General features: G+C 49.8%; 5 protein-coding genes and 1 long non-coding RNA gene across 13 annotated transcripts; 3 read left to right on the top strand and 3 right to left on the bottom strand.

The window, feature by feature from the left end:
- Positions 1–41,160: 41,160 nt before the first annotated feature.
- Positions 41,161–87,118, bottom strand: MTFR1L (mitochondrial fission regulator 1 like). 6 transcript variants are annotated; one of them, XM_043574107.1, is made up of 7 exons: positions 86,980–87,001; positions 83,727–83,846; positions 83,110–83,214; positions 80,248–80,357; positions 79,817–80,028; positions 78,289–78,610; positions 41,161–43,245 (listed from the first exon to the last, which is right to left on the bottom strand). In XM_043574107.1, the coding sequence occupies exons 2-7, from the start codon at positions 83,748–83,750 to the stop codon at positions 43,164–43,166; spliced, it is 855 nt and encodes a 284-aa protein (XP_043430042.1). In that variant the 5' UTR covers positions 83,751–83,846; positions 86,980–87,001; the 3' UTR covers positions 41,161–43,163. The 6 variants fall into 6 exon arrangements, with proteins under 6 accessions (XP_043430042.1, XP_043430041.1, XP_043430038.1 ...); XM_043574106.1 differs by having other exon boundaries at positions 43,139–43,245; positions 83,727–83,870; positions 86,980–87,083; XM_043574103.1 differs by lacking the exons at positions 41,161–43,245; positions 86,980–87,001 and adding exons at positions 68,842–69,857; positions 87,009–87,118 and having other exon boundaries at positions 83,727–83,870.
- PAQR7 (progestin and adipoQ receptor family member 7) lies at positions 41,975–44,025 on the top strand. The gene has a single exon (XM_043574102.1). The coding sequence runs from the start codon at positions 41,975–41,977 to the stop codon at positions 43,019–43,021; it is 1,047 nt and encodes a 348-aa protein (XP_043430037.1). The 3' UTR covers positions 43,022–44,025.
- On the top strand, positions 45,596–68,421 carry LOC122480101 (aurora kinase A and ninein interacting protein). The gene is made up of 3 exons (XM_043574101.1): positions 45,596–45,835; positions 65,281–65,419; positions 66,891–68,421. Exons 1-3 carry the CDS (start codon positions 45,758–45,760, stop codon positions 67,742–67,744), a joined length of 1,071 nt encoding a protein of 356 aa, XP_043430036.1. The 5' UTR covers positions 45,596–45,757; the 3' UTR covers positions 67,745–68,421.
- A 2,123-nt stretch (positions 87,119–89,241) lies between the features above and the next one.
- Positions 89,242–106,175, bottom strand: SELENON (selenoprotein N). Of its 3 annotated transcripts, none has more exons than XM_043574099.1 (12): positions 105,975–106,175; positions 105,096–105,213; positions 101,363–101,493; positions 98,211–98,423; positions 97,840–98,051; positions 97,130–97,267; positions 95,434–95,515; positions 94,854–95,042; positions 94,437–94,542; positions 93,058–93,170; positions 92,863–92,964; positions 89,242–91,578 (listed from the first exon to the last, which is right to left on the bottom strand). In XM_043574099.1, exons 1-12 carry the CDS (start codon positions 106,158–106,160, stop codon positions 91,408–91,410), a joined length of 1,761 nt encoding a protein of 586 aa, XP_043430034.1. In that variant the 5' UTR covers positions 106,161–106,175; the 3' UTR covers positions 89,242–91,407. The 3 variants fall into 3 exon arrangements, with proteins under 3 accessions (XP_043430034.1, XP_043430035.1, XP_043430033.1); XM_043574100.1 differs by having other exon boundaries at positions 97,840–97,964; XM_043574098.1 differs by having other exon boundaries at positions 92,863–93,170; positions 97,840–97,964.
- Positions 106,176–120,641: 14,466 nt separating this feature from the next.
- Positions 120,642–261,901, bottom strand: MAN1C1 (mannosidase alpha class 1C member 1). The gene is given in 13 exon segments (XM_043574097.1): positions 120,642–121,420; positions 122,329–122,444; positions 123,727–123,899; positions 126,395–126,614; positions 131,965–132,080; positions 137,528–137,621; positions 140,622–140,745; positions 147,332–147,371; positions 147,374–147,425; positions 153,153–153,233; positions 155,142–155,257; positions 207,205–207,301; positions 261,145–261,901. Coding segments are annotated over 13 exon segments (1,896 nt in total). The 5' UTR covers positions 261,685–261,901; the 3' UTR covers positions 120,642–121,293.
- Positions 199,166–205,896, top strand: LOC122480098. The gene is made up of 2 exons (XR_006296512.1): positions 199,166–199,690; positions 199,949–205,896. It is a non-coding gene; the product is annotated as an uncharacterized LOC122480098 (long non-coding RNA).
- Positions 261,902–266,754: the final 4,853 nt, after the last annotated feature.

Genomic DNA, 266,754 nt, shown 5'->3' with positions numbered 1-266,754 from the left:
CTTCTCAACTCAGGGAAAGCCTTTGGCAGCTTTCCTTGGTGCTATTTGGGAAATGGCCTTAATTGCCTAGGATTGTTTGCTTCGACATCTGTGTAAAAGCCCTTGGAAGCCACGCATCTGTAGTGAGAGGTGAGACAGTGCCGGTGGCCAGACTGCAGGAGGGTCTGCTGGTTGCCTTGCACGTGCTTCCTCGGCTCTGGCTTTATCAACCGGGGAGGCCAGTGAGTGAGCCAAGTTTATACTCAAATTGGGAAGGATTATGAGCGTTTGTGATGCCTTGAATTGGCTTCCAGATTTACTTAGACCAAGATGATCAGTTGTAGTTCTGGGGGGAAAAGCTGAATTTAAAGGGTTATGGCCACGTGGGGCAACACGGGAACAAGATCAAGTGGAGTTTAGTAGAACGATAGTTCAGACGATAGGACAAAGTGAGGCTTGTGCAGGGACTCAGCGTTGTTCATCCTCAGCCTCTGGCACGGAGCAGTTAGAGGTTGGCACGGGTGACCTGGTGCCTGGAGGGATCTTTTAGATGCCGGTTTTGCGTAACTGGGACATAAAGACCGTGTGAAGATAGAAATTTGTGTTGACACTCGGCGTCCTACAGATGGCAGTGAACTTCGTGTTCACATAAGACCGGTAGGGAAGGGAGCAGAGCTTAGGAAATAGCCTGAAAAGAGTCCAGATGGGCTGAGGGAGGATACCCCACCCAGTTAGTTCCCACCAACCCCGTGGTGGCTCTGACTTAATACCACAGTGGTCCTGAGTTCCCACCTCGTGACAGTGATGCGTCACAAGGAACTGAAGGCCTGATGCTTCTTACCATGACCTCAAAAAATCCTGGCTTTCTGGTTCACCTCTGACCTTCGGAGAGGCACTTAGCCCTGGGCCTCAGTTTTCTCCTAAAATAAATACAAAATAAAAATAAATTAAAAAAATAAAAATCAAATGAGAAGCCTGAGCGAGGCTAGTGAAATCTTTTTTTCATTCAAATTCTAGGCCTACAACTTGGAGGGAAGGAGCAGTGGGTGCCTGTGAGTGGGGAGTGCCTGAGCACTTCCCCAGCCTGGGCGTCCTCTATCCTGTCTTCCAGTGCCCATCCCCCAGTGGGGCCGCCTCCCCTGACAGCACTCCAGGCCAGGCGGTGTGACCTCAGCCTGGGGGCTGTCATCAAGGAGCACACTCCATTCCTTTTAGCTTGAGTGGAAACTGAAGCTTGTCTCTTCCTCCTGGGATCTTTTGTGCTTAGACATGGGATGGGCAGGCCTTGGTGGAAAACAGATATTTGAGGGGCGCCTGGGTGGCTCAGTCGGTTAAGCATCTGACCTCGGCTCAGGTCATGATCTCGCCGTTTGTGAGTTTAAGCCCCGCATCCGGCTCTGTGCTGACAGCTCAGGGCCTGGAACCTGCTTCGGATTCTGTGTCTCCCTCTCTCTCTCTGCCCCTCCCCTGCTCACGCTCTGTCTCTCTCTGTCTCTTGATAATAAATAAATGTTAAAGGAAAAAAAAAAATGGAGCTTTCCCCAGGGGTGCCTGCGTGGCTCAGTTGGTTAAGCAGCCGACTTTGGTTCAGGTCATGATCTCCTGGTTCATGAATTAAAGCCCTGTATCAGGCTGTGTGCTGACAGTGCAGAGCCTGCCTGCTTCAGATCCTCTGCCCCTTTGTCTCTGCACCTCCCTCATGTGCTCCTGCTCTCATGCTCTCTCTCTCCCTTTCAAAATAAACTGAAAGAAAGAAAGAGAAGGAAGGAAGGAAAGAAAGAAAGAGAAAGAACGAGAAAGAAAGAAAGAAAGAAAGAAGAAAGAAAGAAAGAAAAGAAAGAAAGAAAAAGGAGCTTTCCCTTTGGGCGGAAGGTTGGATTAGGTGCCCAGGAAGTTCGAACCATGTTTTGACCACTGAGGTTTCTCCCCACTGAGCCGAAGTTCAAGGCCCCAGAAACACTGCTGACACTTCAGTCCCTTGCCATTTGCCTCCTGCCTCTTGGGCCGGGTCATTCAGAAGGTCCAAAGGGCCCTGTGGCTGAGACCTCTGCCCGCCGAAGCTGGTATTCTGCACTGAAGGGGCATGGGGAAGATTTTCTGCCTTGGTTTATACATGCCCCCAGATTTTTAAAGCTTAGATAAGGGTTTGAGGAGCTCAAAATGCAGCAGCCTCAGTGGAGGGGGCTCTCGCCCATAGCTGGAAAGGCCCAGTCTTCTCCCGGTATGGTCAAGAGCAGTACCTTCCCTGTCCTTGGGCACCAGATCCTACTGTGAAGTGGACAGAGAGGGTAAGAAACAGAGGCAAAATAGCCAGATGCCCATGGCCACCACCTCAGCAGAATGGCGGTTACCAGGGGACTGAGCCTCTGTACGTACAGGAGACCTCCCACTGCCCTTGCTGGCAGGAAGCCCCAACATCACTGGGGGGGGGGGGGGGATTCCCTGCCACACCTAGGCCCCCCTCTTGTGTGCAGCAGCTTATTATTTGCCTGATCTCAATGAGTCCCCAGAACAACCCTATGACATTATCTTACCCACTCTACAGGCAAGAAATGAGGCAACTGAGATCAGGTGATCTGCCAAAGTGACATACCTAAGGGTGTGGGGTCAGGAATCAAACCCTAACTTTTAACCCCCAGCTCTACTGCAGCACCTTACATTATCACAAATGAATTATTAGGCAATTATTTGTTTCGAGTATGTCTCCCCAGCTAGAATGAAGGGTCGCAGAGAGCAGGAGCTGTGCCTGTCACATTCACCGCTGGATCTCTGGCTCTGAGACTGGCATACAGTAGGAGGTTAATAAATCTGTGCTGAATTAAATCATGATGAGTGGACCAGTGACTCTTATGGTCCACCTCGGGGCACTTGCTTTGTCCTCTTCTTGTGTGGACCCCATGGGAAGTCATTCCGATTTTCTAGAAGCACAAGATGGCTCTGCCCTGGTTTGCAGATCGGCCTCGGAGGTGCCCTACACTTAATGGCATCCTTTCAGATCCAAAGGCACAAACCCGTGGCCTGCAGTCAGAATCATCGGTCTGCAGGCAGGTTGTGTTCAGCATGTGCTGCTTAAATTTTTGAATGAGTTGACAATTAATTCCACTAGAAAATTTGATTTCAGGCTTATCTTGAAAAACCTGGGGATCTGGCAACCCTGGGCTCACAGTCCCGCCCAGACACAGTCGGCAGGCTCTGGGCAGCTGCTGCCACCTTGAGGTGGGATGTGCGCACTACAGCAATCGGTCCTCTGGCCCGCCCACTTCTGTCCTTGACCGGACCCAGGGCCCCGCTGTAGGCCTGCCTTTGCTGTCCCTGACACAGATGACAACTCCATCAGTCAGTCAAACTTTTTTTTGGTAGGTCAAAGGTCCAATCGGTACAAAAGGAAATACAATAAAAAGTGACTCCCCTCCCTCTGATGTCCCCTAGCTCTGTCCCCTGAGGCCACAGGTCCCTAACTGTCCCACAGACATGCTGCACTTCCCTTAGCACAGTCTCCAAATGCTTGCTGGCACCTCTGAGGGGCCAGACACCAGCTGGGCAGCAGAGTCACATGACAAATTTTCAAAATAGACTCTGGGACCCTCATCAGACCTTTGGAGGTAGAATTTCTAAAATTGGAGTCTAGGTGTCTAGATTTTTTAAAAAAAAATTTTTTTTTTTAATGTTTATTTTTGAGAGACAGACAGAGCACGAGCTGGGGAGGGCAGAGAGAGAGGGAGACACAGAATCCGGAGCAGGCTCCAGGCTCGGAGCTGTCAACACAGAGCCCGAGGTGGGGCTCGAACTCACGAACCGTGAGATCATGACCTGAGCCAAAGTCGGATGCTTTAACCGACTGAGCCATCCAGGCGCCCCTAGATTTTTTTTTTTTTTTTTTAGAGCCCACAATGTTTTCTGTTCCTCAGCAAGACAGAGACCACCGTACTCAAGGTGTACCGTCCCTAAAACAGTTCCCACTCTCCAGTCCCCCAAAGTCTGGCAGAGATGGGCCCAGAGCTACAGCCATCGAGGCCACTGCTCAGTTGTGCAGACTGTACCCTGCCTGGGGGCACTCAGCCAGGGCCTGAAATCTGGCCAGACCTTCACACCAGGCCACGTTACACCACCTCCCTCCCAACCCACAGAGGAGCGGCACCTCTTCTGAATTTACCTTGTCAACCATTCAATGCAAATCCGGGGAGACGTGCGCTATGCAGATGGGGGCTCCTCAGTGCAGCTGTAGGCCCAGGATGACTTCCTGTAAGAGGTGAGGCTTGGGCCACGTTTGGTCTAGGGGTTAAAAGGAAAGAAGGCACTCTTCTGCTCTGTACTTCCCTCACCCCGTTCCCCACCCCAACCCACAGCGGCCTGTGTGTATTAGGGGTCACTGATAGGGAGATCTTAGTAACAGTGTACAATGAGAAGGCCCTGGGAGACCGACTAAGATATAAGGAGGGCTCCAGCCATAAGTCAGACCAGCATGCTTGGCCTAAGGCTGCTTGGGGTTAGGTGGCTTGGTTTCCAGAAGTGCTTGCCTGAGGAAGCAGGGATGTGGGAGGCTTGTTCCTTCCGGCCACAGTCCACCCTTCTCTACGGCCTCAATCAGCACTATCAAAGAGTGGCCCTCGGACCACTGCCAGGCTACTGGGCTGCAATGAGATCATACAGACATTGAAAGTAAGCATTTCGAAACTTGTATGACAATCTTACAACGTCAGTCGAAGACTATTAAAGTTGAGGCCGGTATTTGGCATCTTTTTTTACTGTATCTAAAAAAATTGTAAAATCTACATAACATAAAATGTGCCACTGTTACCATTTTTAAGTGTACAATTCAGGGGCATTAACACATTCACAATGTTATGTAACCACTGCCACTGTCTAGTATATTTCTTTACTTTTACAAAAGTGTGAGTTTTCTGCAGATAAAAAAAATTTTTTTTTTTTAATTTCGTTTGAGAAACACTGACCTGTGGGTTTCCCAAAGCCTTGAAGGTTTGGGCACCTGATTGCACAACTTGATACAATGTTTGGCTTCATTTTCCCAACCGGTGGGGTTGAGATTCCCCCCCCTCCCCCCCCCCCCCGCTCCGGGGAAGTGGCGGGGGCTGAGGTCCAGGCTCCCTGGACAAGGGGAGTGGAGCCATGGGCACCACCCTGGAAGGGAGGAGAAAGAAGCTTCCGTGCTGCCTGGGGCTGGGGCAGGACCTGGGCTGTCCCCAGGACAGGGCAGCTTCTGAGCGCCTGTGGCAGGAAAGGCGGATGAGAGGCTGCAAGGCTTTCTGGGAAGGCAGGATTTCCTCCTGACTCAGCTGGGGGAGGTGCATTTGCTGAGAATCCCAAGAAAGTCAGCTCCAGCTGGAAAAGCCCTCCGCGACCTCTGTGTCTGCCCTCCTTGTTCGGAGAAAGAGCGTGAGGCCAGAAAGAAAAGACTTGCCCCAGTTGACGATCAGTCAGCGGTGGTCCCAGATGCAAACCTTTCCGTTCCCAGGTAGAAGCAGGACAGGGGTTCCCGGAGTCACACGGAATGGGGTTGAAGTTCCAGCTCCATTGGCTCCCCAGGGACTTTGGGCATCCCACACTCATCAGTGAAATAGGGATACTCCGTCACAGGCCGGATGAGTATTGAGCCTGGGGACAAGTTTAACGAAGCACAGGGCCTGGTGCTTGGGTGACGAGCTGTCTCAGTCCCCTGCCTCTCCCTGTCCCTCCAAGCCCACTCTGCAAACTGTAGGGCCTTCTGTGTCTTCCATGTCCCCTCGCTGCAGCTGGGCGGGCAGAGGAAGGCAGACCCTCTCCGGACTGCGAACAGGGAGCTCCTAATCTACTGCAACTGGCCTTCTCTGAGTTCTTGACTCTTCTGCCAACTCTTTGGACATCTTGGAGAAATGTTTGTCCTTTCTGGACCTCAGAACCTTTGTAAAATGAGGGAGTTGAACCAGAAGAACTCAAAAGCCCATTTTGGGGAGAGAGTACTAAAGTTTGGGATGCTTTACATCTCTGTCTTTTCAGGTACAAACTCCCAGCACGTTAGACCCTGTCAGACTGGGCTGCCACGGGGTTACCAGCCACCTGCTTTTTTTTTTTTTTTTCCTTAAAGTTTATTTTTTTTATTATTTAAAAAAAATTTAATGTTTATTTTTGAGACAGAGACAGACTGCGAGCAGGGGTGGGGCAGAAAGAGAGGGAGACACAGACTCCGAAGCAGCTCCAGGCTCTGAGCCGTCAGCACAGATCCCAACGCTGGGCTCAAACTCACAAACCACGAGATCATGACCTGAGCTGAAGTTGGACGCTCAACCAACTGAGCCACCCAGGCGCCCTGCTTAAAGTTTATTTATTTTGAGAGAGAGAGAGAGAGAGAGAGCGCAAGCAGGGGAGGGGAAGAGAGGGAGACAGAATCCCAAGCAGGCTCCATGCTATCAGCACAGGGCCCGATGCAGGTCTCGAACCCATAAACCATGAGATCATGGCCTGAGCCAAGATCGAGTCAGATGCTCAACCGACTGAGCCACCCAGGCGCCCTGCTAGCTACCTGCTTTTGTGTTACCTCTCTGTCACTCCTTCCTGTCTCTCTTTTCTTTCTCTTTTCTGGTGAAGTTTTCCTGAGCACTTAACCATTTTCTGCGCACCGTAGCTTTTAGGCATTTCACATGTTTCATCTTACCGAATCTTTAAAGCGTCCTTGTGAAGTAAATGCTATTCTTATCCTATTTTCCAGACAAGAAACTGAGGTTCAGAAAACTTTCGTCACAGGAGTGCTTGGGTGGCTCAGTTGGTTGGGTGTCCAACCTCAGCTCAGGTCATGATCGGACAGTTCGTGGGTTCAGGCCCCGCATCAGGCTCTGTGCTGACAGCTGGGAGCCTGGAGCCTGCTTCAGATTCTGTGTCTCCTTTTTCCTCTTTCAAAAGTAAATAAATAAACACTTAAAAAAAAAAAGAAAGAAAGAAAGAAGGAAAGAAAAGTTTCATCACTGACCCATAGCCGGTCAGTGGCACAGCCAGCAGGTGGCGCACCCAACACCATTCCCCAGATGGTCAGGTCCCATCCCAGCCTGTATTCTGTGTGGGTTCAACATGGCACGTGCCCACGCTCACTTTCTCCCTCCTGTTTTCCCCAGGCGGACTCTGACTCCCATCTCAGACACGCTCCTGCTGGCAGGATCACTTGGGCAGTCAGGGAGGACGGTTTGGCGCTTGGTGGGAAGATGATCGCTGGTTGGTTCCAGTTTCTGACTCCTATCTCAAGATACCGTGTCTTCTAGTCCTGACCTCCTTCCTCTCCTGTCTCTTTAGGGGTCCCTAAGACAGTACCCAGAGCAAGCCTCGCCATTCGTTCATTCATTTATTTACTGAACAGATACAAGCATTCCTCCCACATGCCAGTAACAGTACTAGGCCCTGGGGACACAGCGTTGCACAAGGCAGACAAGGTCCTTGTCCTCATGAGCTTCGATTCTGGTATAGGAGACACAATAAATATATATATATATATATATATATATATATATACATATATATATATGTATATATGTATATATATATATATATATATATACATATATATATATGTATATATGTATATATATGAGTGCTATGGGGGAAATGAAAAGGGTTGATATAAAAGACAGTGACTGTGGCAGGGGTTGAGGGTCACTGCAGATATGGTGGGTGGGGGGCCGTGTGTTCCTGGCAGGTAGAATGGCGTGCAAAGGCCCAAAGGCAGGAACCAGCAGATGTGAGGAAGGAGCATAAGCGAGGCCCATGTGGCTGGATAAGTGAAGAAGAGGGTCCGGTGCAAGGAGGGTGGTTGGGGCCCAGCCATGGAGGCCTGTGGGCCAGAACGAAGGGTGGCAATCCATGTTACAAGTGATGAAAAGCTGCTGGGGCTTTAAGCAGGGAGGGATGGGATTGGATTATGTTTGTAAAGGATCGTTCGGCCACCATGAAAAAAGTGGATTGCGGGGAGCAGGAGTGTGGGAAAGAGAGAGGAGGGTGGCTTGGATGGGGGTGGGGTAGATGGGATGGAGAGACAATGACAGATCCAGGATCTCTGTGGGCCGAGGTTACAGTTTCACTGCCACCGCTGAGAGGGAGCTGGCGTGTGGCAGGGAGGAGAGCTGCGCCACATCTGTAGAGATCTGGAACAGGAGATGCCCTGCTATGTCCTCCTCCTTCCCCTCCCTGGAGTGAGACTGTGAGCTTCTGATGGTCAGGCGTCACCCTGGGCAGCAAGAGGTCCGCGTCTCCAGAGCGTCTCCTCCAGCCCTCCTTCCTGGGCTCGGAGTTGTTTAAAAAAAAAAAAAAAAATTTAACCGAGTCCATTTAAAAATCTAATTGGCTGTATTAAACAATTTATGAATCAGCATCCCATCTAGCAGGTAGAGGAGAACGCCAAGAAGCTGTGCAAAGTGGTTTTTAAAAGCAGGGAGGGGCAGAAAAAAAGGAATTTACTAGCAAAGAATGTATTGTCTTAGGCAAGGTCACCCTCCTAAGGGGAATGGTAGGGAACACTAGGGGTTACCTCCTCCCTTTGACCAGGAAATTCCACTTGGGTTGGTTAAGGGTTACATTTCTGGGAGATCGAGGCCGTTGTTAGGTCAGGCATTAAGTCATGGTTTACTGACGTGGGGCCCTAACATAAGTGACACCATTCTGAGCCTTTTTTTTTTTTTTTTAATTTTTTTTTTCAACGTTTATTTATTTTTGGGACAGAGAGAGACAGAGCATGAACGGGGGAGGGGCAGAGAGAGGGAGACACAGAATCAGAAACAGGCTCCAGGCTCTGAGCCATCAGCCCAGAGCCTGACGCGGGGCTCGAACTCCCGGACCGCGAGATCGTGACCTGGCTGAAGTCAGACGCTTAACCGACTGCGCCACCCAGGCGCCCCATTTTTAAATAGTTCCTCCCTTTTGATCAGTCTCTCAGCTTAACCGAAAGATGTGATCAAAATTTAAGACATTAGCACCATTCTCAGGAATACTCTGTGGTTCTTGAATCTTTCATTTCTCTTTTGGTGCAATAATCCCAGATGGTGACTTTTTTCCAGATCATCATCTGTGATATGGTTATGACTTGGAGTTCACAAAGGAATGTTTGATGACAAGTCCACAATCTGAAGGGCAAAGTTTACCCCCTTTGTCACGTCCTTCCAGGCCAGGGTCAGAATAAAGGAAAGAAAGGAATGGAGAAAAGGTTGCATGTTTAATGTATGAGGTCTCGTGGGGTCAAACCCACAAGCTGTGAGATCATGACCTAAGCCGAAGTCAGACGCTCAACTGACTGAGCCACCCAGGCGCCCCTATATTATTTTATTTTATTTTATTTTATTTTAAAATATTTATTTATTTTTGGGAGAGCACAAGTGAGGGAGGGCAGAGAGAGGGGGACAGAGGCCCCAAAGTGGGTTCTGTGCTGACAGGCTGACAGGCTGACAGCAGCAGGTCCAATGTGGGGCTCTAACTCACGAACCACAAGATCATAGCTTGAGCCAAAGTCGGACGCTCAACCAACTTAGCCAGGTGCCCCTACAATTACCCTATATTTTTAATAGTAAAACTAACTTGCATTAAACATCGCCTGATTATTTATATGTCTGTTGCAGGAATAATGCTTGGCCATATAAGGTCTCTCTTCTTTTTAAAAAGTAATCTCTACATCCAACATGGGGCTCAAATTCATGACCCAGGGATCAAGAATCATATGCTCCGTGGACTGAGCCAGGAGGCGTCTTGTATGTAAGATCCTTTTAAAACTTTTTTTCTTTTTAAATGTTTATTTATTTTCGAGAGAGAGAGCATGAGCAGGGGAGGGGCAGAGAGAGAGGGGGACAGAGGATCTGAAGCAGGCTCTGTGCTGACAGGGAGCCTGATGTGGGGCTCGAATTCACAAAATGTGAGTTCATGGCCTGAGCCAAAGTAGGACGCTTGACCGACTGAGCCACCCTGGTGCCTCTTCTTAAAACTGCTTTGCTGGAAAATTTTAAGCAAGTTACCAGGTTAATTTTTTTCTTAGGCGGTTTTCTTGGCCTTGTAAAATCAGCCTTAGTTCCTTAAAACTGGTCATACCTGAATCTAGGCACATCTCTTCCAAATATAATATTCCGGTCAAAGCTTTGGTAACATAATCCATGTTTCTACCTGTCTCCTGTTACAAGGAGAATGGACTCTCATTGAACTTATGTAAATAACTAATTATTTTGCCATCAGAAGAACACTCAAGAGTTTTTGAATTCTGGAAGGATCAGGTAGGGAAGAAAAGTGAACGTCTCTTTGTTCACAAAGGTATACCTTATCAAACTATTGATAGCATAAAAGAGACAAGGATTTCCCCAAATTTGGAAAAGTAAAACATTAGAAAACCAGTGATATATTTTATTTATTATTAAATAATGTTTTATTTATTTCTGAGAGCACAAGCCGGGGAGGGACATGGAGAGAGGGACAGAGGATCTGAAGCAGGCTCTGTGCTTGACAGTGTCCGTGAGCCTGATGTGGGGCTTCAACTCACAAACCACGAGATCATGACCTGAGCTGAAGTTGGTTGCTCAACTGACTGAGCCACCCAGGTGCCCCAGAAAACCAGTGATATTTTTAAAAATGTCTTTTAAGTTTATTTAGTTTTAGAGAGAGAGAGAGAAAGACAGAGAGAAAGAGAGAGGTGGGGAAAGGCAGAGAGAGAGAGAGAGAGAGAGAGAGAGAGAGAGAGAATCCCAAGCAGGCTCTGCTCAAACTCACAAACTGTGAGATCATGACCTGAACTGATGTCAGATGCTCAATCGACTGAGCCAGCCAGGTGCCCCGAAACCAGTGATATTTTAAACAAAAGTCATAAAAATGATCATCTTCCTCAGTTCCTTTGGTTCCATGTTATTAATTCTCACTCTGTTTGACTCCATTTTTCCACTGGCTTTGGAAATTCTTATTTAGGTTAGTTTTATGATCTGAAAGTTCTCAGAAATCTGTATTCCGGGGTATTTGTCCGATTCCTTTCCATGAATTTCTCTGAGGATGAAACACATTTGCAGGAAGCTTTTGCAAAAACATCCGCGTGAAACAATAACTGTCTGTAAATGTCAAAAGACTTAAAAATGGCATTGTTAAAAGTCTAATTAGAGTTTGTTACAATCTAATTGATAATGAAATTTGGTTATTTCTGTGACACATATTTTAAGATAATAGCTAGAATTATGACTGATAGCATTATACCAGGGCATATGGAACTTGAGGAATTGTATGCAATTTCTAAAACACGTATATGAATAACATTGACCCACGCGGTACAACCAAAAAAGGGTTATCCTCATTTACTGGACAGTGCTTCCTGTTAATTCAACGTGCCAGATAAATCTGACTAGTTTAAACTCTCTCTTTGTTTGAGATGTTTTAGGGGTTCCCTGAAAAATCCCCCAAGTTAGCTAGAGGTAAAAGTGACTTCATTTAGAATTTGACTTCTGGGACATTTGTCCAAAAAAAAAAAAAAAATGCCTTTGAGACAGCTTTTTAATTGTTTCTTTTTAGTGGTCTTTGTAAGAGTGTGGAAGGATTCTTTTTTTGATGACGTTGAATCTGTAAGTTTCAGGTGACCTGTGAAACCTTTTTAAAGATTTTTCTCACAGTTTGAAAAACTATTAGCCAGGATCATGGTGTAATAAGACATACTGTTTTTCCTTAAAAAAAAAAAAAAAAAATGAAGTGCTGAGACGCCTGGCTGGCTCAGTCCGTAGAGCTTGCCCGTCTTGATCTTGGGGTTGTGGGTTCTAGCCCCACATTAGGGGTAGACATGACTTAAAAATAAAATGTAAAAAGATTAAAAAATAAAAAAAAATGTAAGTGCATGTGTAGAGCTAAGGAGCTGTTGTACGTTTATGATTTAACAAAATAATTCTAAAGGAACAAAATGAAAAATATAGGAAAGGTTTTAAAACATGTGTGTCAACTATACTCAAATTTAAAAAGTTAAAAAAAAAAGGTTTAAAACACTTGGGCAAACAAGATCATAGGTCACTGTGAAATAATACTTAGTTATCCATTTAACCAAAATGACAACTTGTAGACAGTAAAAAAGTTAAATATTTGTAAAAAGCCTTATCTCTTTTAGTATCGAAAGGACTCAGGGACACCTACTTGGCTCAGTTGGAAGAGCATGGGATACTTCGTCTCAGCATCCTGAGTTTGAGCCCCACACTGGGTATAGAGAGTACTAAAAATAAATGGCTTAAAAAATATATATATATAAAGGGGCGCCTGGGTGGCTCAGTCGGTTGAGCGTCCGGCTTCGGCTCCCGTCATGATCTCGCGGTTCGTGAATTCGAGCCCGGCGTCGGGCTCTGTGCTGACAGCTCAGGGCCTGGAGCCTGCTTTGGATTCTGTGGCTCCCTTTCTCTCTGTTCCTCCCTCGCTTGTGCTCTGTTTCTCTCTCTCTCTCTTTCTCTCAAAAATAAATAAACATTAAAAAATTTTAAAAAAGAAAGAAAGAAAGAAGAAAGAAAGAAAATCACAAGGGCACCTGTGTGGCTCAGTCTGTTGAATGTCTGACTTTGGCCCAGGCCATGATCTCATGGTTCGTGGGTTTGAATCCCTCACAGGGCTTTGTGCTGACGATGTGGAACCTGCTTCGGATTCTCTTGTCTGCCTCTCTCTCTGCCCCTCCCTGACTCATGCTCCCTCTCTCCCATTCTCTCTCTCTCAAAAATAAACATTAAAAAAATTAAGAAATAAAATAATAAAGGGGAGCTATAGCACCAATGTAAGATTTACGGTTAATTGTAGATTCTACCATTCGTAACAATTTTTGAGATGCTAAGTGTGTTTCAACTCATGTTTAATGACACTTAAATTGTGGGGATTTTAACATTTGTTCCAAAATAGCAGAAATTGTAAAAATTGTGATTTATTGGAGAAAATACCATTATTTGTATATCTGACATTTAACCTTTTAAATTAGGGAGTCTAGATGCTTTTGTCGTATAATATTAATACAGTGGGGCGCCTGGCTGGCTCAGTCGGTAGAACATGTGACTCTGGATCTCAGGGTTGTGAGTTTGAGCCTCACGTTGGGGGTAGAGATTTCTTAAAAATAAAATCTTTGGGGCGCCTGGGTGGCTCAGTCGGTTAAGCGTCCGACTTCGGCTCAGGTCACAATCTCGCGGTCCGTGAGTTCGAGCCCCGCGTCGGGCTCTGTGCCGACCGCTCAGAGCCTGGAGCCTGTTTCAGATTCTGTCTCCCTCTCTCTGACCCTCCCCCGTTCATGTTCTGTCTCTCTCTGTCTCAAAAATAAACGTTAAAAAAAATTTTTTTTAATAATAAAATCTTTCATATTAATACAATGATTAGTCTCTCGTAAAAGAAAGGAAAACTGGCAAGAAAAAAGTTTTAGTTGATGTTATCTGCTTGTGAGGATCAATTACTTAGTATTTAAAACCGTAAGGCATTGCGTACTTTTCTTTGAGAACACGCAAGTCCTTTCCTGCGCCTTTAAGCCTGTGGTAGAACAATGAAAGAATGAAGAGCTTATTGATAGGTTCAGAGTTATTGACGTTAAGTATCAGTGCCAAGAGCTGGAGAATCTACCTGTTGGAGGGAAATGCTCTTTAGCAGATGTAAAAATAAGCGGTAACAGTTAATTTTTGAAAAATTAGGTAACAGATGCTTTTACTGCTCAATTGAATAGTCAAGATGTTTCTATCATCCCTAAGGCACTGGCTGGCACCCATTACTTTCTGATTTGAGTGATAAATAATTGGTAATAGTGTCATAACTATATGGCATTCTACAGCACACCTCGCTGTACAACATTTGAGGTTTTCTTCATATTGATAAAACTATAGGTTAATACATACTGATTTTCCCCTTAACTTCTCCACATTAGCTTTTTTTTCTTTTTTTTTTTTTATTTTTCAACGTTTATTTATTTTTGGGACAGAGAGAGACAGAGCATGAACGGGCGAGGGGCAGAGAGAGAGGGAGACACAGAATCGGAAACAGGCTCCAGGCTCCGAGCCATCAGAGAGCCCGACGCGGGGCTCGAACTCACGGACCGCGAGATCGTGACCTGGCTGAAGTCGGATGCTTAACCGACTGCGCTACCCAGGCGCCCCCTTTTTTTTTTTTTCTTTTTTAAGAAGGCTTCACACACAGTGCAGAGCCCTACTGGGGGCTTGAACTCACAACCCCGAGACCAAGCCCAGAGATGAGTTCAAGAGTTGGACGTTTACCCGACTGAGCCACTCATGCGCCCCCTCCACATTAGCTTTTTAAAATAATTTTTTATTCTTTAGTTTCCTGGATTTATACCTTAATGTTATAATGAGTGAAAATATAGTTCAGTTTGATAATGAATTCTTAGTGTAACTTTGTTTTTGTTTTTGTTTTTGTTTTTAATTTTAAGCAGGTTCCACGCCCAACATGGGTCTGGAATTCACAACATTGAGATTCAGAGTCAGCTTGACCGGCTGAGCCAGCCAGGTGCCCCCTTAGTGTAATAAACTGTTTTAAAAAACTTCCTCGGGGCGCCTGGGTGGCGCAGTCGGTTAAGCATCCGACTTCAGCTCAGGTCACGATCTCGCGGTCCGTGAGTTCGAGCCCCGCGTCAGGCTCTGGGCTGATGGCTCGGAGCCTGGAGCCTGTTTCCGATTCTGTGTCTCCCTCTCTCTCTGCCCCTCCCCCGTTCATGCTCTGTCTCTCTCTGTCCCAAAAATAAATAAACGTTGGAAAAAAAAATTAAAAAAAAAATACTGGTTAAAGATCATAAGGAAGTGAAGGGGAATATAGAAAAACAGCAGGAAATTATGGCTGTATGGCTTAGCAATCAACACAATGTGTTTTTTTATTGTTGTTTTTAATGTTTTATTTTGATTATGAGAGAGAGAGAAGAGAGAGAGTGCACAAGCAGGGAGGGCCAGAGAGGGAGAGTGCTGAGAGAGAAAGAATCCCAAGCAGGGTCTGCGCTGACCTCACAGAGCCTGACGTGGGGCTCGATCTCACGAACTGTGAGATCATGACCTGAACAGAAATCAAGAGTCAGTCGCTTAACCGACCGAGCCACCCAGGCGCCCCCACTTTTAAGTTTTGATATATATGCTTAATATCCATTTTGTTAAAGTGGAATTTGTCTAAGCCAGTAGTTAGGGCACAACCTCAGACACCAGACATGTAGATCTGAGTCCCGGCACACTGCTTCCCGTCCTTCGGTTTCCTCCCTGGGAGGGTGATCATGACAGCTATTCCTGGGGTTGTTGTGGGGATTAAATGAGTTAATACATGTCACACGACTTAAAAAAAGTTTTTTTTAATTTTATTTTTTATTTTTTAAAATTTACATCCAAGTTAGTTCGCCTATAGTGCAACAATGATTTCAGGAGTAGATTCCTTAGTGCCCCTTCCCCGTTGAGCCCATCCCCCCTCCCACAACCCCTCCAGTAACCGTCAGTTTGTTCTCCATATCTAAGAGTCTCTTATGGTTTGCCCCCCTCCCTGTTTTTAGATTATTTTTGTTTCCCTTCCCTTGTGTTCATCTGTTTTGTCTCTTAAAGTCCTCATATGAGTGAAGTCATATGATTTTTGTCTTTCTCTGACTAATTTCACTTAGCCTAATACCCTCCAGTTCCATCCACGTAGTTGCAAATGGCAACTTTTTGATTGCCGAGTAATACTCCATTGTATATACATACCATATCTTCTTTATCTGTTCATCCGTTGATGGACATTCGGGCTCTTTCCATACTTTGGCTATTGTTGATAGTGCTGCTATAAGCATGGGGGTGCATGTGTCCCTTCGAAACAGCACACCCGTATCCCGTGGATAAATGCCTAGTGGTGCAATTGCTGGGTCGTAGGCTAGTTCTCTTTTCAGTTTTTTGAGGAACCTGCATACTGTTTTCCAGAGTGGCTGCACCAGCTTGCATTCCCATTTTTAAAAAATTTTTTAATGTTTATTTATTTTTGAGAGAGACAGAGACAGAGCACTAGCAGAGGAGGGGCACAGAAAGAGGGAGACACAGAATCTGAAGCAGTCTCCAGGCTCTGAGCTGTCAGCACAGAGTCTGACGTGGGGTTCAAACCCATGAACCGCGAGATCATGACCTGAGCTGAAGTCAGATGCTTAACTGACAAAGCCACCCAGGCACCCCATATGTCACATGCAGTGCCTGCCATATAGGAAATGCTCAAATGTTTGCTATTGTCACTTATACGTCAAAGCAATTTAGTAGAGTTCAGTTGCCATTTAGGTGGGATAAATCCTCATATTTAGGGCATCCATCATTTAAATGGTTTTAACACTTGCTTTATTTGTGGTTTGTAATCAATAAACTAAAAACTGAATGGTTGTTCGTTTCGATATTTATGCAAGTGCTTCGTGGCCATGAAATTCCGGGCAGTCTGTGCTCTGTGACTAACATGTCTGTGACCTAAGGCAAATCATGGAGTCTTTTAATGGCTCCATTTCTGCTGTAACCTTGTGGTTCTACAGTTGTTACCCTCTCATTCTGCTGACGTCACCATGGTCTCACTTGCTGATGGCACAGTGCTCATGGGACAAGTGACATTGGGTGTGAGCCCCAAGTCTACTAAACATAATTAGCTTCGCTTTATGCTTTGGCTACACTTGTCCCACACTTGGACTTGAGGCCTTGTACACGTGTGCCACTGGCCACATACCCCATAGTTTGGAGCCCTCAAAAACTTTAGTGAATAAAATAAGATAGACATTCTACTTGGGACAGTTCAGCATAGAGTTTAAGTTTATTTTTATTGACTGGCTTTTTCAGACCCTAGTAATCGCAGCTATGACTGCATAGTTGATTGTTTTTTGTTGTTGTTGTTGTTGTTGTTTTAGGTTTATTTATTTATTTTGAGAGAGAGTGTGAGCATGAGCAGGGAAGGGGCAGAGACAGAAGGAGAGAGAGAACCCCAAGCAGGCTGTCTCTGTGCTGTCACCATGGAGCCTGATGTGGGGCTTGATCCCACGAATCATGAGATCATGACCTGAGCCAAAATCAAGAGTTGGACGCTTAGCCAACTGAGCCACCCACACGCCCCTTTAGTTGATTTTTTTCTGATCGCTAAAATGTATATACAGTTCTTTTTTTTTTTTTAATTTTTTTTTCAACGTTTTTTTATTTTATTTTTGGGACAGAGAGAGACAGAGCATGAACGGGCGAGGGGCAGAGAGAGAGAGGGAGACACAGAATCGGAAACAGGCTCCAGGCTCCGGGCCATCAGCCCAGAACCCGACGCGGGGCTTGAACTCACGGACCGCGAGATCGTGACCTGGCTGAAGCCGGACGCTTAACCGACTGCGCCACCCAGGCGCCCCTAGAGTTCTTTTTAAATGCCACGCATCTCTAATAGGCACACATAAGCATATAAACAGAGCACCTATAATTATTGTTTGAACATTTTTAGCCAGGCGATAAGTATGATAATACAAAACTCCCTAGTTGATAAAAGAACAGTTGGATCCCAATCGATTTTCCATGAGATGGAATGAATTAAAGTTACCTGCTCAGAGGGCTAAAGTTTTTTCTACTAATATTTGTGGAGAAGACACATGATTTTTCGTTTGTCTAAATTGCAAATGACTTTTCCCCATTAAGTCTTCCTTCTGAGAAGAATTATATCCCTGAGGTTTATACTTTTAACATTTTCATCTCAAAGACAGAGGGAAAGAATACAAGTTCCTCCAAAAAGGACTTTGGTTTCCTAAGGCTAATACTTTACAAGCCTTTTGAGACAAATCGAGGAGGTCTAGGGTTGCCTAAAGGACTGAGTTCTGAATTGCCTCTAGAGCTGTGTTTCTAGTTTTATAAAGATTTGTAAGATAAAGACAGTTGCTTTCGATCCCTCAAAGGATTGGATTGTAGCCTCGATGTTAAAGAACTGACGAATGTTGGAATTTTTTTTTTAATGTTTATTTATTTTCAGAGAGAGAGAGACAGAGACAGAGAGAATGCAAGCTGGAGAGGGGCAGAGAGAGAAGGAGAGAGAATCCCAAGCAGGCTCTGTGCTGTCAGTGCAGAGTCCAACGCAGGGCTTGAACTCATGAACTGTGAGATCAAGACCTGAGCTGAAATCAAGAGTCAGACACTTATCTGACTGAGCCACCCAGATGCCCCAGATTTTTTTTTTTTTTAATTTAAGCTTTCCCTTGGTTGCTTAAAGGAATAGCAGTTTACCAGAAAATCCCTTAGTCTCATCACCTCCAGGAGGGGCTCACCAAGGGCTCTTCTTTGAAGGGAGATACGGAAGTGTCTGTTAAGCCATTAATCTAGCAGACTTTTGTGTAAAGGCAGTTCAGACAAAGGATAACTAGAATGAATGTTCAAAGAAAGGAGTGTGGAGGTAAGCAGTAAGAATGCCTTCAGTCTTACATATTACGTTCCTCTTGTGTCTTTTGATTTTTTATCAGTTTTTTGCATAAACTTTCAATGGAGTTGAACTTTTTGCTATTCTTGGTCTTTGTTGTTGTCTTTTTTTTAATTTAAACTTAATTATTTTTTACTTTAGAGAGAGAGAGCATGTGAGCAGGAGAGAGGGGCAGAGGGAGAGAGAGAGAGAGAGAGAGAGAGAGAATCTTAAGCAGGTTCCGGAGCCTGACATGGGGCTCAATCCCACGACCCTGGGATCATGACTTGAGGTAAAATCAAGAGTCAGATGCTGAACCTACTGAGCCACCCAGGCTCCCCCAAACCTTGCTTTTAAGTGTACTTCTTAATGATCTTATTTACCTGGAACATTCCTCATAAAGGCCATTGTAATTCTAGGTTGTCATTCCCCTGAGGGCTGATAGCAGTTTGGTTGAACCTTAGCCAAAAATGGAGTTTAACCCATATCTCCATATCTCACTATATCTCGCCACCAAAGGGGGACAACTCACATATCTGTGAGTTGTGAGCCTTATTTTCAGGTCCCCAACCTGATGGTTACCAAGCCAAGTTCTTCAGGACACAAACAAGCTTAGTAAGATTTTGCCTTTTTTTTAAATTTCAAGATATTTATAGCTTTTGAGACCATAGGTTTTATTTGTTTGTTTGTTTGTTTGTTTTTTTAATGTTTGACTTATTTGTTTTGAGAGAAAGAGAAAGGCAGAGAGAGAGAGGGAGAGAGAGAATCCCAAACAGGCTCTGTGCTGCACAGAGCCTGACATAGGGCTCCATCTGACAAACCGTGAGATCATGAGCTGAGCCAAAATCAAGAGTCAGTCACTTAACTGAGTGAGCCACCCAGGAAACCCCATAGTTCTTAGATATAAAATAAACAGGTGTGCTGGAAGGTGCTATGTTTAACCCTTTGGATTTCAAAGATCCCATCTTATTTATTTATCTTTTTCTTTTAGCTAAGCCTTTACTTCATGTGCACACTGACAGAAACCAACAGTAGCCCAGGAAATGGAACCGTGGACACCACCAGTGGCCAAAGAACTGGGGATGGGAAAGGATTGAACCAGCAGACATCAGAGAATGGAGACTGTTGGGCTGATCCAAGTGAATGGAGGCCTATAGCTGCTATCTGCAGTTCCCAGTGTGGAATCTGAGGACAGAGCCTCGGTCTGGGGTTTAGAAGTTCCTGCAGATTGGCCAATAGAAGGCCTATGTATGCTACCAGCAATTTCCAGAATATACTAAGCCAGCAGACTCCAGTAAACAGGGACTGTGGACTGGAATGGGGGAAAGGGATTCCACACAAGTGGAGAACTACAGACTGAACCAAGGGCTAACGACTGGTGCTCTGTTAGATTCTCCTGTCAATCTAGACTGGCCTGTTAACCCTGGCCTGGAAGGTCCGTTAGATTGGGAGCTCTACACAAAAAGAGTAGTGCTCAAACCAAGAGGAGCTTACCAAGGGCCTTAGGAAATGGTGAGAAACACAGTGAACTCAAAAGGGTTCGCTTTGGATCCCACTCTTGCCACCAAATCTGTTAAAAAACAAAATTAACCAAGTAAATTGGCATTATTAAATAATTCATTAATATGGCAACAACTCATCTAGCAGGTAGAGGGGAGTTCCCAGGAGCTGTGCAAAATGGAAGATATTTTTTTTTTAATTAAAAAAATTTGTGTTTATGTTTATTTATTTTTGAGTGAGAGAGAGACAGAGCATAAGTGGGGAAGGGGCAGACAGAGAGGGAGACACAGAATCCCAAGCAGCCTCCAGGCTCTGAGCTGTCAGCACAGAGCCTGACGCCGGGCTTAAACTCACAAACAGCGAGATCATGACCTGAGCCGAAGTCGGACGCTTAACCCACTGAGCCACCCAAGCGCCCCCCATTTTTTTTTAATTAAATTAAATTAAATTAAATTTTTTTTTTTCAAAATGAAAGGTTTTTAAAGATTGGGGCGGGGAGAGGGGGAAACAGGAATTTGTTAGCAAAAAATGCATTGTTTTAGACAAGGTTGCCCTCTTAAAGGGGATGGTAGGGGTCTATTAACAGATTACCTCCTAGTATTGATCATGAAATTCCAGTTGGACTGGTTAAAGGGTATATTCCTGGGGCATTGAAACTGTTGTTGGGTTAGGTGTTAAGTCTTGGTTGACTGAAACAAGGCCTTAACATTAGTGACACCATTTGGGGCCTATGGTCTTCTTTAACAGAGTCCTGTGGCATTTCATGGAATCACTCTTCGTTCAGTCTTGAGGTGCGATGTTGACGTCCCAAAAGACCCGTATGCCCATGAGGCATTGCCAGGGTACCAACAGAATGCAGGAAGAAACCATAGCCATCAAAGAGGGCTATGCCTCTGGCCCTAAAATCTAAAATACCCTGCAAGATGGCTTCCTTGCAGTCTGCTCTTTCCACCTTCCGGCAGATTGTAGGCCAGCGAGAGCAGCAGGAGGGTGAATCAGACCCACCCACCATCCTTCGCAAATGCCTCTGTATGATATAACTGCACAGTGTTTATTTTACGAGGTCGTTCCCAAGTGTAACTTTGTTCTGGCCAAAGGTACGCATTTATGCCAGCCTGACCCTGATAGAGAAATATAAGCCCTGGATTGTAAAGTAAGTAAATAAAACAAACACAGAAACAAGCTCATAAAATGTAAGTAAGGTCTCGTCACTCTCCGGCTCAGAATCGCCCACCCCCACCCTGTGGACTCCCCATAGCGCTAAGCATAAAACCCAAAGTCCTCGCCATGGGAAGGCCCCCACAGGAAACTCTTGATCTCATGACTTCCACACACCCCCGCCCTCCCCGCCAGCCTCAACACGCCCACCCCTGGCGGAGGCCCTGCCTCAGGGTCATTGTGCTTGCCGTTCTCTGCAAAGATCACACAATGTCGCCTTACCCACTTCTCTGATCAGCTCCTCTAAACTAGCTGCCTCCCTGCCGCTAGCGTCGCTCCGCGTTTCCTTACCCTGCTTCGTTTCATTCACAGTATTCATGTATATTCTCGTCTCCCCATTAGGAGACATGCTCCAGAAGGCCAGAGACTACCCTGTCCTGTGTCCCCGGCATCTGGAATAGGGGCCAGGGCACAGTAGGTGAGGTCTCTGCAAATGCTTGCTGAAGGAGGATGCCCAGCACCACCCCCCCCCCCCATGAACCCTGTGTGGCCTGTAACTAGGAACCGCCCCCTTCCCATTGTCATGATCTCTGTCTCTCCCCAGCTCTGAGGCGCTGCGTCTCCCACCAGCTGTGCCCCCGCCCCCCGTTGGAAATTTTTACCGGAAGCTGGAAGGACAGCCACGTTCCCCTGCTGCGCTAAGAGGGGCTGAGAGGAAATTTCCACAAACTGTGGCTGGCAGCGTGATGCAGCGGCCAGGGAGTCTGGGGAGGGCCCAGGGTTGCTTGTGAACGTCTGTCCCTGTCCCTTGCCCAGAGTGTGGTGTGCTGTGTGTTCACAGATCTGTTTCCAGATCTGTAGATCAGGAAGGCCATCGGTGCTTCCTGCACAGCAGGAGCTCCAGCTTGCTGGGGCCTGGTCAGGTGCATCCCTGGAGCCAGAAGGATCTTCAGACGTCATGAAGTTCAATCCTTTCCTTTTCCAGATGGAGGAATTGAGGCCCAGAGAGGGGAAGCAATTTGTCCCCAGTCACAGGGAAAGTGACAGAGCGTGCACTTGAACTCACTGCACCTCCTGGGTTTTTGCTTCTCTTCTTCTCTTCCATTCTTTTTTTTTTTTTAATTTTTTTTTTAATGTTTGTTCATTTTTTGAGAGAAACAGAGCATGAGTGGGGGAAGGGCAGAGAGAGAGAGGGAGACACCATCTGAAGCAGGTTCCAGCACAGAGCCGGACGCCGGGCTTGAACTCACGAACTGCAAGATCATGACCTGAGCCAAAGCCAGATGCTTAATTGACTGAGCCACCTGGGTGCCCCTTCTCTTCCATTCTTGCCCTCCTGCCCTTCCCTCCCACCAGTCTCCAACTAATCTTTTCCCAAGTGCCACTTTGGGCCAGCCCGCTGGGAGCTCGGGCTCCCTGGGGCCATGTCACTGCCACTCCTATCAGACCCCCAGAGCTGCCTACCTCTCCTCCACACACCCCATCCCTGCCAGGACCCCTGCTGCAATGCCCAGGCTGCTCTCCATACCAGTTAGATCAGGGTGTCTGGGGGTGGGATACAGGCCTTGGTATATTTTAAACATCCTGGGTGATTTCATTTGTAGCAGGGTTTGGAAACCACTGTTTTAGCCTCAATTAATGGCATCTCCACCTCCTGTCCCAGGGCCCCAGGTTGCAGATCACCTAGTGACTTTTTTTTTTTTTTTTTCCTCCAGATTTACCTTCTGGATTCATGGGTCCCCTGACCAGTCCTGTGTCCCTCCTGCTTCTGCCCTTTCTCCAAACCTGGGGCTCCCGTCTGCCTAGATTGCCTGGTCTGACCTGCTAGGCACCCACTAAGTACTCGCTGTTAATGATGGTAATGACCTCAGTCTGGCCAAGAGGATCCTTGATGTGAAAGAAGGAAAAGGGCTTTGGGGGTCGAGAAAACTTGGATTCTAACGCTAGCCAGTTCTGCTTGCTGCCTGGGCCTCAGTTTATTCATCTTGAAGGCGGATGGGGTGGGGGTAAAATGCCTGCCTGGTAGTCTGTTGTAAGGATCAAAGATACTATGACTGTGAGGGCCCAGCAGCTCACCAACCAGCTGCTCTGGGAATAGGCTTCTCCTGCCTGCCGGTGGCAAACGATGACTGTTTCCATGGTGGAAAGGAAGGTGTGAGCCTCCCGAAGAGGATCTTACCCAAGGGGTTTCCTCCAAGACAGGACAACTACAGCAGAGCAGGGAATGGGGGGTGCAGAAACCGAGGGGGGTGGTCAGGAGAGATCCACTAGGGAGTACCACCCTCTGCCTGGGAATGCTGGGGGAGGTCCCTGGGGGGGCGTTCCCTTGGGAGCCCGCAGAAGGGCCCCATGGGAACAGAATCAGCATTTGGGTACCTCCCATGCCCAGAGGCACCAATGCCTGATTACAACCACACCAGCGATGGCATTTGCAACCTCTGTCTCTTCCTCTGAGCTATCAGGGAGGAGAAGCTTGAGACTGAATAGAACAGAAAAACGATAGTAAGCAGGACCAGACTTTTTAATACTTGGAAAATGAGCTCGTGTCTGTATTATGTACCCCCAGGACAGAGAAGCCACAAGCAGGCACAGATGTCTCCAGAGAAGCTAACGGGGCTCTAACAAGAAAGAATCGAGGGGCTGGGGCACCTGGGTGGTTCAGTTAGTTAAATATCCAACTCTTAATTTCACCTCAGGTTGTGATGTCACGGTTTGTGAGATCGAGCCCTGAGTAGGGTTCTGTACTGATAGCACGTAGCCTGCTTGGGATTCTCTCTCTCTCTTTCCCTCTCTCTTAAAATAAACATTGGGGCGCCTGGGTGGCGCAGTCGGTTAAGCGTCCGACTTCAGCCAGGTCACGATCTCGCGGTCCGTGAGTTCGAGCCCTGCGTCAGGCTCTGGGCTGATGGCTCGGAGCCTGGAGCCTGTTTCTGATTCTGTGTCTCCCTCTCTCTCTGCCCCTCCCCCGTTCATGCTCTCTCTCTGCCCCCCCCCCCAAAAAAGTTGCAAAAAAATAAAATAGATAAACATTAAAAAAAAAAAAAAAAGAATTGAGGGGTTGCCTGTGCCACACTAAGTCTAGCTCATTCAATGACTGCTTCCCCTGGGTTTTGTCTGGTGAACTCAGTCTGTGCCAGGCCCTGATGGGGCCCCTGCCAAATGCCCGTGTGGCCTTGACCCTTTCTTTCTCTGGACCTCTATTTCTTCCAGCTGTGAAATGCCTCCCTTTTCCGAGGGCCCTACCAGACTTTGCCAGTCCGTGTGAAAAAGGATTTGAGGCCTCTCGTTCCAAGTGGGAAAATTAAATGTATCCCAAGCAGTTAGCTCAGGTGGGCCATAGGGGGCCAGTCAGGCAATGGGTCTGAAATCAGGCAGCACGTCCGAAAAATGATCTCCTCTGCACAATGAGAAAATATAAAAATTTAAATCTTTGGTTTAAAGATGTTGATGGCAATGTCATTCTAAACAGTTTTTTTGAGATAGATTCTAACATACTATAAGCTTTACCTCTCGTACGTGTACAATTCCAGATTTTCGGGAAGTTTACAGAGTAATGTAACCATCACCACAGTCTAATTTGAGAACATTCCATCATCTGAAGGAGATCTCTCGTGTCTGTTCCCACCCCCACCCCTGGCAACTGCTAACCTACCTTCCGCCTCAGAGATTCCCCTCTTCTGGACATCTCGTGGAAATAGAATCACGCATTATGGTTTTTGCACCTGGCTGCTTTCACAGAGCGTAACGTTTGCGAGGTTCGTCCATTTTTAGCATGCATCTTACTTCTTTCTTTCTTTTTTTTTTTATGGCCAAAGAATATTCTATTGTACGGGCATGCCACATTGGATATTTGTCCGTTTATCATTGGTATATGTTAGGGTCGTTCCCGTTGTTGGGGGCTTATGATGAATAACACTTCTATGAACATTCGTGTAGAATTCTCTGTGTGGATGCACCTTTTCAGTTCTCGTGGGTAGCTTCCTAGGTGTGGTTTTGTTTCGCATTCCTACAATGACCAAGGATCCTGAGCACCTTGGCCTGTGCTTGATGGCCCTTGGGCATCCTCTTGGGTGAAATGTCAGTTCAGACCCTTTGCCCCATTTTTTAATTGAATTATTTATCTTTTTACTGAGTTTGAGTTCTGTATGTATTCTAGTAGATATATCTAGTAGATACATGATGTTTGCAAATCTTTTCTCCCAGGCTGACTTATCTTTTTTTTTAGTTAGCTTATCGTAAATGTAAGGGTTTATTTCTGGACTCTCGTTCTGTTCCATTGATCTAGGTCTATTCATATGCCAGCAACATAGTGTTTTACTTGAGTAGCTTGATAGTCTATTTTGAAATCAGGAAGTCCTCTACTTTGTTCTCCTTTTTCAGAATTGTTTTGACTAATTTGGGTCCTTTGCACTGTCATATACACATTAGGATCAGCTTGTCGATTTCTACAAAAAATGTCTGCTGGCAGCTTGATACGGATTGAATATATATGTCAATTTGGAGAGAATTGCTGTCATAACAATATTGAGTCTTTCAGTCCATGAACATAGACTGTCTCTCCACATATTTATACCTTTTAAGATTTCTTTCAGCAAGGGCCACTTGGCTGACTCAGTCGGTGGAATATACAACTCTTAATCTTGGAGCTGTGAGTTTGAGTCCCATGTTGGGGGTAGAGTTTACCTAAAAAAAAGTTTTTCAACCAGGTTGTGAGGTATGGTGTTTAAGACGTTTGTCTCAGGGTTTCCCCTTTTAGCCTCCTCTTCTATTTTTCTCAGCCCAATAAATGGACAGGGGAGGAGGAACTAAGGAGAAAAGGGTGCGCATCTCTCAAAGGGCCTAAACAAAAGGGAATAGGTTCAGAGGCAGGCACCTGCTGAGGTTTATTAGAGACCCTCTACTTGGGCTGTATTAGCACTCCAAGGCAGATGCCTTATAGCAGGGGGGTGAGCACCGAGAGTGTAGGTCTGAGGACACAGAGAGATTCACTCCCAATCTGGAGAGTGGTTTCTCCGAGCTGATAAAGAGGAGGGACTGGGAAGAACACCTACCAATTAGGACGACACAGGAAAGGCGGCTAGGGGGCTGAAGGAGCCTGGAGCGCTTGCGTTGTAAGAATCTTTTCTCCAGGGTCCTGACCCTTTGCAATAATAGCAGAAATGGGGGGGGGGGTTGGTTTTGTTGAGGGGCCTTGATTTGCTGGAGTTGAAAATTAACAATTTTAGTGGTCTTGCTTTTAATGTTTATTTATTTTTGAGAGAAGGAGAGAGTGAGAGTGGGGGGGGAGGGGCAGAGAGAGAGAGAGGGAGACACAGAATCTGAAGCAGGCTCCAGGCTCTGAGCTGTCAGCACAGAGCCCAACATGGGGCTTGAATTCATAGACCAGGAGATCACGACCTGAGCCGAAGTTGGGAGCTCAACTGACTGAGCCATCCAGCTGCCCCAAATTTTAGTGGTCTTTCTTTTAGGTGACTCATCTAGGGTATAAGTGAGCTGGTTTGCCAGCTTAAATCTGGAGTGGACATAGTCTCCTGTTCCATCCTGGTCCTTTTAACTAAAAGAGAAAGGTCCTGGTTTAACCCACTAATACACACGGAGTGAAATGCTCCTCAGGCAGATCCAACATCTAAAGGAAGATCAGGCTTTTCTTTAAAGACAATTTGGAGTCAGCGGTAGTAGTTGCCAACAGGTTCATAAGGTTTTTGTGTGCAAGCCCGAATTTTGTGAACTTTGTTCCGATCACTGGGCTGAGGAAAAGCCACTGTAAATATTTCACGGACATTTCCGGGGAGTTTTCTGGCATCAGGCTCATTTTATCCAATGTTTGGCCTGGTCCTCACTGAAAAGCATATGGATATAAATCTGATTAGAAACCAGGCTGGTGAGCGCCTGGCTGGCTCAGTCAGTAGAGCATGTGACTCATGATCTCCAGGTTGTGAGTTCGAGCCCCATGTTGGATGTAGAGATTACTTACAAAATAAAATCTTAAAAAAAAAAAAAAAAAAAAGAAGCCAGGTTGGTGAGTTTGACTACCTGTTAATTCTTCAGCAAAGCTATGGATATCCTCTGTCACTTTAGGAAACTCTTTTTTTTTTTTTTAACGTTTATTTATTTTTGAGACAGAGAGAGACAGCATGAACAGGGGAGGGGCAGAGAGAGAGGGAGACACAGAATCGGAAACAGGCTCCAGGCTCTGAGCTGTCAGCACAGAGCCCGACGCGAGGCTCGAACTCACGGACTCTGAGATCATGACCTGAGCCGAAGTTGGCCGCTTAACCGACCGAGCCACCCAGGCACCCCTAGGAAACTCTTTTAACTATGGCTTGCAATCTGGCCTTTGTCCGGGGAACATAAAAAAACTATGGCGTTATTTGGAACCTCAGAAGCCCCAACTTTAAACGGGGCAGGTTTTAATAGGTTCAGGAGGGAAGGACGCAGGGAGAGGTTTGGGGAAAAGGGAAGTTCAGTGAAAGGAATGGGGGGAGGGTCGGTGCAGAGGAGAGGGGGCTGGTGCACAGGGAATAGGGGGATGTGGCACCAGCAGTGGGGCGGGAGCCCAAGCATGTCCTGAGGCAGAGAAGACGGGAGAGGAGAAGAGGAGCCCTTTTATTCTTTCTTTGCCTCAGTCTAGAAATTGTATTTTGCAGAGAGGCAATTTTAGACCGCTGATAATGTTTGGAAGCTTCAAAATACCTATCAAAATAGGCATCCCATGCTGTTTGGACAATTTTAATTTTAATTTTTTAAAATGTTTACTTATTTTGAGAGAGAGAGAGAGTGAGTGGGGGAGGACAGAGAGAGAGGGAGAGAATCCCAAGTAGCCAACCGAGCCACCGAGGCACCCGTTTTGACAATTTTAGAGCCATGACTGTCCAATCCAGTTTCGAGAAACGTAAGTTTGGGGAGATTGAAAGTGTCCCGTAATGACCATTGGTGTTCGAACCTACTTTCGGTTAAGTGATCTGTTGAGTTCGAAATGCAGGTGAGGAGGGGTGCCCGGGGGGCTCAGTCGGTAAGCCTCTGAATCTTCATTTTTGCTCAGGTCTTGATCTCATGATCGATCAAGCCCTGAATTGGGTTCTGTGCTGTCAGCACACAGTCTGCTTAAGATTCTGTCTCTGTCTCTCTCTCTCTCTCTGTCCCTCCCCCGCTCTGTCTCTCTCAAAGTAAATAAATAAACATTAAAAACAAAATGCACGTGAGGAGGAACAGCAGGTTCTAGATGTTAATGTTTAATTTTTTTATTTTGAGAGAGAGCGAGCGAGCGAGTGGAGGAGGGGCAGAGAGAGGAGAGAGAATCCCACGCAGGCTTTGCGCCATCAGCACGGAGCCGGATGAGGGGCTTGAACTCATGAACCGTGAGATCATGACCTGAGTGAAGCTGGACGCTCAACCAACTGAGCCACCCAGGCCTCCCTATTTATTTATTTATTTATTTAAAAAAAAATTTTTTTTTCAACGTTTATTTATTTTTGGGACAGAGAGAGACAGAGCATGAACGGGGGAGGGGCAGAGAGAGAGGGAGACACAGAATCGGAAACAGGCTCCAGGCTCTGAGCCATCGGCCCAGAGCCCGACGCGGGGCTCGAACTCACGGACCGTGAGATCGTGACCTGGCTGAAGTCGGACGCTTAACCGACTGCGCCACCCAGGCGCCCCTATTTATTTATATTTTTAAAAGATTTTATTTTTTAAGTAATCTCTACACCCAATGTGGGGCTCCTGAGATCAAGAGTCACATGCTCTACCGACTGAGCCAACCAGGTGCTCCATCAGATAAGGTGACATTTCAACAGACACCTGAAGGCAGTGGGGCAGCAGACAGAAGTTCAGCTGTTTGGAGCCAGGACCAGCTTCTCGGCCATGTGACCCACGCAGTCGCACAGGACTTTGTGGTCAGGAGAGTCCCCATGCTTGGTTTCACGTTCTGTTCTTACTATATTGACACTCTTAATTTTTGAACAGAGACTTGCATTTTCATTTTGTAGAGGGCCCCAGACTCATGCCGGTCCTATCTGGGGCAAAGTGAGTTCCAGGCAGAGGGAGTGTCAAGTGGAAAGGTCAGGAGGTAGGAATGTGTTGGCAACCTGGAGTCTGGAGTAGGAGAGAAGTGCATGGTTAGCTTCTGTATTTCTGCCCTTTGAGCCCTCATTTTCGCCCCGGCTGCTCGCTGAGGTTCTGACCTGTTCAGGGCTGCCCGGGAGGGCACGTGGAAGGGGCAGTGAGATTACAGGTTCAGGAAAGGTCTGCCTTACCCTGTATTTGTCCTGAGCTCTCCAGGCTCGGCAGGTGTTTCAAGCTTTTATTTGGTGGGGGAAGGGGTGGTCCTGGAAGCCCTGGTCTCGTCTTCCCCCAAAGCAGAGCCTGAGACAGAGACTTAGACACGAGTAGTTTGTTTGGGAGGTGACCCCAGAAAGCGGAAAGGGAGGGAGTAGGGAGACAGGGAGGAGGAAGCAGGCACAGCACAAAGGAGGGTGGGGGGTATCTTCTAGGTTGCTGCTTTCGGTCGGTCTCCCGGGCTCCAGAAAGCCTGGCGCAGACAGAATGCCTCCCAGAGTTGTCTTCTTCTGAGCAGGAGGCTGGAGCTTTCTCCAACAGCTTCCATGAGTGCTGCTCTCAGGGTGCTAACAGCCTGCACTTCTAGCCTGCACCTAAACCGGCAGGCTGAGCTAAGGCTTCCAGGAGAGCCGAGAGGCTGGAGAGCAGAGGCATGCCCGCTGGAGTGGGGCTGGGGTCAGCGGGCATGGGACTGCCCACTCGTGCCGAAGCTGAAATCTGTGGTGAGCCGTGACGGTGTGGCCCGGGCCACTCTTGTGTTTGCCTTGCTGGGGACAGTCACCATGGGGGCTCATCTGCGGATCCCTTGAGGAGGGCCGGCTGTTTACGATGGCTCTCACAATTGCAGGACACCCCGGGACACCTCCAGCCACTTTCTGCTGAGATCTCATGGCCCCTACGGGAGATTCTGGGGCTGGATCTAAGTCCGCCTCTCTCCTGTGGCGCAGTTCAGGCCTGGGGGCAGCACATACCTGTGTCCTGCTTCCGTGGAAATGCAGTTAGTTCCCTCTACCACTGGCCTCCGCTCTGCTTCTCCTGGCAGCCCGTCCCCTTTGGGGCTCATGGGCAAGAGTCAGACACCCGGCCATGGAGTCCCAGGGGACACCCCCGACCTCTCTGGTGTCCTTGAAACCCCCTCACCCCATCCCACCCAAAGAAAACCCTCTCTCTAATCTCGGACTCCAGTCTCCACACTGCCTTCAGGATAAAGCCCTCCACCTTGGCAAGGCTCTCTTCTTTCCAGCCCCTCCCTGCCTTTCGAATGCCATCTGTTGCCTGCCGGTCCTCTGTGCCCCAGCCCCAGCACGTGATGGCTCATTTCGGAAACTCACCCCGCCATTCAGACCTCTGCACCTTTGCATATGCTGTTCCCCCTGTCTAGAAAGTCCTTTCCCTCCTCATGACTTGGTGAACTCTTCCTCATCCTGTAAGACTCTCTCCAAGTGGACTTTAGGCAGAGAATTTCTGTAGGCAATCAGTGCCCCCCCGGCACTGTGCCCCCACTGCACCATGCACAGTTGAAACTGTGGTCTTGGGTCAGACCCTCTGGGTTTGAATCCTGGCCCCGCTATGTGTATGAATCAGGAATTATTTCAACCATGCTGTGTAACAAACCACCTAAACATTGGGGAGGGGGCGCTTATAACAAGCCTTTCCTTTTCCTCATTGGCAAAGGGAGGGAATAAAGAACTGAAATAGAGTAATAGTTGGCATTTGTTGAGCAAGCAGTCTCTGCCAGTCAGTGTGAGTACTTTTCATGGATTATTTCATTTACTCCTCATACCAACCCTATATGGAGGGTATTGACGTGTTTGAGAATGAATGAACTAGATACCCAGAGAGGTTACATAACTTGCCTGGGGGGAGGGGCAGAGCTAAGGTGCGAACCCAGACAGGATACACTCCTGTGTGTCACTGCTTTGCTGCCCCCAATGAGCGGATGCCCTTGTTTGGGGGAAAAGATAAGAATGTGTTCAGGACAGTTCAGGCCACACATCCTTTCTCTTACTTTGGATGCGCTGAAGCCCTTCCCGGTGGTCTCCTGGCTCAGCGCCTGACTTCTGAGGCCCTTTGACTCTTTAGGCCTACCTAGGAATCTGATCTCCCTGGACACCCTGGTCCTCTAATGACCCGACCTGACGCCTAGGAAGGCAGCTGGATGATGCACAGGTTACTGGATAGGTTCTCCACCCACCCTCTCCTAGAGTCTGGATGCAAAGGATTACAGGGCTTTGGGGTCTGGGAGCAAGGAAGGCATTGGGCCTCACCCAGGCAGCTGAACAGGGGGAGGGCAGCAAAGGGAGGTGCCCTTGGCTGCCCTGGAGCTGCTCTCACCCTGCCTGGGCTGGAAAAGGAATGGGGGGGTGGGGGACAACAGGGTAGGGGAGGAATTGTCCTGGCCCCACAGCGTCACATCTTGTTGCCAGTACTGTGTACCAGATAAGAGCTAGGCTGGGATCCAGGCCTGCCACTAGCCAACTGGGTGGCCTTGGGCAAGTAGCATCTCTGGAACCAGTTTCCTCATCCACAGAATGAGATAATGAAACTACATCCTCATGGGCTTATAGTGCATGTAAGGGGGGCTTTGCATTGGGCTTGGCACACGGCAAGTGCTCCGTAACTGATCGCTGTTCCTTTTTAAAATTATTTTTATCATTCAGCTCTTAAATATCCATAGCCAAGTGTCACGGGCAAGTGACTTTTCTCCCCAAGCACATCTCCAGATCCATTTCGCAGAACCTAAGTACATCGGGAGCTATGTGACCCGGAATACATCATTTCTGTCCTCTGGGCCTCGGTTTTTCTATCCATAAAAATAGATAGAATTTATTCTATCTATTTAGGGGGTCATCTCACTCAATTTTGTAGGAATGCATGGTACTAAATGACATAATATAACAGCCCCATGTGCCCTTTCTGATCTTCAGTTTCCCAGTTTGTAAAATGTGTTAATAGGGTTGTCTGGATCAAAGGAGGTAGTTATGGCAACTGTTTAGCACACGGCTCTCAGCTGAGGGCAAGAGCTTAATAAACTGTAGCTTTAAAAACATGTTCAGTACAGAGCAGGTGTTTCCAAACTGGAAGCTGAGTCTAAGTTACCTTCCAAGTTTTCAGTTTTTATTCACTATGATAGAATATATTCCATCATATAGAACATGATTTCCAGGGTGCCTGGGTGGCTTAGTCGTTTAAGTGTCTGACTTAGGCTGAGGTCATAATCTCACTGTTCCGTGAATTTGAGCCTCGCATTGGGCTCTGTGGATCCTGCCTGGGTTCTCTCTCTCTCTCTCTCTCTCTGCTCCTCCCCCCTCAAAATAAATAAATAAACCTTAGAATATAATTTCCATAATGTCCTTACTTGTCCGTTTCCTATTCCCTACCTGTTCTTTTTTTTTTTTTATTTTATTTTTTATTAAAAAAAAATTTTTTTTTTCCTCTTTCAACGTTTATTTTTATTTTTGGGACAGAGAGAGACATAGCATGAACGGGGGAGGGGCAGAGAGAGAGGGAGCCACAGAATCAGAAACAGGCTCCAGGCTCTGAGCCATCAGCCCAGAGCCTGACGCGGGGCTCGAACTCACGGACCACGAGATCGTGACCTGGCTGAAGTCGGGCACTTAACCGACTGCGCCACCCAGGCGCCCCTTCCCTACCTGTTCTAAATGATGGGATCTTTTATGCTATTTTGTCTCTCCACATGAGTAATAGGGATTTCACTAAATCTTAGGGTTTGGGTTTGTCTGAATCTGTTGAAGTAAAGACCTGTTGCATCCTAGTACATTATGATTATATATGTTTTGTTATAATATAATAAGGAAATATACATTCGTCTAGTATTCACTGCGGTTGACAATGAACCTTCATACCCGTTGTTTTATTAATTCTCCTAACAACCTGTCAGGTATTCCTGTTTCCATTTTATAAGTAATAAACTGGAAGCTGAGAACAAGGAGACTTGCCCAAGGTCACATAGTGAGTTAAGGGTAGCACCAGGATGTGGATCCTGTCACCTCGCCCAGCCCCCTGCACAGTCTCTCTGAATGGACTCAAAACTCCCTGAGGGCAGAGCAGTGTCCCCTTTTAGACTGTCCCCTTTCTGCTCTGTATCCATCAGGCTGTGTGCACCCCAGACGCGGTGGGGGCGTCTCCCACTCTGCTGGTCTAGTGCGGGGGAGGGACGATACGCTGAGGGCCTCGTGTATGCAGGGATCCCTCACCCTTTGGGTGCTCCCACTTCTGGGGGGAGATATTACACTAGGGAGTAGAAAGTGGGTGTTTTAACAGAGGTTCAAACACCAGGCCTTGGGCTGGCCGACCAGGGGAAACCGCCCACGGAGAGAGCTAAGGTGGGAACTTAAATAAGACAGGGGTGCAGAGGCGGGGTGGAGCTCCCCAGGCAGAGACACGAAGACGGGGAAGCCAGGCCCATCTCGACCAGAAACAGCCCAGTGAGCGGTGGCGTGTGCGGCTCCTGCTGGCTTCGGGGCTGGGCGGCGGGCTTTCGCAGGAATTATCCGCGCTCCTGCTCCGACTTGCCCGGCGCCCGCAAGTCAGCTACCCGGGCTCGGGAGCTGGTGGTTCAAGACCGCGGAAGTGGGACCCGCTCAGCGGGCTCCGCAGCGCCACCGCCCAGCCGGGGACTTGGGCAACCACTTCTGCTGTCCGGGCGTCCGTCTCCGCGTCTTTCTGCCCCACGATCGCCAGAGCAACTCCCAGGACTGCACGGTCGCGGGGGTGGGGAGCCCCCCTACCTCTGGGCGCAACACGTGGGCGCGGCCGGTAGGGAAGCACCGCCCCGCGCCCCGCCCCCCGCCCGCCTCCGGGCCGGCCCACCCGCCGCCCCTTTATCAGTCGGCGGGGCGCCGGGACGCCGAGGGCCGCGGTCCGAGCTGGCCAGCCTCGCCGCTCCGCTCCGCTCCGCCGCAGGTACCGGGAGCCGGCGGCGGGGCGCGGGGCGTGCTCCCGGGGAGCGGCGCGCACGCGGGCGGGGAGAGAGGCTGGAGTCGGAGCACCCCCGGGCAAGAGTGGGAGGATGCTAGGGGACCAGCTGGAAGGGAGCACCTCTGAGGGAGTGGGCAGGGCGGAGGGCCGGCCTGGGCCGGCCGTGGTGGCCGCGGTGGCCGGGAGGAGGAGAGGCCGGCGGCTCGCTGCTCCGCCTGCGGCGGGGCTGGGGGGGAGGCGGATCCAGAGAGACCCCAGGAGCAGAGGTGCATGAGTACCTAGAACTGGGTGATGTGAGGGGGTCCCCCTTTGGGGACGCCTGGGCCGGTTGGGATGGAGAAGCCTGCCTTGGTGTCAGGAAAACATGGAGGTTTCCCCACCCAATGAGGACAGGGGAGGGAGCCCCACACCACCCATAGCACTTGCTTCAAGCCTGCAGGCTTTGAGGACCCCCCCCCCCCCCAGAGGTTTCCTTGGGGCAGCCCATTCTGGCCTGGTCTGAGTAGGGGGGCCTGGTCAGGCCACCGCTGGTGAGTTTGAGGGTTTGACGGATTCCCGGAGCCTGGCTGCACCCGGATGGATGGCCCAAGACCTTCTGTTTAGCTCCTATGGAAGAGGGTCTCAGCCTCACAACCAGAGTCTTGTGCCACCTCTGAGGCTCGTGGTGGAAGGCTGTCCCTCTCCAGCCTCAGTTTCCCTAACCAGAGGGGCCCTTGCTGGCCAGTGGTGAAGGTTGGGTCCTTTTTCCATCCCTTGTGCTGGGCGACTGTAGCCAGCTCACCCAACCTCTCTGGGCCTGCCTTCCTCTTAGAGTTCTACCTTGTCCTCAGAGCATTTGTGAGTCTGAGTTCCACAGAAGAATTCCTTTGAGTTATTTATTCTATCCCGATCACAAATGGAGGCCCAGAGTGCGGTTACAAAAAGCAAAAATGATGTCCGTTTGGTTTTGGAAGAAATAGAAGGACTTTTTGTTTAAACACATTCTGCCGAGTCTGGGAATTGGTTTGCATTGAAGGAGGTCACCCAGTTGCTGGGAGATCAGGAGGCCAGCCGGGGATGAAAACTTTGCTTGTGTGATGTATGGCCACCCCCTGGGTGACTGGAGGTTGACCACAATGGATAAAGGGCAAGAGCACTGGTTTTGGGGTCAGATGATGTGCCCTCTGCCATCCTGCCTCCTGGGCTGTGATGCCAGCTTACACGGAGGCCCAGAGTTGCTTTGAGGCAGAAGTGAAATGTGGGTGAAAGTTCCTTGTAAACAGCAAGCCACTGTAAATTACCGATGTTAGTGCCTCACCTTATTAATATTTTGGGCTCGTATGTGGTATTGTCCTTGTCAGGATCCCTCAAGGAACATTTACCTCTAACAACTCCTGTGTTAACGCAGATCTGGCCTTACTATCTTATGTATGTATGTATGTATGTATGTATGTATGTATGTAAGTATGTATGTATTTTTAAGTAGGCTCCACACCCAACGTGCAGCTTGAACTCATGATCCTGAGATCAAGAGTTTGTGTTCTATCTATTGAGCCAGCCAGGCCTGCCTTACTATTATTTTTACGAGGTTAGACTTTGTCTTCTATGGCAAGATAAAGTTGTCTTGAGGGCGTGTGCTGAACAATGAAGGCCCAGAGAAGCAACAATGAATATTTTACGTGCCAAGATGGAGGCAAGAGACAAAGTTAATTATAACCAAATACTCATATTAGGTGGGTTTTTTTTTTCGTTAGGCTATTAAGCTCCAAGAAGGCAGGGTATTAACACCCTTAGTTCTTACCCTTAGCTGTTGATTAGCTGGGCTATTAGTTCTATAAGGGAAGTGTTTTACTTGCTTTGTTCACTGCTGACGCTCTAGCACCTGGCACATAGTGGGCCTAAAACAAATATTGGAATGTCTCAGGGCCTGAAGGGACCTTTGACGTTACTGATAAATTCACTCTCTCCTTTGACATCTGGAGAAACAGGGCCAAAAGGGGAATGGACTTGTCCAAGGTCACACGGGGATTAAGCGGCTGAGCCGGGACTAGAATCCAACAAACAGCAAAAACAGCGGCGCCATGCTGTGCCAGAACTAACATCTTGCATCAGTAACTTTGTTTTGCTTTCACAGGAGCCCAAGGGGTAGCTATTATTATCCTTTGATTATCAATGAGGAAATAGGCTCAGAGAGGTTAAGGGACTTACCAAAGTCACAGAGCTGTTAAGTTTCAGACTTGAAATCCCATCCTCACATAAAAATGGGAACATGGCTTCACTTGAAGTAGTCTGCCGGAGTGGTAGGTACCCTCCCTTGGGACGTCAGCTCTCTCCAATTCTGCGTGGTCACCACCTCGGTGGCTTCTCTTGGGGCTGGATTTTCCTAGGCCCGTAGGCATTTCGTTTGTGTGGGTGAGCCTGTCTGCTTCATTCAACATGGGCCCCAGCCCTGTCGCATTTTGCCTGCCATGTGCACTAAAATCTACGGGATGGGTATAACCCGGGGCTCTCCCACTTCAAAGCCCATTTACTACCCCATCCCGACAACCTGGTCTTCTGTTTTGCTCACAGGTACTTACGGGACTTTTTGACCGTGTGTGTCAGGTAGAGACCAGGAGGAACTGGGGCAAGACTTGGTTGAGAAGCTAGGTGAGGAGATGGACCTTGTGTTTAGGAAAAGGAGACTGGGAGGTGGGAGGGCAGAGGAGGACAGAGCTCCTCAGATTGACAGGAGCTCCCACTTGAGCCCTGGAGATCTCTGTTCTGGGGCTCGGCCAACCTGGAAGCTTCCCAAACCTGCAGGACACACTCTGGCCAGACGTCATGCCTTCTGGATCACCTGCTAGCATGGTCTACCCCTTCACCCTCCCACTGGGGGATGGGGCAGCCAGAGTGGCAACCCTCTCCCTGGCAGTTTCATTTCCCAGCCACCTCGCTTGCGTTTGTGCCCAAGTGCAAATCTTCAGGGCTCTGTGAATCCACAGGGGTTACTCTGAATGATCTATGCTGGGGAGAATTTAATCATTAAATAAGGTCAGTGTCTCCAGAAGTTCCAACTCCAGCCAAATTTCCCTGGTCCTTACATGCATCCTCATAGAAAAATAAATATTTCAAGGCACAAGGTTAACTGAAGCCCCCAAGTCCAGTGGAACCAGCTCTTGATGGCCAAAAGAGGACAGTTTTTTTAGGGGACATCAAGTGAATCTTTCAGGCTGGGGTATTTCAAATACGACTACTATTAATAATAATTAGTAATGGTAGCAATCATTTATCAAGTTGCTAAACTGTGCTAAAAATTTGTCTGAATAAAGTTAGATCCTTATAAGCAGTCTGTGCCGTAGATGATATTGTAATTCCCATGAGGGACTAAGGATCAGAGAAGGTGAGTCGCTTGTCTTAGATCACACAGCTAGCACGTTACAGAAGCAGGCGTCAAACCTGGTTTGTCTGAATCTGAAGTCCATCTCCTTCATGAGCCTTCATAGTGTCTGCTTTCTCCTTCAGTCCTAACTTCTTTCCATTATGATTCCTGGGGAGTAGGGGGACAGAAGCCAGTCAAGTTTTCCTGACACCCATCAACCAGGCCCTGGTCACCTGGTCTCAGCCCAGCTTTGCCTGCCTTGCCGGGTGATCTTGGGTAAGTCACAACTTTGTAGCCAGCCACTGGGTTTTCCCAGATGTTTCCTGTGGAGGCTAATTCTGAGCTTCCTTGTGCAGCCGTGGTCTGGCTAGGAGGGCAGTGGTTAGCCTGGATTTGACCAATGTGGGAATGGTGTTGGGGGGGGAAGGGAGAGGTGGAGGTTGTCTTTAGCCCCACCCTCTGGTGACATCACACAAGACAACCTCCAGTCCCTGGAAGCCCCACCCTTAGTGACCCTCACCTGTGGAAGTACCACAGGTGCTTGGCATCTGGAGAATTTGCCCAGTCCCACAGCAGAATCCATCGGCCCCCAGGCTCGAGAAAATTCCCTAGGTAACCTAGGTTTGGAGGGGGGCCAGGAAGGGGGGCCCTGAAGCAGGCAGGTCCTGGCAGCCTGGTGGGCAGGTGACTCAGGATTCTCTGAGGGTGGCCTCTGGATCCCTCCCCTCATCCTTCCAGCTCTTACTGGACCCCTGCACCTGCTCCTTTCCCCTGGAGTCAGGAGATGGGAACGAATTCTGAAAACAGACCTGTTCAGATGGAATGGGGCTGCTGGGTGAAGTCTAAAGGAAATAGGGAACAGGATCTCTTTATCCCAGGATGGAGCCTCTGGGGTCTGTGCTTAGGGTCCACTGCGTCTGGTGGAGGAGGAGGGCCCTGAGTGACCTATTGCCACCTGAGGAGGGAGCTGTGAGATAGGGCTTCGTTGGTGTAGAGCCAGTGGGTGGCTTGGTAATGTGGGGAGGCTGAGGTCTCTAGATGTGTGTCAGTTGCTGGAAGACTAAGGAAATAATTTATGGGAAAGGCCTTGGCTACCTGCTTTAGACCATTCTTTTCCAAAGTATGATGGAGATTGGTGTGACAGGAGGCAGGGCAGCAGCAGAGTGGCTAAGAGTGCCTGTACTTGGCAGTCAGAGAGCTGGGTCCAAATTCTGGCTTCTCTGTCTCTGTCTCTCTCTCTCTCTGTTTCTCTGTCCATGTTCCTCCCTTGGGAAGGAGCTCCTGACCTCTCTGAATTTCACTGTCTTCAGCAGCAAAATGGGCATAATAATACCTACCTCAAAAGGCTAGTTATGAGAATTAATTGTAACAAGGTTATAGACTGAGCACATAGTAAACACTTACTACATTTCAGCTGGTTTTTTTTTTTTTTTCAAATGTTTATTTATTTTTGAGAGAGAGAGAATGTGAGCAGGGGAGGGGCAGAGAGAGAGAGGGAGACACAGAATCTGAAGCAGGCTCCAGGCTGAGTTGTCAGCACAGAGCCCAATGCGGGGCTCAAACTCACGATGTGTGAGATCATGCCCTGAGCCACCCAGGTGCCCCCAATTCAGCTGGCTTTGTAATATAATTATTACTAGGAAAAGAATCCTTGGTCAGGTAGGCTTGACACATGTAGGTTCAACGGAGGGAAGCTGGCTTCTTTGCTGTAGGACTTCTCAGAGACGTTAATAGGCTGTTATGCCTTGGGAAGTTCTAAGGGTGGGATATGGAGCCTTGGACTGTATTTAATGGATCACAGGGACCCAGGAACTAGGCCACCATCGCACATTATCATTCCCTGGTTTTCTCCCTTGGGGTGGAATGGAAACCTTGCTGGATTGGGCAACGCTGGGGAAGGCCTTTCTGTCTCTGGGCTCTTGTTTTCTGTGTGAAACAAGGGTGCTGCATGAGATGCTTTCAGAGGCCTTTTCTGGCTCCCCAAGGTTCCGAGTTGGGAAGCCAAAGTTGTAGACGGGTGAAGGCTGAAGCCCAGGCTCTTGGGGAGGAGAGGACCTCCACTGCTGGTTCCGCCACTAGCACAGCAGGCCAGGGGGTTCTCGTGGTCTGGACGGAAGTGGCCGGCAAGGCTGTCTGAGGAATAGGAAGCGGAGGCGTCCTGTACTCCCCTTGTGCAGTATTGTAGTAACTTATTTAACTCCTGCCTCCTCATTGGACCAGGAGAGGCCAGAGACCAGAGGTGACTTGAGAAGTGTAATGCGGGGGGAGCTTCAGGCTAGGGTGAGGAGGCTTGATGGGCTGGGGGCTTGTCTTGCTGCCTTTGCATGGCAAGCTCCCTGCATTTACTTGGACTGTGTATAAATTATCAGGGGGCTTTTGTGGGTGATCATGGTGCTGCTGGTGGCAGAAACATGAGTGCTTTATCCTGCCCTGGATCTCCTTGCCTGTTACAGTGACTGGTGCACAGGTAGTTGCAATAAATATCTGATGAAAGATGGACAGGGCTCCTGGGTGGCTCAGTCAGTTGAGCGTCCAACTCTTGATTTTGGCTCGGGTTGTGGTCTCACGATCGTGGGACCGAGCCTCATATCAGGCTGGAGCCTGCTTGGGATTCTTTCTCTCCCTCTCTCTTGCTCCTCCCCTGCTCTCTCTCTCAAAATAAGTAAATGAAAAAGGAAAGAAAGACAGAAAAAAAGACAGAAAAAGAAAGAAAGAAAGAAAGAAAGAAAGAAAGAAAGAAAGAAAGAAAGAAAGAAAGAAAGAAAGAAAGAAAGAAAGAAAGAAAGAAAAGAAAGAAAGATGGACAGAAAACCAGGATACTGAGTCTAATAAACTTGTTAGAGAGAATTTGAGGGGTGGGAGTCGTCTGGCAGGTGCTAGTTTTTCAATAGATATTTTGATTTAATGAATGCCATAGTGAATACTGATAAGCTGAATTAAGCAAGTGGTTCCGGGCCAACCTGTATATACGGTATATAATTAGGGAATGATGAATAGCACTTCCCCCCGTGTCTTGCAAAGGGCAGTTCAGTGGTTAAGATTGCAAGCTGAGTTCAGATCCTACTAGGTGGGGGGGGGGGGTGCAGGGTCCTTAACTTCTCCATGCCTCAGTTCCTTATCTGAAAAATGGGAATAATGAGAGCACCTACTCACAGGGGGTTAAGAAGCATAAATGAGTCAATTGTACATAAAGTGCTTGAGACAGTGTCTTGCACATAGCAAGTACTGTATAAGCATTTGCTATGATTTGTTTTCATCTCGGTGACTCCACCATACTATGAAGTTCCCAGGGGTAGGGATCAAATCTTTTTCGTCTCTGCCCTCCCCTGGACCGAGCACAGGATCGGAGGCAGAGGAGGGGCTCAGTGTTTGCTAAATGCACAAATGGATGAATGAATGAATATGTTTTATATGCTATGTTGTATAACCTATACAGGGGAAGTGGGAGGGGGGCAGCAAGGAGGTCCCCTGGCCCAAAAGCATTTCAGTGAGGGAAAGGAAGTTGGCACAGGGTGTGCTATTTGGGTTAGGTGGGAATTGAGGGTAGGAGCAGGGTCTCGAACGCAGGCTGAGGGGTTAGATTTGACTTCTTTGGCATTAACAAGCATGGGTGGGAGTGGAAAGGCTGGAGGAGGGATCTTCTGAGGGGAGTTGTGGCTGAGGGGAAGGGCTGTTTTATAGACCAGTTGTTACCAGGGACTTTCAGGATCAAAAGTGGCTTTTTGAGTTGGAGACTTAAAGGGTATGAAATGTTCCCGGGATGCTGTTATGTTCTTTGATTTAACAAGTACTGAGTGCCAGCCGCCTGCTAAGCACCAGCGGTTCACAAAATAATGACACACACTGCCTGCCCTTAGTGAGCTCACATGAGCAAGTTTAATGCCCATGGGGAACGTTATACTAGTGAAAGGATGTGGTATCTTATGGTAGGCACTCAAGTAGAGAGGTCATCATCAGAGGTTCGGGGGGCCGGGGAAAGTATCACAGAAGAAACGGGTTTTGAGGGATAATTAGGAGTTTGCCATGTAGGCAAGATGAGGAAAATGTCTCAGGCGGAGGGAACAGCTTGTGTCAACCTGAGGACATGTGGGAAACAGCAGGCCCAGGGGTGTGGTGAGGCTATGGCTGGACGTGAAGGGCACTGCGGTTGAGCGATAAGGCTGGAAAAAGGTAGCAGGGGCCAGATCATGTAGGGTGATGGAGGGTGAGTGGGAGACCCTGGTCACTCGGAAGGAGCTAAAGGTAGAGGCAGCGGGTCTGTCAGCAAGGTCATTGTCACCACCAGATGAACACAGATGGCGGCATGAACACAGGAGGAAACAGCAGGGGCTGCTGTGTGGAGCCTGGACTGGGATGGAAATGGCTGAGGTAGTGAGCCTCCTTAATTATTCCTCGGAAATTTACTGAACATCTACTACATGCCAGGCGCTGTTCGAGGCACATGGGATACATCGGGGAGTACAGTCACGGGGTCCTCGCTGAACTAGCTCTTCCTTAGGACGACTCCTCTCTTCTGAAACTCAGTGTGGGGACAAGGGGGCAGGAAGGAGGGACTAAGAACTGGGCTTCCGAGCCTCCCAGCTGCTGCTGGTGGTGCCATCAAGGGTCGAGGACACCAGTCCCCTGACTTTGCTCTGGCCTCTCTCCCAGCTCCCTGCCTGGCCCACAGCCATGGCCACGATGGTGGCCCAGAAGCTCAGCCATCTCCTGCCCAGTTTGCGGCAGGCCCACCAGGAGCCTCGGCCGGCCAGGCGGCCAGAGCCCGTGTTCACAGTGGACCGTGCCGAAGTGCCACCGCTCTTCTGGAAGCCGTACATCTACGTGGGCTACCGGCCGCTGCATCAGACCTGGCACTTCTACTTCCGCACGCTGTTCCAGCAGCACAACGAGGCGGTGAACGTGTGGACCCACCTGCTGGCAGCCGTCGTGCTGCTGCTGCGGCTGGCCGTCTTCGTGGGGACCGTGGGCATCTGGGGAGACCCGCACGCGCTGCCCCTCTTCATCCTCCTCCTCGCGTCCTTCACCTACCTCTCCTTCAGCGCCTTGGCTCACCTCCTGCAGGCCAAGTCCGAGTTCTGGCATTACAGTTTCTTCTTCCTGGACTACGTGGGCGTGGCCGTGTACCAGTTCGGCAGCGCCCTGGCACACTTCTACTACGCCATCGAGCCTGCCTGGCACGCCCGGGTGCAGGCCGTCTTCCTGCCCGTGGCCGCCTTTCTCGCCTGGCTTTCTTGCACTGGCTCCTGCTACAACAAGTACATCCAGAAGCCTGGCCTGCTGGGCCGCACTTGCCAGGAGGTGCCCTCGGCGCTGGCCTACGCGCTGGACATCAGCCCCGTGGTGCATCGCATCCTGGTGTCCCCTGACCCTACCTCAGACGACCCGGCTCTTCTCTACCACAAGTGCCAGGTGGTCTTCTTCCTGCTGGCCGCCGCTTTCTTCTCCACCTTCATGCCTGAGCGCTGGTTTCCTGGCAGCTGCCACGTCTTCGGGCAGGGCCACCAGCTCTTCCATGTCTTCCTGGTGCTGTGCACGCTGGCCCAGCTGGAGGCCGTGGCACTGGACTATGAGGCCCGGCGGCCCATCTATGAGCCTCTGCATACCCGCTGGCCCCACAACTTCTCTGGCCTCTTTCTGCTCACCGTGGGCAGCAGTGTCCTGACCGCGTTCCTCCTGAGCCAGCTGGTACGGCACAGACTCAACCGGAAGGCCCAGTGAATGGCGGGGGCGGGGGGGTGGGCAGCTGGGAGGGAGGGAGGGAGGTGTAGTGGGGGCCCAGGGGTCCGGGCTTGGCTCCAGATGGGAACAAGGCCTGGTAACGTTGTTTGTGTCTGGCGTTCGGTGACTTTCTGTGTATGCCTCAGCTGCCAGGGGTGGTGATGGCCAGTCCTTGGATTTGGGGATTGGCCGCGAGCTGCTGGGGTTCACCGCTTGGGCCTGCCCTGGGAGAGGAAAAGAGAGAAAAATGTGGGCCACCTTGGCCTGCCTCCCCCCATTGCCTCTCGCTAGGGATGAGGATTGGGGGTCAGCTGGGCCCACGGCCTTGGTTTGGAGCTTCCAGATGATCTGAGAGGGAGTGACAGTGGAATTTAGGCCAGAGTCTGCTTTGATCTGAGAGGCAGAAGAGGGCTCAGCAAACCCCCTCTACCCAGATGTCATTGGTGGATAGGAAAGGGGGAGGCTCCTAATGTGTGTAGCCTACTCTTACCATTCCTTGACCTCCAGCCTGGAGCTTTAGAGTTCCAGGAAGTCCCCAAAGATAGAAGATTGTGTCAAGTGGAAATGGATCCCATCAGTGCCCCATACCTCTTCAGTCATCTCCCCACCCAGTGAGCCCCCAGCCTTTCTAGTTCCGGCCTTGATGTCGTGCATATCCTGTTCCCAACCTGTCTCCTGGTTTCCTTGATCACGGTTCAGTTATGCTTTCAGTGTTTCCTGGGCCTCTGCTCAGAGGCAGGCCACCAGCTGGCCTGTGGATCAATGCAGGATGATGAAAGCTTTCACATCAGAATGGCCTGTCAGGGGAAGCACTGAGGAGGGGAATTATCAGTGCTGCCTGTGACCCTCAAGGTCTTGGGTTGGAAAGGGTGAATGGAGAAGTGCATTCCTGGTAGAGGAAAAACCTATACAAAGGCCTTCCGTTGTACGGAAGGAGGAGTTCAGTGGGGCTGGACTTAGGGGTGGTCTGAACTCTGATGCAATAAAGTAACTGTGATAACACCGGCCTCTTGGCTTTTTGTCTCCTCTCCCAGGAACCCCCATGGACCTGCTCACTGTGTTGAGGGGGCTTTCCAGGGGAAGCTGGGGCCCCCAGGGATCAGAACAGGGAGGAGGAAGGCAGTTCCTGTTTTATCTTTGCCTGGGGATGGGGTTGGGGGCCCTATACACTATATGTATGAACTTTTTCTTTTTGGCAAGGAAGGGAGCACAGTTGTATTACTAAATATGTTTTAGAAGATAAAGGAACATAATCCCACTTTATAATTTGACAAGGACTTCATTTTTTGGTCTTTCCTTCAATCAAGGAGGATTTTATATGTACAGTGAAGGAAAATTAGGAAGTACAGATAATTTAAAAAAGCCCAAATGAATAAGAAATATCATTCTCCCGATATGTATACACACACACACACATAGTGGACATATAATAGGATATATATAATAAGATATCCTATTATATATATTATATCCTATTATATATTATATATACATATATACGTATATATAATATACATAATATATATATAATTTATGCACATATAATTATATACATATAATATGTATATATAATATATACATATTATATATATAATTTATATATTTATATATTTATTATATGTTTATATATTTATATATATAATTTATATATATAATATATATTTTTATAATTTTTGTATATGATATATATATATTTGTATATAATTATATACATATAATATGTATATATATGTATATAATTTATATATATACATATATAAAGAACATCTATGCGACACGTGATTAGGGATGGAATGGATGAGTGGGATGCCAGCACTTCTGCATTTCTGAGGGGCTTTCAGAATTTGCAAAGTACTTTCACAAATGTTACCTCACTTGATCCTCTTTAAAATCCAAGGTCACACATGAGCTGTGAAGGCAGGACTGGGAGCTGATAGGCCTGAGACTCCAAACTTTGAGCTTTCATTTTTCTTCCCATTTTCTAAATCCTCTCCCATGTGGTCTCATAGTTATGCTTAGATCTTTTTTTTCACTTTCACGAGTAATTCATAAACTCGAGTGTTTGGTTACTGAGACTCAAAACGCAGAGCCCCGGGGAAGTTACATTTACAGCAAGAAAGCGCAACTAGGGGCGCCTGGGTGGCTCAGTGCGTTAAGCGCAGTGGGACTCGGGCTCAGGTCATGATCTCACAGTTGGTGGGTTCGGACCCCCCATCGAGCTCTATGCGGATAGCTCAGAGCCTGGAGCCTGCTTCACATTCTGTGTGTGTCTCCCCTCTCTCTGCCCCTCCCCCGCCCGCTCACTGTCTGTCCCAAGAAAACGTTTAAAAATTTTTTAAAAAGTGCAACCAACACAGCAAAAAGCATATAAGCATATATTCCTTATGCAGTGTCGCGAACGCGTTGACACAGCACAGTCGCGGGAAAGCGACTCTCGAGTCAGAAGACCCGTCACAAATGACGTGAAGGCCTCGGTAAAGGGCAAGGAGCGAACCCACGGTTAAAGCCTCCAGCGGGAGTTAAGGAAAGGGGCGGGGCTTGGGGCAGGGCGGGGCTTGGGGGGCAGGGCGGGGCGCGCGCCGGGGCGGTGCCTGCGCCGGCGGCCACGTCCTGGCTCGGCCCCCCAGCGTTGGCGCGAGATCCGAACGCCGGCGGCGGCCGTTATAGCCCTTCCCTGAGGCCGCGGGACCGGCAGCGAGAGCCACGCGTCCTGTGGGCTGGGTGTCCGCGGCGGCCATGAGGCGGAGAGGCCCGGAGGAGGAGGCCTGCGGCGTGTGGCTGGACGCGGCAGCCCTGAAGAGGCGGAAAGTGCAGGTGGGTCGTGGGCGCGCGGGAGGGTGTCGGGGGAGGGGTTAGGGACCTGGAGGCGTGAGAGGGGAGGTGATGGAGGTAAAGTCGGGGACCAAGAAAGGAACGGCTTTGGGAATTCAGAGGCGAGAGGGACTGGAGCCTAAAGAAGGGTGAAAAATGGGGTTTGGGAAGAGTGGAGAGGAATGGGGCGGGGCGGAGGGGGGAAGGCAGGCAGGCTGTGGATGGGTAAGGAAGAGACTGGGACTGCAAGGCTTCGAGATGTGGGGGGAGGGTGGACAGAAAATGTGCTCCGAGGAGTGTTGTTTTTTTGTTTGTTTTTTGGGTAGAACTATGCTTGACATTCAATATCCTGGTAGTTTCAGGTGTACATCATAGTGATTCAACATTTACACATTAAGAAGTGATCCCCACGATAAGTCTAGTTGCTGTGGTCACCATACAGTTACTACGATATTATTGTAACTACAAAGTTACTACAGTGTTATTGACTATAGTCCCTTCGCTGTACTTGACCTCCCATGACTTATTTTATAATCGGAAGTTTGTGACTTAATCCTCTTCACCTGTTTCAATCCCCTTCACCTGTTTCGCCGGCTCCCCCCTCTGGTAACGAACAGTTTGTTTCTTATACCTGTGTATCTGTTTCGGTTTTGTTTGTTCTTTTGTTATTTAGATTCCACATATGAATGGAGTCAGACCTATTTGTCTTTTTCTGTCTAGCTTATTTCACTTAGTGTAATACCCTTTAGGTCCATCCATGCTGTATGTCAGGATTTCATTTTTTTCTCTTTTTTAAAAAAGATTTATTTTGAGAGAGCGCCCGCAAACGGGGGAGGGGCCAACGGAGAGGGTAGAGAATCTCAAGCAGGCTCTGTGCTGTCAGGGCAGAGCCAGATGTGGGGCTCAAAGTCACAAACCCAAGTCAGGACTGTGAGATCATGACCTAAGCCGAGATCAAGAGTCATATGCTCAGCTGACTGAGCCACCCAGGCGCCCCAGGGTTTCATTCTTGATGGCTGAGTAATATTTCATTGTAGGTATTATCACATCTTCTTTATGTTTGTTTATCGATGGATACTTGGGTTGCGTCCATATCTTGGCTGTTGTAAATAATACTGCAATGAATATAGGGGTGCATGTATCTCTTCCAACTGGTGTTTTCATTTTCTTCAGGTAAATACCCAGAAGTGGAATTATTGGAGCGTATGGTAATTCTAGTTTCAAAATTTTTTTTTTTTTTTGATTTTTTTTTTTTAAATGTTTATTTTTAAGAGAATGTGAGTGCAAGCAGTGAAGGGGCGGGGGGGAGACAGAGGATTCCATGGGGCTTCAACCCACAAACTGTGACATCTTGACCTGAGCGGAGGTTGCTTAACTGACTAAGCCACCCAGGCGCCTTATTTTTAATTTTTTGAAGAACCTCCATATTGTTTTCTTTAGTAGCTGCACCAGTCTGTGTTCCCAGCAACAGTGTATGAGGGTTCCCTTTTCTCCACATCCTCTCCAACACTTGTTATTTTTTATCTTTTTGATACTAGCCATTCTAACAGGTGTGAAGTAATGTCTCACTGGGGCTTTGATTTACATTTCCCTGATGGTTAGTGACGTTGAGCACCTTTTCAGGAGTGTCTCTTGGCCATCTGTGTGTCTTCTTTGGAAAAATATCTTTTCAAATCCTCTGCCCACTTTTTAATCTTTTTTTTTTGTTGTTGTTGTTGTTTTTTTATACTAAGTTGTGTCTGTTCTTTATTTTGGATGTTAACCTCTTACTGAATGTGTGATTTGTAAATATCTTCTCCCATTCAGTGGGTCGCCTTTTTGTTTTGTTGATGGTTTCCTCTGCAAAAGCATTTTAGTTCAGCGTAATCCCCTGTGTTTATTTTAGCTTTTGTTGTCCTTGCCTGAGGATTCGGGTCCAAAGAACTGCTGCTAATATGGGTGTCAAAGAGCTTATTGCCTTTCATTCTAGCAGTCTTCTGGTTTCAGGTCTTAACATTAAGGTCTTTAATCCATTTTGAATTTATTTTTATATATGGTGTTAAGATAGTAGTCCAGTTTCCCCAGCACCATTTATTGAAGAGACTGTCTTTTCCCCATTGTATATTCTTGCCTCCTTTGTAGTAGGTTAATGGACCATATACTTGTAGGTTTATTTATGGGCTCTCTAGTCCATTGACCTATGTATGTGTCTTTGTGTCAGTACCGTACTGTTTTACTATAGCTTTGTAGTATAGTTTGAAATCAGGAAGCATGATATTTATAGCTTTGATCTTCTTTCTCAAGATTGCTTTGTCTGTTTAGGCTTCCATACAAATTTTAGAATTATTTGTTCTAGTTTTGTGAAAAATCATATTTTGATGGATTGTATTGGATTTGTAGATTGTTTGGGGTAGTATGGATATTTTAACAATATTAATTCTTCCAGTCCCTGAGCACGATTTTTCCACTTATTTTTATCATTTTCAATGTCTTTTATCCATGTCCTACAGTCTTCAGAATACAGGTCTTTTTATCTCTTTGGTTAAATTTATTCCTAGGTATTTTTTTTCTTTTTGATGCAACTGTAAATGGATGCAACTGTTTTCTTAATTTCTCTTTCTGATAGCTCCTTATTAGTGTATAGAAATGCACCTGTAGGGGTGCCTGGGTAGCTCATTCGTTTGGATGTCCGGCTTCAGTCAGGTCATGATCTCACAGTTTGTGGATTGAAGCCCTGGGTTAGGACCTGTGCTTACAGCTTGGAGCCTAGAACCTGCTTCTGATTCTGTATCTCCCCCTGTCTCTGACCCTCCCCCACTCATGCTCTATCTCTCTCTCACAAAAATAAATAAACAACAACAACAAAAAAGTAATCAGTCTAGGGCCACCTAGGTGGCTTAATTGGTTGAGCGTCTGACTTCGGCTCAGGTCATGATCTCACGGTTCCTGGGTTCGAGCCCTGCCTTGGGCTCTGTGCTGACAGCTCAGAGCCTGGAGCCTGCTTTGGATTCTGTGTCTCCCTCTCTCTGCCCCTCCCCAACTCACACGCTGTCTCTCTCTCAAAAACAAAACAAAACATAAAAAAAATTTTTTAAAGTAATCAGCCTAAACTAATACATATGCCAAAGGGACACATTTTGGGGTGGCAAATTTTGCTCCCCTACAGTGGCTACCATCTCCTGAACAAAGTAATTGATGACTGTTAAAAAGTGTCTTACAACTCAAGTCATTTTTTATTCTTATTTATGTTAATGTTTATTTATTTATATTTGAGAGACAGAATGCGAACAGGTGGGGAAGGGTCAGAGACAGAGGGAGACGCAGAATCCAAAGCAGGCTCCAGGCTCCTGAGCTGTCAGCACAGAGCCCGACACAGGACTCAAATCCATAAACCGAGAGATCACAACCTGAGCTGAAGTCAGATGCTTAACCGACTGAGCCACCCAGGTGCCTCTAAAATCATTTTTAAAAACCGTTTCTTTATTTATTTATTTAGAGAGAGAGTGTGAGCAGGGGAGGGGCAGAGAGAAAGGGAGAGAGAAAATACCAAGCAAGCTCCATAGTGTTAGCTCAGAGCCTTACTTGAGGCTCCATCTCACTAACGTGAGATCATGACCTTAGTGGCAGTCAAGAGTTGGATGCTTAACTGACTGAGCCACCCAGGCGCCCCTAAAGTCATTAAAAATAATTTTTTTAATGTTTATTAATTTTTGAGAGAGAGAAACAGAGTGTGAGTGGGGGAGGCACAGAGAGAGAGGGAGACACGGAATCCGAAGCAGGCTCCAGGCTCTGAGCTGTCAGCACAGAGCCCAGTGTGAGGCTTGAACTCATGAACCGTGAGATCATGACCTAACCTGAAGTTGGATACTTAACCGACTGAGCCACCCAGGTGCCTCCATTAAAGTCCTTTTTTTGAGAAATAACAAACCACCTGTTCCTTAAAAAAAAATTTTTTTTTTTACTTGAAAATGTTTTTCCGGGGGTGGGGGGCTGCCAGCAGTGCCTAGGTGGCTCAGTTGGTTAAGAGTCTGACTTTGGCTTAGGTCATGATCTCACCACTTGTGAGTTCGAGCCCTGCATCAGGCTCTCTGTCAGCACAGAGCCTGCTTCGGATCATCTCTCTCCCTCTCTTTTGCCCCTCCTTCACCTGCATGTGCCCACACTCTCTCTCTCTTTCTAAAAAATAAATATTAAAAAAACCTATTTGGGGTAGGTATTACAATTTGTCTGGTAATGATTTAAAATGTATGGGATATACAGTGAAATATCTACCTAATACTTTTAACCATCCTTGACCCATCTCAGAGGCCACAACTTTCTTGTGTATCCTTCCAGAGATATTCTGTATATGTACAAACAAATACAATATCTATTCCTTCATATAAGTAGCATATTCTACATTGTTCTGCAACTTGCTTTTTCTCACTTGTTGCATCTTATGTATCATTTCATATGCATTCACAAAGAGCTGCTTTATTCTTTTTTAAAGACTATATAGTATTCCATGATGTGGAATAGTATCCATTGCATGCAGTAGTTTGCCTTAATCTACTCAGGCTGCCATAACGAACTACTGTTGACTGAGTGGCTTAAACAACAGAATTCATTCTCTCACAATTCTGGGAGCTGGAAGCCCAAGATCAGGGTGCCAGCTTGGTCGAGTTCTGGTAAGGACTTTCTTCTTGGCTCACAGACAGTGAGCTGCCTTCTCCCCATGTGCTCCCATGGCCTTTTCTTGGTGCATGTGTGTGGAGAGAAATGTGTGTTAAAAGTTTTGTTTGTTTTTTAGAGAGCACATGTGTGAGCAGGGGAGGGGTAGAGGGAGGGAGAGAGAGAATCTTAAGTAGGCTCCATGCCCAGCCCAGCGCAGGAGCCCAACACAGGGCTCCATCTCATGGCTGTGAGATCATGACCTGAGCCGAAATCAAGAGTCAGACACTCAACCAAAGGAGCCACCCAGGCGTCCCTAAAATTTTCTATTAAATTTTGTTGAAAACTTTGGTTCTCTGACTAGTTCCTTTTCCTCTAACTTTTTAAGACTTCCAGCCCAGAGCAAAGTACTAAAGATTCCCTTTCACAGGATGTAGAAACCTGCCTTTTCCTAAAGCAGCTATCAAATAGGCACACATTTGTTTGAGTTTTAATGTCAGGCATTAAGGCAGTTGCTAGTGGCCAAGTGTTTTAGAAAACATGCCCCTTCCCACTTGATCTCTAAACATAACTGTCTGTTATTTTGGGGAGACTACTGGGGTGGTTTGTAGTCTGGCTGGAAGATAGATACTGATGAGTTTGGAGTGAGTTTGCTTCTCTCCTGGTTCCGCAGACATGGCAGGCTCAGCCTCATTCCCTAGGCCTTGGTATGGAGGCTACTGTATTTGTTTTCATTTCAGTTTTTTTTTTTTTTAATTTGAGAGTAATATATGTTTGTAAAAAAAAAATAAGTATAGAATTGTATTCAGTAAAAAACCCAAAATGCACAAAACAAAAGAGTAAAAAGCTTCATTGGTGGTAGCTACTTTTAACAATTTGGTATCCTTTGAGACATTTTCTATGTATATAAGTAAATCTGTTTTCCCCACAAATGAGATGATATCAAACATTTTTCTACTGTTCATCTTTCATTAAATACATGATGGGAGAACTTTCCATGTGAGACATGAGTTTTAGTATGAGTTTTTGAAAAGGCCATCTTGTTTACATGGTTTTTAGATTTTGTATTTTAACTTTGATACCTCTATATTTAAATATTGAGGAATATTTCTAAGATTTTTCTACACAATAAAGAAGTAAGAAGATTCAGTATGTGTTTTGTGTATTTGCTGTCTCTTAGGTGTACTATATTCAAAATGTCATTATATTGGGGCACCTGGGTGGCTCAGTCGGTTAAGCGTCTGACCTCGGCTCAGGTCATGATCTCACGGTTTGTTAGTTCGAGCCCTGCGTCCGGCTCTGTGCTGACAGCTCAGAGCCTGGAGCCTGCTTCGGATTCTGTGTCTCCCTGTCTGTCTGTCCCTCCCCAGCTCATGCTCTGTCTCTCAAAAATAAATAAATGTAAAAAAAAAAAATATCATTACAACTCAAAAATAATTTCTATTTCTTCACCTATAATGCAGAAGGTTTCTTACCCTTGAAATACATGCAGCAGAGAAGGAGAAGTGGGCCTAACTAAGGAGACAGAAATGCGAAGCTGTCAGAAATCTTGGCTGAGGTATCCGTGGTTTGTTTCTTGGCCAGCCTTGGCAGAACGCTGAATGCCACTGTGTGGCTTTACTAACACGCAGTCCATCAGCAAATCCTCTGGATTCTGCCTTCAACTGTGTTTATAATCTCATAATTTCCTACTCTTTCTACCACTGCTGCCCGAGTCAGAATGAGAGTGACCCTTTGCTCACTGTTAATTTTAACCATCTAGTGATTTCCTATCTTTGGTAAAACCCGGAATCTCTGAGGCTTGCAAGGGACGATTTGGCCATGTATGTCCTCTCACACATTTTAAATATTTTTTATGTTTTATGTTTTATTTTATCTATTCAAGAGAGAGAAAAAGAGAGACAGGGTGGGTGGAGGAGAGGGGCAGAGAGAGAGAGAGAGAGAGAGAGAGAGAGAGAATCCCAAGCAGGCTCCCTCTCACATGTTAGACCTCATCTCCTTTTCTCTGCCTCACTCTGCTCTAGTCATACTGGCCTTCCAACCAAGCGTATCTCTGCAGGGACTTTTATACACCTCACTTCAAACACATAGGGATTAAAATGCCACATGGCTCTGCTCTTTCATTTGTTTGGATGTCAACTTAACATTGAGTCCACTTCTTAACCACCATAAAAATGCCTTTCACTTAGCCCCTACTTCCCATACTCCCTAACACCTTAGTCTTGTTTTATTTTTCTCTGTAGCCCTTTTACCACCAGATATACTACAATACTACATATTTACTTGTTCATTTATTATTTTCCTCTACTAGAATGAAAGTTGCATTGGGCAGTCCTTCAAACAGTGGCACGTAGTAGGTACTCAGTAAAAACTGATTGAGTGAATGAACTAATCCATCTGAGCTTTTAGATAAAACCTTTTAGGGGCGCCTGGGTGGCGCAGTCGGCTGGGCGTCCGACTTCAGCCAGGTCATGATCTCGCACTCCGTGAGTTCGAGCCCCGCGTCAGGCTCTGGGCTGATGGCTCAGAGCCTGGAGCCTGTTTCTGATTCTGTGTCTCCCTCTCTCTCTGCCCCTCCCCCGTTCATGTTCTGTCTCTCTCTGTCCCAAAAAATAAACGTTGAAAAAAAAAAATTAAAAAAAAAAAAACAAAAAACCTTTTAGATACGGTTATGGTTGCTGATTCTATTTTTCTCACTCTGATGAGAAGATAAGTGGGAGGACGTTGAGCTTTTTAGAGCAAAGATGGCTTGGAGCCCTCTGGTGAAATGTCAAAGTGTTTAACCAAAAAAAAAAAAAAAAAAAGAAGAAGAAAAAATAGAGGAGAAAAGTATTTCACTGAAACTGAACAGGCTTAATAATAATAATACTGAAATCCATTGTAGCAACACTATATTAGGGTCAGTACTATAATACTGATACGGGTCTGTAAATGTAACTTAACATGTTTATCAATGTGATCTTTATGTAATGGCTTATGTTTTGTAAAACTTCTTTACATGTATTGTTTGACCTAACTTTCTCAGTAAGCTTTGTGAGGGAGGTGAGATGATCTCCATCTTGCAGATGAAGAAATTGAAGTTAGGCTAGAAATTTGCTCAAGATCACATCGGAGTAAGTGCAGCTCTAAGGCTCGATTCCAGGTCTTCTGACTCTTGGTCCAGTGTGTTTTTTCATCATGTGTAAGGTGTCCTCAGATGATAAAAAGGTGGATAAGACGGTTCCAATCCTGGCAGCATGGGATATGTTAGGTACACACATAACTGTCAGACAGACTATAAGTGCCTTAGAGGTGTAAGGAAATTCTAAGCATTTAGAGAAAGACGAGATTATTTTTTATTGTGGGTGAAGGAGTGGTGGTTTAAAAATATGTCCACAAATTCTTTGATACGCCTTTCTTTAAAAGGTGGAGATTAAGCAACCCCCCACATGTGGGCTGTGCTTAGTGACTCTGATGACTAGAATGTGATGGAAGTGTTAATGTTAGAATTCTGAGGCTAGGTCATAAATAGCATTGCAGCTTCAGCCTCATTGTCTCTTTAGGGGAAGTCAGCTGTCATGTTGTGCGGATATGCAGGCAGCTTTATAGAGGAACCTTACTGTGTTTGCCAACAGTTGTGTGAGTGAGCCACCTTGAAAGTGTATACTGCTGTCCTGGTTGATATCTTAAATGCAACCTAATGAGATTGTGAGCCAGAACCACCCAGATAGGCTGCTCTCAAATTCCTGATGCACAGACGTTGTGAGATAAAAATGTTGTTTTAAGCTGCTAAGTGTTGTGGCAGTGTGTTAATGCAGCAATAGAAAGCTAATGCAGATTTTGGTTCTGGCAGTGGAGTGCTGCCTAACAAAAACCGAAAATGGGGGAGTGGCTTTGGAATGCGGCAGTGGGTGGCAGGTGGAAGGACTTTGAAGGGAGTGCTAGTGAAAGCTTGAAGAGCTTTTAAAAACTGCTTTTAGAACCAGGATGGTCTTTGAGGAAGCTGTGGGTGAGGGTTTAAAGGAAAGTGAAAATAATGTTACTGGAAATTAGAGGAAAGGGGATCCTTGTTACGTAGTGACAGGAGGTTTATTACAACTACTGTTGGCTGTAGTGAGGTGGAAGGTGGAGAACATACTTAAGGAACTGGGTGATGTGATACAGCTAAGGAGATTTCTAGGCAGTACCGAAGGTGTTACCTCGTTTCTTCTTGCTGGTTATAGCAAAGTGTCAGAGGAGAGACAGGAGGTAAAGGAAGCCTCTTAAACAAAGAGGAGCCTAAACTTGCCGGTTTTGACAATTCTCAGCCAATTCAGGTGGCACACAGTGGACTTTTCTTTGCAGGAAGTTTTTAAGTTACTAATTTAATCTCTTTACTTGTTATAGGTCTATTCAGATATACACTTGGAAAGATAGTCGATATCATTAGTCACTAGGGAAATGCAAATCAAAACCACAAGGAGGTAACCACTTGGCACCCACTAGAATGGCTATAATCAAAAAGAGAATACCAAGTTGTTATCAACTTGGAGAAACTGGAACCCCCATACATTGCTGGTGCACGTATAAAACGGTAGAGGCAGTTTGCAGGATGGTTCGGCAGTTCCTCAAAACGTTCAACATAGTTACCTATATGTTCAACGTATGACCTGGCACTTCTGCCTTTATGTGTATACCCGAGATATGAAAAGATATTTTCACAAAAAACTCGTACACCAATGAGTGAATGTTTGAATGTTTGTAGCAACGTTTCCTGTAATAGTAAAGAATAAAAACAGCCCAGTTGCCCGACAGTGATGAATGGATAGATAAAAGGGTATATCCAAACAATGGAATATTATTTGGCAATAAAAAGGGACTAAAGTTCATACACCTGCTACAAGCTGGATGAACCTCCAAAATACACTCAGTGAAAGAAGCCAGTCACAAAAGACCAGCTGTTGTATGATGTATGAAAGGTCCGGAATAGACAAATCTCTAGATACATAAAAGTAAGTCAGTGTTTCCTGGGGCTAGGGTGGGGTGGGAATGGGGAATGACTGCTAATGGGTACAATGAAAAATGTTCTAAAAGTAGATAGTGATGATGTTTATACAACTCTATTAAAAAACACTTAACTGTACACTTAAGTAGGTGAATTTTATGGTATGTGGATTATATCTCTGTTAAAAAGATTATATATCTGTTATGTAGTTGTTAAAAAGCTGTTAAAAATGTAGGGGAGTCGAAGGTGAGATTAGGAGGGTAAATAGTACCATATGGTAGGAAATTCATGGAAGGCATTTGACATAACAGTCTCCAAGATTAGCCCAGTTGTACTTACGTGAAAGTAAGTGGTACACTGAAAGGTTAGAGGAATTTGGAGGATAGTGCAGAAATTTAGGCAAGAGGTGACAAGGGCCTAATTCAGAATAGTATAAATTTAAATTATTTTTGGCGGATTATTGCTTTCTATGGATATATTTAAAACATGGTTATGCTCAAGAAGGACCCATGGGACGCCTGGGTGGCTCGGTTGAGTGTCTGCCTCTTGGGTCTTCGACCCTCTTGGGTCGTCATCTCACAGTTTGTGGGTTTAAGCCCCTCTTCGGGCTCTGCACTGACAACTCAGAATCTGCTTGGGATTCTCTCTGCCTCTTTCTCTGCCCACATACCCCTACCCCTACTTGAGTTAGCTCTCTCTCAACAATAAATAAACACTACAAAGAAAAAAAAAAAGAAGGACCTAAGTGTGGGGTTGGTAGGAGTCGGGAAGTCTCTTAAATGTTTTTAAACTGTGGCTTTTGTCCAGTTATCTGCAGCCCTTGGCATCTCTCCCTTTTTAAAGGACGTTTGCATTTTCCCTTTAGTTCTGTTTACATTTAGGAGCCAGAAATTGGGACTGGAGTAAGTAGATGATTGTAGAGAAAAAAGTAAAAAAAAAAAAAAAAAAAAAAAAGTCTTGAAATAGTGTTTGGAAATTGGGAGAATAGATATAACATGGGCTGGTTGTATGTACAGTTGAGCCTTGAACAACACAGTTTGAACTGCGTGGGTCTATTTGCAGATTTTTTTTTGATAAATACAGTACAGTCCTGTAAATATATTTTCTGTTCCTTATGATTTTCTTAATATTTTCTTTTCTCTAGCTTACTTTATTGTAAGAATACATATAATGTATGTACATACATATAATGTAATGTGTTAGTTGACTGTTATCAACAAGGCTTTTGGTCAACAGTAGGCTATTAGTAGTTAAGTTTTTGGGAGAGTCAAAAGTTGTGTGTGGATTTTCAACTGTGTGGGAGGGTCGGTGACCTTAACCCTCACATTGTTCAAGGGTCAACTGTATATATTGTGTGTGTGTACACACAAACACACACACATACACAGTAATTCTTTTCACAAAGTTGACACCTTCCAGGGGGACTTGAAGATTTGTTCCAGAGTGGGGGTTTCTACTCCATTGCATTTTATTTAAGGCACCTGCTTTCCAATTTAAGTGAACACAGTGCTCTTCTTTTCGCATGGGACCATCATCTCTGCTATTGAGAGGGCCACATTTGGCCATTGCTGTACTGGAAGTAGTTAAAATCAGGAAGCTTAAACAGACCTTCAGTACATAGTCTTATTAGGGCAACATTGATGGCATGTGTATGAAAACACCGTACTATAATGATCTGGTATGCGGGACATTCTTTAAGTGAGAAAAATCTCATTAGCAAGAAGTGCCCTTTTTATGAGACTTAGTAATGCTAATGGATGTAGACATATCAGGTCTTCAGTTTAGTTGTGACACTTAAAAGAAATTGCTTTTTGCTGTTACCCCTGTTGAAGTTGTCATTAGGTTAAGATGAAAAATCAGTGCCGGGTGGTTCCAGAGAAGATTCTTGTAACAGATTTTGTATTGTTTGATTATTTTGGGAGGAAAACCTTTAGTTTTCCATGGGTGTACTTCTCATCCAGTCTGTGCTCTGGACCTATGGGTGACACCAATTACAGTGACAGGAGCTCACCTTGACTTTGATCACAGTATTGGAAAAGGCTTAATGTTTTCTGAGAGCTTTGTTGACGTTGAAAATGTAACGAGTAGTTACATATATAAAACATAACCAGAATGTTTCCTTCCTATATACCCACTTTCTTCCTAAAATATTTACTGAATTAAGTGCTCACTCTGTGCATTAAGCTAGTTCTGTGGAGGACAGAAAAAAAGTATGTGAATCAAATTTTGATACCAGGATTTTGTCAGGTAAGTCTTGAAATACCAAGTGATAAATGCCAAGTTTGTAAGGGGAAGAGATCACCTCTGGTTGTTGGAATCAGGAATGCTTGGGGCTAAACTGAAGTATATGTAGCATTTCAGACTTGGGTGTGAAAAAGGCCCTTCTGTGTGAGGCACAGAAATGAGCAAGGTGGAGGCCATAATAGGAACTGGCATGTAGGTAAGTATTATGCTACAGTATACACAGAGGTTTTGTAATGGAGAAAAAGGTAAACTGGAATCATTGATGTGTGCGGTCTGAGAGTTGGTACTTTCTGCTACAAGGTAGTAGAGAAATGATTGATAGAGTTTGAGCAAGATGGTATGCTGACAGTTATACTACAAGAAGATTAGTCTAGATATTGGGTGGGGGACTCATTGAAACAGGTATTGAATGAGGGCCTGACCAGTTAAGAAACTATCGTAATAGTCTAGGACTAGGCAAGAGTTCATGATATCTGAACTAGGATAATGTGTTATTTGTTTCACAGGTTTGGAGAGCTTGAAGCAAGTTTTGAATGAATACTTTATTATTATTCATTCAACCAAGCTCATTTATGTTGGAGATGATGGGAATCTTGGCAGCTTTTCTGGGTCAGACCCCTTAAACAGTCCTCTTTTGGGTGTCCTTATTAGCTAGCATCACTTTCAGCGTGACTTGATAAGGTGTGACAGTGACTGATTGGAAAAGGTTTTCTGTGAGAGACTGAGGAGGAGGGGGGACTTGGAGAAGTGGGAAGAGAGGAGTATGGGATCTCAAGCATAAAAGAAGAAGTAGGGCAAAAAGAAACACGTGTTTGTATTTTTTCAAAGCTATCAGTATATAAGGGTAATGAGATTTCATACATAAATTCAAGACCAGTGACCATAATGAAAAAAGTAAGTTGGATCAAAGTATATACTGGACTTGAAGGCCATATGAATCATAAAAAAGGGGAATTAAATTGGTTTGAAAGCAGAACTTTAAGACAGACTTGCAGATAAATTATTGGAAGAGATAAAAATAGAACGAGGTCTAAACTGAACTTCAATGCCATGGAAGCACAAACATCTTCCAATAGTTAGAAGGGTGAATTATATGATCCCAGATCTGCTTTGATAATAGAGTTGCCTTTAAGAAAAGGCCATACTTTTGAGGTGATTTGCAGCCAAAAGAAACATTGTTCTCTGTAGAAATACATCCCAGGGGATCCTTGTGATAGCAATAGCAGGGCCTCCGTGGTTGTAGGAAGTCAGTTACTCCTACCACTCTGAAAGAAGAAAACTCAATGGGACCATGAATGTGATAATGCCAAAGGACTAGAGATGCTTTGGGTTGGAGGGAATGTATTTCTTGAAGTTAGATCTTTGAGGCATTCTTACAGGGTAAGAATTGTTAATACCTAGGCTGTGGCTTACCAACGTGTTTGGTCCTGTACGAACCCTGTGCCTTTTAGACAGGCTTTCTTACACTGTGTAATATACACACAAGGGTTGGATCTATTTTGAGGTAAGGATAATGAGCTAAAGGACTGTACCTGGGTCCCCTCAGTTCCAGATGACCTGTGCTCACTAATTTCACTGAGATAAACATAGTTCCTTAAAGCCATAAGTCTTGTAAGGGAGTTATAACTGTGGGGACATTGTCACTCCTGATACTGCTCTGACCTGAGGAAAGAATGTTCTATTCCTGCTAAGATGGCCAACTTGGTGAAAAGCTTTATTCCAAGATGTTTTGCTAATTGAGGTCTTACTGTTATCTGGTAATGTGTAGTTTCTATAAGTCTGCTTTATAGGACTTTGTATTTAAAAAAAAAATTCCAGTAGAGTTAACATACAGTGTTAAATTAGTTTCAGGTATTCAACATAATGTGTAGTTTCTGTAAGTCTTCTCTATAGGACTTAGTATTTTTTAAAAACTTTAATTCCAGTATAGTTAACAGTGTTAAATTAGTTTCGGTGACTTAGTATCTCATGTATTATTACTCCATGCTCATCAAGATCAGTGTACTCTTCAGCCCTTCACCCAGCATCCCACCTGCCTCCCCTCTGGTAACCACCTGTTTGTTCTCTATAGTTAAGAGTTTGTTTTTTGGTTTGTCCTTTTTTCCTTTGTTCATTTGTTTTGTTTCTTCCACATATGAGTGAAATCATATGATATTTGTCTTTCTCTGACTGATTCTGCTTAGTGTTATACTCTCTAGGTCCATCCATGTTGCAAATGGCAAGATTTCATTCTTTTTTATGGCTGAATAATATTCTATTCCATATATATATATATATATATATATATATATATCACATCTTCTTTATCCATTCGTCTGTCAGTGGACACTTAGGCTGCTTCCATATTTTGGCTATTGTAAATAGTGCTGAAATAAACATAGGAGCACATATATCCTTTTGAATTAGTGTTTTTGTATTCTTTCGGTAGATACCCAGTAGTGAGATTACTGGATCATATGGTAATTCTTTAAACAAAAAAAAATTTTTTTAATGTTTATTTCTGAGAGAGAAAGAGAGCATGAAAGTGGAGGAGGGGCAGAGGAAGAGGGGAGTGAGGATCCAAAGCTGGCTCTGTGCTGACAACAGAGAGCCTGATGCGGCTTGAACTTAAGAACTGCAAGATCATGACCTGAGCCATGCCAGACACTGAACCGACTGAGCCACCTAGGCGCCTGGGTAGTTTTGTGGAGTTTTTTGTATTAAAAATGTTTGTTTATTTTGAGAGAGAGAGAGAGAGAGAAGAGAAGAGAAGAGAAAGAGAGATCGAGATCGAGCAGGGGAGGGGGAGAGAGAGAGAGAGAAAATCCCAAGCAGGTTCTGTATTGTCATTACAGAGCCCTACGAGGGGCTTGATCTCAGGAACCCATGAGATCATGACCTGAGCCAAAGTTAAGAGTCGGAGGCTTAACTGACTGAGCCACCCAGGTGCCCCATGGTAGTTCTATTTTTAATTTTTGAAAGAGCCTTCATTCTGTTTTCCACAGTGGCTGTACCAGTTTGCACTCCCAAGGTGTACAGGGGTTCCTTTTTCTCCACATCCTTGCTAACACCTGTTGTTTCTTGTTTTTTATTTTAGCCATTCTGACAGGTGTGATATGTCATTAGTTTTGATTTGCATTTCCCTGATGATGAGTGATGATGAGCATCTTTTCATGTCTGTTGGCCATCTGTATATCTTTGGAGAAATGTCTGTTCGTGTCTTCTGCCTATTTTTTAATTGGATTATTTGAGGGTTTTTTTGTTTGTTTGTTTTTTTGTTTTTTTTAGGGTTTTTTTTTGGTGTTGAGTCATATAAGTACTTTATATACTTTGGATATTAACCCTTTATTGTATATATCATTTACAAATACCTTCTCCCCTTCGGTAGGTTGTCTTTTAGTTTTGTTGATAGTTTCCTTTGCTGTGCAGAAGCTTTTTATTTGGATGTCGTCCCCATAGTTTATTTTTGCTCTGCTTTTGTTTCCCTTGCCTCAGGAGACATCTAGAAAAATATTACAGCTGCTATCAGAGAAATTATTGCCTGTGATCTCTTCTAGGATTTTTATGGTTTCAGGCCTCACATTTAGATCCTTAATCCAATCCATTTTTAGTTTATTTTTGTGTAGGGTGTAATAAAGTGGTCCATTTTCTTTCTTTTTTTTTTTTACGTTTATTTATTTATTTTGACAGAGCATGAGTAGGGGAAGGGCAGAGAGGGGGGCAGAGAGAGAGAGAGAGAAAGGGAGAGAGAGAATCCCAAGCAGGCCCTGCACTGTCAGCATGAAGCCTGATGCGGGGCTCAAACTCACAAACTGTGAGATCATGGCCTGAGCTGAAGTCAGACACTTCGACTGAGCCACCAGGCACCCCTCATTTTCATTCTTTTGCATGTAGCTGTCCAGTTTTCTTAACATCATTTGTTAAAGAGACTTTTCCTGTTGCATGTTCTTACCTCCTTTGTTGAAGATTAATTGACTATATAATTGTGGATTTATTTCTCAGCTTTCTATTTCATTCTGTTGATCTGTGTGTCTATTTTTGTGCCCGTACCATGCTGTTTTGATTACTGCAGCTTTGTATATAACTTGAAATCTGGAACTGTGATACCTCCAGCTCTGTTTTTCTTTTTCAAGATTGCTTTGGGTATTCAGGGTCTTTTGTGGTTCTGTACAAATTTTAGGATTGTTTGTTTTAGTTCTGTGGAAAAATATTGTTGGTATTTTGATAGGAATTGCGTTAAATATTTAGATTGCTTTGGGTAGTATGGACATTTTATCAATATTTGTCCCTCTAATCTATGAGCATGGAATATTTTTTTCATTTGTTTTTGTCATCTTTAATTTATTTCATCAGTGTTGTTTTTTTGTTTTGTTTTGTTTATTTATTTCTTTAGAGAGAGCATGAGCAGGGCAAGGGCAGAGAGAGAGGGAGAGAGAGAGAGAATCCCAAGCAGCCTCTGCACTGTCAGCACAGAGCCTGACAGGGGGCTTGAACTCACGAATCATAAGATCATGACCGGAGTTGAAACCCAGAGTCAGATGCTTAACCTTAACCAACTGAGCCACCCATGTGCCCCCATCAGTGTTTTATAGTTTTGAGAGTACAGGTCTTTCGCCTCCTTGGTTGTTTATTCTTAGGTATTTTATTATTTTTGGTGCAGTTGTAAATGGGATTGTTTTCTTAATTTCTCTTTCTGCTGCTTCATTATTAGTGTGTAGAAATGCAACGGATTTTGCACATTGATTTTGTATCCTGTAACCTTCTTGAAATCATTCATCAGTTGTAGTGGTTTTTTTGGTGGGGTCCTTAGGGTTTTCTATATATAGTATCATGTCACCTGCCAATAGTGAAAGTTTTATTTCTTCTTTACCAATTTGGATGCCATTTATTCTTTTTTTTTTTTTTTTTTTGTCTGATTTTTGAAGCTAGGACTTCCAATACTATGTTGAATAAAAGTGGTAAGGGTGGACACTTGTCTTGTTCCTGATCTTAGGGGAAAAGCTGTCAGTTTAAACTTTCACCATTGAGCATGATGTTAGCTGTGGGTTTTTCATATGGTCTTTATCATGTTGAGGTATGTTTTCTCTAAACCTACCTTGTTGAGAGTTTTTATAATGAATACATGTGGTACTTTGTCAAATGCTTTTTCTGCATATATTGAAATCATTTTGTTTTAAAGTTTATTTTGAGAGAAACAGAGAGACAGCATGAGCAGGGGAGGGGAAGAGAGAGAGGGAGAGAGAGAATCCCAAGCAGACTGCATCATCAGCACAGAGTCCAATGCAGGCTCAAAACTCACGAACCACAAGATCGTGACCTGAGCCGAAATCAAGAGTTGGACACTTAACCCACTAAGCCACCCAGGCACCCCATCGAAATGATCATATCGTTTTTATCCTTTTTCTTATTGATGTGATATATATCATATTGATTGATTTGTGAATATTGAACCACCCTGTATCCCAGGAATAAATCCCACTTGATTGTGGTGAATGATTTTTTTTAAGTGTATTGTTGGATTTGGTTTGCTAATATTTTGTTGAGGATTTATGCATCTGTGTTTATCAGAGATATTGGCCTATAGTTGTCTCCTTTTGTAGTAGTGCCTTTATCTGGTTTTGATAACAGGATAATGCTGGCTTCATAGAATGAATTTGGAAGTTTTCCTTCCTCTTCAATTTTTGGGAATCATTTGAGAAGAATAGGTATTAACTCTCCTTTAAGTGTTTGGTAGAATTCACCTGTGAAGCTGTCTGGTCCTGGACTTTTGTTTGTTGGGAGTTTTTTGATTACTGATTCAATTCATTGCAGTAATCCATCTGTTCAAATTTTCTACTTCTTCCTGATTCAGTTTTGGGAGGTTATAGGTTTCTAGGAATTTATCCATTTCTTCTAGGTTGTCTGATTTGTTGGCATATAATTTTTCATAATATTCTTACAATCCTTTGTATTTCTATGGTGTATGCAGGACTTGGCATTCTTGTAAGTCATTTAAATAACTGTATATTATTAGTCTTTTTTTCCCCCATAAGCTGTAAGCTTTACAGGGCAGAAACAGTCTGTATATTTTTGTGCATCATTATATTCCCAGTCCCTAGCATATAGGTGCTAAAATACTTGTTTGCATTCTATCTCACTATTTCCCATATCTAGGATGTGTCTCATAACATTTAGAGAGTGATGTGCCTACTTGGGCTTCCTCATAGCATGGCGGCCAGGTTCCAAGAGTGAGCATTTCAGGAAAGCAAGACAGAAGTGCATGACATTTTTATGACCTAGTTTTGTAAACCATGTAGTGTTATTTCTATCATACTTTATTGGTCAGTCACAAAATTCTTCCGAAGTTCAAGGTGGGGGACTTCACAACTTTAGAGGAGGAGTGGCCACCTCAGTTTCTCCAAATTCCAGTCTCCATATATTTAATTAATCGACAGGTGATTCCAGGAAGAAAGCTAGGGTCATCATAGGGCTCACCTCATTTGTTTTTCTTCTCTCAGGGCTCACAATCCAATGCAATACCTGTTGTCCACCGTCTAAAATCAGTTGTCTTATGTATCTTATCCAGTTTTCTAGTTTTGTGTAGTGGAAGGGAAAGTTCCAAGCCAGTACTGCAAGTCAAAGTATGAGTTTTATATCAAGGAGTTCCTTCTTTTTTCACCAGTTAAAGTACATTTTAGTTTCCAAATGTAAAAATGAAGTCAGCTTTGGCTAGAATTAATAATTTGGGTTCAAGTTTCAGACCTATCTCCAATTTGTAGCATGAATGTTGGCAAATGCCATTTCTTCTTTGGTTTTCACACCAAACTGAATTGAGTATAGCCCCGTTCTCAGGTTACTTCTCAGGCATTTCTTAACCAGCAAGTCGAAACAAAACCAAATCACACTAAATAAAGATGAGGTTAGATTTATAGTTAGTTGACAAAACTTCCCAAATCTCTATGGTACATCTTCTAATTCATACTGTAAAGTATAAAGGGGCTGAAAGTGTGTAAGACTAGCTGTTTCATTGCTTTTCCTTCTAGTAATAACCAACTAGTATGAATCCCAGGAACTGTGTGTAAGCCTTTTATGTGAATTGAGTCACCAAATCCCCATAACAGCCCTATGGGATAGGTACTTTACTGTCCCCATTTCACACACGAGAATGAGACCTAGATTAAACAACTTGCAGAACATCACACAGTTAATAAGTAGCAGTGGCAGAATTGGGATTGATTTGAACCCAAGCTGTGTGACTGTGGAGCCATGCTCTTAACCATATGTGGCTATTTGAAAACCACTAGGTATGTGTCCACTGCTGCTAATGTAGAATCATTATCTTTAAATATAAGAGAGAGTGTCATCCCTGAAATCACTTCAACAAATCCTGTTTAGTCAGCCTGATTTCCGTGGGGAAGCAGAAAGATTAGGCTATAGTTGGAATATGTGATTTGCTGAGAAAAATACCATCAGTATGGCAGGAAATGGTAGATGATGATGTACACAGCAAAAACTACCCAGAGACTAGGATAGGGTGGAGTCCAAAGGGTCCAGTAGGGTTCTGTGAGGATCACTGGTGTTTGTTGAATCTCTCCCATCTGGCACCTGTTTTGATATTAATAGGTTTTATTGTTCTTTTTCTCCCCCTTCTCAGACACATGTAATGAAGCCAAACACCAAAATGCTAACACTTTTTCCTGGAGAAAAAAAGGCTAAGATTTCCTTTACTCAAAGAAGTGCACCTGCAAGCATTCGGCAGACCAGCATCGCTTCCTTCTTCACCTTGCAGCCAGGTATGGTGACCCGCCTGGGAATACCCAGGGAGCAGAAAGGAATGCGTGCACTCTCCTCTGCTGCAACGTTTATGAGAAGTGGTGACACTAGTGCTTTGTGTTAAACTTAGTGACTTGTTAGAAGAGGTTGTGTTATAAAACACAACAAAACCTCCCCTTCTGCAAAGCAGTATATACGTGCTTTTACAAACATTTTCTTTCTGGTTCACTCAGTCTAATATTAAATATTTGTACTTCCTGACAGAGCGGTGAGGAGAAAGGTATACTTTGGGAGTTGGGGTGTGCAGGGGAGCTGACCTGCCATTAGTTAGGTCTTGGATTGGCCACAGTGAACAGTCTAAGATTATTTAATAGTAGGTGTTTCTGTATAAAGCTTCTCAAATTAGTCAAAGATGTGTTTTTGTTAGAAAGGTTGGCATAAAGTTGCTTGTGTCTCATCTTCCTTTGGTAGTTCTTTGCTTACGTGTCCCTTTTCAGAGGATATGCTACCTCAGAGCAGGCTGGGGCTTACAGAGCAGGGTGTCTGCCGGATGAAGGGTGCTGGGAGAGCTTTAACTCTTTTGATTCCCAGGATTGCATTGCATAAATCTTAAATTCACTCTTCCTGCCCCAAACAAGAACTTAAAATAAGCAACTTTTTGCTTTAAGTAACAAGGGCTGATTTTCTTCAAGGATGCTTCCTGTTTCAAAATTCTGGCATGTTCTATAATCTATTGAATTCTTAGGCAACGTTGAGAAATCTTTCACAAAACATGGTTTCTGCCCTATGATTCCTGTTGGAGGAAGAGGAAATCATTCAGCTTTGTTTGTAATTAGATCTTGGTATAATGGGCGGGAGGAGTCCATGTAATTCATCAAGGCAGAACAGGATCCATTCCATGCCTGATCAAAGGGACAGGCTGAACATTAGCAGTTTCTTTTTATTGTCCTTCCTACTGGTTGACTTAGCATCCTGATGGTCTTTACTCCCTTTCCCATGAAATGTTTGCAGAGTGGGGCATTTAATGTTCTTTGCACTGTCACCAGTGCAGTTGTCACCAGTGAAAACTGTTTCACATACTTCTCAAAGGACGATATATTTAGCCAAATCACTGTTTAGCAGAAACCATGTTAAATAAACAAAAGCAAAGTTGATGTGCCCTGTTAGACAAATCCCACATATGAAAACGCAGCCAGAAAAGTAGGCTGTGTGATCTGAGCATAGCTAGCATGTTTGACTCTGTTAGGCAGATCACTGGAAGCATCCATATATTTGAGCAGCAGAATATGAGGACTGTGTTTTAGAAAAATCATTTTGGAGAAAGTAGAGATTAAAAGCAGGAAGACGAGCTATAAAGGTGTGTGACAAGTCTGAGACCCCTGCACTAGGTAGTGGTAGTAGCTGATACTGATTTAAAAAAAAAACCAGCTAAATCCTGCTCAGGGCAGAGTTTTCCTCCAGAGTAATATTTGCTCATGTCTGTCTTACTAGGAAGGACAATTGGTGGTGACCAGAGGAATGTTTCATCTCCTATAGAAAGTCAGACCAACAAAGAGTCTAAGAATGATGTAACCCAGCTAGACCATTTGATCCAGGGCTTAGGGGATGATTGCATGGCACCCCCATTAGCCACTTCAACCCCTGCAGACACCCAGGAAGCCGGACTTTCTCCACAGCCCCTTCAGGATTCTGGCCACCACAGAATGGGAACACCATTTTTGACTGTGCTGTCTTTGCTCCAGCCTGACACCTTAGTCCGTGCTGGAAAGAGTAAAGCCTCTCCATCTTGTTCCTTCATCAAGAACTTGGAAGGTTCTCGCTCACTGGACCAAAAGGAGGAAGAGAAAGACTCTTCCTGGAAAAGGGAATGGCTTCATGGATCTAAGAAAAAGAACTATCAGGGTTTGGAGAGACCCATTAAACCACCTCGGGGCAAGGGCCATGAGCCCTTGGACAAGACGCCATTAGAAAAGGTGTCTGCAAAAGAAACCAGACAGACCCCGATCCTCCTTCAAACATACAGGGATTCCTGGAATGGGGAAAACACACACTCAGTGAAACAAAGCCCTTGTCCTATCCCTCTATTTTCTTGGGACAGTGAAAAGAATGACAAGGACTCTTGGAGTCAGCTTTTTACTGAGGATTCTCAGGGCCAGCGAGTCATTGCCCACAACTCTAGAGCTCCTTTCCAAGATGTAACCAACAACCAGAATCGGGGCTTAGGGCAGTTTTCTAGCAGCCGTTGGGCTCAGTGCCAGGAGACGCCCACTCAGTTAAATCTGCAGCCTGATTTGCTCTTTACCCAGGACTCAGAAGGTAATCAGGTTATCAGGCATCAAGTCTAAATGTCTTTATGACGGTTTTGTTCTAAAAGTACCTCGAAATGACAGAGCTGTAGGAAAATATTGGGGTGGGGGGGGTTGGGAGTGTGGGTGGGAGGGAGGCAAGGGATGATGTTATAATTGAGCATTTTCTTGGTGTAAATAAAGCAAATGGGGCCACTTGTTGAGGGGGTATGATGGTGCCTTTCCCTGAGGAAGAGGTGGCTGGTAAACTTGTGCGAGTCTCTGATGAGCAATGAGGAGGCAGGGCAGGTACTTATCCCTCCGCTAAAGAGTCCCTACTCAGCCTGCAGAGCCACCTCTGTGCCCTTTCAGATGCCTGACTGGAACAGCGCTTCTTACGGATGGGTGTTCTTCTAATCTCTGGCTGTTAGCTTCCCCACTCAACCATGGGACCATTATTCCTGACACCTTTTTGAGGTGATAAGGCAAATCTCCTGGGCCCAGATGTATGGGGTCAGAGAGGATAGAGAGATTTAAAAAAAACCCACCATCATTCTGCTTTCTACTTACTTTTGTGGGGATTTTACAGCATTTTAAAGACTTCTACTGTGTTTAAACATCTCCCTTAAAATAGCCTGAGCTATATAACAATCTAGATGTGATACCACTCTTCTGCAAGGTATGAGGGAACTCCCTTTGTAAAACTACGAATCCAAATAAATGACTCTATAAGCTGACTCTGATGGTAATTAAAACATTACCGCTTTATTTCTGGAAAAGCAACTTTTTAATAATATATGCTCTGTCACTGCCAGGGTCTCACCTGAACACCTGTGTTCTAGCCGAGATGTTATCCACCAGGTGGCAGTTTCCCATGTTGCAGGTATGCTACCTTAAGAGGCTCAAACAGCCCCTAGGGGGCAAGTGTGCAAGCTGTAAGATGGAACTACTTTAAGAGTTTGGGTAAAATCCCTACAGAAGGGGACAAGAGGCTCCCTACAGAAGTGTTTTTTTGTTTTTATACAGGCAGGACTTTATAAGAAAAGAGGGGAAGCCTCTTTTTACGAAACTTCACATACCTTAAAATTAACAGGAATCCTATACCCATGGGGGATGCAAGGGGTCACAACCCAGAGACAAAGAGCAGGTGCAGTATCTCTCCATATCCTTCATTTAATGTCAGGTAGTGCTTCAACCCACACACACACAGGATACATACCGTAGAGAAAGGGACCCGAGGGCGTCTGAGTCATGCATGGTGTGGTAGGTACAAACCTTGGCCCAACGCAAAGGAGCAGTCAAGGGCCTGGAAGAAGGATGGTACTCTTCTCTCCTCCCCATTTCTCTTTCCTACTAGGCTTAAACTAAAGTCCACGGAAGAGAAAGCATTTTCAATCAGTGGAACCCCTGAGGGCCCAGGGCCTGGGAGGGTAGATCTGGTTGTAGAGTATTACAAAATATATTTAAGAAAAAAGCAGCCCAGGCTTCCCAGCAGCAGCCCAAGTGTCAGCTGGTCCAGAGGTGTGACCCTCTATATCTAGGTGTTGGACTGGGAAGGAGGAGAGGGGGGTTGCTGGGCACTGGTGTCCATTTATGATGGAGCAGCATAAGATTTTCCTTGCCCTGTCAACACATACAAATACAGCCCCCCTCCCCTCAGCCCTGCTCTGCTACAAGGAAGCCGCTGAGAGTGATAGCTGGGCACAAAGTGTCCGGTGAGACCAGTTATGGGGTCTAATGCAGTGAAGTAATAAGCCATTCACTTAGAACTGATTTTCACACAGAGGCAGGAAAAGCCAAACTTCTATCTCATCCTTTAGACTGAGACATTCCAACCTATGCATTTACCTGTAACAAGTGTCTCAGTGCAAAACATACCTTAGCTTCTGCTAAGGTTCGAAGCAAAGGAAGCATAATCCAACTTTTCTCTTTCAGTCCAAGCTCTAGATTTCCGCAAGACCTTTGCAAAAAGATTTCTAACTGTGAGGCAGAAAGGTCTGTGGTGAGGAAGGCAGCTATTGAAGGAATTCCAGGAGCATGAGACTGAATTTGCAGAGCTGAGTTCTGTCAGTTTCCCTTTCTACTAATATCTTCTTCCTTCAGGGCAAACTTCCTCCTTAGGACCTCAGAGATTAGGACGGCAGGGTCTTCCTCCTTTAGTAAACTCCGGCTCCTACAGACAAAATCATAACTTAGATTTATTAAGTACTTGCTCTGTCTCAGGTAGTGTTCTGTGTCTTTGAATACGTTATCTCATTCAGTCCTCACAACAATCGTACAAAGTTGGTGCTATTAAAATCCTTTTTTTCAGATGAGGAAACTGAAGCACACACAGGATTATACAGTTTTGCCAGTCACTAGATACTCAGCTAGTAAGTAGCAAATCCGGAATCCAAAACCAAGCTAGCTGGTTTCTTAACTAGAATGCTTTACTATTTCCTGAAATGGCTATAGAATGTGGGCAAAGTAAAGGACTATCAACCTGGTAGAGCTGGTCTATGATCGCTAAGCTTCTCCCACCTTTTGGTGTCTTTTCTTTGTAGCATTTCTGCAGGGGAAGGGATTCTTGACTCTTGGCTATTCTTTTATTCTACAGAAAAGGTGTGCTGAAGATTTCCTACTACCCTATCTGTTCATCAGGGGAGCTCTTAGATTTTTTTTTTTTAATTGGAAAGAACACTTAACAAGAGATTTATGCTCTTAACAAATTTCTAAGCATATAATACATTGTCAGCTATAGGTACAATCTTTTTAAATTTATTCAGAGTGCATGTGCATGTGAGCAGGGGAGAGGGGCGGCGGGGGGGGGGGGGGAGAATCTTAAGCAGGCTCCACAATCAGCACAGAGCTTGATGCAGGGTTTGATCCCATGACTCTGGGATCATGACCTGAACTGAAATCAAGAGTCAGAGGCTTAACTGACTGAGCCGCCCAGACACACCACAATCGTCTTTTTTAATTAAAAAGGTTTTTTTGTGTGTGTTTTTTTTTTTAACCTTTTGACACCTTTCATCTAGTTCTCCCATCTCCACTGCAGTCTCTGGCAGGCACTAGTCTGTTCTTTGTATCTATAGGCTTGTTTTTTGTGTTTTGTTTTATTTATTTATTTTTTTTTTATGTTTATTTATTTTTGAGACAGAGAGAGAGAGAGAGACAGAGCATGAACGGGGGAGGAGCAGAGAGAGAGGGAGACACAGAATCGGAAGCAGGCTCCAGGCTCTGAGCCATCAGCCCAGAGCCCGACGCGGGGCTCGAACTCACGGACCGCGAGATCACGAGATCGTGACCTGAGCTGAAGTCGGACGCTTAACCGACTGAGCCACCCAGGCGCCCCTGTGTTTTATTTTTTAATTTAGACTCACATATAAGCTATCATACAGTATTTTTCTTTCTCAGTCTGGCATGTTTCATTTAGCATAAATGACCTCAAGGCATCATATTGCTGGATATAGCAAGACTTCATTCTTTCTTAATGGCTGAATAATATTGCATTGTGTATCTGTACCACAATTTCTTTATCCACTCATCCATTGATGATAGGCTGTTTCCCTATCTTGCTTTTTGTAAATGTTGCAGTGAATATGGGGGTGCATACATCTTAAGTGTTTTTGTTTTCTGATAATACCAGAAGTAGAACTGCTGGATCATATGGTAGTTCTATTTAATTTTTTTGACTAACCTCCATACTGTTTCTCATGGTGTATGCACCAGTTTACATTCCTACCCAGTCACAAGGGTTTCCTTTTCTCCACATCCTTGCCAACACTTATTTATTTTTTTGATAATGGCCATTCTAACAGGTGTGAGGTACATTGTGGTTTTGATTTGCATTTCCCTGATGATTAGTGATGTTAAGCATCTATTCATGTGCCTATTGGTCATCTGTATGTCTTTGGAAACATGTCTATTGCAGTTCTCTGTCATTCATTCATTCATTCATTCAGTAAAGTAAGTAATCTCTACACCCAGCCTGGGGCTCTAGGTCACAACCCACCGACTGAGTCAGCCAGGCATCCCCTCTGCCTATTTTTTAATCAGACTGGGTTTTTGGTCTTTTTATTTGTTTTTTGCTATTAAGTTGTAGTTCTTCATATATTTTGGATATTAACCCTTATTGGATATATGATTTGCAAATATTTTCTCACATCCAATAGTCTGCCCTTTCATTTTGCTGATGGTTTCCTTTGTTGTGCAGAAGCTTTTTTGATACAGCCCCATTTGTTTATTTTTGCTTTTACTTTTGGTGTCCAGTTGAAAAGATCATTGCCATAACCTATGTCCTACGTCCACATGCCTGTGTTTTCTTCTAGGAGTTTTATGGTTTCAGGTCTTACATTCAAGTCTTTAATACATTTTGAGTTAAGACAGTGGTTGAGTTTCATTTGTTTGTATGTGGCTATCCAGTTTTCCCAGCACCATTTATGGAAGAGACTGTCTTTTCCCCACTGTATGTTCCTGGATCCTTTGTTGTAAAGTGACCATATATGTGTGAGTTTATTTATGGGCTCTGTTCTGCTCCATTGAACTGTTTCTGTTTTTATGCCAATATCATACTGTTTTATTTACTATAGCTTTGTAATAGAGCTTGAAATCAGGGAGTGTGATGCCTTCAGCTTCTTCTTTCTCAAGATTGCTTTGGCTATTTGGGGTCTTTGGGATTCCAAATCAAATTTTAGGATTCTTTGTTCCAGTTCTGTGCAGAATGCCATTGGAATTTTTATAGCAATTGCATTAATCTGTAGACTGCTTTGGGTAGTATGGATATTTTACCAATATGAATTCTCCGAATATATATTTATTTGTGTCTTCTTTAATTTCTCCCAATATCTATTTATTTGGGTCTCCTTTAATTTCTTTCCTTGATATCTTGTAGTTTTCACCTCCTTGGTTAAAATTAATCCTTGGTATTCTATTCTTTTTGATGCAGTTGTAAATGGGATTGTTTTTTTAAATTTCTCAGGTAGTCTGTTATTAATGTATAGAAATAACAGATTTTTACTTACTGATTTTGTATCCTGCAAATTACTGAATTCATTTCTTCTAACCATTTTGTTTTTGAGTCTTGAAGGTATTCTGTGTATTATCTGCAAACAGTGACAGTTCTACTTCTTCCTTTCCAGTTTGGATAGGTTTTCTTATTCTCACCTGATTGCTCTGGCTAGGACAAAGTGGTGAGTGGGCATTTTTTTCTTGTTCTGATCTTAGAGGAAAAGCTTTCAGCTTTTACTGTTCAGTGTGATGTTAGCTGTGGGCTTGTCATTTCTGGACTTTATTTAAATGTTGAGGTATGATCCTTCTATACCTGCTTTGTTGAGAGTTTTTATCACAACTGGATGTTGAATTTTCTTGAGAGGTTTTTCTGCATCTTGTGACATGAACATAGGACTTTTATCCTTGGTTTTCTTAATGTGGTTTATCACACTGATGTGCAGATATTAGACTATCCTTGAATCCCCTGAATAAATCCCACTTGATCATGGTGTATGATCCTTTTAAGGTATTGTTGAATTCAGTTAGCTAATATTTTGTTGAGGATTTTTGCATCTGTGTTCAGGAATATTGGCCTATAGTTGTATTTTCTTCTGGTGTCCTTGTTTTGGTGTAAGGATAATGCTGGCCTTGTAAAGTGAGTTTGAAAGAGTTCCTTCCTCTTCTGTTTTTTGGAAGAGTTTGAGAATTGATATTCTTCTTTGAATGTTTGGTAGAATTCACCCAGTGAAGTCATCTGGTCTTAGATTTTTTTCATTGGGAGGTTTCTGATTACTGGTTTAATCTCTTTATTAGTAATCAATCTGTTCAGATTTTCTATTTCTTCATGATTCGGTCTTGGTAGATTGTATGTTTCTAGGAATTCACCCATTTCTTCTAGGTTGTCCATTGTTGGCACATAATTTTTCATAGTAGTCTCATCCTTTGTACATCTGTGGTATTAGTTGTAATCTCTTTTATTTCTGATTTTGAGTCCTTTTCTTGGTGATTCTGGCTAGAGGTTTGTCAATTTTTTATCTTTTCAAAGGACAACCTCTTTCATCTTTTCTATTGCTTTTTAGTCTTTCATTTATTTCTGCTCTAATCTTTGTTATTTCCTTCCTTCTACTAACTTTGGGTTTCATTTATTCTTTTTCCTGGTTCCTTAAGGTATAAAGTTATTTGGGAATTTTGCTTCTTGATAGGCACTATTGCTGTGAACCTCCTTGTCAGAACTGCTTTTGTTACATCTCATAAATTTTGGTGTATTTCCATTCTGTTTGTGTCAAGGTATTTTTTTATTTCTCTTTTGGTTTCTACTTTGATTCTCAAGTTGTTTCATAGATGTTGTTTAATCTCCACATATCTGAATTTTCCAGTTTTCTTTGTGTAACTGATTTCTAGTTTATTTATTTATTTATTTTTTAGCAAATAAGGTGGTTTTATTAAAGCACGGGACAGAGCCCATGGGCAGAAAGAGCTGCCACTGATACCTAGTTTCTTATCACTGGAGCTGGAAAAGATGCTTGGTAGGATTTCAGTCCTCTTTGTTTTGTGGCCTACCATATGATCTATCCTGGAAAGTTCCATGTACACTTGAGAGTGTACATTCTGTTGCTTTTAGATGGGATGTTCTGTATATATCTGTAAAGTCTGTCCGGTCTAACATCACATAAGGCTGATGTTTTCTTATTTTCTGCCTGGATGATCTATCCATTGATGCAAGTTGGGTATTAAAGTCCCCTACTACTATTGTATGGCTGTCTCTCTTCATGTCTATCAATATTTATTTATACATATAGATGCTCTTATATTGGGTTCATAAGTATTTACAAATATTATATCCTCTTGTTGGATTGACCCCTTTATCATTATATAACCCCTTTTGTTTCTTACTACAATCTTTGTTTTGAAGTCGATTTTTTTCTAAGTTATAGCTACCCCAGCTTTCTTTTGGTTTCCATTTGTATGGAGTATCTTTTTCTATCTCTTCACTTTCTATCTGTGTGTGTTCCTACATCTAAAAGAGTCTCTTGTAGGCAGCACTTAGGTTTTGTTTTTTAATCCATTTGGCCATAGCCTTTTTTTTTTTTTTTCTTAAGATTTTAGTCCTTTTTGGGGCCCCTGGGTGGCTCAGTGAGTTGCGTCCAACTTCAGGGCATGATCTCATGGTATGTGTGTTCGAGCCTCACATCGGGCTCTTTGCTGTCAGCACAGAGCCCAATTCAGATCCTCTGTCTCCCTCTCTCTGCTTCTCCCCTCCTCTTTCTCTCTCTCCTAAGCATAAATAAACATTAAAAGTTTTTATTTATTCATTCATTTAATCTCTACACCCAGCATGGGGCTCAACCTCATGACCCCAAGATCAAGAGCTGCATGCTCTCCCAACTAAGCTAGCCAGCTGCCCCATTTAGCCACTGTTTTTTGACTGGCATATTTAGTCTGTTTACAGTATTGGGTATAATTATTGGGGTGCTTAGGTGGCTTGGTTAAGCATCCGACCTCGGCTCAGGTCATGATCTCGTGGTTTGTGAGTTTGAGCCCCACATCGGGCTCTGTGCTAACAGCTTGGAGCCTGGATCCTGCTTCAGATTCTGTGCCTCCCTCTCTGGCCCTCCCCTGTTCACACTCTGTCTCTCTCAAGAATAAACATTAAAAAAAAAGTTATTGGTAAGTATGTACTTGCCATTTTATTGTTTTCTGGCGGTTTCTGTAGTTCTCTGTACCTTTCTTGTCTTGCTCTCTTCCTTTGTGGTTTGATGAAACTCTCTAGTGGTATGCTTATATTCCTTTTTATCTAGTGTATATTTATGTTTTTGTTTTGTAGTTAAGATGAGCCTTAAGTAGAACTCCTATCCATAAGTCTATTTTAAATTGATAAAACAGTTGCCAACTTGTTTGATCACATTCTAAAGGTCAACATTTTTACTCCCCCTCCCCATTTTTGAGATCACATTTCACCTTTTTTGCATATCCCTTAACTATTATAATCAGTTACGTTTTTACTTTTGTTTTTTTTAGGTCTTTGTTATTTTACTTTTGTGTTTTTAACCTTAACAAGTGATTAATCCACTATTTTTATTACATTTATCTCTCCAGTGAGATTTGCTCTTTTATATGTGTTCCTGTTTCTGATTAGTGCTTTTTTCAGCCTAAAGAGGTCATTTTAACATTTCTTTTAAGGCCGATTTAGTGGTGATAAACTCCTTTGTCTGGGAAATTAATTCTGAATGATAACTTTGCTTGTTTGGAATTTTTCTTTTAGCATTTTGAATACACTTTCATTCCCTCCTGGGCTGCAAAGTGTTGGAAAATGTACTGAGAGTCTTGGGGGGGGGGGGGGGTCCTTTTTACATAACAAGTTATTTTTTTATTGCTGCTTTTAGGGTCTCTTTGAGTTCATCTTATTTGGAACTCTCCAGGCCTCCTGGATCTAGACGTCTGTTTCCTTTCCCACATTAAGGGGCATTTTCAGCCATTCTTTTTTCAATAAGATTTCTGCCTCTCTCCTTCTGGGAGCCCTACAATGAGAATGTTAATCCATTTGATGTTGCCCCTTTAAGTTCCTTTATCTTCACTTTTTTTTTTCCTACTTGCTGCTCTGATTGGAGATATTCTATTGCTTTGTGTTTCAGTTCACTTACCCTTTCTTCTGTTCCGTCTAGTCTGCTGGTGAACCCCTCTCGTGTTTTCATTCAGTTCAGTTATTGTGTTCATCAGCTCCATGACTTGTATTTTTCATATATTTTCTATCTTTTTGTTGAAGTTCTGTGTTCATCCATTCTTCTCCCCATCTTCTTCCCAGTTTTACATCTTTATGACCATTTTGAACTTTTTATCGGGTAAGTATCCTACGTCTGTTATCACTGAGGTTTTGTTTAATGTTTATTTTTATATTGGAGAGAGAGGGGGCAGAAAGAGAGGGAGACGGAGGATCTGAAGCTGACTGTGCAGAGCCCAGCGCGTGGTTGAACTCACAAACTGTGAGATCATGACTTGAACCGACATCAGACACTTAACTGACTGAGCCACCCAAATGCCCCTTCCCTGAGGTTTTTACAAGAGATCTAGAATTCACAGTAAAGTATTCACATCATAAGGGAGCCATGGGAACAGAATCAACTCCAGATTGGGGTAGGTTTGAATACCTGATACATCATAAACGAGTGTCCTAGATACCTAGAAAATAGGTGCTTTAAATTACACAGGTCCTTATGAAGTCATTTTACTAGGTGTAAGGGTTAACTAACATCAATCTGTCACATTTCTGAATCTTTGCTGATGGGGCTACTTTCTCATTTTTAGTTATCAATTCAGTTCTTTCTATTAAATAAGTGGGAGAAGGAGTTTGGATCTAATATGGTGAAGAGGCAAGTAACAGAAAGTTTGAGAGTCATTCTATAAAACACTGACCAGAAGAAAAAGGCATAGATCAGCTTAAAGGAAGCAGGAGCTGAATTTGGGAATGCAGGAGATCTAGGAACTGTGGGTATGACCAACCAGCCTAGGCCCCAAGAAGGGAGGTTAAAAATGACTTCCCTAAAGGATTGACTATCCAGGAAGCAATGAGGGAGTCAGTCAGCCTTTACAAGTAATTGGGGGCCAGACATACCAAGGTGAGTAACCTTCCCTTCAACAAGAACTCCAACTCAGGAGACAAACTTCATGTCCCAGCCCCCAAAAGAGCTTTTTTATCTGCATTTACAAATAGCTGCACACTCCAGCCTTTGGGGTCTGGATGTTGAACTTCAGTGTTTCAGTGCTCAGGAACCTGCATGTGAACAAGCTTCTCTGGTGCATCCCACGAAGGTAGCTCAGACTACACTTGGAGAAACACTGCAAGGTAGTGAGTCCCTCTGGCTGGAGCTCTAGGGCTTCCTCTGCGAGGTGAATTTCTCAAGGTAGGTATTTCCTAAACTCCTTCCCACCCCCACTTAAAATACCTGGGGCTCCATTTCTTGGAGGTTCTGCTTTAGCAAGTTTAAAGGTGTATTTTTAACAAATTCTGATGGGCAGCCAAGTTCATAAGTTTCAAATGGCTAATCCAGTTGGCTTGTATAAGAAGGGACCACTGTATATTTTTTAATGTTTATTTGAGAGAGACAGCGTGAGTGGGGAAAGGGCAGAGCGAAAATCCCAAGCAGGCTCTGTGTTGTCAGCACAGAACCCAACATAGGGCTCTATCCCAACACTGTGAGATCATGAGCCGAAATCAAGAATTGGACACTTAACCAACTCAGCCACCCAGGTGCCCCAGGGGACATTTTGGAATTCTCCCATCTATCAAAAACCCAGTTTGAGATACTAAAATAATTATTATGCAACCCTATTTTGAAGGGTGGGGCATGGGGACACTTGTCACCAGCAAGAACTAAAGTGGTGAAGCCCCTCTGGGGGACAGAAGTTGGATTAGATAAATCTCTACCAATGATTGAGTTAGATCACCCAACCAAATGTAAAATGTTGCTCTTGCCTCAAACCAGAGCCCGGGGTGTTATTAAGCAAGCAAGCTAGTTTTGTGAATGGAGTAAATTATAGCCACTACTGAGGACTTACTATGTAAGTTTCTACTAGGCCACTAGCCAAAATGACTTAAACAGTAAATACATTACCAGAGCTCCTTATCAAATACTTACAGATCTTGGCTCTGTTTCATCCGGTGGAAGTCCTTCAGGATCCCCATCATATCTGCAAAGCTGCTGGCCTTGGACAGAGAAACACAGTCATCCTCTTCAGACGAGCTGCAGGTAGCCTTGTGTTCTGGTTTGCAACATTCAGGGCTGGCAGAACAAAGCAGGGGGACTGATGGAAGCTCAGGGACCTCTACCTCGGTCTCCTCGGTGATGTCACTAATGACAAAGGAAGTTGTAGAGTGGAATGAGGATCCAAAACAAGGTAAGGGAGAAGAGACATTTGAACTTCCTGGAGATAAGAAATCTGGCGTTAATGAAGCCGAAGCTGAAAGAGAAAACAATAGGCATGGATGGACATTGGGCTAGAACACGGCAGTAATATCTTCTCCCCACAAGTACTGCCTACCAACAACACTCATTTCCTGGGCTGACACCGTGACCTTCTGGGAGAGCCCGGGATAGTCCGTGTAAGCCAGTGGAGGATTCCTCCACTACCCTCCCCTCTCAGGATCTGAAGAAGATACAGAAGCACTGAGTTCTTCCAGTGTTCTGGGAGGGTGGAAGAATCCACCCCGTAAAGGCTTAGGCACCTAAAATCTCCCTCCCATTCTGCAGTGGGCTATGGAGTGACAGCCCTATTTCGACCAAAGCAACAGTAACAGAACCAAAGTCAGAATTTGTCCTTTCTCTAACTGGGCTAGTGCTTCTGAGTGACTGGAAGAAGTAGCGAAAACAGAATGGTGACAGTCCTCCTAGTTTCTCAAATCTTAAGGGAGAATTTCCAAAACAAAAAGATTTTTAAGTTTCATTTTTCATCAACTACTTCAGCTTGTCTCTTGGATGACAAAAATGTAGCCAACATATAAATGAAAAACTCAAGTATAATTCCTCTATATAACTGCCGTATGATGTTCATGTGTTGTACCAACAGATGAAGTCATAGCTCCCAAACCTTAAGTCAACAAGGACCAGAAAAGTGAGGATGGAAGGAACAGGAGGATAAACCCTGGGCAACTGGGGCGAGATCCACATGTTGATGTTTCATGCACTAGGTCAAGACAGACTCCCGTCTATTTCCAGCGGTTCTGCCTTACAGACAGATGGAGGGATGGAGAGGTGGTCTCTGGTAGAACAAGGAAACGGAAGATAAGTGCTTAAAGGGGATAGCTCTCTCAATGGTGGGGAATGCTTATCTCTCATTAAAAATGAAAGCTGCTGGAGGGCTCACGGAATATGTGATGTTAAAGACACTTGGATGAGGGTATTGATTTTTGTGGCCAAGGGAGGGAATCTGCCTGAGGTCACAGGTAAAGTGAAGGTTTTGTTCCTAACCAAATCAGTCAGCCCCAAATGGCCAATGGAAACCATCCAAGGAGTACCAGAGGCTAGTCAGGCCTCAGAACAGCCCCAGAGTTTTGGGCCTATGTCCCCCTGAATCATGGACCATCATTTTCCTACCCTTATTCTGTACCAAGAGCCAGGGTAAAAGGAACAGCCTGCTATATTCTGGCCCTGACTCAGGGGCTCCTACCTGCATCGGCTGCCACTATCTTAGCAATCTGGCTGCGCAGGTGGCTCAACTCATCCTGCAGCTCTGTGGTGCGGCTTAGGGCTGGCAGGGCTGGCTTCTTCAAGGCCAGGAGCCTCTCCTCAGACCCACGCAGGTTGGGCACTGAGGCATTACGCTGCATGACAATCAGAGGGCTGGGCTTCCAGGTATGCCTCAGGGGCCGTGTGTCACTCCTGGACCAGGGAAAGACAAGTATGTCAGCAGAGACAGCCAGCCACTGCACCCCTTCTAAAGTTCCTTCACTCGTTGCTACAAGAGTAACACAGCCAGGTTCAGAGCCCACAGCTTTTGTTGCCCTCGGCCCCTCTTGAACACTCTCCCTGCTGCCTGCCACCTCATCTGGAAAGAAGCTCCCTCCCTATTCCCAGCAGACCAGCTACTGCCTCAGCTACCTGACCCGGGCATATGTCTCCTCTTCATCCGCAGCAATCCAGGCGATGTCAGCCAGAGTAGGGACTGGGGGTACATCCCTCAGACACAGGTCAGAGATATTGGGCAGGGTCTACAGGGAAGCAAAAGTCGTCAAAAAACAATTAGTGAAATCATGAGGAGACTATCATGGGGGGGGGGGTGGGCACCTAATTCAGTCCTCAGTACCAGGATGGCTTCCTGGAAACAATTTGAATAAAAGGTCAGAAGAAAGTTTGTGGGATTACAAACAGCTCAGCACAACTGGACAGAGCTACGGATGGAGGGTGATTTGCAAGAGGCTGGAAAGTGAATAAGAGCCACTGGAGGATTTTAAGTAAGAATCAGATTTTAAAAGATTACTCTGGTTGCTGTGTGGAACACGCATGAAGAGAGTGAAGAGACCAGTTTTGAGTCTGTTCTATCTTCCAAGCAAAACATGGCAGCCTAGGGTAGGACTGGGATCTGGTTTTTTGTTTTAAATGTTTTATTTTTGAGAGACAGGGAGGCAGAGAACCCCAAGCAGGTTCCACACTGCCAGCACAGAGCCTAATGCGGGGCTTAAACTCATAAACCATGAGATCATGACCTGAGCAGAAACCAAGAGTCAGACACTAACTGACTGAGCCACCCAGGCGCCCTGGGAACTGTTTTTACATATAAAGTTTTATTGGAAAAGTTCATACCCATTCATTTATGTATTGTCTGTGACATCTTTTAAGCTGCAACTGCAGAAGTGAGTAGTTGTAACAGTGGTTATGGCCCACACATTAAAATATTTACTATTTGGTCTTTTAAAGAAAACATTCGCTGCCCCTAGTTAGAGCAAAGGAGTCTTCAGTGGGACTGGCCAGAGTTGCCTTTTAACAGAAATGGCCACTAAGAGCATCTTGCTTTCTCTGGCTGGGAGAATACAGGTGCAAAGACAACAGTCTTGTTTGTTGTCAACAGGAAGTTTCTCCTGGCTAGCTCCTTATAACACCTCTGTAGCTAACTGGGATCTACACTGTTATAGCAACATTGTGTTAAGCAAACTTGATAATTTGAATATTTAGATTTAAATAACAAGAAATGATTATACCAAAAGAATAAGAGGATTCCTTAAAATATCCCCTCAACCCAGTGAACAACAATCAGGGAACAGACAAGGCTGAGTGACTCTGTTAAATGAAAAGTTAGGAGGATTCTGTCATGCTTTGAATATATCAAAGTGAAAAAACATGCACCTATGAAAGGATGGAACAGAACCACACCAAAACATTAATAGTTATTATATGATTACATGTAATTTATTTTCCTTTCTCCTTTTTTATTTTCCATAATATTTTGTATGGGTAATGGGTAAATTTAAAAAATAAATCAGCAAGATTCCCTTAAAGGAATTTACAACCAAATCCAGGAATAATTTCTCAAAAACCCATCTATACAGGAGTTAAATTCAGATGTTTCTGCTACAAATTGCCAGGTAGACCAGGAATTGATAGCTCCAGCTTTTAGATAGGGAACCTGGATCTCACAGGAGTGATGTGATGCTCCAAGGTTACACAGGAAAGGACTCCCACTGACCCAGAAGTTACTGTTAAGATGGGCCACTTAGGGGAAGCCTCCATTTGTTTTCCTTTCCAGAGTGCTGCTCCACTATTGACAATTAAATGAACATATATAAAATACTTAGCACAGTGCCTGGCACACAGTATGTGCTCAGTAAACGTTAGCTAGCATTACTCCTACTACTCATGCCATACTCCTGCTCTGTGGGAGCCTGTGCCCTTGATTGTCCCTGCCCAGCAGCATCTGACCAAAGGACTGAAGAGGTTATAGCCAAGTGTGGGGGCAACATCCACTGAGTCCCTACATTCCCTAGCTGTGCTTCCCTTTGTTTCTGATGCTTCAGGCAGCTAGGACCACATCCTGCCCATACCCTTTAGGCAGTTCTGGATAACTGGCAATCTGGGTCACAGGACAGCCGCTCATACCACACACTTCTAACTCCATTCTTGCCTCTAATACTATCCCCGACACCACTTCTGACTCCAAAATGAGCTACAGATTTCACAGCTCAGCATCTGATACAGAAACTCACCTCCTTCATTTCTGTTTCCACCTGGACCCATATCTTTTCAGAGAAATATTTGTCACATCTGTGTAGGCAGAATGTTTAAGTACTTGTGCCTCAGTTCCCCAAATGTATATACCTTAAGCACCTAGCCAGGAGCTGGTACTTAACCATTAGTTCTTAGAGGAGGGAGGTAGCTGGGTCTAAAGAATGCTACTTAGCTTTCCACTGCAGAAGCGGGGGGTGGGGGTGGGGTACATCTCAGAGATGGGCTAGGGAAGAATCTGCTGCAGAGTGGGTGCTAAAGGCCCCAGTGGCATCAAAGATTAGGGGCACCTGGGTGGTTCGGCTGGTTAAGCGTCCGACTTCAGCTCAGGTCATGATCTCAGGGTCCGTGAGTTCGAACCCCATGTCAGGCTCTGTGCTGTTAGTTGAGAGCCTGGAGCTTGCTTCAGATTCTGTCTCCCTCTCTCTCTGCCCCTCCCCCACTCACTCTCTGTCTCTATCAAAAAATGAATAAACGGTAAAAATATATATATATTTAAAAAATGCAAGATTATTCATTTATAAACAAATTGGAAGTCTGACAGTTGTGGTCATAGTTTCATGTGCAATCAGGAAGGCACAGTGACCAGTATCCATTGTATGTACTTAGTATTTCTTGACAAAATGAAAAAGTGATCAGGAAGGCAACCTGCCTTAGCAACACCAAGGAGTCTGGGGCACAGAAGTAGCACCATCCTGCCACAGTCTCTGAGCCTCTACTTACCTGCCTCTCCAGTACACTTACCTGGAAGGATGCCCGGGGACATGGCTTCAGGGGCAGGTTAGTCCCAATTCTTCTCACTACACTGCGAGCAGCTCCATGTGGCTTGTTTTGCCAGATTGGGATGGTCTAAAGCAGAGAGTGACAAGGAATCTCAGAGATGGGTCTAACTACTCTCCCATCCTACTCCCCTCTCCTTTAGCAGGGAGACTGAAGTCCCCAATCCCAGGGACACGGTGCAGTGTGGGGGTTAGTCAAGTCTCAATACGAGTTCAGGCAGGTTCCCCAGTTGCTAGTCTTCACCTTGGCCAGCCACTTAAGGGGATATTGCTGTTGCCAAGGCACTGCCAATGCTGGGAGGATCAGTGAAGGGGGGTGAGGAATTAGCTGGGTGTAGGGATCACGTAGGCTTCCCTCCCTTTCCTCTGCACCGAAAAGCAGAAACACGCTGGCTCCTTAACTGCCTCAAAGACGAGAGTTGGCTTTATCTGTGGGAGGGCGGGAGGTGGGCGTATGTGGAAGGGTCGCCTCCAGGGGAAAGGAAAAATTAACTGGAGAGTCTCAGAATTTCCTACAGAACTTCAGCAGGCCCAGGGCTCAACTCTTCCCCACCACAGCCCTGCCCTGGGAATGCCCCTTACCACATTGGCTTCCATTGCCGACATTTCAACCGGCTCCTGCACTTGAAGGACAAGGCAGCTGCGGGGCAGCTCTGGGGGCTCGGGGAGGCTGGAGGCGTGACTCCTTCATATCAGGCCATCCTAAGGAACACCAGATTTCTCTTCCTGTGAAACAATCCCCACAGTGGGTACTCGATGGCCAGCACACAAGTCCCACAAAAACCAGGTCCTGCAGAGCCATGACTTATACCAAGGTAGAAGTATACCTTATACTAAGGTATCAAGTCAGAAACCTTGGTATGCTCTGATGTTTCACAGGGTTTGAGAAAAACAGCCCAAGAGACTGCTTTCACCCAACAATGGCTCCAAATCCAGACCCTTAAAGGTTCTGTTCCGGACTCGTCGCATGAGCTTGGCCAACTCTGGGAGCTTTCCTGAGGCAATACAGTAAAACCTTGGTTTGCGAGCATACTTCGTTCTGGAAACATGCTTGTAACCCAAAGCACTTATATATCAAAGCAAATTTCAAGAACCATTGGCTCAGTTGCGATCATGTGATGTTACATATTACCAATATGTCACATATTGTGTCACATATTGTGTCACATATTACCCATATTACAAGACATCACTCATTTATCAAGTTAAAATTTATTAGAAATGATTGCTCGTCTTGTGGAACACTTGCAGAACAAGTTAATCGCAATTCAAGGTTTGACAGTACTGGTAAAGATGTAAATAGACCTCTTTTGGGGGGTGCCTGGGTGGCTCAGTCAGTTAAGCATCTCACTCGATTTCGGCTCAGGTCACGGTCTCACAGTTCAACAGTTCAAGCCCCACATTGGGGTCTGTGCTGATGGTGCCAGACAGGCCTGCTTGGGATTCTGTCTCCCTCTCTCTCTCTGCCCCTTCCTCACTCATTCTCTTCCTCTCTCAAACATTAAAAAAAAAAAGGGGGGGGATTCCTTTGGTAGTTACAAAGCCAAATTGTAGGTACCATCCAAACCCAGCAATCATTCTTAAAGAAGGGATGTAAAAGCCCAGCATGTGCCACCAAGCCTAGCACTGCTGGGTCCTGGCAAGGGGGAGATGTAAAACAGACAAATGGAGAATGAACAGCCAGCTCTTGCCAATCTGAATCTACTGAGCTACAGGGAAAAGATCCAAATGTTCATCCTGCTTAGCTATCTACAGGTCTTTTAGCCTCAGGCAGGCCATATAACCTTTCTGAAGGTTGGCTTTTCCAGCTGTAAAGGGGACAAGAACAGCTGCCACCTAGATTATCTTAAGGATCAATGAGTGAAACAGGATTTTAAAGTACTTAATGAACTGTTAAAACAAGACACAGACGGATGGGGTCACAGCTGCTCCTGACGGTGAGCAGATGCAATCGATGGACTCATTCCCTTGTTCATCAGACACTAACAATACCCACTCTGTGCCAGGCCCTGTAGGGGCTTTGGAAGGAGTAAGACACACCCATGCTCTCACAGAACTCACAATCTGGAAGAGAAATGGGACCTAATACATAATTCTAGCAAAGGCTGAATATCGCTGCTTAAGAAAGGTACAGTAAACAGGTGGCCAGGTGAATTCAGGCTCCTGGCCCCGCAACCTCATGGTGAGTTCAGAGGGGGTAGGAAGGGATGAAAAACAGCAACAAAAGCACAGGTCCGAGACAGGAAGTTGAGAGGGGCGTAAAGAGAAGCACAGAAGGTAAACGCGGTCGTGAGGGCTGGGAATGCTCAGGTGAGAAGTCACTGGGAGGCAGGGTCTGAACGGGGGGTGGACTGAAACCTCCCTTGCAGGATTTCTCTTTCACCTGTGGGAGGGGAATTATCTATCACTCACTTTATGATACACACGGGGAAAGGAGGCTGAAGAGAGGAAAGGAACTGTCTAAGGTCACTCGGTGGGCACACCAGAAGAAAGCACTTCAAGTCTGGTCTAGATCCTGCTGCTTTCTGCGTGGGCTCAACTCCATACAGCTCAAGCCTTTATCAAAGTCCCGCTGTGCCAGGCTCTGGTGAATGTCAGTGCTGCCACAGGTTCCACGGAACAGTGGTTCCCTGTTGTTTCCCACTCTAGGCACTACAGCCACTTCCTCTCCAAACTTACTTCCAAAGACTCAGTTGGGCCTAACACAACAGCCAGAGAGATCTTTCTAGGACACATTCCTCCTATGTTTAGCCCACCCCCGGCTTGCTATAACCAACAGGGTCACATCTACACAGAATGGCCTGCGGGCCCTCCACAATCGGGCCCAACCTCACTAGACAAAACCCCAAGGCCTACAGTTGGGCCCTCGCGCACTTGACAGCCACCCCGCTTGCGTTCCCCTAACCCTCCAGCCACGCCGGCCGCCTCACAGCACTATTCCCTCCGCTGGAAACGCCAGCACCTTCTTCACCAAGCTCATCATTCTTCAGGGCTCAGATCACGCATCGCCTCCCCTTCCCTGACAGGTCCTTACTGCCCCCCTCCCCCCCCCCCCCCCGCCAGCACCCCACGTTTCCTTCGGAGTCCTTTCACAACAGTAATGAGGTCCCCGTGTAACGTGCTGTCTGCCGAAGGGCAGAACCTTCCCCAGGCACAGCACAGTGCCTGCCTCGTCCGCAGTGGGCACTTCGACGTTTGTTCGGGAACGAACAAGAACACGGGCTTGGCCTTCACCCCCCTCCTCGTCCCAAGGGTCTTCGGCTAGACTTCCCCTGGTTCGCCGGCAACGCTGGTTGGTTCTCAGCACCTCCGCGCTCCCACGACCCCTCTCCGGGCCGCTGTCATTGCCTGTCCACACACGCTCTCCCGCAGGAGGCTTGGGGCTCCTCCAGAGCAGAGCCTGCTCTCGTCACCCCGGTACCGGGCGCCCCGCCGAGCTACAGTCCGCGTGGGCCCCAAGCGGCTGCGCTGGGGGAGCCGCTGCGGGGAGCTCGCTCGGGACACGCCTCCCCTCCCCCGCAACGTCCCGACCCCATGGGGCCAAGGTCGGCCAAGCTCTCGCTACCGGCCCTGGCGGCCCTCGGGTCCCAGAAGAAGCGAGGCGGCCGAAGTAGCCCGGCCGCCTAAGGAGCCTCTGCATTAGCTCAGCCATCGAAGACGGGCATTGAGTCCTCCCACTCCCAGTCAAGCTAGGCCGACAACATGGGCTCCCGCGAGAACTGGCGCGGGAGCAGGAGCCGCGGGCTCCGCACAACGCCTGACACTAGGCTGCGTTGACAGTCGGGCCGGGAGGCCGCGCTCCCGCCTCCCGAGCGGCACTCGGACCTAGTCTTACCTCAGACTCCAGCTCCGGGACTCACTCACCTTACGGCCCCTCCTACCACAGCCGGCCGCGCAGCCTCAACCGCCCTCACTTCCGCCGATCCGCCCCCGGAAGTGATCCTCTGCGGCTGCGCACCGGGCCGCGACCTCGCGCGCCCTCATCAGGCGGACCCTACTCGGGGCGGGGCGAGGGCGCCTTCGGCAGGGGCGGGGCGGCGGGCGGCCTCAGGTGGGGACGCCGAAGGAGGGGACACGCCCATCCCCGAGACCACGCCTGCGCTGGCCCAGCCCCTGGGAAAAGTTGACTATGCTTGGACATCCCCGCGGCCTGATTGGTCGCATCCGCCGCTGGTGCTCTCCCGGGGTAGTCCCGAGACGACCTCTAGCAGCGGATGTCCGACTACGTGCCCCTCTCAGACGCCCAAATTGTGTGGCGCCTGCTGTCCCTAAGCCTACTGCAGCCTTGAGAATCCTCCACCTGGCGCTCTCCAGGCCCTCCGGACCCAGCTCTTGCCTTATCTCGCCTTGGTCCCCTTTTCACACTTCGTGTTTCCCAGCCAAGACCCTCTACAGCCTTCTGTCCGGCAGGAAGAGGCCTCTTTTTGTAATGTTTTCTATTTTAGCCGTTATGTATCTCACAATCTACACAAGGCAGCTTCAGTGAGATGGGAGATTGATGGGCAAGACCCCAGAGGCATTGGGAAAGAGACCCACATTCCTTCCAGCGTCACTCACCCACTCCCTCTTTGTTCTTAAACCCTCACCGTCCTGGTCCTGGTCTTCATGGCAGCCAGGCCTGGGTCGCATGCCCTCCTGTGACCTCAGTATACAGCAGTGCCTGGCTCCCAGGCCACAGTTCTTTGGTCCCAGCTGCCAGGGACAGGCTGGCTTCATAGCGGGGACCGGTTTGGGCAGTCACACAGGGCCTCTTGCTCAGAACTCCGTGCTTGCTTTAATGCTCTGCTATCTCCCCCCCCCCCCCCGAAATTAATATATAATGAAATTTAAATATATATATAATTTTATATATTTTTTTAAACAAGGGGCCCTGCATTTTCATTTTGCACAGGATCCTGCAAATTATATAGCTGTCCTGGCCAGAGACCTCAGAGTTGTCCACCCTGATCCTTATCATGTTTCAAATGATGAAGGTTGACTTCCAGGTCCAGCCCTCTTTCCAGGATGGCAAATTAATCATTGATTCTCTCTCCTGGTCAATCGCAGATCTTGTAGTTTCACCCCAGTTGTCTCTTCTAGGGGTGGCAGATGTCTTGGTGCTCGACCCAGATCTCCTCTACCCTGCCAGCGAATCCATCCTCCAGCTGCTGTGTTGGCTGCACACAGCTGCCCCCTTCTCTGGAAAATTGCACTTGTAAGAGGGAGAACAGAGGCTCTAACCTGCGAAGTTACTTCATCCTCCAAATCAACAACTAACACAGGGTACAAAAGGCAGGTTCTACTCTGTGGTGTGGCTTGTGTTCCAGAAGTTCCACAGTTCCTTTCGCCTGGGATCATTCTAGGGCTCGGATTGGAGAGTCTATCCTTGCTTAACATTTTTCTTTTCCCCATTCTTTGTCATTCCTTCTTTTAATTTAAAAAAAAAAAAAAAAACCTTTTTTTTTTTTTTTAATTTTTTAAAGTAATCTCTACACCCAGCGTGGGACTCAGACTCATAACCCGAGATCAAGGGTCCCATGCTCCTCCAACTGAGCCAGCCAGGCACCCTTTCTTGACTCCTTATACAGGTTTTTCCTGAAGTGTAATCCTTCAAAAAAATTATCTAATGCCTGTCTCAGGCTCTGCTTCTAAGACAATGTGTAATTAACTTTAGAATCTCAACACAGAACATCAGATTCTAAAAATAGTAGTAAGTTCTACTAACTAGGTCTATCACAAACTTACTTTAAGCACATCACTTGAGGGCCGCCTGGATGTCATTTGAACATCTGACTCTTGATTCCGGCTCAGGTCATAATCCCAGAGTCTCGGGATCGAGCCCTGAGCTGGGTGTAGAGCCTGCTTGGGACTCTCTCTCTGTCCCCACCTAACTCTCCCCCTGTCCCCTCAGTTTCATGCTCTCACTCTCTCTCTCAAAAAAAAAAAAAAAAAAAAAAAAGAATATCACTCGAGCCCTCTGGTGACAGAAAATTGAGTCCCTAAAGGCATTCCAGCCATGCTCCCTTGTCCATCTGCCAAGCCAATCTCACAAGAGGAGTCAGACCACGGATAGAACTGACCAATATCCTACTTAAAGGAAAGGCACTTAGAACCACCCTAGTCTCTCCAATTTTATTATAAGACATATGGACAGGGGAGAGAAGTGGCAGAGGGGTGACAAGAGGGCAGCTAGGGCCCTCCCCCACCATGAGCTTCAAGGCACAGTTGGTGGGGGGGGGGGCAGTCAGGAAAAGGCATGAGATGAAGATCAGAAAGCCCAAGCAACCAGCGCCTTACAACGGACAAGGATTGCTCAGTGTGGGGTGGGCCCTCCTGGACCATCATGGAGGGGAAGAGCCTGCCGGGTGGGGTAGGGAGGTGGAGTCTCTGCTGACACTGGGTGGCTCATGGGACTGGCTACTACCACCCACCCCGGGAAAGCACTGAGACAGACTTCGGTGCCCTCCCTCCCTTTAAGGGGCATGGAAGCACTGCCTCCCAGAGAGGACACAAAGAACTTGGCTGAGCTTGCTGGCTCATGCCTCATTTTGTCTGGGGATCAGAGGGGGCTGAGACATTTTGGTTTGAACTTTTTCACCTCAGTGAAAATGGGCAGGGGAGAGAGGTGGGGGTGCAGTGCGAAACAAAAACACCAAAATCAAGACACAGGCTGAATCTCAACTCTACCACTCGGTGACCTTGGGCAAGTCACTTCACTTCCCTGAGACTCAGTTTCTTCATCTGCAAAATGGGATCGATTAATATCTCCTCACAGGTTGTGAGGATTAAATGAGAAAATAGAAGTAAAGTTAACAGAGTGCCCGAGAGAGAAGGCTCGGTATGGATACTTCAATGGCAGGCAGGGGTACTCAGCATAAGGGAGGCCCGGGAGTGGTCCGAGCAAGTGTCTGCCTTCCTCTTCCAGGCTTAAGAGTGAGCCCCTGTGGGGCAGGGTTTGGGGAGGTTTGGCTCCAAGGCTTTAATGAAAGCCCAGGGACCCTCATGGGCCTGAGTGGAGGACAAGGATAGGGTTGGGGGTACAGTGACTTTCTTTTTTAAAAAGCTGGAAGAAAAGGAAGAGAGGAATATTTCTTCCCATAGGTGCAGCTGCAAAGACATCAAGCTGGGCCCATCTAGGATTTCAGATCCAGCCATCATGGGGCTGCTGCTGGGGGAAGACACCGCCCCTTCTTTCTCCTCAGTGTTGGGGTTATCAAAAATATCTACAAACTGTGAGAAACTTCACATAAAAACACTTTTCTGCAGGTATAAAAAAGACTGGCTGTAGTCAGTGGCTTGGGACATAGACCAAGGCCTTAAGAGAGGGCCAAGCAAGGTCAACGGCCATTCGGTGGGGGGGGGCACGCGGGTCTGGGCTGCCCTGACAGCTCTGGGGGAGGCTGTGTTCTTTGGCTGAGCTACACTTCTGTGGAGCTGGGGCCTGAGGGGCAGGGGGCTGGCTCCAGTAGTCCCACTGTGACCCTTGCTGGGTAGGAGGTGGGGGTGCCTTGGCCCTGGGCCTCGGAAACTCCTCAGTGGACTCCCTTGCTAAGAGCAGAAGCCTACTTCACAGTGAACCTCCCCAAGCAGCTGGCTTCCAGCAAGTCCCAAATCAGGGGTTGGGGTCCTATCATTAGGTTGGATTGAGTGGTCTGGAGAGCTGAGGTCTGGGGTACAGTGACTTCTTCTGGAGGGTTTTTCCCTGAGCCTCCAGAAGGCTGTCTCCAGCTAAAACTGACTCCCCTGGGGACACCAGGCATAGGAGGGCAGCCAGGAAGAAGGCTCCAGACAAACAAGAGTGCTTCCCTGGCAACGTCTCCCCAGCCCCCAGTCCGGGCCTTCTTAACGTTTCTTTCGGGGGAGGGGGGCGGCGAATGTAAGGAGAGAGGGGCGCCCTGTCTTCCTGGCACCACGCCTCCCGGATCTTCACCCCACAAGGACCTGGGCTTCGTGCCTGAGTGGGTGAGGTCCAGGGAGATGACCTGAGGTCCCGTTTCTGGTGTCCTGAGCAGCTTCTGGAACCACGTGGGTGGTAAAGGGCTAATGGTGGCAGCTGGAGTCAGAGGTTCATCCGTCCGGTCACCCCAGGCACCCCCTTGTCTGACCCTTCACTGACCTCCGACCGCACAGGCAGCCTGGGAGTGGCGGGGTGGGGGTGCCCGAAGTTTGAAATGTGCCAGGACCGCTGGCTCTGAGCCCGAGGGGCCTGTCTTCAGTGTTGGAGGCCTTCGCCTCAGCTCCCCCCCACCCCGTCCAGCCTGGCCTCTCATGGTCTGAGGCCACACTAGGGCTGGAGGAGGGGCAGGCCGCGCCGAAGGCCTTCCTTCAGGAACTGCATGTAGGTGGCCGTGGACGGGTCTTCAAAGGTGGACGAGAAGCTGAAGACGTTGTTCTCAATATCCTCAGGCTTCATGGAGGTGATGTCCAAGAAGTAGTTGGCATTGATGTGGTGGACCTGGGAGAGGGTCTGGGTGAGGAGAGCGAGGGGGCCCCTCTTGCTCCCTGTCTGCTCCCGTTCTCTTAGGAAAAGGGGACGCTCAGGCCTTGACTGTCCTCGCTCCGAGGCAGATGGCAAACACACAGGGCAGACGCCAACCAGAGGCTGTTCCCCTCGCCCACCTCTGCGCACACAGGGCCCTCTGCCGGCAGACCTCTCCCACACCCCACCTGCCGGGCGGGGACCTCCCACCTCTCCACCTTTTCCTCGCCCCCACCCCTACGGCCCCTCTTTCCCCCCCGTTCCTGTGACCCATGAACCCCACACTCCCTTGGGCCAAAATGCCGACCCACTCTGTGTGCCTGCTCCCCCCTCTGCCTCTCACGCTGGCTAGTCAGCTCCTTAAGGGCAGGTGCCCAGTACAGGAGCCAAGAAACACAAGGTCAAGCGAGCAGGAGAGCACGGTCCCCAGGCCAAGTTTTGTCTGCCGAGCTCTGTGAGGCCAGGGCCCTGCCACGGCCGGGCTCTGCTGGGCTGAGCGGTGGCCCTCTTCCAGGCAGGCCTCGGCTCTGGCTCCCCCACTGCTCCCCGGCCTGAAAGCCTGGGGAAGCTGGCCACCCTCCCACGGCCCGCAGTCCCACACTAACCATCCCTCAGGACTCAAAGGGTAAGGGGCAGGAGATTCTGAGGCTCACAGGCAGGCCTGGTTTCAAAACCAGCTGCATCTCTTAACCGTGCAACTTTCGCCAAGTCTCTGCACCTTTTTGAGCCTTAGTGTCCATGTTTGCAAAATGGGCACTCGTGACTGTCCATCTCCCAAAGCCGTTTGAGACCTTGACGAGAGTGTCGAGTGTGTGAGTGCTCGCAGGGGCCCCTGAGGAGAGGTAGGGTCTTACAGCTTGGCTCGGCCTGGGGCCCCCTGGTCCTCTCTGCTTGTCACAAGGCCTGGCCCCTGCTTCCTCCTTCCATCCCAGAGCTGGCCACAATGGTCCAGGGTGAGCTTGCCCTCCCCGTCCACTCTGCCGCCGACCCGTGCTCACGGCTGCCCCATCCCCAAAGTGCTACTGAGGTCTTCCTTCTCACAGGAGGGTCCCAGCACCTGGTGGGGCAGGCAGGGCGGGCAGGACAGTTCCCACTTTACAGATGGGGACAAGTGAGGCTCAGGCTGCTGGGAGACCAGCAGGAAGTAGTGGAGCCAGCCCTGAAGCCTGAGGCGATCTGTAAGTCCGTGCCCTTGCTTTCTGCTTCCTCCGCCCCGCGGCGCCTGGCCCGGGCTGGGTGCAGGTACTGGGGGCTGCCTACCACGGTGCCATTGGGCAGGCAGATCATCATCTCCACGGGGAAGCTATACTTCTCCAGGTGCAAGTCTGCGAGCTTCTTGTGGGATGGGTTCTCCTGGTTGTTCTGTGGGGACAGTTGGGCACGCTCCTGATGCCTCAGTCTCCAGCACTCTCCCAGGGCCTCCCACGGGGCTGTTCCCGTCCGCCTGCCACTCACCTGCATGTCTTCCAACTCCCTCACCAGGGACCAAGTGCTGATGAAGCTCTCATTAAGGAGGGCGAGGATGGGCGAACTTTCCAGGACAGTCTCCCGGAGAGTCCGCCCTGAACCTGTTCAGGGAACAGCACGGCGAGAAGAGTGAGGCCCGCTCCCATGTCCTACTAGCTTTTCTCTGGGTAATAAACCTCGTGGGCTGTAGAACGGTCTGTGCACGCCGGTGAGAGAACAGATTCAAAGAGCCTGCCACAGAGTAGGTGCCGAATACTGGGTAGCTGCCACTGCAGTCAATAATATACTGGCATTCTGGGCGGAGATCTGTGGCGGGGGGGGGGGGGGGGGCTTCAGCCAGGGACTTGCCGACAGTGGCAGCTTCTTAAATCCACTAAAACTCTGTGGCCCAGGGCCTTTGCACGCATTGTTCTACCTAAAACACTTTTTCCTCCTGTCACTTGATAAATTCCTACTCATCCTTCAGGTCTCAGCTTAAAACCACAATCTCTAAGAAGCCTTCCCTGAGCCCCCCGTCACACTCTGGATCTTCCCCTGGGTGATGCTCCCCACCCCACGCTTGAACTTAGTCACTCAACGTCTGCCTTCTGCACACACCGTGCTCCCCAAGGACAGGGACCACTTCTGACTTCCTTATTAGAAGACTCTCAGCACCAGGCCGACGCCTTGGCGCAGGAGGTGCCCAGGAGGTTTGTCGATTGACTGAATGAGGGCAGGGGCACCGTTTTACTCATCTTTGGGCCCACTGTCGGACACCCAGAATCTTTGTGTCTAGTAGGCCTTGGGTGGATCTTCTGAATAAGTGAATGCCTGGCCAGCCTCTGGCACTATTTTTCTCTCTCGCTTGTGTGCAACACTTCACAGAGCCCAGGCACTTTTACATCCATCTTCACAACTCTGGGAGTGAGTATGTTACCCCTCCTTCACTGTTGAGAAAGCTAAGGCTTAAGGAGGGGAGTCTCAGACCATAACGTGAACCTGATGGTGAAGAAGGTCAAATAAGGCCTCTCCAACGGCTCTTCCTTTGCCAGCAGGGCGGCCTCCTCCAGAGCCCCAAGGCCCTGGGGCCTCAAAAAAGTTTCCCTTTCATTGGAAAAAAAAAAAAGGGAGGGGAAGTCATTTGGCCAAGGTCTCCACGCTGAAAATGACCGAGCTGGGCCCCTTTCACTGCGAACAGCAGCTTCTTCTGAGCTCGGCACACAACCCCTTCTCCCAAGCCCTTCTCCCACGCCCCTGCCCTGTGTAGTCCCCAGGTCCCCCCCGCCCCCTCCCCCGTTATGTTCCAACAGGACAGTCCTGCTGGTCTCAGAGCCACCTGTACCCCATGAGGTATGATATCGCCCCCAGACTGGCAGGGTCTCCCTCACCTCAGCAGGACTGGTCATCCAGGGCCCCCCACAGCAGAATTGAGTGCACCAGCTTGTTCTTGGCCTTGGCTTGGTCGAAGGCCTCGGTGAATGGCAGATAGGCAACCTGAGGCCAAGTGGAGACAGAGAGAAGCTACTGTGTGAGGCTAGGGTCCTGTTCAGGAGCTCTGTGTAGTGTGTGTGTGTGCGTGTAATTGTAGTGTGAGTGTGTGTGCGAGAAAGGGTATTGTTGAGCCACGGGAATGCCTCCTCCAAGTTCTGAATGGCCAAAGAGAGGAAAGAGAAGCCCCTGACCAGGCCCTGCAGGGAGGTGGCCTCAGCAGCAGGCCCTGTACCCAGCCTGGAGACTAGCACCCACCTGCTGCTCCCCCAGCCCTGGCCGCATAGAGCCCACCCCTCGCCCTCACTCCTGCCCACCTTCTTGAAGGGGTACATGGCCACTTCTAGGCGCCGGGCAGCCTCCTCCCAGCTCAGCTCCTGCTGCCACTTGATCTCCTCAAAGACAAACTGGAGGGGCTCCCCGGAGGGTGGGCGGCTGTCGATCATGTTGCCATCCTCATCCAGGATCACAGAAGGCACCGACGGGCCCACGGCCTCCAGTTCCATCTGGCCCAGAGGTCAGTGGGGGTTGACATCAGTGAGGGTGTCTCAGAGATGGGCAAGACTCCTTAAGAGACCCTCAAAGATATCCCACTCGTTGCAAAGGTGGAGAAACTGAGGCTCTGGGAAGGGCAGGGCCTGGTCAAGGCCGCAGTGGGTCTGGGACACAGCCATCAGGGGCTCCATCAGGGGCTCCTTCTATGTGAAGCCACCTGGGGGCCGAAGACAGCTGGTGGGTTTTCTGTGCAGGGTCTGGTGGTTTCCCAGAATCCCACTTCGGGGACAGTTGGCCTCAGCCTGCCAGGGGCTCTGTCCTTCACCCTGGACCGCCTGAGACACCCAGCCCTGCAGCTGAATCCTGTCTCCTTACCTGGGTCGGGACCACTTGTGTGCTCACCTGGGGTATATAGCCAATGTCCACCTCCATATTGCTGTTCTCACTGGCCCCATACAGCCACTCCATGTCCACATTCAGAGACCTGGGGACAGGTGAGAGGGTGGCCAGGGCCGAATACCCCCACCAGCAAGGCCCATTTACCGTATGTCAGACTTTGAAGTACACAACTCTCCCTGTGTTACAGATGAGGACACAGGCCCGGCAAGGTGAACCCAAGTGGTCTCGGGGCCACTGGGGTTTTGACAGCCGAGGCCCTTTTCTGTCCCTGGGCTGCCTCTGCCTAAGGCACTGCAACCACACAACACTCCACTGGCCCTGCCCCTTCTAGTTCACAAAGGGCTTTCACATCTCCAGGTCATGTCTCCAGTGCTGCTCAAGACTCTGAGGTAGAAAGATCATCAGTGCCTCCCCTAGGGCACAGAGAGGGGCAGGGGCGAAAACCTGGCACCGGCCTCCCTGAGCTGGCCTCCCCTGCGTGCCCTCTCCCACAGGAAGTCTGGCCCCACCACGAGCCATCTGCACATCTGCCACACGAGGGCAGCCCAGCACCGACAACTACCCACCTTGGGCCGGGGGGAGCTGGCCGGAGGAGGTGGGCAGCCAGCCCTGTGGCCAGCTCCTGAGACACAGGCTCAGGAGATCCTGGGGCTGGTCGTTTGCCCCTGCCCTGTTTCATCCAATCCGGGACCCCCACCTCCAACTCTGGGGGGCTGGGAGGGGGGTGGGAGGTTGGTGTGCCCTGGGCTGAGCCTCTACAGCTGAGGGGAAGGAGACAAAACCACTCTGGCTCCTGGGGACAACTTTCTGTTCCCAGGCTATCCCAACTCTCACTCTTGCCCTGGAGCTATCCCTTCATTTAGCAGATGAGGAAACTGAGGCCCAGAGAGGGTCGGGGCCTTGCCCACAGCCATGCAACCCACTGGTGCCACAGTGGAGACTTACTATGGGCCTCCCAGCCAAGGTCTTGTCCCTGTCCTGGGTCACTCAGACCTACTAAGCAGCCTCTTGCTGTCAGGGAGGAATCTGGAAAGACTTGAAGCCAGGCCCTCTGGGTCCCATGCTCTTGACAAGAGGCTGATCCTGAGCAGGTTGGGCACACAGGAAAGCTGGCATGGAATTCTCCCAGAAGCCCCCTGCCCTCTACCCCCCAGGGCCTGAGGTAGCAAGTACAGGTGGTGGAGGGTCTGCCCCCGGGCCTTTACACGTGCTGCTCCCTCTGCCTGGCTAAACCCTCCTAACCCCCCAGGTCTCTGCTTAGATGTCTCTTCCCCTGGGAAGGCTTCCTGGACCCTGACCGGGCAGATCCCTGCCCACCTGCCAGCCCTCCCCTAGGGGGACACGAGCAAGCTGTGGTTACAGGTCTGTTGGAGGTCTGTGAGCAGTATGAAGGCACTGGGCTCCAGCTTTGGGGAGGGTCTGTTGGCTGCTGCCCTGGGTCCCAGGCACAGAGTTGGCAGTCCGGGCCAACTGGGCCATGGTTGCCAGGTGATGGAATGACCCACCTCAGCTCACCTCAAGTTGCCTCCTCCTGGGTCAGCTCCAGGCCTCCCCCAAGAGAAGTGGCTCTGGGGAGTGAAGGAGGGGCAGCGACTGAGGGGGCCTCGGGGCCCCTGCACCTGAGCTCCTGGAGCTGGGCGGGGGGGAGCGGGGCAAACTGTGGTGGGGTGTAGGGCTGGCCCGGGGCCCAGGCTCCCACCTGTGGTTGGGCACGAAGAGCCGGAAGTCTCGGACATGGGTGGCATCTTTGGAGAGGATGATGTGGCCAGTGAACTGGCCCGGCGAGAACCAGAAAGGGAAGTCAGGTGGCTCGCTGAGCTGGAACTCGGCATGGATCCTGGGGGGAGAGGAGCCTGGCTGGGACCAGCCCCCTCCTGAGCTGGAGCCCTCCCCCCCACCCCCACCGCCACCACACTGTGGCTCTTTTGCCAAAGCTGGGGAACCCTTGGCCAGATTCTTGTGTGGAGAACAGGGCTGGGGAGGGAGAAGCCCCGAGGCCCTAGAAGCACTGCCCGTCCTCAGGGCCCGGTTCACACACCGCCTTCACTGGAGGCCACGTGTGACCAACTGTCCTCTGAGCCCTCACAGCTTCTGCGGGGGTGTGACCCGGTGTCACAGCTCTTCGACACTCCCCTCTGGGCGGGCGACAATCACAGCCACCGGCCTCATGCTACGCAAGCACCACGCTTTCCCCTTGTTCCTAGAAGGAAGTCACCACCACCCCCAGCCACAGATGAAGACACCGAGGCCCAGAGAGCCAACGCCGCTCGCCCAAGACCAGAAGGTGGTACGCGGTGGCACTGGGGGCCACCAGGCAGGCCCTGCCCTCGCGGCGCTGTGCCCTTCCATGCTCCCCCCGGGTCCCCAGCCGGGCAGAGAGACCAGGAGGGGTCTCTGAGGACTACACACCGGAACATGACGGTGTAGTAGAAATCGCTGATGGCGGTCAGGCAGGCGACAGCCCCCTGAGGGGCAAAGCGGGTTTTCACGAAGGGCCGAGGGTGGAACATGCTCAGGAGCCGGTGGACGATGACCTGAGGGGAGGGCAGTGGAGACCCGTGCCGGCTTGTTGGGTCCTGATCCCCTAGGTGAGTTTCCGCTCTGGACCTGCAGGCCTGGGCCTGGGGTGGGGGTGAGGAGGGGGAGGCAGGAGAGAAGGCGGGGCGGTCCTGGCACTGGGGGTCCAGGTGCGGAGCAGGTGGAGAGCAGGTGCAGAGGGGGCCGTGGCTGGGCTGGGGCTGGGTGGAGGGCCCCAGGGTCACTACACAGGCAACCCTCACCTCTTTGCCCTTGGGCGGTGGTGGGTAGAAGCGGTTGTTGGATAAATAGCCGGTGAAGACGCTCAGCTCACTGGGGATGATCCACCACGGCTCCCCCAGCTCCACTTGGCCCCGAGGAGGAAGGAAAGGCCGGAAGTGTCGGGCAGCAAACACCGCGCTCGGCAAGGCCGCAGTCGTCCAGTTGCGGAGGCCGGACAGGGCCAGGCGGGAGACCTGGGGCAGCGGAAAGCAGAAGCCCTGGGGCGCTGAGAACCACGATGTGGGGGGTCCCCATTCTATGAGTGGGTGGAGGTCTCCCTGGAGCCGAGGCTCACCTCACCCCACCATCCTCCACCAGCCCCCAGCCCAGGAAGCGGCACCCCCACGGCCTGCTCAGGCCAAGCCCAGGCCCCAGGCAAGCAGGGCCACCCGGGGCTAGTACAGGGGTGGGGGGGGGGTGCTCTGTGCAGGGGTTCTGCCTGCCTCTTCTCTCTCTGGTTAAGCCCAGTCACACGGCCCCGATCCCAGGCCTCACTGGCACATGGTCCTGCCTCCCTCCTTTGCACCAGCTGGTGACCCCAACTGCCCCTGCCTGCCATGCCTTCTGCCAGCCTTGCCTTCTCCCTCCCCTTCTTCTCTTCAAGTCTCCTCCCCAGGATAATGTCCTGCCGAGGGGGCAGACGGTTTGGGGGGAGGTCTGAGGAGAAAGGTGGTAACCACCTTGGGGGAAATCTCTGGGGCAAAGAGCAGGATGTGACCACAGAGAAGGGGCAGGAAGGCAATCCCCAGGGAGTGTCCACTTCCCCTGTGGCCAGCACCCCGGTGGCTGGGCACCTGGCATGCCTGGGGTCCCTCAGCCATCTCCTGTCACTTCGGTAAGGTGCCCTCTCTGTCTGGTGAGCTGCTGTGCAGGATGGGACGAGGGTCAGACTGTGCAGGCCTGACTGTCTGCACATCTAGAACACTGAGGCAGGATCTGGAAGGCATCCTTCAATAACACCTGCAGCTTCCACCTTCTGTAGCCCCTCCCTGCCCTCTGCGCTCCAGGCAGGAGTCGCATGGAGGTGGTGGCCACCAGGACAGCAAGTGCCTGGCACCTTGTGGGGGGCGGGGGGGTGGCACTTGGCCACCAGGGGGCTGCCAGGTCTTCAACAGTAGCAGGCTCCCTCTCCCTTCCGTGCCTCTGCAGTGGTGGGGGGCCAGGCTCATCGCGAGGAGGGAGGAGGGGGGTTCTCAGAGCTATCCCCAAGAGGACCGAGCAGGCAGGTTCTCCAAGCAGGGCCCGCTGTGCAGGGCCAGGTTGAGCTGCCTGCTGCTGGGTCCTGCCCACGGGCTGGCCACCCCTGCAGGGGGAGCTGTGCACCAAGGGGGGGCTGCGCTCTGTGGGGCACTGCTCCTGACCCATCTTCCTATAAGAGCAGCTGTGCCTAGGCACCCTGCCAGTCCCACCCCGTCCTCACTGCTCTGCCGGGGACTGATCTACTCGGACAGCTTCAACCAACTATCGCTGCCAACCTTGCCCACCCAGGTCTTCTGCAGAAGGTCAAACCTGTGTTTCCAACCACTTATTGGACTGTTCCCTTGGATGTCCCCAGGCACCATGACTTCAGTGCGTCCAGACTGACCTCATGCCCTCCCCACCAGACCCACTCCCTGCTCTGGGTCCAAAGAGGCCAAGGGCCCACCCTGCACTTGGTCACCAGCCAGAAGCCTGAGCCACCCCTCCAGCCCCAACCCCCACTTTCCTTCCTCTCGATCATCACTGCTTCCCCACCCCCACCTCCTCTTCCTTCCCGAGAACTGGTCTTCTCGTCTCCCATTTTTCCCCAGCTGCCGGCCTGCCGAGCATCTGATGAGGGAACCTTCCCATTTCCAAGTCTGCTGTGGTAACCTGCTGCTACAGAATGGAGGCCAAAGTCAGGCAACCAAGGCCCTCTGTAGTCTGGTGACTTCTTTTCTAGCCCCACTGACCAGGATGCCCTTGCATGTGTCTCCTGTGCTCTGGGTCCAGCCGCACCAGCTCCCTGTCCTCAGGTGACTGGCCTGGCACTTTCTGCCTTCAGACCTTTGTTCATGCTGAAGTGGCATTTCAGGAGAAAGGCTGAGTAGGTGTGGGCTGGGCAAAGAGGAAAAGCCTCTCCTGGCAGAGGGAACAGCATATGAGAAGGCTCACAGCTGGAACAAAGCCTCGACATCTGGAGCGGCTGGAACAGAGCAAGCCGGTGGGGGGAGGTCTGGGAAGGCCGGCAGGGTGTGGGGATGCCCCGGTGCCATGGTGGGCTTGAGACCTTGGCCGTGAGGCCTCGGGTCAGGGCAGGGTTGCTCAGGAGAGCATTTGTCAGGTGCCCTCCCCACCCTATGACCCCCTGCCAGGGACAGAACCTCAGGTCTGGTTCAACAGAGTTCAGCAGAGCGGCTGTCAGGTGCCAGGCATGGGGCTAGGGGCCTGAGGATGCATACAGGTTCAGGTCACAGCCCTTGCCCTTGAGAAACTCACAGCCTCGGGAAAGACCGAGTTACAGAAAGTAACGAGCCTCCGTGAGGCGACTGCCTCCACAGTCTCCAGTGCTCTGGCTGCTTCCTCTGCCCAGGCCCTTCTCTCCCTGCCTCCCCTGGCTGAGCCCCCTTCTCCTGCAGTCTCTATCAGATTCTTCCTCCAGGAAGCCAGCCCAGATCCCATCTGGGTTAGGGGCTCATGCTTATCCCTCCTGCACCAGACTGTGTCCTAGACAACTGGGTCAGCACCACACCCACTTCTGGACCCCCCAGGGCCTGGCACACTGGGGGCACAGAGGGCAGATAATAAAGGAAGGAAGGAAAGGGGGTGCCCGGGTGGCTCAGCCGGTTGAGTGTCCAACTCTTGGTTTCAACTCTGGTCATGATCCCAGGGTGGTGAGATCGAGCCCGGTATGGGGCTCTGCACTGAGTGTGGAGCCTGCTCAAGATTGTCTCTTTCTCTCCCTCTGCCCCTCTCCCCTACTTGCGTGCTCTCTCTCTCTGTCTCTCTCTAAAAAATAAAGATAAGTTTAAAAAAGAAAAAGGAAAGGAAAGAAGGAAAGAAAAGCAGGGCACAGGCCGATTCTCAGGAGGTGAGGGTGCGTGTGCACAGATGATTCTGTATCTGTGGTCCCACCCGTGAGCAGTCTCCCCTGCCTCCCCCCCCTCAAACTCACCCCCAGGAACCCATCTTTGCTCTTGGTCATGGACTCCGGGATCAGAGGCTGGAATCGGGCTTCTATGGTGAGCGTCTCCTCGCTGGGGTCAAGGGGCAGCTCCTCCTCATAGCTGGCAGCAGGAGCTGAGCCTATGAGACACGGTCAGTGAGGTCCCCGGAGAGGGGCCCTGCTCTCAGGCTTCAGGGCCTCTCTTCTCGGGAAGGGGAAGCCCTGAGAAGAGACAGGTGAGTAGCAGGTGAGTGAGAGAGCCAGGCTTGGAGCTGGAGTAACAGTTAACGGACCGAAGTAACAAGTAAGTATCACATTTTTGTTTCCCTGGAGCTCTGAGAAGCAGAGAATACCATCATTGCCAACTCTGTCTCACACATGAGAAAGCAGAGGTTCAGAGAGGTGAAGTCACTTCCCAAAGGTCACACAGCTAGGTAGTGGGGGGAGTCAGGATTCAAACCCAGGCTTGTTTTACTCTAAACCCACAATCAACCATGACCCTCTTCTGAGGGCATTGTGATCTCAAAGACTCAGTTTCCTTAAAGGCTCAGGCACCAGGTGAGGTGGGTTCAAATCCCGCCCCTTAGCAGCCGTATGATGTCTGGCCAGTGGCTTGTTATGAGGACGGGATGAGAGAATTCATGTAGTGGTAGCACCAGGTTTGGTACAGAGTGAACCCATAATAAACTTGACCTATATTACTCCTACCAGAGGTTTCAGGGTCGGGTTGCCACGGAGCTAGGGCTCAAACCAAATTCTTCTGACTCCATCCCGTGCTCTACCAGGCCAAGCTGGCTGCAGAAAGGCCACTCTGCAAACTGAGTCCGAGATGAACTTGGTGTTGGGCCCACCAAAGGCAACATCTGGGCAGGCAGCTGCCTCTCCTGGCGGCCGGGATCCTAGCACCAAAGAGAAGCTACTGTCTGGGGCTTGGAGAAGAGAGCACGCGGGCTCTAGGCTGAGGTCGGTTCCATCTCCTGGGTGATCTGGGGCAAATCCCTCAGCCCCTCTGGTTTTCCCACATGGGGAATCGACACCGTGCTGCCCTGCATGTCCCTGTCATGGGGGCCTCGTGAGGAAAGGAACGCTTGTCAGAGACTCGATCAGAACAAGGAATGAAAGTGAGAAACAGACCACCTTTGACACTGTCTTTGGTGTCATAAGCTCTGCGGCTACAACGTCCTCAAGAATGCCAGTTTGGAAGAGAGGACGCTTGCTTCTCCCTGGTTTCCTGGGTGGCCTTGTTTCCCCGTCCGTTAAAGGAGGGGCTGCAGTGGCAGTGGCTGAACTTGATTTCTTAGATCTTTTCCTGCCCGAGGCAAGCCAAGTCCAAGCCCTTCAAGTGTGGACGGAGTCATGATGAAGGTTTGGGGAGAAATGAAGCCTATTTCAGAAGGGGTGACTAACAGGAGGGAGGGGCCCTGGACACCTCTAAGGAAAAAGACAGTGAGTGGAAGGTCTTGTCATGGCTGCTGTCCCCGGGCAGGTTCATGGTACAGAGATGATGCTTGGCATCTGCTGATGAACCTACTGACAGACCAACTGGGTGCGTGCGGAGCAGTTCTTAACCAGGAATCATCAGAATCACTCAGGATGCCTTTTTAAAACTACAGATGCCCCGTATCCTCCTCAAACCTACTGAGCCAGAATCCTAAGGGGCTAGAATGAGGAAGCTGCCCCCCCCTTTTTTTAAAAAAAATTTTTAACATTTATTTATTATCCAGAGACAGAGAGGGACAGAGCATGAGCATGGGAGGGGCAGAGACACAGCATCCGAAGCAGGCTCCAGGCTCTGAGCTGCGCGGGGCTCGAACTCACGAGCCGCGAGATCATGGCCTGAGAGATCATGGCCTGAGCCGAAGTCAGACGCTTAACCGAATGAGCCACCCAGGCGCCCCTAGGAAGCTGCCCTTTTAATCAGCACTCCCCAGCAGCTCCTGATGCAAACCCCTGTTCTAAAGAACCATTGTTATTTCTGCATTTGTAAGCCAATGCAGCAAAACTTTCCAAAGAGCAATCAGGAAACCTTGGAGGAAGGGAACAATAGGAATGTGTAAGCTTATTAGGCCTGCCTGGTTTTTTCCATTCTTTTACTGTTATCAGAGATAATTATTAATAACAGTGTCCAGTATCTTATGGCCTTCTGCTTTTTTTCATAAAAAGTTTTATTTCCTTACAAGTGACTCAATACAGACAATTCGTAAAACCTTTAAGATATAAAGAAAATTAAACACACTCATAACTGTACCAACTAGACAGCCTGCTTCTGTTTCCTGCATAGATTTGATATTTTGGGCTTTGAATTATTTTAATTTTTGTTTTCCTGAAACTTGGTTCAGTTTTGCCCTCGTAGTGGCCTACGAGGTAATGGAGAGAGGGATTATTTTCCCCTGATGGAGAAAAAGATTTATGAGAAAAAAAAAAAGCAGGGGGGCTCCTGGGTGGCTCAGTCAGTTGAGCATCCGACTTCAGCTTAGGTCATGATCTCTTGGTTCATGGGTTCAAGCCCCGCGTCGGGTTCTGTGCTGACAGCCGGCTCAGAGCCTGGAGCCTGCTTTAGATTCTGTCTCCTTCTCTCTCTACCCCTCCCCTGCTCACGCTGTCTCTGTCTCTCAAAAATAAATAAATGCGAAAAAAATTAAAAGTGCCCTCAAGCCCAGAGAGCTTGTCATTATGAGGGAACCCACTCTCGCTGTCCATAAAAAAGGACAAGGAGGAGGCTGTGTGGATGTTCAGGGAAGTGTCTGCAGATAGAAAAGGTCAAAGCAAATCCGCACGAGGCTGACCCGTTTACCTGCCCATCTGCTTTCACGACAGAGCTGAACGTCACCGAGAGACACTGACACACGTCTGCTCCAGCAAATTCACACTTTTCAACTGACCCTCCTCCTCTGGCGGGGACTGTGGTCACTGGGCCGGCAAGTGGCCAACCTCCCTGACCCAGCCTGAGACACGGAAAGCCCATCACGTGCTTGGTGCTTACTCGCCCGAGAGCGGCCGGCATCTCTCCCTTGCCTTTGCCATCTACTGACCTACTTACACCCACCAATTTGGATAACAAGATCCCAAGTTCAAGAAATGGGAGAGAAACGGACACAGCGGTTGGGGCAAGGGTGAGACAATGAGAAGCATTTACCAATTCATTAGAATGATTCAGGCCCTCATCTTTATAAAAAAAAAATAATCTAGGAATCTGATTATTATATTAATATAATTATTATAAAACAAGCTAGGAATCTGACAGCACCTAAGCAGAGTTTAATACTGAGTAATACTAGTGAGAACTCCTATTGAAAGCTAGCTACTGTATACTCTGCAGGTACTGTCTCTAACCCTCAAACCTGTGAACAGGTGCGGGACCTGGAGCCAGATGGCCCCGGTTCTAATCCTGGCTCTGCGCCTCAGTCTCCCCAACTATAAATGCGAGAATTAGGACAGCGGCTACCTCACGGGACACCGTGCAAATTAAAGAGAGAACGCAGATGAAGTGCTTCAAGTCATGTCTGGAAGGGGTCAGGCAACCTTAACTAGTATTTGCACTTGAGAACAGGCTCAGGCGGTGCCAGAAGAGCTCGCCCAAACCGCCAACTAGAAAGTGTCAGGGCAGGGAGAATCCCAGGGCCGTCAGGACCCATCATCTCCCTCTCCAGGTGGCCTTCCTGCTCAGAGCAAACACAGTGGCCAAGAAGCTGAGGGCCATGCCTCGGTGCTCCCCACCCCAGTCCCCAGCCTCTCCTGGTACCTGTCAGCTTCTCAGCAATGGGCTTGAACTCCTCCGGGCTGATGTACAAATCCCGGTCTGTGTCCAAGGAGGAAAAGAGAAAGAGGCCTTCTGTCCCCAGGGACTTCAGTGCTGACTCCTGCTTGGGAGGAAGGGGCTCCGCTGAGCACCACGTGAATACCCAGCTGGGGTCCCAAAGCGGCAGAGGGGGCAGCTCCCACCACCTCCTTCCTGAGTTCTGAGGACGCTTCCAGTCCACCCATCATTCAGATGTCACCTCTGCACCACCCCAGAGCCCCAGTCCCCGGCCGGGTCCCTGCTTCACTCTGCTCCTTCATCCACCATCCACTACCCCCCAAGGCTGCCCTAGTCTTCCATCTGGCCCCGTCTCCATTTCACACTCTTTCGCCAGTGTCCTCTCCTGTCCCCCAGCACTGTCCCGGCACTCCCCAGGTCCCCACCAGGCTCTCCAGGTCACAGCTTCGCTCCCTCTGTCCAGGTCACCTCTCTGGACAGTCCCTCCAGTCTGTCCCAGGCTCTGCCGCACACTGGGCCGATGCTCCCGCCTCCCCGCAGCAGTCTGCCCGACCCCACCCTCCCCACCCCTTTTCCCTCCCTTTCAGGCCACCGTCCCCGGCCCACCGGTCCTGACCTTTCACCCTGCCCCAACCCCAACCCGTGCCTCCCCATCCCCTCCCCCGCCCACTCCACACCTCCCTCTGCACACCGGACACCACTCCCCCCGCCGCCGCCGCCGCTGCCGCCCGCTCCGAGCCCCGCCCTCCGAGCCCCTCCCCTCGCCTCCTCCGAGGCTCCCCCCGCCCTCCGAGCCCCCCTCCCCGGACCCCCGAGACCAGGCCTTGGGTGAGCCCCGCGCGCGCCCTTCCCCGCGGGCCAGACCTGCCGCGCGGTCGCCTGGGCCTCGGCGTGGCGGGCATAGGCCCGGGCGGCGGCAACGGCGGCGGCGGCGGCGACCAGGGCCCCGAGCAGCGCCAGGGCGCGGGCGCGGCGGGGCGCGGGCGGTGGAGCGGCGGGGCCGGGGCCGGGGCCGGGAGGCCCGCGATCGCCCGGCCGGACCCGGCCCATGGCGGCGGCGGGGCTGGCGGACTCGCGACGGCGGCGGCGGCGGCTGGGCGGCAGCGGCGGGGCGGGGAGGGGAGGGGAGGGGCGGGGCCGTGGGGGGCGGGCGCGGGCCCCGCGCCGGGTGCCGGCCCTGCAGCGTCCCGGCGAGCCGAGCGAGTCAGCGGAGGGGCGCCGGGACTCCCCGCCACCCGCCTGCCAGCCCGGCCCCGCCGTCGCCGAGCCTCCTCCCTGCGCTTGGCCTCCCGCAGAGAAAGCGGCCTCGGCGTCCCGCCCGGCGGAGGCCAGGGAGGCGGCGGGGCGGGGCGGGGCGGGGGGGGGGGTCGCCGGGGAGGGCCCTCGTGGGCCGCCAGGCCTCGCGTCCCCTTCTGTCGGCCGGAGGAGGGTACCCCTTATCCCACCTGCTTTCTAAAACGTCCTCAGTCATGGAAAAGAATAAAACACTACGAAGTCCAGGCCGTATTCCATCCCCTTCATGGTCCAGCTGGAAGGCCATCGCTGCACATTTGCGGGGGTGGGGGGAGGGGGCTCTACTTCTTCCAGGCCACACACAGGCGGTGCTGCCCTGAGACCCTCACCTGCCGGGGCTAGAAGGTCCTCACCTGTCAGGACGAGTCAGAAGAGACCCTCCCTGCAGGTTGTGGTGCGGAAGAAATACCTGGGCTGGTGGGGCTGGCGGCCTCTTGGCGCCGGCAAGGCCGGACTGTGACTTGCCAGCTAGTCTCTCCTCTGCTGGACGGTGGCACGGCCGCAGGAGTGATTTTTCTAGGGAACAACTCTTGGCATGCTTGGAGGAGGACCCTGGGAATGGAGGCCGATGGAGTTTGCAGAAAACACTTTTGGATCTGTCAATGCTTTTGGTTCCTGTCTCCAGGAGCCTCTTTCCCCTGGGGCCCTCTTCCATCATTTCAAGGTCTCCAGGAGCCCCCCAGATGGCTGTCTCTTTCCCAGGAGAGGGCAGAAACTGCCGAAGCCTCTAGACAAGAACCCTGGCTGCGGAGAACAGCAGCACCACCCTGGAAGATCACTGCCAGCCCCAGTGCACACGCACCTGTCAGGTCTGAGATGTTGGAGGGATCTAACAGGTACCGAGCACCGCTGTGCTGGACTTGGTGCTGGGTGTTTGATGCTTAGTTGTTCTCAGGCAACCCGGTGAGGTGAGGATTGTTTGCCTCGTTTTTAAATTAAGGAGCCTGAGCTCAGGCACCCAGGTCTATCTGAGTCCAGATCTCCTATCCGGTTGCCTTGCAGGGGACGGCCCAGCAGACTGGGGAAGAGGACTTTCCTCTACCGCCACATCCGCCCTTCGTGGATAACCAGCTATGACAGTGCCCTGAGGGCGGGGCTCATCTTCCTGGAGCCCCCACAGGACCTGACACGTGCTGGCACCCCAATGTCTTTTGCACGAATGACTCGCAGGGACCGAGACTTGTAGGCCGTGGACCTAGCTTTTGCCCAGTACTCTGGCCCCGGAGCCCGGGGGAACCCACCGAGAGCCTGACATCTGCCATTGGCTTCTGAAGGCTTTCAAATGTGCCACTTCCAACTCATTACCGCTAATGTTTGGGGACACCCTGCATACGACAGATGCTATTAGAAAACCAAATTCTGCTCTATGAGGAAGCAAAACTAACAGAGCACAAAGCAGGTTAGGAAGGGAAGATTGATGAGCCAAGGCCCCTGGAAAATAAATGAGAGAAGTTTTCTTTGCCAGATGACTTTTATTTATTACACTTGCTTTTTGTTAAAGACACAGACATCCCACTGGTCTCTGCGGCCCAGGGCTGGGGAGATGAGCTGCTGGGGTTGGGAGGGCGCTGGGGTGAGGGGCGGGTGTGCGAGACTTGACTTAGGTCAGTGAGCCTCTGGGAAAAGGACCGATCTTGGGCCCCAGCTCTGGGAAGAAGGCTTTGGGCCTTGGCAACGGAGCAGGACTGGGCATCCTGCTGGTGGCACCCTTCCCAGGAGGCTTATCTCTAAACCAAGGACCCGGGCGGGCAAAACCTGGAGAGACTGGGCCGGCAGGGTGGTTCTGGTCAGGGGCGGTGCTGCAGGGGCTTTTTGGCACCTTGTTTCTGGGCCATGAGTGGGCCAGGGTGGTATTTGGTTGTAGCAGCAGATGAAGTGCATCAAAATAAGTCGTTCCCAGGCGAGCAGGGAAATCACACCTATTCAACAAATCTTTGTTGAGGGTCTTCGATGCTTGGTTCTGGGCATTGGGGATCCATCAGAGAAGAAAAGCCGAGTCCCTGCTCTTCTAGACAAGTCAGTGGATACAATGACCACCCCACCCCCCCTTCCTCAGAGGTGAATGATCTGCGAGAGGGATGTACGCAGAGGACAATGGTAACCGTGACTATCAAGAGGGGCCAGGAGAGGCTTCACAGAGTGGAAGTCCGGCCAGGCCCGAGTTCAGGAGGTCTCCAGTCAGAGCACCAGGGGAAGATCATTCCAGGGGCAGAAACAGCAGAGATAAAAGAAAGGCCTGGTGGCATGAAAATCAACGGCCTGTCTACGGCATTATGAGGACACAGTCCAGTGGGTTTGATCAGGGGGACACGAGGGAGTGTGAAGGGAGAGGAGGCAGGAAAGACAGGCTGGGGGCTCCGAGCTTGGACTTTATCCTCAAGAGACACCAGTCATCGGAGGAGCAGCACATTCGGCCATGGAGGCACCTTCAGGCTACTGAGGGAGGGTGCCTCCCCCCCTCCATCCATCCCCCCCACTGGCAGGGGAGGCAGGGCTTGGCCTTGCCTGCAGGCAGGAGGGGAGTCACTGCCTCACACCCTGCCCTGCTCCCCCCTCCCCCACATACACACACACACACACACACACACACACACACACTTCTCTTCTGCTTGCGTTTCACTGGGGCAAACTCTCCAGGGAGGAGCCTCTCTCCCTCCAGGAGATCAAACTGGGGTTGTCACTTGAGGGAACGGAGGCTTCTGGTGTCAGCATAGAAGTAGCTTTGCCTGCCTGGACCCCGTGGGCCTCTCAACAAACTAAGTGCCTACTATGTGTCAGGAACTGTTCTAGCCTCCTGGAGCACGGAAGTGAAGACAGATGAGGTACTTCCTCTCTTGGAGCTAAATATTCTAGCAGGAGGCGAGAGGCGATAAACACACAGAGAAGATAATTTTGGACAATGGTAACCAGGAAGGGGTAAGACAGGGTGGCATGTGCAGGGGTCAGGCAGCTTCCCCGGGGGGTGGCATTTACACGGCAGCCTGAGTGGAAAGAGGCCGGCTCCCGGAGCACGAAGGAAGGGCATCCCAGGCGGGGGTGCAAGCGCGGAGGCCTCTGCGTGGGAAACAAACTTGGCATGTTCAGGAAACCTGGAGAAGGCAGAACAGGCCCAGTGGAGTAAGGGCAGGAAGGGCTGGTGACAGAGGCGGGGCCGAGTGTCCGAGAACCTTGCAGGCCGAAGTAACAAGCTGCATTTAGATATGATGGGAAACCATCGCAGGGGTTTAAGCGGGGGAGGGGTGTGGGTGACATGTGAGTTCTTTTTCTTTTTCTTTGTTTTATTAAGCTTTTTATTTTAATTCCTGTACAGTTGCCTGATTTGTCTTTAAAAAGACTTTCTAGGGGCGCCTGGGTGGCTCAGTCGGTTGAGTGTCCGACTTCAGCTCAGGTCATGATCTCACACTCTGTGAGTTCGAGCCCCGCATCGGGCCCTGTGCTGACAGCTCAGAGCCCAGAGCCTGTTTCAGATTCTGTGTCTCCCTCTCTCTCTGACCCTCCCCCGTTCATGCTCTGTCCCTCTCTGTCTCAAAAATAAACAAACGTTAAAAAAAAAAAAAGGAAAAAAAAAAAAGACTTTCTAGGGGCGTCTCGGTGGCCCCGTCGATTAAGCACCTGACTTTAGGTCATGGTCTTGCAGTTCGTGAGTTCGAGCCCCACGTCGGGCTCTGTGCTGACAGTTCAGAGCCTGGAACCTGCTTCATATTCGGTGTCTCCCTCTCTCTCTGCCCCTCCTCCACTCACTCTCTGTCTGTCTCAAAAATAAATAAACGTTTAAAAAAATTAAAAAAAAAAAAAGAAGACCTTTCTAACAGCCAGAAAGGAGAAAACAACCCAAGTTTGCACTGATGAATGGATGACCAAAACGTGGCAGACCCACACAATGGATATTTTAGGGCAATAAAGAGGAACGGAGTACTGATATGTGCTACAACACAGATAAACCTCGAGAACATTATACTAACAGAAAGAAGCCAGACACAAAGACTGCACACACAAGGTAGGTTTCCATTTACGTGCAATGTCCGGAAAGGCCAATCCACAGACACAGAAGGGAGGTTAGCATGTGCCTGGGAATGGAGTGAGGGTAGTGAGTGTCTGCTAATGGGCACAAGGCTTCTTTTTGGAGTAGAAATGTTCTTTGCAGAGTTTCTTGGGTTTTTTTTTTTTTTAATGCTTATGTATTTGAGAGAGAGTGCAAGCAAATGGGAGAGGGGCAGCAAGAGGGAGAGAGAATCCCGAGCAGGCTCTGCACAGAGCCCGATGTGGGGCTCGATCCCATGAACCATGAGATCACGACCTGAGCTGAAATCAAGAGTTGGACATTTAACTGACTGAGCCCCCTGAGCACCCTGGAGCATAAATGTTCTTTTTTATTTATTTATTTTTTAATGTTTATTTCTGAGAGAGAGAGAAAGACAGAGCACGAGCGGGGGTGGGGCAGAGAGAGAGGGAGACACAGAATCTGAAACAGGCTCCAGACCCTGAGCTGTCAGCACAGAGCCCGATGCAGGACTCGAGCTCACGAACTCCGAGATCATGACCTGAGCCAAAGTCAGATACTTAACCGACGGAGCCCCCGGGCGCCCCGGAGTATAAAGCTTCTGCCATCAGATTACAGTGATGGTTGTGCAACCCTATTTACAAAAACACAAATTGTACACTTTAAGTGTGCGAATTTTATGGCATATAAATCATATCCCAATAAAGCTGGAGGTTTTTGGGTTTTGTTTTTTTAAGACCTTTCTGGATTCTGGGTAGAGAATAGACTGAGGGAGTGAGGAGGCGGGTTCGGTCTCCCAGCCCAAAGACGTTGGGGTCCTGGGCCGGGCGGGCCACGCAGCCCGTGTCAGGTGGATGGTGGTGTCATTCCCGAGGTGAGAAAGCCTGAGAGGCCCCGGCTGCCGTGTGGACATGACCCTGAGCCGCCACGTGGAGTGCCACGGGGAGGTGTCAGAGAGGCAGTGCGTGCAGTTTATAGGACCATAGCCTCGCAAGTCGCCAGCCTACCGATGACACTAAAGTCACAGGACTCGATGAGATCATTGAGGAGAGAGAAGAGAGAGGCCTTTGGTTTGCACGGCCTGAACGGCTGGGTATGTGGCCACAGATGTGGCCGTGCCTTGGAGTGCTGCGTGGCCTTGGCCGGATCCACAGGCACAGGAAAGGAATCAGCCAGAAAATAGATTAATTGGTGGTGGGGGGAGGCTCACAACAGCCTTTGGCTAGGCTTGGGCCAGGCTCTCGTCCAGTCCAAGCAGGGAGATTGATTTCCTGGGGTCAAGAAAGGCCCCCAGGGCTCTGTTCACACGGACAGCTTTATTCTCAGCACCATGGGCCTGGGGACCCTGAGTCGTCTAGCCTGGCTGCCACTAGAGTGGCTTGTCAGCCCAGTGGTTCTGACGCACCGTCAGGGTTGAGTATCCCTGGGCTGGAGCCGGTGCTAGCCGAGTTTTCCTGGGTGGGAGTTTTGGAGAGCTGAGCAGTGAATGCCAAATCCAGAAGAATTGTTCCGTTTTATAAAAACACCCTTCCTCAGGGGCACAGGGTGGCTCGGTTGGTTAAGCGTCCGACTTTGGCTCAGGTCGTGATCTCCCGGTTCGTGGGTTGGAGCCCTGCATCTGGCTCTGTGCTGACAGCGCAGAGCCTGCTTCAGATTCTCTGTCTCCCTCACTCTCTGTCCCTCCCCCACACTTTCTCTCTCTCTCTCTCTCTCCTTCTCTCAAAAACAAATAAACATTAAAAAAAAAAAAAAAAAAGACAGGGAATTCAAAGGCTATATGTGCCTGAAATCAACCAGTGGTGGAAGAGACCAGCCGAGTTTGCTCTAAGGATGGCAAGTATTGATAGCAGCGGGGGGTGGAAGGGTGGGAGTGGGGCTCTCCGAGGGCTGGAATGTTCTCTATCTTGATGGCGGGAAGGCTACACGACCGTGTACACAGGTGAACATTCCCGGAGCTTTGCGCTTGAGATCAATGACGTTTATACATGTGACTGTCTACACTATGGCTCAAAGAGTTCTTTAAAAAAAAAAAAGGAAAGGGGACAGAGAGACAGAGGCAGGACCTCAGAGCGCAGGTCAGATGGTTTCCCCAAGGAGCAGGAACCTCGGGCCCCACCGGGAGGGCCCCGAAAGCCACAGTGGGTGCCAGCAGTCAGGGTGGCCTCCTTGGGGATCGGGTGAGCCTTGGGCAGGCAAAGCGTAGAGGTCCCATGGTGACTGTAGGTGGGGAACCTCATGCCGGGGGGAATGTGTGGAGTCAGCGCCCTATGGCGAGGGCTGGGAAGGTGACAATGGCAAAGGGTGGGGCGTGAAACCAGGAGACAGGTAGATCCAGGCCTGGCAAGGACGCTCCGTGGGAGGCCGTCTCCTGGTGTGAATTACCCATGGGGTTGGGGTGAAGGTGGACAGGAAATGATATTCGGGACCCAGAACTCCCAGGCATCCCACCTGTCACAGATCCAGCAGATTCCGAAGAGAAAAGAGGAGGCCCCCAGAGCCGGAAAACAGCCTTGGTTCCACACATGCTAGCAAAGGAGAAGGGCCATCTCAGGGAGCAGCTTAAATATCCAGAAGCACAGCTGGACAGGAGTGGGGGACGGAGGGGAGTGGAGGCTGCAGGAACAAAGGTCAGAGGAGGAGCCCCAGTGCCTTGAAGCCTCCTATGCGCTCCAGAGGGGCGGGGGCCCGGGGCCCGGGGCCCAGCAGAGGCTGCCCCTCGGCGGGAGGCCCCTGCTTCTCTCCGTGCTCCCTGGGCACCGGCTTCAGAAGCTTCTGCTTAGGAACCCGAGAATAGTTTCCACTGAGACAGACGTAAGGGCAAGATGAATCCCGAGGCCTCCCGAGGCCTCTCCCCTCAGAAGTCAGAGGAAACTTTCAAAATGCAAAGTAGGTCATCTCATGGCCCTGCTTTAACCTCTTCCCGGTTTCTTGCTGCTCGGATTCAAATCAGCCTCTGCCCCGGCCCTGGAGGCCCCTACAGGATGGAGCCCTGTCCCTCCGACTTCCTCTGACTCACGGACGGTGCCCCTCGTTCACCTGCGGCCTTCCCCCTCCTCAGATGTGTCACTACCTCCTACCTCTGAGCTTTCGCGTTCTCTGTTCCACTGCCTGGAATGGTCTGTCACACAGGTCCGTTCCCCGGGGGCATCCCTGACCTTCCCATCTCCAGTGTCCCTCTGTCACTCTCATATGTGCCCTGCCTGTGGCCTCCCAAGCATTTATCTCCGTCTGCAGCCGCCTCACTGACATGTTTACACATCCGTCCCGGCCCCACTCGGCCACTGGCCTGGGAGCCCCACGGGGGCAGAAACCTTGTCTGTCGTGTTACGGCTGCAGTTACAACGCCTTGCCCATCGCCCGGCAGAGAAGGTTAACGGTCACTTGTGGAATTACGAAGCCTGGAGGGTTCTGGAACGGTGGCCTGGGCGGCAGCCATGAACCCCATAACCTATGAAGGTCTGGGGGTGGGGCCTGAGAACCTGCATTCCTAGCAAGCTCCCAGGTGCTGCTCGTGCCTCAGACCTGGCTTCCATACTCTGGGAACCACTGATCTCCTGATTGGCCAGTGCTGGATCATTCTGTGGGCCGGAGCAGAGCCTCCCACCCTAGGAGGCAGGAGAACTCCCGAGGGACTGGTGACTGGGGCGAGGGACTCCTGCGGGTCAGGGCAGGAGGGTCCAGGGGTCTCCCCACAGGGAGACTACAGGCTGGCCAATAAATCCAAAGCCTTGGGAGAGGGAAGTTGAGGTATGTGCACGTGCCTACGCATGTGTGTGAGAAGCCTTTTGTCTACTCAGCCCCTAGACTGGGGATGTCCCCACTTGGAGACAAGACTCCCCTCTGTCTCCATGGGATGAGGGGTGAACTGGGTGAACCCCGGCAGTCTCATCACTTTACCTAGGGGAAGGGGTCACCGCCCTGCCCAGAGGGCCACTGGGCCTATGAGCTCATACTCCACCTTTCTGGGACCTTCCTGTCCCATGGTGGGAAGAGCCCCCGTTCTCCCTTCCCACACACTTTCTGGAATCTACAGTCAGCCCACAGCCCAGACAGCTCCCAGAGGCCTTGTAATGAAACTCATCATCACCCCCCACCCCATTCTCAGTCAGCTGGAATTTGTGGGAGGCAGGTGGGTGATTAATCCCTAAACCATCAACACGAGCATTTGTTGCTGCCTACAGCGTGTTGGGGTTCCACAGACGAGGATAAGGTCCCTGGGATCTACCGGGGAGAGGCTCATGCAAACCTGGTCTGCCCCAAGTATGGTGGGGGCCCAGGACAAGGAGGTTTTAAGCCTGTTGCAAGGGAAGGGCAGGAAGGGGTCCAGGAAGGCTTCCTGGAGGAGGTGGCCTCAAGGGCAGCCTTGAGGAATGAAGAGGAGTTTAGTAGGCATACCTGGGGGGGTGGAGGACAATCCGGGCGAGAGGCACAGGGATGGGAACGTGTGGAGGCTGTGAGATCATGCGCCGTTCCAGATCGGTTTCCAAAGGAAAGAATCTCTGGGCTACTTGAATGCTTCTCCGGGTTGGGTTTTACCATTCCCTGAAGCACCAAAGGCTTCCGGGAGACAGATCTCAGTCACCGTTCTTTTCACTTACACCAGGGAGGCCACATCATTTGTTGTTCAAATTGGGACACTTTTGAGAGCAAAGGGGGCATCGGGAATGAACGTGCTGGAACAACAGGTTTGGAAGCTAAACTGTCACGAGCAAATGGCAAGAGCAGGGCGAGGGCCACCCTAGATTTGGGGTCATTTGAGAGAGGAAGGGAGACGCAGGGCGTGGGCGTGGCAGGGAGAGCACTGTGGGTGTCTGTAGGGGTGCCCAGAGGCCAGGGACAGCTGTGGGACCCAAGCAGGCCTCGCCGCACCTCAGGTTCCCGCTCTGTGGGTCTCTGCCTGCCGTGCCCCCCTCCCCACGCGGTAGGAAGGATTGGTCAGGGGAAGAGGAAAGGCGAACAGGACCCCAGCCTCGCCTCCGAAGCCGAGGGCCTCTGCCAGATTCTGGGCAAGCTCCCAGCATCTTCCCTCAGCCCTCTGCCCCTGCCTGAGCACCCCCACCATCAGGCCGGCTCCTGGAAGCCCTTGGATCTTTCTCCCAGTTTCCTAATTTCGTACTTCAGGGCTAACGGCAAAACGCTTGCTCAATGCGAAAGTGGAAAATGTTCAGATTTATTGCTTTGAGATTTTGGTTTGTCTCCTGGGCCTGGTTGATGCAGTTCCCTCCAAGTTCCAGAGCATTTTGTTTAAAAAGGAGAATTTTTGACAGCAGCGTTTTCTAGTTTACAGAGAGCCTTCACATAATAGCGGCAACGATCATCACTCTATGTATTGAGTTACTACACTGGGGAGCTCGATTAACCCTCATAATCACCCTCCCTTTCCATAGAGGCAGGCGGAGGCTCAGAGAGTTAAGGGGCTTGCCCAAGGTCATACAGCCCAGGGAAAGGGCAGGGTAGAGCTGAACCCAGGTCCTCTGTTTCCGTCTCTGCTCGCCCTCTCCCGTTCTGCCTTGCTTATCTTCAACTTGATCTAATGTACACGGATCTGCAGATACACCAGTGGGTGAGAACAAAACAGAACAAAACAAGAAACGGAGGCTCTTGTAGAAAACAGAGGCCGGAATGAATATAAAAATAACCAAGTATGTCCAAGGGAACCCTCAACTCCCCAAACAATATCTTTTGTGCTAAGACTATTTTTGTAATGATGCAGGTGGTGGAGGGTCCAGTGGGGCAGGGAGTCAGTGAACAGAGGACTGGCTTTCTAAGTTCTAGGACTGCACTGTTCAAAATGGCACTCAGTACTACCAATGGCTACTTTAGTTAAAATGAAATAAAAATTGGAGGCACCTGGGTGGCTCAGTCGGTGAAGTGACCTCAGCTCAGGTCTTGATCTCACGGTTTGTGAGTTCGAGCCCCGCATCGGGCCGTCTGCTGTCGGCACAGAGCCTGTTTTGGATCTTCTGTCTCTCTCTCTCTCTCTGCCCCTCCCCTGCTCACACTCTGTCTCTCTCTCTCTCAAAAAGAAATAAACATTAAAAAATAAAATAAAAAATACAATTTAAAATCTTAGCTCCTTGGTTGCACTTGGCCCATTTTAAGTGCTCAATACCCACCTGTGGCCACCCTGTTGGACAGCACAGATCTGGAAGATTTCCAACATCGTAGCAAGTTCTACTGGACAGCATTGTTCTAAGCCACAAGCAAGCCGGCTCTGGTGTTGTCCAGACCGTCCTGGAGGGGGCGGGGAGCCACTGATGCAGGTGATAGCTTCCTCTGTAGCCAAGGTACCTCTCGAAGCCATCCCAACACCTGAGCCCCTCTACTCTGGAGAGGTGACAACTCCATGGATGCAGATAAAGGGCAGAAACCAGAAGAGCGGCCATTAGGGGAGACCTTGCTACTCGGTGTGGTCTCAGGACAGCATCTCCTGGGGCCTTGTTAGAAGCGCAGTATCTTGGGCTCCGCGCCTGAGCCGCTGAATATGAATCTGCATTTTAACAAGATCCCCAGGTGATTCAGGTGCACATTCAAGTTTAAAAAGCTCTGTCTTAAGAGACAGGAGGAGCAGGATCAAAATATTGTTCCAAGTATAGGGAACCAACCAGATATTTTTAGATACAAAAAACCAGCATCAGCACCCCCCCCATTACCATGTGATTAAGCTTTAGTCACAGAGGGCTGAGCGTCTCTGTGCTACATAATCAACGAGCATATTTCCAAGGACAGAGCCCCAGTGGGGTAGCAGGGAGGAGCTGGCTCTTCCCCATCTCCCCTTCGGTCCCCTCCCCAAAGCAGAGGGGACAGAGCTGAGATTCACACTGTGGGTCTCAAGGATACCGCCTTTAAATCGGATTTTCTCTTTTTGCTTTGCCGCCTTTAAATTGGATTTTCTGTTTTTGCTTTTCTTTCCAGTGCACTTGGTTTTTGAACTTTGCAAATCGCCAAAGACACAACGGGACGCACAAAGCGTCTAAACAGATGCAGTCATCTAAAAGGAAGCATCTGGAGGAGGAAATGTCCCGCTTCTCAGCAGTGCGGTGCTCTGCAGACCTCAGTGCCTGGAGCCAGGTGCTAATGAAGCTTTCCGGGCAGGAACCAGCATCAAGCCCATCTGTGAAGAAAACAGGTGCAAAAGGTGGTTCCATCAGACGAGGCTGCAAAAGAGGCCGGCAGCACGCTGACCCTTGCCAGGAAAGGAGGGTCTGCCCCCGGGAGTGGTTCCAGAACCGGGCTTCTGTGGCTCCTCCTTCGATGAAGATGACTCATCCCTTAATGTCTCTCTCCTCGCAGCCTACCTTGGGTCTTACTTATTTTTATCCCCGGAATGGCGTGAAGGTGCCAAACGGGTGATATTTCTCCACCTGCAAGGGCCCTCCTGGAGGATGAATTTTAAAATGCTCATTTTTACAGCTTGCTCCCAGCCATAATGCAGAAGACAAGAACGCAGGTGGCAGGAGACAGGGACAGCAACATGGGCCCAACGCGGGGGGGGGGGGGGAGGGAATGGGGCCTTGGGGAACCGCCAAGTGACTTTGCCACCGAGAGACATTCCAGGAGTTGGCTCTAAGGGGCCGGAGGAGAGGAAAGAAGAGGAATAGCCAAGTAGGCTTTCCTAACTCTCTTTCTAATACTGAAAAAAAGCAAAGCAAAACCTGTGAACAGTCCTGCGGCTTTTGCCCCACCAGCAGGTGGCTTCGTTATTTTGGTAGCAAACCTTTTTTTCTCCAGGGACCAGCCCATCCCCTATCGCATGGGGTCCTTGCCTGTCATTCAAGATGCACCTGGCTGGGGAGCACATGACCCAGGTTAGGCCAATTGGAAGCCTACTTCCTTGAGGGGAGCTGGTAGGATCCGGACCCATTTGGAGTCACCCGGCCTGACGGAGGTGCTGGGGAGACTGCCCCCTTGGTTCTTCCAGCCTAGATCCCGTCCCTGGCCACTTCCTCTTCCTAGTCCTTCTTGTGGCCTGACTGTTGCCTCTCTTGAGAGCCCGTGAGTCACCCCAGGGCATTTCAATACGTGTTTTTTTCTTTTTCTTTTTTTTTTTTTTGTTCGTTTTGTTTTGTTGGCTTACGTTAGACAGAGTTGGTTTCTATTATTTGTAACCGAGGGCCCAAACTGTCACAAACTCAAATGCCCAGCCACAGAGGCTTGGATCCAGAAAGCACGATAGAGTACACGATGGAACATTCTACAATCAGGTGCGGTAGTAAGTGTGTATTTGTCGACATGGAAAGAACTTCACAGCATATAGTAAAGAGCAAAAGCAGATTATAGTAAAACAGTAGACATAGTGTGATTCCATGTTTGCAAAATATATTCTGTACGTTCACAGAAAAAGGATCTAGAAGAAAATATAATGGTCTTCATTCCGAAGGGTAGGATGGTTTGTATGTGGCTTTTCTTTCTGCTCAGCATAAAGCTACTCCTAACCTTTCCACAATGCTTGGCAGTGGGTTTTTCTGTTTTGCCTTATTTATTTTTTCAAGTTTATGAAACGTTTATTTTTGAGAGAGAGAGAGTGAGCATGCGAGCAGAGGGGAGGCAGAGAGAGAGAGAGAGAGAGAGAGAGGGAGAGAGAGAACCTCAAACAGGCTCTGCGCTGTCAGCAGAGAGCTCGACGCAGGGCTCAATCCCACGAACTGTGAGATGGTGACCTGAGCCGAAATCAAGAGTCAGACACTTAACCGAATGAGCCATCCAGGCGCCCCTGTTTTGCTTTTTAAAAAAAGTGGACACAGGTGGGTCGCCAGAGTCACACTTTCTTGATGCCTGTCTAAAGTGAAGTGATTTCCTGGGTTCAGGGAGGGACTTAGTCACAAAACTCCAGGGTCCCTGCCATGGGGACTGCTCACCCAGAGCTCTGACTACTGCTTATGAAGATGCAGGAGGCATCTGCGTCCCCAGGACAAAGAAAAGCCCTGCCCACTTTGCCAGGGCACCTGTGGATCCCACTCATTGTCATAGTGACCTTGGGAGATAGAGGTTCCTCTCTGTTTGACAGAAGAGGGCCTGGAGAGGTGAGGTGACCTGCCCAGGCTCTCAGAGTGGGGACTTAAAGGCGGGTGACTTGGCCCAGGGCTCCAACACCCCAGGGGCTACTCAAGTTTATTAATCTCCACACCCAACATGGGGCTTGAACTCACGACCCCGAGATCAAGACCACATGCTCTTCTGACGGAGCCAGCCAGGCATCCTGGGGCTACTCAAGTAGCCAGAAGGAAGTGACTGAGCGTGCGGCAGGGCTTAGAATTATCCTGTGAGGTCAGCTGTGTGGACAAGCTGCCAAGCGGAGGGAGAGCTCTCCCTTCACCCCTGCCTGGACGCCTTGCTCTGCATAATGCCTCAAGGTTCTAGGCCTCCCCGCGGGGGAGGCAGGTGACGTCACTGGGGAGAGTGGGATCATGGGGTGCCCATCCGGCTGCTCCTTATCTTCTAGGCCTTGAAAGTCATGCCCGCAGATCGGTCCTGGCCATTAGTACCCCGGCCCCACATGACTCATTTGTAGCATTTTATTTTTTTAAAAAAAAATTTTTTTTTTCAACGTTTATTTATTTTTGGGACAGAGAGAGACAGAGCATGAACAGGGGAGGGGCAGAGAGAGAGGGAGACACAGAATCGGAAACAGGTTCCAGGCTCTGAACCATCAGCCCAGAGCCCGACGCGGGGCTCGAACTCACGGGCCGCGAGATCGTGACCTGGCTGAAGTCGGACGCTCAACCGACTGCGCCACCCAGGTGCCCCTGTAGCATTTTATACAACTTGCAGTCATGTTACTTACCTGTCAGTTTATTGCCCGGTCCTTGACCGTTCGCTCCCTGAGGACAGAACTTAGGACTGTTTCACTTATGGCTGTGTCCTTGGTGTCCAGCCCAGTGTCTGGTCCCCTACGGGCACTCACCATGTATCTGCTGAACGAGAGCAGATGAACACATAACTGGGGGTGGGAGGGGAGTGTAAGAGGGGCTGGGCTCACCCCTCTGCCTCTACTGGCTGTAGGACTTCAGGCAAGTTGCCGGCCCTCTCTGGGCCTCTTCCAAGCTTTGACCTAAGTATAAACATCCAACTCCATTTAAAGGATTGGCTTCACCCTTCCTGAATTTTTAAGACCGAGTTAAGGAAAGGCAATAGAAGTCTTTACTAAATTGCACGTTAAATCAACTGCTGGTTATTTTTTCTGATAGCATTGCAATGGTTTTCCCAAGAGTCACTGATGTGCAATGAACCCAATCGTATTTCTTATTCAATAAACTCTTTTATTGTAAGTTTACAGATTTTTCCATTACAATAATGAAAATAGCACTAGTGATTCGTTAACATTTAGGCCCAAATCAAAAGGCAGCGCCTCCTCAAATTATAAGGTAAATGCCACATAGTTGAACGTATCGTACATGTTGGGCAAAAGGCATTTAAAATATAGAAAACAGGGTCAAGGTTTGTGTCTGCAAACACTTTAAGGTTTAGTTCATCAAGACGATACTGCGTGTGAAAGCACATGATTTTGAAAGCATATAATTTGTGATAAAACACAACTGCAGAGAAAAGGCAAAATCAAGCAAAACAAATTAAAAAAAACCCTCCCCACATGAATGGAAGTGACCCAAATACATGGCGACAATAGGCAGACCTCCAGTCATTGGGCCCTGGGATGGCAAGTGAGTGGGTTTCATAGAAATTCTCCATAGGAAGGAAAGGCTGGGCCTGGTGCGACATTTGCTGCGTCTCCAAGTCCTGTCTCCTCACAGAGGAAAGGAAGTTGCTGGTCCGACACCTGTGCCCTGGGTCTGCCCAGAATGGGGCCTACGTTCCCAATCCCTTTGAGAACAGTCCCAAGTCCTGAAAAGGCAAGGCGACCCTCCGGGCCCCGGGAGCGGCAGGGAGGTGGGGTCAGAGTTGGCCCCCGCCCCTGCCGGGGCTGTCCGAGTGGTTCACGGGGAGGGGGTGGGCCTCCGTGTTGAACACCCAGTCTTCCAGGGAGAGCACATCGTCTTCAGAGAACAGAAGATAGAGATACCTGCGCCCCGGGGGGCCGGGAGGGAAGCAAAACACAGCCGGTCAGCGCTTTGGGGAACAGGCCCCCCTGCTGGGAACAAATCTCAGAGGCCACTGCGACGATGGGCCTGTGGCTAAGGGTGCAGGGAGGTCTGAGATCCCAAATCCACTAGGAGGGCTGGTCCCAGGGAAGGAGCTGTGGATCCCAAGGAGGGCACCGAGACTTGGGGCGGTCCCACCTGGTTGAATGCTGGCTCGCCCCTGCCCTCGCTCTGTTTAACTCATACCCATCCGGCTTCACCCAGGTTCTTCCCCACTTGTATGAGGACTCTATGTGAGAAGCCTGCTAGGACCGCTTAAGGTCTAGAGTCTTCTTCCGTTTCACGGTGGCCTGAGTACTGCACCAGTCCAAACTCTTAGGCTGCTCCCTGATGTGCCGTTCTGGTGGCAGAACAGACCATTCTAATCCATTTCAGAGAGTTGAGCACAAGGGGGATGCTTTGGGGAACATCGAGGACTTCCACCCCAAGAAAGCGAGGGGCCGGCGCAGCAGCAAAACTGCACAGGGAAGTTTCGCAGCAGTGACCCCCATCACTGTCATTCTCCCCATTTTACAGAAGAGGACGTAGTTTCAGAGAACTAAGTAACCCAAGGAGACTAGTTAAAGGAGTTAACTTACCGCACGGCTAACACTTAGGGGGTGGAGTCCCGCCCGGGCCTGGCCAGAGGCGCACCCTGGGGGTGTGACCCGGAGAGCCCAGCGCCCCCCTTCCCCGCCCCACCAGCCCCTCTTGGGCCCCCCTGTGATGGCAGAACCTGACTGTTGGTGAAGGGAGGGACTGCTGACCCCATCCCTCGCCCACCCCCGCCCTTCAACCCTAGGAAAGCCCAGTTTCCTCTGGCAAGAACACCGGCCGGGCCCCAACTCACTTTAGTGTCTCCGCTAGAAAGAAGGTCTGCTGTTTGTTGTCGTGGCTGGGAATGCTACTGTACACGTCTTGGATCCCGGAGAAACCGGCTTCTGTTCGACAGTATTTCTCCAGGGCCTGAGGAGAAGGGAGGCAGCTTTGGGGGCCGGGAGGAGGGGAGAGGAGAGGCCCCTGCCCAGTTCTCGTGCCCGCCCAGTTCATGGATGGGGCACCGACCCACTTGGCTAGGGGCTGCTGGCATTTGTGGAAGCACAAGGCCGAATGGCTTGTTCAGGGCTCAGCTGACCTGCTGCCAGGCTGGTGGGGACACACCCTGGGCCCACCGCTGAGCACTCTGTCCCAACAGACTGCTTGCTCGAGCTTTGCTCTGGGTCTGAACTCGGGGCATGTTCTCTTGGCCCTCCAGGGGATAGGCTGGTCCAACAGACTCACCCACAGAGGAAGGCAGTGGAGGGCCGGGATGTGGGGACGGGACTCGGCACACCCCAGGGAACTCCCTGTGCAGATGTGGTCCCTGTTCCACCGGTGGGTGGGCCATGGGCTGACTGGTTTTTTTTTTTTTTTTTTTTAATAAATGCAATTTTTACCCACAGAGGGGTCTGTGGGCTGGGCTCAGGAGCACAAAACACTTGACTTTTACTGGTCAAGAACCAGGGCCTTCAGGGAAACAGGGGGTTTCTGGCCAATGAACCATGTCAGTGAACCTGAGTGTGCCCTCGTGCCCTGCCCAAGTCTAAGCTCTGGGTGTGGCTCTCCCTAGGACAGCCTGTGCCTCAGACCTGTGGGCCCTAGGAGAAGTTGGGAAGAGGGGGGCACAGAGAAGGCTTAGCATCCATCAAGAGACATCCTTCTGGACTCCCCATACCTGCCTTTGGCTCTACCCCAGAGAAGGGCATGAGGTTTCCTGCCAGGTAGTTGGGGACAAGAGGGCGGGTGGAGGAGACATGGGCGGTGGGGAGCAGAGCCCAGAGAAAGGTAGGGGCTGCCCAGGGCTGGGCTGGCTCTGGGCAGAGCAGGGAGGTGATCTGCTGGCTTGGCAGCCGATTCCTGCTTGACAGGAGAAATCTAAAGCCATCTGCTCAGGCTTCAAGGTCAGAGAGCAGTGACCCTATGCGCTCTGGGCCCCTCTGGCTGCTGCCCTGCCTTTGGCCCTCTTAAGTTTGCTGGTCCCAGAGTCCAGGCCTCAAAGGCTGTGGGCACTCGTTTCTCGGCCTGCTTCTGCCCAGCTGGGGACACTTAGCTGTGCAACCTCACCTTGACCCTTTGCATTCAGAACCTCGGCCGGATGTCAGCCTGGTCTGACCCTCTTCTCAAAGTCTGTGCTAGGGTGTTTTGGACCCTGGTTGAATTCTCAGGGCACCTGTCACCCAGTCCCCCCTCCCCCAACCAGCCCACTCACCGTCACCACTTCCCAGCCCCACTCCCTGTAGATGGGGTCGTGGGTCTGTCGCCACAGGTACATGTAACTCTCCACCACCTCAGGCCGCAGGATGTAGTAGCTCTCGCTCAGCTGCGTGGCCACTGCCTCTCTGCCGGAGTTAAACCAGAAGGCCTCGGGCCCCAGTTTGGTATCTGTGCGGATGAGCAACCAGAGGGTCTAGGTCAGACCTCCCACCTCCTACTTTTCAGGACCTGGCTGCCCCAGGAGAGAGCTCAGTGGCCTGGAAGCAGTGGCAGGGGGAGGGCTGGTGATGGACTGATACCGGCTGGGCCCTGCCTATACCGCCAGCCAGAGCTGAGCCTGGCAAACGCACAGCTTCCCTCTTGGCCTAGGTTGGCCACAGCAAGACCCTTGAGGCCTCGAACATTTTGCAGTTTTAGAATCTGAGAGTCCAAATGAACTATCTAGCAGTTGGGGGAGACAAAGGTTTGGGCGATGTTCCCCAGCTGTGTATTTTGAGATGTTAGCTCTGCAAGATGTGAACCGGAGCTCAGCCAAGAAAGGATTTCAGGTTTAAATACATTTAAGGAACAGTGGGTCAGATAAAGTGAAAGAGTCTCCCGTCTGCAGGACTTATCAGATCCTTTAACATGCTGATATGCAGTGATGCTTCTCCACACACCCCTTTCTTAGGGCACCTCTATTTCACACCTCCCAGAACCAGCCTTCCAGAGCTGACAGGCTGGGATAATGCCGAGGTGGAGACGGGGGAAGGGGGGGGGGGGGACTGCCCAGAGGCACATACTCAGGCAGAGGCAGCTAGATAAAGAGGGCCTGATGAATTCTGAGTTTCATTTTGTTATCATTGTTTGGCTTGTTTGTTTTTGGACAATTTGGTGCTGTCCCTGTTTTCTGGAGGACCATAATTATAACCACAACTACAGTCACCACCTATGATTTCAAGGGCTGTGCTGGGTGCTTTCCATACATTATTTCAATCCTTAAAAAATGGTTTTCTTTGCTAAGGTAGATGTTATTGTCCCTCTCCCAGGCACATGGAAACTGAGGGTCAGAGAGGCTAAGTAATTTGTCCAAGGTAACACAGGGAGCTGTGACTGAGCTGGGATGTGACCCTCGATCTGTCTCATGCCCTTTCCCTGGACTGTGCTCTCTTTTCCTCCTGGCTCTGAGACTCTAGGCCTCCTTCCTTTAACACCTGTACATCACATCTGGGTCAGCGGAGTGCCCAGCTCTGGTCCTCAGGTGTCCCCTTCCTTCTTCCATTGGGTCAGGACCCTGAGAGGCCCTGGGTTGTTTTTCCTCAAGAGACGACTGGAGCTTTGCAGGACATCCTAACTCTCCCATGGAAGGCTTCACGGAAACGGGACCCCCCCAGACCCTGGCCCCTTCGACTGCTCAAATGCTACAGCTGCTCTTGACCATCAGCACACAGTCATTCTGCCAAGCGGCTAATGGGGTGAGGGCAGGAGCGACCGTCGTGGTCGTCCGTGGACAAGCGGGCTGGCTGGAACAGCATGCTCTATTAAGTGCATGTCTTTTATGGTCTGGGCTGATTGTCCCAGACAAACAGCGAGCTTTTTATTATTCCTGAGATTTCCCGTTTGTTTATGGTCCTGGCTCTTTGAATGAAATTGCAGACCCGTTGTAAGGACCCACTGCAAATCACTGGCTTCATGAAAACAGCTCCCGGAGATCTGGACTCAACTGGAGGGGTCAAGGACACATGTCAGGCTAATAAACTCCTCCGTGCTGTGGCTGAAGGCGGCTGGCAATGTGCTCGCGATGGGACCCTCTACCTCACCCTGGGAGACCTCTGTTATTGTTTCCATTGAGCAGGTGGGAAAATAGAGCAGCACTGGAGCCACGAATATTTATGGCAAATCTCAGGTCCTCTCCTCCAACCAAGCCTGGGATTAAGTTCAGGGCAGTGGGCACCTCTCAGGGCCCTGGAGGAGGGATTTTTCTGAGGGGCACTAGAGAGGCAGCACATAAGAAGGAGCCGGGCATCAGAAGACCTGGGTTCTAGCCCCGGCTTAGCTACTCACACGCAGGGTGACTTTGGTGAAGTCGCTTCCCCACTTTGGGCTGACTCAGTTTCCCCAGGTGTAAAACAGGGAGTTGGGTTCATGTTCTCTAAAGTGACTTCTGATTCTAGCATTTGACAATTCTGCGTGGAGTGTTGGGGGGGGGGACGGTCAAGGAGCTCTCAAGCTTTCCGGTGATCTGGGAACAAAGAGGGTCATAAACAGGGTGGTGCCAGGGGCGGTAAGATCCCCTAAATGGAGGGGTGGTGGGGAGGAAAAAGAGAGGTACATTCAGGGGTAAGGGTCCAGGGAGAAGGAAATCTCTAGGCTCAGGGAGCCTGGAGGACCTTCTGCTCTGTGCCCCTTGGCCAAGTCTTCTCTGGGCCTCAGCATATCTGTGTTGTGAGGTTTGGCCATGACGTGGAACAATCCTTGGCCAGGTGCTCGATACATCACCCCTATTTTCCTTTGAACTTCGGGTACCATCTCAGTGCACAGACAGCACGTCCCTCGTACAAATTCTATGTAACTTCCAAGGGGAAACTGTGTTCCCTTCACTCACTGTCGCTCCGCTGGCTTGTCTAGTTCTTCCTCGTGTCTAGCCTCAGTCTCTCCTGCTGCCCTTCCCCTCGCACGGTTACCTGAGCGGGCGTACGATTCGTGGCACGTCTTGGTGATCTGGGCTGCGAGCTCTCGGTAGCGGGCCCTCTTTTCTTCCTTGGCATCCTCAGCGCCGAGGGCGATCATGCCCCCGGAGAAACAGGCCAGGTGCCCCATCTTGTGGTCCAGAATCCCCCCTCGCCACTCGGCAATGTAGGTCAGCCCCCCAGGAGAGACATTCAGCAGGTGGGTCTCTATTGCCTGGGAGCAAGGTGGGAGTTGGGCAGGGGGAAGGGGCATGGGGGGCGGGACAGAGAAGGGAGGGGGAGAGGACGGAAAAATGAACATTTTGCAGACAGCAGTGAACGCAGCTCTGCTGGGCCCTCCATCCCAGGCAAAGGAGGCCCTTGACCTTGGCTGGTGGTGGTCCCTGATGGGGCCAGTGGCACCTTCTGCCACTCGCCTGGCTGAAGCCTGGTGCCTGCGGGGGCTTGCACACGAGGCAGCTCCCTAGGGTGAGTCTCTCATTTAGACTTAAAAAAAAAATATTACTTTTAGGTGATCTCTGCATCCAACGTGGGGCTTGAACTCATGACCCGGAGATCAAGAGTTGCATGTTCTACCAACTGAGCCAGCCAGGTGCCCCTCTTATGTAGACTTTTAAATCTTCTGTGCACAAAGATCTTTTAAAAAATCTTTAAAAATTCTTATCCATCCTCGACTGTATTCTCTGTTAGGGAGTCTTAACCTGAAGCCCAGCTGGCCTGTAGGTGGGCTCCAGGGGGTCCAGAAGGCCCGTCAAATTGTGTGTGACACTTTTGTGTGCGTGCATTTTCATGGGAAGAGGGTCTAGATATTTTATCTGAGTCTTAAAAAGGACCCACAGAAAGTTAAGAGCTTCTCTCTACAAGCCCTTATCACACACCTTCTCATTTAATGCCCACGACGAGCCAGGCACATGGCTGCAGTGCCCTCTACAGACAAAGGGGTTTAGTGGCTTGTCCCAGGTCCCAGCCACACCAGGATTAAGCCAAGGACCAGACGCCCAGACCGCTCTTCCTCTACCTGATGGCCACTCCTTCTGGTAAAGACTCCCGGGAGGTTGGAGGGTGTGGGTGTCAGGCCGTTGTACCCCTCATTCCCTGCCGTTACTCCCTGGGAGCCCAGGAGTCAGAGGTAATGGCAGTGCCCGTGGGTCCTAGTCCAGGGCTAGGCCTCTGGGGCCCTGGCCAGACCTCTTCCTGCATTCTTGCCCCTCTAATATATTCTCCGGGGGTCTCTGCTCTCTGTAAATAATGCACCAGTTTAACCTGATGCCACAGACATGGCTCCTAGAAGCAGATTCCTTGGGTTCAAATGCCACCTCCGTCAGTTCCAAGCTGTGTGACACTGGGCAGGTTCTATGTGCTCTCCGAGTGCCTCGATCTCCAAGTGTATGAAATGGGGAGATGACCATAAACCACCTCATAGGGTTGTGAGGACCGGGTGACATGTATGTGCAGCCCTCAGCATACTTCCTGGCGCAGTGAGAGTCCTCAGTGCCCGTGGGCTGTTCCAGCTCCTCTCCAGCCCGCCCCACCCTCCCCCAGCCTCTTTTCATTCCCACCCTCTCCTCCCATCCAGTATTCGAGTGTAGCCTCCTTGGGGCCAGCAGCGGTTCGGGCAGGGTATATAGCCCCTGAAGACACGCAGCCTGGGCCCTGCCTGGGGTGGAGGTGGGGGCTCACCTGCTAGTCAGAGACTTCCCCACAAAATCAAATACACGCATGAATTAGGATTTGTGGTCGGCATTTTACAAGAAACATGCTCCACCCCAACTGCGCCACTCCGGCTTGTCTCTGGGCATCCTCCACGATGCGCTTCGCTGGAGACGGCGCCCTGGCCCAAACCCCGGCTGTCCCGGTCCGCTCTTCCCCTGTCGCCTTTCTACGTGGTGCCGTCCCCACTTTGTGCGTCCGTATCTGTGTGTGTGTGTGTGTGTGTCTGTGGCACGTCTGTCTCTCTCTCGGGACTCTGAGGGCTGCGTGAGAGCAGAAGCCGCCACCACCAACCTCCGGCCAGGGGCTGACATACAGAAGGCACTCCAACACCTTGGCTCTTGGATCGGTTTGTTTCTTTTCCTGCTCCTGCAAGGTCCCGGCTGGGGGGCTGGCTGCAGGACCCTCACTGAATAGCAGATGGGGAGGCTCTGATGACGTGACGTGCCCAGGGCACCTGTGCCACGTGGGGAGGAGCACTGAGGGGGGGCGCCTGGGGAGCCGCTCACTACTGGGTTGGGTCTGCTCTGGGCTGGGCCCTGGCTCCTGGGTAGAGTTGGGTCCAGGCGGGTGTGGAGGAGGGGTGGCAGGCTAACCCAGGCTGCAGAAATCTGGTTCAGTTACCCACTGTCGACACTTGGGGGAGAACACAGACATCTGGGGGCGATCCCAGGAAGCCTCAACCGCAGTGCAAAAACTGCCCCTTCCAGACTGACTCCCGTGGGTTATTTCCATTCTGGGTTAATGCCAGGCTAAGTAATTGTGGTAGAGACGAAATGACAGACCAGTCTCTCTGTGAGGACACTACTGAGACAAGCAGATAGGTGCAGAGATTAAAAATCAAGGCTTTCTAAAACCCTAAGCCAAACACGAGACAACACAGGCTGCCAACTGACTGGTTAGGCTTCAATCATAGCAGGAGACAGAGCAGAGCCGAGCGGGATACAGAGGCCTGGGCTGGAATCCCAGCTCTGCAATTTGAGAATTGGGTGATTCTGGGCAAATTTATTTCACGTTTCTGAAGATTCCTTCTCCTCATTTGTAAACTGGGAATAATTCCTGGGATGGCTGTGAGGAAGCCTCTGCTTCCTTTGGCCCTCCTGGAGGGGACCCCATCTGTACATTCCCGAGAGGGACTTCAGACAAGCCAGGCTCCTTTGTGGTTGGCAGGAGCACTCTATCTGGAGTCAGTGTTTGCACCCTGGCTTTGACACTGGCTGCTGTGTGACCTCGGGCCTTTCTGAGCCTCAGTTTCTCGTCTGTAAAATGGGGTTAAATAAGACAAGGCAGTCACTGCACCTGCCTGGAGGAGGCCACAGTGACAGATACTCTCCCTGTCCTTCTTTTCACTCCTCCTCTCCTCCTGGGACCCTCCGGGGGTGTGCCCAGTCTGCGTGTCTGAATCGTCCACACCCGCCTGTGCCGGACATTGTTCTAACTTATACACTGGAAACCCACCCCCCCTACCCCGCCCCGCCCCCTGCCCCAGGCAGCTTTCAAGGCTGTTTCCTGGGCCTCAGCCCAGAGGTTCTGATGTACCTTGCCAGGGTGCAGCCTGAGCAATGGGATTTTATAGCTCCCCTGGTGATTTTTAACGTGTGGACAAGGTTGAGAACTACCAGAATATTCTTCAAAGCCCCAAACTTGCCGGAGGCCCAGTCTTTACCCAGGGTCAGAGATACTCCAGGCTCTTCACTAGGGATATCAAATTCAGGGAGCAAAGCCAAGTTCTCTCCTGTTCAATCAAGTGCTTTCCATAAAGCTCCCGTTTGCTTAAATAATTCATGACCATTTCTTCCCTTGAAGCCTCAACTACAGTGTGCCCTGAGGGCAGGGAACCAGGCTGTTCACTAACTTCATGTTTACCCTGCAAGGAATGACAGAAATGTAGAAAGGCCTTTCCAGGCAGCATCTCCTGTGCAGGCTGAACACAGATCCTCAGATAGGAGACACTGGCTGTGGTCTAAGCTCCGCTGGAGCTGAATCTGGGGCTGAGACTCAGACTGAGATGGGACTGCAGTCCCAGTAGCTGCTTCATGACCAAGGTCTTGGTGCTGGGGAGCTGGGCGGGAAAAACTCCTCACCAAGCCCACAGTTTAAAAGGTCCATGGCTGTGGAGGCCTGTTTCAATGCACTTCCTTTAAGCACTACTGTTTCTGGTCAGACTCATGCAATCACAGGGTAGTTAGAGATCACTCATCCATCTGTCCAACTGTTCATACCCATTCATCCACTATATCCACTCACCCATCCATCCTTCCACCTGCCTATCTACCCATTCACCCACCTATCCATCCTTCCACCCACACATCCACCCATCCCTCCCTCCATCCATCCACCCACCCACTGATCCACCCATTCACTCGTCTGTCCGTCCGTCCATCCATCCATCCATCCATCCATCCCTTCAGCAATCATATGTTCATTTGTTCACAAAACAGTTATTGTGTGCTTGTTATGTACCGGGCACTGTTTTAGGAGTGAGGCAGACACAGTGAACGACTAGACAAGATCTTCGCTCCTTGATAGCTCACATTCTATTTGGGGAAGACAATGAATGAGTAAACAAATATGGGCACATGATGATTTTCAGTGCCCATGAAAGCAAAGAAGAGAGTAAGTCTGGGGTTTGTGACAGAGAGAGGTGGCAAAAGGCCAATTCCTAGTGGTATTTGAGTTGACCAATAAATGGGCCACAGCCACTTGAATGATATTCCACATAGAGACAACAGCAAATACAAAAGCCCCAAGGTGGGATTGAGTCTGGTGTGTCTGCAGGAGGCTGGGGACCACACCTGACAGCAAAGGGGAAGGAGTTCAAGGTGACTGGTAGGTCTAAATCAGGTGGGCAAAGGTGAGGAGTCTAGTTTATTCCAAATGTGAAGGAGCCAGTTCTCCTGGCTGCTGTGTGGAGAGCCGACTTAGAAGGGCAGAAGAGCAAGAAGTCTAGCTGAGGAGACATAAGACCTCAGACCAACACGGCAGCAGAGTAAATCCGACTTGCTCAACTCACTTTATGAGGAAACCGAGGCCTGGAGTCTACCCAGGGCCTTTTCCTTACTTGGGCTCAGAAGCACCAATTGATGGGCCAACGGGAGTCTATAACCTCCTTTCCAATAGCGCCGGCTAACCAACTCCCTCTTCCATCCTGAGGTGTCCCCCTCCTTGCAGTCACCACCCCCGCCTACCGTCTCTTGTCCAGTTCACACCCTACAGCCAGACCAGCGGTGGTGAGGGGCCATGGGGGAAACACTGGGGCTGGCTGAGAAGATCCGGCTTTAGCTCCGGCTCGGCCAGCGCTGTGCTGTGTGCCTTTGAGCAGTGCCTTCCCCTCTCTGGGCCTTGATTTCCAGCCACATAGAGAGAAGGAGCAGAACTGGATGCTCCACTGAGGGAGGCCCCTCCCCATTTGGACACGCTAATTACATCACCTCTGCTCCACCAGGAAGAGGGCTGAGGGTCTTGCTTTGGCAGCCTCTTTTGGGGGCTCCCGGGCCACCACCTGACTATGCTGTGGGCTCTGACACATTGACTGAAGCTCACACACCACGGTTTCTGAAGCAGACTGACTGCCACTTCCTGTGAGGCCTTGGACAAATGACTCTCCCTCCTTGAGCCTGGGTTTTGCATCTGTAACACGAGGATGCTAACATGGCCCTAATTTCAAGGTGTTCGAGAAGAGTCACAAACTGGGTGTGCAAAGCAACCGGCTGGGGAGGAGACTGTCTTGTTCTTCTGGCTAGCACACCACGGTGGGGGTGGGGGTGGTGAGCGGGCCCCCTGCACTTAGGGGCCTGTGCCAGACCCGGTGGTGAAGGACCAACCACCGGTGAAGAATCCGGCACCTGTCTTACCTCCAAGGCTTCATAGTACATATCTTTAGCCTCCACATCTGTCTTGGCCGACATCAACCAGGATTTGATCAAATATTCATAAAAACTGTCCCCGAGTCCTCCAACCGAGACGTGGTCTGTGAGGGGAAAGAGGACAGGAACATTATTTTTAAAGTATTAAAAAAAATTATTTTTGATGTTTATTATTTTTGAGAGAGAGAGAGAGAGAGACAGAGCATGAGCAGGGGAGGGGCAGAGAGAGAGAGGGAGACACAGAATCCGAAGCAGGCTCCAGGCTCTGAGCTGTCGGCACAGAGCCCGGCGCGGGGCTCGAACTCACAGACCGTGAGATTATGACCTGAGCCGGACGCTCAGGTCAGGACCGGACACTCAACCGACTGAGCCACCCAGGTGCCCGAGGGAACATTATTTTTAACTGCTGAGGCCACCAGGCAGGTCTCACCGAGAGACTCATTGGGTGGCGAGTCTCACGCGCTGGCCTCTGTGGTCCCCCCCAGTGCTGGGTGCTGATGGGGAGCAAGTGTTTGATCAGCAGCCTCTGAGCCCTGAGAGGACAGGGGCAGAAAGGAAGGCACAGACTGTGACTCGAGGAACCAGGGCCACCTTGAGCACGATCATGTGGCATGCAAGTGCACAGGCTCACCCGGGTATATAAATCATGTCGCTTTAGCAGACTGAGGATGGCAGGGCCTCTGGTTATTAACTGTAAATGAGTTGCATTTCTTTAAAAAGATAATCTGGTGGCAGGGAGTTCAGAGATTTTTATTACCCGGTGACAAACATGGTAATTAATGCTGGGCAGGTTCATAAAAGGCCATGGAAAGGAGGAACGGGAGCCTTAATTTAGTCGCAGTACAGAACCACTTGGAAAAAACCAAGCTTAAATGGAGCAGGTTAGGATAAATGGAGTTTCCAAGGAGCAGGGGGAGGGAAGAATTGGGTTTTGAAGAGCCCCTCTTTGCCCTGGGTGGCATCAGCCTGGAGTTGGCCACAGAGCAGGACCGTGAGGCTGTGGCTGAATGAGGAGGTGACTCCGCTCAGGGCTGTCCCGGGAGAAAGACGGGTCAACCGTGAGCGCTTAACCCGAGTGGCAAGACAAGGAAATCACTTCGCTCACATGCTTTAAAAATTAACAACAGGGAAACAGAAAGGCATTTAATAGAGAAACAAAGAGGAAACTCCAGTTCCCTGTTAAGATTCATTTAAGCAGAAAAAGAGAAGGAAAATAGGGGGGACAGATTCAGGCAGGAAAGGGGCGATGGGGAAGTTATTTCCAGCTCCTCTGGACAAAGCAGGGACAGGAAGACAGAAGGGTGGGGAAGTGGGGGGCGGGGAGAGAAAAAGAAACAGAAAATCTGTCAAAAGCTACCATTTCTCCAGGGTCTACTGTGGGCCAGGAACTTTACTGCATTGTCTGTAACAACCTCCCAAGAAGCCTGTAGGTAAGCGTTGTCAACCCCTTTCCCAGATGGGAAAACTGTGAGTGGGTCTACATAGTGACTCCAAGGCCACCAAGGTGGCAGAGCCCTCACTTTCTGCAGCCTGACAGTCAACCAGAGGATGAAAATAAAGGTGCCTGGCGTCAGAAAGGACAGCGTGGAGAGAGAGGGACCAAAAGTCAGAGGGTAAAGACAGGTGGGGACCAGGCAAGTGGGCTGAGAGGGGAACCCACAGCAAACCAGCCCTTCTGGCTCCTTCCGGGCCCCATAAACAAATCATGGCCCAGCAGGGGCTCAGCAAAAACCGGAACAGATCAGAGAAATCCTGTGCCTTGGGGAGCCACGGGAGGGGTGAGTGTGGGCTGAACCTTGCTCTCTGAAGGGGGACTCAGCAGCACACCCCCCATCCCCCACTGCTACATGAGGACGCGGCTCAGGACGCAGCACAAAGGGAGGTGTGGGGCATGCCAGGCCCGGCATGGCCATGGCATGTCCATGGCTGGAGCAGGTCCGTGCCGAGCAGGGGGCTGAGGAAGGCCGGAAGTTAAATCGGGTCCGCCTCCACTCAGGGCCCTCCCACAGCTCACAGCCCACAGAAGAGGCACACGGGCACACAGCCGAGGGCACTGTCACCGCCAGGCTCACCTGGGCCTGCATCCCGTCACCGTTTTCTCCACCACCCGACACTCCTAGCCCCTTGCCTCCCCACACTCACTCTCACCTGTGGTGACCCCTCTGCCAGAAACACCCTTTCCCCCCCCTTGCCCGGCTAACACTTCCTCCCTGCTACACCCCAGCTCGGGCATCCCCTCCTCAGAAAGGCTTTTCTGTGTCCTCATAAACCTGCTCACAGTCCTTCCCTGCAGGGTGACCATGAGAAGTGAGATAACGCACACGCAAATCCGGCCCTCACGTGGCAAGCACTCAGTGGTAGCAGGTCCTACTCTTACTGGGGGGGGTCCTTGCCGCTGGCTGCCCCCAAAGCTGTGGTGTAAGTATCTGCTTATGGGTCCACCTCCCCCACCAGGCTGTGGGCTCTTTATGGGGAGGAACCGCATAGGACTCTCATTTTATGCCCAGCGCCTGTATGGCACCCAGTGGATGTCCAGGAAGTCCTGAACGAAAGAAAATAAGGTAGGTTTGAGCTGTGTTGGGAAGGGCTTCGAACGCCAAGCCAAAGAGTTTGGACTTCATCATGCGATTGCAGCGTGTGTATGACGCGGTCGAGGGCGTCTTCTGGCAGAGGTACGTGCAGGAGACGGGAGCCAGGCCCCCAGGAGTGCCATGGGAGTTTGGGACAGGACACCCTCTCGGGGACACGCGCAGAGCTTCTCAGGGGCCTCTACCAAAGTGAACAATTGTCATTTGGCACACAGAGCGCCCAGGGGTGGGAATCAGAAGGCGAAGATCTGCCATTAGCTCAGGGCAAGCCATCTTCCCCGCTGGGCCTCAATCTTTTGATCAATAAAATACAAAACAGGAGCATGCGTTGGTGTGCATGAGCCTGAACAGAGATGGGCTTTGCTGCTTCCTGATCGTGTCATCACACTTGGCAGGGGGAGGTCGCCACCCTACACTGGCTCTCAGGAAAGTACCGTGAACCTGGGGGAGGCTGCCAAACTGGGGCCAGTGGGCAGCTCACGCTACGTACCCACTGGGGAGAATCTAGATTTGCCACACCTTCTCATCGAGGAAGGTGTGGGATTCAGGCAGTGGACCAGACAAGCCACTCCAGGGGCCAAGCTGAAGGGCGGGCAGCTCTCTGAGCTCTGAGTGGCTCTGTGAGGCTCGGTCTCGTCTGTGCTTGGTACCAGCAGGAGGCTGGTGAACTTGTCTTGGCTGTGAAGTCCCGGTGGCAGGAGGGTCTTGGCCTCCCCTGTTACCCTGCAGCTCAGTTTCCAGCGGGAGCAGCGGGGGCCTGGGACCCCGACGCAGACCTAGCTCCTTCTCTCCAAGCTGCAATTGCTGTGGTTGCAAACGCGCTTTGAATCCAGAGGATTCAAGGAAGGAAAAGAAGGCGAACACACTTAGCTTATGCAAGTTGGGAATGTTCTCATCTGTTGGGAAAATACACAATTACCAAAAAGTCTCAGCAGAAACCACAGAAAACCCGAGATGAGTCCAGGTGCCAAACCCACGGGAGGAGGAAGGCAGGCGCCCGGGTGAGCAGGGCTTGATAGCCTTCCCTCTGTTCTCTAGCAGGCCTCAGATTCATATTTTATTCTATTAATTTTTTTCATGTTTATTTATTTTTGAGAGACAGAGCATGAGCAGGGGAGGGGCAGAGAGAGAGGGAGACACAGAATCTGAAGCAGGCTCCAGGCTCTGAGCTGTCGGCACAGAGCCTGACGCGGGGCTCGAACTCATGAACTGCAAGATCATGACCTGAGCCAAAGTCGGACGCTTAACCGACTGAGCCACCCAGGCGCCCCTGATTCATATTTTATTAATATGAAACAATTTTCCGTACGTGACCGACTTTGCTCAGTCTTGTGACCCCTGGCGCAGCCTGAAAAGAAAGTTATGTTTCTCAGCGGGGTGGGTGGGGGGCTCCCTGTAATTTGCCAAGGTAGCTGTTGGGACTGGGAAGCCACGCCCCTCTCCCTCTCTTTATGGCTTTTGCTGGAGCGGCTAAGGCCAGCAGGGGGGCAGTTTATCTCTTTACCCAGTCGGGCCTTGCAATTAAAAGCAGTAACAGTTATTGAACTGTCTCTTCCCGTGGCCATAATCTGTAATTCAAACCTTCATTTTCTCCCTGCACTTTTGGATTTGGCGGTGTGTTTTGGTTGAAAATACTTTGCATTTCTGTAAGTGGCTTTTGCAGGAGGCCACTTGGGAGTGAGGTCATCATCAGGGAAAATTCCTGGGTCAAATTTTCTGGGCCTTCTGGACCTGTAATCACAGAGACTCAGGGGTGGAAGAACGATGCCTCTGCAGCTTTTCCGTGGTGTCCCCGCCGGCTGGCCAGCCCTCCGGGCCCTGACCGTATACTTTTACTGATGGGTATTCATCACCTTTTAGAACAACACATACCACCTTTGGAAGATGAACTGAAATCTGTTCCCTGCCCCTTCTGACCGTTACTCCCACACCCCTCCATGGTGCACAAAGAACATAACTCTAGCTCTCCTCCCATGTGTAGGAGAGGAAACCAAGGCTCAGAGAGATAAAGTGAATTCCCCACAGCCGTGCAGTAATTAGACTCATGTCTACTTTGCCCCCGAGCCCTTGCTGGTGTCATAACAACTGGAGCTGGAGGCAGGGAAAGGGAAACGGGTCTTTGAGCAGAAATGGCGGAGGTGAGGGTCGGGGTGCTCTGGGAAGCCCCTAGAAGCAGGGCCCAAGGAACCTGCCGCCCCCAATTCGTGCTATGGCCTCATAATCAAGGCCTCTTGACAAGGGAACAATCCCAGGGTCCTGGGAGACTTTTCAACACTCTCCAGCCTGCACATGCCCCCCCCCCCCCACAAACCCCATTCCGTTTCAGTGGGTGGAGCTGGGGGCTGAAAATGAGGCTCCGTGGGCGACCCACACGTGTCTGGTTGAGGAACAAGCCTCTGAGTAGAGAACAGCAGGAAATCCCAGGACCAATTCTTGTAGGTGTAAGATACAGAGGTGAATGCATGATCTTTGTACTGCTGTATAGTTAGTCCACTTAAGAATTAAAAAAAAAAAAAAAAAAGATTAGAGTTGGAGGTGGGGCACCAGATCAAAGGGGCTGGGAGAGGATGTATGGTCTTTCTTGCGGCCACTTCTGGAGTAGATGGGTCTATGTGGAACACTCCCACAAGTTTGGGGGATGACGAGGGAGGCTTCAGCAGCATCCTGAGAGACGGAGGCTGGAGACAGCGAGCGTGTGGGGGACGCACAGGGCAGGCCTCACTAGGTGGCGGCCATCACACCCCTCACAAGAGCAATGACAACAGTGAAGCCTCCCCACAGTGCCTGGCAGGACAGGTCGTGTCTGGGAGCACAGAGCAAAAGCCTCGCTGGCATTCGGCTCTGATGAATGTGTCCCTCATCACTCGGCCCAGGTGCCTTGCACCAGATGCTGGCGGCAATCAGTTGAAGGCGGTGTGTGCGTGGGGGGGGGGGGGGGCAGGTAGTGGCATCTCTGTACTCACGTTGCATCCAGTTTCCGCTCACTGGGCTGAGGAAGTTGGGGTAGAGGCCGAAGGGCTTGTCAATCTTCCTGAGGACCTTCCGGATGTTCCTGACCTACCAAGATACAAACGCCAGACGCCCCTTCACTTTCTGGAAGGAGCCAGTGACTTTCAGCCGATGAGGACGGAGACAGCTTGTTTGGATCCACAGAGGAAACTGCTCCGAGGAGGCAGGAGGGAGAGCTTCGTAACCAACAGCAGGCCGCGGCCCGGAGGTGGCAAGACGGGGCACGGCAGGAGACGGCCACTGTGGGGTCTGGCCGCTGCCTCTGCACGGACCACTCTGCCTGGGGCCCTGCTAGGCCCCCACGCCCCCCTCACTTCGCCCCTTCCTCACTGTGCATCACTCTGGGGGATGCGCCTTTTCTGAAGGGGGGGTGGTTCCTATAAGTGATAGCAGCTCATGTGTAAGTGCTAGTAGGTAAAACTGCCTTTTTCGTGGGTCAGAAATGGTCAGACACTGGCTCTTTCATATGGTTCAGCCTAGGAATATGTTATTTTCTCTGACACCACAGGAACCATTCCAGAGGAAGGGCCTGGGCCCCTCAACACCCCCCTGCCCTACGAGGCATCTCAGGGTTTTCACGACAACACTACAACAGCTGGTAACATTCCTCAGTCCTTCCGAGCCAGGCCCATTATAAACACATTACCTCCAACCCTGAGAATAACCTTTGTGGTATTATCTCTGTTTAACAGATGACAAACCTGGGCCTCAGAGTTTCGGCGACTTGCCCGTGGCCACTCAGCTCATCAAGTGGCGGAGCCAGGACACGAGTCACGTCTTGGCCGACCACACAGAGTCGCCCCTGTGTCCAACACGGATCACGGCAGGGACCGTGCAGCGCGTATAGCAGAAGCTGCCCCAGCTGGAGTGAGAAGAGGCACGATTTGCCACCTTCGGGGCTACAAAGGGCGAGAAGCAGGAAGGCTTCATTCATCCCTTGGGGTCTGCTCTCTGGCAGCACAGGAAATCCTTCCAGCACAGAATCCAGCAGAACAGAAAGGCCCTCAGGGACGGTACTATATCATGCTCACAGATTTATCTACAAGACGAGGAGCAGGGAGAGCAGCAGCCTTTTAGCTGTCAGACCTTTCTTTCCAGGGGACAGCACTTTGCTCTACCACATGACATTTCATATCCATTTATGTTAGCGGAGTCCATTATGGGGGACAGGGATGTGCTTGTACCTGAGTTATTCTCGACTGTCCTGGTGGTGAGCAGTGAAGCAGGCTAAATTAGCTCCCCTGGAGGGTGCGGGTGCTTCTAGAATTTGGGCCAATTTGTTGACTGCCAATAATCGCCTCTGTGGGAGGCATGATTGGGGGATGAAAATAGCCAGAGAATGTAAATGTAGAGAGAGACAGAGAGACAAGCAGATGGACTTGAGGGGGGAAAGCCTGAAGCCTGCTATACTAATCTGGTCTTGAAAGAACGTGGGCTTCAGAGTCAGGAAGTCCTGGGCTTGAATCCTGGCTTTCTCACTTTCCAGCTGGATGACCCAGGACAAGTGACTTAACCTCTGAGTCTCAGTTTCCTCCTCTATAAAAAGGGGACAACAAGGGGACTCACCTCAGGGTTTGGAGGGGTGATTAGGGATACTATAAGGCACCCAGCACATAGGAGGTGCTCAGGCAGTGGTAGCTAGTGTGTCCAGACTAGCCAGGGACTAGAGCGAGCTCCCTGTCCCTCTCCATCGTAAGCCAGTCACAACCTTCCCGGAGGAATTTGGCTCCATGGCAAAGGAAACACGGAGGCTGGGGGAGGCAGGGCTTGGAGGTAGGGAAGAAAGGATAGGAAAATAAGACTGATCAGGAAGTGGGATTCCACTTACTCCATGAACTTTCGAGGTGGGGTCCCAGGGTGGCAGAGTCCTCCCAATACAAGGGAAAAGCTTCTGAAGTGCAGGTCTGACATGACAGGCCATTTACGGGGGGCGGGTAGTGAGCCCCAACACAGAGGAAGTGATCAAGGGGCTGAAAAGCTCTTGAGCTCCCCGAGAATGCTCAGAGGGATTCCCACACTGAAAAAGCGCTTCTCCTACACCTGGCGTCAAAAGACACATGGGTGCTTATTGAAAATGCAGATTCCCGGCCTGAGGGGAATCCCAGAGATGTGTTTCCTCACAGGAGTGCAGGGTGATGCTCTGAGGCTGGATGGTGGACTCGAGACTGGGAGCCACCGGGTGGGGGCGTGAATCTTTGCTCTCCCCGTGCTCCTAGGACTCCAAGAGGCTAATATTCAGAGCAGGGAAGGCTTTGGGGGTGGGGGCCTCCAAAGGGTTCTCCTTGGAGGCGGGGCCTCATCTCCCTGGGCGGGACTCAGGAAGGGACAATTGCCTTGGGGCCCGACCGCCATCTGAGGGTGGCCATCTGAGGGTGGTATGTATACGCTTCCCCTCCTCCGGTTTGGGGTCAGACCCGGCGAGACACCTGCGGGTGGTGGGACTGCCACGGGCTGTAACGTGGAGGAACTGCGTCTTCCGGAGGGCTTCGCGGAGGGGCAGGAGCGGACAGCTGTCAGACTGGATGATAGCCTGGATGCTATAGCTCTCAGCACCCCCGTGGCCTCAGCCAGCCTGGCACCAGCGAGGGAGAACAGACGTGCGCCTCAGCTGCGGAGTGAGACCGCTTTGCCAGCCTGCTGACAGCATGAGCTAGGCGGGCATCTGGAAGGGAAAGGCAGGCAGATCTCGCACGAAAAAGTTAACTGTCTCTGGAAAGGGGACTCTTGCAGCCGGTGGCCAATTCCTGCCAAGGCGAGCTGGTGCCTGGATTTCCGTTGCCGAACTTTCCCTGGGTCCGACGGCACCAGTGAAAACCTTCCGGCAGCCTCACCTCTTCCCTGCCCTGGCAGGGCCCTGATTACTCCCTGTGCTCACCTTCCGTGCCACCTGGCTTTGGGCACACGCACGGCTTCCACGAGCAGCCACGGGCCGTCTCAGCGGTAGCTGGTCGCCTTCCAGGTCCCCACCGGCCACCCTGCTCATCGCTGACCCACTTTCCTGTGGCGCTCCCGGTATGGAGAACAGGGAGGAGCTGGGAGAAGACTTGCCTTTTCTGCGAACACCTGGTTGCCAGAGAGCTCGGTGAGGTGTAAGAACTCCAAGTGCAAGGACCCGAACTCCGCCAGGATGCTGCTGCTCCCTGCCATGGCCCAGCCCCAGCTCCTGTTGGAGCTGCTGTGAAAAGACAGAAGCACCTGTCACCCCACTGTCTGTGAGGCTGGCTCCCATGCTGGGAGTGACAGGGATTGCTTAGTGGGGGATCCATCGATCACCCACTAGCGTCAGGCCATCTGCTCTCGGATGCTCCTCCCCGGGGGTCAGTATTGCCAATGGCCCCATTTTGTGGATGAGGACACTGAGGCCAGCGAACTGACCTGCTGCAGGTGATTTGAAGCCAGACCCGTCTGCCTGCACGACTCTTTGTTTCCATCGTCAAGCAGCCCCTGAGAGGCCTCTGGGCCCAAGGACGGCAGCAGAGCTGTCTCGGTGGCCAAGACCTGGCCCCCAAGTCATGCCCAATTTACAGGTGAGATCGATCACAAAGACCCCACAGAACACGTTCTGTCCTCTGAAGGCAAGCCAACCGCTTCACAGTCAGTGGTGTTGCCTGTGGAGAGTACATGGCTGTGGCTGGGTCACAATGGGGGCAGATGAAAAGCAGGAACCCCTCCTGGCCCTTTCCCCCTCTCTCCCCACACTGTCAGTGCTGCCCAAGGGCACACAATGGCCCCTGCCTGGAATTCTGTGGAACCCATACCCATCAGGCAGGTGTCTCTGGCGTGCCCACACGCCTCGAGCTGCTGGATCCCGAGGTTAGGAACAAAAGACACAGGGGCTCTCGGAGCAAAGGTTTCCTCAGCTGTTGATCAGGCATGTCTCACGAACGTCTTAGAGAGATCCTAGCCTGGCCCTGTGACCTCGCTGGAGAAGGCTGTCGACTAACCGTTTCCAGGACCTGGGTGCTTCTAAGGAGGAACCGTGCAGAGTCTCAGGTAACCCTCCCATCTGCCCCTTTCACAGATGAGGACAACAAGGCCTGGGATGGTGATGTCACCCATTCTCGATCACAGTTAGGTGGAGCACCCGGGGCCCAAGGCTGGCCTGACGACAGAGCTCGTCCCAACCATCGTGTGGGCTGTCTCTCTTTAAATTATATGATAGTAAGTAAGGCTGCTGCCTTCCCAGGTGCTTTCACTTAAATCTCCCTGGCACCTGTAGCCAGGGGGCCAGGGTCAAGTTTGTTAGCTGAGCGGCTTTGGGCAAATCATCCCCTCCTTATGCACCTTAGTTCCTGCATCATCAAGCTGGGCAAGAGTAATTGGTCCCGGTCTCTGTTTCTAGGTCTTTTGTGGGGTGAAGGGGAGGAGAAAAGTGCAGGGTGGGAGTGGCCTTGGGCAAGCTGCTGCTTCTCCCTGTGCCTCAGTTTCCTCATAATGTATCATGATGATCTTTCCTGTGGGACAGAGCAGCGTGGAGTGAGTGCCCCCTATTTGTAGGGGCTACAAGGTACAGGCTGAGGGGGGCTGGCTCTGCCCTGGCCTCCGAAGCCCCTCTGCTTCCTTGCTGGGATAGCTGTGCCTCCCCAAGAACTGGGCTCTGTCTCTCTGTCTCCCCAGGACAGGACCTAGGGAGGCAGGCGTGGGAGAAGATGGGTTTAGGAGATCATGGTTTGCCATCTGAGGGACACTCCTTTTCCTGGGGTGGGCTGGGGCTTTTCTGAGGCAGCCCCTCTCCTCTCTAAACTCCATTATCCAGCCTGGATATAGTTTCTGAAGTCAAATTCATCAGTCTCAACTTCCAGAAACAAAGGGAGGACTCCAGTGGCCTCCATAAAGACATGACCACTGGTCCCTTTTTCCTGTCTCCACCTCCTTGGTATTTCCCTGATTTGGAGGCAGGAGGCAGATCCGGAGGGATGGGTTGCATAGAGAGGGGAGACTCACTCTCGGATAATAAATAAAACAGCTTCTGTTTATTGAGCCACTAAAGATACCGGGCCCTGGGTCAAGCTGTTTGCATCTTTACTTCATTTAAACCCCACAAGGTAAAATACCATTATTCCCAATATGCAAAGAGGAAACTGAGGCTCAGAGAGGGAAGTAAGTTATTGGAAGGTTGGAGCCGGGAGGTGGTGGAGGCGGGATTCAGACTGGGCTCTGCACATCCCCTAACGGTCTCCCACCCAGATGACCCCACATCGACCCAGAGGGAAGGGGAAGGTGTCCCTTCTCTGTCCCTTTTCCTTCAGGCTAAGTGAGACTTCTCTTTCCTGCTTTCTTAGTGGGAGCCGTGGGTACCCACAGAGGGATTCTTGAATAATGGATGTTTCCTGCCCTCGCAGAGAAATTCAAGGTCAAAAAAGCCGCCAGTCACCCCCTCCCCCGTCTTTTGTTCTCATTTGCCTTCACATGAGCCTCTCCTTCCTCTCCCCTCCCTCCCAACAATTACCCTCCCGAGTGGGCTTCCTGCAGCGGAACCAGCCTGGCAGACAGGCACACAAGTGCCGGGCAGAGGCGGGCAGTGGGCGGTCGCCTTCCCTCTCCCCTGCCTGCCTTCAATGCCGGATCCCTCAGCACCCGGCCAGGCGACTTCGGGCTGGTCGGTTGATCTCTCTAGACCCCAGTTTCCTCATCTGTTAAATGACAGTACCCACACCTCATAGAGTTATTGTGAGTTATAAATTAGGCATGCAATTACCGTCATTTTTAACATTATGCAATCATGCACATATAAATTATGTGTTTGTAGTTTATTAAAATTATTGCTCGTTTGAGTGACTGAGTTCCTGATGGGTGCCAGGCAGCTCTAGCACCTTGTCTTATCTTCACAGCCAACCTCAGAGGTAGATCCTGCGATTCTTATTTCAGACTCAGAGAGGGGGACACACTTCTCCAAGGCCACAGAGTAAGTGACAGAAATGGTAGCGTTGAATCCGAATCCAAATCCAAATCCTAGCTACCGTGTGCATGTATTCTAGGCAGCATCCAGAGACCAGAAGGCACGTGGATCAGCCCTGCGAGGCCACGGGCTCACGGAAGGTCTGCCCTCTGCCCCGTCCCGGTCTCTGAAGCCTGCAGGTGCAGGTGCAGCCTGTGTTCTCCCCCCTGGGGGAAGGGTTGCTCATCAGTGCCCCTCCCCGGCATGGCAGAAACTCCCGCGTGTCTGTGCGTGTCTGTGTGCGCGCTCACGGGTCTGGTATAATTGTTCACTTTGGAGCCAGACAGACCCGGATTCCAACTTCACTCTACTGCTGTGTGACCTTGGGTAAGTGACCTCACCTCTCCCAGCCTCGGTTTCTCCACTGGTGAAATGGGGTCCGTGAGGTTGAAAAGAGAGAATGCATATCATGTGTTCACACTGCGTGTGGCACACAGTGACATGCTCACCAAACACTAGCACTTATTAAGGTGTGTATGTGTGTGTGTGGCAGGGGTGTGCGAATGGAAGTGTTTGTGTGTGAGTGTAGGGACGCTAGAGAGGGTGACAGGCGAGGTTGCGTATCTCCGCCTGTATGATTTGGGGGGGCGGCAGTCGAGTGTGGCACAGAGATTAGTCCTTGGACTGGCCACTGCCACTCAGAGGGTTCAGTGGTGCCCGCAGGTCACAGGTCACAGCTGTCCCTGCCTCTGCCTCCCAGGCAGGAGGAGCAGTCACGCTCACTTCGGGCGGGGCCTAGTTACGCACCCCTCCTGCTGGGACCCCGTCTGGCCCTTCCTCATAGAGCTGCCCACAGCGAGCCCTGCCCGGGGCAGGGACAGCAGCATGTGCCCCAGCTCTCACCAGCTGGCCCTCTCCAAAGCGCAAACTCAGCGCCACGCGGGCCGGCCGTACTCATCCCTGACATTCCCCCGGGGTGGAACAGGGATGCATTTTTAGCAACAGACTCTCTTACCCAGAAAATGAAAGGGAGGAGTTGCCAGGAAATATGCATATACATACATATGTATACAGCACTGACAGCATGCAAATAGCCTAAAACTAAATGCATTTTCTTAATCAGAAATGTCAGGATCTGTGTCGCATCCGGTCCCGGCTCTGAGGGACAGGGGTAAGGCAGACAGCCCTGCAGGGCTGTGGTTGCAGAGCTTGGGGGCGCGCAGTGCCACGCACAGAGGAGGGAAGGACGGCGAAGCTAAGGTCCTATCCCAGACTCAGGCAGCGAGGCCGGGGAGCTAGCCCTGGGAGAGAGAGCCCCTAAGATACTGTGTTTGTGTCTCCTCCCTGACGGCTGGCTGCGTTTCTCCAGGATCGGTGTTTGTGGGAAAGGGATCTGAGCAGAGCTCCAAGGGCCCGGCTCTGAGACATCAGCCCCGGCACTGAGGACAGGATTCAGTTGGCCCTGAGGGCCCCTCTGTGGCCTCTGCTGGGATTTATGTGATGTCACACCCCAGGAATGTTTTCTGATCAGACAGTAAGTGAAGTGGCAAAGCAGTGTATGTGTCCCCTCTCTTTTGTGAGGCCCCAGGCAGGCGGACCAGAAGAGTGGGACCTCCCCGGGACAGAGAGGAAGCCGACATGCGACCAGAGCCCAGAGCCCCTGCCTCCGGTGAGGCGCCCTCCTTCCCTCCCGGGCAGCTGGCTGGAGCCACTGCTGGATTGAGAGTCCTGAGGTAAGACGTCACTTCAGGGGGCACCTGGGTGGCTCGGTCAGTTAACTGCCCGGCTCTTGGTTTTGGCTCAGGTCATGATCTCAGGGTTCATGAGTTTGAGCCCCACATTAGGCTCTGTGCTGATGGTGCAGAGCCTGCTTGGGAGTCTCTCTTTCCCTCTCTCTCTGTCCCTCCCCTGCTCTCTCTCTCTCTCAAAATAAATGAACTTAAAAAAAATCTTTCAGTTAAAAAAAAAGACATCACTTCAGGAGAGGGAACAGGAAGTCTGGTGAGGTGGACTCGGGGTTCTCGGAGAACCTCGCGAAAGGCCCCAGGGAGCTCCTGGGTGCCTCCTACAACATCTCCCAGGGGTCTGCTCCTGCAGCGCGGGGGGGCAGCATGGGTCCTGCCTGAGGGAGGGCCAGGCAGGTGTTCAGAGCAGAGCTTTCAGTCTGTAACAAAATGGGTTGGAATCTTAGCCCCAGTTATATTAGCTGTAAGACTTCGGGCAAGTTACTTTTCCTCTCTGAGACTCTGTGTGAATAATGGGGTCATATAAATATCTGCCCTCAAGATCCTGCCTTCAAGAAGCTCCCAGGCCAGCAGGGAACAGGAAGAGGCACGAGACGAGGCTGTAAGGAAGCAAACGAAGTGCCTGGAGGCCAGGAGAGGCTGAAAGGCTCCTGGCTTGATGGCACAGGTGGCATGTGAGCCAGGCTTTGCTGGCCAGGGAAGCTGGGAGAGGAGGGCAACCGGTGGAGGAACAGAGTGAGCAAAGGCAAGACAACGGGGCACACGGGGGTCCCCAGGAGCCAGACTCATGCTCGTGAAGATTCACACATCATGAAGCTGGCTCGCCATTAGTCCTCTGGACTCTGACCCTGTCCTTTCCCCTCTTTGGGTCTCAGTCGCCACACCTGGAAAGTGAGTGGATATAAACACGCTCCCGTCCCCACGAGAGGGAAGGGTAGCAGCGCGGAGCGGGGCAGGTAGGCACCCCACGGGCTCTGGAGCTGGACCCAGCTGCAGCCCCTGCTCTGCTCTTCTCTACCTGGACCACTCAAGGTCCCCTCCACTCGGGCATTCTGTGACTTAGTGACTACCCAGAAAGTCTCAGGTTCACACACTGAATTAAGCAACAGATCAGGAAGCAAAATCATGGAAGCAGCCAATAAGAATCAACGTTTTAATACCGAGCCAGTAGAACAGAAGCATTACCGGTGCTTTCTGTGACTAGTGGAACCACATGGGAGTTTTCTGCTCTTATCTAACACTTTTGGTATAATCCACATTATCTGCAATGAGAAATTATTATTTCTACAATTTTTTTTTTCACGTTTATTTGTTTTTGGGACAGAGAGAGACAGAGCATGAACGGGGGAGGGGCAGAGAGAGAGGGAGACACAGAATCGGAAACAGGCTCCAGGCTCTGAGCCATCAGCCCAGAGCCCGACGCGGGGCTCGAACTCACGGACCGCGAGATCGTGACCTGAGCTGAAGTCGGACGCTTAACCGACTGCGCCACCCAGGTGCCCCGAGAAGTTATTATTTCTAAAGAGGGGGAAATTCCAATAAGAATGATCAAAAATGGAGCTGGAAGTCCTGGGTTTGTGTCCTGGAATGGTCAGTCGGTTACTGGCTTATGTGACCTTGGCCAGGGCCTTCAATCCTTGGGAGACTGAGCTTCTGTGACCTTGATGCCCCCAGAAGCCCTTCTGGGTTCTGACACTGGGTTCCTGAGACCCAGCCCTGCTGGGGCCAAGGGTGGCAGTCGGCAGACCAGGGGTCCCTCTGCTCAGAGTCTCGAGACTCCCTAGCAGTTTGGGGCACCTCCTCATGGCAGGAGGGTGTGATGTGCCTATTGGCTGCTGACCCTAGCTGGGGAGGGAAGTGAATGGGGTACACCCGTAGGGCAGTGAGTCAAGGCAGTGTTGGGGGATGATCACAGAACAGCTGCCCCTCCACACCTCAGGAAGATCAGGTCTTATGAAACCTAAGCCCCAGGTGTGGTGACAAACACCGGCCCTGGAGAGTCCTTGGCTAAGGCTAACCTCCACTGTGCCACTGGCTGGCTGTGATTCCCAAGGCGGGTACTGTCCTCTCCCGGTGCCTCAGTTTCCACACGGAAGCAGCCAAAGCCAGAAGTGGGAAACCAGAAGATGTCCTACCTTTTGAAGTTCACAACACCTTTTGGGATTCCCGTGGGGTGTTGAAGGCGGGCAGGAGTTTCTCTCCCAGCTTGATGGCCTTGATTCGGAACACCTGTAAAGGAAGAAGCATGGGGCATCGTGAACGGGGCTGGGTGGGCGCCATCACTTCGAGAAGCTGCTCCCGCCGGCGGATGAACCCAGGAGCTGCTGGCCCGGAGTGGGAGGTGGCGCTGTGTTAGGCTCTGGAATCAGACAGCCTTGGCTATGAACCCGGCTCCTCGAGTTCCTGGTGACGTGCCCTTAGTCGAGGCACCTCTCTCCGAGCCTCGGTTTCCTTTCTCACTCATAACACAAGGCCACGACCGCCTTCCTCAGAGGCTGTTGGGAGGAATGAAGATTAGGTAATAGTTGTAAAGTCCTCACGGCAGTGTCGGGACTCTGAAGGCTCAGTGATTCCAGCTGTGCTCCGGGTGGCCGCCGGGAGGATGAAGTAGCCAGGGCCGCCGTCACCAATGGACCAGGATGCCACGGGCTGGGTGCGGGGGAAGTACGTTTGGACAGGGTGTGAAGAGCACTGGATTAGGAGTCCTGCCCCGCCCCAGGTTCAATCCCTGCCTCCCAATTTGGCTGCTGTGTGCTTCCCAGCAAAGCACTGCCGTCCCACGTGTAACACCAGGGGTGGGGGGCTGGGGCCTTTCCCCCTTGACATTCTGAATCTGCCCACGGTTCCCATTTTTTAGATGGGAATGAACGGAAAAGGTGAATGGGGGTCCCAGGCCTCAGGGCCCTGCGGGAGGCTCTGACCCCTTCAAACTGTTCTAATTCAAAAGCACCTGTGACTTTCTGACGCCACAGTTTCCCTCTTAGGAATTTATTCTAACTAAATAAGTAATGAAGGATGTTGTAAAGATTTAACTTTATTTCAAGGGAAACATGGGAAACATGAGAATATTCTAAATATCAAACAATAGGGAAGTGGTTAAATTATGGCTTGTCCAGGCAATAGAATACCGTGCAGCCACTGGCATGATGCAGATTATTTAATAGCAAAGAAAGGGGTTCCAGTTCATTAAAAGAAAAATATACTTTGAAACAGTGTAATTCAAAGTTAGTAAAAATTACATGCACACGGATGCGTGAGAAAGGGTTGGGAAGGAAATACACTAAAATATTAACAATGGTCTCCTAGGGGTAGGGGGTAGGCTCGTGGAGGAATTTTGCTTTCTTCATTTGGCGTATCTCTATTTCTGTGCTTTTTTTCATAATAAAAACAAGCCCACAGTAAGTAGTATTTATTTTTTAAAACGTGACTATTCCGGGTGGAACAACACACGTTTCCTTTCATTTCCGGAGCTGGACCTCCTGAGTGTTGCAAAACAAAGTCATCTTGAGTTCCCAACCCCAGTATGCACAATATATGGGCTGAGGCAGCTGTGGAGGGATCGCTGCGGGGCAGTTTTTGCCGGATCCGGCTGGGATGTGGCAGAGAGGCCTCGGAGGGCAGGTGTGGTTGTTGCTGGGGAGAGGAGGGGTGGGAAGGGAAGAGTCACATGTGGGGCCTGGCAGTGATGGGGACAGAAGAGGATAGTGTCCAGTGCCAGACAGAGGGTCCCAGAAGTGGGCACAGGGGCCAGCCACACCACAATCCCCGAGGAGCTTGTCTAGGACCCAGATTCCAAAGCCCTCTGCCCCAGAAGCCACCGGTTCAGCAACAACAAAGGGCTCTCCTTCGAGGCTCCTGACATCATCACTTGACCCCTGGGAGGCTGAGCACTGAGGCACAAAGGAACCCTCCAGAACCTGAACCCGAGCCTGAGGCTCCAGGCAGCCGACTGGCTGTCTTCTGCCCTGAGGACTCCTAGAAGATTTCTTCTTAAGTGCTCTTAGGAGCACGTTATCACAAACCCCTCTGTGGGCTTGATTAATTTGCTAGAGTGGTTCACAGAACTCAGGAAACATTTTACTCACTGGATTACTGGCTTATTATAAAAGAACAGAAGTCAGGAAGAGTCAGATGCAAGTGATGCAGAGGGTTAAGGTATGGGTATCTGAGAGGGCATGTCCATGCTTTCTCCAGGTGGGGCGCTCTCCCCAAATCTCCTGGTGCTCAGCCAACCAGAAGCTCTGTGACCCAGTCCTTTTGGGTTTTTATGGAGGTTTCATCACATGGGCAGGGCCAATTAAACCACTGCCAACTGGCTACCGATTCAGCATCCAGCCCCTCTCCTGTCCCCGGAAGTCAGGGTGGTGGGACTGAAAATAACTACCCTCTAAGTACAAGGTTTTCCTAGCAACCAGCCTCTATCCTTTGGTGGGGTCCAAAAGTCACCCAATTAACACAACAAAAGACATATTTATTGCTCTCATCACTTAGGAAATTCCAACGGTTTTAGGAGCTCTGCCAGAAGCAGGATGCAGACCAAAAATATATATTACTTATTATAAAGCACAATACATCGATGTGTCAGTGTCTCTACACGACCTTTAATCCTTGCAACCGCCTTGTGGGGAAGATGTTGACCACTTTGAGGATGACAAAACTGAGTCTCAGAGAAGCAATTTGCCCAAGGTTGTGGAGCTACTGATACCAAGCTGCCTTTCCAACACAGAGAGAGAACACAGAGCTATATGGCTGCAGACAGCCATGGTAAGCAACAGGCAGGGCCCAGAGGTTCCAGAACAGAGGTGAGAGAGGCCAGCAAGAATTACATTCTGTAGAGTGGAAAGATGTCTGGGCTGGGAGTGAGAGCCCAGGTTTGGATCTTCCCACTTAGCAGCTTTGTGACCTTAGGTGAGCCACTTACTATCTCTGAGCACTATAACTGTGTGCAACGGAACTAACTGTACATGTGCCCCGGCTGTTTCACAGGGTTCGTCCGGAACTCAAACGAGAGGATGTATGTAAGTGAATGGGCCATGTGAACTTGAAGAGCCGTGCAAACATCACCTGGAGTGGCTGTCGGCAGGCTTGCTATTCTCCTGTGGGTCTTGCGGGGCTGGTTACCCAGAAGGGGACTCTCCTCCCCCAGGTTTCCTCTGCAGCAAGGCAAGGCCGCAGCCCAGAAAGGGGCTGCGGTCTCCGGCACCATTCCACAAATACTCCTGGGATATTTGAAGAATGGAAAGCCCCACTTCACAGGCACCCACTACGTGTGAGACCAAGGACAGAGAGGAGGGAGGCCCCAGTCCGGTGCAGCTGAGCCCTGGTCACAAGGAGTGACACTGGGCCAGGCTGCGTGGGGGCTACAACTCAGGCCTGTGGTGGAAAGGCCACGGGGTCACGAGCTGACCCAGCACAGCCCTCAGGGACTGCGACCTGAGCACATTCCTTCTAAGTCTCAGTTCCTACATCTGTAAATAGATGAAGACCCCCCACCTCATGGGGTATTTGGGGATCAGTGAGACTGGGCCCATGTGGCACAGTCTCTGGGAACAGAGAGGGATCAGCAGGGCATGGCTAGAGGACAGGGGCTGTGCCCATAACCTCAGGAGCCTGTCTATTCAGGATTCTGAGCCACATGGGGCTCCCTGGCCTTTGGGAACTATGTCTAAGTCACAGGCACTCCTGTCCACACCTCACTGTCCAGTCTGCATCCTGGAGAGTCAGACTGATGATCCTTAAAGTGAGATGGGGAAACTGAGGCAACGCCACGAAGTGGGGGGACTGCTTTATACACTCCTTTTCCTGCTTCTATTCTTGCCAGGACCTGCACCTGCCTTACACATGCCTCATAGTACAAATAATGTAGCCCTCCTTGCAAGGGTCAAGGAGTTAACGATTTCTTTGAAGTCTTCCAGCATGACAGATAGCATCAAGCGAATGGCCAGGCAAGAATGAGCGGGTGAGGCTGTCCTGTGCATATTCCAGACAGTGACGCTAGACATCTCAATGCCAAGACCCCCGACTCCAAGGAGTAAGTGACTTATGGAGGACACCTGGCTCCTTGTCCTTGCTCTGACCAGTTTCTGGGTATCTGAGAGGGCATGTACATCAGACCACAATCCTCAGTAAAAACCCCAGACCCCAACCAAAGACAAGACTCCTTTTCCTTTCCAAGTCTCCCAGATGCTCTGTCTGTACCTATACTCGCCCTCAGTCTTCTGCTCTCACTTCCTCTTGGCTTGTGTTTGATTCCTACCCTGCATGAAGCCAAGGACCCTCTTGGCTGGTCCTGGGGCACCTCCCCTCCTCTGGGTCCTCAGACCCAGCCAGACTACATCACTAGGGAGCCAAGGCCTCAGATAGGTTTTCAGAGCCAGGATACCCTATGAGGAGGGTGGAGGCTGGGTCAAGCATCAGGACTGAGGGGCACCAGCTCCTCCCTTAATCGCTGGCCCCTCAAACTGACCCCTGAGAGCCCTGAGCTGCATGGCTCCCTCCCCTGTCCCTATCTATACGCTATGGCCACCTTCCACAGCCATGAGTGGCAGGGAGGCTGCGCAAGTGCCTGGAAGAACAGGGTGCCTTTTCTGTTCCATGTCATTTTCCTATCCTAGGGTTTTCAAATACGATTCAGGTTTTGTGTGGCTCAAAGCCAAGGGATCCCAACCACACTGGTTTGGAGACAAATTGGTACAAGTGGTAATCTCTGCTGAGGAGATCAGGCTTGATGGAGAGGCCCGAGGTGACAGGAAGTAGAGTGCACCTGTTGCCTCTGAACCCTTGGTTGCAGCTGACTTCCTCAGACACCACCACTGGAGGTTAGCAGGGATTTTTTGGTGGCTCTCCCCGCGGCAGGGGCAGGGATGATATTGTCTCAGGGTGGACAGAGCAGGAAGAAGGGCAGGGAAGGGAAAGGGCCAAGGCCAAGGCATCTAACCCCAGAGCAGCGGTTGTGCTGAGCAGCGTGACCCCTCCGGGTAACAGGGAACACAACTGATCGATGATGACCCATGGCTGGGGACTTGGCCAGCCTCACCCCCCGATACTTGGGCTGCACTTTCATGGGACTTCTCGAAGGGAGGAAGAGCCTCCTATTTCTACAGAGCTCTGTGGTTTTCAAAATTCTCTTGTAGCACGGAGAATATGGGCTTTGGAGCTGGTCAGCTCAGGGTCAACTCCTATCCCTCCTGATCCATCTCACAAGAGCTCTGTGAGTCCATCCCCACGGTGGGGAAGGAAGCGAGGCCCAGGGGTGGGGGAGGACTTGCTCAAGATCACAGGCAGGTGTGGTGTGGGGATGAGACCCAGGTTTTCTGACTCCCTCCCTGCTCAGGGCTCTGTCTTCTCCCCACACTGCACAGTCCACCCTCTGGAAGCCAACACAGCTTGCCTGGGGCTGAGGCCTTGCACTTCGGACATGAGACCAGCCCCAGTGGCTGCCCCATCTCCCTGTTGCCCCTTGAGACCTGCAGCTGACCTCTGGCCGGCACCCGGAAGGGGAGGGGGAGCGGAGGAGTGGCTGTGGAGCAGGACAAGGCTGAGGGGCCCCAGGGGTGGAAATGGCAAAACAATGGTCTTAGCTTTCTCAATGCTGAAAACTAGCACCTGCAAAAACCAGTCCAGCAGCTCTACAAGCCAGTGCTGAGCCCAGACTGCTGGGTGCTGTGCTAGGAGCTACAGGGCTGGTGTGAGTAGACTAGTCATCATCCTTGGAGAATTTACTAGCAACTGTGGGAGCCAGCGGGGCTCACCTGGGCAAGAGAAGGGAAACATCAGATGAAACATGAGAGAGAGAGCCTGCAGGTGGCACCGTGGAGGCTGGGCGGACATGGGCAGCCCCAGGCAAATCCCCCTGAATCCCTGCTTCCTCACTGGTGACATGAGGGAGTGGGACTGGATGTTCTTTAAAGCCTTTTCCCACCTGAATGGTCCAGGGTCCTCCAAGGGCCAACTTACCTCTTCTCCCGTCAGGTAGAAGGCTGAGAGGAGTCCCCCGATGTACCGGATGTTCACCTCAAACAAGGATGCTTCTCCACTCTGCAGGGCAGCGGGAAAGGGGAGGGCAGGGGCGGGGGACACTTGTGAGGTGCCTGCAGGGCTCCCAGGGACAGCCAGGTCCTCGAGATAGGTCACTCTGGCTGCAGCCCCCCACCCCCCGTTGATCTGGCCATACTTGTGCTGGGCTCCGGGGCCTCGCTGGGTGGTGGTTTTCGGAGCAAAAGTTGAGAGGCCTCGACACCTGCTTGGCAGGCCACCACAGCTCGTTGACAGCATTGCAAATAAACACCAGGTTTGGCTTTCTTCCCCAGCCCTTGCCGGAGGCCATCAGAGCAAAGTTCTGCCTGGCTGTTCTCCAAGGAGCTGGAGAACTTGGTGGGGAGCTGTGGGCTGAAGATTAGCCTGAGGGGAGGCAGATTCTCTAGTCCAGCCACCTCCCCTTCCTGAGGGAACTCCTGGCCTAGCTGGACGGTAGGGCGGCCATTCCTTGGGGCGGCAGGGGGAAGGGGAAGGTTCTCCCAGGAGGTTTTGGGGCAAATGGGACAAAGCCGAGGCTGAGAGGGAGGGGTGCCAGAAAGGTACTTGTAGGTAATCAGCAATCCTCAGCCTCAGCTCTGTAGCCCTCAGGGCATGTCCACACTTGCCTCAATCATTGTTTTCTTTCTTAGGTCTGGATTGCGAATCAGGGGTGTTGGGGCACCATGCCAAGGACCAGATCTAGGTTAAAATCCCACCTCGGCCTCTTACTTGGCTTTGGGACTTTGGGCAAGATATTTAGCTTTTCTCTGCCCGAGGTTCTTCATCCTGAGCAGGTGGCAACGGGGCGCTGAGTGGTACAGGTGAGACGTCCGCCCGGCGCCCACACGGTGCCTGGCGTGGCTCCCTAGAGGGGTCTGCTATTACCATCCCTGCCCCGCCCAGCGCTCCCCACATCACTGCCCTTTACTGCCGACAACAACGATGACTGTCCCTTTATCTGGGAGAGCTTTTCCACTGACACAGCACCTGCAAAGCTCTTCTCTCTTTCAGCCTTACAGGGCTCCGTGAGGTTTCCGTTCCCGTTTTCCAGGTGAGAAAGCCAAGGCTCAGAGAGGGGATGTGACCCCATCTTGCTTTCTTCCAAGGACCCTCCCTAACCTGCCCCCGTCTGTTTGAATGTCCCCAGGCTCCCCGAACCTGCCAGCACCTGGCACCATAGGCAGCTGCCCGATGCCCATTCTCTATCCACTATCTGCACAGGGACAGGGTGGGCCTATGAAGATACCCCTTCCTTCTCCCACCTTCTCCCATTCCATACGGTGGGAAATGGGAGGGTTCTGACCTTCTCACGCAGACTACCAGAAGGCATAACATGCCTCAAAATAACCTTGATGATGACGAGAAGGAGGAGGACACCCCCTCGCATCCATATCAGACTTGACCGTGTTATAATGCTTGTTGTAACCCTCCATGGTAGTTAACTCTCACAACAAGCCCGTGAACTAGTCATTGTCATTGTTACCATCATCCGGATGGCTCCTCAGCCTCTCACCTATCTCTAGAGGGCGGCATGGAGTGAGCTGGGGGCTCCAGGTTAGAGCGGCTCAGAGCAGATACACCACTTCTCCCCTCCTGTTGCTACTGTTCTGTGTGACAGATTCAACCCTAGAAGGGACTTCCTGGGTGCCTGCCACCTCCCACGGAGGGGAAGGAAGGGTCGTTGGCTGTCTTCCCTCCCAGGGGACAACAGGTTGGTAAATACTCCTGGACTGGCCAGAGCTCAACGCCACCTTGAGGCTGGTCTTAGGAGAGGGGGGCTCAGCAGAGAGGGCAGAGCCCCAGTTCCAGGACTGCTCTGCTGTGCAGCTTGGGGCCAGAGTCTCTGGGTCTCAGAAGTGACCGGGTGGAGCTGGCCACTGCCCTTCCGGACCCCTTCTGGCTCCAACACCCCAAGGGTGTCTGACTCACCACGTTCAGGTGGAAGTTCTCTTCAACCCAAGCCTTGGCCTCCTGGAACTCGTCCTGCAGCTCCATGAGGTAGAGGGTGTCTAGGGAGTCAATGATGGTTGCCCCGCTGAGGCCTCCTGTAGGCACAGAGATTGGAGGCATGACCCAGGCTCATTCCTGTCCTTTCCATCCCCAGCCGCACACGCTACCATTCTCCACGCCCCCTCTAAACGCCTAGGCAGGTTCCAAGGCCAAGGCTGGCCCAGGCACGATCCAGGGAGGCTCCAATACCACCAGCCTTTGAAGGGGAGTCCAGGAGCAAGCGTCCCCCCTCCGCCCACCCCAGGCTGCTTCCTCCTCGGGGCAGTGGCCGGGGGCCAGCCGCCTGGGACACCAAGTTCACAGGCCGAACCACTTCCCAGACCTCAGTCCGCCCATATCTGCCAGCAAGCCAACCATCAGTGCCAGTCAGGCGCCCACCACTTTTCTGTGACACTGGGGAGAGGGTGAACTGGCATTTCATTTACAAAACCTTAATATGCCAGTCCTCTGACTTTTCAATTCTATTCCTTGTTTTATTCTAAGGAAAGAAAAAAAAATGTTCACAGATATTTATCTGGGAAGGTATTTATTGTTGCAGTACCATATACAATGGGGAAAAGTTGGGAAAAAAACTCCAAATCCAACAATAGGGGATTAGTTATATAAATTGTGGCTCAAACATAAAATAGGACTATGGAGCCATCCATGCAGGTGACGTAGGCCTGTGTTTATTGGGGAGATACCCGTGGGATCTGTTAAGTTAAAAAATGTAGGTTGCAAAAAAACAAAAACCAAAACAAAAAACCAAACACAATATAATTTCTTTATTGTATGCCAAATGTGGATGAGCTTACACAGAACTAAGTCTGGCAAGATGTGATTCAATAGTTACCTCCCGAGTGCTGGGATTACAGGTGCCTTTTGACTTCTTCGGCTCATGGATTATTTTTATAACCAGAAACCTACTTCCATTTGGGAAAAAAAAGGGGGGGGGATGTTGGGCAAAGAAACCAAACAAATGCACAAACCAAGGGTTTTGTGGCCACTCTAGGATGGTCAGTCCAGAAAGCGCAAGTTCTGAGGCCTGGCCCCTGCTACTGGGCCTTAGAGTCTTATCCTGGGGAGTAAGGGCTGAGAAAATGGTGCAAAATATCGCAGCTCTCCACACCACGGGCTGGGCAGGAGAGTGATGTGGAAGGCCTCCCCCCGTGGCACAACCAGAGCCTGAGTGTAGAGTCCCATGAAGGAAGAAAGGAGGGAGAAAGCGATGTGCCTGGGGCCATCTGGAGGGCTTCCTGTAAGAGACAGCTGCCTCCTTTAAAGTAAAGTAGCAGCAAATCCTTTAGATACTGGCATGTAGCTCAGGAGGACTGACGGTTCCGCCTTGAAGAGGCTCAGTGAGGACCGCAGGCTCCACCTCCCCACTGGAGGAGCTTTGGAGCGCACAGGGCTGAGCCCCACTTGAGTCTGAAGCACGAGCTCGGGCTTTGCGGGCACACCTGCATTCAGAGTCAGCCTCTAATCTCCTTAATTAGCGCTTCTCTAACTACTCACTTGTGTTGATTTTGCAGGCAGAGACTCCTGAAACTCAAACCACCACCTTCCTAGGCCTGGAAAAGGATGAGAGGGAGATCAGGAGAAACTGGGAGAAGGGTAAAGCTGGAGGCTTTAGAATCTGCTTCCAGAAGCAAGGGCTCCCCAATCCAGAGTCAGGCATCCCAAGATGGTTTTGGTACTGGGGATGAAGTGAATTTCCAGAATGTCAACTCCTCCTACGCTGAAGGATTGGTAGGAAAATACCCAAGTCAAACAAAGTTGATCTTTCCTGGTTTATGCTGGCTGCTTCCCTTGTGGTTGTCAATGGCCAAACCCGGTTCACAGGGGTGCTTTACTGTCAGATGAAGAGGCAGTGGGGCATGGGAACGCCCATGGGCCCGAGATGCACAGATGCCGAGATGCGCCCGGCCACGGAGCACCAGCTGGTGTCCATCCTCTTGGCTCTGAAACTACGGCCCCCTCCTGTTACACCACAGGGCCTCACACCGGATTTTTTAAGGGCCAGAAGGGATTTTTAAGATCCCATTGCCCCGCCCCTAAATTTCATAGAGGGCCCCCAGAGAGGGGTTGGGACATACCCAGGATTAGATCAAAGGCAGAGCAGAACCCAACTTCTCTCAATTCCTTGTGAAAACAGTTGGATCTGATTGATAACCCTGCCCTATCCCTCCAAGGGACAGGAGGCCACTCTGACCAGGGAGGGCTTGAAGAGAAGCCCAAGGCCAAGGGGACGAGACCCAGGGTGTCTGATTTCTGAATCCCGCCCTGAGCTGCCCAGTGTTTTTATCCCAGGGGCCCTCCTTCCCTGGGCTGAGCCTGAGCTGAGAAGCCCAAGGGTCTAGGCTGGGCCAGAAGGGCAGCCAGGGCTCCTCGTGACCAGCTCTCCTTCCCAAATGCTCCGGAGGGCCCGGCTGAGAAGGCAGCTCACTAAGGGAGCTTTTGGCAAAGTTCTGCCCGGCTCTCAGGTTCCTGTATCCTTCCTCGGTTGACCTCTCACCCGGGCCCCCACCTACCACACAGCCGGCTGCGGGCCAACAAGGCACTTATTGGGAAGCCTTTCATTCCCGGCCAGAGGTTACCCAGCGGCCAGGCTGGGCCAGAGAGAAGGCCCAATCCCGAATTCAACTCTATCTGTACCTGCAGCCGGCCTGGGGCAGCTCCCCAGGGGAAAACACACAACCCTATTCAGAGAATAGGTACTCGATTTAGACGCACAGAGCCGAAGGGGGACAAAAAGGCAGGCAGCCAGCTTGAAAGTTCCACTGGCCTTGGCCCTGAGGCAGGTTCCAGGTTGGCTCACTCTCCCACTTCTAACTCTGAGAGCTCATTGTGCACAAAGGACACCTCCCCCTACCCTCCCCCCTCCCCCCCACATGCCAGGCAGGAGGCAGTGAGGTGTGTTAAAAGAACACAGCCCTGGGTTCAAACCCCAGCTTGGGGCCAGCCACACATCTGTTCCAAATATCAAAGTCCTCCTCTGTAAAGTGAGGTAAGGCCACTAGGCTAGATACTGGGGAGCCACTGCAGGTTCCTGAGCTGAGATAAATGCATCATTTAAGTGCCTGGCCTTTCTCATAAAGACACCTGTGTATGCCTGGGGCAGAGTTAAGTGCTTGACAAATTAGTTCATTGTTCCTATTTCCTGGGTCCCGTAGCTCATCCTGAAACACTGGCCTGGTCAGGGAGATGTGGGTTCAAATCCTGGTTCCATCACATACTATCTGTGTGCCAAGGCAAGTCACTGTACCTTTCTGAGTCTCGTGTCCTTCATCTTCAAAATGGGGACGACAGTAGGACCTACTTCCTAAGGATGCCGGGAGGGCTAAGCGGGGCAGTGGATGGAAAGGTGCTGGCACAGTGTTAGGTGCATGTGAGCTTCACCCAACACACAGAAGCGTGGCCCTCCTTGCCCTCAACTGGCCCTGGGCAGCCCCTCCACAGTCTTCTGGGGTCACCGAGGCCTTGTGGTGCTCCTGCGTTACCAGCCCCTCCCTGCCCCACAGGGCATTGCGGCATGAGGCTGCAGCTTACAAAACCTTTGGCCCAACTTAAAGGAAAAGTGTCACGTCGGTCCTACCTGTGTCTGCTGCTGAGGCCGTTAACATCCCCGATCCGGGTGGGCACCTGCCTCTGAAAGGGTCTTCCTACCTCCAGGACCCCTCCCCTTCCCCTCAAATTCACCTTGTACATTGTTGCCTGACCTGTCTTCCTAAAACGAGACCCAGCTGTGTCCCTCCTCAGCTCAGGAAACTGCAACGGCTTCCCAGTGCCCATGCAATAAGGTTGGGGTGGGGGGGTGGGGGTGAAGCCTTTTGGGGCTGACTCCAAAGGATCCGGCTAATCTCCTCTCCCATCAAGCTCTGCTTCCTGGACACGTGCTGCACACTCCTGCCTCCATACCTTGGCACGCGTGCTCTTCTCTGCCAGGAAGCCGTTCTGTGCATCTGGCCACACTCAAAGCCCACACGCTCTCCAAGCTCTACCTCCCACTGGCAGCCTTCCCTGATTCCATCCAGCCAAGCTCCTCCTGCGGAGAGAGCTTCCACTGGTGTGTCTACCCTTGTGCTGAACCTTGGGGCTCTGCTCACCTTCTAACTGACTGCGAGCTCCTTGGGGTCAAGGGTTCCCGCTGCCTCTCTGCACCAGTTCTGCACCTTGTCTCCAAGCAGCCCCAAAGGTCAGAGTCCCCAACCCAAGTAGGCCTCCCACCATTCCCTGTGGCCTCTGTAGATGTCCCTACCTCTGTGACTCTTCCGCAGACTGCTAGGAACGGCCTCCCCACCCCACCTTCACCTGGAGAGATCTAGAGCCCACCCTCAGGAAGCCACTGTGAACGTCATTCCATGGTCTACGTGAGGTCCTGCCCTCCCTGGACCCTCCTCCCCTGAGAAAACCTTCAGCAGCTCCTCCAGGCCCACACTGTCTGCCCCCATTCTGTGCACCCCCATCTCCACCACAAGAGCTGCCCCACTCTCGGTGCACCACAAAGAATTGCTAAGCTATGTGTCTCTGCCCTTCTGGAAGAGCAGGACTCCGGGGTGCAGAAGACTCATCTCCGGCTCAAGAAATAGCTTCCCAGTGGAAGTGGGAAAGGCAGGGAGCCAGGATGGTCCATCTCTGACGGATGCACTTACTCTCCCTGGCATCGTGCTTGCTCTGAGCGGACCGTGGCCTTCGGGACGCCACGCTTTTTCTAACCCCGTATCTGCACTTTCCCAGTCTCCTCTGCTGGTTCCTCCTCTTCGCCAGACCACTATGGATGGGCTCCGTCATCACTGGGCCTTTTCTCTTCTCTGCCCTCCCTCGTTCCCTTAGTTCAATAACCACCTACATGCTCAGGACTCCCCAGTGTCAACTCCCAGCCAGGACCTTGTCCTCACCCCCGGGAGACCATAGGCGTCTCATCTTTAACCTACTCCTCAACCACAGTGGTTAACGCCAAGCCCCTCCTCCCCAGAGCAGTGCCCCAGCCCTTGATTCTGCATCTCTCTTCTCTCCACCCTATCCCGCAGCAAATCCTGGTGGCTCTCTGCACCATTTCCAGACTCCACCTACTGCTCCCCTCCTCTGTGCTGCCCCCTGGGTCCAGCCACCTTCTTCTCTCTCTTGGATTTATTCCAAGAGCCCTCTAACTGGCCCCTGGGCTTCTACCCTTGCGTCCCCCACCCCCACACCTCCACCCATCTACCCTCAACGTGGCGGCCAGAAAGATCCTTTGAAAATGCCAGTCCTTCTGTGCTACTCTTCCGCTCACAACCCTCCCATGGCTCCCATTGGACTCTGAGGCCCTGTGATCTGGCCCCGGCTTCCTCTCGGCCTCATCGCCCACTCCCCCTCCCTATTTCTCTCACTCCACCCTTATGGCATGTCGTTCTTGCAGCCCTCCAAGCCTGCTCCCTGTCAGGCCTTGGCAGTTTCCATCACACTTCCACAACAACAACACCTCTGTCGCTTTTCCCTTGCCTCTCTATTCTTCCTCAGCACCTTTATCCCAGAGACGTCATGTGTGGATCTGCTTCCCCGTTTACTGTCTTCTCGTAAGGGAACATAGGAGGGGAGAGCCCTGTTTTGTTCGCTGCTGTCCTCCATTGCCCAGGACACTTTCCAGCCCATCACAGGTGCCTGCTAAGTATTTGAGAATAAAAGGCCCATCACTCTGCGTGGGGAGGGTTTGCAGGGGCTGTGGCTCATTCACATTTTGCAGTGCCTGGCTCTGGTCTGGCACCCAGAGGCAAAGGTACATGTGTTGGGTTGAATAGACTGAGCCCACCATACAGGTGTCTGTGGTGACCACGCCCGGGGCAGGTTAGCTATCTATTCCAGGGGCGGGTGCCAAGAGATAGAGGAGACCCCACCACCAGGCTGTGGCCAGATCAGCCAGGGTGGCTGTGTGTGTCCACACCATTGTCCTGTGCGAAGCTATTTGTTGTGCGTGGGTCAGTTTCTGTAAGGGACTGGCCCCCGGCTCCTGTCACCTCCTCCCTCCCCCACCCCCCAGGGCTGCCTGGGCAGGAACCCTGGGCTGCTAGACAGGGTTTGTTTCCTCTCTCCTGACTCTGCTGTCTTAATGACCACGAGGTTTTTATGTGATGTTGTATTAGCAAAGAGAAATGGGTCAGGCCGGGCAACATAAGCTCCAGGAAGAACACTCAGAAGGAAAAAAAATCACCCAAAGCATAGCCTATTACTGCACTATCCCCAGAGCCATACTCTAATGGTTGCATTTAATTTGATGACATAATCCACAGAGACTTTTCTTAATCTGTAAAGAAACAACACAAGTGTTTCTTTCTCAGCTTCCAAGCTTTCTCAGTTTCTCAGTGTGGCTGTCCGGCAGGTTGTATTTCCCAAACATGGCTGCCTCAGTGCACCCCACCCCATGAGAAGGACTCCTCCCAAGGATCCTCCCCTTGAATCTGGGTCGACCTCTGTGACTACCGGGAGCAAAAGAATAAAGCAGAAGGGGCGATGTGCTAGTTTCTAGGCCTAGACCTTAAGAAACTGGCAGTTTCCACTTCCCGTCTCCTGGAACGCTGGTGCTCAGAACAAGCCACCATACTGTGAGGAAGGACAATGGAGCCCACAAGGAGAGAACGCACGGGGAGGCCATGTGTATGCTTTCTGAGTGACAGCCCCTTCTGAACTGCCAGCACCAATCCCACACGCGTGGGCTCCACCTGTCAAGTTACCCTTCAAGCCTTTCCAGCTGAGGGCACATACACAGTGGTAAAGAGATAAGCTGTACCCACTGTGCCCTTTATGAATTCCTGACCCACCGAATCTGTGAGCATAATAAAAGAATTGTCTTAAGCCACCAAATTTTGGAGTAATTTGTTATACAGCAGTAGCGACTGGAACGTTCTGCTTTGTGGGTGTCGGGGATGATGGAAATGATATCCCCGCTACCCCAAAGTGCATGATATCACAGCATCTTGGATGGTGACGTCTTCTGGCTGCATGAAATCCTTTTAGGGATTAGGACCTCTGCATTTCTGTCAGGTCTGGGAGGGTTCTTTTTCCTTCAGGAATAATACTTTTCTTGAATCTTCCCACGATGGCTATTTCCTGGATCACATAAAATTGTGTTCAGAGGATGTGTGTTTCCAGGCAGAGGTTTCCTGGAGCCTCTGGAAGGACTAAAGATATTTTTTAGGAACTATTCCTGGCACTCAACAGGACGCTCTTGCTAGGAGTGAATCAATAAAAGGTGATCAGATCTGATGATGCCACTGCCTTTCTTAGGCCCTGGATGCCCTAATCACATTCAAAGTCCCTGGGCACAGTGCACCGGGTGCTTGTGGTCCAGGCCTTGGCAGCCTCACCAGCCTCTCTGCTGCTCTCTGTGCACGTGATGCTCTACCCACATGATGTCATCAGGAGCTCCCCAAAGGCCATGGGGTTTCTGCTGACATGGGTCCCTATGCCCGGGATACCTTCCTTTTCCGAGTTGGCCTGGTGAACACCTACTCTCTGTCCTGGCCTTGGCTGGAGCGTGGAGTCTTCTCTCAGGAATTCCTGAGCCACCAAGCAGACCTGCCCACTCCCTCCTGTGCAAGCCTGCCCCACTTTGCCGCAGGCCCCTTGGTCACGGCACTGCTCCCACCACATCGTGCGTGCCTGTGAATCCTAGGGGGCACTGGCTGGATCTGACTCTTTCCAGTGGCCCGGGCATCCATCCCCAGGCCAGCAGAGAAGGTGAGAGCAGACGGCTGTTGAACGAATGCACGGCTAGTGGATACACTGACAGCGCCTTCCTGGAGATCCTCGGACACTTTAAAAGGGCTCTCGGCCTCGGAGAAAACACACCATACACAGCAGTGGCCAGCTATTCGAGGAAAACACTGTCGCGGGGACAAAATGGGGACGTGCAGACATCACGGCCCTGGTGGAACTAATGGCTTCCTCCAGCCTTCCCAAACAGACGTCACGCTTTGCTGCCATAACAGGCCGGAAGACGTTTGCTGTGGCCGACTGCTGAATGAGGGTCAATGTGACAGATGACCAGACATGGTTCACTGAACTAGTCTACTGGACAGGGCTCCTCACTGGAAAACAGGGTGTGTTGTAAAGACGTTAATGTCGTATTAGTTTGTTTTTAAGTAAGAGCTGAGGGTGCTACCCGATCGGGAAACTTGTCTTTTAAAACTCCCTCTGACAGTGCTGAGGGTCGAATTTGGAGCCGCTTTTATCTCAGGACATCTCGGAGAGAAGAAAAGGCAGACAGAGGAATTGGAGCCCAGGATGCTACAGTGGTGTCTCCAAAGTCACACGGTGGCTCAGTAGCTCAGGGCAGAGCTGTGACCAGGTACCACCTTCCAGACCATACACCCTTGTAGGCTCCGTTCTAATCCTAGCTTAGTTCCTTCCCAGCTGTGGGGTCCTGGGCAACTAACTTGACCTCAGGAAAATGGGAATAAGGTCTCCTTCTTAGAAGGGTGTGGCCAGTTCACAGAAATGCACACAAAGAGCATTCAGCAGGCATTCAATCCAAGAGAATTTTATATACCCAGCGCACCACACCTAGGCGCTCAGTGTGTGGGCCTGCTATCGTAAGGCTCAGTTCCAGCAGAGGAAGCCACCTCAGGGCTGGCAAAGCTAGGATCCCTTGCAGATCCTTGACCTCCTTGGCCCAGCAGGAAAGACTAGCATGGCTTTCATGCCAGGCAGGGAGGAGGCATGAGCCCTCAGGAAGGCAGGATAGGAGCTGGGCAGGCACTGTGGCATTTTCAACACACTTAATGCTCACTGGCGGGAAAGGAAAAGACGGAGCCTTCTGCTGCTCACCCCGAGAGACACTGAAGTCCAGCCGCAGCTCTGGGCAGCTGCTGAGTCCCTCCATACACACTGGCTTCTACCCGGCTTTCACCTGTTAAGTTAGAAGATTGCTCTGTACCCTCCCTTCACCTCCATGGGAGAAGCAAACATCCCCGGCCCATCAACCTTGGTCTTGCCCATGTAATTTGCTTTGGCGTCATGGTGAGTGGGGAATTAAACTGTGCCCTTGACTTTAGGCTCGGCCGTGAGACTTGTCAATGGGATTAGTGAACGTGACTTGAATAGAAGTTTGAAATAAGCTTGCATGGTTGGGCCTGCCCTCTTGCACTCCTACCTTTCACAGGGAGAAGAACAAATCTCAAACAGCCACTGGTCCAAGAAGGGTGAGAGACAGATGGAGCAGACTGGACCCAGCTGAGCACAGCCCAGATAGCCTATGTGCAACTATATGAATAAGAAATAAATGCTTCCTAGGGGCGCCTGAGTGGCTCTGTTGGTCAAGCGTCCAACTTCAGCTCAGGTCATGATCTCATGGTTCGTGAGTTTGAGCCCCGCATCAGGCTCTCTGCTTCGGTTCCTGTGTCTCCTTCTCTCTCTGCCCCTCCCTCCTCATGCTCTGTCTCTGAAAAAATGAATAAACCTTAAAAAAAAAAAAAAAAAACAAAACACTCCTTGTCTGCCACTCATTGTAGAATAATTGTTCCCCAGCATTATTTTGGAAGAGACTGACTGATACAATACCCTCTTTCTCTTCTCTCCTCTCCTCTCCTCTCCTCTCCTCTCCTCTCCTCTCCTCTCCTCTCCTCTCCTCTCCTCTCCCCTCTCCTCCTCTCTCTTTCAGTTTATTTATTTGAGACAGACAGAGACAGTGCGAGTAGGGGAGGGGCAGAGAGACAGAGAGAGAGAATCTCAAGCAAGATGCCAGCGCAGAGCCCGATGTGGGGCTTGAACTCACGAAACCGTGAGATCATAACCTGAGCCAGACGCTTAACCGACTGAGCCACCCAGGTGCCCCCAGCCTTATTTCTTAAGTCTTTCCATACTCCAGCTACACTGTGTGGTCCCCTCTTTCTAGGCTCCCAGCCCTTTACTCAAGCTCTACCTCTGCTTGGGATGCCCTCCTCTCACCCCAAATGTCTCTGCACACTCCCCAGTCCAATGTCTACTTTCAGTCCTAGAGAAAATGCTGCTGCTTCCATGAAGATATCCTTGATTCCTCCACCTGGATCTGGGGTCTTCTTCCTCTGAACACTTTTATCAAAAGAACTTCTTTCAACTGTCATTATGGCAATCCGTGTCACCTGTGTCCTTTTTTTCCAGTCCATCCTGGGCAGTGAGTGTCTTCGGGGCTGAATCTCAGCCTGGTTAATCGAAGCCAAGTCAAGGCGTCGCTGGGACTTGCCGATTGAAGGATCGGATGCCCTCCTCCCACGGCCTCATTCCCGGATGAGAAAGCCTCCCTGACAAAGCGCCCCTTGCCAGAGGCGGTGGGGTGGTGGTGTGAGGCGCTGGGGGTGGGGGTGGGGGGGCAGAGACCAATCCCATGACACCCCGAGATCTTTGCCAAGGGCCAGCACCCCACAAAGGTTTGCCTGTGGAATGTGGAGTTCTCCTCGACGCCAACCACCAACCCCTTCCTCGCCAGGGGTTAATAAAAATAACCACACTCAGCACTGACCCAGCACTTGCTTTGTGCCAGGCGTTGGGCCATATGTCTCACACACGTCTTTTTTAAACCTTGTGACAATTCTATCATTGTCCCTCTTTTACAGATGAAGATTGAAGCTTCAAGGAATTAAGTCGCTTGCTCGAGACTGATTTATTCACCCAAAAGCACATTTCTGAGTGCTCAGGAAACACAGAGGGGAGCGGACGGTCCCGATCTCCACCCTCCAAAAGCTGCAGGTCTGGTGGAGAAGAATGACAGCAACCAGGCGTCACACAGACAACATCCAGTTACAAAGTGATGCCTGTCGTAAAGGAGGGGAGAGCAGGGCCTGAGGCCAGGAGAGGGGGGGCATTTGAGCCGAGGCCTGAAGGAAGCGGAGGACAGAAGGAGGGCTGGGTACAGGCCAGGCAGAATGCACAGCAAAGACAACAGACCAAGTTGAGGGGAGTCTTGACATATCTGTGGAGCAGAGAGGAGGTCCCTACACACAGTGAGGGAGGAGGACGGTGGCCGGTGGCCGGGGTGAGGGGGCGGGGCCAGGCTACAGGACTCAGGGAGAGAAATGGATGGCTTCCGGCTGCTCCTCTGGCTGTGCTGTGGAGAGTGGCTGGGAGAGGACCCAGCGGGGACCCCTCGTGGAGTAATTCAGGGAGCCATCCATCTTGGTTGGCGAGTGCCCACCGGGAGAGTGGCAGGGAGTACCTGGGCCCAGGCTCTGAGGCAGCTAGGGATGCCCCCAAGCTGGGGGGCAGCTGTTCCCCAGTCCCGGAACAAGAAGAATTAGCCCTGAGCGCAGGGCAGTGTCAGCCAGCTGCCTCGCCTCAGCCCCATCAGGGGGGCCTCCCGCTGCCCTCCCTGGCCCACAGGTTCAGGGTCACAGTGCCATCTTGGATATACATCACGGCCACACAGAGCTATGCATTGATCGCGGCAAACACAGCCTGTGGGTCAGAGCCAAGAGACGCAGATGTGTGCCTCTGATAACAAGATGATGATTTTTGGAAAGGGGAAAAGCAAGGCAATCAAAGAGGCCCTATTCACTCCCAAGAAACAGACACATGGCAGAGTGAATACGGAGACAGCCTGGTACGGAGCTGGGCCCAGGGGAGGGTCCTTCCAGTCGCTGGGATGGCCGAGCTGCCGGGAAGGGGCTAGAAGGGTTGAGCTGGGAGCCACACTCACTAGCTGCCTCCGTTTCCTCATCTGTACAACCGCACCAACAATAACTCCACCTTGCAGAACCGTCTCGAGGGCGAGGGATCACACCGCGCATGTAAAAGGCTGGAAGCACAGCCGCTCACACGGGCCTCGGCAGAGACAGAGCAACAGCCACCAGCCGTTGTGGAGGCGGATACCCTGCTGCTGAGCACCTGTGGGCAGTGCCTCTCTCGAGCCTCCAACAGCCCCATGAGGAGGGCACATTTCGTGTCCCCATTCCACGGATGGGGATTCTGGCACTTAGAGTGGCCATGAAAATCTCCCGAGGTGGACGAAGGGTGGAATCAGGATTCAACTCAGCTGTCTGCATTTCCTTGCCACCCTGGCTAGCTCAGAGGGTCCGAGAGGGTCCCAGGCAGGTGCCCACAGCCACACGACCTCCAGCCCACCCCCTTGCCTGCGGGCTGGGGCAACGGCCCTCCGGTGTAGACATTGCCTGCGTGAGAAGAGGTGGGCGCCTCTCCCCGCAGGAGCCCCACTGTGACACACAGACCGGCCTGGCACCCCTGCTTCCACGAAACCTCCTCGGATCCCCTCCACAGGGGACGCGGGCTGGTCATGCTAGTCACCTGGCCCAGGCTGACTCACAGGAGGCTCTGTGTGGGTCTGTCTCTCTGACAGGCCAAAGCTCCAGAAGGCAGAGAGGCTGGTCATCTTCGTCTGTGGAGTCAGCAAAGAGCCCAGTAGAATGCTGGGCACTCAGGACTTTCTGAGTAAATATGTGCTGAATTCACCTTCAGAGCTGAGCAGGGGCCAGAGCAGGCATGACCAGATGGCCATTGAGCCCTTGATGGGCCCCCTGCTGCACTCCCAGCATCCAGTGAAGATGAGAGGACTGACTCACCCCACTCTATTGACCAGGGACCTTCCCTTTCTTCAGTCCTTAGGCCCCTTCTAGAATCTAACAGGACACACACACACACACACACATACACACACACACCCCTCCTTAGCTGAAAAGATACTTGCACACATTTCACACCGAAAGTCATGCAGCCTTCTCATTGCCAGACTGATCTATGTTAACCACCTGACCGAGGTGAGGGGGACAGATTTTTATTTCCTACAAAGGATGGGGAGAGGAAGCTATTTTGGAGTAAGGCGGGCAGAGAGTCAGATCTCACCTTGGCCATTCCTGGCTGTGTGACCTCTCATTAGCTACTTCACCCACGTGAGCCTCAACATCCCCATCTGTGAAATGGGGATCATGTCAGATAATGCATATTACTAGAGAGACTGGCGCTAGTCGGTGTAGAGTGAGGTTTTTTTCTTTACATGTAAAAGGACTGCCTGTGAGTCACCTTTCATTTGATTTAATTTGTGGGTTTTTTTAGAGGCAGCCGTGATAGTGGAAAGAGCCTAGGCTTCTGCTCAAAATGTTTGAGACTTGGCTCTGTATATTACCAGCGCTGTGGCCCTGACCAAGTTACTTAACCTCTCTGAGCCACGAGTCTGTATCTGTCCAAACGGACTGATAATACCCCCTCTGAAGGTGTGGGCATCTTGGATAAGGTAGAGTTAGGTAGAAAGGGGGAGCGGGAAGGTCTGTGCCTGGGCTGCCCAGGGAGAGGCCCCTTACCCCACTTGCCCATGCCCACCCACGCCACACGCCTGGTGTGACGACCCTGAGTGTGCTTCCTGGGGGGTGGGGGGGAACCTGCTTCTGTTTTGGATCTCAGGGCCAAAGCAATTCACAAATGCAGCAAGTATGCCAAGCCCAGAAGACAGCTCTCCCTGCTTCAGAGAAAACACACAGTTCAATTTCCTAAAGATCGAACCCCAGGAGCCTTTCAAGGCTTTCCCCGAAGAGAGCAGTTCTTGGAACTTGGGAGGTGCCACCGTCGTGCAGCTGAACAATTAAAGCCCAGAGTATTTGTCATTCTCAGCAAAGGTTTGTGAGGATGGCCGAGAAAATGGGAAAAATCTGATTTCAGAGGCACGGTTTTCAGAAATATATGGTAATCCATTTTTGTCAAACCACAGAAGGCACAGCTCAAATCATTAAAAAGCCATCGTACTTAATCATGCAAAGAGAAGGCTGGTCTATGCCTCTCAGATCATTTTCAAATGGTTTCAGGTTAACTTTCAAAAACTGACAGGCAAGCAGGGAAGGGATTATGACAGACGATAACTTGAGGAATTTCTGGTTCTGGTTCTCGGCAGGCGAGGGATTTATTTGAGAGAAAATCTCCACCCAGACCTTGGCCTGATGGTGGTGGGGACAGCAGTGAAGGAGACTCCAGGATGGATGGGCGATGACTTCTGCCCGCAGGAAGTCTGCAGCTGCTGTCTCAGAAAGACGGCAAGTTCGATGGCAAACTATTAAGTACATGAGTAATTATGATGTATTGTGACAGGGGCTAATAAAAGACAGGAGTTTAGGCAGTGGTAAGTCTCAGCTGTGAGCATGCATACCTGGGCTTGGACTCCGTCTGCCACTCGCTAGCTGAGTGACCTCACCCAAGTTCCCGTCTCTCTCAGAGGCGTGGCTCCCCATCTTCTAGGCTTGGAAGGCTGTGAAAGAGTTAAATCCCTATAAAGCCTTTCAAGCAGTGCCCGGTATACAGTAAACTTTCAGTCTCAGAGCTGGCTAAGCAGCTAACTCTGCTGAAGGGAGGCTCATAGATGGCTTTTGATTTAGATCAGGAAGGACGAGCAGAAGTCTGCAAGGTGAAGAACTGGAAGAAAGACCTTCCAGGCAGAGGGCACAGCACGGGCAAAAGCCCCACACGGTGAGAGGGTGATCAGGGAGGAGCAGAGCATATGTGGGGAGGGGGGATAAAGGGAGTTGTGCTACAAGCTAACTTGGAGTCCTCCCGTGAAGGTCTGTGAATGCCAGGCTAAGGGTTTGGACTCTGCCAGGAGGGCTGTGGGGAACCACGGAGGTGCGGATTCAAAGCTAACTGAAGGGGCCACAGGGAGGCCGTGGAAAAGGCTGGGGCAACGTGTAATCCAGGCTCCTCACAGGGTCAGGAACATCCTGTGTCTTCTTCCAGGTCTCAGTCCACACTGGGCACTTGTTGACTTCTAAGTGACCCCCCCCCCCATCAAACTCTGATCCAGTGTCCCCAGCCTCTGTTCCAGGAAAACGTTGTGTCCTATGCCCAGCAAATCTCACACACTCCCCGTGGCTGGGGCAGAGCCATCGTGGGGAAACTGCTGCCCAGTCCGGAACTTCATGTCCCACCCCCTTTGCATTTAGGTGGGCCATATGACCAAGTTCTGGCCAATGGCATGTGGGCATGAGTTACATACACCACTTTGAGGCCAGATCCACCTGTGGGATGCTCCAAGGCCAAGGTGACCTTGGGTGTCACAATCTGAAGATGATAAAGCCTCCAACACCTCGGGTGCCTAAGTGATCGTGAGGAACAGAGCCCCTTCCTCTTCCCGTCAGTTTGACTTTATATGAGCAAGAAATAAATGTCTGCTGTCCCCATCCACTGAGCTCTCTGGGTTTACCTGTTACAGCAGCTAGCGTTACCTTACGTAAATACACCCTCTAAATGGAGCGACCTTGGGCATGCTATTTTGCCTCTCTGAGCCTCAGTTTCTCTCATGCAGACTGTTACGAAGGCCCAATAAGACGGCAGACGTGAGGGCTGCTTTGCAAGCAGGAAGTACTACAGAGGTGGCATTCGCTGCTGGTGTCATTGGCTTCCGTCTCTCCAAGTCCTGAAGGAGAGGGGGCTCTGCACAGACCCTGCCGAGGAGGGAGCACTGCGGCCAGGGCCTTGGAGAAGCTCTGGGCAAGGGCTAGGGTCCACCCGCAGATCCTGACCTCACTCCAGGTTTTAGTTCTGTCCCTCAACAGAGATGCTCCCCCAAATAGCTGAGCCCCCTGGGGGAGGGGGCTGGCGCCTGGCTTCCATCCCCGGCAGCTCCCCTGGGAAGGAGTCAGCCCAGCCTTCTGATGACTTCAGCCTCTCAAGACTCATTAGCAGGAAGTTGCATGCCCTGCCAGGAAGATGCACGCCTGAGTTTTCAGACATGCCAGGTAGGCACTGTTATCAAAACCCTGTCATGTCTCTGCACGGCCCCCACCCCCACCCCCACCCCCTTCTCCGGCTCTGGTGTCCTCCTGCCAGTCTCTGTGCTCAGGCCACACGCTTGCTGCCTTTGAAGATCCGAGAACCTTGTGTGGCTGTGTTCCGCCAGCCAGTCTGGCTGGGAGCCGGGGCTCAGGAGCCCCCATCAGTGGCTGAGGCTCCCCCCGCACCCTGCTCCTGAGCCGTCCCACACTCCCAGCCCGGGACTGATGCCGAGACTTACAGGAAGGCAGGAGAAAGGCCTGAGTGGTGTGTGATGTGATGAGCTGGACCTGGCCGTCAGTGACTTTAACGGGACCCTGGTTACTACATGTCTTTTTGCCGAGGGGGTTTCTTCCCCTGTAGCTTGGGGGCGGGGGTGGAGAGTGCCTGTCCCCCAACCACAGGGGCCTGGAGTCAGGGGACCTGCTGCCTGGCTCTCAGGCTAGCGGGTACAGACTTGACCTTCTCCCCCCCCCCCCCCCCCCCCCCCCCCCCCCGCTCCCTGGCTTTGGCTGGGGACTCTGAGGAGCTCTTAAATCACCTGACAGAGTAAAAACCATCCGCGCCCCGGACTAGGCTCTATGGAAAGACAGAGAAGAAACAACAAAGACAAAAAGCATCCATTTCCAAAGTCTTTTCACACACAGTAATGCACCTGTTTGATCCGTACACCCGGAGGGTGCCATCACCACTACTTCATCGAGGAGGAAACTGAGGCTCACAGAGATAAAACAGCGCCCAAGGCCACCCAGCTAATCCCCTGGGCAGTAATCTGAGCTGGGTCCTACAGGCCCCACAACAGCCACAGTCCCCTGCTCCTCAGGACATCCTACATGCCATTGAACTCTACAGCACAGGTGGTTACGTTATCTCCGTTGCCAGATGACAAAACTGAGGCTCAGTGAGGTTAAGCAATTTGTCCAAGGTCACACGGCAAGTAAGCGGGAACCACGGCCTTCATGCCTGCAGCGTGAGCGTGCTCTCCCTATGCCAGTTGTCTCCCCAGTGAGGAGGGTCCCACCTGGGGAAGGCAGGGAAAGAGGCTGCAAGAGCCTATCAAGCAACAAAGCAGGATATAAAATTGCTTTTATCCACGTGTTGGTCACCATTGCATTCAACACCTGAGCAGGCACGGATCCGATGGGGTGGGATCCGGTAGACAGTGGGTGTGTGCCTCTGAGTGAGGCGAGGCCTGGCAACTTCTGTTAGCTCACGGTCTCCCTTGGCTGAATTTTCCTCTGGAAGGACGGCTGAAGGTTAAGGTAAATAGGAACCAGGTAGGCACAGGTGTGGTGGCCCTGGTGGCAGGGGGCCTTCCTTCTCTTTCTCCAGGTGCAGGAGCCACCTAGCCAGGTAACCTCTCCACCTCACCACATTCCAGACAAGCTTCAGTCTTGGGCAGAGATCCAAGCGAATCTGATCAGCGGCCACTGATCCGAACACTTAGAGCTTTTGAGAAAGTAAAGGCTCACAGGAGGGGGCCTGAAGCGGCAGCTATCGCCCAAGCGGCGTTAGGGAGGCCCCCATGTCTACAGTCCCCCCATCGTAGATGCTGAGACCAAGGAGCTGGCCTCCAACTGCTCTCTAAAAGACCCTTCGTGGACCCGGTCCTGCCCACCTGGGTGGCTCATCGCCCACGTTTCATTCCATGCTGCAGTCATACTCAGTTCAGTGTGCCATCTCACCAAGGCTTTGCTCAGGCTGTACCTTCTGCCCAGAATGCCTTCCCTTCCCCTGCCTTCCTATTCTTCTTCTTCTGTTTTTTTTAAAATTTTTAATGTTTATTTTTTGAAATAGAGACAGAGCACGAGCGGGGTAGGGTAGGGGTAGAGAGAGAGAAGGAAATGCACAATCTGAAGCAGGCTCCAGGCTCCGAGCTGTCAGCACAGAGCCTGACGTGGGGCTCAAACTCATGAACCATGAGATCATGACCCGAGCTAAGGTTGGACGCTTAAGTGACCGGGCCACCCAGTTGCTCCCCCCGCAAACTTTTTTTTTTTTTAATTTTTTAACATCTGCCCTCCGATTCTTAAGCTCTAGAATGCACATCTGTGGTTCTCAATTGCCCTGAATCCATCCCTCAGGTTTAAGATTATTCAGTCTCCCTCAAAAGTCATATATCTTTTTTTTTTTAATTTTTTAATGTTTATTTATTTTTGAGACAGAGACAGACAGAGCATGAACAGGGGAGGGTCAGAGAGAGAAGGAGGCACAGAATCTGAAACAGGCTCCAGGCTCTGAGCTGTCAGCACAGAGCCCGACGCGGGGCTCGAACTCACGGAGTGTGGATCATGACCTGAGCCGAAGTTGGCCGCTTAACCGACTGAGCCACCCAGGCGCCCCCAAGAGTCATATATCTTAAACTTCTACTAACACACTTTAGGAGAATCCTGGTACTCTTAGCAGGGGGAGAGAGGAACCGAAAAGTGAGATGGCCCAAGGACACAGTGCGCATCTGTGCTCTCGGAGGCCCTAGCACGGCGGCCTTGCTCTAGTCTGCCTCTGCACCCGCTCTTGAGCTCTCTCACCGCCACACCCTTGCACATGCTGTGCCTTCGACCCAGAATGCCATTTTACTCTTCTCTGCCGGGGATGCCCTAGCTCATCCCTCAAGGCCCGGCTCGATGTTACCGGCTCTGTGCAGCTCCAGAGGTAGAATCAGGGGCTCCTTCCTTCGTGTGCCCCACACTTTGTACATCATGATGATGTGTAGATCCTTCCCCCCAGACACTCTGGGGGCGCCGGACATGGCCAGTTTACCTCTGCATCTCTAGCAGCGGGCCCGGAACTGGCCTAGAAATGCCTCATGGATGAATTAATGAATGAGCCTGTTTGGCTACGATGCCAAGTGGCCTAATTCCTCACCTGTGGGCCTCCCCTCTCCAGGCACAAGTGGCGCATCTCGTCTTCACACCACATGGGTATTGACCAGACTTAGGTTTTAATGGTGCTTTAACAAAAGGCAGTGCCCACCGTTCATTTTCCTTGGCTAATTACATTTCCCAATTGAAAACGCTTATCTCTGGGTTGGTGTTAAAGACATAATCAGTTTCCAGAATGGATTAAAAAGAGGTGAGAAGCAAGAAAATAATTAAGCCAACTTCTGATTGAATCAAATAATTAAGCAGATTAAATCGGTTGCCTGTGATCTACAGCCCCAGCCTGTGCTTGGGGAGTACATTTCTCTATCGGAGAGATCATTTCTGATTGTTTTAGAGACGGACAGCATTTCTTCCAAGCAGTAAGCAAAGGAGTGACTCTGTCAACTGAATATAGATCAGGGTGGCAGGACCCCAGGTTCCTGGTTTAGTAGAAGAAAACTCGACGGTGGGGAGGGATACTCTGCTCCAGAGCCAAGCCTGGGCATCCGTGGTAGAGAGGCTCCATCAGTGGCCCCCAGCAACTCACCCCTCCCTGCACCCACGCCTTTTGGCACTCCAAGTGGGGTGTCTGGCTCTGTCCTCTTACTCTGGGCTCAGCTGTGTGGCTAACTTTAACCAATGACAGCAAAGCACTGCGTGTTTCCCCTTGCTCTCTTGCCCCTTTGCCATGAGAACATTCCTGGACTGGCCTGCTGACAATGGAAGACACGTGGAGCAGAGTGGAGTTGCCCACTTGTCTTGGCCCAGGGTCTCCTAGATCAGCCCACCCTCGGCCGCCCCCAGACAGGAGGGTGAGCCCATTCAAGGTCAGCAGAGTCACTTAGCTGACCCAGCCAGGAGCGGCTGAACCGTGAAGACCCTCACGCTCCGTAAACACTTTTTGTTGCATGCCAGTGAGGTTTGTGGGCGTTTGTTAGGCAGCATCGCTGTGGCAATACATCACTGATATGGTTGATGATGTTGAGGCTCAGGGAACCCAACGATTGATTGTAAGTGCAAGAGATTGTGGTTCAAGAGAGCAGGTTGGGTAAATGCATTAACCTCTATTTCTCCCCTGAAACTCCACGAAAGCAATGGCGTGAGAATTTTTCTAAAAGGCACTAATCCACAAGGACAAAACACACAGAGGAAAAGACAACAGCAACAAAGTTCTGGCAGCTGGCAAGGAGACAGATGTGTAACACTGACTTAGCAAAGCCAAGAAAGCAGAATCTAAGCCATGACGCCGAAAGCAAATGAACACCAGGTCTCCATCCATGACTCCAATGGCTCTGGAACTGGTGAGAATACCAGGCATCTCTGGAAGTGGAACAACAGAAGGATTTGTTCCAAGTCAGCTTCAAGGCAGTAAGACCCCTGGATCTCCTCCCTACCCCTACTCAGCTAAGAACACGTCCCTTTCCCACTCCAGCAGACAAGTAGAGCTTGAATCATGGAAGGGAGTAAGACAGAGGTCCTCTGGACTGTGGGATTCCTGGGAGAGGCACAGAGCACCATCCTGACAGCATGAGGGCTGGGCAAAGGTTTCTGGGATATCCCACTTGCTCCCCTAGCCCTCCTACCCACCTGGTTCTCAGGCTGGAGCCAGGAGTCCACCCTCTAGGTCGAAGAATGGAAACACCCTCTCTATAGAATCTGACCAGTCCTAGGAAGTAAGAACCTCTATCAACAAGTCCCCTGCCAGGTCACCCAACATTGAGGCATTAGCCAACAAAGCCCAGTCACCACACTGGAGCCCCAACCATCTTGTTTTCTGCCCCATATTTAACATGAGCACACAATCAAGGATCCCTAAACATTTGTGGAAAAACTAACACATGAATTAAACATACATACACACAAATAAATAGGGAAAGTAAATTTAGAGGACACAGAGGCTGTGCAGGGGGAAGGAGACTACACAGGATAATATCCTCAAAGAGACATGTTGCATCCACAAGATAAGAAGGGATGCTCAAAATAGAACATTCACAAAATAAAACAGAACCCTTGGGAATTAATACACAGTTTGATAATTGAAATAAAAAAAAAAACCTCAACTGAAGAGCTGGAATATAAACTTGAGGAAATTTCTCAGAGCAGAACCAAAAAAATATATTGTTTTAAGCAGGAGGGAGGAAGAGAGAAAATAGAAGAATAAGAGATTTAGAGGACCAGGCTCAGGAAGTCTAACATTCAAACTGTACGGATTTCAGAAATGGAGAAAAGGAAGGGAAGAAACTAATCAAAGAAATAATTCAAGAAAACTTCCCAGAACTGAAGGACATACATTTGCATACTGAGAAGGTCCCCTGATTTCCCAGCGCAATGGCTAAAAAGAGGTTCACACTAAGACACATCATCATGAAATTTCAGAATATCGACAACAAAGATTAGATCCTATAAGCTTCCAGAGAAAAGACACAGGTCACGTACAAATGATCAGGTATCAGAATGGCATCAGGCTTCTCATGAGGAATGCCAGAAGCTAGAAACAATGAACCAATTTCAAAATTCTGAGTAAAAATGATTGTCATCTTAAAGTTCTTTATTTAGCCCATTAGCAATTAAGAGTGAGATTGGAATAGAGAGATTTTCTGATTTTAAAAGTTTCAAATATTTTACCCCCTCAATTCTTCCCAGTGTACTCTTTTCCTGGAAACTACTGGATAGGGTAAACTGAGAAAGACATGGGATTCAGAAAAGTTAGGCTTTAAAACTAGAGGGACTCGGGGCGCCTGGGTGGCTCAGTCGGTTGAGCGTCTGACTTCGGCTCAGGTCATGATCTCGCGGTCTGTGAGTTCGAGCCCTGCATCGGGCTCTGTGCTGACAGCTCAGAGCCTGGAGCCTGCTTCAGATTCTGTGTCTCCCTCTCTGTCTGCTCCTCCCCTGCTCATGCTTAGTCTCTCTCTGTCTCTCAATAATAAATAAACGTTAAGGAAAAAAAAATTTTTTTAATAAATAAATAAAACAAGAGGGACTCACAGCTAACATCATACTTAACAGTGAAAGGCTGAAAGTCTCCTCCCCTAGGAGGAGATCCTGTTCCTTAGATTCAGGAACAAATAAGGATGTCTGCTGTACTTAACACCGTACTGAAGATTCCAGACAGGGCAGTTAGGCAAGAGAGAGAAACAAAAGGCATCCACACTGGAAAAGAAGGAGTAAAACTATCTGTTTACAGGGGCACCTGGCTGGCTCACGCAGTTGAGCATCTGACTCTTGATCTCAGCTCAGGTCTTGATCTCAGGGTTGTGAGTTCAAGCCCCATATTGGGCTCCACGCTGGGCACAAAGCCTACTTAAAACACACACACACACACACACACAAAACCTATCTGTTTGCAGGGAGCATCATCTTACACATAAAAATTCCTCAGGAATTTTAAAATCCTAAAAATTAAAAGATCCTAAACCACTATTAGAGTTAATAAACCAGTTCAGCAAGATTGTAGGATACATTAATACACAAAGATCAACTATTTTTGTAAACTAGCAATGAACATCCAAAAAATGAAATTAAGGAAATAGTTCCATTTACAATTGTACCAAAAAGAATAAAATACCTAGGTATATGTTTTTTTTTTTTAATTTTTTTTAAACCTTTATTTTTTTGAGACAGAGAGAAACAGAGCATGAACGGGGGAGGGTCAGAGAGAGGGAGACACAGAATCCAAAACAGGCTCCAGGCTCTGAGCTGTCAGCACAGAGCCTGACGCGGGGGCTCGAACTCACAGACCGTGAGATCATGACCTGAGCCGAAGTCGGATGCTCAACCGACTGAGCCACCCAGGCGCCCCCCTACGTATATGTTTAATGAAACAATTTCAAGACCTGTACACTGAAGACTAGAAAACATTTTTGCAAGAAATGAAAGAAGACCCAAATAAATGGAAAGATGTTCCGTATTTGTGAATTAGGAGACTTTAATCATGTCAAGATGGCAATGCTCCCCAAATTAATTCAATGTAACTCCTATCAAAATCCCAGTGCTTTTTTTTTTTTTTGGTTTTGTTTTGGTTTGTCTTGCATAAGTTGACAAGCTGATCTTGAAACTCATATGGAAGTACAGGCGCTCATACAAGGAATAGCCAAACATTAGCCAGAACAATCTTGAATAAGAAAAACAAAGTTGGAAGACTCACATTTCCTGTTTTAAAAACTACAAAGCCAGAATAATCAAGACAGTGCCATACCGGCATAAGGACAGGCCTGGAGATCAGTACAACAGAACTGACAGTCCAGAAATAAAATCTTCCACAAAGTCAGTTGACTTTCAACAAGGATGCTAAGACCACCCCATGGGGAAAGAATAGTCGTTTCAAAAAATAGTGCTGGGACAACTGGACATCCATGTGTAAGAGAATGAAGTTGGACTCCTATCTCACACCATACACAAAAGGCAACTCAAAATAGATCACAGTTCTGAATGTAAGGGCTAAAACTAAAACACTTTTAGAAGAAAACATAGGAGTTTCATGACACTGGGTTAGGCAATGGTTTCTTAGATACGACACCTCAAAAGTACAAGTAACCAAAGGAAAAAACAGATAATTGGACTACATCAAATTAAAAACTTTTATTGAAAACTATACCACCAAGAAAGTGAAAGACAACCCACAAAATGGAAGGAAACATTTGCAAATTACGTGTCCAAAAGGGACTAGTATCTGGAATATAGAAAGAACTCTTACAACTCAACAGTAAAAAACAAGATAAATTACCCAATTAAAATATGGGCAAAGGATTGGAATATACATCTCTCCAAAGAAGATATACAAACGGTCAATAAGCACACAAAAAAAGATGCTCGACATCATTAGTTGTTAGGGGAATGTAAACCAATGGGGCGGCTGGGTGGCTTAGTCGGTTAAGAGTCCAACTTCGGGGGTGCCTGGGTGGCGCAGTCGGTTAAGCGTCCGACTTCAGCCAGGTCACGATCTCGCGGTCCGTGAGTTCGAGCCCCGCGTCGGGCTCTGGGCCGATGGCTCAGAGCCTGGAGCCTGTTTCCAATTCTGTGTCTCCCTCTCTCTCTGCCCCTCCCCCATTCATGCTCTGTCTCTCTCTGTCCCAAAAATAAATAAACGTTGGAAAAAAAAAAAGAAAAAAAAATTTTAAAAAAAGAGTCCAACTTCGGCTCAGGTCGTGATCTCACAGTTCGTGGATTCCAGCCCCGTGTCGGGCTCTGTGCTTATAGCTCGGAGCCTGGAGCCTGCTTCACATTCTGCGTCTTCCTCTCTCTCTGACCCTCCCCTGCTCTACTTGGTCTCTGTCTCTCTCTCTCAAAAATAAATACACGTTAGGGGCGCCTGGGTGGCGCAGTCGGTTGAGCGTCCGACTTCAGCCAGGTCACGATCTCGCGGTCCGTGAGTTCGAGCCCCGCGTCAGGCTCTGGGCTGACGGCTCAGAGCCTGGAGCCTGTTTCCGATTCTGTGTCTCCCTCTCTCTCTGCCCCTCCCCCGTTCATGCTCTGTCTCTCTCTGTCCCAAAAATAAATAAACGTTGAAAAAAAAAAAATATATAAAAAAAATAAATACACGTTACCAAAACAAAACAAAACAAAACAAAACAAAACCATTATGAGATTACTTCATACCTGGGATGACTATAATGAAAGGGATGACAGACCGTAACAGGTGCTGGCCAGGACGTGGAGAAAATGGAACCTTTGTAAGCTGCTAGTGGGAATGTAAAATGGTGCAGCTTCTTTAGAAAACAATTTGGTCGTTTCTCAAAAAGTTCAACATAGAGGTCTCACATGACCCAGCAGGTCCGCTCCTAGGCATCCATGCCCGAAAGACATAAAGACATTCGTTGACACAAAACTGTACATGAATGTTCACAGCAGCATTATTCATAGCAGTGGAAACAACTATGGTGGAAACGACTCAAATGTCCAGCAACTGATGAATGGATGCATAAAGTGCAGTATGTCTGCAATGAAATATCATTCGGCAATAAATAGAAATGAAGTGATGCATGCTCCAGTATGGATGAACCTTGAAAACATGATGCTCAGTGAAGGCAGCCAGGCACAGAAGTCCACAGACTGTAGGGTTCCATTTTTATGAAATGTCCAAAAAAGGCAAATGTTCAGAGACTGAGGATAAACTGGTAGTTGTCTGTGGCCGGGGGTGGGAATGGGCACAAGGTTTCTTTTTAGGCGATAAAAATATTGTAAAATTAGATTGTGGTGCTGTTTATACAGCTCTGTATACATACTGAAATTCACTGAATTGCACACTTAAAAATGGGTGAGTTTTACGGCATGTAACTCGTAGGTCCACATTAACTATTAAAAAACAAAAATAAGAAAGGTGCAAAGATCCCCAGAGAGAGCAGCTATGCAGCAGGTCTAGAGGTCAAGTCTCCGGAACGGAGCAGGTCAGAGGCTCAAGGAGAGACCTCTTCAAGAGGATGAAATCGATACCACACCTAATGCACTTGAACACACGGAGAGGAATTTACACTGCAGGGAGAGGAATTTACACTGCAGGGTGAACGTAAGTAAAGACAGGGGTGATAAATGTAACAAACTAAGTAGCAAATGTGGGACATTTACAAACTGCAGGGAAAACAGCTAGGTAGGAAAGAGGAGGAAGTCATACTCTACCAGGATCAGTCATGAAGAGCTGCCATGATGATGTTAAACACTGGATAATCAATATTTTGTTAATATTTTGTAATAGAAGGGAGGCGCCTGGGTGGCACAGCCAGTTAAGTGTCCGACTCTTGAGCTCAGTTCAGGTCATGATCCACAATCTCACAGTTTGTGAGTTCCAGCCCCGCATGGGGCTCTGCACTGATGGTGCAGAGCCTTCTTGGGATTTTGTCTCTCCCTCTCTCTGCCCCTCCCCAACTTGTGCGTGCTCTCGCTCTCTCTCTCTCTCCAAGTAAATAAATTTAAAAAAATATTTTGTAACAGAAGGAATAGAGAATGGGAAGTGTGTGTGTGAGAGAGAGAGAGGGAGAGAGAGACAAGGAGATAAAGAGAGGGAGAGGGAGAGAGATGTGTGCATAAAGTAAATAAAGCTACAATGAGATAGCAATACATACCTGCCAGAATAGCCAAAATGAAATCGAAAAAAGGCTGATAATACCAAGGGTGGGTGAACTGGAATTGGAACTGAGGATGGAAAATGGTGCAGCTACTTTGAAAAAGATGGTTTGGCAGTTTCTTACAAAGTTAAACATGCACTTAATATATGACCCAACAATCCCGCTGCTGGGTATAGACGCGACAGAAATGAAAATACACATCTGCACAAAAACTCGTATGCGAAAAGGCGAAGCAGCATTATTTATAATAACCCCAAAGCGGAAACAACCCACAGGTCCAACAGGTGGTGAATGGAAGAACGTTAAATGAAAAAGCAAGACACAAGAGTACACGCTGATTTTACCACACTTATTATTATATCATGGTTTTTTAGAAGAAGCTCTAGAAGGTTCAAAGTAACCTAGGTTGACAGGAAGCAGATTAGTGACTGCCCAAGCCAGAAGTTAAGGAAAATATGAACCACAAGGGAACATGAGGGAGCTTTCCAAGATAAGAATGTTCTGTATCTTGATTTTGGGGGGGGTAGTTAAAACCATCTGTCAAAATGCACTGAACTGTGCACTTAAAATGGGTACATTTTACTATATGAAATTATACCTCAATGTAATTGATTAGTAAGCGAAAAAAAAAAAAAGGATAGAGCTATTTAGTTGGGGTTAAAACCAAGGAGACATCATGGAGGAGGTGGTGTGTAAGCTTGATTTTTAAAAAATGAATTTGAGGGGCGCCTGGGTGGCTCAGTCACAGTTGAGTGTCCGACTCTTGATCTCAGCTCAGGTCTTGATCTCAGGGTTGTGAGTTCAGGTCCCACGTTGGGTTCCATGCCCAGCGTGGGGCCTACTTAAAAAAATAAAATAAAATAAAGTAAAATAAAAATGAATTTGAGAGACCTACAGAAGAAAGGGCAAGGGGCCTGTCAAGCAGCACAAACAAGTGTGGTCGAGTCTGTTGGTTGCTCCCTAATAGCCACTCTCCCTTGATTTCCAGAGAAACAGAAGCCAAAGCTTTGGCTGAGCACATGGCCATGAGACTAAAGGGTGTATCTTCAGCCTCCCTTGCGGCTAGGTGCAGGCAAGTTTTGGTCAGTGGGATATAAGTGGCAGTGGTGGGTGCGGCCTCTGGAGAGTGTGTTTGAAGGGCAGCAATATTATTCTCTCCCTTGTTTTCCCTTCCTGCTGGCTGGGATGTGGATGTGATGACGAGGGCTGGAGCAGCCACCTTGGATCACAAGGTAGAAGGCACCACTAAGGATGAATGGACAAACCTGGGTTCCTGTTGAGAATGGAGCTATCATACCAGTCCTAGACTGACTACCCGGACTTGTAAGAGAGAAAGAAACTTCTATTCTGTTGAAGCCACTGCTGTTTTGGGTTTTTAGTTCCAGTAGAATCCCATCCTAAGTAATGAAATGAGCAAAGGCATAACAGAGAAGTGCTCTTCTCCCAGTGCTGTAGGCTCTCCCAGACACCCACCAGCAGGCTGTGACTACACTGCTTGGGGGCAGGGCCCTGGGGTCCCTCTTATTTCTGTTTCCAGGGCTGGCACACGGCAGGTGTGCGGGGAAAACATCGAGTTGGCTGGAAGACCATGATTCAAGTTCAAGCATGATGTTATAGACTGAATGTGTCTCCCTAAAATTCATGTGTTGAAACCCTAACCCTTAAAGGGATGGCATTCGGAGATGAGGCCCTTGGGAGATAACTAGGGTTAGACAGGCCATGAAGGTGGGCCTTCTGATGGGATTAGTGTCCCTATAAGAAGGGACGCCAGAAAGCACGTGGTCCTTCTGTCTCTCTCTCTCCTTCCCGACATGTACACAAAGAAGTTGTGTGAGATGTGAGAGCACAGTGTGATGGCAGCTGCCTACAAGCCAAGAGAAGAGGTGTCAGAATGAAGCTCATGTTGCTGGCACCTTGATCTTGGACTTCTAGCCTCCAGAACTGTGAAAAATACATTTCTCCCGTTTAAGCCACCCGTCGTATGCTGTTACAGCAGCCCGAATTAACTAACATGCACAAGACACATTGAGCTTGCGCTCTGCGAGCAGGGGCCTGGATCTCTCTGTTCACCACCGTAAACCTTGTACCTAGCTCCAGATGTGCTGTGGGATCTCAGGTGTTTGTTGAAGGGAAGAACGAAAAGCTGATGCAGCAGAAGTCTGAGGTTTCAAAGGTCACAGCCCATCTAAACATCCTTCTTCAAGATGCTTTCTGGGTACTGCCTCTCCTCCCTCACTCCCAGTCCATGTCCTTCTTGGGGTGGGATTGTCCAGACCCTAAGCAAGGATGATCACGTGATCCAGACTCAGCCAATCCATACCTTTCATTTCTCTGGAAATAAGGAATAGGGACAGACAGAGCCATGGGTCCAACTAAAGCTTATCAGAGCTAATCTTGGGATTTTACTGAAACAATTAAGAAAGTGGCACTTTTATACCACACAGGAAGCTAAAGTAGCTGTAGCCAAATTGTTATTATCAAAGAAGAGCCAGTCTGAGCATGAAGGCAACTCAGAGAAAGTAGATGATGACCGAGAGAGAGAAAGAGAAACCAAGTCTTAGTGACTTCATCTGATGCCTGGATCAAGCTGTGCCTGAAGTCCAATCCTAGTGATTTCAATCAAATGGTCTAGTAAATTCCTCTGGGCTTAAACCAAATGGGCTTGAGTCTTTGTTTTTTGGCAACTCAGAGAGTACACACAAACACAGTTGACCTTCAGGGTCAATGTCACCCCTAAAATACATCATTTGGGGATAGTGTTGCCATCTAAAACTGGTACCAGGGCACCACCAGGTCATTGCATGAACTCTACTTCCTTCTAAGTGTAGCTGACTCTGAGAATTCAAACAAGGTCTTGTTGATTCTACCTGGTATGTGACATTGTAAACCGATCTCACATTATCAGCATTGCAAAAATTCCCCTATAAAAACACAGGAGTCTGAAATGTTAATCTGGGAATTAGTGGACATTTATCTTCTTTTGGATCAGTATAATTTCCTCCCATTTTTTTTATCTGCTTTCTGAGCCACCTCATTTATCTAAGCTTTCAAAAGCTCATGCAAAACACATAATGCACTTCAGCTACAAAAATCAATGCTTGAGGATGTGTTTCTACCAGGATTGATACAAAAATTCTTATACAGCTTTTCTGAGGCCTTACTATCAAAATTTTTATTCATGAATAGAGCCAGAATAGTTTTACTTATAAACAAAGCTTCTCCCTAATTATCAAATCAGGGGGGAAATGTAATTTAAAAAATATATATTCTTTTGTATTTTTAAAGGGAAGGAGATTTATATTGGTTTGGGTTTCAAGCAACCCTCTTTCCCCCCAACCACCCGAGACAACTGACTGACTTTAATTAAAGACCATTTACCCTGGGAATGGATTGCTTGCTGCAATTTGTACTGAAGAGACACATTTGCAGACAAATGGATTGCAGTCCTTAGATTTTGCTCCAACGACAAAAGAAGTGATTATGTTCCCCCATCACTTCCTCCCTCTGAAGAACTCTATTAAGAGAATAATTTGAACGGACTCTCTTCTACTCTGCATTTTAAAGTGCGATCTATTTCAGTGCCATCAACATTTTTTCCCATTTTAAAAAAATGAGTGATATTTAAGGCGAAATGCCAGCTGGGTATATATTTGAGGAGGGGCTTCAGGCAACGCAAAGGTTTATATAACTGCCTCTGAAGCCCAGTTGCTTGCAAGCACTGAGTAACCTGTAGCCTTGGTTCGCGGCTGCAAATAGCAGGCAGAGACAGTCCTAGAGCACAGGAGGAGACTAATCAAATTCACACGCTGGCTCTGGACACCTCGTTCTATTTTTCCATTTCCTGGCTGCCCACGACCGGAGGGGTTTGGATGGGGCTGTCTAAGTCCAGAGCCACGGAGTTTAAATGGAACTGTCGGGCCCTAAGGCTCCCTGACTTGTATGTGGTCTAAAAGGAGGCCTATGAATCTGCCTCAGAACTGGGCCGAAGGAAGCCGAAAGTGTAGGGAGCTCTCTGGTGCTGTGTTAAGCCAAGTCCAGGGGTGCCTTCTCTGTGCCTCCATGAACACCTGGGGCTGCTACCTTATAATGCCTTGTGTGTTTGCTATGCTAAAGGCCTGAGGGTGTCTTGAGAGCAGGGCTAGTCTCTCTCTTTGGGGCTTAGCTGAGTAGTTGGCACACAAGTGGTACTCTGTACATGCAGAATGGGTTGCTGAGTAAACACCCGTCTTTAATTCTGTCCGTTTGGCTCTGAGCTCTGCACCAACAGTGACTGGGTGCCTGGTCAATTTATCCCCAATACAGGAAAGGCACATCCAGCCTGGGCCTGAGGTGACAGGAATCCTACGTTTTTCTCCCACAGTGATCCAGGAGCTGTTTGACTTTAGAGGTGTCAGAGTAGGAAGGAATCCAAGCGGGGTGGGTTGCAAAAGCGTTCCTGATTCTCCAACCTTCCCCGGATCCATGCCTTCGGCCACGTGACCTAACAGCTGCTCCCATCAAGAGACGGGAGTCTATTTCCCGCCCCCCCCGCCCCCGTATCTAGGCTGGACTTCTAACTTGCTTGACCAACACAATGCGACGAAAGCAAATAAACATAAATAATAAATGTTCTGTGCGATGGCTCATTATACAGCCATAGCTAACTGATACACTGAGTTCGACGTTCCAAACAGGTGGGTACCCTGAGGGCCAGAAAAGGGAGGGAGCTTTCCTAAAACCACATCTGCCAGTGACAAGAATCCAGGTATGGGAACCACTCACCCAGGGCCTTTCGACTGTACCGAACACTGATCTTTCTTCAAGTACCCATTTATTTCATCTAAGTCATTAACCCTCAGGATCTGAACAAAGGGCAGGAGGAGCCACATGAAAGTCATCACCAGCCATACAAAGTAGATGTCGTTAGCTCCTAGCTTGCTACCTCTGAGGTTCTAGAATCGTCCAACCCAAAAGCCACTGGGTTCCCACACCTTGTAACCATGTGTTCTGCCATGAAAATCAAACCACAAGGCTCATTTCTCAATCTGCAAAAAACTGTAGAAATCAGTAGGATTTTATTTTATTTACTAATTTTTTTTAATGTTTTTATTAATTTTTGAGACAGAGAGCATGAGGAGGGGAGGGGCAGAGAAAGAGGGAGATACAGAATCGGAAGCAGGCTCCAGGCCCTGAGCTGTCAGCACAGAGCCCGACGCGGGGCTCGAACTCACGGACCGTGAGATCATGACCTGAGCTGAAGTCGGACGCTCAACCGACTGAGCCACCCAGACGCCCCGAAATCAGTAGGATTTTAAATATTAAAAGTAATCTCTAAAAGGCACTTAGGACAGCATTTGACACACAGTAAATGTCCAATAAGTGTGAGCTGTTATTATTAAGTTCACTTCTCACAAATCTTTCTGACCCTTTGGTGCCTATCATTTGTCAACCAGCAGGCAGCACTAACATTTATTGAGTGCCTGTGGAGGCCAGGCCTTTTACATACATCGCTGTGGTTAATCTTCACAACGTTTCTTTGAGGTACCAACCCCATCTTACAGATGAGGAAACTGAGGCTTAGTGGGATGAACTTGCCCAAGGTTAGTAAAGTTGAGAAGTGGTGAGGGAGGAGTCACACCCCAGCTGTCTGCCGCAAGCCTGTGGGAGCACAGACCATGATTACTCATCTCTGTTCTCTCTAGTGCTTAGCCTAGAGTGGGGATTGAACAAAACTGCAGAATTAATAAACACTTAAATTCCAAGAGGTTCAGAGAGTATAGAGTTTCTTCGCTCCCCCACCATCCCTGTCAGAAGGGCTGACGTTTAAAAGACCGAAAATATTAAGCGTTAGTAAGGATGTGGAGCAACTGGAACTCTCACGCACCGTCTCCCCCAACCGCCACCCCCTCACCAGATCTCGGGCTCTTGTGCTTGAAAGGACGTTTGCTGTGACCAAGAGGGCAGGGCAGCAACCGTGATGAACACAACTGAAGAGGCCTTACAGAGCTGTGGTAGTAAGCATGGATTTTAGAGGTGGAATGAACGAGAAATACTGGTGAACATTCTAGAACACTAATGTGATCCGGCACTGTTACTTTCTGGAGGACTCACTGTTTCTACAGACCTCAAGGAGCCCCTTACTCTATGCTGGCATTGACACTCCAGTGCTGTCGCTGTTATGACTGCGATATAAGTGGGTGGCCCAACTGGAGTTTTCTAAACTCAACCGGCCTGCCTGGTCTTTGGTCAGTTCCTCTGTAGGCTTCACCAGGTCCCCAAGTGTCCCCTCTCTCTGAGAGCAGGAAATGTCACTTCCCAGCCAAGCCTCACCATCTCGGAATAATCAAAGCACCAGGCACTGCCAGAAACACTGACTTCTGTTTCTCAAGTGGGAAAGGCTGTTCCCTCTCTGGAACATGGAAGCCTAGGGATTTTCCCGATTGAAAGGTACATCAATGGACTGAATGTGCCCCGCCCCCCCCCACCCCCCCACCCCCCCCCGTTTCATCTGTTGAAATCCTAACCTCCAATGTGATGGTGTTAAGAGGTGAGGCCTTTTGGAGGTGATTAGATCGTGAGGTCTTAGAGCCATCATGAGCGGGCTTGGGGCCTTAATAAAAGTGACCCCAGAGAGCTCTCTCGGCCCTTCTACCATATGTGAGGACAGAGAGAAAACAGATGGTTATGAACCGGGAAGCCAACCATTGAGCAACTAATCTGCTGGTGCCTTCATCTTAGACTTCTCGGCCTCCAGAACGGTGAGAAATAAATGTTTGTTCTTTCAGCCAGTCCCTGTGGTAGTTTTGTTGCAGCAGAGCCCCAGAGGGGTGCTGTTTGGTGGGGGCAAGATGATCTTCCATCTGGTCCAGCCCTCCCTTGCTTAGTGACCTGGGGTGACTCAGTCCGTGGGACACTGGCTGTGTTTCAGCTGGGCAGATCTATGGATTCCCGCTCCCCTGGGCTCAGGAAAATGCACGAGCCCAAGCGCCAGTGGGAGCCGAACACGAAATTCACCTGCGACTTTCTCAGATCCTTTCCAAGACAGTGGCCCTTTGGTACTGACTTGAGACTGAACTCCCACAGTCTCAGGTTCTAAGATCGCGTCAGCAGTTGTCCAACGTTTTATATTTAAAAAATACTGTTAGGGGGTGCCTGGCTGGCTCAGTCGGTGGAGCATACAACTCTTGACCTCAGGGTTTTGAGTTCAAGCCCTGCGATGGACGCAGAGCCTACTTAAAAGTAAAAAATACTGTCATGTGACTCTTCTTATTTAATCCTTCTAACTCTAATCCTTTGAGGCTAGCCAGACTTAGGAAACAGTCTGCCCATCTTGCAGATGAGGAAACTGAGGTCTGAGAGGTGAATTCCTGGCCTAGGCTCACATAGGCCTCCTGCCTGACTCAATCCAGTGCTCTTTCTACTATATACCTCAAATCCTCTCATAAATAAGGGGTCGTGGGAGCTTCTGTGTGCCCACAACCAGGTGAGACAGCGCTGCACCCATTTTGCAGATGAGGAAACAAATCCAGGGAAGCCGAGTAAAATGCCCGTGTAACGATAATAACAAATGGCGAAGCAAAATTCAAACCCGTGTTTTGAACCTCCACAGCAGCAGACAGAGACCTACTTCCTAAAATCAGAGTTTACTGGGGTCCCAGTCGGGTGAATGACAACAAATCAGTAGGACATAACAACGCATGGTTGCGGCACTGACCCCAGAAAGCCACTGTCGCACGGGAGGCTAGAGCTGCCTGAGGCCGGGCAGCTTCGGGAACGTGAGCTAGCTTCTCACAAGAGCCACCTTGAAAGAGGGCCATTTATGTTCTCCCAGTGGGTTTTGGTCGGATTCTTGTCTTTAACCACATAAATTTTGAGGTCAAATAAGATGAGACTATCGTTCTAGAAGGATGCAAGTCTGCCCTGGAAGGAAGGCTCTAGTATGTCTTACTGTCCCAGGCCACACTTTTGGGTTCTGCCCCCAAATACTTATTTTGGCTGGAGAACTTCACCCCCTCTGTGCTTTGGGGCACGAGTTAGTGTTACTGGCCCCGGGGAGACTGGAAGAACTCAACTGAGGTACACGCTGTAGCTGTCACCCGTTCCTGGGACACCTTTTCCACCAACCAAGCTCTGGCCGCTGCAGGTTACAGCTTCTGAGCGGCTCACAGAGAAACGAACAGAACAGCCTCCTGTCAGTAGCCGGTTCGAGACTGCTGACGCAGTCTATCCCAATCACCTGCCAGCGGGAAGCAGACGCCAGTGCCTACAATGGGGAGAGACCCCGCAGGCCCCCGTTTCCCCACACCCGCATCTGAACTGTTTGCAGCTGCCTTCCCCGTGAGAGGAAGGTCGGGGCCCAGGTCTGCTTTCTCTCTGAAATCTCCGTGTCTAATCCAATAGTGGGAACTCTGCAGGACTTCAACAACGGCTTGGGCTCGGGCAATCCGCAAGTGAAAGCGTGAATGAATGAGGAGTCCTGTCCAGTGACTGCTTCCCTGCTCCAGGGGCCCTGATGGGGACGACTGTGCCGATGACGACGATAAGGAGGAAGAGGTGAAACTGTTCAAGGTTAGAGCGAAGTTCTGGGCAGTGAGAACAGACGCTGACCTTTTTCAACCTCAAAGCCTGCAGGGGCTTTTCCCAGTCGACCCACACCCTTTTGAAGATCTCAACTGCATTGTCTCCTCCAGATCACGTTACTTCAGAGGCAAACCAATTCTCTGGTTAAGGAAAAAGAATGTGAGCAGATCAACCGGTGATCGTCATCCACCCCCCAGGGCTTTTACAGAGAAAGCCCCCCAGTCTGGGCTCTGCAAGGAGCACTGGTGGGCCAAGTGGCAGCGGGAGGGGAGGCTCGGGGTCCAGAGCTTAGAGCGGCCTGATTTCAGTGCTTTGGAAATCTCTGCTGTTGTAGGATGGCTTTCTATATTGGCATTTCCGCTCCTTGGGTTTTAAAGAATGAGAAATCTGTGGCTGATCACATATTCAGCAACCAAGTACACTTATTCGAAGACCTAAATTGCAGAAATAACTCATGTGATTATTTGAATGAATAGGAGTCTGGATCATCAAGCTCAATCTATGGATAAATCAGGAAGAGCTAGCTGGGCGAGTGGAGGGCAGGCCCTCCCCAGCTGGCTCTTCTGCTGGGCCAAGACATGCTTTCTCTGCAAGGAGGCCAGGGCAGCAATCCTTGAGTCTCTGCTCCTTGGAGGTGCTTTGCCTTGATCTGCCTACATACCACGACCAGGGCAGAGCTTTGAAGTCCGAGGCAGCCAGAATCTGGTTATCCCCAAAGGGATGAGTCAGGCAGAGTGAGGGTCACGAGAAGCGCACCCCGCTCTCACCTCAGGGCCATAAACCTGTCCTAGTGTTCACTGGTGAGTCCTGCAAAACAGGCCCCACCTTCTGGGCTCTGGCATTGGACTTGCCCAGTCAAGCAGCGAACCTCCATGGCCCCCATCCTGGAATCTGCCTTACTCACACCCTTCTTCTCCCGGTGCACTCCCTCCCGAGGGCTCGGGTTGCCTCGCATGTGCCCAACTGTCCTCAGAGCGGCCTGTGAGGATTCCCCCGGCCAGAGCCCAGCTCCTGCGAGAAACCTGCTCTAGAAAGAGCCCAGATCAGCCCGCAGGCCAGCCAAGCCTGCTGAGTTGTGCAGAGATACTCCCTGCCCCCCTAACACGGGCCTCCAGTCACCTCAACTGCCCGGCCCTGGATGGTTCCCTAGAAGGCACCTCCCGGGGCCTGAGAGCCACATCTAGGTCACAGTGAACCTCCTCCAGGTCTTCCTTTCCTGTTCCCATTGTGTGACTGTGGGCGTGAGGGACATCTGAGAGGCCGGGCCTCAGGCAAGGCATTCACAGAGCTGGGAGAGGGCACCACACAGGGGGCAGCCAAGCAGACCTAACATTTTGTACCAGCAACTTCTGGGGTCAGGGAGCTTGGGTTCCAATCCTGGCTTTGCAGTCTGCCCACCGTGTGATCCTGACCAAGGTATAGAACCTCTCCCTCTTGGCTTCAGTGTCCTCATCTGTAAAAACGAAGATGTTTCCGTACAGAATCACTTGTGAGATTCAATAAATAGTATGTTGAACGTGCTCAGCAGAGCAGCTTGTGGCAAATGCTTGAACATGTCAGCCAGTCCAGTTCTAAACACGTATCCTAAGAAAACAGTAGGACAAATATGTGAAGATTAGTGAGCTGGATTAGGAAATTCATTTTACTATTGCTTAGAATGGCAAAAAATCAGAAAGAGCCTAAATGTCCTATAAGAGGAATAAGAAAAAATTCTGCACAATGCATGTGTGTATATACAATGTGTGTGAATACCATACAACAGAATTCCACATAGCCATGAAATAGGACAATATAGGTGTTTAGTGTTTAACAGCTTGAAAAGGCAATCACAAAATACTGAGTGAAGATTACAGGCCAGTATTTAATTGTATGATTCTATTTATGTAAAAATAATATTTATATCGGGGTACCTGGGGGGCTCAGTCGGTTGAGTGTCCAACTTTGGCTCAGGTCATGATCTTGCGGTTCGTGAGTTCAAGCCCCACGTCAGGCTCTGTGCTGACAGCTTGGAGCCTGGAGCCTGCTTCAGATTCTATGTCTCCTCTCTCTGCTCCTCCCCTGCTTGTACTCTCTCTCTCTCTTTCAAAAATAAACATTAAAAAAATAATAATACTTCTATCTATTCATTTTCATGGAGACCTCTCTGGAGATGCCCATGAGACTAGGAGTCATCTCTGGGTGGTGAGACTTCAGGAAGTTTTCTTTCTGGTTCTTACTTGTAATTTCCCATTTCTCTACAATGGGCATGTATCACATTTATCATTTTCTCAAAAAAAAAAAAAGGGGGGGGGAAATAGATGGAGTAATTTTAAGGGTAGAAAAGGATTTTCACACTCAGATAATTCCAGCATGGATAAAAGGATTTGTTCAACTTTCATCACTCTCCAACTGAGAAGAGACACAAGGAACGGCAGCCGTAAGAAGAGGGAAAACCCCATGTTTCAAGGTTTAGTGTCTAAGAAGAGTAGCTTGAAAATTAAAGTGTCTCCAGCCATCCTTCCCCATCGCTCCATCCTGTGGGACACCAACCTTGACCGTCAGCAACAAATCAGACGTGAAACATGACTTCCTCTCGGGGAACAGGAAATCAGGGTATCAGAATGACAACAAATTTCTATTTTACCTTGCCAAGAGACCCTTCCCGCTGAGAGGAGGAAATGTGGGGCACAAATCAGCTCTCCGGAAGGAGGAGGGACACTTTCACAGGATCAGCTGGAGGTCGGGGAAAACTGCAAAGTCTAAACATTCTTCCTGTCATAACTTTGTCAGCTGTACTGAAGTTGACAAGATGCTTACCCAGCACCTCAAGACACATGCCAAATTGACGTAGTTAGACGCGTAAGCTCTAATAACTACTGAGATGCTTTAGCGAGCTCGTGTCCGGCCGCCCGCTGCCTCTGCTCCCCACACGGAGGGCTGCACAGCCCCGCCGCCCTGGGATGGGGTCTCACGACAGGAGCCGGATTGATTTATTCGCCCACCCATTTCCAGCATCGGCGCCGCGGCCAGTGCCAACATTGGATATGAGGGTCAGCCCGAAGCCATGCCTGCCTTCAGGAAGCACTTTCTACCGCAGGGCGTGTTTTTCAAAGAGAACACAAATCCGATTTACCTCGCAAAGGGAACGTGGGGGACTGGACGCTGGGAGAAAGATAAAGGGGAGGGATGGATAGAGAGTCTGTTCTGCCCCTCAGCTGTGGGAGAGAGAAAGGGGCCGAGGTTTCCTACTTTCCTGGCTGGATCCTACTGGTCAGAGAAGGGAGCGGGGATATGTTGAAGGGTAAGGAGCAAGGTCAGTGTGCCAGGTGGGGGCTGCAGGTGGGCTGGGCCATACAGTGAGCTCCGGCAGGGGAAGGAGGGAATTTGCGACCCGCCAGTGCCCAAGAAGATGGGCTATTTGTGATAACAAAGCTCCTCTGAGGCTTTTTTTTTAATCGAAAGCATCCAAAATCCTCTCCCTGGCTATGCAGGAATCTGGGGCTGACACACCCACCTTCCCAGCCCTTTCTCAACCACACTTCAGAAACAGCTCAAAGCCATGCCAAGAATATCCTGTTACCTCAGGGTAGGATTAGCTCCCACATGAATGGAAGGTACCCTCTTTAAACTGTTCTGCCTGCCATTTGCAAATGCCATGTTCATGAAATATCTGCTGAATGCAAGCCCCTAGACATGTTGGACTCACTCACACAGTGACTCAGGCCCCCGCAGCCTTCCTGATGACCGGGGGGCCTGTCACATCCAATAGTGTGGGAGCTCACCGGCAGACTCAGCACCCAAGGGGGCTCGCCTTTGCCAAAGGCATTACCTCGACTCACAGGGCTATGGGGGAGGGGGGGTGGAATCACTTCAGGAATGATGGACTTTAGACCCAAGAGGATCCTGTGGTTTCTAACCCAGGCTGTGCATCAGATCCACCAACACAGATCCCTGTGCCAGCTAGACTCTACTGAACCTGCATTTCTTAGAGATGGAACCTGGAAATCCATGTTTGCAAAAGTCAGGTAGGGAGTTCTGGTGTTTTTCCCTGGTTAAGAGCCATAAATTGGCCCAAGTTGCTCGTTCCATTGATGGTGAGACTATCCCAGGGAGGGGTGGGAAAAACGTATTTGTCTAAGGTCACAAGACAATCATCGCTTCCCTGGAAAGCTGTGACAATATTAATGGTGATGACGATGATGATGGTGGTGGTGGTGGCAGCTACTATTTACCCTCACGTGTATTAACTAATTGAATTCTCACAACCAGTCTATGAAATAGGTACTATTTTTCCAGGAGAGGAAACTGTGGCACAGAGAGGTTAATTCATTTGCCCAAGGTCACACAGCAATGGAGCCAAAGCCGATGCCCCTATCCAGGGCACAACTTTCTCAAATCACCAGGACCCTGCCTCAGGGATTTTGCCTCCTCCCCAGTCCATGGGTTGAGCTGCAGGCTCTGGGATGTTTCTGGGGGAATGGTCTCTGCCCAGCTTTGCATCCCGACCTCGAGGCTGAGGGAGCCCAGAGGGTACATTTCATTTGCTGAGGGACCTGCTTTTGCACGTGTCCCTTGGCCTGGGCATGGCTCAGGGCCCTTCAGATGAAGCCATGCTGCCTGTGGGAAGAATGATCCCACTGCTGGATGTCAGAAATATCAGGAGAGACATTTTTTTTCCAGTCCAGCCAGACCCTTGTGACACCCTCTTAGAAGGGGAGTGTCATGTAATAGCCTCATGGGGTGTCTGGGGTGTCTGGGATTTTGTCCTCCTTAGTTGGGGGAAGATAAGTAACATCTTTGGCTTTACTTTGTTTTTTTTTTAGAGAGAGAGAGAGCAAGTGAGCAGGGGAAGAGCAGAGAGAGAGGGAGACACAGAATCTGAAGCAGGCTCTAAGCTCTGAGCCGTCCGCACAGAGCCTGATGGGAAGCTCAAACCCATGAACCATGAGATCATGACCTGAGACGAAGTCGGATGCTCAACTGACTGAGCCCTCCAGGTGCCCCCTTGGCTTTCCTTTTAAATCAGGAAAGAGTTGGGGCGCCTGGGTGGCTTGGTCGGTTAAGCGGCCGACTTCGGCTCAGGTCACGATCTCATGGTCTGTGAGTTCGAGCCCCGCGTCGGGCTCTGTGTTGACAGCTCAGAGCCTGGAGCCTGTTTCAGATTCTGTGTCTCCCTCTCTCTCTGCTCCTCCCCTGTTCATGCTCTGTCTCTCTCTGTCTCAAAAATAAATAAACGTTAAAAAAAATTAAAAATAAATAAAAATAAATTAGGAAAGAGGGATGTAATGGACAAAGACTGAGGAGTGTGGGCAGAAGAAGAATGTCACAGCCTCCTTTTCATCAATGAACACACACGGACCCTTCTTTGCCATTCACCAAAGGCACCATCTAGGTACCCCAGAAGCACCATCCGGGCCTGATGCCATCCTAGGGATGCACCAGGCAGGTTATGCGGGAAGTCCTGGCCCGTGGGGGGTTCCCAGTTCCAGAGGCAGAGGAAACCGGACGGACGTGCGGGCTTTGGAGGTAGACAAGCCTGGGTCTGAACTGCCGCTCTGCCTCTTTGCAGGCTTGGGCAAGTTCCTTCTCTCAGAGTCTCGGTTTCCTCGTCATAACAACACCTACTTCAAAGAGGGGCCGTGGGGGGTAAATGAAACTCACCAGAAGGTAGCTGGGAAAGCGGGTGGGCACCTGGGCACACACCCTTCCCTCCCCGCACTAACGGAGACAAGGAACTGGGGTGGTTTATGCACCAGCTTTCCCAACAACAGTGAGAAGGAAGGAATCCTTCCTACAAAATCAGGGAGGGTGCGGGCTTTTAGGACCCTTACCTGGCAAGGAAGACACAGACACAGAAGCGGGGCTGCATTACAACTCTCAAGGGCCCCCTACCGCCGTTAAAAACATATCTTAAATATGATCTTTTACAGTTGCATTTGTATGAAAATGAATATAATCCAGGCTGGATCCATTATTATATTCATTTTTGTCTTTGGATTTTAAAGGAAAGTAAAATTAAAATACTTCTGTGAGCCCTGGGCGCTGTGTCTAATGAAGAAGTCAGCCCTGTGCAGAGGCATCTTGGGTGCCTGGCTGGGTGCTGGATGCCAGGACTAGGTCTCCTCCCTCCAAAGCTGCTTCTCCCCCCCCCCCCCCCACACCCTTCTCTGTATTAGCACCAATACTCTCCCCAGCATGACCTCCCAGGCTTGGCCTGTGCTGTTCCCCGACCTGTAACAGAGATTTCATTGATGTCTGTCAAAATCTACCCGCTAAGCAACCCTGGCACCCAAATATCTGCCCCCTCCCATACGACGCCTCCCAGATGCACCCTCTTGTTGAAATATGGGGAACTTTATGCTTCTGTCCGATGAGCTCATGGTATCTTGTTCACTTTGCGCCCTCCCTGCTCCATCCCTAGCTCTGAGCCTGGCACACAGTAGGCACTCAATACGAAGTTGTGGAATTGAATTAAAACTTAAATGACTGGAACTCTCCATGTCGCCCCAGTGCGATCAGTTACTTGTTGCAAAACAACATCCAGATGCATTTCTGGGCAACTGCTATTTCAGGAACAGTGTTATTTGGGGAGCTGAGAGCCCTGCTGGCTGGACAAGAAGCAGGCAGAGGGCCTCCGCCACCGAGGCTCCCTTCCTCCCCTTCCTAATCATTTGCTTGGCCATCGGCAGGATTAGACAACGGCAATTATCCCCACACGGTCTATTCCCAGAATTCAAAGTTATTGGGGGAGAAAATGCAATTGTGCTTTTATCCAGTCATTAAAAAACAACACAAAACAAGAGCAGTGGATTTCAAACCGCTTTTCAGATTTGATGAGAAGAAAAACAAACTTGAGTATTAGCCCTAAATTGTGCTGACAACACACTTCCGGGTCTCTTTGTCCTCCCCCGTGCTCTCTTCAGAAGTTCTCAGCAACTCCTATCGATCCCTGCCTGGTTCTCATGCCTGGGGAGGGCAGCCCACAGTGGAGCAGGGAACGGATGGATCCGCCTGCCTGAGAGGCGCGGAGGGTTGGGGGAAGGGAAGTCCTGGTTCCCACTGCCCAGAGAAGTGGCCGGTCCCGGGGCCTCACTCGGGACCAGCGTCTCGTGCCGCACCTCCGCCCCCACCGCTGAACTCACCGCCCACCCGGCCACACCAGGCTTTCATCAGCCAGGGTGAAACCACCCCAAAGTAGCCCAGTCACCTACTATTTTAGGACCTGGAAGCAATAGGAGAGTCCTTATGCCAGACGCCCACACTGTATGATGGAGAAATGAGCTCACGGAGAGAATGGGCCTTGTCTGGGTCACAGGGCAGATTGGTGCTTAGAAGCCAGGTCTCCTGGTTCCTGAGGTTCAGGATAGGGAGAAAACACTGGGGGCTACATTCATGGGACCCCACTTATATTCAGCGCTGCTCGAGTATGGTCTCTTACCACACCCCCACCTGCTCCAGCCACACTGAACATCTTTTAGACCTCAAGGGTCATGGTCTCACTCAATCTCCCCTCCAGGCTGTTGCACTTGTCCTTCTGTGCCCGTGACCCCCTCTCTTATGCTTCCTTGCTCATGCTTCAGGTCTCAGTGTAGAGGCCATCTCCTCCAGGAAGGCTTTTTGAAGCCCGTCCCTCCAAGAATGAGTCAAAGAGCCCTTGGTGTACTCATAACTACCTTAACTGAAACTATAAATTCGTGTATGTGTCTCCCCACTAGCCTGCGAGGTGTACATGGGTATCTATCACTCTTGCCTCCTGCTACTTCCCCGTGTCTAGAAGAGTTTCTGGCACATTCCAGGCACTGAACAATCACTGATGAAGACATGGTCTCACGGGATCCCAGTGACAATCCTGTGAGAAGGTGTCAACCTCCCCATCCCGCAGGAGAGAAAACTGAGGCTCAAAAACAAACGTGCCCCCTGCCCAGTGAGTTGGCAGAGGCAGGATTTGGAGAATCCAAGTCTTCTGACCCAACATCAACATTTTCTTTATTAAGACCCTTCCCCTTCCCACATGGTAACTGAACGAAAGAAGGTCCAGGTCATGCCATTTTGGACCTGTGTGTCACAGCTGGGATGGGCTGGGGAGTAAAGAGGTCACCCCACGGCACTGAGAGACGGCGTGGGCAGGGAGTAATGAAGGAAGACTTTGCTGACCGTTTGCACTCGAGGCAGCCAGCCTGAGAGCCCCAGTTCCTCCCTAGGTTAAGGCAGGAAGAACAGGGACCCTTCTAGACCCGGGCTGAAGACACAATACAGGGCAGCTACGCTCCAGGGAGCACATAACTGGCAAGCTGGGGCTTTCAACAAGGGAGGGGGCGTCTTGATTAAGAGGGAAGTATGGTTCAGTAGGAGGCCACCATTAAGCACACTGACAAGCAAACGTGGCTGGTGGGGCTACTGATTAGTTTATCTACTTTGCAAAACTGGCAGCATCCAACTAAAGTTCAACATCCGAACACGGCATGACCCAGCGATTCGGACCCTGGGCAGGTCCCAACAAAAGTGGCTGCTTGTTTCCACCAAAAAGCACGTACAGAAGTGTTTGTAACCCTCAACGGGAACGTAAAATGGTACGGCCACCGTGGCAAACAGTCTGGCAGCTCCTTAGAAGTTTACACAGAGTTACCATATGATCTAGCAACTCCACTCCTACACGAACACCCAAGAGAAATGAAAACCCACCTCCACCCAAAAACTTGGATGTGAATGTTCACAGCAGTAGGATTCGTAATAGACAAATGAATTAAAAAGTAGGCACAAGCCAATGTCCATCCACTGCTAAAAAGACAAACAAAATGTGGTATACTCACGCAACGGGATATTATTTGGCAACAAGGGAAGGGAAGTATATGCTACAGGGTAGATGAGCCTCAAAAAATTAGGTCCACTGAAAGAAGCCATTCACAAGAGACCAGATATTATATGACCCCTTTTATATGTCACGTTCAGCATTGGCAAATCTATGTAGGGACAGAAAGTAGATTAATGGCTGCCTGGGGCTGGCAGGGAAGGGAGGGTTGGAGAGACTGCTGAGGGGTATGGGGTTTACTTGTAATTGCCACAAACTGGAAACAAAAATGTCTAACAACAGTAGAATGGGTGGATAAACTTGAAAAGGAATGAACTACTGTTTATGATGTAACTATGAGTAAAGAGCAGCAAACAGATAACACTAATCTAAGATGATAGAAGTCAGAATAGTGGTGACTCGTGGGGGCTACTGACTGGGTGGGGCCTGTGGGTAAGGGAAATGCTACCTCGACCTGCAGGGTAGTTATAGGATGTACCTGTACGTAAAATTCATTGGGATGTGCACTTAAGACGTGCACTTAAGATGTGTGCATTTTACTGCATGTAAGCTATAAGTTACATCTCCATTTTAAAAACTAATTTAAAAAATGAGAGAGAGAGAGAGAGAGAGAGAGAGAGAGAGAGAGAGAGCGGCCCAAGTGAATAGACCAGGGCACAAGTCCTGGCTATCAGGTCTTTGTGAGCGTTTCTGTCCCTCCCTCCGGGCGCCTCCTTCCCCATCCTCCAGACATCAGACCAGATGGTTTCAAAGGATCCAGCTGGCACCGGCAGTCTGAGATTCTGCGAATTCACATACCTATTTGTCCCTGAGTTTGTTGGGAAATTTGGCAAATGCCAAACTCGAATCAATGTGGTGTGGAGAAAAGGGGGCTGGTTGTCTGCCGTGGGCTCAGCCTCGTTTCCAAGGAAGGCAAGGTCTTTGGAAAGTGGGTGGGAACACCCCGCCTCCAGGAGGGAATGTCGCTTTCAATATGAATCATCTTAGGCATCCAACAGCTTGCTCTGGGAATAGATACCCTGACTCACTTCTCCCTGACAGGAACAAGTCTTGCTACTAAAATTTCAGATGTCAAGAGAACCAGCACAGCCCAAATAGCCTCTCAGAGGTTGGGGAGTGGGGGGGGGGGGGGGGAGAAAGAAAGAAATCAGCCTAGTAACCAACGAGGAATCACAGAGGGGATGGGCATCTTTGTACAGAAGACCGGACGAGGCCCAGAGGAAGCCGCCGGCTCACACGGCAGCTGGCGCCAGGGCTGGGACGGGGACCCAAGGCTCCTGACCTCGGGTTTTCTTTGTACAACAACCTGCTACTATATTTTTTAGAGAAATAAATTATGCTCCGTGCTGGTGGGAAGCCTTTTAAACAAAAAGAAAAAAGGAAACGGCCAAGATGCATCTTAATTAGAAAGCGCTTGGGAAAAAAAAATCTTCGCGGGAGGCGGGTACACAGCACCGTGCCACGAACGGTCAGCAGCATCAGAGTGTGAGAACCCAGCAGGCTAATTTAGAGGTGAGCACGTTGCTCTGGTAATTATCCGGTGTGACCCGAGGGGCTTTCTGGTCTTCAGGAGGTGACCGGGAAATCACGGAGGTGTCACTCGAGGCCACAGGGAGGCCCCCATGAGGCCGTAGCATCCGACCAGCAACGGCCAGTTCTGCCCGTCCTTCACGTGCGGGGTTAATATTTCCATCCCATCCCCCTCCTTGTGCTAAAAGCCCATCTGCCAGTGACCAGCATTTCTAATCCATTTCCTCTGCACTTTGACAGCCTCCAGTGTCCGGATGGAGCGGCCACGGCTCCCCAAACATGTGACTGCCCGGAAGGTTTGCTCGCTGCCCTTACGCCTGACCCGTTCCATCCAAGCAATTGCGACATCGCCACTTCCAAGGAAGATGACAGCTCTTTCTCAAAACAAACTCAAAGCCTGGGTCAGGAATGTGCACCACAGCCTGCTAAAAATCAGTGACAACATGGCCTGACGCTGATTTTCCCAAGAACTATGGGATCCTTGGTGTTTTGGTTTTGTTTTTCAGAAAAAAGAAACCGTCCACAAAGTAGATAGGGTGTTTTCAGCCAGAGAAGTCAACGTGCTCTGTTACCCAATAGCAGGGGAGGAGGGAAAGGGCCCCGGGAAGGGGACGCGTGCACACCAGGCAGGGAGCTGGGGCAACCTAGGCCTGCCCCCCTCGCCGTCACAGGTGAGTAAACTGAGGTTCAGAGAATTCCATGACTTGCCCAGTTTCATTTGCTCGGTAAACGCTAATGAGGACGTGAACTCAGGCGTACCTCCAAAGTCAAAAGGCTGCCTCCCAGAAACAAGCTCAGAGATCTGCGGGAACAACATGGAGTTCTGTGGAAAACCGCAGAAGCAGGTGGCTTTCGCAAACTGTCTCTCTGGCAAAGTGTGCAGTTCCCTAGGTAGCCATACTGGTAGAGTAACTCTCACCCCCACAAAGAGATCCAGGAAGACTGGGGTGCGCGTGTGTGTGGTGGGGGGGAGACTGTGAGCATTTTGCAGGAGGCACTACTGAGTCACACGCCAGAAAGCAATTGTAAAAATGACATCTTGGGACCTGGATTTATTCCCTCTTCAACATCATATTTGCTCCGTTTACAAGGCAAAGATGATTTTTCTCTCTGCCAAGGCCGAACATTCCCAGCCTGTGATCTGAAAATCATGCTGTGTTCATTTTGCCTCTTAACTCACCCAAGGCCATAAATCATCCCTCGAAATGGGGATTTGGTTGGCAGTTCTATCGGGGATTCACAGGGCAGAGGAAGAATCCAATTTGGGGCTCTCACGGTCATCCTGAGCCGGCTGGGAGCAGGGCAGCATTGCTTTTGGCCACACAAGTGCCTCCATGCTCCACGGAGAAGACGCCCGAGAGGCAGATCTCCCGACTAAGCAGAGCCGTTGCTCTCCTGGGTTAGTTTGCGGATTCCAAGTGCACTTTGTGACAAAGGAGGAGGTCAAGGCAACTGGAGAGAGTGAGAGGAACAGAGAGCACAGCAGGATCCAGCCCTTCCCCAGCCAAACCCAGGACGAGGGGCTAGGGGAAAACAGGGCAGGTGGAGACTGAGGTGGGCGATTCATTCATTCCAAAATACTGATTAAGAGCCTACTGCCTGTGAGGTGCCAGGCACTGTTTCTTTCCTTGGAATAGAATTATTTTCACAATCATCTTTTAACAAATAGAATAACAGTGGAGGCAGCTTACAGTTAATGAGTGTACTCGGCAGGTGTTTCACACACATCGGCTCTATCTGATCTTTACAGCTGCTGGGTGAAGTAGGTATTATCCTCATTGTACAGATGGAGAAACCGAGGTGCAGAGAGATTAAGAAACCTGGGGCACCTGGGTGGCTCAGTGGGTTAAGTGTCTGACTTCAGCTCAGGTCATGATCTCACAGTTTGTGACTTCGAGCCCCACACTGGGCTGGCTGCTGTCAGCACAGAGCCCCCTTCAGATCCTCTGTCCTCTTCTCTCTCTGCCCCCCCCCACCCCGCTCACTCGTTATCTCTCTCGAAAATAAATAAACATTTGAAAAGAAAGAAAGAAAGAAACTTGCCCATGGTCACATGACTAGTAAGTGGCAGAGCCAGGATTCGAACTCAGGCAGGTGAGGTTCTCAAATCCATACCTCTCTTAGCTCATTATGCTGAGGCCAGTGGAGTGTTTTGCAATCATGTGTTTTCAGGTTATTGGGCAGGGATAAAATATCTTCCTATGCTTGGAGAACAGAGGAAAATCTGAATCTTTTTTCCAGGCCCTGAATCCTCAGCTGATGTCCACTAGAAACTGATGCCTGGAGATGGGCTGCAGCAGACTCTGGCCATGAAGTACATGTCTTCTCCAGCTTCCATGAGGACAGTGGAGTAGAAGATACAGCACCACCAGCCCCGAAACCATCCTTCTGCCCTGTTTCCTTCTCTGTGGCCACCGTAAGTGGTCACTGGGGGACAGGGCAGCACGGTGGTTTATGGGTTGGTTTTTGGAGTTTGACAGCCTTGTCATGAAGTCTCTGCTTGATAACTGTGTGACTAAGCAAGTCCTAAAACTCACCTGTAGTCTCAGTTTCCTTATCTGTGAAATAGGGATAAAATGGGTAGTTTACTCCTTCCAAGGGCTATGAGGAAGACATAAGAGAATGCATGTGCAGGGAACCCCCAAATCATACACTCCCTGACAGTGTCCTCCTGCTAAAGCTCCACAAACTCCTAGCTCCTGGTGGTGATCTGGCCATGACCGTAGGCCTGCATTTTGACAATCCGGCCTTGGTCAATTTAGCTAATCTCAGAGTGGGTGGTGCAAAGAGCCCTGGGCTGGGACTCATGCCGAGAGTCTGAGCCTCCGTCCTGCAATTAATAGGCTGTGTCACCCCGAAAGTCCCTTCCCCTCTCTGAGCTTGGTTTCCCCCACACTCAGATGAAGAAGTAGGACCTGCCTTCAAAGAGTCCCACTGGTGGCACCCTCCCAAGACTCTGTGCTCGTGCTGATTTTCCCTTCTGCCAAGGCAAGATGAAGTTATCATGGCTCACTCGGACTTCTTGGGAGGATTAATGCTCGTTAAGTGCTTCAAGGCTGGCAGCTGGCACCGATGCAAGGTGTCACTTACTACCTGCCCGGAAATTCTTATCCTGGCAGGAGGCTGATTTATTCCGTGGCCTTGAACCTTAACCTTCCCCTGCCTCTTCCCTGTTAAAAATTCCTCTGTCAGCTGCTTCAATGAAGGAGCGAACGGGATGCTGTCCACCAGTGGGCTGCTCACCCATGATCTCTGCCATGGGTACTCAAGGGCTGGGAAAACAGGGCAGGCTTGGAAAGCCCTGGAGCCCTCAGGTGGCCCCCTGAGCCCAGGGGTCTTGGGCGTGCTCCAGTCAAAACAGGAGGGGCACATACTGTCCTAAGAGACTCACATCATCCTCACATCAGCTGACTTGAAGAACGCCAGGCATGAATATGAGTGCTTCTGTGTCTTAGCTCCTTTAGCTCTCAAACCAATCCTGTGAGTAGCTAGTACTGTTGTCCCAACTCATAGCTGGGACACTGAGGCCCAGAAAGGTTAAACTTGCCCACGATCACACAGCTAATCAGTGTGGAGCAGCATGCAAATGCAAGCCGTGTGGCCCCTGAGTCCCATGCTCCTCAGCTAGCTCGTTTGATGTCCTCCAACTCCTAGCAGCAGCCCTTTGCATAGGTAAGGAAGCTGGGCCTCTGTGCACCGAGCCTCTGAGAGTTACCAGCGATAAGAGCACTGCCATCGAGTGCCTGCTCTGGGTCTGGCTCGGGGCTAGGCCTTTGTCTCCAGTCTGTCACCACAGCCCCAGGAGACAGGGGCCTCTGCCCCACTCCACAGTCTGAGGCCACACAGCTACCAAGTGGCAACACAGAGGCCCTGCTCAGGCAGGCTTAGATCCAAAGTCCACGCTCTTTCCACCACCTGGCTGGACACTAACAGGGACGTTCCGGTGACATCTCAGAGGACGGGGAAAGAAGCGGATCTCTGCCGTGGCCTGGGCCACAAGGCAAGGAGCAGGCTGTGTCCTTACCCACAGCCCCGGGGTCTTGGGAACAATTTCGGACAGGGCCTGCTGAGCCAGATGTTAGTAAAAAGGAAGCCACTTTGATACTGAATTGCTTAGGACACGAACACTGGCTTGAGAGACACCTCGCTCAGTGGTCTTGCTCTCAGAGTGAGAACAGATTCAGGGAGGGGTGCACGGGCAGCTGAGAGGGGAACCAACGTGGTGAAATGCGGAGGAGGGCCTCACAGGACACCACGCTCGGCATCTGATGTTCTCCCTGCAGAGCCAGGCGCCAGTGTGAACCCATCACTCCTCCCCACATGCAGCCCTCTTGGCCTTGCAGGCCAGGAAGAGCGGACTGCAAGAGCGATCGTCCAAACGACTCGGCCGGGTGGGGCCGGGTGGGGCAGGGTGGGCACTGCTCCCACCCGACCTTCTCGGCGGGGCTCAGTTTACGGCGAAGTCACGGAAGACGGCAGCGGCCAGAGCCCAGCAACGAGGCCACCCAGCGGCCCACGTGAGTCCAGAAAAAGAAGTGGCAGGGTGACAAGCAGCTGAATTCAGGCCAGTTCACCTCCTTCTGTCTTCGGGAACAGTCTGGCTTCAAAGCCCCTCATGGATCCAGTCCAAACCAGAACCTCTTCCTCCTCTGCATTCCCATAAGCCTCTGTCTCATAAGGCACACATGCGGTCGCCACGGTCATAGCTACTACCCATTTGGCAGGTTCTCCGTGTCAGGTAGGCCCTGGGCTGGGGCTCTGAGGTCTTCTTTAGCTCCGCTGTGCAGAAAAACTCAGGATCGTAGAGAGATGACTTGCCTAAGCTCACACAACCAGGAGCTGGTAAATAAACACTCGTTGAGTGAAAGAGTAAACTGAGACCAGCTCTCCCTGCCCAGTACCCGGGCCCCTGCCCACCCTCCTCTCCCAGGAGCCAGCCGCCCACTGCCACTTCTCTGCTGGCGGCAGAAGAAAGACGTTGCGTCACTGCCAGGACTGTTGCAAACACTGGATGATGCGGCACCGGGGGTCCTGCTAAGGCTGCTCTGGGAGACAGATGCCCGGGGGACCTCAGGACCTCCCATGGCCTCACCTGGGCAACTGCCGACTGCATTTGTTATGCTGTAAATCGTAAATCACTCGTACACGCTTGGCCCTCTGCGTGGTCATACGTGCCCACACAGAAGTCCAGTGTGAAGGACGGACGAGCAGGGGCCCAGAGAGGCGAAGTGACTTGGATCTGGCCACACAGCGCAGGGCAGAGTGAGGACCTGTACCCAGGTCCAAGTTTCTTGCCACCATTCCAGCTGCCCACTCTCCATCAGGTCTGGTGACTGAAGAGGGGCTGAAGAGTTGAGATGCAAATGGCAGCCTTGAGGAATGTTTACACAAGGGGAGGTGGCTTAGCCCGATCCTCCCTGGAGTGCTCCCTGTGGTGCTCCCTCTGTCCCCATGGATGGTCTGAGCAACAGCTATGCCCCTGCTGCGCAGTTTCAGAAATCAGCCTCCCCCGACTTCCACCAATTCCCCGAAAATTCGCACACTGCCTCTGTGGTTCCAGCCCCGATGTACACCAGGAGCCAAAGGTCCAACAACTCTGAGGAGACTCACGCCAGCCGCCTTTCCGGGCTGATGGTGGGGAAGGTCTGTTCTAAGGCAGGGAGGACAATCAGGCTCCTCAACAGAAATCTGCACATTTCATATTTGAGGTTAAGGAAACATCTGTCTTCCTCTCCTCTGACTCAAGAGTCCTCCGTAGCAATCTATGCTAAGACAACATTTTATGCACAAAGATGGTAACTGCTGAATTATTTTTAATAGCAAAAAAAAAATGGAAACAGCTTCTGTCCAACGTTAGCAGGATAGTTAAATGAACGGCACATCCATGCATTAATTGCCACCATTAAAACCATTCTTTATGAAAAAAATTTGAATAAGTTAGGGAAATACCTATGAATGTAACATTAAGCCAAAACAGAGAGAGATGGAGAGAGAAAGAGGACATGGAATTGCATACAGAGAGGGAAAAAAAGTACAGAGAAGACTGGAAGGAAGTGAACCAAGATATCAACACAGGCTGCATCCGGGTGGCAGAACGAGTTGTTTGTTTCCTGTTTTACACCTTTTGATACTTTTTCTTTTCTCCCACATTCCTGTGATAATCAGAGAAATAAAAGCAGCTACCCAAATTCTTTCTTTCTCTCTCTCTTCCTTTTCCACCACCCCCCCCCCCACCCCCGAGACACACACACGCGCGCGCGTGCACCCTGAGTGAATTATCTGAACGTCCAGAAAGGATGTGATGCTGACTGGTTACAGGGAGGAAAGCAGGTCCTGTGTCTCTTTTCCCGCAACACAAATGCTTCTAATAAGACCATACACACAGGGGCCATTCCTTTAAATTTGTCTTCAAGGTTTTCCTGGGAGGGGAGCCTGGGTGGCTCAGTTGGTTAAGTGGCCGACTCCTGATACCGGCTCAGGTCGTGATCTTGCAGTCGTGAGATCAAGCCCTGAGTCAGGCTCCACACTGAGCATGGAGCATGCCTAGGATTCTCTCTCTCTCTCTCTCTCTCTCTCTCTCTCTCCCTCTGCCCCTCTCGCCTGCCCTCTCTCTCTCTCAAAATAAATAAACATTAAAAAGGTTTTCCTGGGACTTCTCAACTGACTTGGTTCTTTGGGTCTGGACCTCAGGAGCCTGTGTCTCTAAGGAGTAAGGAACACAGCAGGTGAATTTTTGTCTCCAGCCCCAGACAGCTCCCGTCTCTCAAGGAAGAAGCAAGCCGGGAGGCTTTTATGAAAGGCCTACAGAGAGGAGAGAGCTGGCGACTTGGAAGGGTGTTAAATTTGGAACGTGAGGTCATGCCCACAATAAGGCACTCTGCAGTCTCTCCAGCTGAGAGAGGCTTTGGGGTTAGGAGAACCATGGCTGGAGAGGGAAGAGACATGGGCAAGTGAGGCTGCAGGTCACACACGAGCTGGTGACACGAGGTAGCACCCATGCCGCTCCCTGCCGGGCTACAGTTCTGTCCGTCTACCAAGTCAGCGTGCGAGGCGCACCTGTAGGACCCTGGAGGCAGTGCCCGCGCCCACGTCATCAGAAACCTCTACTCTTTCTCTATGAAATCACCCGAGATCATTTTACAGCTACGCCTGGAGGAGTGGATTTAAAGCCCCTCCGCATCTGTGTCCTTCAGAGCTCCAAACCTACTCCTCGGAAGCAGGTCTCCCTTCCTCACTGTCCCCGGCCACACGTCCGAGTGTGTTTGCTCGAAAACACACACTAAGTACATACAAAGACGAGTGCGAAGCGAGACGGAAGCATGTGGGCTTCCCCCAAATCTAGAAAGCTCAGAAGCCTGAACAGCCCAGAAGGAAGTCAGCCTTGGGATCCCCCAGGTCTGGGGAAATAGGAACACAACTCAGGGGGTGAAAAGTCAAAACCGCACCCCACTCGGTCCGCAGCGGGGGGGCAGTGGGTCTGCCGGACACCAACTCACCGAACATGCTGCCCTCGTAGCCGTCTTTCGTGAGTGGCCGGAGCTCGTTTTTCCCCATCGCATAACGCTTGTAGCTCTGCCAGGCGAACTGCATCATCTACAAGAAAAAGCAGGAAACGGAACCTGAGCACGGCCGTTCCCAACAACCTGTACAGGCCACCTGGCTTTGCCCTCTGCAACAGGATCCGAAACCACATTGCAAAAATAACCTTCCAGGGGCGCCTGAGTGGCTCAGTCGGTTAAGCGTCCGACGTCGGCTCAGGTCATGATCCTGCGGTTAGTGAGTTCGAGCCTCACATCGGGCTCTGTGCTGACAGCTGGGAGTCTGGAACCTGCTTCACATTCTGTGTGCGTGTCTCTCTCTCTCTGCCCCTCTCCACAGCTGCCTGAAAGGCCGTTCTCCTCAGACGACCCCATGAGTCCAGAGTCTACCCACAGATTCCTTAGAGAAGACACAGAAAGCACCAAATATATTCTAGCCACCCTTCAGTGCCAAAGAGAAGAGCTGCCTCTTCCATGAAGCCTTCCTGTTTTGCTCTGGCCTAAACTGATCCTCTGAAAGGAAGGAAATAACTCGCTGAGTGGTGCCAGGTGTAATTTAATAAAGCAATCCCCTAGTGAGGCATTGTTGACTCCACTACGTAGATAAGGACACAGGGCAAAGACATGAGGTCACTTGTCCAAGGTTACCCAGAGTCAATGAGAGTGCTGGGAATGGAACTGGTGCCCTGCGGCCCCAAAGCCTTAGGCCTGTCCCCCAAAGTCCTTGTTCTGTCCCCTAAAGTCACCACATGAGTCTCTCTGAACTTTTCCAACACCTGTTGACGTACCCTGGCCATCCCAGGCTCCCTAGCACCCCAGCTAGTCACTGTCAGTTTTTGTTTCCCTGGCTCTGAACCATAAGCTCTTTGAAGCCAGAAACTATGCTTGCCTCAGTTTCTCCCACAGCACCCAGCACAGGGCTTGGTACATGTAGGCAGCAATGAGTATTTATTGACTTTGGCACCCAGGCTGTGCAGTTCTTACTACATGAAGGCAACTATGTTGGCCTGTAGGAACATCATGCAACCACCTTGGTCCTCCAGCCGCACTTAGCACTGGAGGCTGGAGGAAGCCAGGCTAACAATATACCCTCAGCCGTGCTCCCCCGTCCCCCAGGGTCCCCCTTATTTGCCTCAAGGATGCTGTCTTTTTGCCTCTGCATGGTGGGCTGCCTGGGTGACAGCGGAGCAGAGGAGGGAGCAGGGGCAGGCGGCAGAGGCACAGCTGAGGGACAGGTGGGCGAGGAGGCAGCTGGTGTGGTGGAAAGGACTCAGGCTTCAGGGCCAGAGCGGCCTGGGTTCTCATCTCACCTCTGCTTTGACTTTGGCAAGTCATGGAGCCTCAGTGGACATCTCTTTGAAATGGGAACAGCAAGGGCTACTTTGCTGAAAGGTTTAATCCCCAATCCTGAAAGGTTTGCATGAAAGAAAGGAGCTGGAAATGCCTGGTTTCTGACCTGCACGTGATTGACAAGCCTCCTCAGCCTCTAAAATTCCCACCCGGTCCCCCAAGCCTCAGCCACCACCCTCCTTCCAGTCACCCTAAGCTCTCAAACTCTGTGTGCATTAGAATCACCTGGAAAGCTTGCTGAATCTGACTATCGGCCCCATCCTTGAGTTTCTGATTCAGCAGGTCTGGGGGAGCGGGGCCAAGAATTTGCCTTTCTACTGAGTTCCGGAGTGATGCTGCTGGTCCATGGGCCACCCCTGAAAACGACAGATCTGGTGATGTGTTTCTTTCTATTTCCAACCTCACCTCCAGACGCTGTCCGGCACCCTTCTACTTTTCTCCCCCTATCTCCCAGCCTACCTTCCTGTCTCAGCTCCCTCTCTCTGGACGTCTCTATCTTCATCCTCTATGTCCTGCCACTCCGGGTACCAAGGCTTAGAAGCAGTCCCTTCCAGACACATCTGGACCAAAACTTCTGCTGTGTTTGCCACTGTGGCCCAAACACACAGACCAGGAGGGCAGACGTGACAAGCCTAGGTCCCGCATTCCCTGTGAAATGGCAGAATAATCTAGCAGCACCTCTCCATTTCGTAGACGTTCAAGCCGAGGCTCCGAGATGCAAGTGATCAGGGAAGCACAGCCAGCAGGGCTGGAATCCAGCTCTTTCGACTCCCACACCGGCCAAGCCCATCCCCATGCCTGGCCTGATATGTGGCTTCCCATGTGACATACATGAAAATGTCATGGTAACGCATGCCAAGCACTTGGCACAGGCTTTGAGTCCTAGTTCTATTCCTCTGTTATTTTCTACTTATCCTGAATTGGCAATAACAGAAACTAATTGCCGGGTATGAGTGCTTAAGGGAGACTGGCCTCCTCCCTCAGTCTCTCTTATCTGGAGGCCCCCTCAGTTTAGCCATTGTGAGTGGGGGAGGGGAGGGGGGGAGAGCGGCAGGAGGCTGGTAAAACATAAATGACAGCAGGGAAGCAGCAGCAGGGGTCTGGAGGGGGAGGACCGCACCCTCCCCATCCAATCCCCCCTGCTTAAGAGAAAGAGAGAGAAGTGGGTGTACCAGAGTAATTAGGAGAATCGTAGGTATCTACGTGTTCTCAGAGGAGCTGCCACTGTGGAGACGTTTGGAACGGGGCCCGCGTTCTCAGTCATCCACATCAGTGGAGGGGAACGGAGGCACAAATAATCCCTGCGCCACTTGGGACTAGATTCAGGAAGCAACCAGAGTGGCTCTCAGTCTCTCTCTCTCTCTCTCTCATACACACACACACACACACACACACACACACACAAGACGTCTCCCATCTCGGGTCACAAGTGACTCAACCTGGGCACTGGATGAGCAGGGGACGGGAAAAGACCCCCAGCCAGGTAGTCCTTACTTCTCTTCCTCAAGCCCCGCAAGCAAGCACCGACCAGGTGTCCTGTCCTGTGCTCAGCTGCAGTTTGGGCCACAGCCACAGTGGGGATGCTCCCCTGGCCTCACCCTCTACTTCCTGCCAACTGCTTATCTTCCTTCAGATCCCAGTGGAAATAGTGTGCAGGGCAAGTTGCAGGGCAGGAGACCTAAGTCAGACCTGCCCCCCCCCCCCCCCGCCACTCCTTCCCCTGCATTCCTGATGTCACGCCCTGCAGCAGCCCGCAGTCAAGTTTTATACTTGGATTATGGGGTAAATCCCCTAAACCCCTATTCATTGCCACATGCCTGGCAACTCATCCAGGGACTGGCACGTAATAGGTGGCTCACTAAATATTTGCTGAATGACTGTAAGAACAAGAAAATGGCTGTAGAGTTTAACACATGGTTGGCAGACTGTCAGACCACACACATCATGGGCCAGGTAGGTAATGGGTCAGTGGGGCGGGGTTTCTGCACAACAGAGGCACTCAGAAGAGGGCGAGTGTGTGTGTCTCAAGTGGATCCCCAAGTGTGCTGACGGACACACAGGACTGTGAGGGGCACAAGCTGAGGATGACCCACAGAAAGGCTAATCTCACCCTGCAGCTGGTGATACATGCCTTGGGTGACCCTCGGATTGGGCTTGAGAGGTAGATAGTCCCTGGCTTCATGTTAGGCAATTCTAAGACCTCAAAGGTCATCAAGTCTCCCTCTTGCCTCATGCAAGTTCTTTAATAAAAGATTATGCCATGTCTCTTTGAACACCCCCAGTGACGGGGTGCTCACCACCTTACCAGGCAGCCCATCTGACTGTAGTTTCACAAAGTTCTTCCTTAATCAGTCCAAATCTGTTTTCCCTATGGGCCATGGGGAAGACAGTTCATACTGCTTTCATAGCAGAGACCTTCCGACAGGGAGGTCAACTCACCAGTCACCTCAGGCTGTCTGTTGGCCAACTGAGTGCCCAGCTCCTTCAACAGCACCCCTCATGGCAGAGCCCTGAGTCCCCTGAAACGGCAGACCCACACGTCGTAACGTTTTTCCAAGATGCCCCGAGACTTCATTGCCCATTCGTTATGGCTGGCTATACTTTTGTTAATGAGTTGAAAACCAAAGTGCAGACTCTCCCTGCTCTCATCTGGACCAGATCCTGTGGGCGGGGACTTGCCACTTGTCCCTAATAATTTCATCTTGTAGGACTCTGCCTACCATTCTGTGCTGTCAGGATCTTTCTGGAACCAGATCTTATAATTCAATGTGCATGTGTCTGTCTGCTTTGGGTAATCTGCAAACTTGATAGGACTGCCATCTGTGTCTCCCCCTGAGTTTTGGACAGAAACATTAAACAGGGGGGCTGAGAACGGCGTCGGGGAACAGCAGCAGGGGCCTTTCTCCTGGATGTAGCATTTTTGAGTGTCATCTGTCAGCAAGTGAGGAGCCCACCAATCACTACAAGCCCTGTGTCTCCATTTTTGGACATGGGGATCTTTGAAGGACAGGGCTGAAACACAAAACAGTCCCCTAGCATAGCTTGTACAGAAAAAATAAATTGCTGCTTTTTTTTTTTTTAAAGGAAAATCAGGGGTTAGACTGGCACGATTTGTTCTTAGAGAACCCATTTTGGCTCCTCCGAATCAGCATTTTTTGTTCTAAATGCTTGCAAATCACTAACTTAAAAATCTATTACTGTCTCTTAGGAGGCTATAATCAAAAAGACGGACAACAGCGAGTGTTGGCCACAACGGGGAGAAATTGGAACCCTCGTGCATTGCTGATGGGAATGAAAATGGTGTAGTCACATTGGAGAGAAGTTTGGTGTTGGAGAGAATTTTGGTTAAATAGTCCCAGCAACTGCACTTTTAGGTGTGGACCTGTGTAGAAAAGAGCCAACAGCTGGCCCCAGGCTTCTATCCCTGGAAAGGCCTGCCTGCAAGGTTGGTCCTTGGCTGGCATGTGGGAACGTGGATTTCGCGAATGTTCCCACCATCCTAAGTAGTGAGGGTAGTTTCCTGACCTTATGCTGAACACCCACTTTCCTTCAGGGAGTCTAGAGTTTTGGTACATGCTAAAATGGTACCTATGTGGGGCACCTGGGTGGCTCAGTCGGTTGTGTCTGACTTCGGCTCAGGTCATGATCTCACGGTTCATGGGTTCAAGCCCCCCATCGGGCTCCATGCTGACAGTTCAGAGCCTGGAGCCTGCTTCGGATTCTGTGTCTCCCTCTCGTCCTGCCCCTTCCTAACTTGTACTCTGTCTCTCTCTCTCTCTCTCAAATATGAACAAACGTTAAAAAAAATCAAAAATAAAATAAAATAGTACCTATGTGACCATACCCCAGTAAAAACCTCAGGCACTGAGTCTCTAATGAGCTTCCCTGATAAATAACACCTCATGCGTGTTGTCACAATTCCGTGCTAGAAGAACTCAGCATCTCCTGTGTGATTCCACCGGGACAGGACTCTTGGAAGCGGTGCCTGGTTTCCTCTGGGCTTCCCTGCATGCACTTTCTCCCTCTGCCGATTTCTCTCTGCGTCCTGTCGCTACAGTAAAAATCTCAGCTGGGAGTAGGGCTAAGTGCTGAAGCTTGTGAGCCCTCCTGGCGAATCACTGAACCTAGGGGTCCCCTGACACGTCCCCTGGAAAATAAAAAAAACACGAGTCTGCACAAAAGCTTGTATACAAATGTGCACAGCAGCGCTATTTTTAATAGCGCAAAGGTGAAAACAACCCAAATGTCCACTGACTGATGAATGAATCAACAAAATGTAGAATACATATGGAATGGAGTAGTACTTAGCCATAAACAGAAAGGAATTACTAATATACACCAGAGCAGGGAGGGACCTTGAAAACACTGTGCTAAGGGAAAGCCAGACACAAAAGGCCACGGAATGTAGGCTTCCATGTCTATGAAATGTCCAGAACAGGCCAATCCATGCAGACGGGAAGTAGATTAGTGGTCACCAGGGGCTGGGGAAAGGAAGACATGGAGAATGAATGACTAGTGGGTATGACGCCTTTTTGGGGTGATGAAAATGTTCTATAGTTGGTGGATGAGGACTGTACAGCTATGTGAATTACTAAAAACCACTGAATTTTATACTTTCAAAACAGGTGATTTTTATGGTATGCGAATTATATCTCAATATTTATATTTTTTATTTTATTTTATTAAAAAAATTTTTTAACGTTTATTTATCTTTGAGAGATAGAGAGAGAGACAGACTACAAGTGGGGGACAGGCAGAGACAGAGAGGGACACAGAATCCAAAGCAGGCTCCAGGCTCTGAGATGTCAGCACAGAGCCTGATGCGGGGCTCGAACTCGCGAACCGTGAGGCCACGACCTGAGCTAAATTCAGACGCTTAACCGACTGAGCCACCCAGGCGCCCCAAGTTATTTATATTTTTAAAAACTATTAGTAGGGACAATTAGATGTCATACACCACGTGATATGACACACTGAGGATACACCACCATCATTTCAGTGGCATTCCCGCCCAAAACACAAACCGAAATCTGGGGACAATGTACAACATAAATGACCTTCACTCTTCAAAGACGCTAAGGTCATGAAAGAAAAGGAAAGACGGAGGGACTGTTATAGACTCAAGGAGACCAGAGAGACATGACCTAAATGCTGTATGTGAACTTGAATGTAATCCCAGAGCAGCGATTATTATTTCTATAAAGACAACTTTCAACAGAACGGACAAAATCTGAATGGGGTGTAAGAATCAGGTGGCAGTATCATATCAGTGTCAAATTTCTTCCTTCCTTTCTTTCTTTGCTTCTTTCTTTCTTTTCCTCCCGTCCTTTCAATTTATTTTGAGAGAGTGCGAGCAGTAGAGGGGCAGAGAGAGAATCCCATGCTGTCGGCACGGGGTTCAGTCTCACGAACCATGAGATCATGACCTGAGCCAAAATCAAGAGTCAGATGCTTAGCCAACTGAGCCACCCAGGCACCCCTCAATTTCCTATTTTAACAGTTTTACTGTGGTTATGTAGAAAAGTGGCATGAAGGTTTTGGAAATACACAATGCGGTATTTAAGGGTTAGGGGCATTATGCTTGCGACTTACTCTCAAATGGTTCAGAAAACTGTTATGTGTGTGTAGCAAGAGAAAAGAGAAAACAGGGTAATATTTGAGGAATCTGAGTGAAGGGTAAATGTGATATCTTTTTTATATTTTTGCAACTTCTCTACAAGTCTGAGATTATTTAAAAAAAAAAAAAAACATTTGGGGGGGGGGCACCTGACTGGCTCAGTGGGTAGAGCATACACTGCTTATTCTCAGGGTTGTGAGTTTGAGCCCCATATTGGGCATAGAGCCTACTTAAAAAAGGGGGGCTAGAGAGGTGCCTGGGTGGCTCAGTCAGGTAAGCGTCCAACTTCAGCTCAGATTATGATCTCACAGTTCGTGAGTTTGAGCTCCGCGTCGGGCTCTGTGCTGACAGCTCAGAGCCTGGAGCCTGTTTCCGATTCTGTGTCTCCCTCTCTCTCTCTGACCCTCCCCCGTTCATGCTCTGTCTCTCTCTGTCTCAAAAATAAATAAATGTTTAAAAAAAATTAAAAAAAAAAAGAACCGGGCGGTTAACCAACTGAGCCACCCAGGTGCCCGCTGTTTACCTCCACTTTTATAAACTACGACAGAACGTGCCCATTGCCAGACTCTCTGCAAGGCCTGTCCTGCCAGCTCTAGTCAAAAGTAGGAGCAAATGAGGAACTAGCAGTTTGGGCTTTTCCTTTTATAATGATGTTACTATGTTCAAATGAGATGCCCATCCGTACTCTGTTCTTCCCATTCCAAAAATAAATAGTCCCCTTTTGTGGTTCTGAGCATTTTCCAGAAGTCTCAGCTCGGTCCAGGCTTCAGCCCCCATTCTTGTTCTCCACATCCAGGTCGCTCCCCACACTTGAGCTCAGCTCTGGTCCCCCTACCTCCCTCTTCTCTACACATTCTTTATGATACTTTCAAAGAATAAAGTTGCTAACCCTATCTATCCTTCCTTCCATCCATCCATCCATCCATCCGTCCATCCATCTCTTAATGTATCCAACATGTACATGCTCACTGTAGAAAAGCAAAAGAAAACCACCACCCACTATTTGAATACTATAACCACCATTCCCACTTGGGTACTTTTCTTTCCTCTCTTTTCTATTCACCTTTGCTTCTTCCAGGGATGATGACAGAAACAAGGTCCATTTTATTACAACGGCTTTGCAAACATCGTTTTCGATAGCTATACAATAGGCTAGCAAGTCGGTTCAGCGTCATTTACTCAGCCCTCCTCCCATATAATCAGATGTGTCAGGGACTTTTACTTTGCGGCAATTGTAAATAACGCCCTAACAAACATCTCTGTGCACATTCCTTTTTCTGCACTTCGAGTGAGCTCCTTAGGCCAGAGGCTCTAAGAAATTGCTGGGGGGGGGGGGGGGGGGGGGGGGGGAATGAGAATTTATTAATATGTATGTTCCCTTTTAAAGAGCAAATGCAGACGGCTTGTTGTGCCCATTGATGTGCAAAACCTGGTGACAGAAAAATATATGACAAGTTTGTGACAATTCAGTAATGTAGTTCACTTGGGGACATAAAACTTACAGTCATTTATATTTGTGTAGCTCTTTGCACATTTCATCCCATTTGATCTGGGTAGTTCAGAGGCTTGACAGGATAGGTATTCATATAATCATGCAAGAGCTCGATAAAGGATGAGATATAAAGTATTAAACAGATAATAAAAATTGTTTCTAAGTATGCGTAGTGATACACAGAAATGCTAATTATAGAATATTCAGTGAAAAAGCAGGGCATCAAATTATATAATGTGAAATTTACTGGACCATGTATAAGTATTTTAAGGGGGGAAAAAAAAGGAAGGAAATACACCAAAGTGCCGACAGTGCTTATGTCTGATAGTGAGAAGTTCACTGGTTGTTAGTTTTTTTCTTCTTATTGAACTATTCTTTCTGGATTTTCTATAATGAATATCCAGGAATGTTTGTAACGTACAAGCTAAAGGTTGTTAGGATGAAAAACATAAGGAAGAAACGATATGCTGCTACTCCCAAGTCTAGAGGGGTAGGCGGGTGGCCATAGGGTGGATAGGATGGCACCAGGCTTGACAGAAGAGAAGACCTTTATAGCTGGGCGTCAGAGAGAAGGCCAACCAGCAAGAGAAACAACAGAAGCATAGAGCCTGCATCTCAAAGTCAAACAGAATCTGAGTGCCAGAGACACAGTCTATTCCCAAAGCCACATTTTACAAGAACCACGTGAGGCTCAGACTAGGGAAGTGACTCGCCGTGGACAGGACACACACCTAACTGCACCGGGATGGTGCCATCTCCAAGAACGTGGGCCAGGACGGTAGCGCAGCTGACTAGGGCAGGGACAGCCTGAGCCACAGCAAGAGGGATTTGGGATGGACTCGAGAACGTGACATTAAGAATCAAGAGACATGAGAACTAAATGCCAAGAGAAAGTATACCTCTGCCCCCACTGGGTTCCAGAAATACTCAACAGGCAGTCATCGTTTGCGTGTGCATCCATGCACGTCCGTGCTGGAGACAGAAGGCAGCTCTCGATGAGCTCGAGAAGCCCCTCCCTCCCAGCAGTCTGTGATTTATAGATTCCAAAGAACACCTAACAATAGACCACAAAGCCTTCCTTTGGCCAAGTCCTGCAAAGGCAGAAAACAAAGCTCCAATGAGAGAGAGACACAGGCAGAGCATCGGGAGCTGAATCCTAAGACATCCCTTCAGTTCTCTGTCAAACAAAAGACGTTCTTGTCCACCTGAACGAATTGCAATGACATGAAATCTTAAAATGAAAACTATTTCATAGTCTGATGCAGACATTATTATTTTGTTTAAGATGTTCTTTCTACCTGTCTCCGAGCTCTAGAATTCTCTCCTGAGAAAAGCGACCAGCATCCACCATGTCACCCGACACAGATACTCGGTCTGGCTCAGGAGCCCCAGAACAATGGAACCAAGAGAGAAAGGATGCGTTCGAGGAAGGGAGGACATCGGAATGACTGGCAGCCTGCCACTAGAGTGGAAAACTAAGAGAAAGGTTGTGTTGCAAAGTTCCTTGGGGCAACTGGGGAGGAAGGAGTGGTCAATGAAATGGTGAGACATTCCCCTTTTTAAAGAAAACCCACACACAGACAGCATCAGGCCTGGCGGTGACCCAGAACCACAGTTGCAACGTCTCAAAGCTGCCAAGAAGGGAACTGGATTTTCCCAGTCATTAAAGACAAGTGCGCACACCATGACTCACAGCCTTATTGGCGTCTCCCAGCAGTGACACCTGGCCCCATCTGCAGGGGCTGAGCCGGGAGAAGATTTGGTCTCTAATGATCCTGGGATCTAATGACCATACAGTTAAAGAGATTGGAATGTTGGGGTTTTTTTTTTCCCTTCCCTTTCAGTACGGTCCAGGGAAACAGCCGACAGCTTGGTACTGAGAAACCATCCATATTAGATTCCTCAGTCTAACCCCATCTATCAGTGCCCCACAGTGTGATCTGATTGGTGGCTGTTGAAGAGACACCCGTGGCGACACATAACCCCTGGTCTAGTTCAGAAGCTGGATACAGGTGGGATTGGGTTGTGCTGAGGGGTGAAGGGGTGGGATGCGGAATAGAAGGGGGAAGTGCTGCCTCCAACCTTTTTTTCACTTTGGGGTTCGCTTGAGAGGGTGAAAGGCAAATGTAAGAAATGAAAATGTCCTATCACTCCCTACCTATCTGAGGTCCAGACAGCTCTCCCACATCATGCCCGTGGGGATTCAGATTTGACAGTGTAAGAAATCTTACTTCATCTATAGCTGTTCTAAGGCGCCATGGTTGAGAATGTGAGCCCTGGCGGCAGGCAGACCCTGCCGCTCAAGTGCGGTCCAGGGACCAGAAGCTGGGCATACCCAGGGAACAGGTTAGGAATGCAGCATCCCGGGCCCCACCCCAGACCTGCTGAATCAAGCCCAGCATTTTAACAAGATCCCCAGGTGATCCAAATGCACACTGAAGTTTGAGAAGCTGCTATAGGGCTCTGCCATGAACTGGTTGTGTGGCCCGGAGTGAGTGACTTAACCTCTCTGAGTCTCAGTTTCCTCATCGGTAAAATAAGGACAGGAATATTTAATCCTTATAATAACCCTGAAAGTAAATAACATATGTAAACTGTGTGGCACAGTAGCTGGTACATAACATGTGCTCAATAAAGAACAGCCCCAGGATCACAGCTGCCCTGTTAATTTACCCATGAAGCATCCTTCCATTCTTTTCTCTCTGCCCCAAGACTCTGATCCGGGGTGCTCCCACCTCTCCGTGGGACTCATGTGGCAGCTTCCTAACTGGCCTTCAGGAGTCCTCTCCCACCTCCTACACTGCTCTCCACACTGTAGCCAGGGTGATTATTCAAAATGCAAATACACTACTATCTACCCCACCCTCAAAACATACTAAAACACTTCCATTAGGAATAAAGATCAAACTCAATATTGCCCATCAAGCCCTGTAGAGAGTCCCATCCACTCACGCCTCCAGCCTCGGCTTATCTTCCCTATCCCTGCCCTAGCCATATCAACTTCCCTTTTCAGTTCCTTGAAGAACCACGCCTCTTCCTGACACAGGGCCCTTGCATATGATAGCACCTTTCCTTGGACCACTCCCCTCTCTTCTTTATGCCTGACAAATTCCACTCATCTCTCAGACCTCAGTCCTATAGAAGCCTAGCCGCCTGGATCAGGTCGAATTCCCCTATTAGAGAAGATCATCATAGTCAGAATTTTGTATTAATTGTGTGATTGATTAATTAGTATCTATTTCCCCCCACCATTGATCACTATTGCTCCGCAGCCCCTAGCAGAGTGCTCAACACACAGAGGCCTTCCCTGAATACATGCTGAAATCAACATCTAAGGATGGTGACAACACAGGGGGAGTCCCCCTGGGTGGCACATGTCAGGAGGACCACGGAGTAAGGGCAATGCCGGGACTGCCCAGTGGCTTTGACTCAGCAAGGATTTACCAAAGGCCCAACAAGAAAAGCTCCAACTGGGAGGCCACAAGGGATAGCAAGAATGAGCGAGACTCTTTCCTATGGATACCTTTATGATCTTGACACAGAGTCTGCAGCCGGACAAAAGGAACTGAGGGAGAAGATCACAAGGAGATCTGAGCTCTACCAGTGCATCGAGAATGGTTCCCCACCTGCAAAGTGAAGGGTCCCCCCCACTCCTCTACTTTATCACAGACTGGGTGTGGGGGGAAGGACAGGGAGATGGGGCGTGAACAAAGATAAATGACAGCGGGGAAGACCTCAGCTCATCTGTGAGTGAAATTCCAGGGGGAAACTGTTCAACAAGGCCCTCTGAAGGATTTTAGTGCAAATGCACCTATGTGCAGGTAGCTCTACCCTTTCCAGAGTGCCTTCCCTTTCTCATTAGAGCCTGACGGTCACCTGTGAGTGTGGCAGGATGGGTGTCATCACCCTCATCTTACAGAAAAAGAAACTGCACTTCGACATACATACGTTTACGGAACATGACCATGTACCAAGCATGATAAGGGCTTCTGTATGTATTAGCATGTACAGTTTTCACCACGGCTCTGAAAGGCACTTTCAAGGAAGAAGCAAGGCACAGGAGCTAAGGGCCTGGCTTTGGATCCCAGCTCTCCCCACCTGTGTGTCCTTAGACAAGGTACTTAACTTCTCTGTGCCTCTATTATCCATCTGTCTAAAAATAATGATCCTGTCAGGCCTCTCCAGGGGTTTCCACAAGTCACCAGTGATTTACATGTATATTAATGCATTCGATCTTCACGTTAACCTTGTTACTATATTATCACTCCCATTCTCACATAAGGAAACTGAGCCACATGCCCAAGTGTCACAGCAAGTCAGCGGCAGAACCAGGATTCTAACCCAGGCAGTCTACGCTCTTGGCTGTAGAGGCCCCATCGCCTCTCACAGAATGGAGTGACCGCGTGACGGCCTCCAGCGGGTGCCGCCCAGTGGATGAATTACCACACGAGGCACTCAGCGCACGGCCAGGCACACAGCAAGTTCGTGGTGAGCCCTTCTTGGGTTCCACGTGCATCACTTTCCTACATCAGGAAACAGGGCCGCCGTCCTCCTGAAACCGTGGAGTCTCCTCCACACGGCACACCCACCCTCCAGCAAGGCTGTCACTCCTCCCCTCCCAGGCCACTGCCTCTGAACCTCAGCCAGTCTCCCCGCCTCCTCTCTTGCCCCACTTCACCCCCATCCTTTCTCCAACCGCCAGAGGGTTACAAATGTTAACCGTTAAATGCCATTCTTCTATGTTAAGTGCCTCCAAGAGACTCCCAAGACTCCATTCCCGAAGGGCCTGCTCTGGGCAGTCCCCAAGCCCCTTCTCACTCTCTGGGGGTCCACGCCAGGGACCTCTGGACAACGCTTCAAGTGCATACAGCCCCCTTCCTGTCTGGGGGAGGCAGGTAATGGCCCCCAGGGGTGCCTATGTCCTAATCCCCAGAACCTGCGAGTATGTAGGGTAACATCGAATCAAGGTTTCAGATGAAATTAAGGTTGCTAATCAGCCGACCTTGAGATGGGGGAGATCATCCTGGATTATCCAGGTGGGCCAATGTACTCACAAGGGTTCTGAGAAGTAAAGGAGGGAGGCAGGAGGGTCAGTGTCCAGGTGGCGAAATGTGAGACTCCACTGGCCTTTGCTGGCTTTGAAGATGAGGGAGGTGCCATGAGCTATGGAAGGCAGGCACCTTGAGAAGCTGGAAAAGGCAAGGCAATGGATTCTCCCCCACAGCCTCCATAAAGATATGCAGCCTGACCAATACCTTGATTTCAGCCTGGTGAGACACATTTTGAACTTCTGACCTCCAGAAGTGTAAGAGAATAAATTTGTGTTGTTTCAAGTCACTGTTTGGAACTATATAGGAAAATAACGCACTACCGCAGGACCTTTGCACTGCCCAATGAAAAACTGAATGAATAAACCACCAAATCTCCCAATGCACTTCCCACTCCTCCACAGCCTTCTTTCTGCATTAGGAATTCTGATATTCTGGAGCATGGGTACCAACATTCTGGAATTCACTATTCTCCTGCAGCCCCTTGCCATCCATCAATGACAATACTTGACACTTCAGCAGGGCAATAATGTCTTTCAAGTCTGTCTACCCTGACTTTAAGCTCTGTGACTGAGGCTGGCCAAGCAGAGGAAGTCAATATAGCACATTAGTAATAACAATGGCTAGACACCTTCTCTCTGATATCCAGTAACAGACACCTGCTGAGTACTTACTGTGTGCCGAGTGCCGGGCTAATAAGCCCTTAAGAAGCATTTCATCCTAGGGGCGCCTGGGTGGCTCAGTCGGTTGAGCGTCTGACTTCGGCTCAGGTCACGATCTCATGGTTCGTAAAGTCGAGCCCTGGGTCGGGCTCTGTGCTGACAGCTCAGGGCCCGGAGCCTGCTTTGGATTCTGTGTCTCCCTCTCTCTCTGTTCCTCCCCTGCTCACACTCTGTCTCTCTCTCAAAAATAAATAAAGATTTAAAAAAAAAAAAAAAAAAGAAGCATTACAGGAGGATACAGTCGAGTCCTGGAGGGTTAGCTAAGTCGCTCACAGACACAGAACGAACAGCGGCAGAGCCAGGATGCAAGCAGACAACCTGGAAGCCTGCACTCTCCATCACAACAGCACAGTGCTTCCCACCCAACAACCCTTCTAGGTGAGATCAGCGGCTCCCTTTCCCAACATTTGGGGCTATGCAGAGTGGCAGGGCTGGTGTTTGAAGCTGGGGTCTGGCTGATTCAAAAGGCTGTGTGTCCCTTCCATCCCACCAGGCTGCTCCACTGTCTGATGAGTGAATGAACAAAACATCAACCCGGCACCTCTGGACAGCATGTGGCATGCAGAGAATCAAAACGAGGACCGGCCTACCGCCTGCTGCCTGCACCGAATGGCCCATCCTGAGGTCTGTTTCTCTTTGAAAACAAGAAACGTCCACATTCCCAGTTCCCGAAGGCTCAGGCTGCTGGAAGGAATGGATGGCCTGCTTTAAAGCTGCCCCAGCAGAGGCCAGAGCCTTTGGAAACATGAAACAGGCAGAACGATTTCTTTTGCCTAAATGTTAGAGCTTTTTTGTTTCTTGTTTTTTTAAAGGAAAATAAAAACAGATTTAAGTGAAAACAAGGAAAATATCAAAGTGAGCACTGCACAGATCTTGACTAGAGCGTGGAGAAGAGTAATCCGGGTCTCCTAGGGAGGTGATGCTATCTGAAATCTGGCAGTTCGTCCTTGGCAACCTAAAGACTGCTAGTGGCACCTCAGTGACAGCAAGGAGCCTAAGTGACCTGTTTCAGGGCCTTCGGGACTCACAGGGAGGCCTTTGGCCGAGGAGGGTGACGATAGCTCCCAGGAGACAGGAGTCTTCTCTTCTAGTTGGGTGATGCCATCTCTTGAGAATGAGCTTTGGGTATACAATCCGTCAGGCCCCCTTTTTAACTCATCCATGTAGAACCATGTGGAGCCCTCTGCATTCTCTGGTGATTCTCCTTGGTGCCCAAAAAGGATCAGGACTCTTCTCCTTGGAGGTCCCAGTCCTGGACTCAAGAAGGAGGCCTGAGAACCACTGGCACTCACGGGCAGTGAATGTCCAGTAAAATGGTTTCAATCAAGGCTTGGATACTGAGCCAGTATTTACTGCCCACCTCCACGTACCAGCCCCTGCACCAGATGTTATCGTATACTTTACCTTATTTAGTCCTATATTGCTACTCTGGGAAGCAGGTATTATATCCATTTTATAGACAAAGAAACTGAGGCTCAGTAACTACTCCAAGGGTACAAAGCCAATAAGTGGAAGGTTTGGATTCAAACCCAGGTCTAATTCCAACCTTTGCCTCTTCCTGTTCTTTCCTCAACCTCCCCTCACCTGACAGCCATTTAGAAAGTCTGTACTGAGCCCCTACTATGTACCCTGAGTTCTGGTACCTACAGCGATAAACAAGACAGGCAAAAGTTCCTGCTGTCATGGCTCATACACCCGTGTGGGGAATCAGACAACGAGAGGGAAACAAGCAAGCAGGGTAATTCTGAATGCTGATAAGCACTATGAAGAAAAACGGAGCAAGGTGAGGGGGTAGAGGATGACTAAGCGGGTGGGGATGGCAGAGGAAGGCCCCCAAGATGGTAACTGAGCTGAGACCTTAATTAGTATCTGAAAAACAAAGCTCCTCCTGTTTTCCATGTGCAGCCTGAGAAATGCATTTGACTTTTCTCTTTATTCCTCCCAGGTCTCCATCAGCAGAGATTCCAAAGTGCATAGTTTCTTTTTTTGGCTAGCAAGGCTTGCGAAACCCACTGATAAGGTTACCTGTTCACACCAGGAGAGAGAATTCCAAAGCCGTAAACAGATCCGCTCAGCCTTATGAACACCAGATAAAATGACTCGGGTCTTGGAGCTCAGTCACCCTACCAAGCCAAGTATCTGCCACCCCATAAGCTCTCTTTGAGTTTGCATTAATCAGACAGCTCAACACAGGTTTTCTTTTTATTTCTCTAGGTCTGTGATGATGGATCACGTGGGGTGGCCCACTTCTGGATGCATAATAAGGGGCTGGTGGTGTTTTCTCCCTCCTACAAGACTGAATTTCATGGGACACAGGACATTTTCCTTGACAGTGCTGATCTAAAAGGCAGTGTTCTTGAAAGGATTATTGCAGCCCTATTATGAAAGATAACCTAATCACACGGGAGTGATTTGATTTCAAGCAATTTGATTTCAAAACCCTGAAATAGAATACCAAAGAATAATTAACTATGAAAACCAAAAGATGCTAACCTTGATGAGCTAATGGGATAGACTAGGAGAGAGAGAGAACTCAGATCTGTTGAGTTTCAGATTCTCGAATTGTGTGAGTGATCGAATCAAAGCTCAAGCAGGCCTCAGGCTGGCTGGATTTGTAGCTTTCTCCTCCCCTCCTCCCTCAAATCCACGCATCCCAGATAACTGGATGCACCTGCCCCCACTCCGCTGCTCTGGCTTCTAAGAGGACCAGGATTCTCTCTCTCCTAAGCTGCCTCCAGATCTGGGCTTCCTGCTGGGGCCTGTAAACCTGCTGCAGGAAGGTGGCAGCTCCCGCCGAGCGGGCAAAACAGACCCTTTCACAGGAGGGAGACAAGCAGACTGATGGCCCGTGACAGGTGATTTGATGGAACCTTCGCAAAATTCCTCTTCCCTGGATTTGCTTTGGAGGTACAACTCTGGGTGATGGTGGCTCACTGGCGCTCTTTCATAAATCTCAAAGACAGGCCCTTTCAGACATTCCCTACAAAAGAAAAGCCTTGGTGAGATTTCTGTCACTGACAGCCATGTATTCTGTATAAAGGAAAAACCATCATGTTTTCCCAATTCTGAGCACAGTGTCTAGAAAAACAAAAAACAAAACAAAACAAAAAAACGTTGCCTAAAATGAGATCAGTTCAGCAGGCAGGGGCATGGGGGTGGGGTGGGGGGGTCTTTTCCACCTGCTGTTAATAGAATAACACCAAGTCTTAGGTGCCTTTAAAAGGTGGCTTCTACTCAACCTGCTGACCCGAGAAGCTGCTCATTTTGTGTCTCTTTCTGGTCAAGAGGAAGAAATTCCTCTTATTTTCGCTGTGGACTTGGTGTTCTATTTATGCACCTGAGAAAGATGTGAGTAACCGATCGCTCTCAGATCTGACTCCAGCCAGGCCTGGCTGGTACCGCTTAAAATGAATAAAAAGGATGAGCCTCATTATTTGGATTCCAGCGGCCCCCTCCTGGATAAGAAGTCACTAAGCGAGGAAGCTACATTCGAGGGTGATGAAAGGGGGTCAGGGATGGAAACGACTCAAAAGAGACAGAGAATGTAAATGCAAAAATGCTTCTTGAGTGATTAGCTGTGGCTATTTAAGCCATTAGAAGTTTAAACCCTCTTGAGGTCAGGGAAAGAACCAGAGGAAAGTCAGAGGCACATTTCTCCTCTTCTTATGATAAACCCAGCAAAATTTTAAAATGCAGAGCATCTCTAAACAGCTATTTGATTAGGTTTTTTTTTTCCCCCAATGAGGCTATGATAATTAGCAAATGCCTGGGAGATGAGATTTAAATATGCCAATCAGTCCATCTCAAGAGTTTAGCAGAAACAATGTGGAATGTAATTATCTTTAAGCGATAACCACTTTTGTGGGGTTACAGCCTTCACTAGAGATCTGAAACCCAACAGATGACCTCTCCTCGGGCCCGGAGCAGCTTCTTTTCCACTTAAAAAAAATACAGCAATGCCAAGTGTTATCTGAAAATTCCACCACTGTGACCTTTAAAGAGAAGGATTTTGAGTACTTCTGGTGATAACTCTGCCACCATTTCTTCCACTAATGGGGCATTTTCAAAACCAGCAGGGTGATGGAGATAACCTGAGTTTGGAACAGAGGTGCAAACGGACCACCTGCAATATCTAATGCCCTATTTTCCCCATCAGTGATCATTTCTTAGGTTGGAAATCGTCAAAAACCTAAAGACTCACAACTTCTCACGCCTCACGCAGTCCGTAGGGACGTGCAAAATGGGTCCCGCAGTAGAGATTGGTCTGTAATGGGACAGAACATTATCCGGAAGAGGAGAACAGAGCGCAGCCATTTAGAAATATTTTTCTGTCTTGCTACTGGGGAATGCTGCATCGTGAAGGGTGGCTCTCGTTAAAATGGAGTCTTGTTGAAGATTCAGGCTGTCGTCACACCAGGTCCATTTTTCATGCCGCAGACCGGGCTCCACTAGTCTCTCAAAATAGCTTTTTATAATATTGTGATGGCAAAGTGGCCAAGAGAGAGGAAGGTTTCACTTCTTCAACCTGTAACTACAGAAACATGTGTGTCTTGGGCACAAAGGGATGTTACCAGGCAACGTGACAGAAATGAATAACATTGATAATCAATCCCATCGTAATAGTTTTTATAATTAAAGATTACTGCAAGTACAATGGAGTCTAACACAAATGGGAATAATGGAGACACAGCCATCTCTCTGCCTCTTTCTCAGCAACCGTCTTCCTGTCTACACGCGGACCCTACGCTGGACGGACGAAGTCTGTAATTAACCATCTGCCAGTGTCGGTGGCCATAACTCTAACCGGGCCAGCACTTTCTTCCCTAAGTTCTCACAAGTGATAATTAAACCCGCCAGCCTTGCTTGTGAGGTCTGATCACAACTGAGCAGTACATACATACGTTGGCATGTCTAACAGTGATGGATTCTCCGAGAATCACTGGCTGGTGCCTGGGCTGCTAGCACTCTAATCATGAGATAAGTATCTCCTTATGTGAGTGCCTTGAGTCACAGCCCCTGCCCCAAGAGCCTTCACCTTTTCTTTTAATGGAACAACGTTTTGTAATTTCAGCTCCATCTATCAGGCGCTTCCATTGTCTGCTAATAGAGTTTACAGAATCCTATTCCCCAGCCTATAGCCAGAGCCAAGAAATCTTCCGTCATTCCTGTAAGTCCAAGAACGTTTCAGATGCACTATAAACTGAACTTGAACTTCGTCCACCATCGGCTGCCGACCTGAGAACTTGCCAGCAAGGGCTTTAATTCATAATTAGATGTTGGCTAGACAAATTACCTGCCAATGGTACCTTGCCTACCACCACTGCACAGGAGAATAATGTTCAATGTGGAGATACATGGAAAGAGGGAGCTCTCCTGGGAGGAAGTGTTTTGCAAAATCTATTTCCTTGACAACTGTTTTCCAAGCAAATGTTAGTACTGTAGAGTTTTTTTTTTCCCATGGTTTTGAAATATTCTAGTGTCTGAAAATCAACATTGTCAAATGCCCTAATGTGAAAAACAGGGATCAAAACAGAAGCAAGAAAAAAACCAAAAACAAAAACAAAAAACAAAAAAAACCAAAATACTAAGCCTCCAGAGTTGAATATTTTAAAAGCCAGGGATTCATGTCACCTTCTGTGTGGGTGGGTGGGTGAGTAGGTGGGGGGGAGACAGTAGTAAGTAGAAGATGGGCTGTCTTTAGAGGTACCTAGCAATCACCTACTCAGCACAGGTAACTATGGAGAAGAATATAGAGGATAGACAGCCTGCCAGGCTGGGCCCCTCTACCCAGAACCGGAGGACGAACTTAGACTCTATGGGAAGTGCAGTCCAGTCTCTAATCACCCCTTTCTGAGAGTGAAAGCAGCTTCAAGAACAACCCAATCAGCCTTAGGATTAGGTTCTGTTCCTTTAGAATCACAAAATCTCTGACTTTTTGAGACAAGCCCAATTTCAAATATTCTGCCCCATTATCAGACAATGTGTCAGACACCACGTTCTAAGTTTTTTATTTGGAAAATGGCCTCATGGAATTGGTGGGCCTCTGGGTGTGGGCTGAACCATAATCCTAGGGCCAGGACAGACCAGGGGTGTAAAGACTGCTACCATTCTCTGCTCAAGCTGACTGACCCCTCTCCCCTTGATGACGTCAGTGGAATTGTTAGCTCGACTCTAAACGGGTCATGGCAAATCAGGACACTTTTTAACATATTCATTCACCCACCCAATATTCCACATCAAATACTGTCTATACACCAAGAACCATGCTGGACATTGGTTCAGAGGAACAAGATGTGCGCCTGTGTGGGGAATTATTTTTTAAAGCAGGTTCTTAATTTGGGGTTTATGGATGGGATTGGAACCTATGAACCCCATGAAACTGTACATAAAACTGGGTGGTTTATACCATGAGCATTATTCTGGGAGAGGACAGTTTATACTTTTTATCAGATAAACATAGGGATCTGTGACTCAAGAAACGTTAGCTGTGTTCTATCACCAACATCCACCCACAGAGAAGGGGTAAGGAAAGGCTATGCAGTGGAGGTGATGTTTGGGCAAGGTCTTGGCCAATGCAAGGGTCTGGCTTTGCCTGCCTGGAGTCAAGGAATGAAGGCTGCATCCTTCCAGCTCAAGCCTCTTCCTCCAGATGCCCTCTGGGCCCCTCACCCACACCCATCTCCCTCCTCCACGCTTGTTCCTCCCCTCATCCACTTACTCAACAAGTTTTTTCCCAGAGCGCGTACTTACGCTGGGCCCTATGAGCAAGACAGACACAGGTCCCTGCCCTCCTCGAGCTGACATTCTTGTAAGAAAGACAGCTATCAATCAAACAGACATAAATAATTACACACTGAGATCAATGCTAAGTAGGGGGAGAGCAGAGAAGGAGGAGAATGGCTGCCTGTGGGAGCCTGACTACGGAGAGATGAGCAAGGCTTCTGTGCTCACTGGCCAGCGAGCTGGATTATAAACTGCCCCACAAGTTTGAACATCCTCAAGGGGACAGACCACGGATCATTTGGCTTGGCAGCTCACAGAGCCTGCAAGCACCTGGCGCTGGGTACCACACGTATTTGCTGAACAAATAGATGAGTGAATCTGCAGGTTATCCTGTCCTATTTTTTATATGACATATTTTTCAGCCTTTTCAGGTGCACGGGTCTCATTTGAGATCTCTTTCAAGCCCACAGCACAGAGAACAACTAGAAAATCATCAAACTCGGAGAATTCATCCCATTTCACAAACTCCCAAGAAATGGATTTCGCTTCCCTCTTACTGGCTTTCTCCCACAAAGCTACTTCAATATTCAAACCTGGGCCTTCATTCAAGTTCCAAGCTATTCACACATGACTCTGCTCAGACTCTGTCCTGGAGCTGAGGCTCATTCCCGTCAGCAAAAGGTTGAAAACGCAGAGCTCACTCTCCGTAGGGAAGATCAGGACACAGAGGAGGGGGGCTTGTGTCTCAAAGGAGGAAAGAGTTTGAAAATGCATACTACGGGGTGGACATTTATTTTGGTTATTGTCTGTTTTGTTCACGGCTGGCACATAGTACACACTCAATATTTATTTGCTAAATGAGCCAGTGAGTGAAAGGGGACTTGGCCGTGCCCGTCAAAGATAGGCAGGTGGCAAAATACACGGGACATGTGGCAAAGCTATACCAACGGTGTGCTGGCAAATGTCTCCTTCCCACGGGAGCTCTGGTTGAAATTTTCGTTTACCTTGAAAAGTAAGGCAAAAATGAAATAACAAAAAACATACCAGAATTCCATTTGTTCGTCTACGACAGTAGCAGATTCTTTGCTGAATTTGATGGCAGTTTTTGAAAACTGGAAAGATGTTATTTTCAATTTTTTGCGCTATTTACAATGATATGCGTTAAGCCTAGTCCGTGTTATTAACATTTTCTCCACCACTTTCCTAAGTCTAGATAATCATCAGAACAATAAATCAAATCCTGATTTATAGCATTTGCTAGTTTCTGTGGTGTCAACATTCCTACCACTGCCTATTTCAAGCTACCGACATAATGTTAGGAAGAGATGTGCAGAACAGCATTATATATAGATACCAGTGGAGACATCCAACCTCAAGGGCAGAGATAAATAATAATGCAGTAAATTAATTAGGAAGTGATGAGGTTTAAATACTGGCTACCTTTGCTTTTAATATAATTTAATCGTAAATTTACATAATTAATTTTTAAGTAATGGCTGTCTTTGACAATCGGCTCCCCAAATTTCTGAAAATTCACCAATTCCGCTCTGGCACGTCACTGGGTGCATCCCACAGGCAGACCGAACCCTGCCTTGGGACCATAGGATCCCAGCTTCAACGGACTCACCCAGGACTGTGTGATCATGTGTGCACAACATGTAAGTTTTGTCATTAAAGAGAAAAGAGAAGGTATTCTTTTGAATTATATTTTGGGCCTGCTAATCTGCCTGGATTTAGGGTTTCCAAAAACTATGCTGCAGCCCCACCCTACACTTGCTCTGTTCCCCGGAGGGAAGGGTGCTGCCTCTTAAAGGGCTCAAAAAAGACAGAGCCAGTACTGTGCTTTTTAGGCAGTGAAGCACGTATCATAGGAAACTGTGGCCCGAGGGTCAAGTGGAGGCCCTGGCAGGTCAGTCAGAGGAGAGGTCATTCTAGGTCTGAGGCAGTGGTGGGAAGACAGAGTTTGGCGTGCTGAACAAGTAGAACCATGAGCTTTGTTGACTCGATGGAGGGTGGGGGTGGGGGGTGGGGAAAGGTCCCAGAAGACAAGGGATCTAGAACAAAATGGCCCGGACTTTGAAGGCTGCCTAAGGCAGCAAGAAAGTCCTCAACCCCAACTTCCTGAGTCACATCCGAGCTCCAGCTGATAGCGGCTGTGGTGAAACCAGGGGCCATCTAGGCAAGCGGGTGACTTCACAGCTCATGTCCTTTGTCAGGGGCTGGGGACGAGCACCCTCAGCCCCGCTGTGGCTTCCTGCTCTTCCTCCCTGAGGCAGTGGGCTCAGAAACTACGTAGAGCATGCAGGGGAGAGGCAGGCAGGGCCAGCATTGTTGGTGATGCTGTTGGCCTGGCCTGGAAGATTCAGACTGCAGAAGACACATGGAAACAGGGCAACCTCTCTCAGCTTCTTCATGGTCTGTGGAGACTCAGTCTAATGGAGCAGGTAGACTGGGGATGCACCAGGGAAATGAGGGGCTGAGAGGGGCTGTAGGGGGGGTCTGGGGAGGGGCTCAGACGGCCTGGAGGAAAAGCAGGGATGCGGTGAGCCAGCTTGGTTATCCCAGGGCCCGGCCCAGAGTCCTTCCCAAGCAACAGTCATACCTGGGGTTTAGGAAACACTGGTTGGGGGGGGGGGGGGGGGGGGCGGGGAGGGCAGGGCTGGGGCTGGCATAGGAAATAGAGAGCACAACTCAGGACCCAAAGTCTGGCTAACTCTTGTGTTCACCACGCCATCCCAGGCAAGCCCTCCTCGTGAGCTGCCATTTCCTCATCCAGAAAAGACAGCTGCTTGTAAGAACCATTTCAAAGATCAAAGGAAAGGAAGAGAAGGGGTTTCAGAAGCTGTAATGGGCTGAGTAGATGGGAGGGTTCTCAGAGAAGAGAAAGAATTTTAGGAGGCAGGCCTGGAGGAACAGCAGGCTGTCTCCTTACCAGGCTCACTCCCACCCCTGGGCCAGCCTCCTTCACTGCCACGAAACCTCCAGTCCCCTACCCACTCACATAGCCCTTATAGCCTACAGTTTGTGCGTCCTAGGATTAAGGGCAGGAGGGATAACCAAGGGTCCCACTCTAGATTCCCACTCTGGCTCTGCCACTTTCTGGCTGTGTAACTCTGGGGATGTTGCTTAACATCTCTGAGCCTCAGTTCCTCGGCTGTGACACAAGGAGAACGATCCTCTCTGTCTCCTAGAACCACCGTGAAAATGAATAACCTATGGGAAAGGTCACTGAGTAGTGGTCACTGAGTTGTGGCTTTGGATAACTAACACCAGCCAGGCCACCCAGAGGGAGACCAGGCGTTCTTAGAGAGCAGGGGAGTGTCTTGCTTAGACCATTCAAGTCTAGGGAGTTGGGGGGGGGGGGTGCAGGGAAGTGGGCACAGAAAACAGTGAAGAACACAACAGGGGCCTCGCTGTAAATGCTCTGTAAGTGGGTGAGCCCTCAAAGTGGGCAGGTGTCCAGTGGTGGGTCAGGCTCCACGTGTGGTCATCCACAGCCTGGAGCTCCTTTCCCTGATCACACCACAGGATGGGTGATTCGCCCTGCAAGTTACATAGGTGTTTTTGTTCTAGGAAGAATGACGTATCGAAGTGGTAGCTAGTGATCACTCACGGAGGCCAAAGCCCTTGTGGGTAACAGGGCCTGACCTGAGGTCACCAAGCTCCCTGGTCCCGCCTTCTTGTTTTTCTACGCTGCATCAATCTCTGGCTGCATCAATCTCTTTTCTGTGTTTGTCAAAGGGCCAGCCCCTTATGTCCCAAACGGGACATGAACAGAACTGAGGCACAACGAGCTACTATATTCTCAGCACTCGGAGTGTAAGGCCCTTGGTCTTAAACCATCAGAGGAGTAGAAAATCATTTCTTGCTAAAGAATAATAAAGACCGTAAATGGCTGTGTGCGTGGATGATTCACTAGAAGGTAAGCACCTCCAACCACCAATGGCAGGCGTCACCACTTTAAGCCTCGGGGCTTGGCTTCATTGCTTTGTTCCTCTACTTCAAGCACTCCCCACCCATCCTGACCCCTGTCCTTGTAACTGTTGCCCCTCCTTCTCCCCAGCCTCTGGAAGAAGCTTCAGGTGGAGGGTGGCATTCTCAGTCTGAATGTTCCTTCACTCCTAGAAAAGGATTTCAGGGCACAGAACTGTCCGGCTGGGTAATGAGAAACTAGACCACGTCGGGCTCTCACTTAGAAGGCTGAAGGCCCTGGGATCCATCTCCACCCAGATCCACGCATAAGACCGTTCCTCTGCTTGGCTACCAGCCAAGTGGGCCTCTCGATCCGCTCCCCGTCTCTCCTCTTTGACTCCTTCCTGATCAATGAACCTGAAGAGCAAGATGCCGGCGTGGGCAAGACCAAACCAGTGTCTTGTCCTTTCAGTTTGTTCTTCTAACAGCACCTTCACGTGACCCACTGCAGTTAAGCGGACATAAGCACAGCCTGAATACAGCAGAGAAACATACATGGAATTACCCGCAGAAGGCAAAGACCCAGAAGGAATCTAACGCTCAGGTTTACGTATTCCAAATACGAAGCTGACCCTATAAAACCGAGGAACCTATTTCAGCTAACACTTCAGCGAAGCACGACCAAACTGGTGAGTCTCTAGACCTGGTACCCGTAGCTGTGTGATGAAATGATATCTTTTAGAAGGACATGTGAGGGGCGCCTGGGTGGCTCGGTCAGTGGAGTGTCCGACTTCGGCTCAGGTCATGACCTCACAGCTCGTGGGTTCGAGCCCCGCGTCGGGCTCTGTGCTGACAGCTTATAGCCTGGAGCCTGCTTCAGACTCTGTGTCTCCCCCTCTCTCTGCCCCTAGCCCACTCGCATTCTGTCTCTGTCTCTCTCAAAAAAAAAAAAAACATTTTTTTTTTTTTTTTTTTTAAAAAGGACATGTGAATCCCAACCTAAGACCTCCATCGGCTTTGTAGACAATCCTTCAGAGACACACCTCACCACCTCCTCTCCTCCGGAGGAGGAAGCAGCTCATGAGGACCCCCAGTCCAGGCCCTGGGCTCTCTCTCCAACCCCCAGCTCCGGGGGAGCTATTCCGTACTGTCAGACTCAAGGACAAGATTTTTTTTCTTTAAGTCAAACCACAACAGGAGAAATGGGGGTCCCAGGGTAAGAGCGAGTTTCTTTCCATTGTCCTATTAACCCCTGGCACGAGTCTCTGAGGGAAAATTGGCATTTTCCAGAGGGTTTTAAAAAGGGAAAGATTTCAACCAATAGATGTGGAAGTCAGTGCCCCTGATAGGAGGCCAACAATAGAGCCCAGGAGACAAACCAGGAGCTGAAGAGGGATGTGGGAAGGAGAGCCCTCTTTTCAACCAGCTACGCTCTGCCCCACACATCGATCATCTTCCGTTCCCAAGGGTCAGAGGAAGCAGCCGGAGAATAGTCTTCCATTTGTATTTGTCAAACTCCGCTCACTCCCTTGAAGCCAAGGAAAGAGATTTAAACTACAAGTGTCAGCCAGCTCCTTGTAACTAAACTAGTCATTTGGTATTTCGAGAGCATCTGAGAAGCGTAATTATGGAGAGGAGGAGAGGGTCATTTCTTCAGCTCGCCCACACCTTTCAGAAGCGGTGATTTTCACCCTGGAAGAGCAGCATAAGGTCCCCTCCCTAAATTCCACAAAACCCAGGAGCCGGGCAAGAGGCCACAGCAGGAGGGGATCATGGGGATCTAGCCGTGGCCCCACATTTTATAGAGGAATCTCAGACCAGGGAGGTTAAAATACTTGCCCAAGATCACAGAGTGAATTAATTCCTTAATCCACGACCTGTGGGGATGAAGTAAACTGGAGTCCTCAGTCCGAGACATGCTCCAAGTTTTGTTTTAAAACGGCTGAGCTCACAAAATGGTTTATTTCAAACCAAGAAGGCCTTGCTTTGTTTTAAGCCACTTCAATTATCAGAGGACAGCATGTGTTCTGGTGAACTCCGCAGCACTTTGGAACCACAGAAAATTTACAGCCTAAACGTGAGCAGATTACGTTCCACAGCATCTGCCATAAAGTCAGGCTTCCCAACGCGGCCACACACAGATTAAAAGCTCACTACGCATAAAGAAACGGCAATTACTTGAGAGGGGGAAAGGCTGCTTCAGCAGCAGCTAGATCCTGGGACTTGGGAGGACTTGGGGGTAAGTATCGACCCACCCTGCGGGACAGAGCTTCCTTAACACGGGGTCTAGATCCAGCTCAACAGTCCCCCCAGAATAGAAGTCAGAGCTGTTTTCTTTTTACAAAGCCTTACCCTCTGGAAGGAGTAGGGTGCCTCAGGAATCAATGTAACAGCCTGGGATCCCCTAGGATAACGGTCTCAGCAGTAGACCTGGAGGCCTTGGATAGGTCCTCAGCTGGAAAGGCAATCTCTAGGATCCCCGAGTATAAGGAATGAACACTAAGGCTCAGAGGGGCTCATGTGCCCACAGTTTCACAGCACATCAGAAAGGGATAAGAGATCCTAGGTTTTTGGGCTAGGGGACAGGAAGGGATAAAGGACTCGGGCTGATCTCTCTGGGTGACGCTGCTCCTACAATCCTTAGAGTTCCCAGACTTGTCACCCCATCCAGCTGGGAATAGATCAGGGTTTCTCAACCTCGGCAATATTGACATTTTGGGCTGGATAATTTTTCATTGTGGGGGGCTGTCCTGTGCCTTGTCAATGGTTAGCAGTATTCCTGGCCTCTACCTACTGCAAAGGCATCCCCAGTTGTGACAATGAAAAGTATCTCCAGACATTGCCGAATGTCACCTGTGGTGGTGGGGGGGGGGGGGGGGGGGAGGGGACACATGGTACAACATTATCCCAGCTGAGAACCACTGGAATAGATAAGTGAGTTTCAGGGTGCAGTCCCTACACTGTCCTCCCAAACATGCCTCATCCCTTACCCCCCCAGGTAAGAGCTGGGCCACTCAGCAAGTTTCCTGTTGGAGCCAGACTTGAGGGAAACTGAGGCCAGCCACAGCAGCCTAGTTCTGGAGAAAGCAGCTTAGCACCAATACCCTCTCCAGCGTGGCCCCTAGCCCAGGCCACTGACAGCTGTTGGGTCTTAGAGAGTTCACAAAAATCAGGGCATCTGTGGAGCTCCCCCCTTAGAAGCCAGAGGACCGTATCCAGGGCAGGGTGATAGGACATCTAATTAGAAGGAAGGGCATACAGTGGTCACATTTGAAGGAAGAGCATACAGTGGTCACATCACTACACGAAAAGATAGTTTCCTATAGAGGCCTCTTAAAGAGCTGGGCCATGGCCAGCAGTGCTGGGAAATTTTCAGGGGTGTCAGCAGAAGCTTAATACTGATTAAACACCTACTATGTGCCAGGCACTCAGCTAAGTGCTTTATGCATATCCCTACCTCAAGGATGGTTCCACCATCGCTCATTGCATAGAAAAGGAAACTGAGGCAGCAGCTAAATAACTTGCTTGAGGCTTGCTTGAGGCGGCCCGTTGCCCCCGTGTGGGAGGACGCCCAAGCTCTGCTTCATGACGGCGGCTCACGAGGCTCTGGCCCCAGATCGCAAGACCCACCGAGGCAGGGGAAAGACGGCGGGGCTCCAGGCCGGCAGCAGCTTCGGTCTTTGCCGAGCAGCCACGCGCCAAGTGCCACGGGCAAGTCAGCCCCGCGCCCGAGCGGGTGCTGGGGGGGAAGGGCCGGCGCCAGCTGGAACAGAACTTGAGAACACATTAGCAGAGTCTCACTTCCCAGGAGAGCACGACTCCGCCGCGCTGAACAGACTTCGTTGGCAGCGACTAGTACTCGCCAGAGTCCCGGTGTCACTTAGAGAAGCCATTTGTTTCCCAACGGCCACCAGGAAGGAGGCAGCTGTCCTGCAGCAGGAGTCTCTGGTGCTGCCGGAACCTCTTGCCAGGGGCCACACGGCCTTCCAGCCCCGACACGCGGGGCAAAGGCTCCTTGGCTCCAGCTCCTCTCTCCCAACGTCCTGGGGAAGTGCCCGGAGGCCTTGGGGCCGGCCGCTCAGACTCAGGAGTCGGAGCTGCTGGAGCAGCAAATCGGAAAGATCAAGCACTCGACTTTGGGTGGGCAATGCTGCGAAGCAGGACAGGCCTTCCGGGTCCCCAAACTCCTCAGCAATCCCTGCTCAGGCCAGTCTCAGGCCACAGCAGGCAGGCAGCAGTGTCCTCCCTCCCCCCAGGACTGACACACAGCACTGACGTGGGACCGTGCGGCTAGCATGCTTCAGATTGAACGGGACTTCGTCGCTTTTCTAAATCCCACAGTCCAGCAGTCTAAGGAAATGCCCGGAATAAACCTGATATAACCCCCAATGCACGGATTTTCCCCGTGGGGAACATCTTTCTTTTTCTGACAGGTGACCTCAGGCCCCGGCCGGCATGGGAATTAGAATGCACTCTACCAGGCCAGAAGGATCGGCTTGTGGTTAAAGGGTGAGCGTGTTAATTCTGGGCAACCTGCTCAGTGACAAGAGCCAGAGGAACGCACATTAGTCTCTCCCTGCAGACAGCATCTTACTTGAAGTCATGGAGTTTCGCCTTGCGTCACGGCCCCACAGACACAGAAGGGTCGGACACTGCCTTCAGGGGTCGTATCCACAGTGCTGGGCACGGGCTGCCCTTTCCAGCTGCTGGAAGGTTGCTCACAAATGACAAGGGCAGAACAGGGATCTGTCCAACTCAAACGACTTGTAGGGTAATGAACAGCAACGCTCCCGGCCCCAGCAAGGCAGTGAGCTTGGAGAGAGGTTTAAAGTACAGCTGAAGAGCCAAGCAAGCTCAAGGTCGGCCTAGAAGAACCAAGAGCCCTCTCACCTCTCCAACTGGGCAGTTTGTCTTTCTGGCCCAGTGCCCAATAGAAGTCTCTGGCAAGGGCAAGTCTGCACTTTCCTCTGGGACAGAAGAAAGTACAGGAGAGGATTTCCAGCTGGCACTCCAGAAAACTCAGCAGCAGCCGGCCCCCTGGTACTTGGCATCCATTGATTTCTAGAATGTTTGCTTATTAGTTGGTGGACTCCACTCTGAGTGTCCAGGAGGCAGGAATCTCTCCAGAAGCAAGCTTCCCTCCCTAACTCTTTCTGTGGTCATTAGTGCCTTTCTCCCTTTCTCCTACGCCAATCCCCTCCAGTTCTCTTTTGAGGGGTTCTCATTGACTAGACAAACAAGTTGAAAAATAAGTTTAGAAATAAGCTTGGATAAGAGCAATAAAGCCTCCCTTTAGCCTTTGCCATTAGAACTGATTTGAGATAGGAGAGCCAGATATTCCAGGTGAGAATTACAGGGTTTGTGGATTAGAGAGACAACCAAGTCTCCTTTGGTTTTCTTCTGTAAGAACTAAATTGGTATTTATTGGCACGAGCCAAGAGCAAAAAAGGGCAGCCGGCTCTCCTCTAAGGTATTTACACATTCAAGTGTGGCAGATTTACCAGAGTCGAAAATGGCAGAAAAAGAATTCAGAACGTTGTATGTCAGAGATAAGTTCTATATTGTCCCAAACAGAGTTTTCTACCGTTAAAAAACCCTGCCCCTTGCTGGAGGGGAGATGTGGTTAGGTCACAGAGCCAAGCAGGCAATGTCTGACCTGGTCTCTCTAGGGGGAGGTCACAAGCTGCCAACACAGGTCCCAATATAAGCTCATAACAAACTCAGAAGCATCCACAGCAGCCTGGAGCAGTGGTTGCCTGCAGAGGCGGACGGGTTTCTTAGAGGCCCCAGCGTGGTGAGCTCTGGGCACTGACTTGGTAACAACAGGGTTTCTGGTTGGGATCCCCCTCAGCTCTTGGTCAGACTTACATATGATCAACAAGGTCACAGTCAGCAATGAGCCAAGTGACTCCTCACCTATCCCTTGACAGCAGGAGAAATAAATGTTGGGTAAGAAAACGATGCTGAGAACCTGGTTTGTAAAAGCAAGAACAATCTGTCTCGTGGCAGGAAAGACCTGCTGCCCGGCCAAGGTTAAGGGGAGACCCAGTAGGATCCCGTCGGGAATGCAGATCTGTGTACTCGGGGGCTCACAACACAATATCCTCTGCTTTTCGAATCAGAAGCTGTTTCTGTCCAACCGCTTGGGCAACTTGGCTCGGTTAGTGGCAGAAGGTCCTCTTGGGAGCCAGCGCAGCCACGGGCAATGTGGGGCATCCTAGGATTTTCAACATTAAAAGCAACAAGACTGGAGTACACTCAACCTCTGGAGTTCACCCTCTGATGTTAGATAGGAACCAGATGCTTCCAACAGATGCAGGGCAGCTGGATAAGAACAACAAGCAGGCTCTCAGAACCCAAGGAACCAAGAAGTCCCCTCGGGGACAGGGAGTCCAGCATTCTGGGATCCTCCAGCCCAACAGCCACACCTGTGTTGGATAACCCAGGAAGAGAAACATGCATATGGGCGAACTGGCCTCTGAGCCCTGAAACCATCACTTACCCGTGAAATGACAGCGAAGCCTCATAGGCCAAAGGGGCTTGCAGAGAGATCCAGAACAACAGAGAAAAGAAAGGACAGGCTCCGAGGGCAGTGTGCAGGGCAAGACGCTAAGGTCCCCAACCTCAGAACTTGCCACTAGTGAACTACAGTTGCAAAAAGACCCATCAGCTTCAACTTGAGAACCAATAAGGACAGCTACCCAGCTCCAAAACTGGGAAAGCCAATGAACTCAATGACCTAATCAAAGGATTAGCCAATATAGAAAAGGATTACCTCAGAAGTTGCAGAAATACACGGACTTCTTTGTTCACAGACAAGATCAATGAAGAAAGTCAACCGGACAGAGGTGAAAACAGGGCAAGGTGAGCCAGAGACAGGAAGGAAGGCATTCAGTCAAACTTAAGTCTCTGAGGTCCCTCTTCGTCTTTCCCCACACTCCAGGAATTCACACCACTACTAGGAAAATATTTGGGATTGCTGACATTCAAAAGGTGCCTTAGTATCAGCACGCTCTGTATGCTGTCACATCATGCATTTGTCACAGAGACAGCCAAAGCCCCATGTCTCTGGTGGAAAATGCAGAGCATCCTCAGAAGACCTACTCAGCCTGCAACTTCTACAAAGAAACTGGAGCCAAGAGCTCTTCTGGGACTCCAGTGTTCCTGAGTGGCAAGTGCCAGACGGTCCAGGAAGGTGCACTTTCTAAGCTAGGTGGCAACTCAAATCAGGAGTCCCGGCATCCTTCCTGGGACGCGCCTGGCATAGAGGTGAAGGACAATGCCCGTGGAAGTCCTGAGGAAATGTGGCATGCTGATTTGGCTTCCACCATTATGTTGTTGACAGGAAGCAGGAGACAGGTAGTCAGGGAAGAGTGACAGTTTGGGGATTCATGTGATGACAATTAGCCAAGTTCTGCTCTGCTTCTCTTTACAAAGAAAACTTCCCTTCTCTTTGCTTTTGGAGTGCCATGTTAGAAGAGAGACATTTCCATGGCAACCTCATACACATTTAGTGATGTGTCACTAAATTTGTATGTGCACAAAGGCACATTAGGAGACTTTTTGAATGTGGCAAGAGAAATAGATTTTCATAATTGAATGTTGCCCTCAAGTCGAGTTTACCATTTGCTGAAAGCTGGGGCTGCAGCAGGGAGATGCTAACTCTGCCTCATCAGAATTGAGGCTCGACCCAAATATCTCAGCCGACTTGAGCTGAGGGCTGTCTCTTCGGGAGGCTGCTGCCCAGAAAGGGACTTAGACAGATGGGGGCGCAACCAGGGGGCCAAGATGGCCTTGGCAGAGACAGGGAAGCAGATCTATGTCACGTTTGGCCAGAGCCTGGGGAGAAAGAAAGCTATGTGTGTTAAGAATCAGACGTGACCCTGATCCTTTCCCAGGTTCTTGGCAGCCCGTGACCCCAAGACTGTCATCTGTTCCAACAAAGAGAACACTGGGAAAGACTAGCACTGATATCAGACAGTTCCCCCAAGAAGGGGAACACGAGGAAAAGAATGCCGAATCCACAGCCAGGAGTCCCAGGTGTGTGTCCCAGTTCCATCTCTTCCCAATCGTGGAACTCGGAAAGCCATTCTTTTCCTGAGCCTCAGTCCGTAAACTGGGAATAAGCTTCCTGAATCACCAGATGCGTCAAGGAGGCAGTGAATGGAGAAGCATCGCTATCAAACTGTAACACTGATAAATCACAGCACTGTTTATAAGGTGGCACTGACTTGACCCACGTATGCCAAAAGAGGCCTCTGCAAGATGCAGGCTGGGCTTCCAGAGCTTGGATATGGTGAAGGGGCCACCCCAACCCTGCTTGTGCTGAGTTGGGGCTGCTGTGGGTTTATGGTGACTCCCCGGTCTCTCCAGGAGCCGGTACAGCCAGCAAGCGATGAGAGAACAGTCCTGCAGCACCCGCCACAGCCCAGAGGCTCTGATGTAGGCTCTTGTGGTCCTCCCAAGTCCCCCCACACCTACCGTAGGTCCTAAGCCACTCAGTACAGCAGCCAGAGGGTCTGGGCATTGCATCATATGTACACTTAACTCACACATATTCGATTCTACCTATCTGCCACCCCCTCCCCTAATCTCTTTATCTTCCCTATTACTCTTTCCTCAAGCAAACTAGACCCTGGCATCCAGTGCCCCCAAGAAAAGAGAAGCCACCACTGAATAGCAAACAAAAGAAGCTGCTAAATTTTGGCTTTTGAGCTTCCAAGGGCAAGGGTCCTGGCAATGAGAGATTTTCAAGGATACGTTTGACTTTAACTTCACATGCTTGATTCAGATCCTAACCCCAGGTAGAGGGTAATCACCTAGCTGCCTCTGCCTCAGGAAAAGGGCATTGCTTCAGGGTAAAACACGGCCCTCCATACTGGAGCCCAGTAAAGTACCCCCATCCCTCATCATACTCTCCTTCCCCCCACGTCCCCATCAGCCTAATCGGTGGGCTGGGCTTGGATCTGTACCAGGCTTCCTTGGGTGAGGCCATCCTCTGCCACCGTCCCAGGCTCAGGGTCTAACACCTCACACCCACAAACATCACCTGGATGAGCCCTCCTGAGACGACCACACAGCCCCTCCCTACCCAAGTCACTGCCCCTTACATTTCCTGTCACACTCCCACCAAACTAGAGACGCTCAGCCATCCCTGAAGGTTGGACCTTAGGCTACCCAAGTATGCTTATGAACTCCGTTCAAGTTCCCCAGGCCCTGAGTCTCCTCTCTGCCCACTCCTGATGCCACCAGTCCCTGCTGCCCTGCACTGAGGCTGACTCCACATAACATTTTTGGTTTATGCCACAGGGGTTGGCACACTGAGCTCCTAAAGTCACTGCCTCCCCTCACATGGCTAATAAGAATGTAAGACAGTACAGCCGCTGTGGAAGTTTGTGGAAGAATTATCATGTGACCCAGTAATTCTACTCCTAGGTAGACACCCAAAAGAACTGAAAACATATGTCCACCCAAAACCATGTACACAGATGTTCACGGCTGCATTATTCATAATAGCCAAAAGGCAGAACTATCCCAGTATCCATCGACAGGCGAATGGATAAACAAAATGTGGCGTACTCGCACAAGGGGACTGGAGAGGGGGGTGCTGTTTCTGGGACCAGATGGTGGGGGTGCTTGTTCCAGGACTGGAAGGGGGCGCTGGCTCTGGGATTGGCGGGGGTGGGGTGCTGGCTCTGGGACTAGAAGGGGGTGCCAGCTCCAGGACTGGTGGGGGTGGGGTGCTGGCTTGGGGCAGAAGGCCCAGGCCCAGTGGTGGGAGGTCTGGGGAGGGGATGGGAGTGGGGGCGAGTAGCACTGCATAGATATAGAGACTCAGGAAGTTGGGACGCTTTTCAACTTAGCTGGTGGGGCTGCTCCAAGGTCCTCCACCAGCACCGACAAACCCGGTGTAAGGACAAGCATGGACGAAAGCACAGGAACTCATTTTAGCCTCTGTCACTTCTCTTGAGGAGGCTGAGCAACCCAGCACAGGCTGTTGTTGAAAATACGGTGACACATAGGGGCGCCTGGGTGGCGCAGTCGGTTAAGCGTCCGACTTCAGCCAGGTCACGATCTCGCGGTCCGTGAGTTCGAGCCCCGCGTCGGGCTCTGGGCTGATGGCTCAGAGCCTGGAGCCTGTTTCTGATTCTGTGTCTCCCTCTCTCTCTGCCCCTCCCCCATTCATGCTCTGTCTCTCTCTGTCCCAAAAATAAATAAACGTTGGAAAAAAAAAAAAAAAAAAGAAAATACGGTGACACAAGGGAGAAAGACACCACCCGCTTTTCAGTCCTGATGTGATGAACTGGAATTGACGAGCACTGGCCACAGCTCACCTGTTTTCCCAGGAAGACAAACAGACCTAAATATTCAGACTTCAAGATGCTCAAACCACTACAGGGAAACTTAGAGCAATTCGGGCAAGACAGAAGAGGCCAAGACTACCTCGTTGCCGCAACACAGGGACAGCTCTGGCACTGGGGCGTTCGGGGTTTCTTCCAGACACCGGTCGTAGGCTGGGGCCAGAAAGCAGAGGCCAGCTTCTGCAGCTCACACATCACGAGGAAATCCGGAAGGGTGTCCAGGGTGAGAATGCCCCACAGACGTTCTGTACATGGCGGTTTCCTTAGTGACTCTGCCAAGTGACCTTCCCCGCTGGGTGGCCGGCAGCTCGGTTTTAAGAGAACTCTTCACTGGATGGAGGATTCCGGCTACAAGCTAAGAAGAATGTGGTGGTATCTGTGGGGCCACTGCCTGCCTGTGGTCACTGGGGAAAGACAAAATGTATCTTCACTACTCCACCACTTCTTCCTTTCCTCGACAGCAATGAAGATTAACCTATGCCCTCTCCCTCCACACGTGGCCTCCTCCTACTGATGAGGGAGCTGGCCTGCGAATCTTTAGAGCGTGGCCAGGCTGGAGACGCACCATCCTATTTCCAGAAAGAAGGTGGAGGCACGGGTCTGCACGCTCTGCTGGGGCAAGGAAGAAGCCACGGGCTGGGGTCACTCAGCACCAGGCCAGGACAAGAGTCACATGTTGCCAGGTTAGCTCGTGGGCTCTCGATCAGAAGCCAAAAAGCAGACCACGCAGGACACTCGCTCCTCTTAGCAAAGGTCCGAAGGTGAGTCTTGATCCGCATCAGAAAACAAAGGGGAGAAACAGATCTAATCCTTGATGTCAGCAAGGAAGGCAAGCCAAGGAGTCTGCGGCCAGTACAGACAGCCCTCCGAAGCAGGGCAGGGGTGAAGAGGAGAGGACACAGCGCTGCAAGCCTGAGTCTGGGAGCTGGGCAGCCAGGTGTGGCAGAACCAGCTGGGAAAAGGAGGCTGGAGGCGGTTCTCTTGGTCCCTTTGCCACCTGACTCTACCTTCTCCCCAAATCTGTTTCTTCTTTAAAGACCGGTGCTCCCGAAGCTTTCCTTGAATGGCTTTGCACTCAAGCGTTCGACCCCCGTCACGCCACACTGTGACTTCTGCCACGCCATCACCAAACCCATATTTCCAACCACCCACTGGATGTGTCACTTCGATCTCACAAGCATGTCACTTTATCCTGCCTAGAGTTCAACTCATCTCCCCTCCCAGGGTTTCTCACTATTCCCACTCCCCGATGTCCCCATCTACCCCAGTAGAAACCTTGGGCATTCCACATTTCACCTCCCACATGCACACCCAGGACCCCTGCCCAGATCCAGCACGTGGAGCAGAATGCTATCCCGCAAGCCCACTACCTCTAGTACACTCCTCACATCTGCCTGAAATGCTGTCCTTTCCCCCAAGCTCATGGCAAATTGATGTGACTCCCCAGTCCTTTGGTCACCCCTTTATTTGGGCACCTCCACGGTGCTAGAATTTTATACACGTCTATCGCACTCTGGCCAGATGTTCTACTCGTTGTGGGCAGAAGCCTCATCTCTGCACCCTCAGGATCTCAGGCACTGCCTGGTGTGCAGGAAGAACAAGGTTAGTTCTCCGAAAAAGTTGCACCGAACAAAACAGATCAGCAGCGGGTAGTTAATATTCCTCTCACTGCGTATCAGTGCAACTACATTATTTCATAAAGTCTGGGTTGGACCTGTTTGACAACTAGATTTCCAACATGGATCAGCTCTGCAAATTCCGGCAGTCACATAAAGGCAGTTTCTAGAACAAAAACGATAGGGGGAGAAGCCCAGCAGCTAATAGAAAGGGAGGGCTGAGAATTGCATCAAGAGGGGAGGGGAGGTCGGGCCCAGAAATGCCCAGTCCCTCTCCAAGCCAGGAATGGCATTCACCCAGGAGACCTGGCAGAGATGGACCCATGCAGAAATGCCTCAGCATCTAATTAAACATTTTAGACTCCACTGCACAAGAGAAGGAAACCTACGTCCCCCACGGAACCCTGACAAATGAGTCGTTTCCAACCAATCTATCACCATAGCATCTGGGTACCTCAGGAAGATGAAAATAAGACCAATACATAAATGAAAACCAATATACAAACAATCGTGTCCCCACACAGGCCTCCATGAAGCCGCAGCCACAGCCATCTGCCAAGTTCCATCCTCGTCACCACTTCCTGCAGCCAGAGGCCTCTGAGTAAGCACGGTTTAATATAAGATTTAACAACAGAAGGAAATGTCTTCTCTGAAGTCTGAGTCTCCATTAATGCTCCTACGCTAAATGTCCACCCCTTGGAGCCGGAATGAAATAAGTTTGGGACAAATAGGACTTGTTCTAGATGCCACAGCAGCCAAAGAATTTGCTAGAAATAGTTGGGACAGATTGAAGATTCCTGCATGGAAACAGAGCTCTCAAGAGGACTTGTCACTAAGCCACGGGGACGACACTCACACCGATCTGTAGCTATTCTCACTTCCTGAAGCTTCCACCAGACGTGGCCTGGGTAGAGTTGATCCGATAACCCAGGACAGCAATTCTCAGGTTAAGTCACATTTAGCACCTGGCAAGGCAGAGACCGTGTGAAACTGCAGACCTGGCTGCCTGCTGTGTACACGCTGGGAGCTGGGTTCAGCTTTTCACTTCTTCAGCATCTCCTTTTCTCCCGAGCATCTGGTACTCGATTTAAGGCCCAAACAGCAATGTGAAAAGGCCGCTCTGTTAACTGGAAAGCGGCGGAGCAGCCATAGGCAGGAGGGCGGTGGTCTTTTGGGAGATCTACTTCTGGACAAGCAAATATTTTCATTCCAGATGTTTATGTCCTAACCTGCTTCCTCCAGAAAGGATTTCGGTGGGACAGGCAAATATTACGCAGCTACCGAATGTTTTCCTCCTTCTATGCACCTGTATGCGGTGGGAAGTGACTCAGACACACGATAATATCACACTATAAAATCCCTTAAAGCCAGAGACTCATCTTTGCCTTTCCTTCAGCTCATATAGCCTTCAGGGCATAACTGAGGCTCAAGAGACAGTTCGTGTTTTCAACACTTTTTCTTAAAAGTTTTAATAAATTCATGGCTTCCCTTGATCACGTTAACAGTATAGGCTCTTAACTCTAGAAAACTCTGTTTTAATTGAGTCGTTTCTCCAGCTCATTTTTTCCTTATCTGATCCTGGTCTCAGTCTGAATAAATACAGAAAATTTCCCAACTCTTCTATAAGTGGGTAAAAGGGAAATATAGCCAGGAAGGAGATACAGCCTACGTGAAGACAGAACTGCCATAGGTACGTTCTAAAGCATGGCTACACATTAGAACCACATGGAAGTTTTTAAAAATCCCGATGCTCAGACTGCACCCAATTAAGTCAAAATCTCTGGAGGAGAAACTCAAGTGTCAGTGTTTATGAAAATCCTCCATGGGGTTCCAGAGGGTAATAAAGGTTAGAATCCCTGTTCTTTTTTTTTTGATGTTTATTTTTGAGAGAGAGGGAGAGAGAGACAGAGTGTGAGCAGGGGAGGAGCAGAGGGAGAAGGAGACACAGAATCTGAAGCAGGCCCCAGGCTCCAAGCTGTCAGCACAGAGCGGGACACGGGGCTTGAGCTCATGAACCGCGAGATCATGACCTGAGTTGAAGCTGGACACTTAACCAACTGAGCCAACCAGGCACCCCTAGAATCCCTGTTCTGAAGATTCAACAGACCAGTTCTTTTGATACCTACCAAGACTGACAAGTTCTACTCTAATCCATCCCAAAGTGAAAGCTCTTCCTCTAAATTATTACCCATGAGCCTTAAATGAATAGAATGAATGTCAACCAAAGCATCAGAAGAGTGGGTTTACATCAGTGTATCACAGTTTAATCTGGCAGGGCCTGGAGGTGGTCACTGCCATTTCAGTGTCTTCATTCTCTCAGCTATAAAGTGGGATTATAGTCCATGCCATCCATGTATGCCACAGGCTGTTGTGGGGATCAGCTAAACTCTTAATGGGATGCTAGGGCTCTACTAAAAATACCACACACACAAGGAGTGTTTATCTCAGCTCCCCAGGAGGAGGTGGGCATTGTCCCAGCCCAACCCCCACTCCCCTCCAAATCAGATGCCCTGCAGATTCACCCTGGGCATTTAAATGCCAGTGGGTGGTACAGAGGCCAGAGAGTCAGAAACCCTTTTTATAACATACAAGACGACTTCAAATACCAGGGCTGACAATCTGGAATTCTGGTGCCAAGTTTAAGAGCACTTTACTCAGAGTACAGAGAATCTTATTATGCTTTAATCTAATTCAGTGCCTAATCACAGGAAATGTCTAACATTGTCTCCCTCGGCCCCATCTGGACTGACACTACTCTGGTACCATTCTTAGCTACTCAAGGATCAATAACCAGATGGACCTCCTAGCATGATTATAAGAAGGCTATTCCACAGTACTACCTCTGAAAGTACATCCGTGTGAAGTCTCTGCCCCTTACATAATTATACATCCAAAAGGACCTATATCTGAAACTGCTAGAGAAGTCTCTAGACTGAGCTGCTATTTTTCTGTCTAAGCATTAAGGTTTCTCTGTAAAGGGTTTCCTTATACCCTAAAGTAACAACATTGGTCATACTTTAGAGGCTGCTCTCTAGGCCAGTCCTGAAAGCAAGAAACTAAAGTCTTCTCTCCCCATTGATTCTTATAATTAAAAACCAAGACTACTCCAGAGTTCTGTAAGGTATGCGGTAGACCTGGAGAACAGCTTCTGGGAGAGTTGGAAAGGAGGAAGATTTGCTGATTTAGGTCAAGAACACAAGCACAGAAAAAACAAAAATGGTTCTGTAATGTCTTCCCAGGAGATCAGCATCTACTTGGCAAAGTTTAGCCTTAATCTCTGAAAAGCTCATTCCAGGAGTGAAAATGGGGGAGAAGGATCTTAAATAAGTGACTTATACATTTTATTCAACACCCCACCCATTCCAAAGGACACAAATGAAGTTAAAGAGAGCCTTTGCCATAAGATACTATCTTCGCCCCACACTGAGCTTTCTTGAATAAGGGGAAATAATCAGATCTCACAGAACGCACCTTGGAAATTCTGAGCCACATGTATTTAGCTTTCTTCTGATCAGTAATTCAGCAATTTGGCCTACATAAGCATCTTTTTTTTTTTTTAATGAAAGAATTTACAAACCAAGGTTTAAAAAGTAGTAAATAGACTTAAGGTAAGGAGGCCAGAAAAATTATTTGACAGGTTAAAAAATCCTGGGAAGAAAGTGACACTAACGGAGGCTGCTGGAACATCACAGATACCAACAAATATTTCTTCTAACATCTAAAAACAGATGAGCAAAAAAAAAAAAAAAATACACAAATAACTTAAAATCACATCAACCAAAAATTAGGAGCCCTTTGATGTTCTCTTTATTTAGGATGTAGGTTCAGTACAAAATTATATTTCACGTACCCAGTACCAATTTCTAAAAATAAATAAGAATCTTTAAATATCTAAATTACACTAAAATACGTACTTGATAAAGTTCACATCATTGATTCAGGAGCGTTTAGAAACCTACTCAAAGTGTTCATTTGCACTTACATATGATGCTAAATTATCAAATCTAGATTGAATGGTTTCTTGGCCACGTACAGATTAGAAAATCACAAAATTGGGAAAGTAGAAAATAAAGCAGCCAGATCAGGTATCCTGACAACTACAAGAAGTGACAGCTGATAGCTTAACAGAAAGAGGGGAGAAAAACCACATAAAAGCAGATGAAGCTAGGATCTTTAAAAGGTAGGATTCACAATGTTTAGCACAGAATCTTTTAAAAAATGAGTAGACATATGAAAATGTACAAAAAAGTGACCCATAACCAGGAGATAAAAACAGTCAGTAAGTACAGACTCAATGATGACAAAGATTTTGGAAACAGCAAAAAACACCATTTGAAAAACTATTATAAATACCCCTTGGAATTTAAAGAAAACTATGGAAATAATAAATGAACAGATGGGAAATATCAGAGAAACAGAAACAATGGAAAAGGTCCAGATGGAAATTCTAGAAGTAAAAAAAATAAAATTTAAAAATCCTTGAAATAAAAAAATTCACTGGGTGGGCTTAACAACCAATGGAAAAGTTCAGTGAACTTGAAGATATGTTAATATAAATTATCTACATCAAAACACAAAAAGGCTGAAAAGAAAATGAAGAGATTCAGTTATCTGTAAAAAAGTATCAAGGGGCGCCTGGGTGGCGCAGTTGGTTAAGCGTCCGACTTCAGCCAGGTCACGATCTCACGGTCTGTGAGTTAGAGCCCCGCGTCAGGCTCTGGGCTGATGGCTCAGAGCCTGGAGCCTGTTTCTGATTCTGTGTCTCTCTCTCTCTCTGCCCCTCCCCTGTTCATGCTCTGTCTCTCTCTGTCCCAAAAATAAATAAACGTTGAAAAAAAAATTTAAAAAAAAAAAGTATCAAGCAATCTAACTTCTATGTAACTGGAGTTCTAAATGGGGGTGCCTGGATGGCTCAGTCAGTTAAGCCTCCGATTCTCAACTTTGGCTCAGGTCATGGTCTCACAGTTCGTGGGTTCGAGCCCTGCATCGGGCTCCATGCTGACAGTGCGGAGCCTCCTTTGGATTCTCTCTCTCTCTCCCTCCCCCTCCCCTGGGCACACACTCTCTCTCAAAATAAATAAATAAACTTTAAAAAAGGAGGAGGAGGAACGAAGAAGAAAAGTAATAGGAGATGGAATGGGGCAGAAAAAAAATGTTGAAGAAATATGAGCCAAAATTTTTCCAAACTTGATGAAAAAATACCAATCTGCAGATATAAGAAACTTAACAAACCCCAAGAAAATAACCAGTGACATCCACATCTAGGCATATCACAGTTGAATTGCTGAAAATGAAAGGCAAAAGTAGCATACCAAGAGAGGGGAAATATATACAGGGAAATATACTCCAACCTTTCATCAGAAACAATGAAAGCTACAAGACAATGGGTCTTTCATTAAAGAAAAATAAAATTTTATACCCATCAAAAATAGCCTTTTAAAATGAAGGCAAAATAGAGACATTTTCAGGTAAACATAAGCTACAAGGATTTGTGACCAGCAAACCTATACTACAAGGAATATTAAGAGTTGTTTTTCAGGCTGATGGGAAAGAGGTACCAGAACTCAGACATGCAAGAAGGAATGAAGGACACTATAAATGGTAAGTATGTGGATGAATAAAAAGACTCCAATTTATTCATTTATTCAAGAAAACCGTTTGAAGCAAAATAAATTACTAATGTGTTATGAACTATATATGTAGAAGCAAAATATATGACATGAGAATGAAAACTGAAAAGAGGGTAACACAAGCAGATTGTCAGACTAGATAAAGAAGTGATAAGAAGATAGTGAATGAAGCCCAAAATAAGCAGAAGGAAGGAAACAGAGGCAAATGTAAGTATTAAAATTTTTTTTTAAAAAAATAGATATTTTAAAAAAAAAAGATCAGGGGTTGGGGCACCTGGGTGGCTCAGTCCGTTAAGCGTCCGACTTCAGCTCAGGTCATGATCTCACAGTTCGTGAGTTCGAGCCCTGCATCAGGCTCTGTGCTGACAGCCTAGAGCCTGCATCAGATTCTGTGTCTCCCTCTCTTCTGATCCTCACCTACTCACACTCTGTCTCTCTCTCCTTCAAAAATAAATAAACATTAAAAAAAAAAGATCAGGGGCACCTGGGTGGCTCAGTCCGTTAAGCGTCCGACTTCAGCTCAAGTCATGATCTCATGGTTTGTGAGTTTGAGCCCCATGTCAGGCTCTGTGCTCGGAGCCTGGAGCCTGCTTCAAGTTCTGCTTCTCCCTTTCTCTGCGCGCCCCCTTCATGCTCTGTCTCTCTTAAAAATAAATAAACATTAAAAAAATGTTTTTAAAAAGATCAAAAGTTGGTTCCAAAGATCAGTAAAAATTGATGAACTACTAGCTACACTATTTTTTCAAAAATTTTTTAGTGTTTTTATTTTATTTTTGACAGAGAGGGAAAGACAGACAGAACATGAGCGGGGGAGGGGCAGAGAGAGAGGGAGACACAGAATCCGAAGCAGACTCCAGGCTCCGAGCTGTCAGCACAGAGCCTGATGAGGGGCTCGAACTCACAGACTGCGAGATCATAACCTGAGCTGAAGTCAGACGCTCAACCGACTGAGCCACCCAGGCGCCCCCTAGCTACACTATTTTTAAAGAATGCAACAAAGAAAGCAATTACCAATATGGAAAATGAAAGAGGGAGCACCACTACAGGTCCTACAAATATTAAAAGGAAAATGAGAATCTTGGGAACAACTTTATTCTAATAAATTCTATAATTTGGATGAAATAGACAAATTTGTTGAAAGCAAAACTGACAAAACTGACAAGACAAATTCTGAATAGCCTTATATCTGTTAAAGTAATTGAAATGATCATTTAAAACCTCTCTCTCTCTCTCTCTCTCTCTCTCTCTCTCTCTCTCTCTCACACACACACACACACACACACACACACACACCCTGTAGGCCTGGATGGCTTTGGTGGTGGTAAATGGTAAATTCTATCAAACATTTAAGGAAGACCTAATATTAGTGTCCCACAAACTTGTGCAGAAAATATGAGAACATTTTTCAGCTCATTTTATGAAGTAACATAATGCTGTACCAAAAACCAGACAAAGCCCTTACAGGAAAACTATAGAGCAATATGCCTCATGAACACAGATGCAAAAATTCTTAACAAAATACTTGAAAAGCAAATGCAAGTTTACCATTCTTTTAAAATCAATATGATTTGGAGGCACCTGGGTGGCTCAGTTGGTTGACCATCCGACTTCGGCTCAGGTCATGATCTCTCAGTTCATGAGTTTGAGCCCCATATCAGACTAGCTGCTGTCAGCCTGTCTGCCTGTCAGAGCCCTGCAAAGCCTACTTTAGGTCCTCTGTTCCCGCCCACCCCCCCCCGCCCCCGCTCTTCCCCCATTTGCACATTCTCTCTCTCAAAAAAAAATTTTTTTTAAAAAGGATAAAATCAATATGACTTACCATATTAACAGAATTAAAGAGAAAATATGACCATCTCCAGAGACGCAGAAAAAGTATTTGACAAAATTCAATTCCATTTCTGATAAAAACTCTCAGCAAACTAGGAACGTTATGGTAACTTCAACCTGATAAAAGGCATCTACCAACACCTATACCTAACATCATACTTAATGTAAAAGACTGAATGCTTCTCCCTTGAGATCAAGAGCAAAGCAAAGAGGTCAGTTCTCACCACTTCTATCTCACATTGAACCAGAAGTCCTAGCCAGTGCGATGAAGGAAGAAAAAGAAATAAAAGGCATAAAACATTGGAAAGGAAGAAGTAAAACCGTCTTGACTCATAGACAACATAATTGTATACCTAACAGATCCTAAAGAATCTACAAAGAACAAACTTAATAAGTGAACTCAATAAGGTCACATGACACAAAATCAATATACAAGAATCTACTGTATTTCTGTGTACTAGCAACAAAAATTTAAAATTTAAAGATTACTATTTACAGTAGCAAATGGCTGTTGTACTAAAAGACGTTCAAGTCCTCTACATCAAAAAGTACAAACCATCGTTGAGAGAAAGAAAATCTAAATAAATGGAAAGAGATACCACATTCATGGATCAAAGACCCAATATTGTTAAGATATCGGTTCTCCCCAATTTGACTCACAGATTCAAAGCAAACCCAATCACACTCCCAGCAGGAATTTTCGCAGAAACTGACAAGCTCATTCTCAAATGTTTGCAGAAATGCAAAGGATCTACAATAACCAAAGCAATTTTGAAAAGGAAGCTCAAAGATAGAGGACCTGCTTTTAAGACTTATTATAAAGCTACAGCATCGAGATAGTATGAATTAGCATAAACATAAATCAGTAGAACAGAAGAGTCCAGAAACAGAACCACGTATATGTGGTCGATTACTCTACCATGGATTCAAAGCAATTCAATGAGGAAAGGAGAGACTTTTCAACAAAAAGTGGTAAACAACTGGACATCTAAAAGTAAAATAATGACTCTCAACTCCTACCTCATAACACATACAAAAATTAGTTAGAAGTAGACAGGAGACCTAAAAGTAAAAACTAAAATGATCACGCTTCTGGAATTAAAAGGAGACTATTTTCATGACCATGGGGAAGGGAAAGGCTTTTTGGCTTTGTTTTTTTTTTTTCTAAGTAGACACAGAAAGCACTAACCATAAAAGAAAATATTGATACACTGACTTCATCAAAATTTAAAACTTCTGTTCTTTGGAGCACCTGGGTGGCTCAGTCAGTTGAGCTTCCAACTTCGGCTCAGGTCCTGATCTCATGGTCTGTGAGTTCAAGCCCCGCGTCGGGCTCTGTGCTGACAGCTCGGAGCCTGGAACCTGCCTCAGATTCTGTGTCTCCCTCTCTCTCTGCCCCTCCACCACTTGCACTGTGTGCGCGCGCGCGTGTGTGTGTGCGCGCACGCGCGCATGCAAGTGTGTGTGTGTCAAATAATGAATAAACATTAAAAAAAACTTCTGCTCTTTGAATGGGCACTAAGAAAATGAAATATTCTCGGAGCTAATATGTATGTATGTATGTTTAGTTATTTTTGAGAGTGAGAAAGCGTGAGCTGGGGAGGTGCAGAGACACACACACACACACACACACACACACACACACACACAATCTGAAGCAGACTCCAGGCTCTGAGCTGTCAGCACAGAGCCTGATGCAGGGCTCGAACCCACGAGCCATGACATCATGACCTGAGCTGAAGTCGGAGGCTAAACCGACTGAGCCATGCAGGCACCCTTGGGAGCTAATATTTATAAAAGACTGGGAGTGAATATTTATAGTATGTATATCTGACAAAGGACTTATATCCAGAATATATAAAGTATTTCTATATCCAATAAGATGATAAACAGCCCAATTTTTTAATTTAAAAAAGGGCATAAGATTTGAATAGACACTTTTAGGATGATACATAAATAGTAAACACATGAAAAGATGTTCAATACCGATAGTTAACAAGGAATCAAAAATTAAAGCTACAATGAAATATTACTACACATCACATAGAATGGCTAAATTTAAAAAGGTGGACAATAGCAAGTGTTGACAAAGATGCAGAATTCTCACACACTGCGGACAGAAGAATAAAATGGCCTTAACTACTTAGGGAGAATATCTCCAGTTTTCCTATAAAGTTAAACATATGTCTACTCTATGAACCAGCAATTCTATTCCCAAGTATTGACACAAAAGGAATGGAACGATGCCTATACAAAGCCTGTACATATAATATTCACAGCAGCTTTATTCATAATAGCCAAACACTGGAAACAACCAAAAAGTCCAACTACGGGTGATGGATAAACAAACTGCAGTATATTCATGCAGGAGAACATATCTCAACAATAAAAAGGAATGAAGTATGGAATATGTTCAGGGATGAATTTCAGAAACATCCTTGGTGAAGGAAGCCTTGCACAAAAGGGCATATGTTATATTACTCCGTTTATTTCAAGTTCCAGAACAGGCCAGACAAATCTCTTGTGACACACTGAAATAGGAGATGGGAGGTGGGTGATGGGGGATTGCCTGGGAAGGAACAGAGGGACCTTTCTGAGGCGATGGGAATGTTCCACACCTTCATGGGTGCTTTACGCGGTTTTCTGCATTGGTCAAAATTCAGCAAACTGTATATTTAAGATCTGTGCATTTTGCTATATGTAAACTACACTTAAATAAATAGGTAGTACCTGCATCACAGGGTTGTTGTTAAAAAAAAAAAACAGGGACAAAAACACAGGGAGAGGCACTGAGAGGCCAAAAGACACCTATACAACTCAGCAGGCCCTACAGAACATGCTGTATTGCACAGTCGATTTTCTGGACCACCAAGTCATGACAGAGGTGGAGGAGCGGGGAGAAATCTATTATTCAACCACTGAAAATGGTTGTTATTTAGTGAACACTGTTTGCCTGTAAGTTTCACCTGTGGAGCAGGCGATACCCCGAGCATGCCAGATAAAAGCACAATTATTGCTCATCGATTAAAAAGAACGCTAATCAGTCTGCCAAAGTTCCTTCTGTAAAAGTTACCACTAGCGGTTCTGCACTAATACAGATGGACAACTGCCCTGGTCTTGGCCTTTAATTAATGAAAAGGCGGAGTTAAGAGACATACTCAGGCCTCCTCGTGAGTAAGAGCTGTTCTGACTGCCTGCCTGCCTGCCTGCCAAGTTTGGGGAGCTCTCAACCCAAATCTTAGAAAACAGCCTTTTCAGGGAAGAAAACACCTACGCCTGGGCCACCACACATACTGAGCCTGAAACCTATAGCTGTGGTCTCCATGGTTTCTGCTCTCTTGGTGGAGGTCTGACTTGTAGTGATCTCAGCCACATCAACTCTGCATTTAAAAGAACCAAAATTGGGGGCGCCTGGGAGGCTCGGTCGGTTGAGTGTTCGACTTCGGCTCAGGTCATGATCTCGCAGTTTGTGAGCTCGGGCCCCACATCGGACTCTGTGCTGACAGCTTGGAGCTGGAACCTGCTTCAGATTCTGTGTCTCCTTCTCTCTCTGCCCCTCCCCCACTTGTGCTCTGTCTCTCTCTGCCTATCAAAAATAAATAAATGTAAAAAAAAAATTTTTTTTAAATAAAAGAACCCAAATTGGGGCACCTGGCTGGCTCACTTGGTAGAGCATGTTATTCTTGATCTCAGAGTCCTGAGTTCAAGCCCCACACTCTGTGTGGAGCCTACTTTAAAAAATTAAAAATAGGGGTGCTTGGGTGGCTCAGTCAGTTAAGCTTCCAGTTTCGGCTCAGGTCATGATCTCACGTTCACAAGTTCAAGCCCCGCATCGGGCTCTGTGCTGACAGCTCAGAGCTTCAGATTCCTTCTTCAGATTCCGTGTCTCCCTCTCTCTCTGCTCTTCCCCACTCATGCTCTCTCTCTCTCTCTCAAAAACAAATATTTTTTTAAAAGTGTAATAAATAAGAGAACCAAAACTATGCTGTTTTGGCTATTAACTAGCCTCCAGAACCAAGTGGGGGGAAAGAAGAGGACTTAGGCCCTAGGGTCCTCAGTATTCTTTTGAGGAGTCTTCAATTTGATGTCTTGTCATCATCTGCCATGACGATGCAGAGCTAAGAAAGTCTTGTTTTGTTTCCCCAAATCATGCAAACACTCGCCTGTGAGGCCCTGGCCCTGGGGTAGTTGGAGGTCAAGAACCAGGGCTTACTGTCTGAATGAGCCTGGTCTTTCTGGACCACAGGTGTAGAGAACTGGAATCATCATCATCATCATCACCATCATCTTGGATCAAAGACACTCGTCCCTGCTCCATGCACGGTTCCTCTTTTAAAGTAATGTAACAAATACCCATGAATTCACCTGAGGCAGCTACTCTCCTGAATCATGTCCATCATTCCCTTGCTAAGGCTTTCCTGACCTGGCCAATGAAAACAAGGCAGGGAGAGAATTCCCTAAAGCTCTCCCACCACCTCCCTTTGTGTAACACAGACTCAACCCAGGATACAGGAAGGCCAGAGGCGGTACCCACAGGACTGGTTGCCCACCAAGATTATGAAACCGCTTCCCTGAATGGAATTCCTTTCCAATTTGTGAGCCTGATTTATTTTCTTCAGTAAGAGAAAAGATGTAAGTCCCTTTGAGCAAAGTATGCCTGATATATATCACAATATTTATTTTTGGTAGAGTAATGGATCAGTCTTCAGGGAAAGCTAGAGAAAAAGCATTTCTTGAGCTTGGATGTAAATCAGTCACTCCAAAAACCGCAGGGGAATCTATATTCTTACCCCTCTGCTAACTACAGTGTGAACTACACAGCTGACTTTTAAAAGTCATTGTTTCTAGACCTAACACTAACGACAGAGGTAAGGATGTGAGTCCCCACAAACAACTGCTCCTGAAATGTCTGCACCTAATTCCCCCAAATGAGAGTGCAATGCAAAATAAGAGATCCAGCTGACCTGTGGGTGTGAAGTTGTCCACCTGGTGGGGACAAGGTCTAAGCTTTACACACAGTACTCCATTCCAAGGAAGAAGGATGAGGCGTGGCTGGGCTTAGGATGTAAGGGTCTCCCAAAGGACCTGTCCAGTTACTATGGGCCAGACTTCCTATCTACATGAAATGTATCATAGAGCAGGACAAGAGTAAAACTGAAGGACAGGGAGAAGAAAAGATCTTCAACGAATCTGCAACTTAAACAGAGCTCTTCAAAGGAAAGAGTGTTCCTAATATTAATTACCCAGAACATCTCACAGGCTCAGATTCACATGCTACAAAGAACACAAAGCCCTTTAATTTTCCTACCCTTCCATGGCCCTAGTGGTGATAAATCAGATATACAGGGAAACCACACATGACTAACGAACCAGCCCATTAATGGCGAGCAAAGATCATTTGCCAAGATGACTTATTCAGACATAGTCACATATCATAACCAGCGATATCCTGGAGGCTTAACGCAGCAGGCATAGAAAGCAAGAGCTGGGGCCCTCCCTGCCAAGTTTCAGGCACTCCAGGGCAACTCGGGCATCCTCCAGATGCCTGCTATGCAGGCATGAAAAGACTTTATTCGTGGCTGCCACCTCCCCACTCTCTTCAAGGTAGACTACTTGCACTTGGAAAATTACTGCAACTTCTAAAAGGCCTCTTGGGTCACGGAGCTGCTAAGTCCCCAGCCTTGCCATGGCCCCTACGCTGACACTCTTAGAATTGCAGGTACCCTCAGGAAGAAGACCCAACTTTTGCCACCAGCAACTTTAACTGTTAGTTTATAGATCTCTGCTGTAGCCACTCATTTAAGTAACTAAGTTCCAACTAGGTGTCAGACCCTATTCTAGGTGCTTGGGCAGATCCATAAACAAAACAGTAAACAGGCGGGAGTGAAGGAAAGACAAGGGTCCCTTAAATGCCAGTCCCTTTGTTTTACCAGGAAAGCAGGCCCAGTGATAGACAGGAGTTTTTCTTTGAGGTCAGAGTTGATGGCATGACTAGGTCTTGAACCCAGGCTGGATTCTTAGCAGGACCGCCACATTCGGTGGTGCATAAGGGGACTGGACAGAGAGGATGGGGATGAAATTCAACCCATGTTCTGCCTATGGATCAGGGGAAGCTCCATTCCAATACTACATTCTCACTGTCTCAGACTTCCCAGTTCCCTTTAACAAAAGCCCCCTAAACTGGAAGGGACAACTGAGGTTCCCCAGATTGGCAACCAACCATCAGCAGCAGGACCCAGGAGAGTGTGAACCCTTTCACTGAGATGTAACCCTGACAAGCTACACACCCCCCCAGCGCTTGTTATGAGTGAGAAAATCTGTTGAACTCGAATCTGTAAGGAATCCACCAATGGCAAAGCTCCCCTATAATTAATGATTATGACAATAATTTCCTATATCATCTTCAGATCTGGAAGAGAAGGCTGCTAGCAAGCTGTTTTACATTCTCGCCAACTCCTTTACTCTTCATGATCCCAGGCTGAGGAGTTGTCACTGTTCAATCCCATCTCTAAAGTCCCATCTGGGGGCGCTGGGGTGTCCAACTCTTGATTTGGGCTGTCACGATCTGATAGGTTGTGAGATCGAGCCCAGCGTGGGAGCTTGCTTTATCTATTCTTGACTAAGTGCCAGGGATGCAACAGTGAATACCACCACAATCGTCAACAACAGCACGCCATTGTCACCTCATGGAACTAACTAGCACATTGCAAACAGAGCTGGGAAAAGCCCAACTGCTAAGGAGTCCCTGACCAGACTGGCAGTCTACTTAGGGACTGCGTCTGGAAGCAAGGGTGTATGCGACACTCCCTCACTCCATTTTACAGAAGGAAAAATAAGGTCCAGGAATGAGAGCAGGTAGCTTGCCCAAAGTCAGATGTTGACAGTTGAACTGTCATTCACATTCTCTGGGTCTCCCCTTTCCACCACATTGCCTCCTGCAAGGTTCCATGGCTGCAGAATGAAGAAAAATAGTTGGTTCTATGGACAGATTGTTTCCTGATGTACGTACACACCCAGAACATGTGGCTTCAACCCATCTTATCAGCACAGACCCCATGGCCATGTTCATCTCTCAAACCAGAAGTTTATAAATATACTTCATTGATCTAGAGCCTGGGTGTCCAGTCTTCATTCACTCTCATTTATCACCCTCTCTGTGTCTCTCTTGACGTTTACTTTCACTTTAAAAACCTCGTCTTATAAGAACAGAGCCCTTTTTATCTGATACTAGCTCCCCCTCTGCTCCTGGGGTCTAATCAATCCATGTCTGGAAATAAACAAGCCAGAGAGGGAAGCACCAGTCCCTCTTACGAAAACAGGCACCTTTCTAAAATGATCTACCCCTGGGCACGGCACAGATAGAAATTTAAATGAGAAGGAAATAAAGACATCCTCCAGCCATAGTCCTATGCATTCCCTATCAGGCAGGACACCGGGGAAGGTAGCTCTGTGTTAACAGCTAACCCAAAGACTCGGCCCCACATTTTCCAGGTCGTTGGGAGGGGTGGGGGTCCAAACTCAAGAAGCCTGAAGAGACAGCAGGCTTCAACATATTCTAGTATATCTGGTTCAGCCTCCTCTGTTCTGAGGAGCTTAAGGTCTTCAGGAGAGTAAGAGAGGGCTCACTGAACACCAACTGCAGGTACATGCAAGCGGGCCTCCAGCTGCTACCAGCGGTGCTCAGAGATGCCAGTCTGAACGATCCAGACATCTGGCAACCAACACAAACCTTCACCCGTCATATTATTTTACACCCACCTGCAGAGCAGAGTCTCCACACCTCCCACCACCCCCCAGCTGCTGCAGCCTGCAGCCTCTGCCGGCAAGGGAAGCTGTCTCTGTATGTAGAGGGGCAGAACCAAGTCCCCACTAGCCAGCACCCCCTTCCTACCATGGCTCCCGGCCCCAGGCTTTCAGAAATAGGTCACATATCTAGATGCAAATGCAGAAAGCACCTCTTCTGATGAGGACAGCAGTTAATTCTTCATTCTTTGGGGGAGGCTTCTGAAAATCTGATGGCAGCACGGGACACCCCCACGAAAAGCTGCATGCGTGTAGTTTATATGTAATGTCACTGGGAGTTACTGCTCTCCAGGGGGGTATAAAAAGGCAGAAAGGGCTAATGTGCTCAGAGCTGGCTTCAAGAAAGGGAGCTGCGGGCGGTTCACATAAGTAGTCAACGGCACAGTTCTTAACCAAAAAGGGGGAAATGATGTCCCTTCCTTAGCTCCTGCAAGTTCCAGCCTTCAATTAACGTTTGAGATTTCAACAAGAATTTGAAAACTGAGAGTGCGCGCGCACACACACACACACACACACACACCCCAAGGACTCATCTTTGTGGCTTTCTATCTTGACGTCATAAAATGTCCTGTGACTGCTAGTTAAGATAGTCTCCAAACGGGGCTTATCTTGGAAGGGCTGAGTACCAACAGAGGTAAGAAGTGTGGGAGAGGTGGACAATGCGATGGAGGACAGTCCAGACACGGAGAAAGGAACAGCCAAGTTCTCCACTGGCTCTGAGCAGATCTCGGCAGGGCAGGTCCTGACCCTTGCTGCCGACTCCCCCTGGAAATCAGACCTGCTGACTCCTTTGCAGCAAACAAAAAGTCCAGACAGAAACAGTCCTTTCCTTCTGGGTCCATCCATGGCATGGGGAGGGCCAAGGCAGGGGTGTGGGGGAAGCATTCTCTCATTTCTAGGGAGGAGACCCTGGCCCACTGCTTGCCCATAGCCCCCTCGTGGCCTGGGGGTGTCACTGCAGCCCCCTCTGCATTGCTGGGCAAAAACCTCAGGCAGGCAGCTGTAACAGTGGTACAGCTGAGTGTTTAGTTACCAGTGGCGGCTTGGCAACAATCTTCAAGCCACGGCGAGGCTGCGTTTGCTTTTGGTTTCTTAAGCTGAGACCAAGGCTCATACTCAAAGTGATCCTTCTAAACCCCTCCCTCCCACAATCCCTACAGGGAACAAGTCCAAGACCCGCTTCATTAGGCCAATCACCTCAGAGCTTCTGTAACATTACCACCACCCTATTGATCATTCCTTCCTGCATCACATGCAATTATGTACAACTGTTCCCAAGCTCAACAGAAATAGTTAGCAAGAATCCACAACACTTTCCGGCTTGATTACAAAATACTTTCAGGACACCAGATACACCCCCAAATCCTGGATTTCCAGTTAGCAGATCCTACAGGGGTTTAGGGAAAGTCAGGACTTACGAACACACAGTGAGAAAGAAAGTGGCTCTTGGCCCTGTGCAAGCAGAGAGGGTGTCCATTAACGAACCTAACTAGCAACTCCACAAAGGGACAGAGCCCACCTGGGCTGGGGACTTGACTGGAAGGACCAGAGTCCGGGAGTAGGGCAGAGTCTATCCAGCGTTTCAGCTACTGTCAGGGATGGAGATGATGAACTGAACCCAGCAGTGGGAAAGTGCCCACTAAAGAGAAAGTGGAAAGTTTGGGAGGAGAGAGGACGATGCAGTGTGCCAGGAGGGCCTAAAGTAGTGAGTGGTCCAGGGACCAGAAGTGACTGGGGCCAGGGGAAACGGATGGAAGCACAGAGAGTCTTCCTTTTCCGAAGAAGGGGAGTCCTTACCTCCTTGATTTTCTCCCGCTGGGCTCGAACTAGGCTCTGGGGCTCCTTACTCTCATCCGCCCTAGTCCCCAGGACCGGGTGCCGGAGGCGGCTCTGGAACGCGTGGAAGTCAAAGCTAAATGGAATGCTCGGCTCCTGGGGTCTGAGGGCCGCGCTGCCGCTGCTCCGGGCCGCCGTGGCCATTTCGCGCGTCCCGGTGGGGTGGGTGCGCCGCAGCCACCCTTTCCGGCGCCGGGCATTGGCTTGGCTGCTGGCGTCGTCCTCACCCGGGGCTGGCACGGCGGGGGCCGGGTTGGGAGGCGACTCCTGCTCGCGGGCCAGGGGGTGGCCGGCGACTTCGGCCACCACCTCCAGGCCGGGCTGCTGGGTCCGGGGGGCCAGGAAGAGGCGCTTGAGGCGAGAGGAGTTGGGCAGCAGGAAGAGCGCCCCGAAGCACAGGGTGACGAGGCCCGAGAGGAAGAGAAGGAAGAGGAACTTCTGCGGCAGCCGCAGCCCCCACGGGGAGGCCGGGACGAAGACGGGCACTTTCCTCATGAGCATCGTGGCCTGGCGCGGGGCTGGGGCCGGTCAGCTCCGGCCGGGCCCCCCCACCCCGAGGCCCTCGGAGGGCAGGCACTGGCCGGCAGGGGGCTTGGCGCGGGGAGGTCGTCGAGGGGCGCCGCCCGGGGTGGGGGTCCCTGAGAGTTTCGCCGCTTCGGGGGCCGCCCCTGAAGTTCAAGGAGTTTGGGGGCGCGTCCCCCCGCGCCGAGGCGGGGGCGCAAGGGCCTCGGCGGGGCCCGGGCGCGCCGGGCGGCACGGCTCGGGGCCCGGGCCCGCAGGGGTCGGCCGCGCGCCACAGCCTTCGCTCCGGCCGCCGCGGAGCCCCTCCTCGCAGCGGCCGGAGCCCGCGGGGCCCGCTGCTTCCCGCGCTGCGGCCGCCGCCGGGGCCGTCACATGCCGTCCTCGGCGCCCAGGCTGTCCGCGCGGAGGGGCGCCCGCAGGCCTCGTCCCCGCGCCGCGCCGCCCGCAGCCCCTCGGCCCAAAGTTTCAGCCTCAGAAGCAGTTTCCAGAAGGGGCCGGCTCAGGGGGCGAGGCGGTGGCGGGGCTGGCGTGTCAGCGCCGCTGAGAGAGCGCGCCGACCCGGCCGGGTCGTGACAGCTCCCGGCTCGGCTATCGGGACACGTCCACAACTTTGCTCCGCCGCGGAGCGGACGCCGGGCAGCGGGAGCGGGCACTTCTGAGCCCCCAGGGCAGGGGGCTTCCTGGGCCCCCGGGAGCAGAGGGACGCCCGAGCCGCGCGGTCCGGCGCCGGGCGCAGTCCGCCGTCCGCGACCAGCCGCGGCGGGGCGGCTGCAGCTGCGCCCGGGAGTGCGGACTCCCGCCCCGCCAACTCGCTGGGGCTCGGCGACCCGCTGGGATCACCTGTTCCCGGCCCCCGCCGGCCCCGCGGAGCGCGCAGCCCCGGTTGCACCTCTCCCGCTGCAGCTGGCGTCCTCGCAGCGGCCGCTCCAGACGGGCCGCTGCCTCCGCAGGCTGAGCCGCCGCCGCCGCCGCCGCCGAGCCTGCGCCCCACAAGCGCGCACACCCGCCCGGACGCCTCCGCCACCGCCGCAGCTCCGGCTTTCACTGAGACAGCGCCCGCGGCCCCGCCTCCCTCCGGGCCACGCCCTCGGGCCACGCCCACTGCGCGCGCCCCGCGGTCCACCTCCGCCGCGGCGCCGCAGCCAGGCCAATGGCCTCGCATCTGGGGGTAGGGAGCGCGGGGCCTAAGCGCGGGTGGGGAGAGGAGAAGGGACTCCAGGCCACGCCCCCTCCCTCAAGTGGCCAGCGCCGCGCACACTCCCCCCATCCCACCAGCACCAATGGTCCAGCTGCGCGGAGTTGGCGCGGGCGGGGGTGGAGAGCGGAGCGAGGTCATTGGCTGCCTCGGAGGGATCCCCGCTGGGCTGCAGTCGCCCATTGGTTAGTGGCCAGCGTTCGCTGGACTGGGGGCGACCGAGACCCCCCCCCTTGCCGCCCCCGCCCGCGCCGCTTCTGTTGTTGGTCTGCGGGTGGGGGCCGGAGACCCGGCCAGGCTGAAGGGCTCTGGCCGTCATTCGGTAACAGCTTTCGCCCCTCGGTGCCAGTCCAGGATTGACAGGGAGCTGAGGGCCTGCCCAGGGGTCCCCAGAGCTCCCGCAGGAGCCCTGGTGGTGCTGCTGTGGCAGGCTCTGAGGAAGGGGTGGCCGGGGCCAAGCCGGGGAGCTGTGGCCGCGGTGGGGCCAGCCTAAGGCAGCGTTTCCACTGCGCCCCCCCCCCCCCCCCCCCCCGCAGACCACTGGTCTGCCTTCCTTTTCCCAGAGCCCCAAGGGCTGGGGCCCCTAGCTGGGGGAGGGAGACATGCGATGGGAGGGCAGAGGAGAACCCTGGTCGTGTGTAGAGACCACACATATCATGTGACATGCGAACCTAGATGCCTGCGTGTGTTTATGTGCACATGTGTGCTCCTACGCATAAATACATATGCACTCAGGGATTGCCTATGAGTATTCGCACACAAGCACACATTTAATTAGGTATGAATACCAAGTGATTATACCAGAGCAAAGATAGACATCCATACATATTAGTACTAATATTGACGTGTGCACACACATATCCACTGACTCACAGCAGACAGGCCCCAAACCATGCACCTGTACACGCTGCCAGGCATATATTCCCAGACACGTGTGTCTCGACCCGAGGGCCCTCACACCTTCCTCCTTGGACTTGAGTCTCTCTGTGCTTTCCTTCCTGTTCAACTCAACCCAGGGCAAAGCAACATTGTGCTGTGTGGGTCTTTCATGCAAAACACTTTATAGAGACAAATAACAGCAGAGGGAGAGACAAATTAAGAGGTGTAATAGGCAAGAGGGAAAATATCTGCTTTCGGCTGCAATTTAAAATGAAATGCAGCATTGACGAGACAGAAAATACTGCAGGGAGGCCTTTACTGATGGAAGAAGCGGCCCAGGCGGGCTCTCGCCTCGTAAATCTTGCTTCTTCCCTGAGGCCTGCTAGGATGGGCCACTGAGGCTCAGACATCCTTCTACCTCGGGCAGGCCACTGACAGCAGACCCTCCCCTGATATTTAAATACCCTCGGCATGTAAATTTCTTTCCATTGAAAGTAAAAGACTGCGCTGGGTAACAGGTGCATATATGTTGGTCACTGGAGATGAATAGTGCCCCCAGCCCAAATCCCACAAGTTATACCTAGATTAAATGTAAAATTCTAATTCGGATGTTTCAATCCCTCATGAGCTTGACTGGCAGGAGTCAGCTCCCTGGATCCAGCTGTGAGCATCAGAGACAAACATGTGATCCACTTAGATTCAGGAGCCCAGACACCTGGCCTGGCCTGTTCCCACTTCCAGTGCCCAAGCATCCCTTCACTGGGTCCCATCTCGGGAAGAAGCGGGCTTGTCTTTGGAGAACCAGGAGCCCAGCGTTGAGAGTATAAGGGGAATCACTGTTCAGTCCCCTGAGGAGGTAGAATCCAGGGGAAGGTGGGGGGCGGGGGGAGGGGCAGGGGAAGCAAGGCTGAGTCTTAGGAGGGTATGTCTGTTTGAACTGGATACTCAGTGGGATTGCGATACCTGGTTCCACCTCTCACACGTTGGTGGGCCAGGGTAGAAAGTGGGGCTGCAACAAAACCAGCACATTCCACAGATCCAGGGTACAAAACCCAGAGCACAGAGAGGACCACTCCATCTGACTGATGTCGTGTTGGTGGTTACACTGAGTTGGTGACCTTTTACACTCTCCCTAGAGAGCTCACTGAAACCCTGCAGGTCCCCATCCCAGCCTCCGTGGACCTCACACACATCATGACTCTTTCGTCATTTCGTCACTCAGTTCTGCTATTGATATGCTGTCGCACGGCAGATACTTCCTCACGACAGGGACCATGGCTTGTTCACCTCTCTAACTGCCCTAGGTCTTAATTACAATGCCTTGCACCTGTGCGCTGTGTTTGTTGAGTAACCAATGGATAAATGAGTGAGTGGATGCCCATTCCACAGAGGACGAAACTGAGCCTCGGGGAAGGGAATAATAATGAACTAACATTCTCTGTGTTCTCAATGCATGTTACTTCGCTTACTTTTCAGAACACGCTTAGGTGGTGCATTTTATTGCTAGCCTCATTTTATAGATAAGAAGACTAAGGCTAGAGAGAGTTAAGATAGGTTAACAAGTATCTTTCTCAGTTTAATGTAGAAACTCAAATGGGGCTGGTAACAGAGCTAAATAGCCCTTTAAAGAATCCATTCTGACAACAAACATTTATTGAAATTAGATGCTAGGTATTTCACTAGTCTCGGGTTGGACACAGAGATGAACAAAGCATGGTTCCTGTCATTCTGTAAAGAACTATTTCTTGAACACCTACAATTAGCAGGGACGGAGGGGCTGGAGAAAATAGCCGTGAATAAGGTAGGTGTGAAGCCTATCTTCAGGAAGCTTCTTGTCTAAAAGGCAACAGGGACCAATCCAGCCCGTCAGGAAGGGAGCCACGGGGAACTGGTCTATGTGCTTCATATCTCATTCTATCAGGCCCTCGTGACAACTCTCTCTGAAGTAGGCCTTGAGATCCCAGTTTAGCAGATAGACAAACCAAGGCTCAGGCGCGCGACACGACTTGTCCAGAGTCACACAGGGAGTGATTTGCAAATATAAGAGAAAACCAGATTCATGTGCTCCCAGAATCTATGCTCCTTGTGTTAATAATATTAATAATAACTAAGATCAATGGGGCATTCGCTATGTGCCAAGCTCTTATAAAAGCATGTTATAGAAGCTCACTTATTTGATCCTTACACCCATCCCATGAGACATTTTACAGAAGAGGAAACGAAAGCACCGAGATGTTAAGGAATGTGCCCAATGTTCCACATCTGGCAAGTGGCAGAGGGGGGGATTTGGTCCAACCAATCAGGCTCCACAGCCCTTTATGTCTTTCAAAGTCTACTGCTTTCTATCTTATAACGCCATGAGATCAGGTGCTGTAAGGGGTCAGGGCAGAGGACAGGCTTGTTTGGAGGATTGTATGAGCTCATTCAGTCATTCAACATGTGCATATAAAGTGCCTACTATGTTCCAGGCAATATACAAAGCTTTAGGGATGTAATGGTGAGCCAAAATAGACACGTTGTTTCCACCCGTGGTGCTTATAGTCTCACGGGGAAGAAGGGTTTCAACAAACAAGCAATCCCCAAATCCCGATGTGGGCTGAGAGGGGAGCGAGAAAAGAGAGAAATGCTGCTGTAGGAACGTGGAATAATGTAGACCTAGACTGAGGTTGGATGAGAAGTGGTCAGGGAAGACTTCCCCCAAGGGCGAATGGTGCTACCGAAGCCAAAAGGGATAGTGAGAACACAAGGCTGAGGGGACGACATGTGCAAAGGCCCTGGGGTGGAGGGAACAGAAAAAGTCTGTTCTTTTGAGAACAGAAAAAGTCTGAAGTAGAGAGAGTGATGGGGAAAGACAGGAAGTGTCGCTGAATGATTCAGGGCAGGAGTGGGAATGTGTGTAGGCGTAGGTGGGTGGGTGGATTCAGATTAACATTTTAAAAAGGCTACTCTAGCTGCAGTGTGGGCAACAGTGGAGC

The sequence above is a fragment of the Prionailurus bengalensis genome, chromosome C1, assembly GCF_016509475.1.
Source record: "Prionailurus bengalensis isolate Pbe53 chromosome C1, Fcat_Pben_1.1_paternal_pri, whole genome shotgun sequence".
Classification (NCBI taxonomy): domain Eukaryota; kingdom Metazoa; phylum Chordata; class Mammalia; order Carnivora; family Felidae; genus Prionailurus; species Prionailurus bengalensis.
Note: the sequence above shows the minus strand (reverse complement) of the source record. Positions and strands in the feature narration are given on the sequence as shown.

Excerpts from the sequence above, each read along its gene's own strand:
- PAQR7 (XM_043574102.1), top strand. The coding sequence starts at position 41,975 with ATGGCCACGATGGTGGCCCAGAAGCTCAGCCATCTCCTGCCCAGTTTG.
- LOC122480101 (XM_043574101.1), top strand. The coding sequence starts at position 45,758 with ATGAGGCGGAGAGGCCCGGAGGAGGAGGCCTGCGGCGTGTGGCTGGAC. Across the intron at positions 45,836-65,280 it reads TGAAGAGGCGGAAAGTGCAG|ACACATGTAATGAAGCCAAA; the intron begins GTGGGTCGTGGG and ends CCCCCTTCTCAG. Across the intron at positions 65,420-66,890 it reads CTTCTTCACCTTGCAGCCAG|GAAGGACAATTGGTGGTGAC; the intron begins GTATGGTGACCC and ends CTGTCTTACTAG.
- MTFR1L (XM_043574103.1), bottom strand. The coding sequence starts at position 83,750 with ATGTCGGCAATGGAAGCCAATGTG. Across the intron at positions 83,215-83,726 it reads CGGCAATGGAAGCCAATGTG|ACCATCCCAATCTGGCAAAA; the intron begins GTAAGGGGCATT and ends TCTCTGCTTTAG. Across the intron at positions 80,029-80,247 it reads GAGACATATGCCCGGGTCAG|GAGTGACACACGGCCCCTGA; the intron begins GTAGCTGAGGCA and ends TCCCTGGTCCAG.